Source organism: Mirounga angustirostris, unplaced genomic scaffold (genome assembly GCF_029215605.1).
Source record: "Mirounga angustirostris isolate CCGP_5_RB_7025 unplaced genomic scaffold, mMirAng1.0.hap1 SCAF_5, whole genome shotgun sequence".
NCBI lineage: Eukaryota > Metazoa > Chordata > Mammalia > Carnivora > Phocidae > Mirounga > Mirounga angustirostris.
In genome coordinates this window covers 115,238,634-115,502,075 of record NW_026991713.1, presented here as the reverse complement: position 1 = coordinate 115,502,075, position 263,442 = coordinate 115,238,634, and the positions used below count along the sequence as shown (strand labels likewise).

At 38.6% G+C, this 263,442-nt stretch overlaps 1 protein-coding gene and 1 pseudogene across 1 annotated transcript; both read left to right on the top strand.

Moving 5' to 3' along the window:
• Positions 1-39,022: 39,022 nt before the first annotated feature.
• Positions 39,023-260,146, top strand: MYO3A (myosin IIIA). Its single transcript, XM_064590361.1, has 33 exons — positions 39,023-39,193; positions 42,043-42,177; positions 64,959-65,063; positions 65,842-65,941; positions 81,418-81,494; positions 84,677-84,822; positions 87,588-87,653; positions 90,479-90,634; positions 124,132-124,231; positions 125,888-126,004; positions 127,232-127,336; positions 127,443-127,526; positions 132,091-132,293; positions 143,537-143,635; positions 143,724-143,838; positions 154,165-154,291; positions 158,382-158,592; positions 161,888-162,035; positions 178,412-178,565; positions 180,777-180,865; positions 182,774-182,903; positions 189,374-189,453; positions 189,917-189,994; positions 193,190-193,395; positions 201,673-201,784; positions 204,137-204,299; positions 205,882-206,005; positions 211,443-212,346; positions 214,323-214,467; positions 243,474-243,580; positions 251,258-251,298; positions 253,158-253,301; positions 259,569-260,146. The coding sequence occupies exons 1-33, from the start codon at positions 39,026-39,028 to the stop codon at positions 259,684-259,686; spliced, it is 4,857 nt and encodes a 1,618-aa protein (XP_064446431.1). The 5' UTR covers positions 39,023-39,025; the 3' UTR covers positions 259,687-260,146.
• LOC123840388 (protein ARV1-like) lies at positions 244,047-247,503 on the top strand (annotated as a pseudogene).
• Positions 260,147-263,442: the final 3,296 nt, after the last annotated feature.

The window sequence follows — 263,442 nt, the reverse complement described above, 5'->3', positions numbered from 1 at the left end:
ATGTGTTATTAGTTATTTAGAAGAATAATATATTTGAAATTCTATTTGAAAATAGATTTATTCCTAGAATTTCTCTTACCTGGTGCTATTTCCCTAAGGCATTCACTAAGGTGTTTGATGCGCCTTTGACATAAAGAGAAAAGATGAGGGGCCTAGACAGATGAGGGTGGGAACAGAAATCCCACATAGATCTGGGGACTCAGGCCGACTTATATCTCCCTATCCCAGATAGATATCAAAAGGTAGTGCGATCCCAGAAGAACAATGGCTGTTTGGCAACTTCTCAGAATTGTCCCAGACCCCAGGATCAGGAGAGACAGCATAATGACAGTAGAACCCAAGAGGGGCATGGTAGTTACTAAGAGAACAAGAAAGACCCGAAACCTTAGGGTCACAAATGGAAAACAACTCAGCAATGACTGTGAGGTGAAGTGGGATCTTATAACAGTTTTATAGATGAGCCAAGTAAAGCAATAACTGCGGTTAAGTACCCAAAGGCCACCACAAACAGGAAATAGGAAAGCCAGGATTTATACCCAAGTAGGCTCCTTCACATTATGTGATAGCATTGGCACATAAGTAAAGAATAAACCCATCTAGCAGACTAAGTAACCTAGAAAAAAAAAATCCACCTATTTAGAAACTTTATTTATGACATTTCAAATCGGTAGGGGGAAAAATGGACTATTTACAAAAGTTGGCCTGGGCAAATTTTCATCTATATGGAAAAAAAAAATTGGAGTCTTTCCAAATCACACATAATAATCAGTTCCAAATATGAACTACAAAATTATAAAATGTAGAACATGTAGGTGAATATTCTTATGACTGATATGGAGAAGGACTTCTTTTTGTTTGTTTGTTTGTAAGATTTTATTTATTTGACAGAGAGAGAGAAAGCACAAGCAGGTGGAGCGGCAGGGAGAGGGAGAGGGAGAAGCAGGCTTCCTGCTGAGCAGGGAGCCTGATGAAGGGCTCGATCCCAGGACACTGGGATCATGACCTGAGCCAAAGGCAGCCACTTAACTGACTGAGCCACCCGGGTACCCTTGGAGAAGGACTTCCTAAACAAGATACAAAAATAGTAATTCATTATTAGAAAAATTACAATTATAATTTCCAATGTACCTAAAGGCTTTATAAAGAAAGTAGGAAAAAATATACAATCTGGAAGAAGAAATTTCAACACATGTAACTGACATCAGGTTTATATCCAAAATATATAAAAAATTGTTAGAAAGCAATAAGATGACAAGGAAACATGTAGCAAAATGGGAAAGGACATGAACAGACTTTTGGCAGAATTATGTCACAACACGTATTATATTCAGAACATATAAAGAATCCTGAAAATAAAGAGGAAAATAACAAACAACCATACAGAAAAATGCACAATGTGACACATATAACTATTAACTATTTGAAGGCAGGAGCCATTTCATTGACTTTTCTGTTCATTGGGGAAACAGCACAGTGCTACACAGATGGGTGATTTTATTTTTTTAATTGTTTAAAAGATTTTTGTTTACTAATTTGAGAGAGAGAGTGAGCAAGAGAGAGAGAGAGAACATGAGCGGGGAGGGGGCAAAGGGAGAGGGAGAAGCAGACTCCCCACTGAGCAGGGACCCCGATGTGGGACTTGATTCCAGGACCCTGAAATCATGACCTGAGCTGAAAGCAGATGCTTAACCGACTGAGCCACCCAGGCGCCCCTACTTTAATAGGGAGGAAATAAACACTTGGTCACTGAGAGCAATCATAGTACTAATAAGATAACAAAACCTTTTAAAGAAAGACACGAATACAAGTTAAAAAAAGAGGAAAAAAGAAATGAGAGATTGAGGGTGGTGGAGGGTGGATGGCTAATGGAAGATGTCTGGCTCCTGATCAGATTCATTTTGCCTCTCTCAGATGCTTATTCACCAGTAGCAGTGATATCCAGCATCTTGAAGTTGGGTAGCTGGTGCCACAAAAATGATTTTGAGAAAAGGAGGGTGGGGTGTCCTGGATCAAAGCGTCAAGTGTGGTCGTTTCTTGTATTACTTTCAGAAAGACTCAGACGATCAGATACTAACTGTGAGAAGTGTTTAAGAATCAGAAAGATAGTTTGGAATCACAGAGGCAGAAATAATAGATCACCTGGATAAACATATGTTGCCTATTAAGGTTAATATATGGGAGGCGCTCATGTTGGATTATCATGACCTGCAGTGCCCTCTCCATGGAAGTGTTAGTGAAGTAAACAAGCAGTTGAAATTCTCTAGTGGGAGCCATGATAGATTTAGCTGAGCAGTCTTATTTGAACTTTAATGTTTTGCTATAGTTTTCTGGGTAATTTACCCTACAGGGAAGGCCAGAAATTTCCTGACCATAAGCTTTTCCTAACTGACACCAAAGGAAATCTGGGGATCCCAGATCCATCAGAGTGAGGTGACAACGATTTGATGGTGGCCATATTGGTTGGCCACACACATTCCATGAATCAGCCTCCCTCTCGCTGCTAGATTTGTTCTGTCTCTGTGTAGCTTGTGATTTGGGCTGAGGATAGCAGTTTCTGGGATCAAAGCTGACTCCTTGGGATAAAACACCCTCTGAAAATTAATCAGCCTAATTTTTGAGGAGATTCTGGCTACTTTTATTTTTTTTATTTTTTTAAAGATTTTATTTGGTTATTTGACAGAGAGAGAGACAGCAAGAGAGGGAACACAAGAAGAGAGAGGGGGAGAGGGAGAAGCAGGCTTCCCGCCAAGCAGGGAGCCCGATGCAGGGCTGGATCCCAGGACTCTGGAACCGTGAACTGAGCCGAAGGCAGACGCTTAACAACTGAGCCACCCAGGCGCCTCTGGCTACTTTTAGAAAAGGGCACAAGACTGGAAGTTTCTAGCTGTGGCTTATCCAGAAAAAATAAACGATCAGAAAGAGTGAGGCCACATTGAGTGACGTTCTATCCTGCCATCTTCCCAGACTAGATTTCTAATACGCTTGTTGCCATCCTGTAATGGCTTCCTTCCTTGACTTTCTGCACCATTCACCTTGCTAGTCCCCCTTCTTGAATTGCCAACCATTGTGGGAGAAAAGATTTTTAGCTCTTGTGATTGAATTTATTTCAACTACTTTCCCATCACCCTTCCTCTTGGGTACCCAGCAATGTCGTCGCTCTCTCCTTATAGTTTCCTGCTACCAAATCCTTTTCTTCTCTAGGAGACCCAGCTTCAACCCACACACGTGCACACATACATACTCTAAGTATATACCCATTTACTCTACCAAATAGCACTATAAGGCACTGGCCCACTTTCCCTTTATGTTCATCTCTCTATTTCAAATTCTTTCCACGTATTTGCTCTCTAGGTCTTTTACCTATGTTCCTGAAGACTAACATTACCTTTCCATGCCTAGCAGTGCCTGTGTGTTTGTGAGCCTGCCCTGTTTGCATTCTCCTGGATTCACTCCTTGCTTCTGCCTCTTCTCTCCTGTCTTCTCATCCAGTCATTTACTCAATTTGCCAAACAGAACTTCCATCCTGTGCTAAGCACTGAGGACACAAAAACGTATAAACGGTGGTCTCTGCCTTCGAGGAGACACATAAACAAAAATTTAATATAATGGGATCAGAGCTGTTTTAATGGTGCTGCAGGGGAAAAAAAAGAAGGTCCATGCTTCAGAATTATCTGAGAAAACTTATGGCTAGCCATTTGCACAGGGCATGACATATGTGCTTAACATATGCTATATATTTTATTTTCCAAGATAGATTGGCACATGATCTTCAGTTGCTCCTTTTCTATTGACTCCTTTCTCTTGCTCTGATCTCCACTAGCCTAAAAAAAAGAAAAAGCCTTTCCTACGCTGCTCTTTCTTTCCCTTATCATCAGACTTCTTAAGAGGGTCTCCCCTGGCTAATTTTTCTTCTTTGCTACCCGTTTATTCTAAAAATATTTGTGATCTTGAATGAAATAGGAATCATCCCAGATATGTACATATGTTTACATACACACAATGAAATTCATTTTATAGACAGAATCTTTGAGACTGTTTATATTTGTGTGTACGTGTGTACAATTTTAGAGATATTTGGTGAGGACGGTGGTCTGGTGTTCTGGTCTACCTGGTCTGGTATCCTGGGGCTTTTCCTGATCTGCTTTGTAGAAGTACTTTAATCAAACTTTGTTCTTTTAGGATAACTTGTAGAGATGTCAAACTCTCCACACTTGCCATTAATCAGAGTCTATCCTTTGGGGAATTATCAAAGTTTATATCCTAATTTCCAAGACTGTTCTAGAAACTAGATCTCCCTCCATGAGCCAGAGAGTCAAGTAACATTTGCTGAGGAGGCATGTGGCCAGGTAAGTATAATGAGCCATGGAAATAATCTTCCATATCACATTCACCAAAGGAGATAGGTAGTGTCTCTGCTTTTATTTAAAGACTTTTAAGTAAGGCCCCATTCTTGATATTTTCTGTTGCCTAATTCACAATCTTTCTTGGAACAAATGCACATAGTGTGACTGGTGATGTGCAGCCCTGTAGATAGAGCATGATTCTGGAAGTTTGTTTAGTTTTTTTTTTTTTTTTTTTTTTTTTAAGATTTTATTTATTTATTTGAGAGAGAGAGAGAATGAGAGACAGAGAGCATGAGAGGGAGGAGGGTCAGAGGGAGAAGCAGACTCCCCGCTGAGCAGGGAGCCTGATGCGGGACTCGATCCCGAGACTCCAGGATCATGACCTGAGCCGAAGGCAGTCGCTTAACCAACTGAGCCACCCAGGCGCCCTGGAAGTTTGTTTAGTTTTAAACTTAATACTTAGTGGTCATGGTGAATGTCTGAATTATAGTCACCACCGGCACACTTCAATGCAACTAGGAAATACTTTGAAACAGAGAAAGTACTACTAGAAAATGATTTTTATTAGGGATACCTGGTTGTATTATACCATTCTACAGCTTATTCCCACATCCTTCCCTATATTTTTTTTGTTTATTCATGTTTCTAATTTTGCCTCATTTCTGAATTCAACATATTACTGTTCCATTCTTCCAAATTATTTAAGTAATAAAGTTCGTGGGTTACTAAATGGTTATCCATATTCTAAAGTTCTTAGTGTCAGTTGATTAGATAATGAACAAGTGAATGGGGTCGTAATGTCTGATCTTTCTATTTCTTACTGTCCAACTTATCATAAAACACTGATCTTGAAGCGATTTTTTAAATTGCGTTATTAGAGTGTCAAACATTACTAAAGGTTTATTTCTTAAATGAATGGTGTCCATAGTAATTTTGGAGCTATAATACAACAATTTCTGAGAGGGAATTTAACACTTCCATATACAGCATTTCATTCTAAATATTCAAGTTCTGTGTTAAACACAGAAAATGTTTAATTACCATTGTCATTTTCAGAGTGAAATCAAGTAAATAAAATTCAGTAAGCATTTTTCTCCAAGAAGCTTAGAAAATGTTACAGATTCAAATGATTTGGCTTTTCCTGTAAGGAAGAGAGTGATCTCTGTTTTTCAGGTCAAAAACTGAGAGGGAGAGAAACAATCTTGCCCAGTGTTTCGAGGTGTGTCAGTGGCAAATCCACAAGAAGGCAAAGCCCTCACTCTGCAAAAGAGTAAAACTCGTTATGATTATACTCAGTTTTCCTCAATTTTCACTCCAACATTCTTCTTGTCTGAAAGCTCCCCCACTTCAGATCATGGGCTCCTTCACTTGAATTTAGTTTCACTTCAACCTAACCATCAAATTTAGGAGTGCCAAATTCCACACTCCTTCAGGTCCTGCTCTCTACTCACCAATCCAATAATTTTTTTTTAAATGGTTTATTTATTTTATCTTATTTTAGAGAGAGAGAGCACGTGAGTGGAGGAAGGGAGGAGCAGAGGGAGAGGGAAAGATTCCTCAAGCAGAGTCCCCGCTGAGTGCGGAGCCTGATGCAGGGCTCAATCCCAGGACCCTGAGATCATGACCTGAGCCAAAATCAGGAGTCGGAAGTTTAACCAACTGAGCCACCCAGGTGCCCCATCAATCCAATAATTTTTAACCAGTGATAATAATTTCCTCTTTTAACACCCATCCTAACTGCCTCCAGCCTCCAGCAGTGTGGGATTATCCAGGATTTGGAGCCAGAGGATCCGAGTTTGAGTCTCTGAGCTCTTGACCAGTTCAGACCTCAGTTTCCTCATGTGTAACATGGGGATAATAATATTGACCTCACAGAAATGTTGTAAGGATTAAACGTATGCGAAAACAATTTCACAAATGCTATTAATCATTAATAACTAATATCCATTCTATTGAGAGCCTTGAATGATTCACACGATGCAAAGAAATTTAGATTCAGTTGTTAGTAAATAGAGAGGATATTTTGGGATATCTATGAAGTTTCCTACCTTTCTATGCAGAAGCAAACCTATGCATTAAAAGGCTATCAATCTCACCCCGCACCCATGAAAATGGCCACTATCAAAAACAACATAACAAATGTTGAAGAGGATGTGGAGAAATTGGAAACTCTGGGGTGCCTGGGTGGCTCAGTCGGTTAAGTGTTTGGCTTCAGCTCAGGTCATGATCCCAGGGTCCTGGGATCGAGCCCCTCATTGGGCTCCTTGCTGGGGAGTATATGACATATTGCTTTCACATACGTTTTGTGAAACGTATGTGAAACGTATTGTTTTCACATACGTTTAATCCTTACAACATTTCTGTGAGGTCAATATTATTATCCCATGTTACACATAAGGAAATGCTCCCTCTCCCTCTGCTGCTCCCTATGCTTGTGCTCTCTCTGTCAAATAAATAAATAAAATCTTAAAAAAAAAAAGAAATTGGAAACCTTGTGCAGTGTTGGTGGGAATGTAAAATGGTACACCTTTTGTGGAAAAGAGTAGTTTCCTCAAAAAATTAAAAATAGAATTATAATTTGATCCAGCAACACCACTGTTGGGTATATACCCAAAAGGCTTGAAAGCAGAGACTTAAAGAGATGTTTGCACAAACATCCATGTTCATAGCAGCATTCTTCTTCTTTTTTAAAAGATTTTATTTATTTATTTGAGAGAGAGAGAAAGAGAGCAGAGAGGGGGGAGGGTCAGAGGGAGAAGCAGACTCCCTGCTGAGCAGGGAGCCCAATGCGGGACTCGATCCCAGGACCCTGGGATCATGACCTGAGCCAAAGGCAGATGCTTAACCAACTGAACCACTCAGGCGTCCCCATAGCAGCATTACTCTTAATAGGCAAAAGGTGAAAGCAATCCAAGTGTCCATGGATGGATGAATGGATACACAAAATGTGGTGTACATGCACAATGGATTAGTATTCAATCTTAAAAAGCAAGGCAATTCTGACACATGCTACAACATGGATGAGCCTTGAAGACTTTATGCTCAGTGAAATAAGACAGTCACAAAAGGACAAATACTATATGATTCACTTATATGAGTTACCTAGATACTCAATTCATAGAGACAAGAAGTAGAATGGAGGGGTGAGTACTGAGAACTATTGCTTCTCGTGGCGCCCAGGGCCAGGGGGAATGGAAAATGCTAGTTACTGTTAATAGGGACAGAATTTCAGGTTTACAAGATGAAAAGTTTTGTGGGTGGATGGTGGTGATGATGGTTGCACAACAGTGTGAATGTACTTAATGCCACTGAAATGTACACTTAAAAATAACTAAAATGTGGGAAGCCTGGGTGGCTCAGTCGGTTAAGCATCTGCCTTTGGTTCAGGTCATGATCCCAGGGTCCTGGGATCAAGCCCCGTGTCGGGCTACTTGCTCAGCCTGCTTTCTCCCTCTCTCTCTGCCCCTCCCCCTGCTTGTGCTCTATCGCACTCTCTCTGTTAAATAAATTAATTTAAAAAAATAAAATGGTAAATGTTATGTTATATGTATTTTGCCAGAATTTGTTTTAAAAGGCAGTCAACCAATTTGGCACATCAAATTCCCCCATTTCTTATCTGAAAAATTGTCTGTAAACAAAGTATCTAAAAAAAAAAACAAAGAGGGCACCTGGGTGGCTCAGTCCCTTAAGCATCTGCCTTCGGCTCAGGTCCTGATCTCAGGGTCCTGGGATCGAGCCCCACATCGGGCTCCCTGCTCCGCAGGAAACCTCCTTCTGCCTCTCCTACTCCCCCTGCTTGTGTTCCCTCTCTCGCTGTGTCTCTCTCTCTCTCTGCCAAAATAAATAAATAGTCTTTAAAAAAAAAAAAGAATTTATTATTTTAGGCAAGTTTTTTGGGGTTTTTTTTGGTTTTTTTTGTTGTTGTTGTTTTTAATTTATTTATTCAACAGAGAGAGAGAAGCGAGAGAGGGAATACAAGCAGGGGGAGTGGAGAGGGAGAAGCAGGCTTCCCGCTAAGCAGGGAGCCCGATGCGGGACTCGATCCCAGGACCCTGGGATCATGACCTGAGCCGAAGGCAGACGCTTAACGACTGAGCCACCCAGGCGCCCCTAGGCAAGTTTTAAAATAAGAAAGTCTGCAATGTATCCCATACTCTATAAAACTCAGCTGCGTATAAATGAGCTTCTCACTACCTGAGGCCAACACTTATACACAGTACTGCCTTGGGTTAGTTGCTCAACCTCTCTCAGCCTTCCTTCACTCTTCTGTAAAATGGAAATGTCAATTTCTTTCCAGTCCAGTCAGGGTCTTGTGAGGATTATAGTAAATGATATACGCAAAGAGCCTCTTGGGCATATGGCATAGTCAGTTCTCGATATGTTACCTTGTACGGATAAATTCGTTGAAACGAGAATTAATGATACCATCAGGGTTACAATCAACAAAGAGGGCCACAGATGTGTATGGAAGGAAGGATGGTGATCTCATTCTTTTTCTTGAAGGTAATGGGAACTTTGTGGCTTCAGAGCATCAGATGTACGTTCAGGCATCGATTTCTTTTTGGCACCTTAAGAAGCTATAGTTCTTAGTGCTCACCCCTCCAGCTAAGCAGCTCATCCACAGTCTGCACCAATGCGGAGAGCCACCCTCAGCAAGGGCTAGAATGATTTGCTCTAATTTGCTCTGCCTGAAAGATATCCCTGCATATGTTTTTAAGCATCAAAGCCTGCATCCTCAGAGGTGTAAAAACCACATATTTGGTGGACTTCGTGGGGGGAAAACATGTCTTGCACCTGTAAACATTTGAAAATGTATTTCCAAAGGTGGATCTTGTCCTTTCTTTTTATTTCTTTATTTTTTTTAACATTTGCTTTCCTGGTTTTCCTGCTTTTCAGAGCTATCTTGTATAGAATCTACTGCTCCCATTACACTAATTAGCAATGTAAATATTTTAACGAACTCTGTGGGATTACTTTACCTCAGCTTTAAGCAAATGTATAATTTAACACCAGCAGGACAACTTGCATCACCCCAGCATTTGATGCTTCTCAGCCTTGAATTCATACCATGATAAAGAATTTTGCAGTTTTGGAATCAGAGATGAGTTCGTCATGTAGAAGATAAGGCTATGCCCTCTTTTCAGCTTCAGGAACTTTCAGAAGAGAATGAGCATTGGAATTTTTACTGGTGTTGCTTAAATCAAGAGAACAAAACATACACATCCTGAACCCTTGGCCTGTTAATTATTATAATCATAGCAAAGGCTAATTATATTGCTAATCAGGAAAAGTTCACCCTGAACCCTGTTTGCCTAAAACTCTAGTTCACTGTTGTTAAATGACACTTATGTAGTCCTTCTGTGCCCTTCCCATTGTGTTGAAGGAGGCTCGTTCTGGAGTGGGATATGCAAAATTTATTTTTTCTGTTGACTTTTCCCACCCTCCTCTTTCTCTTCTCTTTCTGCTCTGGTGCTGACTGCCCCCAAAGTGCAGTGTTTTTGAAAGTCTCTGCCAAAGAAGGAAGTTTCAGCAATTAATGAACTAACACATAAACATGGACAAAATGCCATTGTTTCCTAAGAATGGTTGCTTCCATTTGTTCTATGATTCACCTGTACTTGCCCATATGATTCCTCACTAGAATGGGTGGATCTGGCTTCAGCTCTGGGGCTGTTCTTCTGGGGCTCCTTTCAGTTTGGATGAGATCGGTCAAAGGAAATGTGATGCAGGTGAGCGGCAGTACTCTGTCCTCCTCTCTGAGAACCGAGCGAGGTTCTATCTCCAGGGACAGAACAAGAGCCCTGGGCATGTTAGCCCTGAGAAGGAGCCAGGCAATTGCTACGTGTGTCTTTTTTTTTTTTTTTTTTTTAAGATTTTATTTATTTGACAGAGAACGAGACAGCGAAAGAGGGAACCCAAGCAGGGGTAGTGGGAGAGGGAGAAGCAGGCTTCCCGCGGAGCAGGGAGCCCGATGCGGGGCTCAATCCCAGGACCCTGGGATCATGACCTGAGCTAAAGGCAGACGCTTAACACTGAGCCACCCAGGCGCACCTACGTGTGTCTTTTTATTTCAGTACATTCGATCACCTACGTGAAAGGAAGATAGGATTCATTTACACAATTCAGTGTTCTCATTCAATAAAGGGATATGATTAACATAAAGTAGTAGGTTTTTGGAAGCCATGGTCACCTCTTTATTTAGATTTCTGCAGAAGACTTAATACTGTGCAGGAAAGAAGTAGGAAACAATCAATTCGTAAGGGGTACTTCTGGAGGGAAAAATCTCTGGTAGCCTTGACTTTGGCTACCTCGGTTTGAAGAAACACATAGTTTTAGTATCAGGGTTTTCCTGGAACAACAACAACAACAACAACAACAACAAAAAACAACTAAAAGCAGTAGTTACCATTTAATGAGTCAACAAAGTACCAGAAGTTACATATTATCTTTTTAGTCCTTAACATCTCTGAACTTGAGTATACGTATCTCTGTGAAGGCGTTAATAATAGCTATTTTGCCATACAAGAGAGACAAATAATGTTCGGAGAAATTAAAGAATTGTACAAATTTCACGCAGCTAGTACTAGAGTGAATCTCAATGGTAATAAATGCCACTTTCTTTCTATGAGATTATAAAGACGACTCTCCATGAAATTATCCAAGTTTCTTGATTCAAATAGCTGGCATATTGGAATATGAAAAAAAGAGTTTTGTAATAGGAGCCCTGAAATCCTTCTGTGAGTGGAAGATGATAATTATAATACTGATATAATACTGATGTAATAATTAGAGCTAGTAAATGTTAATTATGTGTTGTATGCCACTTAAGGTATAGAGTTCCTATAGTGATAACTTCATTTAATCCTCAAAATAGCTCTATGATGTAGATAATATTCTTATTTTTCACCATTTTCTAGATAAGTAAATTGAGGCACAGAAACTTTAAATAATGTACAAATTGCAAATACATATTATGCATTGTTCATAGCCAAGAGGTCAACTGATAATAAATTAATTAAATGTGTATGATGGACCCTAATTTTTTTACTGCTAAGCTAGAATAAGAGTTGCGATTTTTATGGGAAAAATAAACCAAAGTAAGTGAAATAAATTCCATTGAAATGTAATGGTCTGGAAAGGTCTAGATAACTAAAACATGCTGGGTATTGTAGAATACCATATCAAGAGTATTTTGGGGGGCGCCTGGGTGACGCAGTTGGTTAAGCACCTGAGTCTTGGTTTTGGCTCAGGTCATGATCTCAGGGTCATGATATTGGGCTCCGTGCTCAGCACAGAGTCTGCTTAAGTTTCTCTCTCCCTCTGCCCCTTCCCCCGCTCGCTCTCTCTCTCTCTCTCAAATAAAATAAACCTTTTAAAAAAAAGAATAGAGAGTATTTTTGAAGCACTCTCATAAATTGGCAGTACTTTTATGACTCTAGGATATTTTCATTCTGTTCACTCTCTTATACTTACTCCCTAGCATGTTTAACCCCAAGGATTTTCTACACTTGTAACATCCTGAATGTTTGTTTGCCTGCTTTTGCCTGAATATGTTCAGGATCTCCCAGAGGTTATCTCTAATATTACAATGTCAGCAGGAGATACTAACACACATGCATTTTGACCTGAAAATTCCTCACATCCCACTATCTGGATCATACAAAAAGACTGAATGCTTTGTTAGTTCCATAATTTCTAAAGTCAGGCATAAGATTTCTAAAATCCCTGGTAACTCAGTGGAAAACAGGAACTTGATTCCATGTTTTTAGGTCATTTCCTTCCAAAATTGATTCTACTTGGATCCTCCATCCATCTCTACCACATTGCGGGGTGTGTATCTACCCAGGAGTGTCCAAATAAAGACTCTACAGGATTACTGGACTCACTGTTAAGTGTCCTGAGTGGTGACAATTTGCATGATGCTGCTAAATTAGGAATATTCAACCCAAATATCTGTCAGCAGATGAGCAGTTAAAGAAGATGTATATATACAATGGAATGTTGTTCAACCATGAGAAGGAAGGAAATCCCGCCATTTGTGACAACTTGGATGAATCTTGAGGGCACCATGTTAAGTGTCAGACAAAGAATGACAAATACTCTATGATATCCCTCATAAGTAGAAAATAAAAAAGCTAAATTCCTAGAAATAGAGAGTAGAATGATGTTTGCCAGGGGCTACAGCGTGGGGAAATGGGGAGATGTTGGTCAAAGGGCACAAATTTCCAGTTGTAAGATGATTACGTTCTGGGGATATAATGTATAGCATGGTGATGATAGCTAATAATTAATACTGTATTATATACATAAAAGTTGCTAAGATTGTAAATCTTAAATATTCTCACCACAAAAATGAAATGGACAAGCTAGAAGTATTAGCTAATGCTATGGTGGTAATCATTTTGCAATATATAAATGTATAAAATCAATACGTGGACTCCTTAAAACTCACACAGTGTATATATCAATTATATCTCAATAGAGCTGGAAAAAAAAGAATAGTTTGGATACTAATGTCAATTGTTTTGCACAAACTCAGACTCACTGTGGGTTAGCTCCCAGCTCTTAGTTCCTTCTTCCTGTGCCTCCACCTTGATGTCAAGGGCTCATCACCTTTTAAATTACTGAACACTTGGGATACTTTTGGACAGAAAGTAAACTCACAGTGGCCTCACCTCCAGTGATAGGAGTGAAGAGTGATTAAACAAGACACCCTGGAGATCCGGGTGCTTCAGTAGAGACAACCCTGCCCCACAGGAGGACATGGGGTAGAAAAAGCCTCTATGTTTCATGGGCTGCAGCCACCATGTTAATTCTTGGATCCTCATTCCCATAGGGCCTGAATGCCACCTTCTCAGTTGGCCCTGCCCTTCCCCATACTACTTTTCACAGCCTCCATGCCCAACCTTTTTATCCCCTTTCCCTGCTCTATTCTTTTCATATTCGTTACCATCAGAAGTGAAATATATCTGGCTTATTTATTTAGCCTCTACAACTAGAACACAAGCTCCATTCTAGCAGGAATTTTGACCATTTCTTGGATTGTCATATCCCCTACACTGAGAATACACCTGGCATACAAGAAGCTTTTGATCCCTATTTTTTAATGAATGAAATTAAAAATTATTTATTTTCTCAATTCTCTTTCTATATATGGATCCTTTACAACTAGGATTGTCAAATCTAAAACATTGACATAAGGAGATCTAAGGGTCTCCGTTTTCTGTAGGAACTGTGTTGAGGTCCACAAATATAAGCTTAAAAATAAAGATCATAATAATTTGTATCTATTTGTATACCATGGGTACCTTCCTAAGTGAGTTCCCAGCAGCCGAAAACCTACCCTAAGATTAATCAGGCAGTGAGTGCAATGTTCTGGCAAGAATGTGGGCCAAAAGAAAGAAAGTCAGCGCTCTTCCCTTGGTTTGTCCTACCTACTTGATGTGTGACCTCAGGCAAGTGAATTAACCCCCAGTGTCCTACTCTATAAAATAGGGGGTTGAAGTATATGATGTTGAAATTTCCCTTAAATTCCCTCCTATCTTCCAACCCAAAATGCTCCATAAGGAAAAATGCACAATTATAAACTGTATCTTCCTCTATCTTCCCTCTATCTTCCAACCCAAAATGCTCCATAAGGAAAAATGCACAATTATAAACTGTATCTTCCTCTATCTTCCCTCTATCTTCCAACCCAAAATGCTCCATAAGGAAAAATGCACAATTATAAACTGTATCTTCCTCTATCTTCCCTCTATCTTCCAACCCAAAATGCTCCATAAGGAAAAATGCACAATTATAAACTGCCTGCAACAGTCCAGAGAGAGCTTAAAAAACAAATGGAAACAAGAAACGAAACCAAGAAATCTCTCAACACATTTCAAATTTTTAAAAAGCTATGTTAGCTATAAATATTCTGAAGGAAAGATGTTAAATACCTTCTTCTACTTTCTAAAAAGATTTTAAACCCTACTTCACACCCTCAATTCTTGTCCTTTTTCCCCACCAAGAGTTGGTCGCCCAACTGATTGTGCCACCCAGGCGCCCCCAAAATGAAACTATTTTTAAACTATGGTTTAATTTCTGATTAAGAATCCAAACCAAACATTTTTATTTTTTATTTTATTTTTTTTAAAGATTATTTATTTATTTATTTGAGAGAGAATGAGAGAGAGCACATGAGAGGGGGGAGGGTCAGAGGGAGAAGCAGACTCCCTGCCGAGCAGGGAGCCCGATGCGGGACTCGATCCAGGGACTCCAGGATCATGACCTGAGCCGAAGGCAGTCGCCCAACCAACTGAGCCACCCAGGCGCCCCAAACATTTTTATTTTGATAATGATTATTTGATACATTACCTTGCCAACGGATGAGCGTCAGTGGAAGTATCTGATACTAAATGAATGTAGGTCAAGGTAAAAAAAAAAATGATCACCAACAAAAATCATCATTCACCAAACAAGACATGTTCTTCCTTTCTATTCATTGTTTTACTGCCTGACGCATAAGGAGCAAGAGGGAAGGAAAGCCTATGCAATGCGTGCTATTTGAAACAGCTTGCAATACACTCTACAGCAGTGAACATTTCGACTAAATTACATAGTGATATTACATAGTTCCTCCCTCCCACACAACCCAACGCAAAGCAATGGCAGAAGTTCAAAATTCATAAAGAAAAATCAAGTTGGTGACCCCAGTGAGATCTTAAAATGTGAAATATTTTTTTAAAAGATTTTATTTATTTATTTGAGAGAGAGAGAGCACATGAGAGCGGGGAGGGTCAGAGGGAGAAGCAGACCCCCCGCTGAGCAGGCGCCCCCCCCCCCCTCCATGTGGGACTCGATCCCGGGACTCCAGGATCATGACCTGAGCCGAAGGCAGACGCTTAACCATCTGAGCCACCCAGGTGCCCAAAATGTGGAATATTTTACAGACACATATAAGTCAAATCTTGGACTCTGCCTGAATAGATAAAGTAAAAATGATAGTTTTGATATGCTTGCACTAGCGTAATAGTGTAATGCATATGTAAATGTTTACAGGTCCTTAGTGCTGAGAAACTGATAGCAAGGGGGCAACCAACCAAAGGGCACAAAGCTAAGATTAAGAAAACACCTGGACCAACTTTCTGAACCAGTTTTGAATCCAGACAAGTTAGATGATTTACATAAGGTTAGTGGTGAAAGGATGTGTTAGTCTCAACTATCTGAGTATCATTTATACTAGTAATCCGATATTAGTAGTCCTCCACTTAGTTACAGAGTGTCAGCTCATATAGAGAGTAAATGCTGCGAACGTTTTACAGGCATATATGGCAAAGATTAGTTTCAAAGTCAATGCCTAGAACAGCTCTAGCCTATAGAAGCGCTGAGTAAATATTTATGGAGTGATGAATCAAGAATGAAGGGATGAAATTCTTTTTTTTTTAAAGATTTTATTTATTTATTTGAGAGAGAGAGAATGAGAGAGAGAGCACATGAGAAGGCGGAGGGTCGGAGGGAGAAGCAGACTACCCGCCAAGCAGGGAGCCCAAGGCGGGACTCGATCCAGGGACTCCAGGATCATGACCTGAGCCCAAGGCAGTCGCTTAACCAACTGAGCCAACCAGGCGCCCCTGAAGGGATGAAATTCTTAAAAAAAATGCCTACCGTACCTGTCATACTGATTCTGGTAAAGGTTTTTCCAAAGGAAAAGAACAATCAAGGGGTGCCTGGGTGGCTCAGTCGTTAAGCGTCTGCCTTCGGCTCAGGTCATGATCCCAGGGTCCTGGGATCGAGCCCCGCATCGGGATCCCTGCTCGGCTGGAAGCCTGCTTCTCCCTCTCCCACTCCCCCTGCTGTATTCCCTCTCTCGCTGTGTCTCTCTCTGTCAAATAAATAAATAAAATCTTAAAAAAATAAAGAACAATCAAGTGTATCACGACTGAGATTTTAACGGTTCAGTAAGTAGAGAGGAGAGTGGGTGCTCAGTTTGAATGGAGCTAGAGAAAGGTCCCAAGGAAGACTCATCCGGCCAAAGCCTTGCCCATCACTGGGAAGCTGTAAATGGTGTTTAGACAATTTGAAGCATCATGATTTCATCCTTGATCCCTCTGTGAGAATCAAACTCTATTTTGAACATTTACAGAGGTAGCAGCCTTTGGAATTTCTTATCTCGAAGTGATGAAACTTTAATAAGATTGTGACCTTTGAGAAGTCCTTATTGAGTGCTTGCTTCAGTTTCCTTGTCAATAAATATGGACACCTACCTTACAGGACTTTCCATGAGAGAGGAATATTGGGCACATAAAAGGAGATAATGCACTTGAAGAAAGCTTGCACATTTAAAAGAGAGACCTGGTAGTAAGACCTACAGACTAGTTATTATATTTTCTTGCCTGGGAGGATGACCACACAGATGTGCTATCAATGCAAGCAACCTTCTTACCAAGGGTTTGAAGAATACCTTTAATAATTTAACTTATTATAAAACTGAGAGCGCAAGGCAGAGGCAAAAATCAGGAGAAAGGTGGAACACACTAGGTGGGTGACATCTAAATTAAGGCAATACCAGTGGAATAGAGATTAGGATACTTTTGAGAACAAATGTAATTGGACTGGGGTTCATGTGCAGATCTGGTAGGGTGGAGCTTCTGAGGTTCAGAAAGCAGGACTGGGTGCTGTTCCTTCCCTTGCTTGCTCTCTAGATCTCTGCACGTGTTGGGCTGGGCTCACTCACAAGGTGCTGTGAGCTTCCAAGGTGAGGTCAGCTTCTGGCAAGTCCACTGAATTGTCTGCTTTCTCTGAGCCTCTCGGCCTGACACTGGATGGGTGGGTTAAAACTAGGATGGGAGATAAGAGGCCTAGGCTTACTCTTCAATTCTGTTTGAACAGTAATAAAGATGACATTGTACTCTGAGCCTCGGCTCTTTGTGGCTCATTTCTGATTTGTTAGAAATAATTCAGAATATGAGTGCGATTTACTCCTGTCAACCTCTGATGGGGAGGATGAGCATCTCCTAGATAAAAGGGAAAAAAAATAACAGTAGAAAAAAAATATTGTGAGAGGGCAGAGAACTAGCCCAGTAAAAAGAGCTTAAGAGAAGAAAAAAGCAACACAGAAGACAAAAGAAAAGCAAACCCCACCCTTTCTGGAGCGACACACAGATATGGATCTGCTCTAAAAGAGAGAGACTTTGAACATTCTTAGAAAGCTGTCTCTTATGCCTAATAATCATTTACACTTCAAACTCAATATGTAAAATTTAGAATTCATCGTTTCCATCCCAAATCCCACCTCCTGCTGTTTTCGGTTTGGTTTCTGGGACTGCAGTTCTTTGTTTTATGGGACCACAGTTCTCTACCTAGTTCACGCAACTATGATAGGTTGCGTCTATCTGAGGTGTCTTGAGGCCAGACTTCATACTTCGTCTTATTTCCATCCCGAATCTACCTAATCCCTCCTGCAGATTTTACTGAAGTTTTCACGGAGAGGCAGAGGGTGGTTCCATTCCCTCATGCTCCAGCAAAACATAATCAAATGGTTCCCGGTCCTCTCATTCTTTGCCCAGAATCTTTTCCTAAACTTTTCAATTCTACTCAGCAGAACAAAGCCCTCAGATGGCTGAACCCAGCTTTCCTGGAAGACAGTTCTGCAACCATTTGTTATAAATCAAGCACGCTCCTTGGTGGGGGCAGGGAGGATAGTGTGTGTGTCCAAGTATGCCTATCAAGTTATTCCTCCGTCAAAAATAGACCTCTTGCAGGGGACAGGAGGAAGGGGGGGGGGAGTCTACTGATGACAAAAATAAGATTCCTTTCTGTGTCATGACAGCCAAGGCAACATTTCAGTGATTCTCAACTCCGTTGCCTCTCTTCCACATTCAGTTACCAAATCTGGCCATCAAAAATCCTTGGGAGCCCCCAAAGTCACCTCTTTCTCTCTGTCTCCACTATCAGATTGTGGTATTCACTATCAAATATTCTTTTTTAAAAAATATTTTATTTATTTATTTGACAAAGAGAGAGAGAGAGAGGGCACAAGCAGGAGAAGTGGCAGAGGGAGAGAGAGAAGACGGCTCCCCGCAGAGCAGGATGCCCGATGCGGGACTTGATCCCAGAACCCTGGGGTCATGACCTGAGCTGAAAGCAGACACTTAACCAACTGAGTCACCCAGGCGCCCCCAAATATTCTTTAATAACTCCCATGGCCAAATACATCTCTTTGGCTGGGCATGCAGGCCTTTTTGCCAAACTCACCCATTTTACAGCTTTATCTCCAATGCCTCTTCAGCCATATTGAAGCATTGTGCTTTCCTCCAGGTCTGTCTGTCTGCACGGGCTGCTCCGTCTGTCTGATGTGAACTTCTTTCTCCTACCAAGTGAGCTCCTACACAGCCTTATGCCTCAAACCAAACAACTCCTCTGAGAAGCCTTCCCTGACTGTGATCCTCTTCTCCTGCCCTTTATTCAATTTCTCAACTCAGACCCACATAGAATTACCAAGGTAATACTTCATGCGGCTACAGCCTCCTGCCCTCCCTCTAAATAGAGCATTTGTCATCTCTATAGAGTATTCTTTATCCGTTAAAGTCCTGGAGCTTTTCTTAACAATTTCATTGCACTTTTTAAGATATATTAAAGATATAAACCCTATTTGATCTGCTGCACTTATTTCTTCCAGAGTATTGTTCCCCTTTTTGTATCTGCTGTTTTTTGTTTGTTTTGGTTGATATTTTCAAGGGGAATACTACATTATTTAGTTAATTTTGCCAGTTGTTTTCCTATATGATTGCTTTTAAACGTAAAATATTTTTCCATCCAGATATTTTATAGATATTAATTTTATTTTTTCTAGACTTCTGGTTTGATTTTCTAAATCAAAATTTTTAATCCTTATCATATTTCTCTTGTGCATGGTTTGACACACTGATCTAATTATATATTTGCCTAAAAGCTAGCCAGTAGTCCTAAAATCATTTATTGAATAAAATTTTTCTCCTATATGGCTTTTTATGGGTTCACATCATATGTTAAGTTCTTGTATCTATTGGCAAACCATAAAGGAAAATAATAGGTAAATTTAACCCAAATCTATTTGGAACTATTTAATCAGTTTCTTCTGAAAAGCAAAACTAACAGACTGAGAAAGTAAAAATCCACCTGGCTATTTATCAGACTGGGACAGCCAGCTGCAAGATGAACAGAAAACCATATTTCTTCCAAGGGCACATTGCTGTTCTAAAGTATCACTACAGACATCTTCTTTGAGTAACTACTACTTTCTTACTCATTGGAAAATCGTGTTCTCTAAAATCCTAGACGATCAGAAATTTTAATTTTTGAAATTATATCAGTAAGAATGAAACATCCCACTCTTGCTCGGAGGTCTAACCCACTTCGATACAGACAAATGGCCTTGATTTTACAACTCAGGAGCAGAGCTTCACATGAGGTGTTTCTGAATACGACATTCCAAGTTTATCCAAGGAAGCAAACCCTGGGTTCATTTTGCAGTCCAACCATCATGTTGGCCCCTTTACTCCCAGCCCCGCTGGGCTTTGAGCTTATCAAAACTCTGCCTCATGGTGGACAGTTGCCATTGCTGCAATGAGTCAGTAAACTTGACAGTGAGACCACAGGTTTTGTCCTTGATGGTCTTAGGCTGATTGGATTGTACATACTATTCTATTCTTGTGTTGTGCCCTACTCTTAATTATTACAGTTTACTACTATGTTTTTATTTCATTGTTATTGAAAGGTTCTCAAACTTTTTGGTCTTGGACCCTCTTTTACACTCTAAAAAATCATTTGAGGACACCAAAGCGCTTTTGTTTGTGTGTTATGTCTCCTGATATTTACCATATTAGAAATTTGAGAAATTTAAAAATATATTTACTTAAAAATTAATTTAAAAACACTAGTAAATTCATTGCATGTTAGTATAGATAACATTTTTTAATGAACAATAACTACAGTTTTCCAAAATAAATTTAGTGGAAGAGATGGCATTCCTTTACATTCTTGCAAATTTGTTCCCTGCTTGGCATGATAGAAGGTACATCTGCTTCAGCATTCAACCTCTTGGGATAACACATAGGATGTAGCCAACTTGACTGTATACTTGTGAAAGAACGGATACGGAAAAAGGAGTGGAAAAAAAAAAGTCTTACTATCATGAAAGTAATTTTGATTTTGTGAACCCCGTGAATGACCTCAGACGCCCCAAGACCACAGTCTGAGGACCACTGGCCTTAGCTGTTGTAGTTTATGTAGTTTCTCAAATGAATTCTAGAATATTTTTGTCTCTTAATTTAGGAGGTAATAATTGTGTATTTAAAATTTTGTTTTTTCACTAAAGGATATCCTCTGTCTCCCTAGTTAATAAAATATTTTATAAATACTTTCTCAATAGTCCTGCATTTTTCTTCTTAGATCTACATTTCTCATTTTTTTATCTTTCCTAGTTATTTGATATTCTTTGTTGCTATTGTAAATGGGATCCACTTTCCCATTGTATTTTAATTGGTTATTGTTGGCCTATTTTATTTTGTGTGTGGCCAGTTGGTTACTTTTTATTATGTTAAATAATATATTTGATATGCTGGTTTTTAAAGAAGTAACTTAAAATGTTGAGTCTGTTTACATGTTAGTACTGATACGATATTCTCAATATTCCGAGATATCCTCAGATACCAGATGAGATACATGATATTCTGAGAAAAATTCATTGTTCAATTTCTAGAGTTCAAAGATCTTTTCTGAGGAAGGATCTTGAATATGCTGAATGCCTTTTTGGCATCTATTCAAATGATCATGTTTTTGTTAAGGCAGATGCATTGATTAGGACTAGATGACCTCTGTTCTCCTCTAGAATTCTTCTCACTTAGATAACATCATGAATGTCAGACCCATTTAGATAACTAACAGAATCAAAGGACATCTTGACTGTGGTTCCCACCTGTTGAAGGGGGTGGTGGTGGGAGGAAGGCTTAACTGTGCGCCCAATGTCCCTTGAGGCTGTTCAGGGGAATGTGGTCAGCATGGACCCATTCAGGGAGCTCAGAACCGTCAGGACAGGGAGGACAGGCCTGGCGCCGCAAGGGACCAGCTAGAGGACTGGTAATTAACAGAAGTCTTCCTGAAGCAGAGCTTCCAGCTTTCATTCAGACTGAGCCCCAGGTTCCTTAAACCGCCAAAGTGAATTGGTATCTGTGGGCGACTTCATTCGTCACTTTCCTTTCGCAGGTCTAAAACCGATGCTTATTTTCAGCTGGTGGCTTGAGCCCCATAGATTGGGGAAGTTCTTGGGCGGGGGGGAGGGGAGACACCGCGCATTAAAATGAGGTGAGTTTGCTCCAGGACCCTGGGCATGTCCGGGAGGTTCCAGGGTTCTGGGGGGCGCCCCAGGGTGGGCGCTGCACCCCCTTTGCCCCGCGTCCCCGGCACCAGGCCAGGGAGGCGCGGGCCGGGTCCCGAAAAGACCCTCGCAGCCCCCGCCGCCAGCCCACCGCCCAGCGAGGTTCCGAGGCGCAGGTGTCGCGCCATCTCCCTCGGCGCGGGCGGGGTGCGGCAGGGGCGCAGCGGGGCGGAAGCACGTTCCCGAGCCCCGGAGGGGCGTAAGGAGGCGCCCGCTTCCGGCCCAGGTAGGGGTCAGGGCCGCGCGGGGGTGGCGAGGCGCCCGGCGAGGGGGCGGGGCCTGCGCGGCGCTGGAGGCGGGGCCGCTTCCCGGCCCCGGGGTGGAGGGCGCGCCCCGGGCTCCGAGAGTGCGAGGCCAGGGCGCCCGCGCGCTCCCGGGGCGGGCCTGCAGACCTGGACGGGGAGCGTGAAGAACGTGGGAGGAGAACCCGAGGGGAGGACGCACCTCGCCCCGGCGGCCCGCGGAGGGACCTGTGGCGCCGCGCCGGGTCGGCCCCGGGGAGCTCTTGTTCTGGGGTTTCTCTAGGAGCAGGTCGGTGGGGCTGGGCTCCCTGCAACTCCATATGCCTCTGAAAAGTTTCCTAAGGAGAGAGAAAAGTGCAGACAAGAGCACTGTGATCCTTGTTGAGAAATAGGGGAATCCTACCCGAAACGATGTCATTGAAACTTGCTAACAGCCCCGTTCTGTTTTCCAGAAGTTTCTTCTATTTGCACCTTGCTAACATTTTCCTAAGAGAAATTTAAAACAAAAACATTTAAGTGATCATTTATTAGTACTAGGATGGTAATTGGACGTAAGCCTTGAAATAGCCCTTGTAAGGGCACTAAAATTAAGAAGGAAAAAAAAAGATTTTTGCAAATCCGAAGACTCCTCATGGGTTTCATTGTTTCTGCAGTTTTCGTGGTGATTGTAGGTGCTCTTAAAGCCTTAAGTTTTTTTTATAATTCACATTGATCCAGGAACTTTAGATTTGTTTTATGCTGGTACAGGAGATGAGGTGCTTTATGCTCCGTGTTAGTTGTGTAAAAATGCTAAAACGGAGGAAAAAATTATAGTCCTGCCATACTACCTAAATGTTTATAAATTCAACTTCTAATTACTTTCCCCGGATCCTGGATGCTTATCCCTGTAACACCATGACTTTGTTGTGTGTCACAGGCCCAGGATCACAGCTGCAGCCTGGGCACTTTATGTCTTGTATCTGAGCATTATTATGCTTTACTTTCATACTTTTCTAAAGGTAGGTGATCAAATTGACAACTTTTCTGGATTTGCTGGAGCCTAAGTTCCAAGTTTTGACAAATAAATGAAAGTCCGTGTTATTCATGCCATATTGATTTTTATGACATTGTAAAAGATAATTGTTTTCAAATTGGAGAATTTAGAGATGTATAAGATTTCAACGATAACTTTTTTTTAATGAATGTATTGATGTGATGTCTAGCGTGTGTGAAAAATTACTCTCATTTGTCTTAGTCCTTTTTTATTATTATTGGTGGGGGAAAAAAGAGCAAAGTGAAAGATTCAACTTGATGGTCTTTGATACCAGCCTGGTATATCTATTTGCAGAGATTGTGGTCACATCACAAAAGGGGATAGCATTGTCTTGCCTTTCTTTTCCATCTTCCTTTTACAACCCAATTTTTTTGTGCACATGTTTGAAAAATAACTTTTATCTGCCAAATCCAAAATATTTGAAGGTCCATTAGTTGCTGCTAATAGTTTGGTGAGCAAACAAATATTTGTAAGTGAAAATCTACTTTAGAGTATATGAATGTAGATTATATAAAGTTGCGATTTAAAAATGTTTTATTATTTTAATGATTTCTGCAATGTCAGTACTCTAAACTTTTCATTTCCAACTTTTTTTTTTAAACAATGATCCTTTCATTAGTCTTTCCCCTGGATCCGTAATTTGAAAAATTGTATCTAACAAACAAACTCCCTTTCCTTGGTAATAGGAAACAAACTCAATTATCCATTAGAGGGTAAATAGAAGATTTCCATTAGACTTTCAAAATAATTCACAGAAGACTCTACCATTTTGGGGACAACAAGGAGTCAGGACCCTCAAGTTGGGGAACATTACTCTTCTGAGCTGAAATCCTCTATCACTGAACACCAACCTTCTACCATGGCCTTTGACCTGGCCTTTTTCTTGACTCTACCATTCGCCAGCATTCTGACCTTAAAAACTCTCTCTAATCCCAGTCTTCTTTTCTGAAAATGCGGGTTACAGTAATGTCTTTCTGGAATGTTTCTTATGGGTCTTAAATGACATAATGCATATAAAACTGTAAGTACAGTAGGCACCTGGCATATGGCAGTTCAGAAAAATGCTAGCCACTGTTAGTGTCCATTTGTCCTGAGCTCTGAGGATAATCACACTGTGTGGTTAGGTTTATGTCTATTGTCTATTTCTGGACAAAGAACACAAATCCTCATGTAGAAGTCATAAGGTGATAGCATAAAAGCTGAATTTGGTCTTTGGATATGTTGATTTGGGTGAGCTCATCACTTTAAAATAATTGAATTATTTACCAATATTTTAGAATTAGTACATTTTGCATAAATTCCTAGAGTCCTAGCTTTTCCTGAGAAACAGGAGGGCCAGGCAGGAGGGAGCTTGCAACTGTTAGCAGCTGAATCCAGCGTGTGGTTGCCCACTTTGGATGGGGTGCGTACACTCTCCAGTTTCCACAGGGTCTCCACTCCCTGCTCGTACTTTCTCCCACCTGCCTCACTCATGTATTTCACCTCCCTTGCCCTGCAGACATTTCAGGTTGTGATTTCTGACTCAGAAAATATACCTTACGAAGTGTGTGGCCAAAACCATAACCCAATTTTTATCCTTTAAAAAGGAGTACAGTAATCCTGTATTACAATTTATAAAGCATTTCCTTATTTGATACTTAAATCAACTCAGAATTAGTTCAGACATGCATTATCATTGCATTTTATAACTGTGGACATTGAAGCTTATGGGTTTGTACTAAAGCTTAAAATAGTGTTCTGACGACTTAAAGTTGTTTTGGGTTCTCACTAATGCCACTTTTTATTTTATTTTATTTTAGATTTTATTTATTTGTCAGAGAGAGAGAGTACAAGCAGGGGGTGCAGCAGGCGGAGGGAGAAGCAGGCTCCCCACTGAGCAGGGAGCCCGATGAGGGGCTCCATCCCAGGACCCTGGGATCATGACCTGAGCTGAAGGCAGAAGCTTAACCAACTGAACCACCCAGGCGCCCCACTAATGCCACTTTTTAACTATGGAGAAATTTGTTAGGAAATGATAGCCTTTCTTTTGGTTTCAGCACTTATTTTAAGCAAGTACTTTTATTTCCATAATTACAAACTAAGAAAATGAGTGGTAGAAAGAATACATGTATGGAAGTACATCAGTAGTCCTTATTTGCCCTCTCTACAGAGCATCTTTAAGCAAATTGAAGGGAACAAAACATTGACTACGGCTCATTCAAAACAGACCATACATATAAATAGACAAGGTCTGTTTTAAGCCATACTTTATTACCTATGTTATTGGAAAGCTGAAAGAGATATGTGTCCAGTTCATCTGGTCTGCAGTTACACTAGACCAGAGATTTCTGTGAGTGTGTTTTAAAGTTCTGAGAAAGGAGATACCCAAAACTTGTGTGGTGATTCAGCCTGGTCTCTGTGAAGTTGTTTTATATAGCAAACACACTTTGTAGTGGGCTTCTTTTAACCAGGGAGGCTTTATTCCTTTCACAATCATGCCAAGAGGATAATCTATGCAATAAGATAAAAGGAGGGGTAGTTCATTTGTGGGTGTGGTAGCTGTGTGTGATCCTCATGGTATGTGTATGAGAGAAGGTCAAGCCAGCCATGCAGAGGGTTTGAGGAAGCAGCTAAGCCAAGACAACAGGACATCCTTCAGCAGACAAGAGTTTCAGTGTCCAAACACCTGTCAGGAGGGAGTGGAGGCTGAAGACACAGGGAATGGTGAAGAAAAACTTAGAGTGAGTTTAGGGGTGTCAGAAAGAGCCAGATCAGTCAGGGTCTGGAGAACATAGTAAGAATATGGATTTTGAAGGTTTGTTAGCAGGAAAATAATGTGATCTGATTTTCTGTGTTGAGATCATTCTGGCTGCTGTGTGGAGAGGGACAACTTAGGTAGCTGACCTGTTGACCTTCCAGTATGTCTCTTCCATCATAGGCAGGAGCTCCTTTTGAATCTAACTTAAACTTTACATGGTGAAGTTGAAAGAGCTTAGCAGAAGTGGGTGCATTGAGGGAAGGATCCTCCAATAATGTTCTGCAAAAATATATGATGAATATTTTTAAAAGTAAGAATCGGGGTATTACAATATTGCTTGGCTTTGAGTAAAGCCATCTGCTACTTTCTTTATATAATGGTATTTTGAGGTTCTCATGTTTAATGTAAGTATTTAACATGTATATTTATCTTAAAAGTCTGAAGTTACTATTTCTAACTGCCTCTTTAACCATATAAGTAATTTAGGAACATTGAAATCCTATTACTACACTTTTCATTATTATTCATGTTATTCATTTCATTATTATTATCATTCATTATTATCTAGTATTGTGTCTTGCAGTCAGTGCTAGTTTAGATTTATACAGTTTCTTTGCTGTTTTTGGCAATTTAGACCTTTCTTGCGGATCATTATCGTTCTTGAAAGGTATCCTATAAATATGCTCTTTCTCAGGGGTCATTATGGTTAAACGCAAATTTTTTTTTGGTGAAAAATGTCTTTATCTTGCCTTTGATCTTGAAAGATACTTTTGTTTATTTTAGGTTAACAATTAGCATCTTTCATTTGAATACATAATATATTTTTTTAATTTATTATATTACTGCTTTCTATTTTAATATCAGCAGTCAAGGGGCACCTGGGTGGCTCAGTCGGTTGAGCGTCTGACTCTTGATTTCTGCTCAGGTCATGATCTCAGGGTCCTGGGATCAAGCCCTGTGTGGGGCTCCCCACTCAGCAGGGAGTCTGCTTGTCTCCCTCTCCCTCTGTCCCTCCCCTTGCTCTCTCTCTCTCTCTAAAATAAATAAATCTTAAAAAAAAAAAATCAGCAGTCATTCTAATTGTTTTCCTCTACATGTAATATATCTTTTCTAGTTGGTTGGTTTTAAGAGGTGTTCTTTGTCTTTGGTGTTCCATGGTTTTACTGTGGTGTGTATCTAACTGTGGATTTCTTTTTATCTACCCTACTTGAGCTTCCTAAATTTGAGTGTTCACACATTTCACCTCCTTAGGAAAACTCTCAACCATTACCTGTTGCTTTTTCTCCATTCTCTCTATTCTCGCCTTCTCAAATGGATTGGATGTGTGTTGGACTGAATCAGTCTGGAAAACAGTTAATACTGGGTAGTTCAACAGGGAATTTCAGATGGTGCTCTGGTCTGAATGTTTATGTCCTCCCCAAATTCCTATGTTGAAATCCTGAGCACCAGGGTGATGGGAGGTGGGGCCTTTGGAGGTGATTAGGTCATGACGGAGGAGCCTCATGAATAAGATTAATGTCCTTATAAAAGAGACCCCAGAGATCTAACTCATCTTCTCCACAATGTGAGGTTATTGTGAAAACCCAGCTGTCTAGAAAGTGGGCCCTCACCAGACATTGGGTCTACCAGCACATGACATTGGACTTCCCAGCCTCTAGAACTGGGAGAAATAAGTATTTTTTTGTTTCTAAGCCACCCAATTTATGGTATTTTTCTTATAGCAGCCTGAACAGACTAAGACATGTGAAAAATCAGTTAGAAATGTTTTGGGATATCTAAATGCCAAACAGGGCATAGTGAGGCAGTTTATGTTCAGCAATAGCAAAAAAACTCCTGTCATTGCTTGGGCTGTAGGGTTGCAGTACGGAGATAGTCTTAACCAGAACCAAGAAACTGAGGCCATCTCGAACCATGGCAGGTTCTTCCTTATAGGAACAGGGACCGTGGAGACATAGCCACTGGTGGAGACATCATAAAACCCAGAGAAAGCAGAGGAGAAATATCCTGGTATCACTTCCTCCTCCCATCCAGTCTCCTGCCTGAGACTCTCATGGACAGAATCTAGCAGAGGAGGAAGTGAAGGGAACGGGTAGTGTGGGAAATACAGTTTTGAGATACCAGCTCCCCAGACTCAGGACCTGGAAGGTTATGCGTGGATCTGAGGGCAGGTGGACCGTTCCATTCTCCTTTCCATATCTTTCAGTTTGGCTTTCGTGTTTTTCATTACTCTGTTTCCCTGTACCGCATCCCGAGTAACATCTTTATTGTGGCAAAATATGCATTACATACAATTTACCCTTGAATCATTTTTAAATGTGCAGTTCAGTGACATTAAGTACGCTCACGTTGTTTTACTTATCACCACCATCCATCTCCAGAATTTTTTTATCTTCCTGAACTAAAACTCTACCCATTAAACAACAATTTCCATTTATTCTCCTTCCCCCACGTCCCTAGTAACCACAATTCTACTTTCCTTCTCTGAATTTGATTATTCTAGGTACTCTATATAAATGGAATCATGCAATATTTGCCCTTTTGTGGCTGCCTTTTTCCACTAAGCGTAATGTCTTCTAGGCTAAGCCATATTGTAGCATGTATCAGAATGTCCTTTCCCGGGGCGCCTGGGTGGCTCAGATGGTTAGGCATCTGCCTTCGGCTTGGGTCATGATCCCAGGGTCCTGGGATCGAGTCCCGCATCGGGCTCCCTGCTCCACGGGGAGCCTGCTTCTCCCTCTGCTTCTGCCTCTCTCTCTCTCTCTGACTTTCATGAATAAATAAATAAAACATTAAAAAAAAAAAAAAAAGAATGTCCTTTCCCTCCTAAGACTGAGTAATATTCCATATTATATGTCTGTACAACATTGTATTCATGTCCATTGATGGACATGTGGGTTGCTCCCACCTTTTAGCTACTGCGAATAATACTGCTGTGAACATGGATATACATATATCTCTTTGAGAACTTGCTTTCAATTCTTTTGAATATATACCCCAAAGTAGAATTGTTGGTAATTCTGTGTTTTTCTGAGGAACCACTATCCCATTTTCCACAGCAGCTGCCCTAGTTGCATTCCCACCAGCAATGCACAAGAGTTCCAGTTTCTCCCAACCTCAACAACACTTGTTTTCTGTGTTTTTGATAATAGCCATCCTAATGGGGGTGAAGTAGTATCTCATTATGGTTTTGATTTGCATTTTCCCAATGATTAGTGGTGATGAGCGTCATTTTATTTGCTTATTGGCCATTTGTATATCTTTTTGGACAAGGATCTATTTAAGTCCTTTGCCCATATTTTAAATTGGGTTATTTTGTTGTTGTCTTGTAGGAGTTCTTTTTACATTCTGGTTAACCCTTTATAAGATATAGGACTTGCAGATATTTTCTTCTATTCTGCAGGTTGTCTTTTCACTCTGTTGATAATGTCCTGATAATGCATCAGCACAAGAGTTTTTAATTTTTATGAAATCCAGTTTAAATCTGTTTTTTCTGTTGCCTGTGTTTTAGTGTCACATCCAAGAAATCATTGCCAAATCCACTGTTATGAAGGTTTTCCCCTATGTTTTCTTCTAAGTTCTATAGTTTTTGCTCTTACGTTTAAGTCTTTGATACTTAGGGGTTAATTTTTTCAATCCTTTTTTTTAAAGATTTTATTTATTTATTTGACAGAGAGAGATACAGCAAGAGAGGGAACACAGCAGAGGGAGTGGGAGAGGGAGAAGCAGGCTTCCCGCTGAGCAGGGAGCCTGATGCGAGGCTCGATCCCAGGACCCTGGGATCATGATGTGAGCCGAAGGCAGACACTTAAGACCTGAGCCACCCAGGTGCCCCATCTTTCTTTCTTTCTTTCTTTCTTTCTTTCTTTCTTTCTTTCTTTCTTTCTTTCTTTCTTTCTTTCTTTCTTTCTTTCTTTCTTTCTTTCTTTCTTTCTTTCTTTCTCTTTCTTTTCTTTCTTTCTTTCTTTCTTTCTTTCTTTCTTTCTTTCTTTCTTTCTTTCTTTTCTTTCTTGGATTTATTTATTTGAGAGAGAGAGAAAGAGAGAGAGAGAGAGCAAGAGCAAGCATGGGGGGAAGGGGCACAGGGGGAGAGAGAGAGTCCCAAGCAGACTCCCTGATGATCCCGGAGCTTGATATGGGGAGGTTAATTTTTTGTATATGGTGTAACGTAAGAATTCAACTTTGTTCTTTTACAGATGGTTATTTAGTTTTCTCAACACCAGTTGTTGAAAAGTTTGTTCTTTCCCTATTTAATGGTCTTGGCAGTCTTGTTGAAAATCATTTGACCATATATGTGAAGTTTTATTTCTGGGTTCTCTAATTTATTCTTTTGGTCTATATATCTGTCTTTATGCCAGGATCAGACTGTTTTGATTACTGTGACTTTGAAATAAGTTTTGAGATCAGGAAGTGTGAGACCTCCAACTTTATCCTTCTTTTTAGTATTGTTTGGGTTATTTGAGATTCTTTGAGATTCCGTACAAATTTTAGGATGGATTTTTTTTTTCCATTTCTTTTTGGGATTTTGATAGGGAATGCATCTGTAGATTGTTTGGGGGTAGTATTAACATCTTAACAATATCAAGTCTTCCAATGTGTGAACACAGGATGTCTCTACATTTCTTTGTGTCTTGTTTAATTTCTTTCAACAGTGTTTTATAGTTTTCACTGTACAAGTCTCTTGCCTCCTTGCTTAAATTTATTCGTAAGTATTTTATTCTTTTTGGTGCTATTGTAAATAGAATTGTTTTCTGAATTTCCTTCTCAGAGTCATTGTTAGTGTATAGAAATGAAACTGATTTTATATATCACGACTTTACTGAATTCATTGATTAGTTCTAACAGTCTTTTTGTGGCTTCTTTAGGGTTTTCTACATATAAGATGAAGTCCTCTGTGAATAGAGAAATAAAGTTAATTTTAATCTTCCCTTCCAATTTGGATGTCTTTTTTTTTTTTTTTACTTTTGATATGGGAAGGTTTTATCTTTTTTTTAGTTTAATTTTATTTTATTTACATTCAATTAATTAACATATAGTATATTATTAGTTTCAGAGATAGAGTTCAGTGATTCATCAGTCTTATATAACACCCAGTGCTCATTACATCATGTGCCTTCTTAATGCCCATCACCCAGTTACCCCATTCCCCCACCTCCAGCAACCCTCAGTTTGTTTCCTATAGTTAAGCATCTGTTTTGGTTTGTCTCCCTCTCTGATTTCATCTTGTTTTATTTTTCCCTCCCTTCCTCTATGTTCCTCTGTTTTGTTTCTTAAATTCCACATATGAGTGAAATCATATGATAATTGTCTTTCTCTGATTGACTTATTTCACTTAGCCTGATACCCTCTAGTTCCATCCACATTGTTGCAAATGGCAAGATTTCATTTTTTTGATAGCCGACTGATATTTTTATGTATATACCGCGTCTTCTTTATCCATGGATGTCTTTTCTTTTTCTTGACTGCTTGCTCTGGCGAGGACTTCTGGTACTGTGTTGAATAGAAATGGCAAAAGTAGGCCTCCTTGCCTGTTGCTGTTCTTAGAGGAAAGGTTTTCAGTCTTCCACCAATGAATGTGATGTTAGCTATGGGTTTTTCATACATGGCCTTTGTTACATCCAGGGAGTTTTCTTCTATTCTTAGTTTGGGTGTTTTTTTTTTTATCTTAAACAAGTATTAAATTTTATCAAATGCATTTCTGCATCAATTTAAATGATCATTTTTTTACTCTTCATTTTGTTAATGCCATATATTACATTGATTGATACTCATATATTGAACCATTCTTGCATTCCAGGAATAAATCCCACTTGGTCATTGTATGTGACCCTTTGAATATGCTATTGCATTCAGAGTGTTGGTATTTTATTTGAAGATTTTTGTATCAGTGTTTATTGGGATATTGGTCTGCAGTATTCGTTTCTCGTAGTGTCTTTGCCTGGCTTTGGTATCAGGGTAAAGCTGGCCTCGTAGAATGAATTAGGCACTGCTCACTCCTCTTAAATTTTTTTAGAAGAGTTTAAGAATTCTTAGTCCTTGCTTTTTAAGAGTTGAAGGTATTGGGGTGCCTGGGTGACTCAGTCATTAAGCGTCTGCCTTCGGCTCAGGTCATGATCCCAGGGTCCTGGGATTAAGCCCCACATTGGGCTCCCTACTCAGCGGGAAGCCTGCTTCTCCCTCTCCACTCCCCCTGCTTGTGTTCCCTCTCTCGCTGTGTCTCTCTCTGTCAAATAAATAAATAAAATCTTTAAAAAAAAAAGAGTTGAAGGTTTTTTAAACTTTGTTGTTTAAGGTGTTAATTTTTCTTTAATGTTTAGTAGAATTAACCAGTAAATCTATGTGGTCCGGGGCTGCTTTTGTTGTTGAGGGGTTTTTGATTACTGATTCAATTTCCTCACTACTTATAGGCCTATTCAGATTTTTAATTTTTTCATGATTCAGTCTTGGTGCTTGTGTGTTTTTAGGAATTTGTCCATTTCATCTAGTTTATCCACTGTGTAGGCATGTAATTGTTCCTAGTTCAGTCCTTTCTATTTTTATGAAATCAGTAGTAATGCCTCCTCTTTCATTTTCTGGTTTTACTTATTTGTATTTTCTCCATTTTTTTCTTAGTCTAACTAAAGGTTTGTCAATTTTGTTTATCTCTTGGAGAACAAATTCTTATTTTTGTTGATTTTTTTTTCTATTGTTTTTCTCTTTTTCTATTTTATTTATCACTGCTCTAGTATTTATTATTTCCTTTTATTACTTTTGGGTTTAATTTTTTCCTCTTCCTCTAATTCTAGTTTTAAGGTATAAAATTAGGATTTGAGATTTTTCTTCTTTTGTAACATAAGTTTTTATACCTATAAATTTGCCTCTTAGCACTATTTTGCTGCATCCTTTAAGTTCTGCTGTATTGTAGTCTCATTTGCTTCAAGATATTTTCTAATTTTCCTTGTGATTTCTTGTAGGATTCATTAATTATTTAATAGTGTGTTGTTTAATTTCCACATATATGTGGATTTTCCAGTTTTCCTTCGGCTGTTGATTTCTAGTTCCATTATGTTCTGATTGAAAAAGGTATTTTGGGGGTGCCTGGGTGGCTCAGATGGTTAAGCATCTGCCTTTGGCTCAGGTCATGATCCCAGGGTCCTGGGATTGAGCCCCACATCGGGCTCCCTGCTCAGCAAGGAGCCTGCTTCTCCCTTGCCCTCTGCTACTCCCTCTGCTTGTGCTCTCTTGCTCTCTCTGTCAAAAAAATAAATAAAATCTTAAAAGGAAAAAGGTATTTTGTATGTTTTGAGTCTTTTAAATTTTATTAAGACTTGTTTAATGGCCTAACATATGGTTTATCTTGAAGAATATTCCATCTACACTTGAGAAAAAGGTGTATTCTGCTATTGTTAGATGGAGCATTCTGTATGTGTCTGTTAGATCCGATTGGTCCTTAGTGTTGTTCAGGTCCTATATTTCCTTCCTGATCTCTGTCTCATTGTTTTATCTACTATGGGAGGCAGGGTATTGAAGTTTCCTGCTATTATTGTAGAGCGATTTATTTCTCTTTGAATTACATCAGTGTTTGTTTTATATATTTTGGAGCTTTGGTGTTTTGTGCATATATATTTATAACTGTGATATCTTCTTGGTGAGTTATGCTTTTATCATTATATAGCATCCTTAATTTCAATCTGAAGGACTCTCTTTAGCAGTTGTTGTAGGACAGATCTAGTGGCAATGAACTCCCTCAGTTTTTATTTATTTGGGGAATGTTAATTTCTCTCTCATATTTGAAGGACAGTTTTGCTGCATATAAAATTCTCAGTTGACAAGTTTTTCTTTCAGCACATTAACTATATTGTCCCACTGGCTTCTGACTTACAAGGTTTCTGCTGGAAAATCTTGTAAATGATGAGTTGCTTTTCTCTTGCTGCATTCAAGATTCCTTCTTTGTCTTTGTCTTTTGACGGCTTCATAATAATGTGTCTCAGTGCGGTTTCTTTGGATTTATCCTTGCAGTTTGCTGGGCCTCTTGGATTTGTAGATCCATCTATATGGATTTGTACATCCCTGTCTTTTCCTTAAATTTATGATGTTTTCAGCCATTATTTCTTCAAATAATCTCCCCTCCTCATTCTCTTTCTTTTTCTTCCTCTAGTACTCATAATGCATAATTATATTGGTTCTCTTGATGGTATCTCATAAGTCCCTTAGGCTCTGTTCATTTTTCTACATTCCTTTTTCTTTTTGTTCCTCAGACTTGATAATTTCAAATGACTTGGCTTTAAGTTTGCTAGTTTTCTTCTGCCCATTCAACTCTGTTATTAAACCCCTCTAGGGAATTTTTCAATTCAATTATTTTAATTTTCATATCCAGAATTTCCGTTTGGCTCTTTTTTTTTAATAATTTCTGTCTCTGTGTAGGTACTTTCAAGTGTTCCCTCTGTCTCTAGTCTCTGAAAAAAGATTGCAAAGATGACATTCTTTCTTTCTTTCTTAAATATTTTATTGAATTCATTGGTAAAATCACCTGAAATTTTTCTAGCTACTGTGTTCTATTCATTTCTATCCAGTATTCAACAAATCCTTGTTGAGTACTTCCTCTGTGCTAGTCATGGTTTTAGAGTCTTTGGGATATATCCGTGAACAACCTAAAATTTCAATGCTCATGGGCTTACATTCTAGTAGTACAGAAACACAATAAGTAAAACATAATAAACAGGAAGTGATGTAGCATGAAAGGAGGTAAAGAGTGTTATGAAAATAGAGCAGGGAAAGGGGGACCAGGAGGTTGGAGGTAGGATAGAGTGGAGGAGGGCAGGGTGGCATTTTAAACAGGATGGCTAGGATAGGACTTATTGAGGAGGTGATGGCTGATGCAAGAATTAAAGGAAGTGAGGGAGTAGACCAATATGGATATCTGGAGAAAGAGCATTCCAGGCAGAGGGAAGACACAGCCCATCAGGAGATCAGCCCTGCTGTGTTTTAGAATGAGCATGAAGGCAGTTTGGTTATTTTAGTAAAGAAGAATGAAGGGGAGGTTTACAAAAGCAGTCAAATAAGTGTTGAGATGAATGATAAAATCCTGAAGTAAGATACTTTTTTCATTGTAATATGGTCTTTTTTCTATCATGAAAAAAAACCAAAAAACCCTCAGCAGCTCAATATATAATATATCAATTCAAAAAGATGATTCTTCATTTTTAAAATGTAGCTTTTAAAATGGAAGTACCTTTTTGGAATTATGGTAAATACACATGTTAAAATATAGTAAGTATATATGCCAAAAAGTTATTTAGCATAAATGATCATATAATTAAGAAGTTAGTTTTCATTTTATGAGCTAGAGAATTATTATTATTATTTTTTAAAGATTTTATTTATTTATTTGACAGAGACAGAGATAGCGAGAGCGGGAACACAAGCAGTGGGAGTGGGAGAGGGAGAAGCAGGCTTCCCCCCAAGGAGGGAGCCCGATGTGGGACTCGATCCCAGGACCCTGGGATCATGACCTGAGCCGAAGGCAGACGCTTAACGACTGAGCCACCCAGGCGCCCTGAAAATTATTTTTTATTCTGTGAGTGCTAAAGGACTAGAAAAAAAATGAGCATTCATGCCATACAACCTACTGTAATCATTAAATAATTAGTTGTTTACTAACTGACATTTTATTTTATTCTTAAATAATAATCTATCAGTACTGGAAAAAGTATAGCTTAAGGTTAAGAAGACTTCTAAGGTTTTGAATTCTTTAATGCTTAATTTTGAGGAAATCATTTTAGACCTCATCTTACCTACTTGTTGGGAGTTTTGTTTGTTTTGAATGAGATTGCACTAAGTATATTCTGTTTCCAAAACACCTGTGCTTTTGTTATTCTGTGATTATTGTTTTGTGTTTTATGATATAACAATGCACTGCTTTAAATATTTGTTTTACTGAGAATTGTTAAAGAGGAAATTATGTTTTGGACAAACTTCTTTTCATGTTTAATGTCCAGCTCCAATACTGCTTATTTTCTGTATCTTTTCATGATCACTTCAGAATTAATTGCTTCTTCATCTGGGCTACTATAGCACTTTATGCTTGTTTCTATTATCTGTCACTTTTCATAATATTACTTACATATATCTATCCATGAGTTGCCTATCTTTGTATCCCCAAGAGTCTAAAATACTCTGCACACATTAGGTGTTCAGTCATTCTTATGCCTGTATATTTAAATACCAATAGTTCCTAATAATTAATGTAGAAGAAATTAAAATTGTGTTCAACAACATTACCACTTGAAAAGCAGTATTGCATATAATGAATGTTTCTTGTGGTTAAAAACGCTTATTTCAGGCATTTAACAAGATTTAATTTGGTCTTTTGGTCTAACTTTTACATTATGTGGATGGCATAAATGCTTATTTGCATAACTCAAGTACATAGATGTAAGAAGTAGTTATCTTGTCACTGATTGTGAAATCACTAAAGTGGATGATTATTACTGATTACCTCCTACTTATTCCATTGCATTTTGGATCATAGGCACAAATTTCATAAAGATTAAGTGTTCTAAGAACCATTCATAAGTGTGTTTTGTGTAGTGATGTAATTTTTAGCAGGCATTCATAGCCATTTATGAGATGATGTGCCCTTCAGTATAATGAATCAGAACATGTTCCTTATTTTGTTTAGATTTTCAGATTCTTTTCAGCTCTCCCTAATCCTTATTTTTCTCCCTCATTTAAAAACTTCTTTTGAAGAATCATACTGATTAATTTATTCATCAGCTGTATATTTAACATCTACTATATGCCAGGCACAGAGTTAGGCATTATTAGATTTGGGTGTGAACAAGATAGCTAAGGTCTGTGTTGTCAGATAACAGGTAAACATTTGCCCATTTTGCCAGATTTACTAATTGCCTACCATGTACTAGGCATTGTTCTGGGAATTGCAGATACAGTAGTAAAAATAAAGTCTATACTCTTTTGTAGCTTACGTTCTAAAGGAGAAATAAAATGTGTGGGAAAAGCTAACTTTATGTAGGTTGGTCAAGAAAGGCCCTTCTAAAAGAGTGATGTTTGAGCCAAGATCTGAAGGCTTAGAAGCAACTGAAGAAACAGACTAATTGAGGCCAAACAGCAAAAACCGATGATAGGTAATGAGAAAGACCTCACGTTTGATGCTCATTCGTTTGTAGTTTTCAGGATGAGAAGTTTGTAGTTTTAAGGCATTTATTGTTGCTTTTATGTTTTCAATTAATTATTAAGTAAGGGCATCAGTTGGGAAATTTTGTAGGAGGGGCTAGAGAACAAAGAAGAACAATTTGAGGACAAGAAAAATGTGAGGAGAAGGATCACTGTGAAATAATGAGAAAGGAATAGACAAACCAGGGAAGCACAGTAGGACTTCTAGGCAGTGTCGAAGGTCTACTTGTAGGTTTGTTATTCTGAATGTGAAGTGAAACCAGTCAATATGGTTGTGTGGTTTTTCTCTAGCTACAGGCACAGGTGTGAAGACATGTAGGGTCTTTAACCAGACTTGGTTTTTTCATTCTGGGAGACTGATGGTGGAGAAAGAGGAACAAGAGTGTTGAGGGTATTTGCAAGGAAGTCATAATGATTCAAGCTGTAGAATTTATGCTGGGGAAGAAGCAAGTGAAGAAGGAATGAAGACTGAACAGGGTTGATGGCTATAAAGAAAGTGAGGACTCAGTGGATTGGTGGTGTGGCTAAGATTGAAAATTGTGGTTAGACCAATGAATTTCATGGGCTAACATTATTGTATAGCATTAATATTTATTAATAGATGTGTTTCTGTGTGTATGCATATACACACAAGCACAACTGCACGTGACTTTTTAACATTGAAGATTGTGAGGTTTTGCACAGATAATTGAAAAAATGTAAGGGCCACCAGAAGTTCTGGGAGCTCTTTCTGTTACTTTTGTGTGGTTTTATACAAATGGTTGAATGTATATAGGAAGAATATAGAAGGTTAAAAACACTACTGGGCAGTCAGGAAACCTGGGATCTTATTTCAGGTTACATATAACATCTCCTTTTAAAAGTCACCTGACCTCATTGGCTGTACTCTCCTAATTGTTTCAGCACTGTGCCAGGTGTTGGGCATGTCGTAAGATCCGATAAGCGTGGGTAGAGTGCTCTGCAAGTACAAGGGTGGGGCTTGCAAGCCAAATGGGATGGAGAGCGGTCACATTCAGAGGAAATGACATCTAAGCTAAGATCTGAAAGAGAAGAAGGTGTTGGAATTCAATAAAGAAACCACTGTACCTCTGAAACAAATAATACATTATATGTTAAAAAAAGAGAAGATAGTAGGAAGGGAAAAATGAAGGTGCAAATTGGAGGGGGAGACAAACCATGAGAGACTATGGACTCTGAGAAACAAACTGAGGGTTCTAGAGGGGAAGGGGGGGCAGGGGTTAGCCTGGTGATGGGTATTAAAGAGGGCACGTATTGAATGGAGCACTGGGTGTTAATATGCAAACAATGAATCATGGAACACTACATCAAAAACTAATGATGTAATGTATGGTGATTAACATAACATAACATAACATAATAAATAAATAAATAAATAAATAAATAAATAAATAAATAAATAAATAAATAGAAAGAAACCACAGGCAGAAAGTGGGAGGGATTCATGTCTACTAAGACCCTTAAGCAAGAAAGAAATGACTTTAAAGGGTCCCAAGTGACTGGTTTGTAATGTCTGAGAGAAGAAAAGTTGAGACATGAGGTGAGGACATTAAGCAAGGGCCATACTTTAAAGGACCTGGTAGGTTGTGTTAAATTTCATCCTAAAAGCAATATGAGGAGACCCATTATTGGGTTTTACATAGAGGAGTGATAATAAGACACAGTCACTTCAAAATGTGGGATTTGCCTTGACGACATTGAGTTTTATCATCTTTAAGGTTAATTTAAATTTTTTTGATGCATTGTGTTAATATCTGAGTATAAAACAATATATCAAAGTGATTTAAATATGTGCCTCTTATTTTAATATGAAAAGAATGAAGAGCAATTAATATGGGACTATATTAAACATAGAAATAAAGCCCTGTTTACAAAGCATTATTGAACTCATATTAATCTCTTTGCAAAAAGAATTGAAATTAAAATTTTCTATAATTCTGAGTACATTTGGTTACTGCTGTATATTTTCCATCGTATCAGTGAAATGTTAGATAATTTCCCATGAGTTTGTTCGTGCCATTTAATATCCCCAATCAAATGTAGCTGAAACTGTACTTTTTCTCTCCAGTGATTGAAACTTGTGAGATGCTTCCATTAACTGGAAAAACAATCATCTTTGATAACTTTCCTGATCCTTCTGATACGTGGGAAATCACCGAAACGATTGGCAAAGGAACTTACGGGAAAGTTTTTAAAGTATTGAATAAGAAAAATGGCCAAAAAGCAGCAGTGAAAATTCTGGACCCAATTCATGTATGTCACATTGTTTTTCCTCTTTTCTGCTAATTAACTTTGTTTTTATTTGTACTAAACAGTTAAAAAGTCTGTAGCTAACTTGATTTATTTGTCACAGTGTCAATTGAAAATGTAAAAAAAAAGTCTATTTGTTAGGTTTTTGTTGTTTACATACTTAACATATACAATAGGGACCAATAAATATTTAATAATTGAACAAATACATAATACAAATAAGTAAATAAATAAATACAGCTCTTAATAGCTCAACAGTTGATTTTATGTTATTTTAAATTTCAAAAAATTGTAAGAACACAGACTCAGGGGTCTAGAAGTAATTCTCAAATGTCATCTTGGCCAGATCTCTTTTTCTTCCTGCATTTATTTAGGCTTCAGGAAGAATGTCTTTTAAGCTAACCCAGAAATATTTTATGTTAAATTATATTTCTTTCAGAGATGGGAAATTAATTTTCAGGTTTGCTGAAATGTTTCCAAAGCAGAAATGGTATTCACTTATAATCAGGGTGAGTTTCCTTGTGAAGAATTGAAATTGCATGTGTAGTCCTTATGGCCTCTTCAACTGATGCCCTAGTGGGGATCCTCTTTTGCTTTTTTTGGAATAGCAGTTGTGATAAGGGAACCTTCTAGGCTTTTTTTTTTTGGCCTTGAAGAGCATAAAGAAGTTGATGAGGTTCCTCCCTCCCCCCTTTTTTTTTCTGGGAATGAGAACTGGCTGTTTTGGAACATTTTCAGCTCTTGGGAAATATGTGTAGCTCTCCCACAGCACGTGGGTGAACCAGAATGAGCTCAGTGATCACATAATCCCCAAAGTTCTATTGAGAGCAGTTTCTCCAGTTACTTGGCTCTTGCACACATAATGGGATGGGACATGACAGAGATGTCGTGATGTGTTTGGGAAGGACGTGGGACTCCTGGTCCTTGTCATAGCTCTTACATTAACAAACTGTAGGACTCTGCAAAAGGTCTCCCGGTCTCCGTTTGTGCATCTTAGGATTTCTTTTTCTTATGCTTTCTTTTTTGATTGTTTATTTCTACTAAACCCATTATTAACTACAGCGTTTCATATTACTTTGAGCAGAGGAGAGGGAGAGTGGGGGTTTATTTTCAAGCAATATATTAGATACATTGGAAGGAAAAAAGAGAGAGAGAGACAACTATGTGCAGGCTTAACTGATGCTGACTGTTTTCATAATCCCCTATTGGGATTATCCCCTAATGGAAAGTTCTTACCGTTTTTGAAAAAGATTTTAATTGTTTATTTGAGAGAGAGAGAGCGAGCACGAATGGGGATTGAGGGTGGGGGGCGGGGCAGAGGGAGAAGTAGACACCCCACTAGCAGGAAGCCCGACGTGGGGCTCCATCCCAGGACCCTGAGATTATGACCTGAGCTGAAGGCAGATGCTTAGCCAGTTGAGTCACCCAGGCACCCCAGTTCTTACCATTTAAACTGAAGGCAGAGAGACACAAATTAAGCTGTACCAAAGTGACTGTACCTCTCTCCTCTGGTCTTTGCAAGTATGGGTTGGGGTTCGTGGTGGCAAGAGAAAGGGCTCCAGCTGGATCCCATGTCTGGCCCCATAACCAGCGTGTCTCTCCCATTCCTCTACTTCTTAATGGAGAAGGACAAATGGATTATGGATACATATAGCCATTATTCGTTTATAATTTACTCCTGTTTCATATCCTATGAACCTTAAAAATCATGTTTTGTTCTATTGCTTTAATGAAATATATCAGTTTCATAACTATGGTGTGAAATTGGTTCTTTTGCTGCCTTTATTCTTGTCAGTACATGTATGTTTTTCTCAGAGTTATTTATTCCCCCTTCATTCATCATGTCACAAGCCAAATAAAAAAGATTTATAACCAAGAGATTATAATCTTAATAAAATAAATTTAAATGCATCCCAAGCATTTTACAGAGTGGCTTTTTTTTATTAAAAGAGTCTTACTATTATGAATTTTGATATAGTATGTTTCTATCTGAGAAAGGGATAAAATGAATGGGATTAGAAGGGAGGAGGCAGTGGATTTGCAGGCTAGTCCTGCATCTTACACTAACCAGCTCTGTGACCAGCCTCTCTGAGCTTTAGCTTCTTTTTCTCAAATTGGATCTCTGGTCTAGAATTCTTTCTGGCTCTGTGATTTACATGATTTTGTCATAAAACAACGTGGACACTAAATGTTACCGTAAAAACAGTATTCGAAGGCTTTGTCTTATTATTACTCTGAGTTGTTTCATGTATTGTGGTTTCTAAAAACATGACTAAGTAGTTTGTTGGCGTTTTTGTTGGCAGATGTAGCAACCTGTTCTACTTCTGGTGAATGAGCCTTTAGCTAACTAAGGCTGTATACCATCTTATGTATAACTTTATTTTACTTTTTTGGAAAGATAAGAATTTATTGCTTGTATGACTAGCTTTTGAAACCTTCTACATATCCTGTATTTCAAAGGAACAAAATGAGCCAGCTAAAAGTTTTTATTTCAAATCAATGGCTTTGCCACTGAAACAAAGTTAACACTACAAAGAAAGGAATATCCTCTGGAATCCTTCTTCATGTATGTTTCTTTCTAAGTGCATACAAAAATAGTCTTTTATTTGTCCCTTTTTAACTCAATGAAATTAACGTAATTAGAGATGTATTTGATTAGTGGGAAAATTACAATCTCTCCCCTTACATAATGGCCTGAGAAGTTTCAATACGTACTATTGAGCACATTAAAAGCCATTATTATAACCTTGCTTTGACAAAATTAAATTCTCTATTTGGTGATCTCTAATATGTCTCTTTGACATAATTCATGTTTTTCTCATGGTTTTCTTCCTATGACTTTTTGAAACCAGGATATCGATGAAGAGATTGAAGCAGAGTATAGCATCTTAAAGACGCTTTCCGACCACCCCAATGTCGTCAGATTCTACGGGATGTACTTTAAGAAGGATAAAATAAATGGAGACAAGCTGTGGTTGGTTCTTGAGGTAAGTGTTTCAACATTATTCTACATGTGGAAATTTACAGTGTGGTCTTGGAATGACTGAATGTTTATGTAACATTGACACCATGAAACCCTTCCTTTAGTATGTTCCTGACTGGTCACAGACTCAGCAGAATGTTGTGCCCCATTCTGGCCTTGTCCTTTTCAGACACATTAAGAAATTAAAGAAAAGCCAGGAAGACTATGAATGACTAAGAGGAAACATCTCCACAATAAAAGACTCAAGAAACAGGGATTCTTTGCCTTGCCGAAGAACAAGCTTAAAAGGGACTTCATTATAATATTGATTTATTCATCTGTATTTTGTGACAGAGGCTCTGTGCCAGGTGCTAGGGTATGAGAGAAAATTAACGTAAGTGAGGCTTCATTAGACAAAAATGGTAAGCTGTGATTTTTTTTTTTTTATGTCCTCATTGAATACTAATGTCATAAACTACAGAACCAGGTATTTACATTTATGGGGAGAAAACCATATCAGAAATGGTGTTGAATACTAAGTAAGTCACCCAAGGGAAGCTGTAGAGTCTCCTGAGAGTAGTTTTGGACAGTTCCCTCTGATGCAGGAATACATACGGGAAGGTGCCCTGTAACTGCCAGTCCTAGAAGAATGTAGTTTTTCTAATTTTCATTGGATATTATTAAAGTGAGGTAATCATTGATTCTGGTAAAATTCACAATTGTTTTTATAGTTGCTTTTATCAAACTCAGGACTAGTAAAACCTTCATTGGTTCACTGTAATAACATATATTTATTGTGTTCATTATTATTTTATTAGCATTTGATTATTGTATTTCTTTCAGAACATTCTGTTGATTTTTCTGCAGTGACACACATATAAGTTGTATTGTTTGCATACTTCATATTTTTTCTGTTATGGTTTTTAAATGATTTTTTAACTGATTTTAAATGGCTGATCATTGTAGAAAATACTTGAAACTATAAAAAGAACCACTCTCAACATTTAACATACTTCCTTCATCTTTTTTTCTTGTATGTTTAAAATGATTGGCAGTATTTTTTATGAAGTTATCCTATTTTTTCACTCAATATAATTTCAGGTAGACTTAATCATTTTTAACCCTTTGCAAAATAAATACATTCACCTGGTTAACAAAAAGCAAGTAGAACCAAAAGGCTTGTAATACAGAGCAGTAGTAATATGGATCTGGTTATAGTACAGAACAGTAGTAATGTCGATCCAGTTATTATACAGGGCAGTAGTGATATAGATCCAGTTAGAGCAGTAGTCATGTCAATTCATTTTAGCAGTGCCGCCTTGTCCTGAGCAGATCCGTGCTTTTGATGTGTATCTGGAAATGCATGGCTGAGTTTCTCTACTCTTTAATTTTGTAATCTGCGTTCTGAATTTTGGCAAGGTTGCTGATCGTGCTTCTAGAATCCTTCTCCACAGTGGAGTTCTGCCACGTATCAGACTGACCTCTCTGATATCTCTGCTGCTCACCCAAATGGAACCCACTGTTCCCTGAATCCCTTGGCCTCCCCCTTCCAAGCGCACTTCCCTGTTTTACACACTGTGCAATAGTATGTGCCTTCTTCTCATTATCCACTGCACTGATGCCACCAAATCCCGAGTCCCTTCAGTTTCTCTAGGGAATAAAACCTCCAGTCTCTTGCCTGGATATTTGTGTATGTGAGGACTGCTCAGACAGGCTCCCGGATGTTGATATTTTGTATGTGGGATAAGACGGTGTCGAGTCTTTTGATTAAAGACTTCCAAAGAGTCCCTTGTTTTCTGCCCCGCTCCTCCCCTCCCAGCTCCTGGGTTGATGTGCGGGGATAGCCACAAAATAGTTCTCACCTAGCGCTTTATTTTGTGGCTTTCTCTGCATTACCAAATCAGTGATCCTCACTCAGTCATCTGCTTCCCATATTGAAAACGTTTGTTGAAATCTCTTGTCTACTACTCTCCCTTTTTCTGTTCTCTTTTTTCTTGTGGTTCATACCTTTTGATTCCCTTACTAGCATTTTAATGGAGATTCATGAGTGAGAGGAAATACATTTATATGCTGAATTGGCCACCTTTAATTGAACCATAGAGCCTTTCAGAATTCTGAAATAGTATTTCAAGTACCCTTTCAGAATCTGAAACTGGTATTACATTATTTTATAGAAGTTTAAAAGTTTTTTTTAAAATAACCAGTTGTGTTCTTTAAAAATAGGCAGCATATTATGATTTGAGAATTACTTTGTTTTTCTCCATTAAGTTTAAGATTGCTTTATATTTGTAGTTAAACCACTATTAAAACAAAGCAAAACTTTTATTCATCTAAACTTGGCTTTAAGTAATAGAATGTACATTATGAACTTAAAATATTTTGCTTTAAATAAATGGAGCATTTTCAAAGTTTGCTTTATGTTTGTGTTTGTGTATTTGAGATCTAATGCTGTGCTGATCCTTAAGATCTGTATCTTTATATCCTTTGAAACATTTTCTTTTTTTTTTTTAATTTTTTTTTCTTAAGATTTTATTTATTTATTTGACAGAGAGAGACATAGTGAGAGAGAGCACAAGCAGGGGGAGTGGGAGAGGGAGAAGCAGGCTTCCCGCGGAGCAGGGAGCCCGATGTGGGGCTTGATCCCAGGACCCTGGGATCATGACCTGAGCCGAAGGCAGATGCTTAACGACTGAGCCACCCAGGCGCCCCTCCTTTGAAACATTTTCAATAATGCATCTTTAATTTTTTTTCCATATGGGATCATTGGTAGATTAACATTTGAATGGAGATTCAGGTAGGCCTAAATGGGCAAGGCTTCAAGGTATAGATCTTTGCCCAGAGTTTAAAAAAATTGAATGAGATCTCTCATTGTCTTTTATGCCTATCAAATCTGTATTCTAATCATACTGTCATTTCTCAGTCTTGTCACTTGAAATTAGGTGAGAGTTGGAGACACCTGAAATGTTCTTTTGTGAGAGCAGAAAAGATTGATTAAAAGGGTTTGGAACATCCAGTACAAGTAAAGCAGCTTCCTGATATAATGAATCAGTAGAGACTTAACAGCTTCTTTGAACTTTGTCCTTGTGTTTTATGATCAGATGGAGGAATTAGAAATATCCCTAAATGGCTTGAGAAAAAAAAAAAAAAGCTGGTAGTTTATTAAAATGGTATTTCGGAAATCTGATCTATCTAAACTTACAATGTGGGGGAGAAAATAAAGGAAAGCAAGAAGTTGGCAAACTGTACATAAGATTGATTTACATATGTAAATTAGACTAATTATATACACACTGAAGTGGCTCGATGTACAATTACCTGATTTATAAACACAAATGGTGCAGGTCCTGCTGTAGAGGCACTTTCAGAAAATTGGCTTGTGGCATCAATACTTTATTCTACAAAATGACTGCTAATTATACCTCTTATTGTAAGAAAGCCCAAATAAATTATTTTGCGCCAGGATAGCCGAAGAGTGGCCAGAGAGAGGCTGTGATATTACCCAGAGTCATGCTAACGGTGCTGGGCTCCTGGCATGAATCTGCTTCGGGAAGGTGTGCCTGGCGGGGGGGGTGAGCGATCGGTGACACCACTCATTGTCAGCCTTGCATGTGGGGAGGCCATCCCAGCTTGGACATACTCTTGTTCGGTGACATTTCACTGTGAAAAACCATCTTATTTATACTTCAATCCAGAATTCAAACCCTAAGAAAAATAAGATTTACTCCACTCTGTGGGCCTCTTTTCTCCATTATTTAGTTGTGATTCTTGAATTATTCCTTTCGGTTTGATATAGTTTTTCTCTTTCCTGTATTTTCCCTTTGTACTTCCTTTTCATTTTGTTTTAAGTTTTTGAGCATGAATAATATACAGAGCCCTGCTGGGGAATTATTTCCTTCTCAGTTCTGTATGTTCACTTTCAGACGGGCTAATTATTACCCAGATTTAGGAAAAGAGCACTAGTGCTAACCCTCTGAAATTCCAGTTGCCTATTTGAAATGAAACTGTCTAGTAACAGATGGGGTAGAAAGGTTTCTGCTGTGGGAACCGATAGCATGTCTATGGGGATTTTTATTGTCACTTTTAGTATTTTAGGTTTTTCTAATGATGTAGGCATAAAGGGAGAACCTAATACCTTTTTTTACTTATGCCCCATTTTAAAATATCATACATATATTCATTTCTACTTATTGTTATCATATTTCTTGACTGACCTGCTTAGTAAAATGTAGATACCTCTTTTGGCTTTGTGCTTCCTTTAATTGCTAGTGTCTGTTCTTGAGGGTCAGTAGCAAGGATGGAGAGGGCCAGGGAGGTGTGAGTCGGTCAGGTTTCTGCCTATGTTCCCAGGGGACTAAAAACGAAAAGTCAAAATTGAGTTAAATCAGTCTGGTATTTAGCATTTGCTACTGATGAACATGAAGGAAACTGAGATTTAACGATAATTTTTCCCTTCTTGGTTGGATGAACAGCCACGTTTTAAGGATGTAAGGAATCTAGTCTTCTGTCCCAGGGGCTCTTTGCTTAGTGTGCCCTCCACTATAATGGAGTCAAAATTCAGAGTTGGGACATCTTTCTATTAAGAGACCCCCTTCCCATCCCATTTTAGCTATAATCTCTCCTTTCATGGTGGTGCTACAGATTGCATTCTGTGATTTAGCTGAATCGGTCCTCATTTGTTCATTCTTCATAGTGACATTGCTTTCTCTCATTGCTTTCCAATCATAGCAGTTTTTCTCTTTAACATTATATCCCTTTCAAGAGATCAAAGACTAGAAATTACAGGTAGTATTTGGAAGCACAAAAATTCAGTAAATCGTTGTAAAGGCACATTTCAGGTAAACGAAGTGGTTTTCATAGATACTAAATACCACTTTGATTCTCATGCGTTATTGGCTCTTCTCTTTTTATACTTACATCCAGTAAGTAAAGTAAAACCTGGCATGAGGAAAGGAAGCATAGGATGATAGAAAGAACATGAGTCACCACGAACAAGTGGTTTTTAGTTGCTCAGTTAACCCTTTAATGTTACTGTGCTGGAGACAACATGTATCAGACAGGGCCACTGCAGGTTTGTATGTGGCGGGGAGGGGCCAGGGGAAGCAGGGCAGGAGTGGGAAGCTAGGCTGAGTTGCCCTAATAGCACAACATTGTTCCTTCCTTCCTTTAGCTGTGCAAAATTGCAGTGGAGTAGCTGGCTGACATGATGATTCCTTTCATGTTCTTAGGGCTGGAACAACCCTTCCAGGTCTCCTATAAAAGGCTGTTATTTGGTGTACTTGCAAAGAACAGACAGCAAATTACCTAGAGTCGTTTCATTTTATTTTTTTTATTTAAAGGGCAAGATGGAAAAAGCAGTCTAAATGTACTTCTTCATACTCTTCTAATGCAGGAATTATATAAATAATAAATATGATGCTTGTATGTCTTTCTTCCCTAATAGGACTCCAGTGATTGCAAAAACATCTGCTCTCTGAGTGTGACTAAAATTTATAGTATTATTTCAGGGGGAAGAAAATATGAGGTCACCAGAGATATTTTGCCATTTGGCAAATCAGTATATTTTTACCATCCACATTAAAATATTTCTGCTAAGTTTTTTTCTTTTTTTTTTTTTTTTATCTTGTTTTTTTAACATTACCAATGTTTTAGGGCATTTTTTCCAAGAATTTTGAAACCTTTTAGGGTGAGGGAATTGTTTTATATCCTGATTTATTGGTTACATGATTGTATACAAGTTACCAAACAACATCAAACTGCATACTTAAATGAATTTGTCAATTACATTATGTGTCAATGATAACTGCTTCTAGCTTACACATTAGAAAAATAATGTGAAAATTCATGTTAGAAACTACCCATTAGGAAACATCTATTAGGTGATAATGCCATTCTCATTAATATTTTATCAGTATTTTATTGGAATGTAGAATTTGGTACATTATTTTATTGAAATTAATCAGACATCCACACTTTGAAGAGATGCTTTCTAGACCATGTGAACAGATGGCCTTCTGTCATTTCGTATGTGTGTATGTGTGTGTGTGTAAGTGTACAGAACTTGCTTTTTCATACAGTCATTTGTTAATTCCATAGATACTCTTGTTACTTTGCACCAGGCCCAAGTTAGAATGATCTATATCTATTAGCGCCCCTTTCTCTTTTGGTAGGTTTGGGGCATCCAATAGAGAACCAGAAAAACTGTCATCATGGTGCTTATAGCCTAATGTTGGAGAAAGAAAATGTAGAGCTAAGTAAACTAATTAAATAATTATACATTTTTGTTAGTGCTATGAAGAATATAAATGAGATGTTAATAATGAAAGAGAAGACCTTTTATGAAAAGAGACGTCAAAGAAAGCCTACTTGAGTAGGTAACATTTTAATCTGCCACCTGAGAAAAAAAGGACAGTTTGGGTACTTTTATTTTTTAATATTTTCTCCAATACTCTGATGATAAGAATCACCTTCATCTCAAAGCAAAAACTCTGAGAATGAGCTCTTGGTAACTGTTTTTTATAACAAGTACTAAAGTGATTCTTATCAAAAGAAAGTTCAGAAAACACTGTCAGGGGTTCTCAAATTTCAGTGTACATAAAAGTAATCCTGGGCTTCTTCTTCTGGCCATGATAGTAACTTCTGCTGTTCTGTTTTTATACCACAAATAACTAGAAAACTGAATAAAATATATTTTTATATACAAAACACTTTACAAACATTGGAAAAGAGCTTAGGACTATGACATTGATAAAGGAAATAAATAAGGGGAGCTCTACAATCACTTCAGCTTTATCCTTGGAGGAAATTTCCAGACCACAGGCACAAGGAGGGCATTCCCACGGAGGTCACCACAATCTTGCTGAACTGAAAAGACTGGAAAAGCAGATGTGGCTGAGATTTGCAGAGAAGAGATAATAAGCAGAAAGAAAGCTTCAGAAATCTTCATAGGGGTATTTGATGAGAAACCAAGCTGGATATATATGGAGCAAGATTTCAGGTAGTTGGGCAAAGAATCAGGAAAAGAATTGCTGAAAAGTTGTAACCTGAACAACTACCAGAGTTTGTGCAGGGTTGAGAGATGCTTGAGTTCTGACCAACCAAAATGGAGAAACTTTGTTGAACACCTGAGGCATTTAGTAAAGCCCCTTGAAAGGTTATGCATTAGAGGAAGGACTATACTAGCCCTAGAATAAGAGCTACCCTAGGCACACCCATAAAAAATTCAAAAACAAGGCTTGAAATGTTCACATTTGTCCATAAATAAACAGTATGCCAGAACAAAATTCAACATTCATTAATGGAAGACAGCAGAATCCAGGAATTCAAATATGAAATTAATAGTGTCTAGCATCCAGCAAAAAATTACTAGATATGTAAAGAAGCAGGGAACTGTGATCCATTATCAGAAGAAAAATCAGTCAGACCCAGAAATAATGAAGGTGATGGAATTAGCAGGTAAGAACTTTCAAACAGATATTACAAATATGTTCAAGAATTTCAAGAAAAACCTGAATGTAACATTGAAAGAAATGGAAACTATAGAAAAGAACTGAACATAATTTCTAGAACTGAAAAATATATCAGTAGTGAAAAATATATAATACTGTGTTTAACAGCAGATTAGAAGTAAAGTGTATAGAAGTGAAGATCAGTGAATTTGAAGACAGGAAAATAGAAGCTGTCCAGATGAAGCAGAAAGAAAAAAAGAAAGGGGGAGATAAAAAGCCTCTGTGACCTATGGGACATTACCTAGTATTCTAACCTACATGTAATTGCAGTCTGAAAATGGGTGAGTGTTGGGGGAGGTAATGGCTGAAATCTTTCTGAATTTTGTGAACACAAAAGCTGCAGATATAAGAAGCCCAGAATCTCCCATGTAGGATAAACAAAGAAAACCACGTGAAGATATGCCATAATCAAGATATCAAACACTCAAAATGAAAAAAATATTTAAAAGCACCAAGACGAAAAAAGACACATTGCATGTAGGAGTCAAAGGTAAGAGTGGTCACTGACAACCAGTGCAATGGAATGATATCTTTAAAGCAATGGGAAAAAAAGTGCTCTCAACAATTCTGTGTACAGTGTAAATGTTATTCATAAATGAAGGCAAAATAAAGAGACATTTTCATCAAAGAAAAAGAATTTACCACCAGAGACATGCACTATAGAAAATGTTAAAGAAAGTCTTTCAGGCCAAAGGAAAATGATTTCAAATAGAAACTCAGAGCGGTGCCTGCATGGCTCAGTTGGCTTAGCATCTGCCTTTGACTCAGGTCATGATCCCAGGGTCCTGGGATCGAGCCCTGCTTCGGTCTCCCTGCTCAGCAGAGAGTCTGCTTCTCCCTCTCCCTCTGCCCCTCCCCCACCCCACCCCCAATCGTGCTCTCTCTCCCTCCCTCTCTCTCTCAAATAAATAAATAAAATCTTTAAAAAGAGATGGAAACTCAGACCTACAAAAAGAAAAGAAAAATACCATTAGTGGTAAATATAAGGATAAATAAGAAACTTTTTATTTTATATTTAAAAAAAATATTTTCAATAATATTATTTTAATTATTTTTAAAAGAAAAATCATGACTTAAAGCCACAATTATAGCTATATATTTTGGGGGTTTTAGCATGTAAAACTAAAATGTGTGGCAAAAATGGCAGAGACAGGAGAGGAAAAATGGAAATATACAGTTTTAAGAGTTTTACATTACATGTGAAACGGTGTAATATTATTTTAAGGTAGACTGGTTAAGTTAAAGATGCATACTGGAAGCACTAAAGCAACCATTAAAAAAAATAAAATGAATAAGTATAGCTAATAAGCCAATAGAGGATAAAAATGGAATACTACAAATATTCAAACCAGAGAAAGTGGGAAAAAAGGTAAAGAAAATTAAAAAAAAACAGAAAAAATAGGAAATAAATAGCAAGATGGTAGACTTAAGCCTAAACTTATTTATAATTACATTAAATGGAAATAGCCTAAACTCTACATTTCAAAGGCAGAAATGGTCAAATTGGATAAAAAGCAAGACCAAATACAAACACACTTGAAGTATATAGCGAGAGATAGAAAGGGATGATAGATAAGTTAAAAGCAAAAAGAAGGGGAAATGTACTTGAGCTTTAATATGTACTCAATAACAAAGCTTTAAAATACATAAAGCAGAAACTAGTACAATAGAAAAAATAGACATATTCACAATGTTAAGATTTCTTTTTCTTTGTTTGTTTGTTTCTTTCTTTTTCTTTCTTTCTTTCTTCCTGAGAAGAAGAGAGAGAGCACACAGAGGGAGAGGGAGAGGAAGAAGCAGACTCCATGCCGAGCAGGGAGACCAGTATATTCACAACTTTAAATGGAAAATTCAACATTCTTTCCCCAGTAATTTAAAGAATAAGTAGAAAATCAGTATGAACATAGAAGACTTGGGTATTCTGGACTATGAAACAAATCTCAACAAATTTAAAAATAGTGAACTCATGACAAGTATATTGCCTGACCATAAGAGAATTAAATTAAAAATAAAGATACCAGGAAAAACTCCCAAATATTTGGAAATTAGACCATGTACTTCAAAAGTAACCCTTAGCTCAAAGAGGAATTTTTTTTTTTAAAGATTTTATTTATTTATTTGAGAGAGAGAATGAGAGAGAGAGAGAGAGAGCATGAGAGGGGGAGGGTCAGAGGGAGAAGCAGACTCCCTGCTGAGCAGGGAGCCCGATGCGGGACTCGATCCCGGGACTCCAGGATCATGACCTGAGCCGAAGGCAGTCGCTTAACCAACTGAGCCACCCAGGCGCCCTCAAAGAGGAAATTTTAAGAAAAATGAGAAAATAGTTTGAAATGGTAATGGAAACATGACATATCAAAGTTCTGAGATGCAGTTAGGCAGTGCCTAGATGGACATTTATACTTCCTTTCAATGCTTATTTTAGAAAAGAAGAAACGTTCAATACCAGTTTTGTAAGATTTTTGCCTTAAGATGCTAATAAAATCAAAACAAATGAAATCCAATGGAAACTGAAGAAAATAAATAATGAAGATGATAGTAGGAATCAGTTAAATAGAAAATGAACAAAAACAATAGAGAAAATGAAAGCAAAACTTGGTTCTTTGAAAGTCATTAATAAACTTGATAAATCTCTCTGGATGGATCCAGAAAAAAATGATAACATACAAATTGCCAATATTAGAGATCAAATAGGGAAATCACTATTAAATCTATAGACATTAGCATAATAGTAATGAAATATAATGAACAACTTTATATTTTTTAAAGGTTTTTTTATTTATTCATATATTAGAGACAGAGAGTGTGCAAGCAGGGTCGGGGGCGGGGGAGAAGAAAGGAGAGAGAATCTGAAACAGACTCCACACTAAGCACAGAGCCTGATGCAGGGCTCCACCTCATGACCACAAGATCATGACCTGAGCTGAAATGAAGAATCACGCTTAACCGACTGAGCCACTGAAGCACCTCATGAACTTTATATTAATAAGTTTGGCAACTGATTATCTGATGTTGTTCTTGAAAGACACAAACTATGGGGTGCCTGGGTGGCTCAGTTGGTTAAGCGACTGCCTTCGGCTCGGGTCATGATCCTGGAGTCCCGGGATCGAATCCCGCATCGGGCTTCCTGCTCAGCAGGGAGTCTGCTTCTCCCTCTGACCATCTCCCCTCTCATGCTCTCTCTATCTCATTCTCTCTCTCAAATAAATAAATAAAATCTTAAAAAAAAAAAAAGAAAGACACAAACTATAAAACTGACATGAGAAGTAGAAAACGAAAATAGCTTTATATTGATAAAAGAAACTTAATTCATAATTAAAACCCTTCCCATAAAGAGGAATACCAGGCCCAGTTTCTTCACTGGTAAATTCTATCAAATATTTATACCAACTAAATTCCAGAGAGATATAGAAATTATTATTCCTGTATAATTCTATTCCATCTTCCTTGTTTTTACAACTATTCTTGTTATACATTTCACATAAATGGTACAATAATTTTTATAACTACTATATATAATTTTATGTATTTTGACAAAGTTGAGAGAGGAAAGGACAGCCAGTATATCATCGTAGAATTTTTTATATTAACTTTCTTACTTAACATTTCCAGTTCTCTTCATTTCTTCCTGTGAATTCCAGTTACCATCTGGTGTCATCACATCAATCCAGCTTTGTTCTAGCCCACTTCTTTTGTGCTGTTATTGTCAAACATATTACATTTCTATATACTATAGACCCAACAATACAATTATGTACATATTGTTTTATAGAATTGCTTTTTAAATCAGTTAAGAAAAAAAATATGCATGTATATTGTCTTTTATGATAAAATAAGTACCTTTACTGATGTTCTTTATTTTCTCATGTGGTTTCAAATAACTATTGGGGATGACTTGCTTTAATCCTAAAGAACTTTCTTTAGTATTTCTTATAAGTTGGATCTACTAGCAACAAATTGTCTCAGTTTTGTTTACCTAGCAATATATTAATTTCCTCCTTAATTTTGAAGATTGTCTTGCCAGATATAAGACTCTTGGTGGGCAGTTGTTTTTTTGTTTTTTGTTTTTTGTTTTGTTTTTGTTTTTGTTTTTATTGAGCACCTTGAATATATCATCCTTCTTCCTTCTGGCCTCAGTAGTTCCTGATGAGAAGTCAGCAGTTCATCTTATTAGGGTTCTTTTTCCCATAACAATTCATTTTCTCCTGCTATTTTCAAGATTTTCTTTTTTTATTTTATATGACTATGGATCTCTATTCTATTTGAGTTCATTGAGCTTCTTAGATGTATAGATTAATATTTTTTATCAAATTTGGGAAGATTCAGCTATTTTTTCTAACAAGATTTTTTTTCTGCTCCTTATTCTCTCCTTTCTTCTGGTACACCCATACATTTATCTCAGTATGCATACATTTCCCTGAAACTGTTCATTTATCTTCATTTTTTCTTCTCTCATATTTCATAATCTCTATCAATCTATCTTCAAGTTTGTGGGTTCTTTCTTCTGCCACTTCAAATCTACTGGTGAGCCCCTCTGTTGAATTTTTCATTTACATTACTGTAATACAATTTTCTACTCCAGAATTTTCATTTGGTTCTTTTTTTATGAGTTCCATCTGTTTATTGATATTCTTTATTTGAAGAGACATTACTATCATACCATTCCTCACTTCTTAAAGCATGATTTCCTTTAATCCTCTGAATTTCTGCTTTGAAGTCTCTGTCTACTAAGTTCATCATCTGGGCTCTCTTATGGGTGGTTTCTGTTGCCTGCTCTTTCTCGTGTATATGAGTGACACTTTTCTGTTTCTTTACATATCATAATTTTTTTTTTGGTTGGAAACTGGACATTCTATCATATATTTAATGTCTTACAGGAATTCTAGATATCGCTAAGGGGAAGCTTATTTTTTGTTTGTTTATTTGCTAGTTTGTTTAGTAACTTGGCTTATCATGGTATGAAGCCTCTGATGTTGCTCCTCAGAGGGCGCAGCCTTGGGCATGTGCAGTCACCCTCAGATGGGAGTAGTGTTAACAGTGCCTTCCTCCTCTCCTTCCCTGATCTTTCTATTAAGCTTTCTGTCTCTATGGTGAGCACTCAGTTATTAGCCAGCTGATTCTTCTATTGTTTTCAACAATGTGCTAGGGCAAAAATTGCTTCCCAGTCTGATCTAATGAATTCAGGCCTCTGTTCCTCGCCTTTTTGAGGCGAGTCCTTTAAGATTCTTCTGACCCCAAGAGAGTTATTTTTAGTTGTTTCTTTCCTTGAATCTCTCTGCTAAGCTAGCTTGTCTGTGGTTACCTTCTTGTTCCCATGGAGTTACCTGCCTCCTTGTAATTACCAAAGCCACCACTGTTTTCAAGAATACTCTTAGGCTTGATCTTCCCCACCCTCTCTCTCAAATGTCAGGTCCAGCCTTGGAACTCCCTGTTTTTGTGGCCTGCCTCTCTCCCTGGGCAAAATATCTGAGCCACTGTTCTGGAGCTGGCTGCCTGTCTTGGACAGTGGCCCACATCATCCTGTTTTAGAAGCAGCACTGTGGACCAGAGAGGTGGACTCTGGTCTTCTCAGCCAGCTTTGCAGCACAGAGTTGGGTAAGGGGTGAGAAATGCTGGTGGTCTTCCCCTCCCAAAAAAGATACTGTGGACCTTCAATGGGAGCTGGTGGGAGGGGAACCCTATCTTCTTGGTAAGGTTCACCCAGAGTAGAGATTTTGTCACTTTGCCCTGGTTGGGGTTGAGGACAGCAGGGTGGTTCAGTTGCCACAGAATCTTGCTGTTCTTACCAAGATTTAGTTATGTTCTCAAATGTTTCTCCATTTCCTATATGTCCTTACAACAATTTCCAAAGACATTAAATGGGTGTTTATTTTTTAATTTTTACCAGTTATGGTCGTTTCGTGGGGGAATAGGTCCACAGAGTTCTTCACACCTCCATTCTGGGGAACAAAAAGAATCTTCCTATGAAATCTTTAAGAAAGAAACAGAGTCTTGTTGATTCATCTATGAGGCCAACAATATACTGACAAAAGAAGGTGAAGATATTACAAGAAAAGAAAACTATATTCTAACATTCCACATGAACATATATGTAAACATCCTTCATAAAATATTAACAAATTCAGTAACATATATAAAAATGTTAATATATTATGACTGAATGGGATTTGTCCCTGGCATGCAAGTTTACTAAAACATTAAAAAAAATTAAAGTTCTCTGCATCACAGTTCACTGCATTAACAGAATCAAAGAAAAAAATCATGAAAAACGTGTGCCAAAATTCAATACCCCTTTGTGATAAAACAGTCTCAGGCACACTAGGAATAGATGGAAAGTGCATCCACCCAAATTTTTAAGAAGTAAGTAAAAAGCTTGGAGTCTTCACCAAAGCATATATATAAAATATGTTCAATATCTTTGGTAAAATTTAAATCAAAACCACAATCACCATAGTATGCACCCACTAAAATGACTAAAATTACAGACTAATAAAACCGAATATTGGTGGATTGTGGGGCACATTGAACTCTTGCATGTTGCTCAGGCAGCTTGAAATGGTGCAGCTACTTTGCAAACAGTACAACGGTGTCTTCTAACGTTACACATAAACTTACCATACGATCCAGGTTTCACCTGCAGGCATTCACGAAGATTGGTTTCTACAAAAAGATTCAAACATGAATGTTGATGAGCAAAGTAAAAACTAGAACGAGTATTAGAAATTATGAGTTTCTGCTTTTGTGGCGTCCCACAGAATATGGTCTTAAGACTATATGGCCTTGGAGCATTCCCAGAATAAATGAAAAACAATTGAAGTCACAAAGACTTGCCCGATGTCTTGTTAAAAAGCTGTAGTTATTAATATGATGGATATTGTTGCAGGAAAAGCCAGAAAGATGAATGCAATGAATAAAGAATCCAGAAACAGATCCATAATGAAAAAAAAAATAGAAAAATAACAAAAGTCAGAAATGCCAATTATAGAAATTAGTAGTCTTCTTTCAGAAATTTGAGTAAAAATATATGCTCTCCAAACACAATGTAGACAGAATGCATTTAGAAAACTTATAAAGGCTGTCTTTGGAAGTTAGTTGTGATGGTCTGTTTATAGAATCTCATCCCTTTTGATTTAGATTGTTTTTTAAAATGTTTGACTATAGCCTGATTAGAGAATTCATTTTTAGTGGTGCTCTGTTATTAGTATAACTCTGGTTTAAGAAAATTATACTTCAATTTTGTTCGATTAAAGAACACTAATGACATTGTGTTGCAAAATTATACTTAAGGGTTTTTCAGTCCCCCATTACAAATCCCCATTTTAGTTTATGTTGGCAATTTAAGAATTGCATAGGCTCAATATGACATAATTCATTCATCTGGATGCAATTATTTTTAAAGGAAAACCTAAGGTCAATCTCATTTTTAATGATCTATTGCCTAATTCAGAAACATCTGCATTTCATCTTATATATTTTAATACTTCATGATCATTTAAAAACAAATATACACTTAAATTTAACATTTATTATTTTTACTTTTCTTTATATGAAAGAAAGGCATTTTATGCAAGTTGAGCAAAAGCATATTTCATCTAAGAGCATATTTGAAATTTCACTAATTCTAAATGAGGGTTTTGAGAATTCATGGTGCTTTTTCATTTTGAGCATCTTTAGGAATAGTTAAACCACAAATTAATTTGTGGTTTATTGACATTTGGCACCTATAGTCTGTTTCATAATTTCCATGTTTGTTACATTTGCCCTCTTTCCCCAGTGGGCTTTCATTTCAACCTAGTTTCTTAAACTTTCATTCAGAAGACTCTTTTCTATCCTAGAAACTAAACCACTCTTTCTGCTTCAGAAGGCAGCTAAAGAAACAAACTTTGCTATTCTCTGTACAGAACCTGTGTAGAAGGCATTGGGCAGGGTCCAAGAAGAGGGACTGTTTACATCTTCAGTTCCTCCTGGTCAAGGCCCACACGAAGCCCGACCCGGTAATTTCCCCTAACAGCAGACACAACCATAGTCAAACAGAGCAACCAGCATACATTCAATGAGGGGGAGGATTTTCAATTTAAGAATATTTCATCATTTAAAAAAAAAAGAATATTTCATCATTTGTGATTTTCTCCGTCATTAACCTCTTAAAAAACTAGAATATTTGGAGGCAGTTTTTTTTTCTTCAGCATAAGTAATCAAAAAAAATGAATCAATGAGTAAGTGGATAAAATGTATGTGTCTCAAGCTATGTAAAATGGGAATTTTATGACTTCAAAGGGCAAGCATCTAGATTTACACAGACTCTAACTTTTGGAGCTATAAATACTAGAAGATAAAAAATTTTAGGTACATATTCTTTACAAAGTAAGTGCACAAAAGAAAAAGGCATTTTCCCCTTTTTCTTTGTTCCCCACCTTAACACTACTCCCAGATAGAGAATGAGACCTCCTGCTAAAAATATCACACAGCAGAATCTCTGTATTTGGGGGAAGTTCTGTCTCTGATTTCATTGATGCTATCCATCCCTTTGCAATTTTATGTTGTTTTGTTGTTTCTTTTCTTCCTGGTTTCTAAACAGGAGTTATTTTTGGTCTTTGTACTTTAGTCTCTCTTTCCCCATGACGGTAGTGTTTAGGGCCTTGGGAAGGTGAGGCCCAGATGAATACTGAAAACAGACTAGATGCTCCCAAGGAAGGGTGCTGATTGGAGGTCCATGCCAGGCAGAGGTAAAGGGCAGTTCTGTCCCTCATCAAGAAGACTTCAAGACTCTCAACTTGATACCTCAATATGGTCATCAATTTGATGACAATTTGATGGTCATCAAAATGACCATCAATAGCTGTCATAGGGTCACACATGTAATAGGCACCAAATATTTTTAGTTCAAGTGTACTCTCTAACCAGGCACTAATTATTTAATGAAACCCTGGAAAATCAATGATGGTCTGCAAATGGTTAAATTGGGCTTGGATTTTTAATGAAACCTAAGTATCAGAAACTAGACATTTTAAAATCCACGAGTCTTTGGATATTTAGTTTAAATAACACTTCTGACAACAAGTTGCACATATATTATTAACAATCACGATATATAGCAAACAGTACAGTAAAAGATATAAAAGGAAATAAGACCTCTGTTATTTCAAGTGTACATTCTGGAAGTAAAATGTGAATATCTGATTTTCATAATTTATTTATTCTATTTATTTTATTCCTTCCATATATTAAACTCAAATAATGTTTTGGAGTTTTATTTTTCTTTTTGATCCATAATATGAGGATTTTTAGTGGGCTTTTAAAATCCTCCCCACTTTGGAAGTTTTCTTTGTTTTCGTTTTTTTTCTTTTTAACTTTTAGTCTTTAATTGGTCATTGGTCACTTTTTTTTAACTTTTGGTCATTCTATATTCATATTGTTAAAAGTTTCAACCAATAAATGGTCACTCTTTTTCAAATGTCTTATGAAACAATTACATTATTGAAACCCTTTATTAATTGTGTTATTCAAATTACTTATAGCTCTATCTTTGAGAAGCTGATTCTGAATTTCATCTAGAAGAGTAAATGTGCGGGAAGAGCCTAGAAATTTTTGGAAAGACAATAAGAGATGAATTCTTTTATTTGATAAACCAACTTTTAAGCTACAGGCTTTAAAATAAGTTGATACTTGACAAGAACAGAGAGATCAGAGGAGTTTTATAGATAATCTAGAGAAAGGCCCAGGCACTCACTGGAATCCAGCTTATAGCCATGGTGATATCTCATATGGTAGCAGACTGTCTATTGGGAACAAACTAAATAGTACACATTTAAAACACTGGAAGGGAGGGCCACCTGGGTGGCTCAGTCAGTTGAGCATCTGACTCTTGATTTCAGCTCAGGATCATGAAATCAAGCTCCACGTTGGGCATGGAGCCTGCTTAAGATTCCTTTTCTCCCTCTCCCTCTGCCCCTCCCCTGCTCTCTCTCTCTCTCTGAAATAAATAAATCTTTAAAGAAATAAATAAAAAATAAAACAATTAGTGAATTACATATCAAAATATGCTAAAAGTGATAAAATCATAGAAAGAAAACAGAAAAATATCGTAATGATCTTAGTTTAAGGAAAAGCCTTTCTTCTGAGCATGACCGAATAAGAGAAAAGGGTAAACATTAAGAAAAAAGTTGATAAATTTGAATCCCACCCCCCCCGAAACTACACATCTTAATTGCAGAAGACACCGTAACCAAAGTGAATATACCATAACCACTGGAGAAAACTGTTGTCAACATCTACAAGGGCAGATTCTATCCTGTCTTTAAATCTTTTCCTTTTTTCCCTTCCAACGTGATGTTATCAGTCTGTCTGTGGTATTCCACAGTACTTGCTCATTATTATTTTCCATATAACTATAATTCAAGACCTAACATATAATCTAGGTAATTGTTATTTAATCTCTTTAATGCAGTTCTTCAGTCTTGGGCTGTTGATGCTTTGGCCCGAATGATTGTGGATTGTCCAGTGCAACGTCAGATATTTAGCAGCATGCCTGACCTCTAAATGCTAGTAGCAGCTTCAAGCCTAGTCCTAACAATCAAAAATATGTCCCAGCATTACCAGGTGTCCCCCTTGGCGCAAAATGGTCCCTGTTTGAAAACCGCTGGTCTGACAGTATTTCAAGTTTATTGGGGGCCAAAGCTGCCCTAGTCATCTCTGACCCACTTTAGTGTCTCAGTGCTTTGCACATAGTAACAGTTCAATAAACGTTTGTTGAATATAAAGGAATAAATAATGATTCTTCTAAAAATCCCTTCTTAACCAAATATACTATTATAAGGAAAATGTATATATCAAGAATATTTTCTGTGTTCGTACATCATTTATGTTAAAATGTATTGGATATAAAATGCAATAGTGAGTGGAACAATTTAGTTTCTGAGAAGACACTGTTGTAAGCAGCTTATCATAACTTAGATAAATTTTGTATGTTCCTTTGTTATTGTTTTAGGACCTTTTCACATTTTTGTTTGAACAGTTTTAAAATGTTTTGTGGGAAAACTGGGTGGAAGGTACAGAGAGTTACCATAAACCTCTTGCCCCCAGTGTTCCCTCTTATTGACATCTTGTGGTTAGCATGGTTCACTTGTTACAGTTGATGAGCCAATAATGATCCATTTTATTACCAGAGGTCCATAATTTACATTAGGGTTCATTCTTTGTGTTGGACATTTTATGGATTTTCGAAGAGATTTCATTTTTTTAAGAGCAGTTTTAGATTCACAGAAAAATTGAGAAGAAGGTACAGAGATGTTCTGTATAGCTCCCTGTCCCCACACGTACACAGCCTCCCCTATTATCAACATCCCCCACCAGCATTGGTACATTTCTTACAATCGATGAACTGATGCTGACATGTCATTGTCACCCAAAGCCCATAGTTTACACTAGGGTTCACTCTTGGTGTTGTACATTTTACAGATTTTGACATATATAGTAAATATCCACCATTATAGTATCATCCAGAGTTGCTACACTGCCCTAGCAGTCCTCTGTGTTCCCTCTTTTTCATCTCTGTTCCTCTTCCCTCAACCCCTATTAACCTTTGATCTTTTTACTGTCTCCAGAGTGTTTCCTTTTCCAGAATGTCATATCGTTGGAATCATACAGTATGTGGTCTTTCCAGATTGGCTTCTTTCACTTAACATTATGTATTCAAGATTCCCTTATTCTCGGTGTTGGCAACTAGGTTTTAAACTCAATTCAGTCATACCCTCTTGGACACTTTTGATTAACAGAAAAATGTACTGTAATAATTGGTCATCTCATATAATCCATACCTCACACTGTGTATCAAAATTAAATAAAAATGGATCATATACCTACCTATGTAAAACCTAAACTATAACATTTCCTATAGAAAATACAGGAGAAAAATTTTGTGACCTTGGATTAGGCAAGGATTTCCTTTATAGAACACAAAAGGCAGATTCCTTAGTATTCTAAAAATGATAAACTTAAAATTTCTGCTCTTCAAAAGAATCCTTAAAGGACAAGCCACAGACTGGGAGAAAATATTTGCAAAACACCTGATAAAAAAAATTTGCAAAACATCCTAAATATATAAAGAACTCTCAAAATGCAATAATGAGAAAACAACCAATAAATAATGAACAAAAAAATTGAATACTTTCCCAAGGAAAGTGTATGAATAGCAAATGAGCACGTGAAAAGATAGTCAACATGATTAGTCATTAGGAAAATCCAAATTAAAACTATAATGAGATAACACTGCTATTTAGAATGGCTTTAAAAAACTTCATAATATCTGCTGGCAAGGATGGAGGGCGACTGGAATTCTCATACACCACTAGTGGGAATGCAGAATGGGATAGGCACTTTGAGAAATAGTTTGGATGATGCTTAGAAGGTTAAACATATGACTCATAGGACTCAACACTCCCCTGTCTTAGGTACTTACTAAGAGAAATGAAAGGTATATTCATGTGAGGAACTGTATGCAGTGTTTACAAGGGTTTTGCTCATAATTGCCCCAAATTGGAAATACCTCAAATGTCTTTCAGTTACCAAATGAATAAACAAACAGTGGCTTATCTATTCAACGGAATACTCAGCATTAAAAAAATGAATGAACAACGGGGTGCCTGGGTGGCTCATTTGGTTGAGCATCCTACTCTTGATTTTGGCTCAGGTCATGATCGAAGGGTCATGAGATTGAGCCCCACGTCAGGCTCTGAACTCAGTGTGGAGTCTGCTTGAGATTCTCTCTCCTTCTCCCTCTACCCCTCTCCCTGCTCATGCTCTCTCACACTTTTTCTCTCTCTCTAAAAAAAAAAAAAAAAGGAATGAACAACATTAAAACCTTAGAAAAGAAATATTCAACAATAGAGATGAATTTCAGGTTCATTAGGTAAAGTCAAAGAAGCCAGACTCAATGGGCTACAACCTTATGACCCAGTTTCTATGACAGTCTTGCAAATGGGGACAGAAAACAGATTAGTGGTTTCCAAGGGCTAGGGAAAGGTTTGACTACAAAGAAACACAAGGAAGGTTTTTATGTCCTGGATTTGTTCGATATCTGGATTGTGGTAGTGGTTAGATGATGAATGCACTTGTCAAAACTCAGAATTTCAGCTAAATTGTGTTAATTTTATTGTATGTAAATTGTATCTCAATATACCTTACTTTAAAAAACAAAGTGAAGAATTTATTACAAAGAATTCTGTATTCTAAACTTTACTAGATGGGAAAAACAACTGTTTGAAATAAAAATTGACTACAGAAAGTAAAATTTGAACTGCTTAGTGTGAATTACAGGACTGCATTAGTTCTTCCTGTAGCTCCTTTTTTATTTTATTTCCTGCACATTCTTTAGGGTTCCTTTATCCCTCCCCTAACATTCCAGCCATTTCCTCTTGCATTTACAATCAACCCCAGAAGATGCAGCCAAAAAGAAGCCACACTTTGGAGAAATTGGAAAGGACACTTAGTCTCCCCATGGTGATTTTTAGATATTTTAAAACTGGCCCTGAAATTTGGGTGTTTTGTTTTGTTTTGTTTGAGAGAGAGAGAGAATGAGCAGGGGAGAGGCAGAAGGAGAGGGAGAGAGAGAATCTTAAGCAGGTTCTATGCCTAGAGCAGAGCCTGATGCGGGGCTTGATCTCACGATCCCGAGATCATGATCTAAGCCGAAATCAAGAGTCAGACACTTAACCAACTGAGCCACCCCGGTACCCCTAAAATTTGGTTCTTTGAAATAAGTGCCATGCAATTTAAAGAAATTTGAATTTCTTTTCAATTTTGAGTAATTCTTTGAACCAATCATGCTAGGCCACAATGGGGGCAGCGTGACCCTGTTCTCTGTTGCATGGACAGCAAGAGTCTTCTGTTTGTCCAGCGAAATAGTATTCCTCTTTCTGATGCAGAAGAAAATGCAAGTTTGGGAATGCTGGGACTGCACCTCTATAAGCTGAAAGAAGTTTTCTTTGAATGTAGAAAGGCATCAGCTGCAAATTGGTTAAGTGTGAAGGCTCCATTCTAGAATCACACTGTCCCAGTTCCTATCTTAGCTCTGTCACTCCTGTGTGATCTTTCGAGAGTTACTTTATCATTTTGTGTCTCACTTTCCCAATCTTTAATATGGAGATGATAATACCTACTGAGGGAGAGGCGAGATATAGAGATAACTCGTGTGAATGGATTAGAAATGTTCATGGCACAAAGTATGTGCTCAACACATCTGAGCTATGATTACCTAATCCATAATGTATCAGAAGTGTTGGGCATCCAATACAATTGAATTATCATGTTAGGAAAATTTTGGGAGAAAATGTGTTCAGTATTTCAAACTAGGATGCCAGGAGTTTACATCCTCTCGCCGATTTTCTCTGCCTCTATTTAGCTTAATAAAGTCATGGAAATTATGGCTTTTAGCTCCTGTTACCCTGGTGGGTAACAAAGGCAGGCAGGAGAGAAGGCTGAAAAGTCAGGGTAAGACCATGGACCAGAGCCCCAGAGGAGAATCAGGGCAGAAGGTAGAGACTAAAGGGTCAGAGATTAATAGATCAATACTCACGGGGTCCAAGCTTCACCGGGACCATTTACCTAATTATCGCCCCTCTCTGGTGCTTCTCTGTTCTGCAAATCTGCTGCTCTTTTGAAAGTTTTCTGTGGGATTTAATGTTACCTAACTTTGGAGAATGTGCATGTGAAAAATTCCCTACCATGGTCTTCCCTTTTGTTTTTTCACTTAGATTCCCCTACTTCTGTGGTGTTGGGGCGGGAAGAAGCTAAAGAGCCTGAGAAGCATGATGTTTAAAACAGTTTTCTGAAATGTTTGTAGTCCTTATTTCAATGCATTCTGAAATTTTGCCACAAAGGGGGCTTGTTTTTAAGTGAATGCATGTACAAAATAGTATGTAGCCTTGTATTGAGGTCATAGAATCTTATTGCACTATTAATTAAACAATCAGAAATCAAGAATACTTTTTTTTTTAAGCCCTAGATCCTAAAATTGGGGACTAATTTGTGGAATCATAATTATTCTCCTTGAATTTAAAAATCAAGCCCAGGGCTTCTCCAGGGTCTCTTCTAAAAAGTAACTCACATGAAAACTGTTTTCTAATAATTAATTGTGCGTTAGTACATTTTATTTGTTCATTTCATTTATGAAGCCATAAAGATGATGAGAGCAATCGTTTGAAACAAAAAATCGGAACAATTTCAAAAAAATGTTTTTAGAAAACCTTTTAGAGCAAGTACTTAAAATGTCATATCCATTTTAATATCTTGGAATATTCCCTTATAGCTGTGCAATGGAGGATCAGTGGCTGATCTTGTGAAGGGATTTCTGAAGAAGGGCAAAAGAATGAGTGAACCCATAATTGCCTATATTTTACATGAAGCACTATTGGTAAGGTAATTTAAATTGTTCATGCATTAATTATGAGGTAGTCCTAGTTCAATAAAAAACATGGATCCTAATTTTAGAAAAATATCACTACATTAGTATTGATTGATGCAAGAGTATATGCAAAATCTGAAATGTTTAGCGTTACTAATTCCTTGTTTTATTAGAAACCAAGGGGCGCGTGGGTGGCTCAGTCATTGAGCATCTGCCTTCGGCTCAGGTCATGGTCCCAGGGTCCTGGGGTCAAGCCCCGCATCGGGCTCCCTGCTTGGAGGGAAGCCTGCTTCTCCCTCTCCCGCTCCCCCTGCTTGTGTTCCCCCTCTCTCTCTCTCAAATAAATAAATAAAATCTTAAAAAAAAAAAAAAAAAGACACCTACCCTCCTTTGTGTCAGCAGAACCCTGAGTTCTGATGTCCCACCTATATTTCTGAGACTGATTGTGATGAAGGCAGATAATGTGTACTTTTTATTAATAGATTTTTATTTGCCATTATTTAAAATAAGTAGACAGAATGTTTCATCCACTGAGATCAACATGTTTTTAATGAAGTATTTGATAAGAGTTAAGGAAGGGGATGCTCTCGTTTATGAATTTTTATAAAGTCCAAAGTGGAAATGAGGTATTTTGATTTGACTAATTCAATGTGAAACATTTTAAGAATGTTTGAATGTTAATTTTGACCAGTATTTCCGATTGATTTTGCACAAACGCACCCTTCTGAAAAATACTTGTTTGTTTGATGCTTTCTTTAAAAGTCATTCTATATCTCCCACCCCTTAGGGCCTTCAGCATTTGCATAACCACAAAACCATCCACCGTGATGTAAAAGGAAATAACATTCTGTTGACCACTGAGGGTGGAATCAAACTCGTAGATTTTGGTAAGTGTGGCTTGAAATGCGTGAGTTTGGGCTGCAAAATGAGCCCTCAGCCTCGCTTTCTAGGCATTGAAAGTGGAGAAAAAACAGTATCCCACTGAGGGAAGAAAGTGCAGGGATTTTTCTTATAAGTTTGGTCAGTGAGAGATTCCCAGAAGGAAAAGTGACTCTTTTCAAGCCAGCGAGCCTGTGCTCACAGCACTGTAGCAGTATGCGGGTTGATGGTCTGAAATAGACAGCACCCCAGATGCTGACACTAAGCCTACGTGATAGTCCCACAGCCCTTATTAGTTGCTTTACAAATGGGCATGTGTCCAAATGCAAGATTTCGAGACATGAAGGGAAACCTTCAAAGGTCTCTGGGAAAATTGTTCCTGTCGTAAGAAGGAGGCACAGGGAGAGGTGGTCTCTTTCTTTCTTGGGACCCTGTCTGTCTTATTGCCATGCGTGAACGTGCTGCAGCCCCCTTGCTCTATCCCAAGAGGAGAGCCACCCTGGGAGGTGGAGCTGAGAGGCAGGAAGAACGAGGGTCCTCAGTGGTAGAACTGAGCCACTGAATCAATGGATTCCGGCGCCTGCCCTCTCTCTGGACCTTTTGTCATGTGAGATAATAAATTTCCATATTTACTAAGCCAAATGGGTTTCTGTGTCATAGCCAAAGGCACCATAACTGATACGTTCCCTGTTCATCTGGGCAGTTATTTAGCGGTATGACAATGTCCTTCCACACCTCCTCTCATTGGATTCCTGTTGAGTGCACTGCTCCTGGGACGGTGGGCCACATTATTCTAGAACGTCTCCATGTCAAGTGTCCTTCAGTCACCTTTCCCTTACTCTGGCTGGGGAAGGTGTCCCTCCTTGTGCTTCTTTACCCTTTATATTTCTCCCTTTTTGTGTTTATCACATAGGATTTTCACTATCTATTTGGTCTTTATCCTTTGATAAAAATACTTAGGAAGATAGATAGGCTCTTTCAGAGGTAGAATTGCATCTTACTCTATCTTGTAGACCTAATGCTTTGGGTGTAGTAGTGCAGTGAGTAATAGTTGAATGAATGAATGTTACTTCATTTTGCATTTTGGAAACTGAAGCTTAGGGAAGGTGGAAATTAATTGAGTTTAATATCCGAGTGTGTAGCTCCCTAGGGATCTGGCTTACCCCCAGAATGAATTTCAGAGCATCTGGAGAGGAATGGATGAATCGCATATTCTTCAAACAGCCATGCATGCACCTTTTTTTTTTTTCCTCAGTTGAGTTTTTGAAAACTGCTGAGCAACAGTGAGCTTGACAGTGAATTTCTGATGAACAATTGGGATGCAGCTAGTCTGTTGCTGGTTGAGTTCAGAGCTGTGTGTTGGCACAATCTGGCTGGGTTAGGATACTAACAGCCAACTTGTGCCTGAAATGGAAAAGAACAACAACAAAATGCTTTATATTGCTCCATAGGAAGGGCCGTTCTCTTCAGTCATGAAAGAAAAACTGGTAAACCAGCAGCTTTGAGAAATGCACCTTCCTGGGACACCCTCCAAAGTAGTCTAGATTAAAAACATATACCTAAATAACAAAGTGGACTTTTATGTGATACCTTTGTAAATAATCGTAAGTTGGGAAACTGACAAAATGAGGGCGTTGGTTTTGGATGAATTACGGACTTTATTTTCATCAACAATTAGAAAAGAGGGCCAGTCACCTACTCAGTGTGTTCACAGTGTCTGATACTAAAATGCTATTATTTGCATGAAGATAATGCTTATATTTCTGTTCCCTGTGGTAAGATGACTTGGATTCAGTTTGCCTAAAACGATTTGTAGGTTTCCAAATGAATTAAAACCTGGGGATGGAGGTGCATGCCTAGTGAATCTCCTCAAGGGCAGAAGGAGTCAAATGTGATAAGCCACAACCTGCCACATATACATTGAAAACCGATGTCCTCATTTAACATTGAAATCAAATGTTCGGGGAAGGCTGAAGCTGGGAGTAGTGTTTTAGAATACATTTTATTTGAATTTCTCACCTCACAAAATCAATAGTAAGCTCATTATTGGCTCCCGAAGGACTGTGCCCGGATGGCTACCAGTCTTCAAAATGTCCAAGTGGAACTCCACCACCTCAGCCATCCCAGAAATCTGCTTCATGTCAAGAGTTTCTTGTCTTGGAAGAAGTCACCAGTCCTGTTTCGTTGCTTAAGTCAGAAATCTTAGGCTCATCCCAAGAGTCTTCCTTCGTCTTTGCCTCCCACATCTACAACTAGTCGCAAAGTTCTGTCTCTCTATTACATGTATCCCCGGTCTCCATCTCTCTGGCTTCTCCCTAGTACTGGCCGCTATCTCCCACCTGACCTCCTGCACTTCTCCTTCCCTCAACCCCTACATCCAGTCTTCCTCCCTTCCTTCCGGTCCCGTTCTCCACACTGCAGCCAGGGGCACCCTTTCGGAAAGCGTAGCTGGTCCTGGCACTGTCTTGCTCAGTATTCTGGTCAATGGCTTCCACTAGCCCTTGTGTAGGCCTTTGCCTTATGATTTTCTGGGTAGCAAGACCCAGGCTACCTCTTGAGAAAGGTCTGTCTAAATTGTTTTATCTTCTCTTTAGCATACAGAGAATAAATTTCCAGGGATACACCAGAGGGTTTCACACAAGAGAGAACAGGAAGAAGAGGGAACACTTTCCAATTCTAGGGAGATTGTGGAAAGATGAAACCGAGAAAGAGGCAGGAGAGTGAGATGAGCTTTACAAAAGTGAAGCTGACAGCGAGGGCAGGAAGAAGCTCCCCACCATTGTCATCCACATTCCAGAGAGGCCACCGTTGCAGAGTGGACCAAGCCACGTCCTTGTCATCTACATCGGGACATGTAAAGTGATTCAGTAGAAGAAATACTCAAGTCGAGCTTCCCTAAACCCTCCCATCAATGTCCAGAAGCCCCAAAGTCACCAAGAATCTGGGAAATTCCTAGAGGGGTTGCTCAGGATGGGCAGTGAGGCACAGAGTGAATCACCTGGGCCGGATCTGAATAGGAGTCACAGCCAGACCTCAGAGTGTTCTCAGCTCCGGCTGAAGCCCACGTGAGCCCAAGTCTGCCCAGAGGAACTCCAGCGTGCCCTGCCTGCATGAGGAGAGTGGACTACAAGCCCAGCTAATGCCCGCACCAGCGTGGGAGGCCAGTCGGGCGCCTTGCAGCCAGGCAGACACACGGGCATGTGGCCCCAGCAGCTAGAGACCCACCACACCCAAGGACACTCCCTCTTCTCCCTGCCCTAGGGTCTTATTAAGCCATCCCTCATCCTGTACGCACAGTCCCATCTTCAGGAGGGAGGAAGGAGAAGGGATGCCATCTGAGAGATGGGGCAGGCACTTTTATCCAAGAGAGACTGGATATTTCTTTTTATTGGATCTGACTAAGGTTTACTGCCTTCCCCACCAGTAGGTAGGAGCACAAAGAAAGGCCGTAACAGAGGCAAAAGGAAGAAACTACAATTTCTCTGTGTATCTTAGTATAGTGTTACTAAATTTTGTGACCAGTTACAGACATGATGCTTTCCCTACAGAGAAACCTCCCTTCACCCATGCACCCAGCTAACTTCTGTTTGCCTGGCTGAGTACCTCCCCAACCCCCCATACTTTGTTTAGCTAACCAGTTGTCACACTTGATTTTAATCATATGTTTAATTTGACTCCCTTCCCTGCTAAGCTATAAGCTTCATGATGCCACAGTCTCTGTCTGGTCCAGCACTTGGTCTTTAGGGCCAAACATGGTATCGGCATCTTGAAAGCGCTCAGCAAATACTCCCAAATGAGTGAATGAATGAGAGGCAGGATTTTCCATAGGACATCAAAATGCTCGTCTACAAGTATGAAAAAGAATATTCTCTACCTCAGATGGTTGAATGCTGTGAAAAATAAATGGCATGATACAAGCAAACTACTTAGTATAATTATTGACACTTTATCATTTAAAAAATTTGAGCTATTACCATTATCATGAAATAGTATTCTCACTAGCTCAGTGTTCTACACATAGTAGGTAGTTAATAAACAGTAACTAAATATTTTTAAAAATAGTTGCTAAATACTGAAAATGTGAGTTCCCAAAATAGCTTCTTTTTGTTTCAAAAATAGAAAGTAGCCCTTTGCTGGAATAAATTTGGTATTACTTTAAGTATCAAGCTACTTAATTATACTAAAAGTAAGATTCAGTTTGCTAATACTAGTTATGAATACAGCCTTTAAGAAAACCTTTTTTTGTTGTTGTTAAATGGATATGTTTTTACAGAAACCCCCCAGACACCTCAGAAAGTAAAAAGACAAGGGAGCTTGTAAACATTATAAATGAAATACATTAGCAGTCACTAGTATATAATCAATCAATAAATAATATGATCTCCCAGGAGGTAAACCCCTTTAGGCAAATCAGCTAATGTCTGGAAAAGCAGTCCTTATCTGGACTGGAAAATGAAAGAGAGACTAAATTTGAAGGGCAGTCTCAGTTCTCATTTCTATGGATTTCTCTCTGGGGAACTTCATTTCTAATAGGATAATTAACATTTCAATACAAAAGTACAGAATGTACTTCTTGTGATTTATTTAGACATTTTTCTTATGACAGAATATTTTATGGCTTTAAATCTCTTATTACCCACATGCCCAATTTTAGACCAAATCCCCAATGAGTAATGTAGGTCAAAGAGAAGTTGTGATTTATTTATTTAATAACCCACTTTTAGCATCAAGTGAGGCAGTCGTACCTGAACTTAAAAACTGTGAAGTTCCTGTCAATCCTTCCTTTCTTCCCAAATCATTCAGAAAAAAAGCCTTTGGTGGGAGTGAGCAGGCACAGGAGTGTGGGGTGTGACTCAGCATGTGGTTTGGGCCTGAAAGGGGAGAGAAAGGTGTCCATGATGGGAGGGTGGTCGTAACAGTGCTAGGCATGGATTGTTGAGTCCCCAGGTGGGACAAGGAGAGCATCTGTCTGGGGAGATGGTGATAACCCCTCATCAGGTTGTCAGAGCCCGAACTAGGTAAGAAGGACACCTGTGTAGGGGTCAAGATGGAGACAAGAGATTGTTACATAAAGGGGAATTAATACCATCAGGAAATATAATGAGAACAAGGAGAGCCACATTTCTTAATTTTAGAGAAAAGAATTACAAATATGGAAAGGAAGAAAACTGAACCCCCAGCGCTGTTAGATTAGAATCAGAGGTATCAGTGTGAGCTCATGGTTTTCAAAATATAGAGACAAATATAAAAATAAATATAATGGAACGTGCATGGTGTGTGTGTGTGTGTGTGTGCGCGCATGCATGCATGTTACTTAGTTATTTCCACTAGAGGACTAGCAGACATTGATGCCCTAAGAGCAAACCCTTCAAGCACCTAGCTCTTGGTTTTTAAATGTAAGTCTCAAGTTAGAGGAAGCCAAGATTCTTGGAGAAAGGCTGATTTTATTGGCTATAAGATGACCCTGGTACTTAATGTGCCAAAAAGGAAGGAAATATTAAAAGAATAATGGAGACATGTCAAAAGGACACAGAAACCAAATTAAAGGAATTCTCACTGAGCAAATCTGGGAAAATTTGAGCATCAAAATAATGATAATAATGATAGTAATGATGGTAACGCTTTAAATAAAATAGAAATCTATTAATCCATACTTGTGCACTTATTTCTAAATAAATGAATGGAAAGAAGTGAAAGATTTTCCTCGCAGAAGAATGCCAACTGATAAATACAGAAGAAATAATGAAATTTTTAAAATTATCATTTGGCAGTCATCGTAGTAATAATTAATTCATCCCCAAATTTCAGTGGATCCTAAACTAGTGTGTTAAGTTTTGATTAGAAATAGGATATTTACATAGTCTTAAAATACTTCATAAAATACATAATTACAAAAGAAAAACAGAAACTTTAGAGGAGGGGCACCTGGATGGCCCAGTTGGTTAAGCATCTGCCTTCAGCTCAGGTCATGATCCCAGGGTCCTGGGATCCAGCCCCACATCGGGCTTTCTGCCTGCTGTTCCCCCCTGCTTGTGCTTTCTCTCTCTCTATCTCTCTCTTTCTCTCTCTGTTAAATAAATAAGTAAAATCTTAAAAAAAAAAAAAAAGAAACTTTACAGGACAAAACCTGGCAGACAAAACTAAATCAATTGATCAGAGTGAACACAACCAGTAATGGGGCAAGTAAAAATCACAAACCATATGGTAGGATGCAGTGGGATGACCTCAGTATCATTTCCATGATATTGCCACCAAAAATATAATCGTGAGGGAATATGTGACAAATCCAAATTCAGGAACATTCTACAAAATGTCACGGTCATAAATTCAAGGAAAGATTAAAAAATTCCTCCAGATTGAAGGAGGCTAAAAAGACATGGCAACTAAATGCAACACATGATCCTGGATTGGATCCTTTTGTTGTAAGGACAGACCCATTTGGAACAATTGATGAATTTTGAATAGGGTCTATAGATTAGATCGTAGAAATGTATCCGTCTTAATCTCCTGACTTTGTTAGTTGTACAGTTGGTATGTAGGAGAATGTCCTTGTTTGTAGCAATCACACACTAAGGTCTTTGAGGGGGGCATCCCATGGCCTACTTACTTTTCAGTGGTGAAGGAAAAGAGTTATTTATACCTCCCTTGCCAACTTTTCTCTAAGGTTGAAATTATATCAAAAAACTTTTTAAACTATGGAATAGAGTTGGAGATTTAGCATGGAAGTAGAAAGACGTCTACTTGTATACATGTCTAAAGATATTATATATATATGTATATGTGTATATATATGTGTGTGTTGGTAGTTGGATGTTATGAATCTTGAAAATGTGAGATTTAGTGCTTTATAGAACGAAATAATGGAAAAAAAACAAGGGGGAAGAACCATTTTTAAAAGTTGACAGAGCTTTAGAATAATCATACCTATACAAAAAACTAATATTTCACTAAGCTAGAATTTATTTTTGTACTTTGGGGAGGTGACCTTTATTTGAAAGAAATGACATTTGTAATTCCTTCATTATCTACCGCAGAACCATGACTAAATGGACTGTTTGTTTTATGGCTTTGTGATTCCAACTAAACCTATAGGCTTACGTATTCCAAACTGAATGTTTTCCACAGTTGAATTAAGTTATTTAACATCATAGGTAATGTTATATGCCGCAGTCAAGGGTCTTTTAGTGGTAAGGGCAGGAAAACCAAACTAGCTCCAAAAAAGTAAGACAGAAAGGGCAATCTCAGATAGAAGAACAGGACTCAGAGGACTGGAACCAACAGAAGAATGGAAGGCAAGAACCACAACCACTTGCTGCCTCTTGCTCTCTCACTGGAGAAATCAAATCTCTCATCTCTATTCTGTCTGGGAATCTACAGACCAGCCTCTGAAGTTTTCATGTTGCCCATCAAGGCTACTCAAAATAGCAGCCTCAGCCTTCTCAGCCTATATCACCTGTGGTCCAGTGCCAATAGCTAACCTGGCCTGGATTTTTAGCACCCCAAAGCAAAAGGAATTTGGAGTAGGAGAAGGAGTTCAGTTGGACAAGCTGGGTCAGATACCCTCCTTTGATCCAGTTAGCCATGACCAGGGAATGGGCTGACATGGTATAAACAAGCCTACCTAAGCTATCCCATTTTACAAGTAGCTGTGAATAAAGAGGGATTTTTAAAAAGAGGGTTATGGAAAAGGAAAGACAAAGATATTTTCTAAATATTCTAGATAACATGTTTTCTTATGGATGTGCACGGCCCTATATTCCAAGAGATGGTCAAAATTTTAGTTTTTAATTGTTGAAATTAAATTACATGAAGTACACCTAAAAATTCTATTATGAAGTCAAGAATGGATTTCAGATGTTTTGAAAGAGTTTTTATTTGGCAACAGAGGAAAACTTTATATCTAGGGATTTATCCAACATAAAAACAAACTAATTACCTCAATGCAGCTGTAGAAATTTTAATAAGAGTACCAGGTATGCCTCTCATAGACTGATGACTTTAGGTGAATCAAAGAGGACTTTTCTTATATTTTTTTTAAGAATCACCTCTTGGCTCCCTCAGTTTTTTCCCTTTCTTTCTTCTCTTTCTTTCTTTCTTTCTTTCTTTCTTTCTTTCTTTCTTTCTTTCTTTCTTTCTTCCTTCCTTCCTTCCTTCCTTCCTTCCTTCCTTCCTTCCTTTCTTTTGTTCTTTCTTTCTTTCTTTCTTTCTTTCTTTCTTTCTTTCTTTCTTTCTTTCTTTCTTCGTTCCTTCCTTCGTTTCTTTCTTTCTTTCTTTCGGGAGAGGGGAGGGAGCTGAGGGAGCAGGAGAGGGAGAATCTTAAGCTTGGCATGGAGCCTGATGCAGGGCTTGACTTCACAACCCTGAAATCATACCTGAGCAGAAATTGAGAGTCTAATGCTTAACTGACTGAACCACACAGGCACCCCCAGTTTGGAGTAAGTGTTTTGGATTAAAATTATATGATCTTAGTCTGCAGCTCTAAAATTTCATTTCCTGAAAAGTTTCAAGCAAAAGGAAGATTTTTATGGTGAAAGAGAAGACAGGACAATGGGAGAGGTGATTAGGGATCAAAGGGAATGAAAAGATAAGAGATCAGTGATAGTGCACCATAAATGAGGAGTATTCTATATACAGTTGACCCTTGAATAACGCAGGTTTGAACTGTGCAGATCCACTTATACATGGGTTATTTGTAATAAGTATAGTAATGTAAGTGTATTTCTCTTCTTTTTTAAAAGATTTTATTTATTTATTTGAGAGAGAGAGCACAGGCAGGAGGAGCAGAGGGAGAGGAAGAGAGAGAATTTCCAACAGGCTCCATGCTCAGCACGGAGCTGGTGCAGGGTTCAATCCTAGGACCCCGAGATCATGACCTGAGCCGAAACCAAGACTCAGTCACTTAACCGACTGAGCCACCCAGGCACCCCTGTGACTTTCTTAATAACATTTTCTTTTCTCTAGCTTACAAATACAGTATATAATATATATGACATACAAAATATGTGGCAATTGACTGTTTATGTTATGGGTAAATTTTCCAGTCAGCAGCAGGCTATTAGTAGTTAAGTTTTTGGAGAGTCAAAAATTATATGCATATTTTTGACTATGTGTGGGGAGTTGGCACTCCTAGGCCCCGCATTGTTCAAGGGTCAACTGTACTCAACTCTCTATAACTGAGGTCCAATACTATACATGTATACACACATACAAAGTCATACATAATCACATGACACAGCTCAAGGTGGGTGGTTTATCTGTTCAAAGCCAAGGAGTGTGCATCGAGCAGTGTGATCTTGATGTTTTTAGAGAAAGCACTACACAGTCTCCATTACAAGGTATGAGCTGAGTATTAAAAAAAGGGAAAGATCTAGTGCCAGGTAGACTGGAGACAGGACAGATTTCCAGGGGAAATCACATTAGTATGGATAGGAGTAGTGGTTGTACAGAATCACTTCCCTTGTGTCATCTTTAGACTCACTGAAAGCTAAAGCTGGAGATAACCTTGAATGTCCTTTGGTATATTAAGTACAAGAATGTCAGGAGATTTTTGATATCCCCATATGCAAAACATTATGTGAATATGAATTTCCTGATGAGAAATCCATGTCTGAGCCAACCAGCCAACCCTTTCTGATTTTCTAAACATTTGCAATCTTAAATGCAAAGTCTCTGCTTAGTGGGTCCGTATCAGGAAATTCAGCCTGATCCAAGTTACTCCTTCCACCATCATCCCACACCCTTAATAAGGAGATTCTAGGTTTGGCTTTCAATAATCTCAACTCTGCATCAGCTGGAGCCCAGGGTCGCTTTCAGGGCCCACTTAGAAGCTTTCAGGGCATTTATGCAGCACTGGAGATGGGAATTTGAATCCCTGAGCTCATCCTTTTTTTCCCCTCACTTTGTCCAGTGACATTAGTAGAAACAAGCCGATTTCATTATATTCTTTAGTTTGACGAAATGTCCAAAGATACCACCCTGAACCATGCCTCTTATTTTTTATTTCTTTTTAAATATTTTATTTATTTATTTGACACAGAGAGACACAGTGAGAGAGGGAACCCAAGCAGGGGGAGAGGCAGAGGGAGAAGCAGGCTTTCCCGCAGAGAAAGGAGCCCGATGTGGGGCTCAATCCTAGGACCTGGGATCATGACCTGAGTCAAAGGCAGACGGCTAATGACTGAGCCACCCAGGTGCCCCTGAATCATGCCTCTTATAAGTGTTTGATTAGACGTATGCAGTGCTGGTAAGTTATGTACCTCTTTTGCCACATCATGCCATGTACTATCAGTGTTCTTTACTACTGGAAATAGAGCCATTAATGTCTCTGATATAACCAGATTAGAAAGCCAGTTTCAGAAACCCCAGAACCAATTTAGAAAACTCATCTTTAAGACTCTGTTCCTCTAAGAACCATTCTCAGTACCAAAATCTGTATCAGCCAGAGTTCTCCAGAGAACTGGAATCAACAAGCTATGGTGGGTTGGGGATGGGGGGTGGAGAGGAGATTGATTTATTTTAAGGAAATGGTTCATGTGACTATGGAGGCTTGGTGACTCCAAAATGTGATGTTAAGCTGGCACGCTGAATACCCAGTTTGAGTCCAAAGGTAGGCTGTTGGCAGAAGTCCTTCTTACCCAGCGGAGGTCAGCCTTTGTTCTGTTAAGGCCCTTCACTTATTGACTGAGGCTTATCCACAGTATGGAGGATAATCTGCTTCACTCACAGTTAATTTCATCCAAAACACACCTTCACAGAAACATCCAGAATAATGTTTGACCAAATATCTGGGTACCCTAGATGTCCAGATTAATCTTCAGACTATCTTAACTTCATCAACAAAATGAGAATATCAGATGGTATAATAAATTTTATGGCCTCTTCTTGTTGAAAAAAAATCTGTATCTTTAGAATTTCAATTCTCATTCCTGCAGTATTTTATTTTTAGCAAGAACAACAAAATCCCATACTCTTCCCTTTTCCCTCTTTAAATGTCAGGGGTTTTGCTATATGGTTATAGCAAATCAAATTTCCCGAGGTTGTCTGGTCTTTTGAAACCATGTTGGAAACCACATATTTAATGTTTCTTCTGACTCCCTAAGGCTCTCAGAGACCTCTTGGCATGTTTTTCTCCCTAAAAACAGGACTTAGGCAATAGGGAACAGAGTTGCTGTACAACCATCAAACAACCCAGGAAGCCTTGTTGGAAGGGCATGAAACAGCATGAAAATTTCAATATAATCAAAGCAAAGGGCTAGAGAACCATTAACATACACCTCTTAATGTTCCTGAGGCTTTGACTTTCAGTGGATCATTGTCCTCTCCTCTAGTCTGTTTTCTGTTCAACCCTCATCTCCTTCTGGCCTCCTGTTCCTTCCAATAGCCTCTCACTAGCCCAACTTTCTGCCTGGAATTTTCCAGCTTTTTAGCATCTTCTCCCTTGAGATGCTTACATAACTGTTTACTTTGGCGACTTATTCCATTATTTCCTCTCTGGACAAGATGATTTTCCTAATCTTCTTTACTTCCTAGGGCTCCTGAACTCATAATTTGGATTCCTGTTGCCTTTTAAAGTAATTTATGGCAACCGTTTTTAATAGAATTTTGCGTTTTTCTACCTTCTTAGCTACTTTTCTTGTGAGAATACACACCAAATAAAAATGCCATTTGTCCTCAGGAAACTTACTTTTATCTCCAGCTGAAGTTTACCAAGCTGAAAATGAACACGTTAGACTTTACGACCGTTAAGTGGCCTTCTAGCTCCAAAGCTATTTGGTTGTGTTGGTAAAATGATGTTGAGGTTTAAGGAAGATTGCAGAAACATTCAACACACACATGAAATTTGGCAAAGGCCTTCTTCTGTCACTCTTTCATGGTTGTGTATGTATCTTGTTTTTAATGTGAAAATCATCCAATATTGTAAGAGTCAAGTGTTAATTTTTTTTAAGATTTTATTTATTTATTTGAGAGAGAGAGAGCAAGAGAGAGTGTAAGTGGAGGGGAGGGGCAGAGGGAGAAGGAAAAGCAGACTCCCCACTGAGCAGGGAGCCCGAGGCAATGCAGGGCTCCATCCTAGGACCCCAGGATCATAACTTGAGCCAAAGGCAAACGGCAGACACTTAACTGACTGAGCCACCCAGGCATCCCAACTCAAGAGTTTCTTATTCTACCTAGTGGCATTGTTCCTTTTTCACTTATTTGAGACTTTCTTCTTCACATTCTGGACTACATTTTTCTTATTTCCATACAGTTTATAGCTTTGCAGTGTCTTTTTGCCATACAGGAACCAGGTGTAAAACCTTCTTTCTGCAGGATCCCAAAAGCCACTAAATGATATGTGAGACCTCAGAACATTGTAATTCATTACTCCTGCCTTCTGACCAGTGGTCTTTGAAGGGGGTGTCAATACAAGGGTGCTTGCAAGGCATCATGGGATGCAAAAAAATATTCGTATCTAATTATGACATATTCATAATACAGCTATTATTTAATCTCATCCTTTAAAATTATCCTTATCTGCTTTAGAATGCATAAATTAATATAGTAGTAAATATATAGAGAATATCTATAACTATATCTATATTGAGTATGCTTGCTCAAAAGTTTCTTCTTTGGGATGTGTGATTAAAGAGTTTGGAGGCCAAATGTTGCCCTAGAAAATTCTTAATCTCATAGTAACATATAAATATTATATAATCTCATATTAGTATAAAACCTAGTGACTCTTAGACTTTGTAAACTCATTATTGAATATTACCCTTATTAATTTGCTCCTTTATATGTAAAATCATTTGGGTCTTGTATTAGTTAGAGTTCCTTGGTTGTAAGCAACAGAAACTAACTCTGACCAACTCAGGCAAGGATACTAAAAACGACACTGACAGCCTTAAAAAGTCAAGGGGGGAAAAGAACCTGAGCCATCTGGCCTCCTAGGAATAGGACTATGGCAGCCCTGGTCCTCAGGAGCAGCATCACCTGGACCCATCCTTAGAGCCCTGCCATTGGATGACTTAGCTCTAATTACCTCCTCCCTCAGTGTCCACTCCACTCAAGATTCACATTTCCAAGAAAAAGAATCTGAATGGACTACTGTGGGTCACATATCACACCCTAAAAAACCTTTTTCCAGTATCTTTCCATGTATATTTATTTCCTGTGGAGTGTGGCAGGAAGGTCCTTTCCAAACCATCCATGGTTATAAATTCAGACACCAGGACATGACCGTTTGCTAAGAAATGCCAACTCTAGTGACATAATCTTTTCTTCATATTTAGAAAGAGAATAAAAGTATCACATGATTACTCTAAAAGGTCATTTTCCTGCCTGGAGCAAAACTTTTTATTTTTTTTATTACTTGGTTGTGTTTTTTTTTTTTTTCCCCATTCCCTTCACATTTCAGTTAAATGACATTTGAATTCTTAAAATCTCTTTATGAAATTGAAACAAAAATGTTCAACAAGGATCAAGTATAAGGTAAGTTTAAATAAGTAAATAAATACCTTTAGAATAAATCTTAGTAAATTTAGAATCAATTTGAAGTTGAATTGATTTTAAGATCCATTTGCAGGGCACGTGTGGGGCTCACTTGTTTTAAGTGTCTGACTTCGGCTCTGGTCCTGATCTGGGAGTCCTGGGATCAGACTGCATCTGGCTCCAAGCTCAGAAGAGAGTCTGCTTGTCCCTCTCCCTCTGCCCCTCCCCCTGCTCATGCTCTCTCTCTCTCAAATAAATAAAATCTTAAAAAAATAAAATAAAATCCATTTACTTTTCCCACTTACATAAATAAATTATAATACTCTGATACTATAATAAAATCTGAGCTTAATCACTTCTACTTTTAATTTATAGAAAAAGACAATGTGAAGTGTTTAGATTTAAATTTAATTTTTCTGAAGGTTGAAATGCCTGGAGTAGAGGTGGAGGTAGAGGGTGTATTCTGGAGAAATGTGCTATTAAGTGATGATGCTCTTTCTTCAGATAGACTGTTAGAAAATATTTAAGGGACAATCTTCAAGCACAGATTAGATCATCTCCCTTGAATTTAAAAAATTATTTAGTGAGGATATTTTTCTCTGTCAAATAATTAACTTTTTCAAAGACAGAATTTGAAGGCCATAGATGAAGATTCTGTTTAGGACAGGATTTATACTATACATCGGTGGAATAGGTAGATGCATTTATGCAATTGTGAGATGCAATTAATGTGGAATTGAAACATACTGCCTACCCCTGTGCCCAAGTATATTCCACCAATATTTAGGCATATTTCCACCACCAAAATACACTTTTGGCTGAATATAGCCTTTGAGTTTCATGATAAATGTCAAATGCCAACTTGGAAGAATCAAATGTATCCAAATTTAAATCTTAATTAATGCCTTTGTCCTACTTGGCTTATAAGATAAATAGCCAGAGCCTAAAATAAATGCGACACCTGGGAGGTACTTTTCAAAACAGGGAAATCAGGGGGCACCTGCGTCACTCAGTTGGTTAAGCGTGTGACTCTTGGTTTCAGCTCAGGTCATGATCTCAGGGTTGTGAGATCAAGCCCTGCATTGGATTCTGTGCTCAGCATGGAATCTGCTTGAGATTCTCTCCCTCTTCCTCTCCGCCTTCTCGCTCTCTCTCTTTCTAAAATAAATAAAATCTTCAAAACAGGGAAATCAGGGAGTGGAAGCCCATGGTTTGGGTGTAACCCATCAAGTTCAGAGCAGGTCAAGGGAAGAGTACTGGACAGCCAGAGGCAGCCAGGCCTGCCTGCATGAGGAACAGGAATGTGAAATGCAAGGAGAGACTTTACTCCTAATTTTCTAAAGGATCAATTATGATTATATCTAACCAGGTGTAATTAGTGGGATGACAAGATTGAAAATTTTGGTTATACCTCTTTATTATAGTCCTTCCTTCTATAATCTCTCTAAAGGAAAAGAACTGATTGTATTTACATTGTTGGATTAAATAGATGCTGTTAATTTGCAGGTGTGATTTGTCCAAAGTTGATCATGTGATGGAAAATAATTTTATTCACATTCACAAGTAACCTACTCTGTGCGTACCACCATAGAAAAATTCTGAAATTCACCAGAATTTGGTAGTGAGCAGAGGGAGGAAGAGAGAGGGGAGGAGGCATATCATTCAAATAATAATTACATGCCAAACTATGTAATATAGACAGTTAAAAATGTAGAAGGTCAAAAAAATAGAGATTAGTGTGATTAGGATCAGAGTACTGTCAGGATAGGGGAATAAAACTTGAATGGGGCAATTAGGAGGGAGACATTTGGATATGAGAAACAGAAAATTAGAGGACTATTCTATATTTTGGCTATGACGAAATCCTGACTGAGGATACTTAAATATGAAGTTCAGGTCCCATGGCAGCTTTAAGGGAACAGAATTTTAATGATAGTTTGTAAGCAAATGTACTGCAACTGGAGTCTCTTTTCATGAGTAATTAATGCAAGAATTGAAGTCTTGTTTCTTTCAGGTGTGTCTGCACAGCTCACCGGTACTCGGCACCGTCGGAATACATCCGTAGGAACGCCATTTTGGATGGCTCCTGAGGTCAGATAGTTTTGAGAGGGACAAATGTAATATTTGATCCTTCTTGACTTTCCTTTTCATGCATACTCCATCTCCATATGTGTTTTGGAAAGGTACTAGAAGAAAATATCAATTGTGTTGTTTTTATGCAAGATTTTTGCATGTGTGAGAAGGAACGTGGGAGGTGCTCAGTACATGGACTGTGAATGAGCATATAAATAAATGAAGAATTGAATGAATGAATCAGATGATGTAAAGAGAAACTGCTTGCAGCCTTAATTTTCTGTTAAATTTACTTTTAATTGCTTAGCATGTATTCATATTATTGATATTTAGATTCCGGTTTTACATTATAGTAGAAATATGAAAATCCCTGGCCTTTGTTTAAGATCAGATTTTCGCTGATTAACCTGTATCCCAGGTTCCTACATTGAGTCAGTCTTGCTTGGGGACAACCCTCAGCTTGAATAGAATCTTTTCAAACCATTACCTTTGGGAAGCTGTGGATAAACTGCCAAAATTGCTGAGGGAAAAAGTTTTCTAGAGTCTCATCTTCTCTCCACAGCCACTGTTCATGCCTTTAATCTTTTTAATTATGTTTATCAGTAAAGAACACTTATGTTTGAAAGCTCTCTCTTCAACCTCTGGGAAACATTCTGCTATTTATTTACCATTCTCTAGGGAGTGAAGAGAGGGAAGTGGTTCAAATACTACATTAATATTGCAACATCTTAGAATGAAATGTGTTTGGGGATTAAACCCTTGTGCGCTATTTCTATTTTAATACTAATTCAATTAGTACTTGCAAAAAAAGTGAAATGTAAGTGGAATATAAAACATGGAGAAAAGATACTTTATCTTAAGAATCTTTTAAAAACTCCAATAGATTAAAAAACTGTTTTTTTTAGATTTTATTTATTTATTTGACACAGAGAGCAGCACAAACGGGGAAATGGCAGGCAGAGGGAGAGGGAGAAGAAGACTCCCCGCTGAGCAGGGAGCCCTATACGGGACTCAATCCCAGGACCCTGAGATCATGACCTGAGCCCAATGAAGGCAGACACTTAACCGACTAAGCCAGCCAGGTGCCCTGGATTCAAAAACTTTTAAACACAGTGTATATCCTGGAATAAAAATAGAAAGTGTAGTCATATAAACAAAACTAAAATTGAATAAGAGACTTTCAAGCGAGAGTTTCTTCAGTTTGTTCTGATATATTACTACTGTTTTAAAAGCTTATGAAAAAAATTTTAAAGTGGGAAATTAATAAAATATAGGGATAATATTAAACAGTGCAGGGCGCCTGGGTGGCTCAGTTGGTTAAGCGACTGCCTTCAGCTCAGGTCATGATCCTGGAGTCCCTGGATCGAGTCCCGCATCGGGCTCCCTGCTCAGCAGGGAGTCTGCTTCTCCCTCTGACCCTCCCCCCTCTCATGTGCTTTCTCTCATTCTCTCTCTCAAATAAATAAATAAAATCTTTAAAAAAAAAATATTAAACAGTGCATAGTAATAATATAAATACTATAATATATAATAAATGTATCATTACTTGATTAATATTAAATAATTAATAGACTAGTTTTATGTTTTCCATGTTATAATAACAAAGCCATTGTTATGTGTTTAAGTTTTCTTTTAGTAAAAAAGCAATTTTGATTAGTGGATCTTGGAACCACTGTCTAAGTAAAAGAAAATATTTTGATCTATCTAAAATATAATTACCAGAGTATTAAATGAGTTAATAATTAAAATCGACACTCCTAAATATGCAATTACCAGACCATCATTTTACTGATATGTCATTATTTATTAGTAAAATAGCACAAACTGGGTTTGAAAGTGCTTTTCTGCTTAACAAACCAATGGATGTTACCTAAAAGAGAAAGGTTCACTGTGGTCTTATCAAGCTGTCGTGTAAATATGTGTATGTTCCAGATTTTATGCATATTATGCTTATTTTTCTACAATAAACATTTTTCCAACTTATGAACGATGGGCAGTATTTCAATAAATTTCCACTTATCTAGAATTGTTGAAGTATATATATAGCTCGTGAAGGCATGGCATATATGCCAGCTCTATGTTATTAATGACAAATCTTTTAGAATTAGAAAGCAGCAAGGTAAATAGATTTTAATATATTTTCCATAACTAATGGCATAGAATTATTTTAGTGTTCTTAGGGCCTCAGAGGCAAGATTGTTCAATAATCAGTTGAACAGTGAAATTCTCTACTTGACATTTTTAAATTAAATTCTAGTTCAGAGGTAGCATTTGTTGGTTACATAAAGCCGTCCTTCTCAGGCTGGAGTCCGTGTGTGTCAGGATGAAAGGGACAAAGGAAACAGTGACCGTGGTAGGTGACCGTATCATTTTTGCAAGCCATGACACTTTGCAGAGAAAAAGGGGATGGTATTTATAATAACTCTAGGAAAGCATAAACTAAGGATGTCTTGGGCAAATTGGAGCATAAATTCACCCAAGCATTTGGCAAGATATTCCTAGGCCACATGTATGAAGTCATAAAATAACGAAAAAAATTGGTGGGGCAAAATACATTTTTATACTCAGGAAGACAAAGAGACACAACAGAATAGAAAATTCATATGCATGTTTTTTATTTTTATCAGCTTTATGGACATATAATTCCTATACCATAGAATTAACTCATTTGACGTGTGCAGTTTAATGATTTTTAGGTGTATGTTCACAGGGTTGTGCAACCATCATCACAGTCTAATTTTAGAGCATTTTCTTTCCCCCTAAAAGAAACCTCTTACTCATTAACAGTCAATCCCCATCTTCTCCCAAGCTGTCCTACACTAGGCAACCACTAATCTGCTTTTTTGCCTATGGAATTGCCTATTCTGGACATTTCATTTAAATGGAATCATACAATATGTGGCCTTGGTGTCTGGCTTCTTTCTCTTAGTGTTTACGCATGTTGTAGCATACATCAATAGTCTGTTCCTTTTATGGCTGAATAGTATTGCATTGTATGTATACACAGTATTTTGTTTATCCATCACCAGTTGATGGACATTTGGGTTGTTTCCACTTTGGGGCTATTATGACTAAAACTTCTGTGAATATTTGTCACATGAATTTTTAATATAAATCTTTGGACTTTCATGCTTGCTTTTGCTATGATGCTTGCTAAAATCACAAACTTCACCCTTTTTTTTTTTTTCATTTTCTGCTAGGTGATTGCATGTGAACAGCAACTGGATACCACTTATGATGCCAGGTGTGACACATGGTCCCTGGGGATCACGGCCATCGAGCTAGGGGATGGAGATCCTCCACTAGCCGACCTTCATCCCATGAGAGCGCTCTTCAAAATTCCAAGGTCAGAGAACTAACATGGGGTACAGTATCTGTAGCCCATCTTTCTTCCTTCAGCTGGTGCTCATCAGGGAAATATTCAGTATATTTCAGCAAGGTGGGAGCACAGTGGCCTAGGATATCTTCTGCCTCTTCTGAAACACTGTATGTATTCAGCGGTTTCATTTCCCTGGTCTAAGTAAGAGCTTTTTCTTGATACTCACTGTGTCTTCCTTTTGCCGGGATTTGAGCTCAGAAAGCAGCGGTTCCTCCCACTCTTTATCCACTCCCAAACTTGTCAGTAAGGCCCTGGGCCCCAGTTGGTGCCCCAGTGATTGGCTTTGCTTCACTCTGTCAATCCAGTGATTTGTTTTTTACTACTTGCTAAGACTTCTCTTTGGAGATTTAAAATGGTATTATTAATAAATTTATACACAAAATTCACTGATACAATAGCAAGGACTTTAAATATGTCAATGTTTGAATATATTCATATAAAACAGTAAACTTAGAATAATCTCTTTGGAGCCATGAAAGCACTTTCCTTTCTGTGTAGAGCTTTCCCCTTCATTGTGTATATTAATAAACTTTCCCCTGTCTGTCCTATTACTAACTAAATACTATTTTATATATGTTTTGGTTAGTTCCTAGCTCTTTCAGAAAACTGATGTGAAAAGACAGCCTAGGGGCGCCTGGGTGGCTCAGTTGGTTAGGCGACTGCCTTCGGCTCAGGTCATGATCCTGGAGTCCCTGGATCGAGTCCCGCATCAGGCTCCCTGCTCGGCAGGGAGTCTGCTTCTCCCTCTGCCCCTCCCCCCTCTCATGCTCTCTCTATCTCATTCTCTCTCTCAAATAAATAAATAAAATCTTAAAAAAAAAAAAAAAGACAGCCTATTTTTATTATACATGTGTTCTCCTTTGAGGACTGTCTGAAGGATTTTGCCTGGTACCATAGTCCCAATGGAATGCACACCAAGGGCCTGGGGTGACAGGGGTCGAAGGCAGTGGTGGGGTGGTATGTTATATAGTATTATTAAATTTTGTCATCCTAGTGCCTATAGCACATAGAATCATATATACGAAGCCCTCAGGGACAGTTCTCCAGTTCTAAAGAAATAATGCCAATATGTGATACTCATGTCTACATGGGTTCATTTGGAATATTGGGCACGTATTTAAATTAATAGAAGACCAAAGAATTTGAATGTATTTTTCATTTTATCTTTGAACTTCCTGTCTGATATATATGTTCTGAATTATAATGCCTTTATCATCCTTTACATAACAATTTCCATGTAAATCTCAGGTCTAGCTCTTTGTAAAATATGCTGCTTGGTTGGTAAGTGGGGAAACAAGATTACAAAAAAGAACAGAAAACCTGCCCTATACCAAGTTTAAGACATTTCATTAAATTTGAGGAAAACAGAAAAAAAAATCTACATTTCCTAACTCCTACTGTCATTCAGTCTGTAAGATGAAGCACTACACTTCCTGGGCCATTTTAATTATGGTTTAAACTACCAGAGTTAGCCGGATGTTGTTATTCTTGGTGATGACACCAGATGGACAAGGGATGACACCATTGATGTTTCTTATACCTGTGAGCAAGGTGCCTCTGGAAATGGCATCTTCTTACTTGTTTCTTATTACTTCGGCCACTGGTATATCTCTAGCATGAAGGTCTTAGAACACGAACTGTAGAAATATTTAGAAAAAAAAAATAAGGGATCTGAAAATCTACCCTGTTCTAAGTGTTCTAAAATCATCAAAACTTTGTTATACTCCAAGCAAGCCAATAAATCTCTTAGAAAGGAAATTTTCAGGAGGACAAGAAACAGAGCAAGACTACTGGGGAAGAGAATTCTTTTAATGTGCAAATCAGCAATCTTCAAATAGTCCTAAGAATTGTACAATGAGCTCGAGGCGTGATCTAGGGTAGATGAGTGGCTGCACTTTTCTTTAATGAGCCTATATAAACTGTACACTAATTTCATTATAAGCTATTTAAGGAGTAATGCAGAACTGAAGACGAAGTGTTTCCATCCCACTAATGAAAACAAAGAGCTGTTAGGGTTAGTGGAAAGCAGTATTTCAGCAAATTCAGCTATCATGGTTGATCAGTGCTGCTTGATTACAGACTTAGATCAGCCTCATTTCCAAGGGAGGTGCCTTCGTATTCATGAACATGCCAAAGAAGGACAAGATTTGTTTGGCCTAGAAATAAAGGCAACTAATAACAAAATCTTTTAAGTGGCATTCAGAGCTTTCTAGCTAATCATATTTCCCAGTTCCTTACTTTCATAACCTTGTTTCCAGCAACAACAGAACAACTCCTAAAGGCATTCTACTCTGCCCCTGTCTGCTACAGTGTCCCTTGTATTCTGAATGACACACCTTTCAGGTCACCTCTGTGTACCCTGGATATTCCTCAGAGACTTCTGCAGGACTCAAAGTAAAAAAAAAAAAAAAATCCCCAGTATTCGCTGTTTCTATTTTGCCAAGTATTGATGTTTCTCCCTAGGGCACTCAGGTAAAAGCAAAAAGATTCCTTAAAAGAAAAAATCAGAAAAATTGGGTCATATATTAAGTGCTTTCTGAGAAACAAGGAAGCTGTCATTTTATATGAAGAATGCTTAATAACTAATTATCTCTCTTTGAATCGGAAAATTGTGGTATGTTTGATTATGTCTGGCAGAACCTCTGATCGCACTAATGCTCTAGTCTGTCCGGCTCTGATTTTGCACCGACTGACCAATGTGCACAATCCAACCTTGATTCTTATTTTTCTAGGAATCCACCCCCCAAACTAAGACAGCCTGAGATATGGTCAGCAGAATTCAATGACTTCATTAGCAAGTGAGTAACAATAGAGTCTTTTAAAAAAACGAAGAGATACCATCCTGCTAGAACTTTGAAATGTGCCTTTTATAACACTTCTGAATCTCCTCCTTATTTCTTATCTATTGAACAGCTCCAGAGGGTGTCCATTATTGTCTTCAAAACAAGCATTTGTACTGTCCTCTGAACGTTCAGTGAATCCATTATTGCTCAAATAATGATCTTAGGGTCATGTTCATTTGCTTAAAGATAGCTATGCTTCTGAGGTTGCTTCATGGTCCATGAACACATCCTTCCATCCACCTGCCTTTTGCAAGCTACGCCTTCCCATCTCCCACCTACTCACCCACCATCGGTTCAATCAGCTCTTTTTAACCCTTTATTTATCTGCATCACTCATTCCTGTCGCAGTCAGGGAATTTTCATTGTAGTCGGTGAATCAGATAATTGTATCGATAAAATGCTTATGTATTTGATATTCAGTGAACATTTTTAATTTGACAAATATTTAACACAAGTGCAGTGCCTCTGGGCAATCAACTGGAAGATATGAGTCAATAATTTCTAAAAATCTGCCCCATAAACCTGTTTTCACCATCTTACTATGTCTTTACCATAAATAATAATAATAATAATAATAATAGAAAATAAGGTAAGGGATGACCCCAGGTTGTAAATGGGAGACAGGAGACATTAAGATTACATGTGTCAGGGACGTCTACATGGCTCAGTCAGTTAAGCATCTGTCTTCGGATCAGGTCATGATCCCAGAGTCCTGGGATTGAACCCCACATCAGGCTCTTGGCTCAGCCAGGAGTCTGCTTCTCTGTCTCCCTCTGCTGCTCCCCCTGCTTGTGCTCTCTTGCTCTCTGTCTAATAAATAAAATCTTTAAAAAAAAAAGATTACGTGTGTCAGACACCACTCAGAAAATGTAGAAAGGGCAAAGAAAGTGGAGGAACCAGTCGTACACATACCGCAATCATTGGTTTTTCTACCAAGAATATCTCCCTATTCCCTTATTCCTATAAAGACAAGAGGCTTAGATTTAAGGGGTGTGAAAACCCGAGGATTGATAGTCCATTTTGTTCCCCAGATTTCACATGAGCATCTCTTACTGGAGTACAGACTGTGCACTACAGAATATTTGATAAAGTGCAGTCAGACTTCACACATCTCCTGGGAGGATCCCTGGTAACTTTAGAGGGCTCCCCAAAATTCGTAATTGTGCCCCACGTCTGCAGTCCTTCCACACAAATCCTCCATTGAACCTGGTGACTTTGACACGTTTCACACCATTTCACCTAGCATTCTGCCCTGTGGGCTATCGCTGCATTTTGTTCCTTTTCTGCTAGTAACACCTCTTTAGATGCTTCTCTTCCCAGCGAGACAGTGAGTAACTGCAGGGCACCAAATATGCCTTACTTGTCCGTGCAACGCCGCTGTCCAGCAGAGTGCCTGGTACATACCAGCTATCTGATACACTTTTACTTAGATAAAAGAATTTCATATGTGACTATACTCAATCCATGGAGCAAGTGCTACAGATGTCAGAAATGGATGCGTTCTGTTAAACTAAATGATCATGAAGAGCACTTGTTCTTATGTTCAGATATCATCATCCTGATTCCTTAGCATATTTTACCATCCTTGAGAAATATGTTGCCGGTTAATAAATTGCCAAACCATCATCCCAGGAGGAGTAACAGTACAGATTAGAAATGCCACTGCCCAAATCAAGGCATGGACTTCTTCTTCCTCTCTCTTTTTTTTCTTTTTCTATGTCGCCAAGTGCCAGCCCACCTCTGACCAGTTGTCTCACTAGCATAGATCCTCTGAATCCCAGGGTGGGAAGGGTACTGGAAGTTGATACAGCCCAAACCATATCCAGAGCGTAAATCCTTCCCGAGCATGTGCACTGAGTGGCCATCCCGTCAGGATGTCCTCATCCCTAATAAAGGTGATCCTACCCAGTGCAGCCCATTCTAACTTTGAGAAGCCTCCCTGATGAGAAGTTCTTCCTTACGCTGCCCTGAAATCTCTTTCTCTCTTAATTCCACTAATTGATCCTGGGTTCTTTGTCTCTTGTGACCACTGAAAACTAGTCTAATCCCTCTTCCGAATATTTGAAGACAGCTGTCATGGCTGATTAAATGTCCCAGTTGTTCAAATGTCCCTTCTGCAGTGGTGTTCCAAGTGTTCTCATTAGCTTTATCCTTTCTCACGCTACTATCTCGTTGAACCTACCAAGAGGTGTGGCATGCTTTGGTGCATTTGCTCTATATAGAGACCTCCAAAAATGTCCACTGATGTGGGATTTAAACATCCCCAGCATATTAGTTTAGCAGTTTTATCACGTAGAAAGAAATAGATCAATTGAGAAGCCTTTAAAAGCATTAGGGGAGGGAAACAGAAAAGTTTGTTTTAATTTTAGATAAGCTTTCAAACTGTAATGACTTTGATGCTTCATTCTTTAGCTTGCTGGCTCATAAAGGAGCCTGCTGGGGAGACGGCATTTAATCACCACTATGCCAGCACGCTTGCTGGGGCACGAGGGAGTCATGTTTAGTCGGAAGTTGGTAAGACTACATGGCATTGCTCGCAGATGTGTCCACTTTCACAAACATGCATTTCATCATATTGCAGGTTAACATTCTTTGAGATATGCTTCTCAGGATGAACATTTGTGAGGAGCATTGCTCTCTTGTGTTACAGTAGTTTTTAGGAATAATAATAATAATGTCAAAACTCGAACCTATCTAGTCATTACATCTTTCTTTCTTTCTTTCTTTTTCTTTCTTTCTTTGTCTCTCTCTCTCTTTTTTTTTTTTTTTTGCCAGTGCAGATGCTTGACTAAAGATTATGAAAAGCGTCCAACAGTGTCAGATCTTTTAGAGCATAAATTCATCACTCAAATTGAGGGCAAAGATGTGATGTTACAAAAACAACTCATGGAATTCATCAACATTCATCAAGGCACGGGCGGCACAGAAAAGTCCAGGTAATCAAATAATATCTTCACTTGCAAAGTCCAAACATCACCTAATGACGCTGAACAATTTTATAATGCAATAGTTGTTAAGGTGAGAAAAGAACTAATTTAAATTAGTTCACTGTGATTCCGAGATAAGGGGATACTTGCATGAAAAGTGAATTGAGTTGCATCCCAATATTGGTAACATTGCTCGCAGCATTTTCTAAACAACTTCATCAGAATGAAGAATGTAAACTTCAGTAGATGATTAGTATTGGCATATATTTTCTTGTGTTTTCTGTTCTTCTGTAAAGTTAAGGTATCTTACATTTGAGATTTAAAAAGGAACATAAACCTTGAAAGACTTGGTATCATTTTTTCTGGCTAAACTGTATTCAGAAGTCATTTTAAATATCATTATTCCTACTTCCTATTTGGGTTTCTAATAATCTACTATGTATAGTTTATGTAATACTGAATATCTTTTTACTTATTATAGGTAGTATATATGTTTATTTCAGGGAATTTAGAAGATACAGAGAAGTATATAACCAAATCAATCAAGTATAACATTTTAATCTATAACCTTTTAGTATCTTATGAATGGATATACATTTTTTAAAAATTAGAATAATATTTATAGGTGTTCTGGAGCCTGCTTTTCTTTTTAAAACTTTGCAATCCCCATCACCTATTTCACCCATCCCTCCCATACTCTCTCCGTTCTGGCAACCACCAGTTTGTTCTCTGTATTTATGAGTCTGTTTGGGGTTTTTTTTTGTTTGTTTATTTGTTTTGTTTTTTAGATTCTACATATAAGTGAAATGATATGATATTTGTCTCTCTCTGTTGAATTTGTTTTACTTATCATAATACCCTCCAGGTCCATTCATGTTGTTCAAATGGCAAGATCTCTTTTTTTATAGCTGAGTAATATTCCATTTATATATATATATATATATATACATATATATATACACACCAAATTTTCTTTACCCATTTACCTTTCCATAGACACTTGGGTTGTTTACATGCCTTGACTATTGTAAATGAGGGACTATTGTAAATGAGGCCACAGGGGTGCATATACCTTTTCAAATTAGTGTTTTCATTTTCTTTGGGTAAATAGCTATTAGTGGAATTAGTGGAATTTATGGTATTACTATTTTAAATTTTTTGAGGAATCTCCATACTGTTTTGCCCAGTAGCTACACCAGCTTACATTCCCACCAGCAGTGCGTGAGTGGTCCGTTTTTTCCACATCCTCACTGACACTTATTATTTCTTGTCTTTTCGATATTAGCCATTCTGACAGGTGAGCGGTGATATCTCATTGTAGTTTTGATTTGCATTTCCCTGGTGATTAGGGATCTTGAACATCTTTTCATGCGTCTGTTAGCCATCTCTATATCTTTGGAAAAATGTCTATTCAAGTCTTCATCCCATTTTTAATCAGATTATTTGTTAGTGTTGGGTTGTATAAGTTCTTTATATATTTTGGATGTTAAATCCTTTATTGGATATATCATTTGCATATATCTTTTCCCATTCAGTAGGTTGCCTTTTCATTTTGTTGATGGTCTCCTTTGTTGTGCAAAAGCTTTTTATTTTGATGTAGTCCTGATAGTTTATTTCTGCTTTTGTTTTCCTTGCCTAAAGAAACATTTCCATAAATAATGTTGCTAAGGACAATGTCCAAGAGACTACTGCCTATGTTATCTTTTAGTTTTAATTTTCTTTTTTTTTATTCTTATGTTAATCCCCATACATTACATCATTAGTTTTAGATGAAGTGTTCCATGATTCATTGTTTGTGCATAACACCCAATGCTCCATGCAGAATGTGCCCTCCTCAATACCCACCACCAGGCTAACCCATCCTCCAACCCCCCTCCCCTCTAGAACCCTCAGTTTGTTTTTCAGAGTCCATTGTCTCTCATGGTTCGTCTACCCCTCCAATTTCCCCCGCTTCATTCTTCCCCTCCCGCTACCTTCTTCTTCTTCTTCTTTTTTTTCTTCACATATATTGCATTATTTGTTTCAGAGGTACAGATCTGAGATTTAACAGTCTTGCACAATATCTTTTAGTTTTATGGTTTCAGGTCTCACATCTAGGTCTTTAACCCATCTTGAGTTTATTTTTGTGTAAGAAAGTGGTCCAGTTTCATTCTTTTACATGTAGCTGTCCAGGTTTCCCAACACCACTGAAGAAACTTTTTTTACCCCATTGTATATTCTTGTTTCCTTTTTCATAGATTAATTGACCATATGAGAGTAGGTTTATTTCTGGGCTCTCTATCCTCTTCCATTGATCTATGTGTTGGAGCCTGCTTTTTTTCACTGAATAGTGAATATGCATGTCATTAAATCCATGTCATTCGTATCATTCTATGACAGATTTCTTTAATTGCTGCAAACATTACCTTGCATGACTATTCAATGACTGATTTAAATAATCCCCTACTATTAGATATTTAGGTTGTTACTAATTGTTTCTATCTCTAATAAGTAACACTGTAATGAACAGAGTTGCACACGAATCCCTTATTATTTCCTTAAGATAAATTCCTAGAGATAGTGCTAAGTCAAAGAGTAGTCTTGTAGTTTCAGTTTATTCTTGAGAATTCTATTAGTTTCATTTAAGGAGCATATCACTATTTAAGGGCTAAGTTAGGAGAAGTGAGTAAAAAATAGTGCATGACTTAAAAGGTGATTCTATTTGAATTCCTGTTGGGGGTTACATGCTTCATTCCTATTTTTTTAATGCCTAACTGTGTGCCAGACATTGTTAGGACTTTATATTATCTCATGTGATTTTACAACATCCCCAAGGGAAGTGTTCTAGGACACTCCATTTTTACAACTGAGAAGAACCAAAGTTTGCAGAGGCTAATTAGCTTGTACAAGGCTACACAGGTAATGAATGGCTTAGCTGGAATTCAAATCCTGATCCCTAAGTCCAGGCTTTATTCACATGAGTAAACAGAGTGATGATGGTAGACATCTCTGGAGGTAATAGGCCTTGCCTATATGAGTTTACAGCCTTGCTGGAGAGACAGAAGTCATATACCTATAGTGAGGAAACATTACGTTGTGAGTGGAATGAATTACAGAGAAGGAAGGAGGCAGGTAGTTTACAGTGAGGAGGTGGCCGTGGGCTCATACATGTCCTTCCTTCCTTCTTTGTGTGACCACAGTTCCATAGTCAGCCACAACCCCATTCTTCCCAGAGCAAGTGGACAAACAACAAGCAAACAAACAAAACGGAAATTGAAGTATACGAGCATTGTGTCAGGTGCTCAAGAACTATGTCAAGAACTATGGAGAATTTGAGATTTTACCTTATTTGCAAGCTAATAAGTTGACCTGCCTGTTTCAAGCATATTGGAAGAAGATAGGAGACTAAAGGATCAGAGAAAAGGGCCTTACTATTCTTGTTAAGCCAGCAACATGAGTCTTATATTCATGTTGGTTATTCTTGCCCCACAAGTCCTAGTGTTGATGTGGAATGGCCTAGATGGATGGGTGTACACAGTGGGTTTGCCACATAGTGTAGGAACCCTGAGCTTAGGAAACTCTGGTCTTTGAAAAGGGAAGGGCTAGCGAACCTGCCCAAACTTTGTCCTGGAGCAGACATTATCTTTACTATTCTGTTCAGCAAACAAAACTTCCATCTGTCCTGGAGAGAGACATTATCTCTAACTTCCAAAACCATTTGCTATACAAGTATCCTTGAAAATATAGTCTGGAAAAAAAGCTAATATAAGACATACAGAAATGAGAGGGACCTATGGATAATTGTCTCCCAACATTCAAGCACCATAAGAATGGTTGAATTACACAATATTTAGATTCTAAGTCTGTTGCTCTAAGTTCAGAGATCAAAATAAAGAAAAAAATTATTGAAAACAATTCTATATTGGGCACTGCATTAGGCTCAACACTTGTGTTTCTGAGTCACAAAATTGATTCTTGTTTCTCTTTTTAAGAATTCAGAATATGTTTTCAATATGAGAACTTCTGTTTCATTCAGTTGTGGAAAATTTTCAGTCATTATTCCATTAAATATTGATCTTCTCTTATTCTTTTTATTTTCTACTTCTAAGAGATAAATATTGCAATGCCCCAATATAGCTTATGTGTCTTATATTTTCTCTTTTATGTTTGTCATTTCTTTATCAATCTTTGCTGTATTTTGGGTTTCTTCAAAATTGTTTCTCAATTCACTAATTCTTAGAATAGGATTAGTCTAGATTTACCCTGCATACTTATTTTTCATGCTGATATTTCTGTCAACAGCTGTATTTTTCATTTCTACAATTTCTTACTTTTTGTAAACATTCTTTATTCATGTCTGACTTTATATCTGGCTATTCCTATCTGGCTAATTTATTTTTTTCTTTTTTTGTGACTGTAATTCTTTTCTTTTTCTCTGTAGACTCTTTAATAGTCATTTTTTGATTTGCATTTCAACCAGGGTGAATTGTCCTAATTATTGAGTTTGTTTGTTTCCTTGATATTTTGGTGTTCTACTGAGGTTTAGAATTTTGGTTTGTTCTCCCACCTGGAACGGGAGGGGTTTTGCTCTACTTTTTCTTTTCTTCTGCATTCTCTTCTCCTATTTTGGAAGTTTTGCCTTTGCCATAATCTGGCTTCAGGAGTCTTTCTGCCCCATAGGACTTTGAGGATATTGCAGATCTGGCCATGGAGCCAATAGGAAGTAGACCCCGTGTCTGTGCTTGGTCTTGCCATCGCAGGTACTTGGCTCCATAAAAGGAAGAAGATGCAGAATTTTTTCAATGTTCTCTTCCAGGTAAGAGGCACCCCTCTCCACATTCAGCTACATTCTCTCTACCCAGTCTAGGTCAGGGCCTTCATTGTGACTGGGGCATTTCATTTCCTTTACTGTTCAGTCTCTTCTGCCTTTTTCTAGTCCTGGACTTTGTGTCAGCCTATGGTTTCTGCCCTCTTACCCAGGGTGTATCTGACCTGTTAGGTCCACTGTCATGTTCATCTTGTTTTGGAGAATGTCTTTGTCTTTTTAATTCAACTTAAAAATATTTTGAAAAATATTTTATATTTCACACGTGTATATTTGGAGGGGGTGGGAGTAGAGTTTGAATCATTAATGCACGACACCCTTTTGACCACAGATCTTAGTCCCATGTCATAGGAGGAGGAAATATTTTCCTGCTCTCAGCACTCTTATACTAGTTCCAAAGTGTGAAACATATTCAGGCAAAAGAAAAGACGTTATGGGGTGCCACTTGCAACACCTTGGGAAAAAGTAGTCTTCAAGATCAGGCAGAATTATTTGATTTGGTACAGTTCCCAACACTGGTAAAGTTAATCCAAAATCTGACTGTACTAAATCAACATAGCTAACTCAAACCTGACATTTTTTTGTATGTGATATTAACTTATGAAATTGAATTGATGTGTGTATTTGGTTGGATAATTTTTTAAAAATCATAATTCAGTTTTAAAGAAGACTGTCCTATGATAAATTGAATACAAACTGAGTACTTTAAATTTCCCAATAACGGTAAGGGGGCAGTGTTAGAAGGCACTGTGGGATGGATACAGGAACTTTCTTTTTTAAGTCAGGCTTGAATATAACAAGTCACTCTCATAACTTACTCAACTACTCTGAGGAATTGAGATGCATATGCATGCAGTAACTGCTTCTATGACAAACTCTCAAACCATGGAAATACATTTTCCCCAGGAGTTAAATTGATAATGTTACAGTGAAGGCTGAATCAGTAAGAACTTTAAATTATAAAATATTTTAAAAGAAAAGTTTGGCTCAGGTGCCTGGGTGACTCAGTCGGTTAAGCATCTGCATTTGGCTCAGGTCATGATCCCAGGGTGCTGGGATCGAGTCCTGCGTTGGGCTCCCTGCTCCACAGGGAGTCTGCTTCCCCCTCTGCCCCTCTTCCTACTCATTCTCTCAATCTCTCTCTCTCAAATAATAAATAAATAAAATCTTTTAAAAAAAAAAAAGTTTGGCTCTTGAATCCAGTATTGTAAAGTATTCAGTTGCCTGATTTAATGGGAATAGATAAAAGTCATTTGTAATTGAAATGTATTATTCAGCTTTCTTGACTAAAAACAACACAAGCCAATTTAAGAAGAAAAGCAATTGAGTGAAAAATACTGGATGGCTCAGAGAACTGAGAGGAAGGCAGAGAGCCAGGCTTAGACCTGAAGCAAAGGAAGCCTCAAATAGCCTTCCCCAAGAGCTGCCTGCTAAGAAACCACCATTGACACCCACCCTCCCCGCCCCAAGTCCTGTAGCAACACTGGTTTCTGGAATGCCACAACCACTTCAAAATACTTGTAAACTGACCTTGAGCTTTGTCACTCCCTCAAGACTCTAAATTCCATAGAAGACCATTTGGTTCCCCTTGCTTAGCTCACAGGTCCATGTTGTAGGTGAAAAAAATGCAGTGAGAAACACTTGCTTCTCCCTTACTTCCGGTATCTTTGTGAGGCAGAATCCTTTCTTGCAACCATCTTGGAATTTCTTCCCACAAAGGAAGAATATTTTGAGATACTAAGCAATGAATTATGGAATATGAAAACAGGGTCCTGAAATTCTTTCTTTTATATATCTTGAATATTTACCTAAAGTGTTATTTAAGGTATGATTTGCATTCCTTCTAAATAAAGGAAAAACCTAGCCCAGTACCTAGTTGAATGATAAATCCCAAATTAGGATTTCATTTTGTGGGGTACCTGGGTGGCTTAGTCGGTTGAGCTTCCAACTCTTGGCTTTGGCTCAGGTCATGATCTCATGGGTTATGATCTCATGGGTCCTGGGATCGAGCCCCACATCAGGTTCCATGCTCAGTGGGGAGTCTGCTTTAAAGATTCTCTCCCCATTTGCTAGCTATAAATCAATCAGTCAGTCTTTTTTAAAAATTTCATTTTGTGGTTGTTATATTATAACATATTACCTTTAAAATTTTCTTTTGCTTTATATACAAAGCAAAATAACTTTAATATTTTACTTGATACCCTCAATATGCTAGTGGTGATTAACTTTAATGTAGGTAAATTATGTTTTGCATATAATTTTATAGAAGCAAGAATTTAGTAACTCAGACATAGTTATTTCTTAGGCCAAAAATATTGGCTGTATTTGTGGTGCTCTTACAATCACCCCACTTGTCCCAGCGTATATGGTTTTCAAACCAGGATATAAGACAACTTTGAGACATACATGAAAGGATTAACAAATGAGAGACAAACTAAATTATCCAACCTTTCAGGACTGAAAGCCTGGTTCAAGCTGTCAATTCTTTATTTAGGTATAAAACTTTATGTCATATAAATTCAGTTGAATGGGATTTTGGTTTTACAAAAAAAAGAAAAAAAGGAAAGAAAAAAATGAGAAAAATCGGTAGGAGGTAATAATAGGGTTTTTTCAGTGTGATACAATGCATGATTCTATTTTATTCTCTATTTTCTGGGCATGATAATTTTTCTCTAATGGCTGTAACTATGTCTTTGTGAGAATTATTCACTCTTTGGAATGTTTACTCATTTCCCTTAATATGTGGGACTTTTAAAATGCTTATCCTGGCTGCTCTTATAATAACCATTCTTTTTGATTCCCATCTTCACATGAACATTTCAAAGACACTTCAGACTGAACATGTCCAGAATTGAATTTATGCTGTCCCACCCAAAATTAGTTATTTGGTCCCTTTCTTATTAATGGCACCATCACTCAATTCCTTATGCCAACCAGAAACCTAGGGATTATCTTGACATATTCTTCTTTCCTACTTTCTGTTTTTAGTCCAGAGCATGACTAAATTTCTTATGCCCACATTCAACCCAACACCAATGGTGATATAATCCTTGCTACCATGAAAATCATGGATTGAGATAATCCCGATGTCTCAGTATTTATTGAGGCCATTGTATAAAGACCTGGATCACATGCTACCACAGGGGGCTGATGGCTAAAGCATAGATCATCTGTGCACCTGGGGGCTTACTTTTAATAAAAAGGATAAGGCAAGCCTGTAAATAACCATTTTACAGAGTAAGAAGTTCCAGTCCCATGAAAGGAATACAAATAGTATCCTATGAGAGTTAGAAGAAGCGGAAAATGTTTACAGTAACAGGGACAGGAAGGCTTATCCAGGAGGCGGCCTTTGAATCAGCACTGGGATAAACAGGACTTGATCATGTGTGAAAATAGAGTTACTACCTGATGAGCATTATTTCTAGAAAGAACAGCCTGGGCAAAATCATGAAAGCCAGGAGAAAGGCAATACTCACAGAAAGGCAAGCGTTTAATCAAAGCTGTAAGGGGAAAACTTAAGAAATATGGTTGGAGATATCCACAGAGAGCCGACCACAGAGATTGAGAGCGTTGATAGTCAGACAAGAGGTCTGACCAGTGCTCTTGACAGCCTACCCTGGGGATGCCCCTAGGCCACCTGTGTCCTGCTGTGCACCATCCCTTCATTGGTCCTAAAAGGTAAACTATGGATACACCAAGACAGACTATGGCACTACTTTTGGATGCATTTTGCTTGTCCCCAGTATTTCTTCTTAACTTAAAGCTATTATATATATTTTTTTAAGTGAAAGAAGTTGGTCTCCATCATGTTTAATGATCAAGATATTAGTGGCTAGTGTTTGGTTATTTGGAGATGACAAATCTATTGATATATCTATTTCTGTGTATTTGTGGGATGTTTTAATTGTTTGGTGTGTGTCTGTGTGCACATGCTCATATTCTAAGTAAATGTTATTTTGGAAAATTGCAGTTTTATCTTGGCCAAAATAAGGGGTAAAGGAATTGTCTATATGAATCTGAGAGAAAAATTCTCGTGAAGGCACTAGCTGGTGACAGGGTCTTGTCCAAGATAGGGAACTGAGAAAAACGACAGGTGGAGCTGGGGGACTATAGTCAGGGCCCATCTAGGGCCAGGAAATTTAGAAAAGAAATGATAACTTATCCTCCCCCCAAAAAATATTTCCTTATGCCTTTCTTTACTACTTCCTCTTCCAGACAAGCTCCCGAATAAGAGTTAAATAGCTTCAGCTAAGCATGGTCCCCTGAAGGAATTTCATAAGGAACAGGTTATTGAATAAGCATCCCCTGGGGAAGACCATTAGGAGTATTTCTGCTTTTAAGTCATAATAAATAAAGGAATTCAAATAAACAGGAAGAAGTTGTTAAAATGTCCTAACAAGGTGTAAATAATTCCTAGGAATAAGTTACATTGATGTTTCAGAATAAAATGCTTTACAAACAGTAAAAAACTACCAAGGAAAGGGAAAAAAAAAAAAAACAACCGTCAATCAAGGGGGGATAAAAGACTTGTTCACGGTCATTTTCTCTCCTATCATGCAGAAGAGCTGGGGCCAGAACCAATTTGTCCTAACACCTCTTTCAGTTCCTGTCTGTATCATGCTGCATGCCCCTTTTTTTTCCTCCAGAGCATAGTCATACCAAAATAGACTGTTATTACCGGAAGGGAACTTCTCTTCTGGTTCCTTATTTGAGAGACCAGAAAACTGAAGCCCAGAGAAACTCAGTCCTGCCAATTCAATAGCCAGCTCATGGTCAGCGCAGGGCTGTAGCTCAAATCCCGTGATTTTCAGCACTCTTACTAGTTTCTGTATCCCTCACCAGAAGTAGAAATTGGCATTCACAAAACTGGCAATACGAAGAATTTCTCTTGGACTTTTGGGGGCTGCTTTGTATGATTTACTCATAATGGGCATTTCGCTTTCACCAATTTCTTTGAGATCCTGCAGTTGGAGTTTACTGAGTAGCGTATTCAAGGGTCAAGAAATCTTTGCTCACATTTCCCTAGACTTCTTTGTTTTAATTAAGAGGGTAGAGTATAGGGGCGCCTGGGTGGCTCAGTCGTTAAGAGTCTGCCTTTGGCTCAGGTCGTGATCCCAGGGTCCTGGGATCGAGCCCCGCATCGGGCTCCCTGCTCAGCGGGAAGCCTGCTTCTCCCTCTCTCACTCCCCCTGCTTTCATTCCCTCTCTTGCTGTGTCTCTCTCTGTTGAATAAATAAATAAAATATTAAAAAAAAAAAAAGAGGGTAGAGTATAGAAATAAGTAAGTCTAAAATGGCGGTCTAATTGACAGCATCTTTGAAGTATTTGGGATATAGTCATGTACTAACTTGATTTTAGTGACTGCTTGACAAGAGTTGATGATTATCAACATCGTGATCTTTTCATTTCTCTTGGAAAGAGTCCCTCATCTCGGTGATGAGTTTAAGGATTTGCATTTGTTATTAGTAAGTAGGTTGTCCGTGAGTGCCAACAAAATTGCATCCATTTATAAAACACTTTGTCCCATTTCTCTGGTAATTACTACTTGAAGTTATACCACACTCCAAGACTTCTAGCATGCTATTTTTCAGTCATTAGTTTCATTGAGGTCTGAAAGGACAAGTTCTCAGTGGCTCCCAGCATGTCACTGATGACAGTATGTGGGCCTGTGACAACCAACGTGTCCATCTCCTTCCCCCCCCACCCCCGACCCTGGTCATCAGGCCACTTGCTATGCATTTTCATTCCTCTCTGTTCGGGCTCATGCAGTGTTCTCTCCTTGAAATCTCCCCCTCTTCATTCTCTCCTTGAAAATATACTTCAAAACCATATCTCCAAAAGTCAGTTGAGTACTTTTGAGATGCCTTTCCCCAAAGCCCCAAGCGTGTATTTACATTTTCTGTCCTCTGTGGTCATGCAACCCTTTGTTCTTGCTTCAACGTCAGACAGACTTAGATTCAAGTCCTCATCCTTCCGTGAACTAGTCCTGCCATGTATAGTTTTGTGACTCTGGGCAAATTACTGAACCTCTCTTAGACCCAGTTAATCCTTGTTTATGAAATGGGAATACAAAGGATACCTACCCCATAAAGCTGTGAGGATAAATGTAATAATGCCTAAAAAGCATGGGCATAGTACCTAGCACAGTGTAAGTTATCACCATCACTTAATGGTACTTAGATACAATATATTTTGTGAATCTCAATCATCTTTGTATCTCCAGTGCTGAATCCAGGACTTTGCATTCAGTCAGTACTCAATAAATATACAGTTGACCCTTGAACAATATGAGGTTAAGGGAGGCAACCTCCTGTGCAGTTGAAAATCCAAGTATAATTTTGACTCCCCAAAGACTGAACTAATAACCCACCGTTGACCAGAAGCCTTACTGAGAACATAAACAATTAACACATTTTGCATGTTTTATGTATAATATACTGTATTTTTACAATAAAGTAATCTAGGAAGAAGAAAATGTTATTAAGAAAATCATAAGGAAAAAATAAATTTATAGTACTGTACTGTATTTCTTGCAAAAAATCAAGGGTTAACTACATATAATCTTTTTCTTTAAGATTTTATTTATTTATTTATTTGTCAGAGAGAGAGAGAGAGCACAAGCAGGAGGAGTGGCAGGCAGAGGGTTTAGAAGCAGGCTCCCTGCTGAGCAAGGAGCCCCATGGGATTATGACCTGAACCCAAGGCAGATGCTTAACCAAAGGAGCCACGCAGGGGTCCCAACTGTATATAATCTTGATTTGAAGAGTTTGGGTTGAGATCTGGAATGGAAAGCCCTCATCTGGCTTTATATATTTAATGGACACAATTAATAGTGCATTTAACTATTTATTACTTAACTGTAAAAAAAAAAATGGAGAACCAACATGAAAGATTTTTCTTGAGAGAAGGGTTTTTAATTTTTTTCTACAGAGAACTTCTTTTTATAGTTCTCTTGCTGGGTTAGGGGCAGACACAAAAAGAGGACTTGGAAAAAAATAATAAAATCTACATGAACATCTCATTTGTTTCTAAAATCATCTCTATGAAATTGTGTGTTATGGGTCACAGTCCTTCTTTTAGGATAACACCATCGAGGCACAGCGATCTCTTGCAGAGCTAGGACTGGAAGTTCTCACTTTCATCTCTGTGTTGTTTCTTGAAATTCAGTTACTCATTCATCAAGAGAATCTAACCAATACCCTGAGGGTAAATCCTGTGTTTTAGAGGTGCTTTAACAGTGGAAGTTACAGATAGAATGGATTTGGGTATGCCAGTGTCTTAGTATAACCAACACACGAGGTTCTACAGCGTTGAAGCTGGCTCTTGCGAGAGAATATTGCATTTTCTGTTTGAAGCCCCAGTTCAAAAGGCTCAAGCTCTCATTATCACTCTGGTTTTACCAGTTTTGCCAACACAGTTATTCACATGCTCCCACTTAATCTTTGCCAGTCTCACTCCATTACTTTTCTCAGATGGGAGCCATTGGAACCTTTTGCTTTGAAACATGTTTTGATGGTCTCTGCTTCTTAATTCTTTTGAAGGAATAATGAATATGAATACTGGTTTATTTGTAAAAGTGACCCTTACTTATTATTTAACAACCTAATAAATACATAAAAATATGAAGAAGTTTTAGGAATTCACCTGAAACCACAGCACCCAGAGGGGGGGCAAAAAAAAAAAAGACCCAGCATAAACATTTGATGAACACAATTCCAGATTTCTTTCTGTATGTGTGTGAGAGCAAGAGAGATAGGAAGTTTTTACAAATACAGAATTTTCCTATAAATACTACTTTTATTGAAATTTTTATTGATATAAATTTAGATGCATTTGTAGGAAATAATACAGAGAGACCCATGTACCATCTACCCAATCTCCCTCAATGGTTACATTTCACAAAACTGTGTAAATACTGTTTTAAGTATTTTACCCAAATTTAACAGGTAAAAGAGAAACTTAGGGCAAAAAGGAAGAAATTATTGAAAGTGAGATAAATGTTTATCTTTCTTCACCTCAAGACTTTTTGGCTTTTGGTAAAGTTAAAAGGTTAGATTCATTTTGATTCTACTGTAGACAATATCTACTACCTCCTTGCTCTGAAGAATGAAGTTAGCACAGTTACACTTCCTCCCATCTCCTTGATTTCCACATCCTGAACTTGTTACACTATTCTTTTATGTAATCAATGCTTCACATTTGTAGTATGTCTATAAGCCTAATTTCTAGGGCTGTTTAATCTTTTTTCTGTAATTAAGTTGATTCAGTGCTCACCGCAAGTCTTTTTTTACTATACACTCCCTTTTCTGAGTGCCTTATTTTAATTATTTTCTTGGGTAGCTAAACTGTGTCATCTCATAGTTATTTCCAGAAAGCCTCAAACCCTAAATTCTTGCCTCCTTGAGCTCGAAGCTCAGTTTAGTTAGGTGAAATAGACTTCGGCTAGCATTTTCTTTTCCTCAAAACATTGCAAACACTGTTCCACTCTGTCTTGGGCAGTGTGTATTGCTGTTGTGAGAACTAAGGCAATGAGCCTCCTCCCTTTGTTCATGGCTGGTTCTTTCGCAGGATGTCTGCTGGTGGTCTGCAACTTCGCCAAGCTGTGTCTTAGCGACCATCCTTCCAGATCCATTTTACTTACACCTTGCGATATGCGGGAGTTAGCTCACACTGCCTCACGAGAGCCAATTGAATCTTTGTTCTTTTCTCTTCCTTTAATGTACTTAACCCATGTACCTTACCCTATCTGTGAATTCAGTCATGTTTATTCCATGTCTTTTCTTCTGTCATGATTTTTCCTCCATTCCTTTTCTGATCACAGCCAACTCAGTTTTTACCTCTTTCTGTTGTCTTCTAATCTGTTTATTAAAGCTTCATACCGTCTCTTTCAAGAGAAAAAAATTCTTCAGATATTTCCTTCTTTTGAGAAGATCATATAAGAAACCTCTTTGAAGGATGGAGAACTTCTATCCGAACTTTTTCTGCAGTTCTTTCCTGTGGTATATGTTCTTCATCTGCCTTTTGCTTATAATCAGTCCTTAACTACTCCTCTTCCTCCTCTTTTTTCCACCCCCCTTTGGTTAGAAGTATGTATGGTGATGAATGTCTTCTCAAGTAGGACTAGAAATAGCTGTGTGCTAGCCCAAAAAAATAAGTGGGAATGGAGGAAGGATGATTTGAGAAGTCTTCAGTTTGGATTAGGTTGATTCTCTTGAATACCCTTCCACCAAATTTGTATTTTCTTTGCCTTCTCCCCTCAGTTTTGAACCTTTAAGAAGTCACTGTACAAGGCCACTGACCGGTACAGGCCCAGGGGGCACCATTCATACCGTCGTCGCTATAATGACAGTCTTTCTGTGTCATGATGTATCTAGCGTATCGACTGCTGCTCCTTCCCTTCTCCCTTCACCCGGCCTTCCCCTGGCCACTCCTTTACTGGACGAGTAGATGATAGGTCACTCTCCCCTGGTCTTCTCCCACCCTCTTCCTTTCTTGAATGTGAACCGGGTCTCATCAGGACTTTTCCCCACTTCCCACAATGAACCACTCATGCCCCTGGAACTGACAGCTCCAAGCAAAGGCTCATTGAATCTGCCTCTCAGGGCAGTGCACTTTCTTTTAGAAAAGTCTCTTTTCTAGAAATAACCATGTGATGACACAATTTAGCTACCCAAGAGAATAATTAAAATAAAGAACTCAGAAAAGGGGAGGCCTGAGGAGTTATGTGTTGGTTCTCAGCTTCCTTTCTCATTTTAATACAGATTTCGCAGTATTTGACAGTTATGACTGTGGTTTGGGACGATGGCCATTTCTGTTTTTCATTAAAGAAAGACACTTTTCAACTTTTCATCCTTTTTGTTGTTCAGTGAGTTGTCAGGGAAGGGAACATTTACTTTCCTCTGTGATCTTTAATTTGCAGTGACTCTGGCCGAGCTTCTTGATAAAATAGGACAGGGTGTGGATTACAGGTTGCCACAGTTTTTGGATGCTTCTTGTTGGCAAGTCTGTGTTGTACACCCTTGAGCCCCAGCATTTTCTGTGACGTCCTCAGTTAATAGAAGATGGCTGAAGTAAGCCTATGACATTTTTAAGCCCAGGCCTTATACCCTGGCAGTGTGTTCTTCATGTCTCTTGGAACACTCTCTGAGAGCCCAGAACTGCCATGAAGGAAGTGTGACTAACCGTGGTCACCCTGCTGGAGAGAGACACATGTCAGCCAATCTGATCAACAATCCTGGTTGAGCCCAGCCTCCTAGTGCCAACTATATGAGTGACGCTATCTTGGCTCCTCCAGACCAGCCTACCCACCAGGGGAATAGCACTGAATGACCTAAATTGATGCCACATGGAGCAGAAGAATTTCCCACCTGTGAGTCCTGTGTGAATCCCTGACCCACAAAATCATGAGATATAATAAAATGGTTGTACAAAGCTGCAGAGTTTGGGGATAATTTGTTACACAGCAGTGAATAACCAGAATGAGAGGATATGAATCTTATTAAAATCACCAATATTCATAGTATCTATGTGGCTTAAAACCCTTTGTTGGCTTAGGTAACAAGTCCCACACTGAGTGTAAGGAGATTTGGACATGTCTGGGCAACCAGTGAGGGGAGTCTGTTCACATAGGTGGAGGGCACCCAGGCCTTCTGGGAAAGGAACTGCAACTGTGCCCACTTCAGTGAGCCAGGCATTTCTAGTAGGTAGTGGGTTGGCCCAGCAGGAGTCTTTCTGCCAAGGGTCATAGAATCTTCTGCGAGATGACTGATACTAAGGGAAAGAGCACAAGTTTGACCCAATAACAAAACCCTAGTGGTTAGAAGGAGCCACAACTCTGAATACAAGTATGGCTGTTAACAAAAGCCATCCCAAGGCCCGCCCAGCCACATGGGTGCATATCTGTGACCTAAGGAAGGGCGAGGTTATGAGTGGAAACTGAAAGAGGTGCTTCACTCAACCTATAAATGGGGTACAAGAAACAACGTGCCCTGTCTCAGTCAGCATGTAACACAAAGGGAAAAGACCCATCGTTTCCACTTCCCGAAGGACTCTTGGGTGACTGGAACAGCAGAAGTGTGGTGGCCATGCCTGATGGGCTGAGTAGCCACACAGCAGGAAGTATCTGAGTATCCACCCAGAGGATCATCAGCAGAGGAGTCACCTACCTGGTGCAGCACTGGAGACAATGCTTTTCCTGCTGAACAATGCCGAACCACGCCCAGCCTAGCTGGCAAGGACCCCACATGCTGAGGAACAGCAAGAGCTCTGAGGGACCAACAGGGTGTCAGCCACTGTCTGCCTGGTAAAGTGGGAAGGAGACCGATATTCGGCTAAGCAAGAGCTGAGTAACGGTGATGTCTAGCTGAAGCAGACTTGTCCATGAGCTATTGTGAGCCATACTTATGGGGACTTTCTAATACAACAAGAGTCCTCCATTAGCATGTGATGGCAACAAACCAGCCAAATAGGATCGCTTTTGTTATGACCCCTGTTGTACCCCTAAGTGATATGGGGTGGCCCAGGCTAGACAAATCCAGGAGGCACCATTCATTTCGTAGTTTACGTGAATGCTATCACCCTGGAACCCCGAGATACAACATTCATGGTGTCCTCTAGAGTTGTGCAATGTGAACTGTGGCTCAGGAGCCTGGAAAAATTCTGAGCACATTTGTTCTACAACCCAAAATATCTGTGATATTAGCTGTGTACACATGATGTTAGCACAAGCAGAGAACTGGATAGAGTAAAAAGCTCTCCCTGGTTTCTGTGGTTCATTGTTTATTATCAGGGTCCTGATTTAGCCTGAAAAATGTTGTCCTCCTCAGTACTTTCACATAAAGTTGCTTTCACATAAAAATGTTTTCAGCAAATACATACGAGGATGAAATCCTCTGATATTTCCTTGAAGTTCGGGTGAACTAATTTATGTCATTTTCTTGATATCTTCAGCTTCAGTTAATGGAAGATCATTTTTCATTAGAGTTTAGTATTAAAATATGCTAATTATAGTATATATGTAATTTATAGGGAAATTTAAGTTTTATCAGATATTAGGACCACTTTACAAATTCTGAAAGCTTGTATCAGATTCCCAAATTCCTGTAATGTTAATTTGGCAGTGATATTCTAGAAATCATTATTTTAATGATAGCATTACCCATTTTTAGATATATTAAACTGATTCAAACCCTTACTTGTTTTAAAAATATTTATACTTTTTCTTATAATTTTATAATTATTTAAAGAGTTTCCTGAAAATGATTGCATTTGATTGCATGGGGTAAAATGGTATGAATCCAACAAGTGCGTGTACTTAAATAAAGCAAAATATGACACATTTTTCTAAAAAGAACAAAATTTCCTGAAAAATTCTGTTCTGTCTTTCATTCAAAGGCATTAGCCTTTAAAAAATTTTTTATTCTAGAGGGGAAAAAATAACCTTTTTGTTTTGATTGTCTTTTGATTGTCAAGAGCCTTGACCTGCATTTTAAAGATTGCAAGAAATACTGCAATATTATTTATTTGTTTTTTTCCCTTCAAATTAGCAATGGCCTATGATATGAATGCATCCATTTTTGGTATTGTAGCCATAAAGAAAAGATGCATTTGCATAGAATTGCATTAACTGTTGAATTCTGCAGTGTCTCACAGGAGGCAGGACACCCAGTGTGGATGATACTCATTTTTTTGCAGCAGAGCAGGATGCACAGGGTGAGTGGAAGGCAGACCTCCCATTTTCCCTGAGTGTCTTCACATTTTTAGTCCTCTAAATATATTTTTGCCATCATGTCAAAGGCAGTAATAAGACGATTGAGCATAACTTACTGGAAAATTTTGTGCTTTAAATGAGCTAAAACTTTTAACCATCTTTTTGCTGGGTAAGAGGAGAGAAATATTTTTTAAGGATAGAAGTCAAGGTTTAGAGCGCAATATTTCAGTCTTTGAGTAGAATTTAAAATGACATGCCCCTCATTCCTCACTGCCAAGCATGTAAAGCTTTATCTCTGGCTGTTCAGCTGCTCTAATCTTGTTTGCTTCCCCATTTAGTTTTGTAATCTCTGCAAAAAAAAAAAAAAAGCTGTATTTAACAGATTTTTTTTTTAGTTTTGGAAGATCATGATTCACTTTGAAGTTAGATTTTTATACATTTATATAAATACAGCTGGGTTTTGTTTTTGGCTTTTTTTTTTTTTTTAGGGAAAAATCTGAAGTCAAAATGCTTAAGGTTTTTTCAAAAAGAAGAAAGAAAGGGAAATAGATAATACTTAACTATGACAATTCCAGTCTTGGGAATAGAAATTGAAATGGAATACTATTATGCCATGGTTGATTCTGGATATTACTGTACCACAAGTTCCTCAAAAAAATTATCTTTATCAATACTCATCTGTCTATCTATCTAAACATTACCTGGGCAGCCCAGCCTAAAATGTGGGTGTTGTTCATGGTCTATGAATGATAGCAAAATTCCCCTATATTTATTCAAATAGGTGGAGGACGGTCATGAATTCTGTTTGGGGGATGTTAAATTTGACTTGCCAGTGAAACATAAAAGTAAAGCTACTAAGTAAGTAGCTGGATAGAGGAGTCTGGACTTCAGGGAGGAAGTCCATGTTAGAAATGTTTTTTTTTTGTCATTTGCTTATAGAGCAAATGCCATGGCACTGGGTGAGGTCACTTAATGTGTGTATTTAGAAAGAGAAGTGAAAGGGACCTAGGCCAGAGCTCTGGGAGACACCAACATTTAGGAACCCGGCAGAGGGAGAGGAGACTGAGGGAGTGTGGTCTGTCGCAAGCCACATGAACCAAGTGTTTCAAGGAGAGAATGGTCCACTCTGCCAAATAGTGCTGAAAATTCAAGAAAAATAGAGCGACACTGAGTTTGGACACAGGAAGTTCTTCAGTGACCCTGATAAGAGCCATCTAAGCAGAGTGGGTGGAGGGAAGCCCCCACTGGGAGAGGTTAAGGAGAGAGGTGTCGTGAGGAAGAAGAGCTAGGGAATAGGGACTACTTTTTCAAGAAGCTCAGCTGTAAAAGGAGATAAGGCGCAGCCACTGGGAGGCATGGAGCATCAAAGGAGAGATGTTGAAAGCTGGGAGCTGGTAGAGCAGATTGATAGGCTGACAGGGAGAGGTTGACAATGCAGATAGGCTGACAGGGAGAGGTTGACAATGCAGATGGGATGCAGAGAGAGTGGATGAGCTGGCCTTTGCTCAGAGTAGAGACACTTCAATCCATTCCAACCAGAGAGAAGACTGAGAGAAAAAGTTAATTTGTTTAAAATATAGGTATATAGAAAAAAAACTAAAAGGAAACACCAAAATGTTAACCATGGTTATCTCTTGATGATGGAGCTATAGGTGATTTTTTTTTCTTATACCTTTTGACATTTTTCAATTTTTTAAACAATGTAGTTTATTTTTATACTTGGGGAAAAATGGTTATAATAAAAATAATCAAACACTTTCTAGTGACCCTTCATGCCATCATTTTTTGACCAGGCAAACTACACAAAACTCCCCGGCCATGTTTGTTCGTAACCAGATTAATTTTCTATAATGGTGTTTGCCCTATGGATACTTACTGTGGCATTGGTAACTCTGACTATGGAAGGAACCGTGCCTCTCCATCTTTGCCACAAAAGTCTACTTACAGAAACTGGCTCTTCTCTACTCTCTTGTTTATAAGCTAAGAGTGAGGAGAAGAAAGAGGTAAGGAGCCTTTGGGAGATGGACAATAGCCACAAATATTCTTGCAAACTCAGAAATCAGTCTTATTTCAACATCTAAAAACAGGTCACTCTATCTAAAATAATAGACATCGCAGAGAAGTCACATTCACAGCAGAAACAGACAAGATTTCCCACTAGGAACATTTTTCTTCAGCCTCCAGATATCTGATTCCTTCTTAAGAGCACACAGGTTCCCTTTCACCCTGCCCAGGACCACCTAACAGAGATTACCAGGTAGTATGTGTTACTTAAAACTTGCTAATTGCCTTAATAAAATTAGTCCTTTTAATAGGTGAGATTGTGCCTATTGTCCAACTCATAAAAGATCATATACTTTTTCTTTTTTTTTTAAGATTTTATTTACTTGAGAAAGAGCAAGTGAGAGAGAGAGGGCATGAGCAGGGGAGAGGGGCAGATGGAGAGGGAGAAGCAGACTCCCCACTGAGCAAGGAGCCCAATGTGGGGCTCAATCCCAGGACCCTGGGATCATGACCTGAGCCTAAGGCAGACGCTTAACTGACTGAGCCACCCAGGCTTTTCTTGATGCAGTTGCTTCGTAGTTATAAATCAAAATCTATACTAGAACATAACCTCCTTTTTCTTTTATTCTGTTTATGAATAGGTAATGCATGCATATTGAAATAGTGCAAAAGAGTAGACAGTGAAAAATAGTCTCCTCACTTATGTCCCTTCCCAAAGGCAACCAATATATCCAGTGTTTTATGTGGATTTCTAGAGATCTCTTTATATGCAAGCAAATAACTACAGCATTAATGGAAAATTTACAAGGCTCTTAAACATCATTTTAACATTATCACTTAAAACATCAAGGATGCTTATAACGTTAGAAGCCACTGAAAAATAGTAGTCAGGGGGAATTTAATATCTTTCTGAAATAAAAGTGTGAGTGACTGGAGAAAAGATTCACTTTATAAAACCTTGATCCCCATACCTCTTTCATGGACACATTAATTATATTAAATGATATGCTTCACGTGTTCTGCAACTAGCTTGTGAGTTTTAATATAATACTAAGCACTTCATGGTTTAATTTTTTTAAATAGTGTCACTCTCAGTCATCAAGCATACATTAATCTTTAATACGTTTATTTTTTTTTATAGACTGTCTACCTTTAGACCCACTGATCATTAGTAGTATCTGCTGTCCCTCTCTTCTAGACCCTTCTTTTTGCCCCAGATCTCTTGCCTAACAGAGAGTCAGCAAGCTATGGCTTACAGGCCAAATGTGGCCTGTATCCTAGTTTGTAAATGAAATTTTTTTAGAACACAGTCATGCCTATTTGTTCATGTATTATCCCTATGGCTGCTTTCACACTGTAATAAGGCTGAGTAGTTGTGATGCAGGTCAGATGACCTTCAAAGCTGAAAATATTTACTTATCTGTTTTTTTACAGAGAAAAGTTGCCAATCCCTATTCTAGAGTATGGAATCTTGGTCATGGTAATGAGTGGGCAAATAGCAGTAGAGAAAAGAAAAATCAAGAAGTGATTGTTAAATGTGTCAATAATGAAATGATCATGATACAGAGTATTATATCACAACATGCAAATTATACACAACATCCTTGGGTGTTCATTTATTTCATATGCTTCAGTCCCCACGCAGAGAAAGTAGTAGAGAGATTTGGAATAGCAGGGAGAATATAGTAGGGAGATTCAGTGCAGAGATTTGAAATAAACTAAGGAAGACGCTTACGTCGGTAGAGATTTTTATCTGTTTTCATATATCACTTTTCCAACTTCATCCTTCCTTCTAGCATTGCCCCAGATTTTGTGAACAAGTGTGTATCTGTACAGTCCAGATGAAAGCACGTCTTTACAAAATCATATGTGAGAGAGGAAGAGCTCTGTGAATGAAAACGGCAATTAGAAATGTCCTGGATGCTGGGTGACTCTGACATCTGTCATTCCAGTCATGGCCAGAGTTGGCCTGCTGATCTGGCTGGCCAGGCTGGTGTGTGCACCTTTCCCCACCATCGTTTCAGAACTTCATCCTCGGCCAAAGGGGCGCAAGTGCACGTGAATAAAAACTGGTCTTCCAAGGCATACCAGTGACAGCCTCCACTCCCATTGGTACCGCCAGTTGAGACTTAGGTACTGGAATTTAAAGATGGATAAGGAAACTAAAACAAAGCCATTGATTAGATTTATGTTTGACGAAGGATTTCTGTACTACCCCGGGTGGCTCCTGAATCACCTTAGAAGATAGGGCTTGATATTTACAAGAGAATATTTTACCAAAGTAAGAGCAAATAAAGCTGTTGCATTACAATAGTACAACTGAAGAGTAAGGATAAAAAATTTTAACATCAGGCAGTGATAGTGGTTTCTTCTTTCCATGTGTAGAACTGAAAGGCAAGTGAAGCTGTAAGAAGCACCCTAAGGGAATTTGTGACCTTTGACAACCAGAGAGAAAATATTTATAGTCTGAAACTATGTCTCTCCAGTATGACAGAGTAAATGAAAAATATAATCTGTTTAACAAGCTGTACTTTTCACAAAAGGACAAAAATCTTATGGAAGTATTCTGACTTTGCTTTTTCCAAGTCTTGCAGAAATAAAATATCTAATAAAGTAACAAGAATGGAAACCAGTTCTATAAAATGAAGGCAAAAGGAAAATGTTAGAAGTGTAAAATTATCTTGAAGTGTGTGTGTGTGTGTGTGTGTGCGCGCATATATACTTTGATCATTTCAATTGTTTATAACCAGAGAAAAAAAGAATAAAATTTCTTTGGCTCCACAGTCAATGAACATTTAGTAAAGCAAACTATTCATTCCTTTATCCAAGAAACATATTTTGAGAACCTACCATTTGCAAGAATCTTGTCTAGGAGTAAGGGGTAAATCAGTCAACAGATTAAAAAACAAAAAACCAAACTGAAATAAAAAACCTACTGTGGAGCTTACATATCAAAGGGAAAACAGACAAAAAATAAAATAAATCAGTAAACGATGTAGTATGTTAGATGGCGGTGTGTGCTGGAGGAAGTATAGAGAAAGGGAAGGAAGGTTGCGAGTCCTTGCAGGGTTGGGGGGAAGTGGATCTGCAGGTGGAGGAAGACTCTGGAGGCTTCTGAGGCAGGAGTGTGCCAGGTGTTGGAGGCCTGCCAGGACGGGAGCAGGGGACAGTCTTAGGAGACAAGGTCTGACACAGCGGGGGAGGGTTGGGTGGGTTTACATGGGACCTTTCTCTGGGTGACATGGGGCCATTGGAGGACACTGACCAGAGAGTGACCTATCTGGCTTACATTCTAAAAAGGTCACTCTCACTATTTGTAAAAATCCAAGTAAAAATAATGGGGGCTTGAAGATCAAGGGAGTAGGAGTGGAGGTTTTACCTTAGAAATAGACATTTGAGGTCTGATTAAATACCCTCTCTGTTGAGGAGTTAGCAGGAGAGCAGAATATTGTTCAGTTATAAGAAATGCCCCCCCACCTTTTTTGCCCAGTATCAAGTCAGCAACCCTGGGCAACATTTCTAAGCTGTGCTTACATGGTTTTCTGTAGCTTTCATGACATCCATTTTTTTTTCCCTGCCTTTCTTACTGTTCCCAACCTCCATCAACGGGCCATCCTCTCCTCAGTGGAGATGAAGAGAAATGGAGACCCAACAAATTTTGAGAAGAAAACAGTGTAATCTGGTGATGACGTGGATTTAGGAGATGAGAGAGAGGCAGATTTCTGGTGTGCGCAGCTAATCAGAAATCCTGGAGGAATTCTAGGCTTTGTGACGAAAGAGCGTGCTTTGCTTTTTGGACATTTGGAATTTGAATGCATTGAAGACGTCTGTGTTTCTCAACAATCATGCCCTTCCCAACCTAGTTTCCTCAACCTCTGGCCTCTCCCACACTAACACTCTGCATTCTAGCTGCGGCAGATCATCACTGTCCTGGGGCACATGCCCTGCATTGCCCATTCACACGTGCTGCTCCCGCAGACTTGACCACCCACCAGTCACCACCGCACATACAAATACTCTTCCACAGGTCATCGAATCCTGCTCCTACTCAAATAGCAAGACTGAATGCTAAATCTACGGAACACCATTCCCCATTCACCAGAAGGGAGTTACTGCCTTCTTGCTATTTCTATAACATTTAATTTTTACATCGGTTTTGGCACTTGCCGTATGCCTTGGGTTGTTTTAAATGTTTTTATAGCTTCCACTTGATTGAAACTCATTGAAGTAGGGTCTGGATTCCTTTTCACCTACAGTAACCCCTCAACACTTAGGACAATGCCTTACACATAGCAGGGTCTCAATAAATATAGGTTGGATTGAATTGCACAGTTAGATTTTTATTAAAATGACACTGATGTAAGAAGATTCTAAAGAAAATGCCCTTCTGGAATCAGTAGCTATCCCTTTCTATAAGTATGGTTTTTTTTAACTACCAAAAACTTTTTGCCTTACAATTCTTTTTTTTTTTTTAAGATTTTATTTATTTATTTGAGAGAGAGAATGAGATAGAGAGCATGAGAGGGGGGAGGGTCAGAGAGAGAGGCAGACTCCCCGCTGAGCGGGGAGCCCGACGTGGGACTTGATCCCGGGACTCCAGGATCATGACCTGAGCCGAAGGCAGTCACTTAACCAACTGAGCCACCCAGGCACCCTTGCCTTACAATTCTACTATCAGATACTTGGTATGTAGTTAAATCTAACAAATCATTGTATGCATTTTTAAAAAAATTTGATCCCAGAAAAATGAAAGTTGACCAGAACAATAGCAGTCATGATTAATTAGATATTCACTAATGTATAAAATTATAGAAACATTTAGATGTTCTTTTGAAAATCTAGGTGTACTTCCTCATTTTAAGAAATACCCAAAAAAAAAAAAAAATAAAAAATAAAAAAATAAAAAAAAAAAAAAAAAAAAAAAAGAAATACCCAATATTATACTAGGAAAAATTCAAAGCTTTTATTTATACAAACTCCAAAGAATTCAGTTTGTTTCAGACAAACATGGATATCATATTAAGGTAGTGACAAAGATTGGACTAGACATCTTCCTTTGACCAATAATCATTTATTCTTTCATTTATTCAATCTACTTATATTTATTGTATTTATTGAGTGTCTGCTATCTCCCAGTTACTGTTTGGATGCTTAGGATACATTAGTGACTAAAAGAGATATGTAAGATGTAAGATATTTTCACAATTGACAATTCTTTTAAAATTTTCATTCATGGAATGTAATTCAATTTTTCTTAATCATTCATTACAACTTTAATAGCTTTCAAAATGTTTAACTTATGGAGAAAGCTTTCATACACTAATTGTATGCACCTGAATTAACTATGAATGACTTATGTACTTTCAAAACCCATGTGAGCAAATACAGCTTTGTCCATTGAGTAGTATTTGAAGCAATAGCCAGTGCTACTTGATTTTAGCATATTCTTCTTCAAAAATGAATCTGTCCAAACATATCAGTCCCAGCTCAACTTATCTTAACTTTTTTGTTTATATGTGTATTGTTAACTACTCCATCAGGATGTGTATGCTCTGTGTGATCAGGGACCTTATCTGTTTTCTTCATAGCTTTATCCCAGCTCCAAATTGCCTGAAATATATTGAATGCTGCAGAAATGTAAATATTTGTTGAATGAACGAATGCAGTAATGGATGTTGAAACATGTAATATTTAAGGCTCTACTTGGGGTATAATGTGTTGTGTGTGTGTGTGTGTTTGTGTGTGTGTGTTTTGGGGGGGAAAGCCTAACAAAACCAGAACAGGAATGGAGATGTCATATCAATCGCCTGGTTCATTGAGTTTTGACACAAAGTTGGACACATCACAGGCTTGCTGACCTCATTTTTCACAATTCTCAAAATGAAAGGAAATGGACTGTAATATATTTAACTGTTCTTCTCACTCTTACGCCCTTTGATCTTATGTATTGTTAACTGGGTAGCTTTTTAAATGTGAAGCTAATTTTAAAGCTGAACAAGGATATAATTGATGCAACTAGTCATGTATCAACGCCATAGAAGAGTAGAAATGTGATCACTCACTATTGCTCTTTTGTTTTGACAGCTGTAACTGGCTTTTTTTTTTTTTTTGCCTTGTCTCCATAATGTGTAAGACCCATCCAAGTGACAACAGTGCTGACCATGCTTTCCAGAGCAGCCCATTATGATGGCCCTGTCTAACAGTAACTAATGGTGCAGATATACAGATATGGGAGAAACATGGAGAGGCAATTCCAGTGGCCACGGGGCTTCTCTAGTTCAACTGACCTGGCAGAGAGCAGCACTCAGTCGTGATCAGCGAGAGATGGGAGGAAGGTGTGCTGGAGCCCAGATGTGCTAGACACCTGCGTATCTTCTCACCGTCAGCCTAACTAAGCTTCAGCTCTGTTCTGTAAAGTCAGCCTGAAACACAGCAGTGTGAATAGGGAAGAGAAAAAAAAAAAAAAGAAAGAGTTTGCTTATTTCCCTGTCATCTGATAGAATGCATAATTCCTGCTGAGCTACTACCCTCAGGGTATACATAGGATTTAATAGTAAATACAGTGAAATCCTTCACAAGACCTGGGCCCAAATTCTTCTCATTTCTTGCTTGGTTTATGCTGAGTCCAGTGTCATGTATTTATAATTCATGTTTGTTGAAGGCAGAAGGGTATCTGTGGAATGAGACGAGGATGGAGACAATTAAATATAAAGTTAGTATAAATATAAATTTAAAATATAATTAAATATAAATTAAAAGTAAATATTAAATATAAATATAAATGAGGATTGAACCCATGATCATAAAAGCAATAATAATAGTTAAAATTTATTAAACATAGCAGGTACTGAAAGAATCACTTTCCATGTGCTATGTAACTTCACCCCACAACAGCCTTATGAAATAGACTTTTATTATTCCCATCTTATGTTTGAGAAAGCACAGTAAGTTGTGTGCCCAAGGTCACATGGCTAGTAAGTGATAGAGCCACAACTGGAATAATAGTAGCTCTTATATATTAGGCATTTTCATATGCCCATTCCAAATAAGCATTTTCCATGAAATCTATTTTATTTATCCTCACAAACTCTTTTTTTTTTTTTTAAGATTTTATTTATTTATTTGACAGAGAGAATGAGAGAGAGAGCACATGAGAGGGGGGAGGGCCAGAGGGAGAAGCAGACTCCCTGCCGAGCAGGGAGCCTGATGCGGGACTTGATCCAGGGACTCCAGGATCATGACCTGAGCCGAAGGCAGTCGCTTAACCAACTGAGCCACCCAGGCGCCCCCCTCACAAACTCTTTTGATGTTTGCTCTGAGCATTCGGATTCTAGAGCCCATGTTCCTAATACTACTTTGGTGTCATGAATACCACAATCTAAACAAAGGCAAGGGTTCATATAGCTTCAGAAATAACTTTTGATTTTCCATATAACCATCTCAGAATTCAGTTCAGCATCTAATAATTTATCAGTCAATCCATAATCCACCCTGACTTCATACCGATTATCACTACCAGCTCAACCATGCTCTGCATCTGTCAGCCCCTCTACCCTTGAGTTGAAAAGAAATCTTAATAGAGGAATCATGTTCTAGAATAGGGCCAAGCCACCTTCACAATTACACTGATAAAGTCTTTATAAGTGATTAAAAAAAAAAAAAAGAACGAGTTTTTCAGAGTCACAGAAAACGGCTCCTCATTTTCTCTTCATAATGAAGCAGTCACCCATCTCCTAGGTAATACACCTAATCAATACACAAAATTATCAAGCCCATTAGATTGACAAATTATAGAATTCCAGGACTGGAAGAGACAACAGAGATTATATGATTTAGCTATTTTAATACCATCAATCTAGGTAAAATTATTAGCTTTCAGTATTTTCTGGTGATAACATGTCTTTTTAGGAAATGATAGTGATGGATTTATCTTCCCAAATCAAAATAGAAAAGCCTAAAATTTGTGTTTTCAGTACAATTTTACTATCCTAATATCTCATGGTATCTCATTTTCAGTGTTCTTTTTAATGAATTTCAAAAGTTCTTGAAATATTAAACATATTAATCCTTTGTCCATCATACAACTGCAAATTTTTTTATTTTCCTTATAACTTATGTTTTTATTATACTCACATATTAAAATTGTTATCCTGCCAAATCTATCCCATAGTTTTCATTCTCTTTTCCATCTTACCATACTTACAAATTCCATTCCTACCCCATTATTATTACAGAACTCTTCTTCTGTATCTTCTCCTAGAACTTTTATGAGCATATTTTTAAATCTGTAAGTTTGTTACTCCACCTGGACTTTATTTATATGGTACAAGATTCCCAAATTTTTAACTAGCTATTCTAGCACAATTTCTTGAATTTTTTCTTTCTCTACTAATTGGAAATGCCACATTTATAATATGTTCTTAGAATGTATGACCTCAAATTAGAAGATACTTACTACTAGAATTCTAACTTTTCTTGGCTGTCCTTAATGTGATGATGTTTAGTGATAATGTTTATTTTTAGAGTACAGTAAAATGATTTTTTTTCCCTTGGCTAGAATATGCTACTCCAGTCTGTTGTTTCCAGGCTCTCCCTCTTGATTAAAATATTTCATTGGCTTCCCAGTATGTCTGGAGTCCAGGCTCACCGGGCACCAGGGTCCCTCTCACTCTTTCAGCGGCAGGGCCCTTCCCTGGGTCCAGAGAATACAGCATGTCCTCTAGCCTGTCTCCGTCCTCCATGTGTGCTCCTCCCTCTTTTTCCCAGCAGGTATCAGCCTGACAACCTCTCCACATTTGAGTACATACATATAAAAGCTAAATTTCATATTTTCCATTATAACTGTGAATCACAGGGAGCACCTGTGTGGCTCAGTCAGTTAAGCATCCGACTCTTGATTTTGGCTCAGGTCATGATCTCAGGATCGTGAGATCAAGCCCTGCATCTGGCTCCGCATTGAATATGGAGCCTGCTTAAGATTCTCTCTCTCCGTCTGCCCCTTCCTCTCCCACTCATGCTCTCTCTCTCTCTCTCTAAAAACAAAAACAAAAAGAACCTGTGAATCACAGAATTTAATTCTGTGGATATTAAAAGTGTATTATGGTAAAAGGTCCAAAAGATGGTAGGTTAGGTAGGTTTTGATGCCAGCTGACTTATTAAAAGGTTTGCCAGAAATCATGGGATATGAACTAAAAGGGAAGGACACAGGATTGGTTACACTAAGAGATATTATTCTTTGCACACTGGCTAGTTGGGTGCGACTCAATATTATGATCCAAGCCACCAATATATTTCATGCCTCTGTATCCTTGATACCAGGCATAGAACGATGAATAACACTTGGGTTCTGCCCACAAGTTTTTCCTAGTCTGGTAAGAATGGTGAACATACCTAGTTAAAGGTGAAAGTTTCTCTACTAGAGGTACAGAGAGGATGATACTTGAGCCTGACTTTGCATGAAAAGTAGAATTTAGCCAGACATGGAAGGAAAATAATTTCAGGCAGAGAAAATGGAATGAGCAAAGCACTGAATCTCAAAATAGTTGGCATAGTGGGGAATGTTCTGTACAGAGATGATGGTTGATGATGCTGGAAAGGCTCTTTGAGACAAGGCCGTGAAGGGACGTGAATTCCATGCCAAGGAGTCTTTAAGTCACGCTGTAGAAAATGGGGAGCCATCTGAGGCTTTCAATCATTAAAATAACAACATCTTTTCTAAGTTTTTGGAAACTAATACCAGAAGCATCAAGGAGGATGAATTCACAAGAGTGGAAGAATGAGTGTATTAGCCAGCCAAATATTGATCTCCCAATTCTTCACCACCTGCTTCTTGTAATTCTCCAATAACAGTCTTTAGCTGCCAAATGGGCCCATAAAAACAGATGAAAAATTCAGGGTTCTTCACTTTAATTAAATGGGTAGTTGGATTTCTTTCTCTGTTTTCTCAAAAATAATATGAGTCTCTTTGGAAATAGGGGGATAAGTAAGATGATACTTATTGAATTCAGCAAATATGGAGACCAACTATGTGGAAATTCTGTGCCAGAAACTGTGTGGGATATACATTGACTCATTCATTCAACTAACATTTATTGAGAACATACTATGTTTTAAATAATCTGCTTGTTCCCCAGAAACAATGGGGAACCAAAGACACGTAATAGTCTCATGCATCTTGGAGTTTACAGTGTAGTAAGGGATTCAAATATTAACTAAATTATCCATACCAATAAGTGCATATCTATGAATTTTTGTAAATGCCATAAAAATTGAGGAACCCAAGAATTGAAAATAGGAGTAAAACTATCCTTATTAGATACAAGTCCTTTATCAGATATGTGATTTGCTAATATTTTCTTCCAGTCTGTGACTTTCCTTTTGTTCTCTTAACAGTATCTTTCATAGAGCAGAAGTTTTTAATTTTAATGAAGTCCAACTTAGTGATTTTTTCTTTCATGGATGGTACTTTTGGTTGCATCTAAAAATTCATTTCCAAACCCAAGGTTGTCAAGATTTTCTCCTGTATTATCTTCTAGGGAGTTTTATAGTTTTGCATTTTACATTTAGGTCTGTGATCCATTTTGAGTTAATTTTTGTTAAAGGGGCCCGGTTAGTGTCTAGATTTTTAAATTTTGAATGTGATGTCCAGCTTTTCCAGCTCCATAGGTTGAAGAGATATCCCCATCCTGAGGAACTTTACAATCTAGTAAAGGGAATAAGACCCATATACAAATGATTGGTTGAAATGATGTAACTAAAGTATTTGTTCTGAATGATGTATAGAATTACGCTGAGAAGTTTTAAAGAGGTGGCATTTGAGGTGATCTGTGAAAAATGAATAAAGTTTCATCACACAGGTGGAGCTGAGGAGGAAATAACATAAATGAAGGACAAAGCTTACTGATTGCAATGTTGAGAAGAGTGTAGAAGGCGGAAATAACATAAATGAAGGACAAAGCTTACTGATTGCAATGTTGAGAAGAGTGTAGAAGGCAAAGGTGGCAGTAGGGAAACCTCCTGGGTGGGAGGCCATAGTGGTAGTGGGATGCAATATGGTGCAGGTGATGGCGATGAGAAATGGTTGGTTCTAGATAGAATTTGGCAATGGAGCTGATGGAATTTGTATATCGATTGCATGAGGGATATGAGAAAAAAAGAAGAGCTAAGAATCACCTGAACAATCAGAAGAGGGGAGTCACCGCCTACTGGGATGAGAATCATGGGGCAGGAGCAGGTTTCGGGCTGCGTATTCAGGAGCATGGTTTGGGATATGTTAAGTCTGCCAGTTAGACTTCCAAGTGAAGTGTTGAGAGAGCAGTTGGATGCTTAAGCCTGGAGATCAGCAGAGTTGTCAGTGTGTGGGTGGTATTTAAAGCTATGAAATCAGGAAGTGAATGTAGATAGAGAAGACAAAAACTGCAAGGATTAAAGCTCAGGAGATCACAAATGTGACAGAAAGATGAGGAAGAACCAGAAAAAGATTCTCAGATGGAGATGCCAGTGAGGCAAGGATGAGAATCAAGAGAAGTGTACACCAAAACAAGTGTATTTAAGAAGGAGTTTGTCAGTGCTGCCCGTATGTTAAGCAAAATGAGGTCTTAGACTTGCCCATTGGACTTAACCGTGTGAAGCCATTAATATTCTTAACAAAAGCTGTTTCTGTGGGTGAGAAATGGCAGTCTGACTGAAACGAATTTTCTTAATGGATGGAAAGAAATTAAGTATAGATAATTCTTATGAGGATTTTTTGCTACAAAGCAAGGAAATAGAAAAGTAGATGGAAAAAAACTGGAAGTCAAGGAAGCCTGTTGTGCTTGTTTCTTTTGAGACTTTTGAGACAAGTGTTATGATAGCTGAGAGGAAAAACTGAGTGATGTTAGGAGTGAGAGAGGAACCAGCGGTGTCCTTGAATGAGTGAGACAAGATAGAATCCAGTGAACCAGAGAAAGGGCCGGCTGAGGATAGAGGGGTGGGGACAGTTTATCAATAGTGACTTAATTCTTTTTTTTTTTTTTTAAGAGAGAGAGAACATGAGCAGGGGGGAGGGGTAGAGAGAGAGGGAGAAGCAGGCTCCCCACTGAGCAGGGAGCCCGATGTGGAACTTGATCCCAGGACCCCGGGATCACGACCTGAGCCAAAGGCAGATACTTAACCGATTGAGCCACCCAGGCGTCCCAATAGTGACTTAATTCTAAAACAACCGGTATTGGCAGGGATGTGGAGAAAAAGGAACCCTCATGTCCTGGTGGTGGGAATGCAAACTGGTGCAGCCACTGTGGAAAACAGTATGGAGTTTCCCCCCAAAATTAAACATAGAACTATCGTATAATCCAGTAATCACACTACTGGGTATTTACCCAAAGAATACAAAAATACACATTCAAAGGGATACATGCACCCCTATGTTTACTGTAGCATTATTTACAACAGCCAAACTCTGGAAGCAGCCCAAGTGTCCATCAACAGATGAATGGATAAAGAAGATGTGCTATTATTCAGCCATAAAAAAGAATGAAGTCTTGCCATTGAGAACATGGATGGAGCTAGAGAGTATAATACTAAGTGAATGAAGTAAGCCAGTCAGGGAAAGACAAATAACATGTGATTTCACTCATATGTGGAATTTAGGAAACAAAACAAACGAACAAAGGAAAAAAAGAGAGAGAACAAACTGGTGGTTGCCAGAGGGGAAGTGGCTGGGGGGATGGCTGAAATAGGTGAAGGAGATTAAGAGTACACTTATCTCGATGAACACTGAGTAATATATGGAATTGTTGAGTCACTATATTATACATCTGAAATGAATATAACACTATATGTTAACTACACTAGAATTAAAAATTTTTAAAAATAGTGACTTAATTCACTAAGCAATGAGAAACCATTAAAGTTTACTGAGTAAGTGGTATGGTTCTTATTGTTCCTTATAGTCTACTTATTCCTTTTACTAATGGACAAATTGAAATGATCAAAAGTACAGTTAACCCTTGAGTAACACAGGTTTGAGCTGCATGGGATCACTTGTATGCAGATAATTTTTTCAGTAAATACAGTATAACACTATAATTGTATTTCCTCTTAATGATTTTAATAGCATTTCCTTTTCCTAGCTTACTTTATTGTAAGAATACAGAATATAATATATATAACATAGAAAATATGTGTTAATCAATTGTTAATGTTATTGGTAGGGCTTCTGGTCAACAAAAGACTAGTCAAGTTTTAAGGAGTCAAAAGTTATACCTGGATTTTTGACTGCATGAGGGGTTGGCATCTCTAACCCCATGTTGTTTCAAAAGTCTACTGTATCTCCAAAAATAAACAGTGAAGATACAGTTTTGTTCAAAATATTGAGTAGATGATAATTTCATGTCCAGAAAAGTTGAAATACACCCTGGTGTTTATCTCAGCAACTTCTCCAGCCTTCATGTCAAATCAAGATCCTCTGGCTGTTATCAGAAGTTGCTGAAATGTTTTACTTTGAAAATAAACTTCCTAATGCCTGAAACCAATTTCCTACATCCATTTAACCATCTGAAAATCAACAGTGGAGTTTATTTTGCATTCCTCTTAAATTTTGCTGAATAATAATTTTTAATGTTACCATTAAACACCAATGGCCTGACACTATCTCAAACAAAACTGGAAATCTAACGAATTCAAATCTCTCTGATTCACCACTTTGTAACAGATTAAATCACAATTTAGAGGAAGCTTTAAAGCAAATTATATATAGGAGAGTTCTTGATAGAAATAATGAATTCTTTCCATCATCTGTGAAGTAAGTTTGACATGTTGTAATTTTCCTATAGAGAGGAGAAAACAGACCAAATATATTAGGCTATTTTCTGGGAAATGGTTAGCATGAATTTAGGAAAATCAGCTTCATAGAAGTTTTGTAGTCTCATATGTATCTAAAACTTACCTCTACTGTGATCAGTAATAAGTTCTCAAGTCAGAAGGGGTTTCTCTCTTTGTATTGCTCTATAGACATGAACGTATTCACACCAAGAAAAGTAACTTCAGTAGATCACTAATGTCCAGTCTGAAGGATGTAGATGATTTAGCAACCCTAGAAGTTTTGGATGAGGTAAGAGACTCAGTTTAATTAAACCTAAACACTCTATATTTTGTTTAATTTATAGAAGTGATATGCACAAGTGGCTGTGTGAATATCTGTAAGCTTTCCTTGTATCTTAGCTTCCTGATTCTCTCTCCTATCTTCACTTTGAATATGTGTAACTCATATTTCCAGATCTCTTCAGCCTGTGTCCTTTTTTGCCTTTCTTTCTTTCTTTCTTTTTCTTTTTCTTTCTTTCTTTCTTTTGATAGTCAAATTACAAAGGCGTGGGTTTCCAGTAGCTTGAGTTGCTTATAAGTTACAGACCCATCTTCCCCTGAATTCATTCTGGGAGCCTCAGAGGGATGATGTACTGAGGTCAGAAAATGGTCCGCCTCCTACAACCTCCACATGGCATCCTCCCTCTATTTTCTCTTCTGCTCCACTCTCAGTGGTTGTACCCAGAGGCCTCTAGAAAACTCCAAGGAGCCTGTCTCTCTTACCATGGTCATTGTCCCCCTCATGGGGTCCCAGAGTCCCAGCTCTCAGAGGGCTAGCCCTTTAGGGCACTGAATTCTGCTTGAAACTCCTTATCCCAGTGACCTCAGAACTATTTCAAGCATCTCTTGCGAAGGTACAAATGCAAGCCAGTAAATTATAGTTTCAGCCTCCCTTCTCCCTCATCTCCCTCTATTCTGGATAATCAGATCATTAGAGAAATAAATAGCTCCTTTTCAGTAAAAGGTTAGGATCTCTATCCTGATCAATGGGGTTTTTTAAGTACATGTAATACATGCCTGAGATTTGCTTAGAAAGTCAACAAATCAGGAGACATTTTCTGAACAGAAGTAGTCATTTGGTAAATTTAGGGTTGCTTAAACAACTCAAGTCTTCCTCAAAATAATCTTTCTTGAGAACATCAAACATCTTGTAATCAAGTAGTATTTGCAAGTCAGAAATTGCCAGCACCTTTATGAATCTTTTCATACCAAATTCTCCAATGATGTGAATTTCTAGGCTTGTGAATTTATAAAGAAGACTTTGCTCATCATATTGCTGACCTATATATTAAACACTGGGCTTGTTTTTTTCTGTTGTCTGTGCTTTCATTTTTGTCTCGTTTTTGAGCTATGATCTTCTGCTCTCCTCTTGTGTCATACTGTCAATGATGATTTCTGACACTATTAAAATTGATTTCATGTACTCATGATTTATCAACTATGAAAGCTACTTTTCTGAACTTTTTACTGTGCCTCATAAAAACAGTGTCTCAGCAAAGGGCTAGGACATTCTACAGAACCACTAAATAACCTTGATTTGCAATAAAGTCATGTTCACTGTATCTTCCCTTCTCTTTTCTATTGATCTTTCTCTTTTTATTTCATCTTCTGCATTTACTTATTTTCTGGAAGGTTCTCTACATATAATATCCCTGTAATATTTCATACAGCCTTTGGAAAACACATAGGACAGTGCCATCTCTCTATGGCTTTCAAAACAAAAGAAAATACTTGCCAGGTGGAAAGATATTTGCTGACCCAGTGTTATACTCCTTACTACCAGGGTGTCTATTCCTTTCTGATCTTCAGTCCAAATTCCAGATGTTTCATTTATATTGTTTACATTTTAAGTTGTAACTGACCTTAAATGACTTTAAGAAAAAAAATTATTTTTGTTTTATTATAGAATACAGTCTCACAGCAACTTGAGAAGTGTTATTCCAGAGATCAGATTTATATCTATGTGGGAGATATACTCATTGCTCTTAACCCTTATCAGAGTCTGGGTCTTTATTCCACAGAGGTATGTGGTGTGGCTTGCATTCTTTTACTTTGTAATAATAATTATACTACTCAGGTTTTTAAATTAATTTAGATGATGCCAAAGATAGTTTTATGCAACGCCTTGAAGAAACAAATCATTACTGTTAAAACATAGAGATAGGGAAAATAGGAGGTGAATCAATCTGAATGTGGTTCCTGGTCTTCCTTTTTCCAAAAGTATATGGCAGAAAGGTAATTACTTCCAGTCATTAGTAACTGGTCTATACTATGTATCATATTAATAAACAGATGCCTACAAAATTGCAGGTGTATTATCTACCTCTGAACCAATTGGAGAGTCAAGAGTATAATTACGTTGTCTCACAGGTAATATATACTTAGTGGCTATGAAACTTGTCATTATGAATTTAAAAATTCCTTTTGACATATTGGTTTTTAGTATCAGACAGTGTGTGTTTTATGAATATGAGTATATAATTATCCATTATTCAAGCCGTAATGGCTTAAATATAGAACAGTATTCGGAATTAAGCTAAGCTGTCTTTCATTTTTAATTGGACCTATTCTCTTTTAGCTATTTGTGTATTCTAGAAAATCAGTTAATACTGTGAATAATAGTTTTTTTATGTGAGAAATAAATAATTCCGTCATCCTCTACCACTTAAAATTTACAAGAATAATGGTAAATTTATGAACCTTGAGCTTAAGTTCCAGAAGTCTGGGCTTTCACCAAATTCTGCTATCAGTTAACTTGGTGATTTGGACAAATAAATGACAGGCTGTATGTCAAATGATGTCAAAGGAAAAAAGTGGTGATCGTATGTCAGATGTTATTATATCCAGGGAAGAGTCAACAAAATGATACCCGATAAACCCAATTGTCTTATTTATAGTATCTTTTTATTTAAAGAAATAATAGTATTTTGAAACATTAAGTTCTGCTTTGGAAGTGGTATGCACTTCCAGGAGTCTTCTTTTAAATACTGCTACCAGAGTGATATTATATTCTATTATGTTACACCATATTTCTGAGCTCTTTTATGTCAGGCTTTTATTTTATATAATTGTGCATACCTGTAAGTGTGTGTAGTATGCGTGTGTAATGTGTGTGATGTTTTGGTGGTATGAAAATGTATTCTGATTTATGTTTTGTTTTAAAAATTGGGAGTTCTGCCTGTAAATAATCTAGGATTTAAACAAAAACAAAAAGAAAAGCCCCACAAAATGTGTTCTTTTTAACCTGTAGCATTCCAAACTATATATTGGAGCAAAGAGAACTGCCAATCCTCCTCACATTTTTGCAGTGGCTGACTTAGGATACCAGTCAATGGTAACATATAATTCAGATCAGGTAAGGAGAGTCTCACATCCTTAGAAATTCCCCTTTTAGCTTCTTGTGTATGGGCCACATCTTGTGAGGATGAGTCTTCTCATGGTTTCCTTCTCTCACTGTGCAGTGCATTGTTATTTCTGGAGAAAGTGGTGCTGGAAAGACAGAAAGTGCTCACCTTTTGGTTCAGCAGCTGACGGTGCTTGGAAAGGTACAATCTTTTCTCTATCCTAACAGAAATATTTATTGTATTTCAGAACCTAATGTAGCTGATTAGATTAATGTTCACTAATTCCCACATTAAATAATGTACAGAAATTATAAAACACACTTGCTATCCTCTGTGAGTTTAAAATATAACAAGCAGTAGAAAAAGTGTATGCTCTGTTTTGAGGATATTCTAACTTTTGTCACCCTTAGTAGGAAAGGCTTTATAAATGTGATTTTCTCCCTTTTAAGCCCCAGCACATTTACTGAATACTCTTTTTACTTGTCTCCTTTTGTTGCTTGCAGGTTAAAGTGAAGTTAATATACAAAAATCAATTGTATTTATATATGTTATATACATTATAAACGCATATATATTATACATAATATAAAAGTTAATTTGTATTTTATATATATCAGCAATGATCAATTAATTGAAAATTGAAATTTAAAAGTCTCATTTACAATAGCATCAAAAAATTATTTAAATCTAAGTCTCATAAAACATGTACGAGGGCACCTGGGTGGCTCAGATGGTTAAGCGTCTGCCTTCGGCTCAGGTCATGATCCCAGGGTCCTGGGATCGAGTCCCACATCGGGCTCCCTGCTCCTTGGGAGCCTGCTTCTCCCTCTGCCTCTCTCTCTCTGTCTCTCATGAATAAATAAGTAAAATCTTTAAAAAAAAAAATGTACGAAATTTGTATGCTGAAAAGTAGAAAAAACTGATAGAAGAAATCATAGAATACCTGAATAAATGGAGAGATACACCATGTTCATGGATTAAAAGACTCTATTATTACACCAATTCTTCCCAAAGTGATCTGTAGATTCAGTGCTATTACAATAAAAATCCCAGCAGGATTTTTTTTTGTAAAAATTAATAAGCTGAATCAAAAATTTATATGGAAAGGCAAAGGAGTTGTAATAATCAATTTTGAAAAAGAACAAAGTTGGAGGATTAATACTACCGGAGTTTCAGACTTACTGTAGAGTTGCAATAGTTATATTCAACATTAAAAGCATAATCCACAAAGGAAAAATTAGATTTCACAAAATTAAGACCTTCTGTTCTCTGAATGACATTGATAAGAAGATGAAACCACAAGCTGTATCCTCAAAGAAACTATTTGCAAGTCACATATCTAATAAAAGATCTCCATCCTTAATGCATATATTGTAAAAAGAAACTCTTAAAACTCAATAATAAGAGATCAAATAACAAGAAAATGAACAAAAGAGTATATCAACTATATTTAAATAATAAAAATTTATTAAAAAAATGAACAGAAGATTTGAATAGTACTTTACCAAAGACAATATGTAGATGGCAAATAAATGAAAAGATGTTCAACATCAGTTGTCATTAGGGAAATGCAAATTAAAATGAGACACCATTATACACCTATTAAAATGGTTAAATTTTTTTTTAAGTCTAACAATACCAACTGCTGAGAAGGATGTGGAATAGCTGGAACTCTCATATATTGCTGGTGAAATGCAAAATAATGCAGTCACTTTGAAAAACAGTTTGGAAGTTTTTATAAAGTTAAACTACACTTACCATACAGCCTAGCAATCCTACTCCTCGGTATTTATCCAAATAAAACAAAAACTCATGTTTATACAAAAACAACAAACAAATAACTATTGTGGCTTTATTTGTAATCTCCAGAATGGATAAACAAACTGGTACATATAATCAGTGTAATATTGCTCAGTAACAAAAAGGAACAAAGACTGACACAAGGAATGAATCTCATTAGATGAGATTTGGATGCTCAAATGCATTGTGCTAAGTCAAAGAAGTCAGATTCAGAAGACTACATACTATATGATTCAATTTATATGTCATTCCTACAAATTTAAAATTATAAAGACAGAAACAGATCAATGATTTTCACAGGCTGGGGGTGAAGGGACAGGTTGACTACAAAGAGTAATGATATAGTTTGGGGGAGTGAGGGAACTGTCCTTTGTCTGGATTGTAGTGGGGTTTATATGATTGTTTATAAAAACTTTTAGGGGTGTCTGGGTGCCTCAGTCAGTTAAGTGTCTGTCTTTGGCTCAGGTCATGATCCCAGGGTCCTGGAATCAAGCCCCACATTGGGCTCCCTGCTCAGTGGGGAGCCTGCTTCTTCCTCTCCCTCTCCCTCTACCTGTGTTCTCGCTTGCTCTCTCTGTCTCTCTCTCTCTCTCTCTCTCAAATAAATAAAATCTTTTAAAAAAATTATCTATAAAAAAACTTTTATTTTTTAAATTTTATTTTATTATGTTATATTAGTCACCATACAATACATCATTAGTTTTGTTTTTTTTGTTATGTTATGTTAATCACCATACAGTACATCATTAGTTTTTGATGTAGTGTTCCATGATTCATTGTTTGCGTATAACACCCAGTGCTCCATTCAATATGTGCCCTCCTTAATACTTTTAGAACTGTACTCTATAAAGGATAAATCTTACTATATGTAAAATATACCTTAATTTTTGAAAAAAGGAAGTTGATGATAGATATTTGGTTTGATTTTCCAGGTAGGGTCCTTGAAGTAAGTCAAGAATTATATGTTCGTATTAGAATGACTAAAAAAAAAAAACCCAAAAAACCCAAAATACCCCTTGTGCAAAACTTATCCCTGTGAGTATTTTTATTATGATCCACATAGTTATAGAGCATTATGTTAAAATTTTTGCCATTATTGTGATTTTAGGAATCTTGTTTTTTAAAGTACTGTGAGTGCAAGGACAGACCTAATCTCTCTATAAAAGTGTGAGGCCTCCTCATCCTATCAGAACAACTGCTTAATGGAGTCTAATTCATTTTCAGAATGAGTTGAAAGATTTCTGTGTTTATATTAAAAATCAATGAACTAGTTTTAATATTTTCAATCACGTGTCTGAGTATGGAATAGAAACATAACTCTGCTCAGTGGGTTAATTTGCCCTCCACTAACCGGACCTATGACCCCTCGGGACTAGAAGAGCTAGTAGAGCCCAGGAAGCTAGTGCTCAGGGCTGTCATCTCAGTCCCTTTCCCATCCCACGGCCCAACCACTCCCCCTCTCCTTACTTCTAGGATAAGCATCACAGTGAAAAAAAGGTATCATTTTGGAGGGAGAAGGGTGGTGAGGCACAGCATACTGTCCTGCTGTGAAGAGTTGAACGCCTGAATTAATTTATGCGAGGGCCGTCCACGAGGGCCTTGCTATTCCTTCTTGGTTTGTGATTTGACAGAGGGTCTCATCAACGATGGATTAACTTATGTGTGAATTTTGTTTTGCTTATGCCAGCAAACTTGCTTATCTAATGACTTTATCTTATCCTAGATCTAAAAATGTGACTTAATATTAATTGGGGAGATATATATATATCCCTGAATCCTACCCTTATTAGATCTTATTATATTTTTTTACTTATCTTCTTGATAAAGATTTACCAGACACAAAAATGGGATGTTTGGTGGATTGAATTTACCTTTGTAATATGCCGTCCTCAAAATCTTACTTGGTAAGGCACTGCTGTTTAATACAGGCGGATAAAGATGCTTTCTCACCTTTCTCCTGAGTGCAAGACCAGCCCCAAACATTTTAAAGAGCCAAGTTTGTCCCAGTGCTCATTACTGTCTTCTCTCAATGCTTATTGCCTCTTTTAGAAGATACTAAAAGGCTTTATATGCCCTCAAACCCTCACTGTGAATGCCCCCTCCAGCCCATCTACGTACTAATGTAGTCTCTGTTCCAGAAATACCAACAGCTCCTCTCCCTTACTTATATAATTTATATACCTTCAACATAGCTAATCTCAACAAGGTATTACCCTAAACACAATCTACTCTAATTGCTACCAAGATATGAATGACTGATACCTCCTTAACCGTCATAGAGTGGGGAATGCTTTCTAAAAGAGGTTGATTTTTAACCAACTAAATTTCTACTTGGTGGAATTTCCTGTAAGGTGGTAAATAAGTAAAAAATAATAATCATAGCAATGCTTGTTTGAGGGAAGGAATATAGGAGATGGGGTAAGAGAAAATAGAGGGACAACCAAGCAGGCCTGCTGACCTGGACTGGGGTTCTACCCCTTCCATCCACACTTTTGAGCTGTTCTCAGTTTTCACGGTAATTCCATGTGCCCTGCTTCTGAATTCACAAGTTAGCTTTACTACCTGATTTTCAGCTTTAGCAGCTTCCATGGAAGCAACAGAAGTGGTTCTGGCTTTGGGGAACATTTGGATGGGGCCCCAGGGAGGGAGAGGAAGAATAACAAAATGAGAGGTGTACCCCACTGTGCATAGACTGCTTATGAATTGCGTTTATAAATCAGGCACTAGACAGAACAATATGTCAATAGAAAAAGTATAGAATATCTCTTTGCTCCTTGAAGAAAGCAAGTGAGAACACACATACGGGAAGGGAAAAATAGACCAGATATTATAATATCTGGCGGTATGCCAAGAGTATGATCTCAATGCCTTTATGTCTACATATAGTGCTTATCAAAGAAGAGGCATTTTATTATATGCAAAATTAATTTTTTACATTAAAAAAAATCTTGACATTTTTCTCTAGGCTAGTAATAGAACCCTGGAAGAGAAAATTTTACAAGTGAACAATTTGGTGGAAGCCTTCGGCAATGCCTCCACTATTATAAATGACAATTCCAGCCGATTTGGAAAATACTTAGAAATGAAATTTACCTCTTCTGGAGCTGTCGTGGGAGTACAGATTTCTGAATACCTTCTGGAGAAATCGCGAGTTATCCACCAAGCTCTGTAAGTCAGTGTCAAATATATTTTTTTCTGGGAAACAAGCAAAGACAATGTTTTTGTTTTAATAATAGTAAAATGTCTACTTATTCAAAAAATTCAACAAAATGTTATTGATCATCCAATACGTGCAAGGCACTTATTGTTAGAATCGAAGAGATCCCTCAGCACTGTCTTATTCTCACATGTTACATCTAGTAGAGGAGTTAATAAATCACCTGAAATTTATGCCAGGTATAAAACCTATGCCCATCATAGATACTAACAGGATAAATTGTAGTGATTTCTGAAGTAGGAGAGAATATATTTCTTTATACAAAACTAATGTGAAATTTAATTAGAAATAAGTCTTTTTTTTCTTTTAAATGCTAATATATATAAATAGATCTTTGTACTAATTCTATCCTTCCTAAGGTTATATACAAGAGACCAAATAAAAGATTCAGGTATGGGCTTAATTGTATTGCCCCTTTAATTTCCAGCTGATTTAAGCCACCAATACAATGTTTTGGTGTTAGGTTGATTGAGTTCCTTTTGGCTATTTGTAGCTGAATGATAAAATCTCTCTCCTGTCCTAATGATTCCAAAATATCTTTGTTATTCTTATGTGGAAACTATAGTCAAAACATTGGATTTGTACCTTGGTTGTTATATTATTTTTAAAAAGTGTGGTGAGTTAGGGGCAACTGGGTGGCTCAGTCCTTGAGCGTCTGACTCTTGATTTTGGCTCAGGTTGTGATCCCAGCATCATGGGAACAAGCCCCATGTTGGGCTCCACACTCAGCCTGGAGTCTGCTTGTCCCTCTCCCTCCTGCTCTGCCCCTCTTAACGCAGGTGCACGTGTGTGCTCTCTCTCAAATAAATAAATAAATCTTAAAAAAAATTGTGGCAAGTATTAGAGTCTTTCATTTTTCTTATGTAGGTTTTACACCAAGCATATCTACATTATTATAGTAATATGTCTTTTGTTAAATTCATGTCTTATTAAAGACATGACTTAAAACACAAGTCTTATTATGTATTAGTACATTATTATTTAATATAAATGCCTTCGAATTTGCTACTATTCGATTTATGAATAAATTGTGACTATAAGTTGCCTGGAGTCCACCTCCTGAACTCAGCTTTCACTGTGGAAAATTATTCTTTGATCCTCAATTCAAAATACATAGGGAATGATTATAAGATGAATATTTTGAATTGTGGCTTCACCACATACATGTTAGTTCACTTTGGGTAAGATATTTAAACCCTAAAAACCCTTCTAGGATCTTGGTTCTGCAATTTACTGTGTGTGTGTGATTTGAAATACCTAACCTCTCTGTACCTCAGTTTTTCATCTTTAAAATAAAAATAACAGGAGTACCTACCTATCACTTAAGATGATACCTGTGAAGTATTTAGCATGGTGAATAACATAGAGTGAGAACCCCATAAGTTTAAGCCATTATTAGCAGTAATAGTGTGGATAGTTGGATGAAGCTTAGAAATGACGCCTAGCGGGCGCCTGGGTGGCTCAGTTGGTTAAGCGACTGCCTTCGGCTCAGGTCATGATCCTGGAGTCCCTGGATCGAGTCCCGCATCGGACTCCCTGCTCGGCGGGGAGCCTGCTTCTCCCTCTGACCCTCCCCCCTCTCATGTGCTCTCTGTCTCTCTCATTCTCTCTGTCTCAAATAAATAAATAAAATCTTCAAAAAAAAAAAAAAAAGAAAGAAATGACACCTAGCACAGTACATGGGACATTGAAGATGCTCAGTAGATGGCAGCCACTATTAGCGATGTGTGCTGGTTCCCCAGAACTTACTGGATCTGCGTGTCAGTGCCTCTGCCACCTACAGGAACCTTGGGGTCTCACGCACATATGGAGACTGAACTGGTTCTCAAAATAATCTGTCCTATTCTCATAACTGTGTAAGACTCTTCTTGAGGCCTCTGGGGAAGAACAACCTAATAGGCTGAATTACTGAGATTCAGATGGGACCACCATAATGCACAATGTCAGGGGGCACCATTCACAGGGGGTTCTCTAGAGCTCTGTGCTGGAGCACCATTCACAAATTCCTTGTGAACAGTAACCTCTGGAGCTCCCCAGTGAGGCCCTGGGTTTGTAACCGTAGAAATAATCTTGTTAATACTAACTGGTATATTGTAGGATCTATTTCGGGAAATAGGACAATTAGGATTATACTTTAGACATACTATAAATTAATTAAGCTTTTTTCCAACTATCCTGAAGAACTGTTGTAGTTTTATTTGAGATAGAGAGAATGAGAGACAGAGAGCATGAGAGGGAGGAGGGTCAGAGGGAGAAGCAGACTCCCTGCCGAGCAGGGAGCCCGATGCGGGACTCGATCCAGGGACTCCAGGATCATGACCTGAGCCGAAGGCAGTTGCTTAACCAACTGAGCCACCCAGGTGCCCCGAACTGTTGTAGTTTTATAGTGTTGTTTATTGGGTACCCCAATAAACACTTTAAGTTCCAAATTTACAATTAGGTTGAAATCCAATTCGGTTTGTAATTGGAGCATGGCTGCCTTATAATTTTTCCATTTTAAAAATTTTTTTACCCTCATTTTTTTCTTTTACTTAATTTCAATTGCATTTTTAAATTCTAGAGAAGCTTTTTGTGATCGTTGAAAATGAAGTATCAAGTAGATAATTTAAGAATTCTTGGGTCACAGAGCATAAGGCAAAGAGTAGAGAATAGATCTGAGGTGGCAGAAAAGAACCAGAGCAGATGTTTATGTCTTTCTTGGTTTGTTTGTTTGTTTTTTGTCTGTTTTTTAATTTAATTTAATTTTATTATGTTATGTTAGTCACCATACAGTACATCATTAGTTTTTGATGCAGTGTTCCATGATTCATTGTTTGCGTATAACACCCACTGCTCCATGCAATACGTGCCCTCCTTAATACCCATCACCAGGCTAACCCATCCCCCCACCCCCCTCCCCTCTAGAACCCTCTGTTTGCTACCCTTTATTTTAAGGGAATAAGTTCTTTTCTCTTTTTGCCTCTGCCCATGTCATCCCACCCTAATCTCTGACCACATTTATTTTTATATATAGTTATATTTATTTATATATGTTTATATATTTAAATATTTATAAGTAATATATAAATATATTTAAGTATTTATAAATATATGTTTATGTATGTTATATATATGTTTATTTTTTTATTTCTAATGATGGCAGTATCATGTCAGTTGTGGCTTAAATTCTCATCTAAATGTAAATGATTTTAAAGAAAGGGGCTACTTACTATCAAGAAGAAAATAAGCATATTGAAGTCAATGCTCGATAATTCTCACAAGTAGAAATTATAGCTGTTTCACTGCACTTGTCCCCCATTATGACAGTTTCCTGCAGCAAGTACTGATTGTGTTTCTCTCAGAGGGCCAGCACTTTACCAGATGCTGCAGGAGGCGTCCACAAAGTGGCAGATGTGGTGCTCTCTATGGAGGAAGGAAAATACTATTTATGGAGCACTTACTGTGTGTTGGGCACTGTGCTAAGCACTTTATATTCATTATCTATTTTAATTCTTACAGCAATAGGATGGATATTATTGTCTATTTTATACATGAGGAGACTGGGACTGAGAATTGTAATAAGTCTCACCTAATATCAAAAAGCTAATAAATGACTGAGTTGGGGTTTGAACCCATGTCTCTGTCTGACTCCAAAATCCACCATTCATCCATCCATCCATCCATTCATCCATCCATCCATCCGTCCGTCCTTTTGGCAAATATTTATTGAGTGCTACTATGAACCAGGAACTGTACTAAGCACAGGAGATATAAAGCTAAATGAGATAGGATTCCTCCAATAAAGCAGCTCAGTCTTCTGGATAATGTATGCTTTGAAACAAAGCTTGCTGATCAGTTGTTGGTTTCTAGTCTCTCAGGAAAGTAGGCAATGAGTTCATCTGCTAAGTGTGAGCAGGTAAGGGTGAAGGGAGAGGGACTGAGGAGACTATGGTCCTGGAGGGAGTCTTGGTGGAGGAAGCTGGAATTAAAAATGAAAAATTAAAAGCACTATTTCATGAATATCCTGTGAGGCCTTATGAAGGCAAAGCCGCATTTTTGGCTTTCCAAGCCTTATTGCTGGCCACTTTATCGAAGATTCAAAGATTTCATGGGTGGCATAAGCCACACCCTTGTGAGAACTTTGCCACAGTTTTGAGGGTGTTAGAGGTCTTGGCTGCATAGGTGATCCCCAGGGTCCAGAGCAGGTGAACACATATGAGACAGACCTGAGGACCTTTCTACAAATGGCTGAGTGGAACTCTGAAGAAGTATTAGAAGATCCACAGTTAGAAGTGGGGTCAGTCAGAGAAATACTATTCGGTAACTTGCTGAAACCATACGTTTGTCCCCAGCCATTCTGACCTAGGAACCACGGGGGGTCCTGTGAGCATGTATGGGGCGCTATGATCCTCTGTCTTCTGAAATACAGTTTTGATGTAGTTAGGGCAAGATATGAGATAGGTAATTTTTGGCAGTATCTTCTTTTCCTGTTCCTTGAATCCTCTGATTGTTTATCCAACCGAAGGTCAATGTATTTCCTATAGCATCTCTAGGTCCTGTCAAATTACAATTCTCAGTAAATGTAAACTGATAATTAAAGAGAAAACCACCAATTTTGTGTGTCTACATTTTTGACTCACATCTCTAATCGTATAGCACACTGTTTAAGCATTAAAGGTGTGACACAAAGAGCAATCGATGTGATTTCATTAGAACAAAGCAAACTAAATTATGTGCTGTGCCAGTCTGCAAGAACTTTTATTATGTTGTGGTGAGAAAAGACAAGAAGTAAACTTTTAGCTTTGTTCTAACCTTGCCCATGTACAATGCTATTGTTCATTAAAGTGTTACTGGTGACTGCTCAAGAAATGGCTAGGGACATCCATTCTAAAGGACATGCCGGTCCTTGCTTCAGTGTCCGAGCCCATGGACCACCCTTTGCTTGAAAAGCTCACCTGTCTTTGGTTTCTCAACTGGATTCTCCTGATTCCTCTCCTACTTCTCTGAATTTTTTTTCCTCTGACTTCAATTCATCCATCCATTCCCCTCTCTTCTCTCTTTACTCTCTCACTTAGCAATTCCTTCTGCTTTCATGGCCCCAACAGCTAACTCTATGTGATTGACACCCAAAGATATATTTCTCACTCCCACCTATGTTCACATTTTTCATTTCCAAGTACCTAGATATCCTGCTTCCAAGTACCTAGATATCCTTCCATTTCCAAGTACCTAGATATCCTGCTGAATATAGAATTCAACATAATACGTATTGTCCTAAATGTCTTTCTTTTCCCACTTGTCCCTTTTTGGGGGGAGGAAACCATCCTCTTCCATTTATATGAAATCTCTGACCTTCCCTTCACTTCCCATGTCTAAATACTTGTGAGTCGATCTTTAGAATGACTTTCACAACTCTTCTCTGCTTTCCCTTCCTCTGCTGCTATTTTACCTCAAGCCCTTGTTCCCTCTGACTCAGACATTTGAAAGATTTGGATTTCCTGGACATTTGAACTCTCTTCCAAGGTGTGGTGATAATTATACCCTCACAGACTCAGGGAACAGTCTCAACTCAGAATGCATACTAATCAAAAGCAGTGTTACTTTTTTCTTTCAAAATGTTTTCCTTCTTTTTGAAATACTAACAAGGGGGAGCAAGTATCCACATTAATCACTTCATCAAGTTGCACACCTTCGTATTAAGTATTTTTATTCGTTAAAGACTGAGTAGAGTGTCTTAAATAGGTGTTGATGAGGCACAAATATCAAATGTTTAACCATGTTATTTTATACCTACATGAATTGTGTGTTGGAGCCCAAAATGAGCTTCTGTAAAAATTATTCTTGTAATGGTTTTTGGCAGAACCTTGAAACAAAGCTAGAGATTCTAAGATAAAGCCACCGATATCCTAAGACTCCAAATATCTTTTACTGCATCATTGGAAAAGTAAATGTATGTGGACATGTTCATCTTTGTTTTTGAGGAAAACTTCTGTGTACTGAAAGAATAAATAATTTCTAAAGAGAGCAAAGGTAAAATCTATCTCAACTGAAATTATATTGCATATAGGAGGAAGAGACCTAGAAAAGTGTTTTTTAAGACTATTTTTTTATAGCAGTTTTAGGTTCACAGCAAAACTGAGAGAAGATACAGATATGCTCCTACCCTGTACATGCATAACTTCCCCCCATTGTCAACATCCCACACCAGAGTACTACATTTGAACCTACACTGATACACTGTAATCACCCAAAGTCCATAGTTTACAGTAAGATTCACTCTTGGTGGCATATTTTCTTCCAGTTTGGACAAATGCATGGCAGGTATCTACTCTTATAGTATTACATATGAGTATTTTCACTGCCCAAAAAGTCTTTTCTGCTCTGCCTATCCATCCTCTCCTCCCCCAACTTCTGGCAACCACTGATCATCTTACTGTCTTCATAGTTTTGCCTTTTTCAGAATGTCATATAGCTAGAATTATACAATATGATTGTATGGAAAAGCAGTCTTTGCAGATTGGCTTCTTTCACTTAGTAATATGCACTTGAAGTTTCTCCTTATCTTTTCATGGCTTGATAGTCATTACTTTTGAGTGCTGAATTAATATTCCATTGTCTGGATGTACCACAAATCATTTATCCATTCATCTACTAGGAACTTCTTGTTTGTTTCAAGTTTTGGCAATTATGAGTAGAACTGCTACAAACATCCATGCACAGGTTTTTGCGTGAACCTAAGTTTTTGACTCCTTTGGGTAAATACCAAAGACCTCCATTGCTGGATCATATGGTAAGAATATGTTTAGTTTTGTAAGAAATTACCAAACTGTCTGCCAAAGTGGCTGTACCAGTTTGCATTCCCACCAGCAGTGAATGAGAGTTCCTGTGGTTCTGCATCCTAGCCAGCACTTGGTTTTGTCAGCGTTTTGGACTTTGGCCATTCTGATAGATGTATAGTGATATCTCCTAGTGGTTTTAATTTGCATTTCCCTGATGACATATGATGTGGAGCATCTTTTCACAGACTCATTTGCCATCTATTTATTTTCTTTGGTGAGGTGTCTGTTAAGGCTTTTGGTCCATTTTTAAATCAGGTTGTTTGTATTCTTATTGTTGAGTTTTTAAAGTTCTTTGTATATTTTGGAAAACAGTTCTTTATCAGATGTGTCTTTTGTGAGTATTTTCTCCCAGTCTGGTTTATCTTCCCATTCTCTTGAAAATATCTTTTACAGAGAAGTTTTTAAGTTTAACAAAATCCAGTTTATCAGTTATTTCTTTCACAGAACATGGCTTTGGTGTCACTTCTAAAAAGTCATCACCATATCCACCATCAGCTAGTTTTCCTCTTAGTTGATCTTCTAGGAGTTTTATAGGTCTGTGTTCTACACATTTAGATCTATGACCCACTTTGAATTAATTTCTGTGAAACGTGTAAGGTCTTTGGATTCCTTTTTTTTTTTTTTTCTTGCATGTGGATGTCCAGTTGTCTTTGCTTCATTTTATTGCCTTTATTCCTTTGTCAGGAGTCAGTGGGCTGTATTTATTCTGGGCCCTCTGTCTGTTTCATTGATCTATTTGTCCTTTTTTTTTTTTTTTTTTGTCAATACTACACTGTCTCAATTACTATAGCTTTCTAGGAATTCTTGAAGTCAGGCAGTGTCAGTCCTTTAAACTTTTTCTTCAATATTGTGTTGGCTATTCTGGGTCTTTTGCTTCTCCATATAAACTTTAGAATCTGAATGTCAATATCCACAAAATAACTTGCTAGGATTTTGAGTGGGATTGACTTTTATCTGTTAACCGGTATCCTGCAGACTGGCTGTAATTGCTTATTAGTTCAAGGAGGTTTTTTTGTCAATTCTTTAGCTTTTTCTATATAGACAATAATGTCATCTGTGAAGAAAGACAGTTTTATTTTTCCCTTCTCAAACTGCATGCATGAGTTAGGACTTCCAGTACAGTGTTGAAAAGAAGTGTTGAGAGGGGACATCCTTACCTTGTTCTTGATCTTAGTGTGAAAGCTTTCAGTTTCTCACCATGAAATATGATGTTACCTGTAGTGTTTTTTATAAATGTTCTTTACCAAGTTGAGGAAATTTCCCTCTATTACTAGTTTACTGAGAGGTTTTGTCAGGAATGGCTGTTGGATTTTGTCAAATGCTTTTTCTGCATATATTGGTATGATCATGTGATTTTTCTTCTTTAGCCTATTGATATGATGGATTACATGGATTGATTTTTGAATGTTGAAACAGCCATGCATACCTGGGGTATATGCCATTTGGTCGTGGTATATAATTCTGTTTATTCATTGCTGGATTCAAGTTGCTAAAGTTTTTTCTTTTTCTTTTCTTTTTTTTAAAGATTTATTTATTTATTTGAGAGAGAGAATGAGATAGAGAGAGCACAAGGGGGGGAGCAGGAGAGGGAGAAGCAGACTCCCTGCTGAGCAGGGGAGCCCGACGCGGGACTCGATCCCAGGACTCCAGGATCATCCTGAGCCGAAGGCAGTCGCTTAACCAACTGAGCCACCCAGGCGCCCCAAGTTGCTAAAGTTTTGTTGAGGATTTTTTCATCTAGGTTCATGGGAGCTATGGGTCTATAATTTTCTTGTGATATCTTTATTTGGTTTTGGTGTTATGATAATGCTGGCCTCATTGAACAAGGTAAGTATTCACTTTGCATCTATCTTCTGAAAGAGACTGTAGAGAATTGGTATAAATTCTGTATGAAATATTTGGCATAATTCAAAAGTGAACTCATGTGGGACTGGAGCTTTCTGTTTTGGAAGATTATTAATTATTGATTCAATTTCTTTAATGGAGTTTGAGCTCTTCAGATTATCTATTTCTTCTTGTGAGAGTTTTGGCAAATTGGATCTTTCAAAGAATTGGTCCATTTCATCTAGATTTCGAAGAATGGAGTTGCTCATAATATTCTTTTATTACCCTTTTAATTTCCATGGGCCTGTAATGATGTCCCTTCTTTTATTTCTGATATTAGTAATTTCTGTCCTCTTTTCTTTCTTAGCCTGCCTAGAAGCTTATTGATTTTATTGATCTTAAAAAAAAAAAAGCTTTTTGTTTCATTGATTTTTCTCTACTGATTTCTGGTTTCTAATTTCATTGATTTCTGCTCTATTTCTTATTATTTCTTATCTTTTGCTTACTTTGGATTTAATTTGCTAATTTTCTAGTTTTCTAAAATGAAAATGTAGATTATTGTTTTTAGATCTTTCTTCTTTCTAATGTAGTCATTCAAGGCTATGGATTACCCTCTAAACACTGCTTTCACTGCATCCCACAAATTTTGGTAAGTTGTGGTTTCATTCTCACCTAGTTCAAAATATTTTAAAATTTCTTTTAATATTTATCTTTTGAACCATGTGTTATTTAGAACTGCATTGCTTGATTGCCACATATTTTGGAATTTTCCAGTTATCTTTCTGTTATTGATTTCTAGTTTCATTCCATTGTGGTCTAAGAACAGATTATATGATGTCAATTATTTTTAATTTGTTAAGGTGTGTTTTATGGTCTAAGATGTCTGTCTTGGTGAATGTTCCATATGAGCTTGAGAAGAATGTGAATTCTGCTGTTTTTGGATGATGTAGTCTAGAGGGTATCAGTTATATCCAGTTGATTGATATTATTGTTGCATTCAACTGTGTCCTTACTGCTTTTCTGCTTGCTAGATCTGTCCATTTCTGAGAGACGTGGGTTGAAGTTACCAGCTATAATAGTGGATTCTTCTATTTCTCCTTGCAGTTCTATCAGTTTTTGCCTCCCATAGTTTCACACTCCATTGTTATGTCCATAAACGTTAAGGATTATTATGTCTCTTGGAGCATTGAACCCTTAATCATTATGTAATACATTTCTTAATCCCTGATAACTTCCTTGCTTTGAAGTCTGCTCTGTATGAAATTAATACAGTTGTTCCTGCTTTCTTTTGATAAGTGTTAGCATGGTATATTTTTCTTTACCCATTTATTTTTAATCAATATGTATCTTTATATTTAAAGTGGGTTTCTTGTAGACAACATATGTATAGGTCTTGTTTTTTGATCCCTCTGACAATTTCTTTTAATTAGTATTATTTAGACCATTGATGTTCAAAGTGATGACTGATATAGTTGGATTAATATCTATCATATTAGTGTTTTCTAATTGTTGCCCTTGTTCTTTGTTCCTCTTTTTGTCTCCCACTCTTGTTCTGCCTTTTGTGGTTTTAACTGAGCCTTCTCTGTGATTCCATTTTCTCACCTTTCTTAGCATATTTTGGTGATTCTTCTTTTTTCATTTTTTTAGTGGTTGCCTTAGAGTTTTCAGTATATATTTACCACTAATCCAAGTCTACCTTCAAATAACACTATCATCAGCACCTTATAATAACAAAATAACCCTAATTTCTCTCTCCAGTCCCTCGTATCATTGCTATCATTGATTTCATCATATATAAGCATCCATAATATATATATACATATATTTATTATATGTACACATAAGCATACATAATTGAGTATTGTTGCTATTACTCCCGTATTTGTATTATTCCAGAATCTGGGGAATGCTGTTTATACGTAGACCACAGAGATTTCTCATGCAAGTGAGAAAACTGAACCCCAGAAAGGCAGTTCACAAGGTGGTTAAAGACTTAGGCTTTGGAGTTTAACAGCCCTGGTTTGAATCCAGTTTAGCCATCAACTCTGTGACCTGAGGGGAGAATGGTACCCCCTCTAAGCCTTATAGTGTCCATGTATATAAAATGTGGGAACCCTATGAGCAACTAGGGTGTTATGGCAGGTAAGTGGGATAATGTAGCACTTCTGATCATCTGATATATCATCATAAAATTGTTTCTTTTTCTCTCTGCTCCCACTGACATGTAAAATCCAAGAGTTTAGGGATTGTTGACTGTTTCACTCCTGTCACATTTCCAGTGTCTAGAACAATGCCTGGTAGTCACAAATGTGCATTGAATGATTCATATAAAGTGCTTAGCAGTGTCTGGAATTTAATGACAGTGATTGTTGAAAATAGTGACAACGACAATAAAAAGCCAGAATCCAATACTCTGAGAAACCCATGGTAGCACTCATAGTTGTTGTTCTGATCATTATATTGCCAAGTAATTTTAACAATTAGTAAATATTCTTACTAATTAATATTCTTACTAAGTAAATATTCTTACTGAAAATGTCTTATTTTTTCAGTGGAGAAAAAAATTTTCATATTTTTTACTACATCTATGCTGGATTGGCTGAAAAGAAGAAACTAGCCCATTACAAATTGCCTGAAAATAAGCCTCCCAGGTAACCCGGCGGGTGGCACTTTTCTAAGTAATATTTTCACTTTACATTGAACTTTAGATTTTGACCCATCCTTTCATATTTTTTTCAGATACCTACAAAATGACCACCTCAGAACAGTGCAGGACATGATGAATAATAGTTTCTATAAATCCCAATATGAATTAATTGAGCAATGTTTCAAAGTCATAGGTTTTACAATGGAGGTAAGTATGAAAGACATTGAACCTCGGTAGGAAGTATCTTTTTGTCATTGCTAATGGTAAGAATTAGTATTTGCTGAGTGACTAATATATGCCAGGCATTGTATCAAGTGTTTTATGTGAATCATCCTTATAATTACTGAAACTACCTTATGAAATAACTAGAATATTTACTTTATACATAAAGAAACAGTGGACTTGACATATAATTTGCATTTGCATCTCCCACATATATTTACCCTTTTTCATAAATGCATAAATGGGAACATATGACATGTTCTTTTTTAGTGCAGTTTTGTTTTTAGTGCAATTTTTTAATACAACTTTATTAAGATGTAATTCACATACCATAAAAGTCAGCCATTTAAAGTATACATTTTAATGACTTTTAGTATATTCCCAGAGTTGTACATCCATCACCATAATCATTTTTAGAATATTTTCATGCTCTAAATTTTTCACCCCCAAAAGAAACATGCTAGCAATTAGGAGTTCCTCCTCATTCCTGCCCCATCTCTGCTTTCTATCACCATAGAGCTTTTTATTCTGGACAGTTCACATAAACAGAGTGATGCAATACGTCATCCTTTGTGACTGGCTTCTCTCATTCAACATATTGATGTTTTCATGTTATAGCATGTATCAGTACTTCATTGCTTTTCATTGTTGAATAATATTTCATTTTATGGAGATACCTCATGTTATTTATCCATTCATCAGTTGATAGACATTTGAGTTGGTTCCATTTGGGGGCTATTATGAATACTGCTATGAACATTCCTGTACAACTTTTTGTGTGGACATAGGTTTTCATTTCTCCTTGGTGTATACCCATGAGTAGAATACTGAGTCATAGGGTAACACTGTGTTTAACCTTTTGAGGAACTACTAGGCTATTTTCCAAAGCAGCTGCACTGTTTTACACCCTAACCAGCAGAGTATGAAAGTTCCAATTTCTCCATATCCTCCCCAACACTTACTATCATCTGTCTTTTTAATTTGAGCCATCCTAGTGTGTATGAAGTGGATCTTGTAGTTTTGATATGCATGTCCCTAATGGCTTATGACCCTGAACTTCTTTACATGTCCTTACTGGTCATTTATATATCTTCTTTGAAGAAGTATCTATACACATACTTTACCTTTAAAAAAATGGGTTGTGTTTTATTATTGAGTTGTAGGAATTATTTATGTTGTAAATACAAGTCCCTTATCAGAACATGATTTGCAAAAATTCTCTCCCATTGGTTGTCTTTTTACTTTCTGGATAGTGTCCTTTGAAGTATACACATTTTTCATTTTCATTTTTATGATGTCCATTTTACCTCTTTAATCACAAGAGGTCTTGAGCTGAAGTTGAGTAACTTTTTGGTTTAGAAGTAGAGACTTCAACTTGACCATCTTCGTTTCTGAATGATGCATTTTTTTCTGTAGATTCATGGATCCTGCCTGGAACTATGGGCTTACAACTCAGGCTGTCAAGTTCATAACCAGTAAACTGTAGTTCAGATAGGGAAACTCGGTGGCTCTGAGGTACCTGGGCAAAAGGAGATGACTGGGGACCTTCTTTCTGTTGATGCAGTAGACAGCTTTTAGGCTGTAAAATGGAACAAAGAATCAGTTGTTTGATAAGATTTCTGAAGGTTTTGGAGAAAGCTCGTACTCTGCTCTTAGCTATAATGTTACTATGAAGAACGTTCTCCTGCGAGACCTTTAGTGCATTGGTCCATTTGTTTGCCAGAAAAGAGTATTTCTAAAGATGTACATGTTCTTGACATGGCCTGGTTCTTACAGTGGCCCATGTGTGAGTCTCATTCCCCTGCTCCACCCTCACAAAAGAGAAGACAACAGTGACAACAAAGGTTGGCAGGGTGACTGGATGGATGTATGAGGACGGGAGAATTGACTTGACCAATAGCAGCCTTTGTTGGAGAGTCAGGAGAGAAACAATGAGGATGGTATGGGTGTTGACAATGGAGAGGTTCTTAGCATATAGAATTTCCTGTGGCTGTCTCACCTAAGTAGAGTGGTGTCCACCCGCTGTGTACTCTGAGGTCTGGTTGTGGCATCGTGTCGACCTGACTACCTTTTGGAAACAACCTCTGAACTGTCATATCCAGAGTCACAGATAACCCTAATGCATTGCCTAATAAAACTGTTATTTTTATTGTTATAGGTAAAATAAATGTGTCTGTCTTTGGTTCAGCTCTGGGTGAGGAAGTCCCTGACTCGGGAGGCATGAGTTTCAGCCATATTCCACCTCCCCTTCTTATGCTCCCCTTCTGATGTCCTGAGCATCACAGGTGATCACTGGGGTCTTTTGCTCTCAGCTCACAGGACCAAGATCTTGTCTTCCTCTGAGTGTGTCAGCACTGTATAATCCTAGATTGACTGCATCATGAGTAAAAATAGGATGTTTGCTGCTCTGCTGGCTGACATGGTAGGAATTAGTTTAACCCTAACCCTACCCCGACCCCAGTCCCTCCCTGGGTAAAGATGCTGCCCAGATCACCTTCCTCATTCTTCCTGGCAAAATTCACATTCAAATGGGGCTCCTCTCCTTCTGCTCTTCATTTCCCCAACCTAACACTGCCCCCCTGCCCTCACCCACAGCTTTTACCTTTGGAGACAAGTTGATTTAAGCACTGGGGGGTGGTATCCTGGCTCTTAAAGCAGAAGCCTATGTATTGGGTGCAGTGACTAAAGAAAAAAGCGGCCATCTACCCTTTTCTCCAGTCCTTGGTCATAAGAAGAATGTTGCTAGTGATAGATGCTCCTTTGGACTATGGTCCAGCCCCATTCCGACCAGTTAGGGGACACATCGGAGGTTAACTGCATCTCAGGGCATTCTCCAAACTGGAAGCATGTCGTACACCAGGCAGGCAGCTTCTGCTTCTGACCAGGGCTGGATCCCTTCGTAGTTCTTTTCCCTGCTTTTTGTCATCAGAAGAGCTGATCTTCTTAGCAATTCCCTCCCCCAGAGGTTGCTATCTTAGAAGCAGAGAATCATTTTTAATTGGTTTGTTTACTTCTAAGTCCCCTTCATTAGAGGCAGGGTTTTACTTATATTTGGCTCATCTCCTTTCTCTTGCTTGGTAGAACGATGTTTAGTAACATTAAAATGAAACTAGCCTTGCGGTTAACATCTACTGACAAATCTAATTCATTTCTTTAAAACGTAATATTCCAAACTTAAACATGCTCAGTGTTCATTAGACATGCAAACATCTAAACACACAGCTTAGAATAAAGGAAAATATAAAATCTCTTTCTGGAGTGAAACACAATCCCTGCTAAATATCTTGTGAAGACTTGAGTCCAAGGTGACTCTCCTAAAATGTGGTGTCTCCCATCTAAAAGCAAAGACTCCCGAGAGTTAACGGGGCAGATCGTCCAGGTTTGGAGACAGTGGACTTAAACTGAGTAGATGTTTACTTCCTTTTTATCCAAGTCCTGTTTTTTTGTTTTTTTTTTTTTTAATCTCACTAGCTTTCTTGGTATGTCCTGTGTCAGTGGCTGCTTCAGTTCCGTTTTGGAATTAGGCAGCTTTCAATATCAAGTAGTATGATTCTCACCTCCCCCAAGCAGAACTTGCTGCCTTCACACTTCACTGCAGCAAAGTTATGGTGATTCTCGAAGATGAGTATCTTTCTCTCCCCCCACCCCTCTCTCCCCCCCTTACCGTTCTCTCATGGGTGTTCATAGCACCCAGGGTGTCTGTGTCCCTTTAAAGATCCCTAGGGGCTGCAATTCACTTGTGACTGGTGAGTCAGCATAATCCAAAGGAATGACAGGCAAAGCGAAATCAGATATTCTCTAAAAATCACACAAATTGGAAAACTCTAAAACTTTTTAAAACATATGATTTTCTCAGCCATTTTCCTGCCACAGTTTTAAAATAAATGATTACTAGTTTTGTGATTCAACTCATTTTAGAGACAATATTTATGATGTCATGACAGGAAGTTTTATCTGTTTTTCTTTACAGAGTCATAGGTCTTAAGTCTAAGATGAGAATGACTTTTTCTGCTTTAATTTTGCTTACATTTCTTACGATCATCTAAAATAACAATCTAATACATTTTCTTTGGACTATGAGTTGTCACTTTTGTTATGATAAAATAATACATGTGAAAGAAATTTTTTTAGTATTTTAAGTGAATTTCTGTGAAATGCTTTTTAAAAATTGATTTTGGCTGGGGTGAGAAAGACATATCACTCTTTTTAGTTAGTCATTTGATAAGGATTTAAAAATAATAAGTTGATACCTACTTGTCTTTTTTCAAAATGCATAAAATAAGTTGGAATTCTAGAATGTCATAACTTAGCCAACATTGATGACCTGAATGAAATGAATGACAGGACCCAGGAAGACTGTAGATTAAAATAACACTCATTCTGGACTAGGGAGTCAGGACCTGTGGGTGAAAGTCCTTGGCATGGCTTGTCTCTAGCTCTGCATCCTTAGACCAATAACTAAACCTCTCTGATGTAAGTTTCATTATCAGTAGAATAAGTGTCATTATCTATGATTCGATAACTAAAATTGAAGGATGTTTAATTTTCTAATCTTTGCGGATTGGTCATGTCATTTTATGGCTTTAAGTATGTGCAAAATTCAACCTACGCACAGAAAGCATATGAATATCCCTTACACACAAACAACAGCAAATGATCGTGGCAGGCTTCTCCTTCCCTCCCCTCCTTTCTGATCTGGCTGGTAATGTGGGCTCCGACAGTGTCCCGGCCTGTGGGTCCCTGCCCCCGCCTGCTCCTCCCATCCTGCCTTCTCTGTCCTTGCTCAATGGCTGCAACAGCATTCTGGTTCTCCCAGAACCAGACTGGGTAGTGCCACACCCCTCAGGCTGGGCTCCTGTCACTTTGTCACAGTCCACGGTGATCCCCACCTACTTAGAGGTCCAGGGATTGTCCTTTTTCTCACCACTCTCTTGAATGGGGTGAAGAAAAGTTTACTGTCACTTAATCAATGCAAAAGAAAACAGCTTGACGAGCATTAATTGAGTGCCGTGAGTGAAGCACAGTCACTATCCTCAGTTTATAATCTGATAAAGACACACACACAAAGCATAATTTCAGTAAGATATAATCAATGCCATGATAACAAACAGAGAATGTTACAGAAACACGAAGTCTAGTGGTTGGTCTCTGAAAGGTTCTAAGAGATTATGTATAAGAGGGAGGAAAAGAGCAGCATGAACTGGAACTAAGGTGTGAAAATCATGTGGAATTCTTAGGAACCTACACAGAAACAGACAAACCTATACCAACATGTCATTATGATCCAAAGTCCATAGTGAACATTAGGATTCACTCTTGCTGAAAACATAAGTCTTCAATTCCTTGGGGTAAACACCATGGGTCTCAGTTGCTCAATTATATGGTAAGGGTATGTTTAGTTTCTTAGGAAACCATCCCACGGTCTACCAAGATGGCTGTACCCGTTTGCATTCCCACCAGCGGTGAATGAGAGTTCCTGTGGCTCTGCACCGGGTCAGCATTTGGTGGTGTCAGTGTTTTGGATTTTGGCCAATCTGAGAGGTATGCCGTGGTATCCCCTTGTAGTTTTAATTTGCATTTCCCTGATGACACATGCATTTCCCTGCATTTCATATGCTTATTTGCCATCTGTATATCTTCTTTGGTGAGGTGTCTGTTAAGGTCTTTAACTCATTTTTGTAAATTGGGTTGTTTTTTTACTGTTGAGTTTTAAAAAATCTCTGTATGTTTTGGATAACAGTCCTTTCTCAGATGTGCCTTTTGCTAGTATTTTCTTCCAATCTGTGGCTTGTCTTCTTCTTCTCTTGACACATCTTTTATTTCAATTTGTGCATCTAACAATCTTTGTATAAGAATAGAAACAACTTTCAGTCACCTTTGTTCACTTAACTAATAAATATAATTTTAAGTTGTCCTAAACAGACATAATTAATTAAGTTCTTTAAATGCCTGAAACTATGTAAAAATTTAGTACATCTCAGTCTTTCATATATTCCAAATGACTGACAAAGCAGTCTTACAAGGACTGATAAGGACTTTCTAAACTTCCTGATCATTTAAATCTTCTTAAGCACTTAAACTTATTAGCCCTGAAAATGTAATAATTCAAAATTATTATGTAGCTCAAACTATCTTATATATTTGAATACAATTTGCAATCAAATTAAGTTACGCTTTTCGAACTAAAATTATAAGAGTACTATCAAATAAGTGTTTAAATTCAAGTCACAAAAGCAGTTGTCAGATTGTTTTACTATGTCTCTATACATAGTAGAGACTTAGGGTTTTAAGCAGTTAAAGAATAAACACGTTGATTATCCCAAGGTTATACATCTTATCCATAAATTTAACAAAAAAGCATTGATACTGTATTTCTTTGCTGGGGCTTCCATAACAATGTACCACAGACTGAGTGACTTAAACAACAGAACTATATTTCCTCACAGTTCTAGAGATCAGAAGTCTGACACAAGGTTAGGTTTTTCTGAGGGCTGTGAGAAAAAATCCATGCCTCTTCCCTACTTCTTGGTGATTCCCTGGCAATCCTTAGGGATCCTTGGATTGCAGTGCCTCACTTTGATTTCTGTCTTCTTCTTCACATGGCAGGCGGCTCCCAGGTGGCTCAATCGGTAGAGCATATGATTCTTGATCTCAAGGTTATGAGGGTTATGAGTTTGAGCCCCTCATTGGGTGTAGAGATGACTCAAAAATAAAGATCTTAAAAAAAAAAGTTCTTCTTCACATGGCATTCTCCATGGGAAGAGTTCTCATACTCTTACCATGTGATCCAGCAATCAAAGTCCTTGGTATTTACCCAAAGGAATTGAAAATGTATGTCCACACAAAAACCTGTGCACTAATGTTTACAGAAGCTTTATTCATAATTGCCAAAACTTGAGGTAACTGAGATGTCCAGTTCAGTGGGTGAGTGGATAAATAAATTATGGCACATCCCAACAATGGGATATTACTCAGCACTAAAAAGAAATGAGTTATCAAGCCATGAAGACATGGAGGAACTTTAAATGCACATTACTGAATGAGCGCCAATCTGAAAGGGTCACATACTGTAGAATTCCAACTATATGACATTCTGGAAAAGGCAAAACTATGGAGACATGTCATAAAAGACCAGTGGTGGTTAGAGATTGTGAGAGAGATGAATAGTCAGCACAGAGGACCTGTCAGCAATGGAAATCCTGTGTATGATGCTATAATGGTAGAAATGTGCCATTATACCTTTGTAAAAATCCATAGAATGTACAACACCAAGAGTGAACTCTAAACTGTGGACTTTGGGTGATAATGATGTGTCAGTGTAGGTTCATTGATTATGATATATGTATCACTCTAATGCAGGATATTGATAGTGGGGGAAGCTGTGTGTGTGGAGGGGGGAGGACAGGGGCTAAATAGAAACTATGCACTTTCCACTCAGTTTTGTTGTGAACCTAAAACTACTCTAAAATAAAGTTTATTAATTAAAAAAAAACTATACTAAAATACATAAAGTAGAAATGATCCATATAGAAATTCAGTATAGGAAATGATCCATGCCCTTTGGTTCTAGGAGCGTATAAAGTGCTTGAGAGCAGAAATTATTCTTATTTATTGATATATATCCAGTATCTCACATTGTGCTTAATAAATAGTCAATAGATGACAGTTGAATGAACGAATGGATGGGTGGATGACTGAATAAGAGGTATAGTGCAATAAACTTCTGGAAGAGGAAGAGTCCTTCTAACAGAATTCTTTTGCTTGGGCAGATTAACTCAGTGTAGAGAGGAAAGTGACCTTGCCCACACACGTAGTTTTGGGTTGCTGTCTGCATGGCAGATCAGCCTAGTGTATAAGCACAGAGAAGAGCAGAAATGTCCAGAGCAGCAGTGGAATAGATTGGAGCCTGATACATCAGAACAGTGAAGGTCTGGGAGTCAGGCTTCAAATCTCAGTTCATTCAAAGTCCATAGAAAGTTGTTAGGTTGCCTTGGTAGTTTTATTTGGAAAAATGTTCTTTTGCTTATTATTGTTAACCAGCAAATAAAAATTGTTTTGGATTCCTTGGGATGACCAGCATCAGAGATAATTGGTGTTTGTACCATGAATAACCCAAGTGCTTGGTCAAGGTCATACCTATACCTGAGGTCAGGCCCCTTTGAGCCCCGTCAATCTAGCTGCCAAGCCAAACTGGGCCAGGGCCCTGATTTGCTCTCTTCTGAGGCTCCAACTTTAATCCAAATGAATATTGTAATTATAGGATATCAAAGAGAGCCCCAGTCTATAAGGATTACATAGTCCTTCTCATAAACAGTTGAATAAGAATTAGAAGTCGATTGATTCAGCATGTGATTCTCTATAATGAATCTCTAAAAACTGTTAAAATATGACTTTGGAACTTACATATCTGAACTTTCCAGTCCATAATTGACAAACACATAGGAACATAGTTTTCAACAATCTACTTATGGAGTATTCCTGGTGTAGATTATCCATAAGGTCTATAGTTTTCTCAAGAAAAATAGAGCAGGATGTCGGATGCTGTATTTATTTGTCCATCTGCCATTGAAGCCCACGCTGGTTGCTTCTTTACAAGTTATGCATATTACAAATGGGAATTCCTTACCAGGAGAATTTTCATAGAAAAGGGATTCACATCCAGCCCATCAGCATATTTATTGTTCTACTTCCAAAATATGTCCCAGTCCATCTACTGCTTTCTTTCTCCACCGCTTACTGTTCTAGTCCAAGCCACCACCTCTCACTAGCCTCCTGCCCATTCTACTTTTCCGTCTGCCCCCAATCCATTCATTTCCACATCCTGGCGAGTCATGTTTAAAATATCAAAACTGCCTGCTTTGAAATCTCTAGTGGCTTTCCATGGCCATTCAAAGGAAACCCAAACTCTCTCTGGTGGCTAGTCTTGCCCAAACTCACCTCCCTGGCTCCTATCACACCCCCATCCCTGCCCCTTACTCGCTGTCCTCCAACCCCACTCTGACTTTCTTTCTGCAAGCCAGGCCCTTGCCCTTGCTGGCCCCTCTGCCTGGAACAGTCTGATTCCAGTCCTTTTCCTGGCTGACTCCCTTGTCATCCAGGCCTCTGCTTCCCAAAGGATGGCCTTCCCTAAACTCCCCGACTCAAAAGGCCCTCCCTGCCCTTCCCAGTCACTCTCCCTCCTCTCCATTTTATTTCCTTGCCAGCCCATTTTGTTACTGAAAATGTCATGTTTGTCTCTTTGTTTCTTTTCTTAATGTCTGCCTTCTCACTGCCTGAATACCCCAAGGAAACATATATCTTCGTCCTGCCTCTGCTAAATCCCCTGTGCCTAGAGCAGTGCCTGGCATAAAATACATGTGCATTTGGATAAGTGAATACATAGATAGACACAGATATGTCTATATATTCGTTCAATAAATATATTTATTTTAATGTTTATATATTCATTTAATCTATATTCATATATGTTGTAGATGAATGAATAAATATCCCTGAAGATTTTTTCCATATCCAGTTTTTATCATGTTGGAATGTTGGAGCAGATGGAATAATCATTTCTAAGTGTAGGAGCTGGGTTAGAATCAAGGCAGCAACATAAGAAAACAATAAAGGATTTTGTCTCTTTCCTATAACTTACTGCACTTTGAACATAGTTGGAATGACACCTACAATTACCATCGACTCCTTGGCAAAATGCCTCCAGTACCCCCAAGACGAGCTGTGGGTATGGGTGTGTGTTTCCGAATGTATTTTTGATGTACCTTATTTAAAAGGGTTTTACTACTATAAACTCCAAGCTGTAGTCCAAAGTTCTCATGCCTATACTTAAATCGCACATATCCTTTGATTTTGGTGCTGGGATCTTTGGATTTCTCTTTCTTAACTCTCATTTATCCACACATATAATGTCACTTTTAAGATGGCTTTAAGGGGAACGAACATCTGGAAATGACCACATTAAGTTCTGAAGTTAAGTTTCCCATAGATAGATTTATCTGTGGTCTCAGGAATTCGATCGTTGCTACTTCCTCCTTGCGGAGCTCCTCATTTCTATTTTTTATTCATATTTGCAATCGCAAAATATTTCTTTCAGCACTCACTGGGTAACAGGCACCATGCTCACCTCTCATATTAAAATAGCTAAGGAGACGGAGCCTGCTTGGGTCTCATTGTCTGACATCATCATCTGCGGGATGGCCTTCTTATGCCGGAGCCTTAGCATTCTTCCCCACTCTGTCCCCAGCCATCGCCACTGCCGTGCTATACTCTCCAGGGGAGGGTGATGCTTACATTTTTGTGGTTGTGTTTCAGCAACTTGGAAGTATATACAGTATACTGGCTGCAATCTTGAACGTTGGCAACATTGAGTTTTCTTCTGTGGCAACTGAACACCAGATTGACAAGAGCCGCATTTCCAATCATGCGGCTCTGGAGAACTGTGAGTGTTATTATCTTCTGTTCAAAACTGCACTCGTGAAAAATGTCTAATGAAATACTGTAAGTGTCTCATAAAGATCATCTCAAGCAATTGTGCTTATCTGGAGTCCTAAAGAAGAATACTCTGACTCAGTTTGCGTAAAATGAAGTTTTTAAAAGCCAATATTTAAAACAGAGCTTCATGCCTACAAATTAACTGTAGAGAACCTTTCTAAAGACTAGGCTTTCATGACTATTTTAGGAGCTATTTACATTTCAATGTAAAAACACAGAAAATATCACTAAAATTTAGTAAACTGATCTGAAAAGAGTTAAAGTTATTATTTTATAGGTTCAGCATCTGTATCATTTTATAAGCAATAAAGACTTGTATATTTATTTTCATACTGGGTGGCTTTTATACTCACTCATCCTGGGTTGACTGATTTTGCGATCATTTTCTATGTAAAAAAAGTGCATCATGGTATTTGCTTCAAATCAACTTTTCTGTCTAACTAGTAAAACTCAATGAATTATTCCAATAACTTAAGGTTTCCCACTGATCTTGTGGGGCATAGCTTTTTTTATTTAGAATATACACTTTTTAAAATTTTTAATATGGTCATATGCCCCCATAATTGCAGGTTTGTTATAAGTTTCATTCATAACTTAGGGAATCATGATATAAATTTTTATTTATACATATTTTTTCTGATTTATACTTAATGAGGAACAGAATGAGATGTTTTAGGGTAATTTCAGGGAACCAGATGCCAACCATCCTGGTCTGGACCTGTCCCTAGATCCCTATCATCTCCATCCCACTGTGTCTCTGGGACCAGCTTGGTAATACAGCAGGACTGAGATTGGCATGTAATGATTGGCATGGACCTGGGAACCTGTTCTGATTTTTCATATATAAATAAAGTTAATTGGCACAGGAAGCATTAGACTGATATTATTTATTTACTTATTTTCTGAGCCATGGAGCTCCCTCCAGCCCATGGTGAGCTGGGCCTTCTTTTAGCCAATGTGCTGCAGGCTGCATAGATTCCAGGCTGACCCTTCGTTCAGCAAACCTAGTATTTTTTGGAGCCCATGGGCCAGTAGCTCCGAGCTGATCTGTAGCTCCCAGAAGTCCTCAGTTATCAGAAGTGGCAGGAAAAAACAGAAAACTCCAATGATGGATTCAGATCTCACCATTGATCATAATTAGAAGAGTTATCAGCCATGAATAGAATGATTTACAACAGAGATATGTTGTAGGTATGAGTATACCTAGAAACTACCAAACTAAGAAATGACTTTGGTAATTGAGAAGCTTTTTCTGTATAGGAGACAGTCATATGGGTCATAGAAGGTTAATATTAATATGAATATAGTTAAAATTAATTGAAGCACTTTCTGGAATAGCCATTCATGGAAAATAGAAATTTTGCTGACTTACTTAAAATGGTTTATAACTAAAGTTGCAAGGAATTATCTCGAAACCAAGGCCATGTTTCCTGATGGTTTTACAGGTGCATCGTTTCGATCAGGCACCGGTTCTAGTCTATTCTATCCCATAAATATCTCTCAAATCTAACTACTTCTCTTTATCTCCATTATCATCATTCTCACTAAAGACACCATCACCTCTCACCTGAGCTAAGTGACCTCCCACTTGTTCCTTCTACATCAGTTCTTGAACTTTTCCAGGCCATTCTCCACAGTTCATTCAGAAACCACTAAAGGCATGTATCAGTGGGTTCTCTCAATCTCCCTCTCCCTCTCCTCCTTCTGTTTTCCCACTTAAATTTCTTGATTAGTTTCCCATTCCTTCTGGATAAAGTTGATCAAAACTAGAAGTTTTTCTCACAAGGTATTATACTTAGCAGTATATTCCTAGGTAAAATGCTTGGCATGTAGTAGACACTTAATAAATATATGTCAAATGAATGAACAATGTAGGAATAGAAATAGACATATTAATCAATGGGAGACACTCTTCAGAAACAGATCCAGGTAGAATTGCCAGAAATGGCATTACAAATCACTAGGGAATCTGTGCTGTAGTGACCGTGAACTGGCTAGCCGTTTGGGGGGGGGGGGTTCGAATTTTTGTCATATACCATATACCAAAATGAATTCCAAACCTATATCAATTTAAATGCAAAAAAGTGATAAAAGTACAAGACAAAGTGCATTTATATAATTCTGAGATGAGAAAAGACTTGAAGGATTTTATGTGCAGAAAAGCAAAAGCAGAAAGGATTTTTTTAATGGATATTTGACTACATAAATATTAAAGACTTTTTCATACTACCAAAAGAAAAATAAATGAAATTGCAATACAAGTGGAAAAATGAGAGAAAATATTTGCAGCGTATATATAAGCAACATGTATGAGCTATAAAGGGCTCTTCTAAGCTGATTAGGAAAAGATAAATACATCAATGACAAAAGGCAGTTTATAAAATAAAAAACCACAAATTACTAATAAAAATATGAAAAGAAGAAAGTATTTAGCTTCACTAGGAGTCAGTTAAAAACAAATTGAAAAACAAAGGCATATTTTCCTATCAAATTGGTCATTTTCAAAAATCATAACCTGTGGTGTCCATGAAATTGCATTGAAATGACTGGTTTTTTACTTGGCTGATAATAATGTAATTGGTTCAGAGTCTTTGAAGAGCAGCTAGATAGTATATATCAAAATGCTTAAATATGTTTATATGCTCTGAACCAGTTGCTGAACTTAGGCAATTTATGCTAAGACAATGATACAAAACAGGAACACAGTTTCATACCCCAAATATTTATCCCGGCATTCTTTACAATTGTGAACATATGGAAATGACCTAAACATCCAACAGTTTAAAAATTATTGATATCATTTGATATAGAGCAGAATATCATACAGCAAATTAAAATCATTTACAAGCAATATTTAACAAAATGAGAAATGCTTAAGGTATTTTATTAAGATGAAATGTATGTACAGACTAGCAGCTGTAAACATGCCTAAAAGGAAAGAAATGCAGAATGTTAACTTCAAAGGTAAGATTTCTGAAGTCAGCCTGTGTTACATCCACAGCCTGAAAAAAATTATTTTATTTAAGTAAGGTTCAGTGATCTTAGCCACATAGCCATTTGCTAAAAGCAAATTCAAAATGTTGAAAATAATTTGAAAGGAGAACAACTGGTTTTAAAAAATAGTCTGTCATGTAATAGTTTGGGTTAAAGATGTTTATTATATTCAAAAATGAGTTTTCTTCACTGAATTTAAATATTTATTTAAAATTCCCTGTGATATTTGTCATTAAATATAAATAAATGTTCCAGGCATCACATTTTAACAAACTTTAGTCATTGAAATGTATAACTGAGAAGTAGTATGATAAAAAAATATATACTGGGGCGCCTGGGTGACTCAGTTGTTAAGCGTCTGCCTTTCGCTCAGGTCATGATCCCAGGGTCCTGGGATCGAGCCCCGCATCGGACTCCCTGCTCAGCAGGAAGCCTGCTTCTCCCTCTCCCACTCCCCCTGCTCGTGTTCCCTCTCTCGCTGTCTCTCTCTGTCAAATAAATAAATAAAATCTTTAAAAAAATAAAAAATAAATATATATATATATATACTAATGTCAAGATACGGTTTATGCTTTTTTGGTTGAATATTGCAGAAGTTACATAAAATACATTTGTTTGGGTGTATCCCTGAAGTCTAAGTAATCTTCCAATTAATCTCTACATTTTGAAAATGTGTATATAATAATGGTATCGAAATTATCCTAAACCTATTCATTATGCTTTTAAATTATTTCACATAATTCAGTGAAATTATGTTTGGCATTACATAAACAACCACTGGCTTGTGGAAATGTTTTTCCCTCTGTCAGCCAGTTCGGTTCGGGTTGTGCTGTATTATATGGCAGCCTACATTTGACCAGTCAAGTGGAGAAAAATGATCAAGAAAAACCAGGAGTACTACTGAATAGGAAATTATTTTTACATTATGAAGTCTTCCCATATTTATTTCATGTCATTTGAAGAAGGTAAACCGAGACATTTTCATTCTATGGTAAGTTACTCCGTTGCCATGACTTTACAATACCTCTGTTTACTTCTTTTAGCCGCTTCTCTGCTTTGCATTCAGGCAGATGAGCTACAAGAAGCTCTCACCTCCCACTGTGTGGTCACTAGAGGAGAAACCATCATACGACCCAATACTGTAGAAAAAGCCACTGATGTCCGAGATGCTATGGCGAAAACTTTATATGGGCGTCTCTTTAGTTGGATAGTCAATCGTATTAACAGCTTATTGAAGCATGGCACATCACTAAGGTAAAAATTCTTATGGAAACATTTTTTTCCCCAAATGTCAGGTGATGCAAATCTATTTTCTAATTTACTGATTTGTATATGAGTGCCTCTGAAGATGTTCCTAATTGTTATCATGTAATTATTAAAGTTCTCTCTTTTTTTTTTAAAGATTTTATTTATTTATTTGAGAGAGAGAATGAGATAGAGAGAGCATGAGAGGGGGGAGGGTCAGAGGGAGAAGCAGACTCCCTGCTGAGCAGGGAGCCCGATGCGGGACTCGATCCAGGGACTCCAGGATCATGACCTGAGCCGAAGGCAGTCGCTTAACCAACTGAGCCACCCAGGCGTCCCTATTAAAGTTCTCTTTCAGTAGATCTGCTTTAGTTCCTAGTAGCACCTTATTGGGCCAGATAGCTATAAAATTTTTAAAGTGCTGGGACATAAAAACTGTAGCAACATGAATGAACATAATAGAAAGTGAATTTTTAATGTGACATTTTATCCATGTATATGTTCTTTTAATAAGAAGGTGTATTATGAAGTATATACCACTTGATACTTGCACAAAATGTCATTTTAGCAGGGTTTTGGGTTTTTTTTTTTTTTTTTTTGTATGTTTGCTTTGTTCCAAGGGATCAAATTAAATCTTGAAGGCAAAGGAAAACTTTCTCTTATATTTTAACTCTCACTATAACCCTGTAAGGGTAGGTCTTCTGACCTGATATGAAATTTGGTTCAGAAATGCTCTAAATAAATAGTAAATGATAGAGCCCATATATGAGCAATAATGTTATCTGACCATAAGTCTATGCCCTCATCTTAGAAATAAGAATCACAGCCACCATTAACTGAGTGCTCTCTATGTGCCAGGCATTGTGCATAGATAAAAGTCCCTACATTTACACCTAAAGCTTTGTTCTGCCACAAATTATACAATCTGTAGAAATTTGTATACAAAAAAATAAGATAGTTGCCAACTTTAAGTCACCTCACTCACGTTTACTTACTAAGCATAATAGACCATTTTATACACATTTTGGATGAGTAATTCACTGTCATTTTTCCACTAAAATACATACCACACCGTAGTATTATCCAAAATGCCTAAGAGATTGTCCATTATTCCTCCATGTTCTTAACTCTCTATCCTTCAAAATTGCTTCTTGCCTCCCTGCTAAATTGTAGCCTATCTGACTGGGTCAGCAAATCAAAATCCAATTTGCCCTTTAGGATTTAACGGTCAAAATAGTTTGTATGTTCATTGGTAGCCATCTGTGGGATGCCAACCTTTCAGATGAAAATGGAAACATTCAAGAATTTTCAATATCTGTATATTCCACAAACAACCTCATTTTGTTAGTTATCATCTGCATGTCTGGCCCCTAAGTGGTACCTGGAAGGGTCTGACTTCCAAACAGGCGATCTGCTGAAAATTCCACTATAGCCTATTCACTACTTAGTAACTTTCTTTTCCATACAATAAAGGAAGCTATCCAAATCGTAGATTGTTAAATTTTTTACAGAATGTTTAAGAAATGAAAATAATGTCATTCAAATAGTTTAGTTCAATCTGGAAAGATTTACATTAAGATTTTGAAGAGCCGGCATTCTGCGCCAGGAATGCCAGGCTTTGCCGCTAATTTGTTGCACAACCCTGGGCAAGTCACTGCCTTTCTCTGCATCTTGTCTTCTTCAGCCTGTTCAATAAAGGTGTGGAATGACAAGTCAGTGGTCTTAATTGTTGGTAGGTATCTTGGAGCCTTTTAAGAATCTCTTGAAAACTGCGTTCTCTTCACTCCAAAATAAAAAATGGACGTATTTCTACATACCCACCAAAATATGGTACATGATTGTGATTCCAGACCCTTGAAGGCCATTAGCCAATCCCAGTTTAAGAATCCCTGAACGAGGTCATCTCTAAGGTCCTCCTGGCTCTAACACATTTTTAGACAAGTTAAATATCTATCTCAGTGGGAGCCTGTGGGACTACAGTTTTTTAAAAGAATAATAATTTTGACTAAACCAGTGTAAATTTATACTTACTCTGCGTAAATAGGAATTTTCAGAAGTACCTGGATAGCTTTCCGTTTGTCGATCCCATCACAGAGTGTTCTGTAACTTTGCATTCTAAGTTCAGTTAGTTCTTCCAAATAGAGAGAGCATCCTTCACTTCGCAGCATGCAGCTGACAACAGTCATTTCCAAATCACTTCCTCACACAGCACTAAGAGTTAACCTAGGTTACATAAATAGTGAGTACAGAGAGATGTTTGTACTCCCTTTTTTTTCCAAGTAGGCTCCACACTGGGCTCGAACTCATGACCCTGCGATCAAGACCCGAGCTGAAACCAAGAGTCGAACGCTCAACCAACTGAGCCCCCCAGGTGCCCCTGTTCTCTCCTTTTTAAATTCACATGAAAAAAACTTTGCAATGCTATTTCTTGGGGGAGGGGCAAACTTTTGACCCAGTATCTAACTTTTAATGAACAAAGAGGTAACCATTATGGAGGAACAGGAAAAACATGCATTTGGAATATTTAACTATAAAATAGTTATTCAGGGCCCCTAGGTGGCTCAGTCGGTTAAGCGTCTGCCTTCAGCTCAAGTCACGATCCTGGAGTCTTGGGATCAAGCCCCATGTCGGGCTCCCCGCTCAGCAGGGAGTCTGCTTCTCCCTCTGCCTCTCTCCTGCTCATGTTCTCTCTCTTTCACTCTCTCTCTCTCAAATAAATAGATGAAATCTTTTTAAAAAATAATAAAAATAATAAAATAGTATTTAATTGCATTTTTAAATATTTGATTATAAAATAAATTCAAATATATTTATATCTTTCTCCAGGTTACCATTTATTCTATATTAAATAATTATGAATGAATAACTCAAAAATAAATAATGATTCTTTAAAAGAGGTAAAATATTTTTAGCAAGATATTTTAATTGTCCTAAAGTGAAAGGTTAAAGATACTCTTACACAGAATTTTTGCTTTTCTGGTATAGTTTTTATTGAACATATTTTTGCTGTGTTCTGAGTGCTGGCCAGGTTTCCCTATGATTCATGTCTTACTTAGGGCTATGACCTGGCACCCATGAACCTACAGGAGAAAGTATAGGGGCTGTTTCTGTAGTACAAGGAAAATCGTGTATCTTACATATTAAAATTAATGCTACCTACTTTATATTCTATGGGGAAATTTTTCACTCTCTGTCTTAGTAGTAGTTTCTTAGCTAAATCACAAAATTATCCTCTGAGATACCCTGCTTCACATTCCCTCTTAAGAAAGTAAGAACTCAAAATAATGCCTCTTTAATTTTCCAGTGGGAATGGTGATGAACTGAGCATTGGCATTCTGGATATATTTGGCTTTGAAAATTTCAAAAAAAATTCCTTTGAGCAGCTGTGCATTAACATTGCAAATGAGCAAATTCAGTATTATTTCAATCAACACGTGTTCACATGGGAACAGGTAAGTCAAGGTACTATAAAGATGCATGCATATGTGTGTGTTATATGCAGAATTGTACTAATGAAGCAGGACTTCAGTCATAGTTTTCAAGCCTTAAACATATAGGCAAAGGAAGGATTTCCTTTTCTCCATGCCTGTAGTAAAAACAAAAACAAAACCAGAAAACAAGTATGAATTTAGTGTGTCTCAAAGTGTGATGTTGAATGCCCTCCATTGAAAATCAATGCACCCTTCTGCAAAACTTAGCAAGTCTGAGCCCGTGTAAACAAAGAAGTTTCCTTTGGAAATTTAAGGAAGCAGATGTGTCCAACTGTTTCTCTTTCTGTAGACTGCATAGCTGAAATTCTCTGTGAAATTTAAATATCCATCTAAAATGCATTAAACTTCAGAATTCCAGTAACTAGGCAACAGAACACAAGATAATGGGTTTGATGCAAATGCCAAACGGCAATTTTGTCAGGGTACAACGTGTAATTTATGATTCAGCTTCAAAAATCAGAGACTTACTTGAATTGCATTTGGCAAAGCTGTAGTATTAAAATTATTTAAACTATTTTATCAAGTCTAAAAGAAGCGGTCGTATTTTATATCATTTAGCATGTCATTGGTCTCCCCATAATAATAATATGAAATTGTTTTCTGCATACTGATTAGAACTGAAATTTTTATTTAAATTTGAGATAAATTAGAGGTACATAAACCTCTTTTGATTCAAAATATTTAGGTTTATTGAGAATTTACTTTAAAATTGCATTGTGGAAACGCTAGTAGCAAAAGAAAACATTTAGATCTTGACATTTCTTGGGCCAAAAAAAAAAGGGGGGGGGACAAAAATGTAAGATTTTTATCTGTGTTTGCATAGCTCTCATCTACCCCAGGATCTGTTCCATCAAATATTCATTCCTTCTCTTCTTTCTCATTCTCTGTCTCTGGCTTTGTCTCTGTCTCTGTCTGTCTCTCTCTGCTTCTCTCTCTCCACTAGGGCCATTCCTCAGCCTAGATACATAATGAAATCTTTAAAAAAAAAGAGCCCTTCTCCAACTTGCTTATCTCCATGGCCTCTGTCTTCTCTTCACAGCCAAACTTCTTGAAAGCATATTCGGTATTCATTGCGCTGGATTGATCTCTTCCCGATCTGCATACGCTGAGTCTGTAGCATCTTGTTCTGACTTCCCCCACCCTAATGGAATGGGCCTTTCCAATCTCATCAGTTATTATTAGTATCAGAAACATTTTAGTCTCTACATTATCAGCCTCTCTGTAATTTTCAACCCTGTTGGCAGATTCGTGTTTCTGGAAAACCCCTCCTTTGGCATCCCAAATACCATCTTTCTGTTACTCATCCTGTACCGTCCCATAGATCTGTAGTTCTCAATCCTGGCTGCATATTAGAATGACTTGGGTAATTTTCTTCTTCAGTGAGTGACATTTCTGTCCACCCACTTACTCAAGCCAAAAAATGTCGTGTTGCATTTCATTTCTCATTACTGAAATCCAGAAAATTAGTGGGACTTGTTCATTTTCCTCCCTCCTCTATGCTCCAGTAAAAATACTTGGTTTATAATTTTGCCTTTCTCGCGAGGCCGCAAACTCCTTGAGGTCCAGGATTATGTTTTAATTCATTTTGTATCTTTAGAGCCCTAACATACAGCAAGTGCTCAATAAATATTTATTAAATTAGTGTCATCTTGCTTTAATACCTCACAGTGTCCACAGAATCCATTCTAACCAGAGCCTGAAACAAGTAAATTTTGTCTGTTTGTTTGTTTGGACTTTTTGATAGGGATCTATTAGGATTACCTCCTTCATGGAACTGGGTGCATCTTCATATATCTCCTGTCTGATTAATTAACAGCTTGTGTTGGTAGATCTCTGTGATTCTTCTCTTTTGGGGGTTGAGGTTAGAACCTGGTTTTATTGGAACTAGCCTTTAAACCAATGTACATAATTTTCTTTTCTTTTTAAGATCTTATTTATTTATTTGACAGAAAGAGAGAGAGAGACAGCTAGAGAGGGAACACAAACAGGGGGAGTGGGAGACGGAGAAGCAGGCCTCCCGCCCAGCAGGGAGCCCGATGCGGGGCTCGATCCCAGGACCCTGGGATCGTGACCTGAGCTGAAGGCAGATGCCTAACAACTGAGCCACCCAGGCGCCCCCATCATTTTCAATAATTATTTGCTTTTTACTTTTTATAGGATTTGTAGTTTACAGTGCACTTTGGTTGATAGTCTTGAATTTTATCCATGATCCTAATGCTCTTAATACTTTTTGCCTTTGGGCCTGCTACAAATGAAACTATTCTGGTAGGCTCTTTTAAATATCCTTGAGAGGCTTTCAAGACAAAACAACTCAAAATTGCCCCCAAGAAATTAAAATTTCAACTAGAATCCAGGATTATACAAAGCAGTTTGAGGAATTAAGGCCATTCACAATCCTTTCAAGCGCCTTCCTAAGGTAACTACGCAGAATCCCTGCTTCATAATCTTACAGGCCACGCATTGGCAGCTGAATGATCAGGTCAATGGTGTGTGATCCGCTGCATATGGGATTAGTCAGTGATTCTCTAGATTTTAACATGTGGGTGCACATGTTTGGTTTGGTTTGTTTTTCTTTTTTTTTTTTCCCACTCTGTCACTTCTCTATGAATGTGAAAATTGTAACTGAGAAATGCTTACTATAGCTGTAGTAGCTATCACAGGTTGTAGTAGCTATCACAGGTTGAGAATGCACTTATTCTGATTTCTATAAATGAGAAACAGCTATTAAGCCAAATCATTAATTAAAGTCGTGGTCACACTTTCCTTAGTCAAATATAATCACAGGTTTGACCTGTGAGCTCCTTGATTTTATAATGCCGTAATTGCTTATCAGTAGGACATACTATTCTCAATTTCATGGATATTCAAATAATCTGGGCAATCTGAGCAAGACACAAGCCTTAGGCAACACCTTCACAGATGAAACAACTTCTGGTTCTATTTAAACCAACAAACATTATCTTTACAGACAGTCCTGCAACACTGGAACATAAAGAAAGGTTTGCTGAAAGGGTTTCCTTATTTAGCCCAAGTTCAACTGATATGTGATATACAGTGAGACACTCCAGCAAAGTTGGTTATCAGGGTAATTTGAAGATCACTTTCCCGTTACTTTCTTTTTGTTGTTGTTAAGGTTATCATTGAGAGAACCTAAGCCAAGTGTGCAGGGCTGGCTTTCTGCTATTTTTTTTTTTTTTTTAAGTAGGTTCCGTGCCCAGCATGGAGCCCAACAAAGGGCTTGAACTCACAACCCTGAGATCAATATCTGAGCGGAAATCAAGAGTCAAGACGCTTAACCGACTGAGCCACCCAGGCACCCCCTATTACTTTCCACTAAAACAATAATCAATAGACTACAGTAAGACCTTTTTCGCAAAAGAGTTTATGGCACTGACTTAATCCATAGTTTGTTGGGTGGATAGTTTTAAATAACACATAGCTCCTGAAATTTTTCTGGAGTTTGATGTTTCATAATATTTGAAGCTTCCATACTTTTCCAGCAAAAGGAGAACCATTTTATATATATTGACTTTAACAAAATTTAAAGGGACAATTTATATCTGAAAACAATCGTCTGAAAATTAAATAACAATAACAGTCCCGGCTCCTACAAACAGACACTGAGTATAGTGGTAATCTTTTAATATTCAAGATTCAAACTCTTCTAAATGAGTTGCAACTGAAAAATGTATCATTTTTCCGTCAATTTTATTAATTCCACAAATAAGGTATTCATATGTCAGCCTCCTATTACATTTGTATCTGCAGTGTTTTGATGCACACTGTTTACTCCCGTATTTTTCAAAAAGCTTTTAGTTAGCAGCTCAAAGGGCAGCAAACAAGTAACCCCATGTGTGATAAGGGAGGCATCTTTTTACAGCAGCCTTCACCGAATCTCCACACTGATTATGTAGCCAGGATTTTGCTTTTGTTTGGTTGTTTTCGTTTATTTTCTGGCTTTTTCCATGTGTAAGAGAGCACAACGGTAATCAAAGTGTGATAGAAAGCTTGAAGTTCTTTTCAAGTTAGAGTCATGCTGATGCTGTGGTTGGTGGGTTTTGTCCTTTCTTTTAATGGTGCCCTATGGTGTAATGATTGTGGTGTAGCACATTCAAAAGAAATGAACCCTGTTCCCTAGAAGTTTGTTTCAAATCAAGGGGAATGAACAACCAACCATTGATAAGTAACCAATGGGCATGCGTTTGAGTTGGAGCAAATGCCATTGTTCTTTGGGGCCATTAGGTATCCTGCAAAGCATTGTTCTAGAATCCTGAAGATTCACTCTACTTGCTTCTACTCCCGCTTATACCTAAGATGAGCATTCTTATCCATTACTGCAGCACATCTTTCTGGCTGTTAACTGAATTAAAGTTCATTTTTAAAGTGAACTATTAATATTTGTTCTCTGGGGCGCCTGGGTGGCTCAGTCGTTAAGCGTCTGCCTTCGGCTCAGGTCGTGATCCCAGGGTCCTGGGATCGAGTCCCACATCAGGCTCCCTGCTCGGCGGGAAGCCTGCTTCTCCCTCTCCCACTCCCCCTGCTTGTGTTCCCTCTCTCGCTGTGTCTCTCTCTTCAAATAAATAAATACAATCTTTAAAAAAAAAAAAAAATTTGTTCTCTACAAGGAGAAGCTGTTACATATATCATTTATATATCTACCCGTGGGTTTAGAATTAAAAGTTAGAAGTCATTTTATGAGCAGGAAACCATTTACAACACATAATGGAAACAATAACCGCAATTACGGTTCTGGCTTCTCTTGCAGTAAGTGATGTGTATGACTTTCATCTCCGGCTGTTCATAGCCTAAAATTTGAAGCTTTTGAGATTTTGAATATGGGTTCCAACACGTAATTTGTGGCAATTACAAAGAATAAGAATTCATTCATTATACAGTATCTACATTTTCAACTTTTTTTTACATTACAAAGTAAAAAGAATCAGTCATCTGATAAAAAAAAATGTGTGGGTAATTCAAAATAAACCCCTTATAAATGTCTTCAAATTGTTTTGCTTGCAAAGTGTGAATTTCTATTTCATATCCAAATTTCTTCCCCATTAAACAAACCGTATGTGTGCAGTGGTGGTAACATTTGTCTTATTTTAGCTCTCCAAGTGATAAGGGCCATTTTATAGGCATTTTCTTTAAGCATTAAGACAACCATGCATTTAAGAAACCCTTGATACAGCAAGAGAAGCCTGGGTGGCTCAGTCAGTTAAACATATGACTTCAGCTCAGGTCATGATCTTAGGGTCCTGGGATCGAGCCCCGAGTCGGTCTCCACGCTCAGCGGGGAGTCTGCTTGTCCTTCTCCCTCTCCCTCTGCCCCTTACCCCGCTTGTGTGCTCTCTCTCTCTCAAATAAATCAAATCTTTAAAGAAAAGAAAGAAATCCTTGATACAACAAATCTTGCTCTTTAAATGCTCAGCCAAGCTTTGGGTTACTGTTTGAGATCACATACAAATGTTCCTTAAACTTCTCACATACTCAGTGAGTTTGGAAGTTGAAATCCAAGTGATTGGGTCAGTGTGTGGAGAATCCCTACAGCAGCTCCCAGTTCTCCTGCTGGCCCTTGGCAGGCAGCCTCCTGGGCTCCCGTGTCCCCCTCATCCCTCGCCCCACACCCATCCCGCACACACTGTGTTTCTCTTTTATCAGTGAAGTTGGGTCAGCACCTCTAATATGATGTGGGGATTTGCGGTACTTATTTTGATAATTTGGTATTGTTTTAAAGAATTTTAAAAAATATTTTCATTATGATATAAAGTAATTTTTAAAGGAATACCTAATAGGGAGCATAGATCCATTCAATGACTCTAGTTTTCTTCATGTCAGATTAGAGCATACTGCTGACAAAACTGATCCTTATCCTAAGCCAATACCTGTCACCTTCCAGTAGAATATAAATTTGTAAGATATTTTATGGCTTTTGAAGAGTTTTCAAGAATAGGTATCTTCCACAAAAAGTGACTAGATTAAAATGTTCGCCTTAAAATACATTGTTTCCTTTTCTGTTTTTCTGTTTTTCCATTTAAAACTTTTTTCTCCAAAGTTCATTAAATATATGTAAAATAAAACAAGTATGTTTTATTACAAATTATCCAAAATACTTTCTCATTAGGTTACTTGTCAAATTCTGAATCAATAACCTATGTCTTCCCAAGTTAATGATGATCAACATTCCCCATGGCTTCCCATTAACATCAATGTAAAAATCAACAGGATCATTGAGATCCACTTTGGATAGAAAGCACAGGAGGAAATAGATTTCAAATCAAAATTATTTTACATCAAGAGTTTAGATTTTTACAACACACATATCATCACCTTGTTTTCTTCATTTTTAGTTTTTACAAATATTTAGTTACTTTCAGTGAAATGTTACTACTAAAAATACTATGTGTATATAAAAGAGAGCGAATGATAAAGTAAATGTGGTAAAATACTAGCAACTGAAGAATTTGGGGAAGGGCACATGGGAATTCTTAGTACTATTCTTGCAACTTTTCTTTACGTTTCAACTAATTTCAAAATGAAAGGTGGCACAGTTTCTTCTTTCACTATGATAAAAATACTCAACTCACCTTGAGTAGTGATAGCACCCTAAATCCCAGATTTTCAGCCTTTAAAATGTTCTTCCTAGAATGAAGATGATTAGAATGAGTGACTTCTCAATGGTTTCTTTCCACTGTGGGCAGTGTTTCCATAAATGTGCACACTCATATGAGCAGTTGGTGAGTAGGAATTCTTTTACTAAAAGGCAGACGTCAGGGGATAAATGTGTTTATGTGGCTTCTTTCCCCTTGCACATGTTCTGTCAACAGAATGTTTATGCATTCATTCATTATGTTTCACAACACATTCAGGCAGTTTGGGGCTTTTGAAATGTTTGAACCAGAAGAAACCTAAGTAGATCATCTATGTGTCACAGATAAAAATGACTTCTTGTGACTTGCTTGAAGTCACACACTGACGAAACAGAGCCAGGACCAGAATCTGGGTCTTCTGATAAGTATCTGGGGTTCTTCTCACAAATAAGGAAAGTTGAGAAGAACCAGGGACCTAACAAAATAATCTCTCATGCGGAAGAAAAGGAAAGAGAAAGAGAGAGGGGAAGGAAGGAAAAGAGAGAGAGAGACAGTCTTTCACCTGAAAGGCCAAGGGGGATCCACATAAGGCAGGAAAGAAGGAACTGGAGAGAGCATCAACATTGGGGCACGTGGCAGTGGTAGCAGAGACTGGGACCCTGGAGGAAGCAGAAACCACCTGAAAAGAAGGACGTAGAACTAATGGAACAACTGAAAAAGAAAATATAGCACCAGCAAAGAAACCCTAAGATATGACTTCAGGGTTAGAATGGAAAGGCAGAGAGACTATTTTCTATGCCCTAAAGGACAGGGACTCTACCTTTTTGTCTTTATTTCTACCTTCCCCAGGCCCACCTTCTTCTAACACATAGTAGGTGCTCCACGAATGTTTGAGGAAATGTGGCATCTTCTACAATGGTCTATCCAGAGTGACACAAACATAGGTGAATTCCTAATACCATCCCTGGATTAAAATCCTCTATCAAGTGGACTATCCTTCTAAAAATAAAAGAGATACTGATTTATGACTTCCAAACAGCAAACTCAAGAAAATAAATATTGAGGATCAGCTATACCAGCTGTTAAAATTTTTCTGGAATCTAAAATAGCTGGAACTATGGAACAGTGTTAAACGATAGACTCACCTACATAAAAGGGATATGACTTCATTTCAGAGGTGTAAGTTCAGTGAAAGACTCCATTATCCCCAGTCGCTACATATGCCCACCTTTTATAAAAGAAAAATATCATTTGAGCCAAATTCCTTGATTGAAACCCTGGTGATGTCAGGAAAATCTTTTTGAAACTTCAGACTCAGCTAAAACTATCAGGTGGTAGTAGAAAGTATTCTCCCATGGTACAATGATGAGGTGGTACTTTTGGGGGTTAGGTAGGACCTGTCTGTCTTCTACATGGTGATGCAGTCTGTCTTCACAAATATGTGGAAATTAAACAACATATTCCTGAATGACAATGGGTCAAATGGAAATGGAAAGAAAAATCAAAGACTATCTTGAGACAAATGGAAATGAAAACGCCACATACCAAAACTTACGGGATGCAGCAAAGGCAGTTCTAAGGAGAGGGACGTTTATAATGATAAACACATGTATTAAGGGGAAAAAAGATCTCAAAAAAGCAAATTTAGCTTTATACCTCAGTGAACTAGAAGAAGAAACAAGCTAAGTCCAAAGTTAGAAGGAAGGAAATAACAAAGATCGGAGTAGAAATAAATGAAATAGAGACTAAAAGGACAATAGTAAAGAACAATGAAACTAGGAGCTGTGGTTTTTTTAAAAAATAAATAAAATTGACAAACCTTCAGCTAGACTAACCAAGAAAACAAGAAAGAGGACTGACGTAAATAAAATTAGAAATGAAAAAAACTTTACAACTGATATCACAGGAATACAAATGATCATAAGAGACTACTATGAACAGTTCTACACCAACAAATTGGAAAACCTAGAAAAAATGAACAAATTCTTAGAAACATACAACCTACCAAGACTGAATCATAAAGAAATAGAAAATATCATCAAGCCAATTACTAGTAAAGAGATTGAATCAGTAATTAAAAATCTCCTAACAGAGAAAAGTCCAGGACCATATGGTTTCATTGGTAAATTCTACCAAACACGTAAGAATTAATATCAATTCTTCTCAAACTCTCTCAAAAAAATAAAAGAGGAGGAAACTTCAAACTTAATTTACGAGGCGCACATTACCCTGATACCAAAAACCAGGCAAGGACACTACAAGACAAGGAAATTACAGACCAAGATCCCTGATGAACAATAGATGCAAAAATCTTCAACAAAATATTAGCAAACCAAACCTGACAACAATATGTTAAAACTACCATACACCATAACCAAGTGGGATTTATTACAGGAGCACAAGGATGGTTCTACAGACACAAATCATTAATGTGATATACCAATTAACAAAGTGAAGCAGAAAAGGCATTTGACAAAATTTAACATCCATTCATGATAAAAAGTTTCAAAAAAGTGGTTATAGAGGGAACATACCTCAACATAATAAAGGTCATATAGGACAAATCCACAACTAACATACTGAAAGGTAAAAAGCTAAGAGATTTTCCTACATGATAAGGAACAAGACAAGGATGCCTGCTGTCACCACTTTTACTCCACATGGTCTTGGAAATTCTAGCCAGAGTGATTAGGCAAGCAAATGAAATAAAAGGCATTCAAATCGGAAAGGAAGAAGTAAAATTGTTTCTATTTGCAGATGACATGAAATTACATGTAGAGAACTCTAAAGACTCCACCAAAAAATTATGAGAACTAATTCAACAAATTCAGTAAAGTTGCAGAATACAAAATCAATATAAAAAATCAGTTGCATTTCTATACACTAACAACAATCTGTCAGAAAAAAAATTAAGATAGTCCTATTTACAATAACATCAAAAAGAATAAAATACTTAGGAATAAAATTTAACCAAGGAGGTGAAAGATCTGTATACTGAGAACTATAATACATTAAGGAAAGAAGTTGAATAAGGTACAAATAAATGGAAGAATTAATATTGTTAAAATGCCCAAAGCAATTTAGAGATACAGTACAGTCCCTAACAAAATTCTGATGGCATTTTTCACAGAAATAGAACAAACAACCTCAAATTTGTATTGAACTACAAAACACTTCAAAAAGCCAAAGCAATCTTAAGAAAGAATGAAGCTGGAGACACCACACATCCTGATTTCAAACTACATTACAAAGCCATAGTAATCAAAACAGTGTGGTATTGGAATAAAAACAGACACATAGATCAATGGAACAACATAGAGAGCCCAGAAATGAACCCAAGTATATATGGTCAATTAGTTTTTGACAGGGGTCCCAAGAATACACAAAAGGGAAAGGATTGGCTCTTCAATAAATGGTGCTGGGAGAACTGGGAGGCCATATGCAAAAGAATGAAATTGGACCCCTATCTTATACCATACACAAAAATCAACTCAAAATGGATTAAAGACTTGAACACAAGACCTGAAACTGTAAAACTCCTAGAAGAGAACCTAAGGGGTAACTCCTTGATACCATTCTTGGCAATAATTTTTTGGATTTGATACCATAAGCAAAGGCAGCAAAAACAAAAATAAACAAGTGGGACTACATCAAACTAAAAAGCTTCTGCCCAGCAAAGGAAACCATCAACAAAACGAAAAGGCAACCTATGCAATGGGAGAAAATATTTGTCAATCATATATCTGATAAGGGGTTAATATCCAAAACATATAGAACTCATACAACTCAAGAGCAAAAAAAAAAAAAAAAATCTGATTAAAATGTGGGCAAAGGATCTGATTAGACATTTTCCAAAGACACACAAACGGCTAACAAGTACATGAAAAGATGCTTGACATCATTAATCATCTGGAGAATGCAAATCAAAACCACAATGAGGTATCACCTCACTGGTTATATGGCTATCATTAAAAAAGATAATAAGTGTTGGTGAAGATATGGACAAAAGGAAATCCTTGTGCATTATTGGTGGGAATATAAATCACTAACCACTATGGAAAACAGTATGGAGGCTTCTCAGAAATTAAAAATAGAACTGCCATATGATCTAGCAATCCCACTTCTGGGTATATATCCAAAGGAAATTAAACAAGATCTCTAAGAGATGTCTGCACTCCCATGTTCATTGAAGCATTAGTCACAGTAGTGGAAACAACAATAGTGTCTGTCAAAAGATGAATGGATAGAGAATATTACACACACACACACACACACACACTACATACCCCCATGGAATATATTTAGCCATGAGAAAGAAAGAAATCCTGTTAATTGTGACAACATAGATGGAAACTTGAGGGCATTATGCTAAGTGAAAATCAGAGACTAGAATGGTGGTTACCAGTGTCTGGGAGCTTCGGGAATTGGGGAGATATTGGTCAAAGAGTACAGTTCCAGTTTGAAGATGAGTAAGTCCTAGGGACCTAATGTACAATGTGGTGATTACAATCAATAAAACTGCACCATATTCTTGAAAGTTCCTAAGAGAGTAGATCTTAAATGTTCTCACCACAAAAAAAGAAATGGTAGTTAGTGATGTGATGGAGGTGCTAGCTGACTATGGTGGTAATCATTTTGTAATATGTAAGTGTATCAAGTCAGTACATCATACACCTTAAACTTCCACAATGTTATATGTCCATTATATCTCCATGAAGCTGGGGGAGGAAAAAGAAGATAATTTCCCTGGGAAAGTCAGTCAGAATCCAGCTTCAGGAATGGATTCTTTTTTTTTTTTTTTAAGGTATTTTTAAGTAATCTCTACACCCCCCATGGGGCTCAAATTTACAACCCCGAGATCAAGAGGCTTATTCTCTGCTGACTAAACTAGCCAGGTGTCCTCAGGAATGATTGCTAAGGAAGATAGTGATAGCACATGACCAGGAGAACATGTAGAAACAAATAAGAAAGAGACAGGAACAAGTTAACTTGACATCGGGGATGTTTTCAGTGAAGAGCTTTTCCTCTGCTTAACTCTGATCTCTAGCTTCATGAATCTTCAGCAATATCACAACAAGGGACGGGGGTGTGATGTTATCTCTGAGCCCAAGAAGAAGTTAAATTATGTTTATTATTATCTGTTCCAGAATAATAACACTCCTCATAGTAGCTGGCAGTCATTGTGTAATGTGTTAGGCATAGATCTACTTTATTTCCCCTCCGAACTATCTTCTTAAGTAGTTTAAGATCTAGTCAAAGAAACGCACATGCAACAATGTGCTATCATTTTCACCTATCAAAGATACCAGAAAAAGGTTTTTAATGAGAATATTCAGTGCGGGCGAGGATGCAGCAAGTGCGTACACATAGGAGTATGTATGCAGTGCTGATTAGAAAGCACATTGCTGCAAGCTTTAAAAGCAATCAATCTAGAAATGCTCATCAGGAGCCTGTAAAACATTTATGAGTTGACCAGCTCATCTGTCCTAAAGATAAAATCCAAAATACAGAAAAACTTGGTGCACAAAGATGTACATCAGAGCACTATTTAAAATAGATAGGGGGCACATGCCTGGCTCAGCTGGTGGAACATGGGACTCTTGATCTCAGGGTCGTGAGTTCAAGTCCCACGCTGGGTATAGAGATTACTTAAAAAAAATAAAAAATAAATAGTTAAAGAAATAATCTAAAATGTCCCCAAATAAGAAAATGGAATAGAAAACTACAGTATATAATCTTTGGTAGCCATTCAAATAATGTTCATGAAAATATATTAATTACGTGTTCTCCATTCCATTTTGTCAAAGGAAATAAGGTAAAATTAAAATTGAATAAACAGCATAATTTTTGTTATCAAAAATATTATGCATAGAGAAAGACTAAAAAGATTCCCCTAATTGTTAAGCATTTAGAGGAGATGAATTTGTATGTGAATTTTGAGGTCTTCATAGTTTTTCCGTATTTTAAATTTTATATGAGCATGTATTATATTTATAATCAGAAGCTGAGGATTACGCATGCACACATGATTTATTGTTTTCACTCCAGTCTTCCTCTATCTGGAAAACAGGTTTTCAAAATGACTTTTAACAAAAGGAATCCAGAAAGCTCATGTATTCCTCTGTTGGGGCTGCCATAAGATATCACAGACTGGGGAACTGAAACAACAGAAGTTTATTTCCTGACCGTTCTGGAAGCTAGAAGTCTAAGATCAAAGCAGGGACAGGTTTGGTTTCTCTGAGGCCGGACTCCTGGACTTGCAGATGGCTGCCTTCTCCCTGTGACCTCACATGGCTTTCACTCCGCGCAGTCGCCTCCCTGGGGTCTCACCCTGTGGGATTCCAGCCTTGCCCTGATTTCCTCATTTGACCTTAATTACCTCCTGAACGGCCCAATCTCCAAATTCACATTGGATTTGAGGGCTTCAACCTATGAACTTGGGGGTGGGGAGGGGACAGTTCAATCTTTAACACGCAATCATTTATTTAACATGCTCAGGTCTCCCTAGAAACTGAGCTCCATAATAGAGAGGTGAGTAAAAGTGCTTGTCCTCTTGGAGTTCCCATCTAACAAGAGAGGGCGAATAATAAACCAGTAAAAATGCTAGAAATGCCGTGAAAGAATTTAAAACATGATGGAGGAGGGATAGAGAGTGACCAGCAGAAGAAGGAGGGTTGTTGAATTAGTCTGGGTGATGGGGGAAGGTCTCTCTGAGGAGGTCAGAGTCCATCCTGCATCGTGTGACAGTCTGGGCGGAGGGGGCAAAGCTCACGTTCCCACCCACCTTCCAAGCCACGTGGAAGCTTGCAGCCTCTCAGCCTATGGGAGCCACATTTCCATGCTGCTGTGTGAGGCTGAGGACTCAACTTTTTCATCGAGACTCTCTCCTGCGGTGACATTTTAGCCCTGTACCTAGGCCAGAGCTGTGGGTCGGGGCACCTTCCATGGGCTTTCTTGCCACCGTGTCCTTTTTCCAAATCACACTGAAAACTCAATGAAAAACAAGCAAGCTCTCGACTCAGGCATGAAGCCACCTTAACATCCAAGTCTTCTGATTTCCCTCACTTCCTTGATTTATACTTAAATAATTATTCACCTGCCCTTCTCAAAAGGGAACTCAGAGCAGAGGTAATATATGCTAAACAGTCCTTTACTGCAGTTAATAACTCCACTTACCTTCTGCTCTAAATGTATTTTTAAGGTACAGGGCATAGCAGAGGACTTTCTTAAGAGTTATACGAGGGGCGCCTGGGTAGCTCAGTTGGTTAAGCGACTGCCTTCACCTCAGGTCATGATCCTGGAGTCCCTGGATCGAGTCCCGCATCGGGCTCCCTGCTCGGCAGGGAGTCTGCTTCTCCCTCTGACCCTCCCCCCTCTCATGTGCTCTCTCTCATTCTCTCTGTCTCAAATAAATAAAATCTTTAAAAAAAAAAAAAAGTTATACGAGCTTCGTTTCTCCACTTATGCTTAAAAACAACTAAGTATCTTGACGTCATAACCGCTATAAAAATACATAATCTGTTTTAGGCAGGCTCATTGTACTAAAAATGCTTTATAAATCCTGAGTAATAGGATGTTCTCTCCGTTGGTTTGCCTGGAGTCCATAATACTAACAAGTATCTTTGAGGGGGGCCCGTTGTTTTCCAAGTTACTCATCTCTGTTCTGTCTGACCTGCCACAAAAGCGTTCCGTGGATTTTGACACAGGCAAATAGAAATGACAAATGCATTGATTTAGACCTTAACCTTGTGTGCTTTCTATACAAAACCTCTTCTGAACTTTGCAGTTGTCATTTAAGCTGTAATGTGCTGTCAGCCTGATGTGTCTACTAGTAAAGTCATTCTGGGTCTGCATATTGCTCCCAAGGTTACCTTCAAATGCAAAAGCTGTGAAACTTCCAGACATTGTTTCTATTTTTATGTACTGGCTAAACTAAATGACCTTCAGGTGATCTACCTTTTAGGCCAAAGGGCACTGCCAAATTTTTACATATTAGTTTTTTGTATTAAAAATGTACATTTAGTTTTCCTGGTGACACCCTTGAAATGAGATTTCAATTTCATAAGACTCCAAAATACTGATTAAAAGTTTAGGCTTGGGTGCCTGGGTGGCTCAGTTGGTTAAGCGACTGCCTTTGGCTCAGGTCATGATCCTGGCGTCCCGGGATCGAGTCCCACATCGGGCTCCCTGCTCAGCAGGGAGTCTGCTTCTCCCTCTGACCCTCTTCCCTCTCGTGCTGTCTCTCATTCTCTCTTTCTCAAATAAATTTAAAAAAAAAAAAGTTTAGGCTTATCAAATGCCCCACCTGCCATTGGCTAATTGCTCCACAAAGTTGCTGGAAATAAATTCTCTTTCTCTGAACTCCTTATAATACATTGTACATATTGTTTATCTATCATATGTTACCTTGCATTTTGAGTATTTATTTACTAACCTTATCACTCAAGTTATATCTTAAATCCACTGAGGACAGGGAGTTTGTGTTAAAACATCTCTTTATCACCCATCACGGTGCCTTATTATGAGATGTTTAATGAAAATCTTTAATGAATTAAAGAATATATTAAAATAATAATGAAGGGGCCCCTGGGTGGCTCAGTCAGTTAGGCTTTCAACTCTTGATCTCAGCTCAGGTCTTGGTCTCTGGGTTGTGAATTCAGGCCCCACATTGGGCTCCGTCCTGGGCGTGGAGCCTCCTTAAAAAAAGATTTTTTTTTAAGTTAAAATAATAATGAAAAGAGCCTGTCATTTTATATTTATGAATGGTGCAGGATATTCTGCCCAAGTCAAGAGTTGTTTCATACGCTTCCCAGTGATAGCTGCTTGGTCACCTGAGAACCGGTGAGTGCCAAGCATGGGAGCATGACTACAAGTCTTCCAGGGGTCATGCATGTCCCCTTACAAAGTGTAGCACTGGGGGAGGGGCACAGTGTGAGGGAAGAGTCATAAACAGAACAAGAGCACAGCTCTTCATGCCCCTTTAGCAAAAAAAATCATCAACATCTGTGTTGTTCGGGCACCATGATCTTAACACTAATTGTTATTTGTCGTTTTTATTTTATGCATCTTATAGTATACTCAACAGCAACTGATTATTAATGTACCAGATAGATTTACTTTGTTAGATGGAGATCATTTCCTCCATGTGATAAATGAGGCAGTGGGAGATTACAGAGTAAAAGAAATTTCCAAAGGATTATATGGCTAGTTAAGAGGCAGAGCTCGGATATGAACCTTTGTGTTCTTGGTTCTAAATCCACTTGTTGTTCCTATGACCCACTTGTCCACCTACTAACAATGTAAATGTCACGGTGACTGAGAAGTTAAGTAAATGTTCTTGAGAGATCCATTTCTGAAACTAGATCAAAAGTTTAAATTGGGGGAAATGTAACTCTAAGATATACCTAATTGATATTCTATAAATTCTGGAGTGTAACTTTATTACTGCTTGTTACCAACATGTTCTCTTGCATTTTGAAAGCCTAAGATGTCTATAATTCTGGTATAGAGACTAGAAACTTTTTATTATTACCCTGAGCCACCGCTGACTTTAATGAAGTAGCAATTTTGGGGAAAGAAAAATAAAACGATAGCCTCAGTTTAATGGCAATGTCATAGGAAGCAATTTATTATAATATGTGTAAAAAAAAGTTCGTGGTAATTACTGTCAAGCTACCTATCACAAATTCACAATTTCACAATTCACAAATCTTTTAGTGAATTTTTTCTATGTATCGTGTCCTGTTATAGAATGAATACCTAAATGAAGGTGTTAATGCCAGAGTGATTGAATATGAAGATAACCTGCCCCTCCTAGATATGTTTCTGCAGAAGCCAATGGGTCTACTATCCCTACTCGATGAAGAAAGTCAATTTCCCAAGGCCACTGACCAGACTCTTGTGGGTGAGTTTTAAATACATATGTCTGCATTGTTTTTTGCTTCAGTTGTATAATGCTCTGAATGACTTAAAAAGAATTTTTTTAATTATCTGGGAGAAAATAGCTATCACAAAGCCTGCATATGTAACTTTAAAGAAGAGGCTTTGGGTCTAATATCTGGACCAGTGAATGTTTAAAATAGGGTGAGAAGGGGTACATTTACCCCAGTGTTTATAGCAGCAATGTCCACAGTAGCCAAACTATGGAAAGAGCCAAGATGTCCATCGACAGATGAATGGATAAAGAAGATGTGGTACACACACACACACACACACACACAATAGAATATTATGCAACCATCAAAAAAAACCGAAATCTTGCCATTTGCTATGACGTGGATGGAACTGGAGAGTATTATGCTGAGCGAAATAAGTCAAACAGAGAAAGACATGTATCATATGACCTCACTGATATGAGGAATTCTTAATCTCAGGAAACAAACTGAGGGTTGCTGGAGTGGGGGGTGGGGTGGGAGGGATGGGGTGGCTGGGTGATAGACACTGGGGAGGGTATGTGCTATGGTGAGCGCTGTGAATTGTGTAAGACTGTTGAATCACAGACCTGTACCTCTGAAACAAATAATACATTATATGTTAAAAAAAAAAAAAAAGTAGGAAGGGAAAAATGAAGGGGGGGATATTGGAGGGGGAGATGAACCATGAGAGACTATGGACCCTGAGAAACAAACTGAGGATTTTAGAGGGGAGGGAGGTGAGGGGGATGGGTTAACCCACTGATGGGTATTAAGGAGGGCACGTATTGAATGGAGCACTGGGTGTTAGACGCAAACAATGAATCATGGAACACTACATCAAAAACTAATGATGTAATGCATGGTGACTAACATAACATAATAAAATTAAATTAAAAAAAATAGGGTGAAACATTTAGTGATGAATTAAACAAGTTTGATATTGGACTTCTTACATTGGTAGAGCCCCAGTCATAGGATCTTATGTTAGAAATAACCTTAGAAATTATCAAGGCCCCCCTCCCTGAAAAAGAAACTACCTAGCCCCAAATTAGAAATTTAAGGGCAGGGCAAAAGGCCAGCTCTGGAATTTGAAAAGAGATAGCTAATGAGAAGGAAATAAATTCATCTAGGCACTTGACTAATAGAGGCAAATAGCCTCCAATACTTTAATAATCTCTGAATTACAGTACATTAATAAATATTCACAATAATCCTGAGTCATCAAAGAAAGCATAAACATATTCATTTTTTCTGTTTGAGAAGGCAAAGATGTTTAAAAGATTATCATCTAAAATGGTTAAAATTAAAAACGTCTTACTCCTTAGATTAAAAAATAAAACTTTAGCTTGTTCAAGTAAAAAAAATCATTTTTTAATGTAGAAATACTGTATTCCCTGATGGTTGGAGATATTGATTATGTATAATAAATATTTGCAGAAAATTTGGATTCACATTTTCTCTCATTTACTTTGGGTGATAGAGTCTGTTTCTTACCAGTAAGTCTGTGATGTTGCTTCCTGCTGACTCACTCATTGGCTTATTCTCTCCTCTAATTGGACAGTACTGATGGAAAACAAAACAACCCCAAAGTTCTGGGGAAAATTGTCTCGTAGCAGTCACTTGATTTTTGAGGTTAAAATGTCCCTTCTAGGACGTGGAGTAAAAAATTCTCTGAAGGTGACACAATTGTTATAGGACTGTAACTGCCTTTATGACCCTACATTTTTCCTATGTAATCAGTAATAACTTATTCTAATAGAAAGGAGAGCCAGAATACCAAATTTCTAGGCTCATGGCTTCACATCAAACTGGGTTTCACAAACCTCTTTGATCAGTTCATCTCAGGTAATTTCCTTCCTCTACTTCCAAGTAGAATCCTTCTCGGATTCCCCCCACTCCCAGACCTACTAAGTCAGAAACTCTGTGTTTTAATAGGTCCTCTGGGGCCGGTGGGGGGGGTGGGTTCTGTTGCTTGCCAAGGTTTAAGAACTGCTGCTCTAAATCATAATAGAATGGTTAAATTCATGATCTTGAGTTTAGTCTCACCATTTGTGCTCCTAATCTCATTTATCAGCTATATAAAATTGTCTTTTCACTGCACATTGTCCATTTTATAGTGAAAGAGATGATTCTGTCAATCAGTATTTTCTGAAGATCTCCTTACATGGCTTGATAGTGGAGTTCAATTTTTTTTCCTATAGAAAAATTTGAAGGTAACCTGAAATCACAGTACTTCTGGAGGCCCAAAAGAATGGAACTTAGTTTTGGAATTCACCACTATGCAGGAAAGGTAAGAACTGTGAAGAATTATGACTGAGTTTCTCTTAGTCTTTCATCAAATAATAATGATAAACATGAAAACTATGGCCCGAAATATTTACAGATGGTTATAATGAGATAGCCACCTGTTTCTGCCCCAATCTGGCCCTGTCTGTTCTCCAGCTTCCTACACTCTGTCCTGAAAAAGTGAACAAAAAATCCTTCTCCTACTTTTTCAAACACAGTCTTATAGTTTTTCTAGAGGAATTTTTATTAAGAAACTAAGGGAAAACAAGAAAGAAAAGAAAAGAGAAAGACAAGTATCAAAGCTTCCATCTTTCTGATCATAAGATCTGGCTTTGGATGAGATTGGCTGGCAATGGGGACCTACTTTTTCCTTCTTTTCATGATAGGTGGGAACCTTTTGTATAAACTGCCTTTTATAGACTTGAGGTACTTCTCTCTCCACAGAAGCCTTTGTCTCTCCTCCTACCCAACAGGAGAAAGTGCCAGATTGGAGGTGTTGTCGGGTAATGGTGCTATCCTAGGTGGCGTTGACTAATGGACTGTTCAGCAGTTGGAAGTTTATGCATTGATAGATGCACATTCCCACAGCAGAGCAAACCTCAGATATATTGTCCTAAACCCAAGGATGCTCTGTTTCCCTTCCACAGAGAATAACAGGTCATTCCTTCACAATGATGTTGTAAATATTGGAGGACTGAGAAGATATTAAAATCAAGAAAGAAACACATAGAATGAGAAATACATGAACAAAATGAAATAACACAGAACCTGGAAGATTTAGGTCTACTAGGACTTCTCTATTCCACAGACTTCAATATTCCACAGACTTTTGTCACTGAAAAAAAAATCTACCTTAACGATTTTAGTTTTGGCCTCTCCCATGGTGTTCAGCATATGATTTTTCCAAATAAGCCTTTTCTAAAAACATCCATTAAGAATTTCCTATGATCATTTTATCCAGTTGTTTTTAACAGCTATATTAGTCTGCTTGGACTGTCATAAGAAAAATAATGCAGGATGGGTGGCTTAAAGCACAGAAACTTATTTTCTCACAGTTCTGGAAGCTAGAAGTCCAAGATCAAGGTGCCAGCAAGGCCGATGTCTGGTGAGAGCTCTCTCCCTGTCTTGCAGATGGGTGCATTCTTACAGTGTTCTCATGTGGCCTTTTACCTGGGTAATTGACGGGGGAAAGAGATCTCCAGTGTGTCTTTCTCTTCTTACAAGCATACCAGTCCTATGGGATTAGGGTCCCACCCCTAGGACCACATTTAACCTTAATTACCACCTTAAAGACCCTATCCAAATACAGTCACATTTGGGATGAGGAATTCAACATATTAATTTTGGAAGGACACGATTCAACCCATAACAACAACCATATTAGATCATCCATCCTACAGAAATCTTTGGGTCACACTGATCTTTAGAAAGTCTTAAAATTATTTAGAAGTGCCAGAAACATGAATCCTCATAGTGTACTTAGACCATACTACTTACAGAGACGAAAATCTATAATGGCCAGTTCATTGCACGTGAATCAGTTATCATAGAAACGAGAATCCCTTGATGGCCCAGGGTGCCTCCTTTACGTCACTCTCAACCCTCCAAACAGAGAAAGGAAACACTACCAAATTTCCAACATAATAAATGAGAGGGATCAAACCTTTTTTATGATTTTAACCCAAATAAATTAGCAAGACACAGATTTCTCTCTGACAAAATATACTCTAGACCTGGAAAAGTTTGCTCTTCCAACCAAGTTGTAAAGGACTACCTTTATAAATCTTTGTGTACCTGTCGCTCAGCACAGAGGAAGTTCTCAACAAATACCTATTGATGATTCTGCCGCTGTTGATGGTGATGATAATGAGAATGACATCCTTTGTGATACTGAAATATACTTTATCAACAGGTCCTCTATAATGCAAATGGGTTCTTAGCTAAAAATAGAGACAGTCTTCCAACTGATATTGTGCTGCTTTTGAGGTCATCAGAAAACAGTGTGATTCGGCAACTAGTCAATCACCCTCTGACAAAAACAGGTAAGCTAAGGCAATTTCCTTTAACTGAGAAAGTTCCTCAGGCCCAATCCAGTAGTTTCTGGCTGTGCTTTCCATGAGTATAATCCTCAATTTCTTTATGTTGGTTTGTTTTTAGCTCACTAAATACGCATTTTTTAATACATTCTGCCCAGATTGTCTGAAGAACATGTAAAAATAAGTATAAACAAACTAGGTTTTCAATAAAGAAAAGTGTCTGAAGAACTGACCAAAAAATATGGTGGTATTTTAACTACTCACTAGAAGAATATGCTCACCTCTAAAGAGTTCAGAATGACCTCTGTTTCAGGACTGGGCAGCTTTGGGGTGGTACTTTAAGACTGTAAAGGTTTAGGGGCACCTGGGTGGCTCAGATGGTTAAGCATGTGCCTTCGGCTCAGGTCATGATCCCGGGGTCCTGGGATCGAGCCCCGCATCAGGAACCCTGCTCTGCAGGAAGCCTGCTTCTCCCTCTCTTGCTCCCCCTGCTTGTGTTCCCTCTCTGGCTGTCTCTCTCTCTGTCAAATAAATAAATAAAATAAAATAAACTTTAAAAAAAGACTATAGGTTTAGTGAGCTCTGTCTTATTGACTAAAAGCTTACATGTGTTTGCTCCACCCAACGATATACATGTTTGCATTTGCTTTTAAGTAGAAAAGAAATGTAGTTTGGGTTATTTTTCTTTATTGGTATTATTTTGCATTTCTTTTTACGGTTTTATTGAGATATAACTGGCACAATAAATAGCACGTGTTTAGACAGTAAAATGTGATGAGTTTTTGACAGGCATAAACACCATCACCACATTCAGTAGTGAGTGAACATATTCATCACCCCCAGATGATGTTTCCTCATCACTCTGGAATCCTTCCCACCACCACTCCTGACCCCTCTCCATTTGTTCTAGCACCATCGGTTGAAAGAATTGTTCTTTCCCCCATTGAATTGCTTGGGTGCCCTGTTGAAAATCAATTGAATGTAAGTCTGTTTCTAGACTTTTCACTGATATTTGTCTGTCTTTATGGCAGTACTACACTTCTTGATTACTGTAACTTTATTTTTAAAAAAATTGAAATCAGGTAGTATAAGCTACCCAACTCTTGTTCTTTTTCAGAGTTGTCGAGGCAATTATAATTCCTTTGCTTTTCCATATAAATTTTAGAATAAGCTTGTCGATTTCTACCAAAAATCCTGGTGAGATTTTGATTGGGATGCACTGAAGCTATTGATTAATTTTGGCAGAATTGATATCTTCACAATATTGGGTCTTCCAATCAGGGAGCACAATATAGTCTCCATTTATTTAAGTCTTCCTTAATTTCTCTCAGCAATATTTTGTAGTTTCCAGTGTATGAGTCTTGTATATCTTTGTCAAATTATCTGCTAATATATCACATTTTATGCTATTATAAATGGTAATTTTAATTTAAATTCTGTTTGTTGCTAGTGTATGGAAATCCAGTTGATTTTTGTGTATTGATCATTCGCCCTGCAGTGTTGCTAAGCTTATTTATTAGAGTAGCTTTTTTCGTAAATTCCATAGGATATTTAGATGATCATGTCATCTGTGAAAAAAGAGTTTGCCCTTTCTTCTCCATTCTGTTTACTTTTTATGTCTTCATCTTGCCTGGTTGCACTGGCTAGAATCACCAATGCAATATTGAATACAGGTGCTTAAGAGTGAACATTCTAGCCTCATTCCTCATCTTGGAGGGAAAGCTTTCAATTTTTCCCCAATAAATATGATGTCACCTGTAGGTTTTTCATAGACGTTCTTTCTCAGGAGGAGAAATTCTTTCTATTCCTAGTTTTCTGAATATTTATCAGGTATACATGTTTGAATTTTGTCAGATGCTTTTTTTGCATCTACTGAGATGTTAATTCGTTTATTTTTTAATCTGTAAATATGACGAGTTATGTTGATTGATTTTTGAATGTTATGCCAACTTTTTATTCCTGGGAAAAACCTGACATGGTCACGATGCACTGGACTTTTATGTATTGCTAAGATTAAATTTTCCGACATTTTGTTAAGAATTTTTGCGTCTGTGTTCATGAGGGATATTGGGCTATAGTTTTCTTCTAATTTTTTTCTAATGTTGGGATCAGAGTAATATTGGCCTCATCGAATGAATTGAGAAGTATTGCTTCCTCTTCAATTTTCAGGAAAAGTAGAGTGAGTATTATTTCTTTCTGAATTCCTTTATAAATTCACCAGTGAAGCCATCTGGGCCAGAAGGGGTTTTTTGTGAGTAGGTTTTGGACTACAAATTCAAACTGTTCAACAAATATAAGGATATTTAATTATCTAATTTTTTGAATGAGCTTTAGTAGGTTGTATCTTTTAAGAAATTTATCTGTTTCATCTATGTAGTCAGATTCATTAACATAATGTTGATGATAATGTTCCCTTATTATCCTTTAATATCTATAGATCTTGGAGTTTTATCAGCTCTCTCATTCCTGATCTGAATCTTTTGTGTCCTCTTTCACTTTATTCTTGATAGATTTTCTAGAGATTTGTCAATTTTACTGATCTTCTCAAAGAACCAGCATATAGTTTATAGTTTCACTGATTTTCTCTATTGGTTTTGCTTTCTATTTTGTTGATTTTTTTTTTCCTTCTTCTTTTCTTTCTTTCTTCCCTAGGGGGGCAGGGGGAGGGCTTTTTCATTTTTGTTTCCTTTCTTCTGTTTACTTTGGGTTTTATTTTGTCTTCTTTTTCTAATTTCTAAGGTGAGACCTTAGGTCATTGATTTAAGAAAACATTTCTAATATAAGTACTTATATGGACTATTTATGAGTATTATATTTCAATTCTAAAAATATTGGGATCTTCCATATCTTTGTGTTGTGGCCTTCTAATATAATTCCATAGTGCTCAGAAAGCATATTTTGTATGATTTAATCCATTTAAATTTACTGAGACATGTTTTAATGGCCCTGAATATGGCATATCTTATTTTATGTTTCATTTACACTTAAAAATAATGTATTTTCCACTGTGTTGGATGGAGAGTTATATAAATGTCAATTGGATCAACTTGGTTGATAGTATTGGTCAAATCTTCTATATCCTTACTATTTTTTTCTCTCCTGGTTCTACCAGTTACTGAGAGAAGAGTTTTGAAATATCTGATTATAATTCAATTTATCTATTTTGTCTTTTATTTTTATCAGCTTTTGCTTCATGTGTTTTTAAGATCTATTATTGGACACATAAACATTTAGAATTATTATAGCTTCTTGATGACTAGACCCCTTTATTATTATTATTTTTATCCTTGGTAATATTCTTTGCTCTGAAATCTACTTTGCCTGATGGAGACTCCAACTTTCTTAGGATTAGTGGTTGAATGATATATCTTTTTTTATACTTTCAACTTCATCTTATTTTTGTGTTTGTATTTAAAGTGTTTTTTGTTTGTTTGTTTTGTAGACAGCATGTACTTGGGCCTTTTTAAATTGTGACAATCTCTGCCTTTTAATTGAGGTGATCAAACTATCGATATGTTGGGTTTGACTGACTCTACCATTTGATGTGTATTCTATTGGTTACATCTGTTATTTTCCCTAGTCTTCACCTGGGTTCCCCTCCTTACAGTGTAAAATCTCTTTAGACAGAAACTGGGGTCACCATAGGGCTCACCTCATTTGTTTCCCCTCACTCAGGGATCAGTGTCCTGTACTGCTTGATGCAAAATATATGAAAACTGTTATTCCTAGACAAATACTGTATGATTCTTCAGAATAAGGTACTTAGGGCAGTCAAAATCATAGAGACAGAAAGCAGAATCATGATTGCCAGGGACTGGGGATGGTAGGAATGGGGAGCTAGTATTTAAGGGGTATAAAGTTTCAGTTTTACAAGATGAAAAAAATTATGGACATGGATGGCGGATTATGAATGTATGTAATGCTATTGACCTATACACTTAAAAATGATTAAGATGCTGAATTTTATGTTATGTAAGTTTTACAATAAAAAATGAAAAGGAAGAAAAACGGTTACCTCATATATTTTGTATTTTTTTGTTGTTGTTGTTATTTCAGTTAATTCAGTCTGTGTTACTTTATCATGCCCAGAAGCAAATGTCTTCAGTTTTGACTTTAACAATTGTCATCTCTTTCTATATCCACCAACTGCGTCTGTGCACCTAATCTCATGTTTTTTACCCTTATAAAATATGCAACCAGGTTCTCAATACTATGTTCTGTCTCCTGACTATCAGCAGAACCATGTTTCATTAGCCAGGGAGAAGAGAATTTCATAATCAAAGATGTTTCAGTGACTGAATCTCAAAGCTATCAGAGGCATTTGGATTTTATATTCACCTAATATGCAAACATAATAATAATGATAACAACAATAATAATACATAAATTTGTTTAGAAGTTGCAATGTGCTAGGCACTGGGCTGACTACTTTTATTTACTCCTAATAGCAACACTCTGAGGAGGAATTACTGTTACAGATGAGACATTGAGTCTTGGAAATGTTGAGCAACTTTCCCAATGTTGTTCCTGTGGGAAGTCTTAGAAGTGGGCTTGAAAGTTTGGGTTTTCCAATTCTGTATTATGCTGTCTCCAAGATTCTAAGATAACCCTTTGCATGTATGACTTTAAATATGAAATACAGTTCAGCCATTATTAGGAGGAAATGTACCACAATGCCTTGCAGCTCACATCTCTACCTTGGTTTATTACAGGTTTGCTCATCAGGTCAACTATAAAGGCAAAGTGGATATATTTTCTGAAATTAAGATCTATGCTAATTTTAGTTCCTGTTGAAATGCATTAATGAATTTTTTAGAAGGCTTTCGTTTAAAAAAAAAAAGGCTTTCGTTTATTTTGTTGTTAAATAATTTGATGACTGGTGTATAAATTTTGTTACATTGAAATTATTAATCCCTTAGTAAATTTCCTCTAGTTTTTTAGTTTTCAGAAAAACTTAAATTTTTAGTTCTTATTTGGCTAATATTAAGTAATGGTATCTATTAAGTAATGGGTCTATTCTAATTAATGTGCTACTAGTTCTTTGTATAAGTCTATAGTAATTTTGGTAATGTTTTTCTAAAACTTTCCCTTAAAAAAAACAAAAAAACAAATGAAAGTCCACAGCTGCCTCTCTGAAGACCATGTGTTACTATGTCTGTCCACTCTGCTATCTGCAGTAAGTTTCACAGTTGAAGAGTGAACAGTGCAGCGTGCAGCCCAGCGTGGCACTTTTCTTGGTAACGAGGGAAGGGGGACGACAGCACAGCAGAGGCACTGCCAGCTAAATCCCAGGCAGGGTCCCACCAGCATCATCACTTTGGAGCCAGGCTTTCGCCACCACAAAGAATGTGAAGGATTTGTCAAAAACATGTAGCCTTGGGGCACCTGGGTGGCTCAGTTGGTTAAGCGCCTGACTCTTGATTTCGGCTCAGGTCATGGTCTCAGGGTCTGGATGTTGATCCCTGCCTGAGGCTCCGTGCTGGGCATGGAGCCTACTTGTAATTCTCTCTCCCTCTCCCTCTGTCCCCACCCCACCCCTGGCATGCACACACACACACACTCTCTCTCTAAAAAACAAACAAAAAACATGTAGCCTCTGCTTCTCACCCAAAAGAATGAGAGTGAAAAGAAGTAATCTTTCTCAAGTGATACTGAATTCTGGAGATAGATTTGAACATTACTGTTGGGATGATGAACTCTTGGATTGTGGCTTGGTTGGTTATTTTGCTTGGTGAGAGGTGGGACAGGAGAGAAAATGAACTAACATTTCTGGGTGCCCACCATGTACTAGACTGTCACATGTCATCAAAATTCTGTGAGGCAGACAGCATTATCCCCATTATATGGTTTCAAAATGCAACTCAGAGACTAAGTAAATGATCCGCGGGCAACACGATTTAAGTACCACAGGTCTTCCTGGCTTCTGGGGCCATAACTTTTCACTACACCAGAATATTTTCACAACCTCAGGTTGTGCACATTTAAGTAGCCCTAGTAACAGGCACTATTTCTGAATGTTAGATTGAACATATCCATTACTCTCAACCATTCTTGATTTTCTTATAACCATTTCACATGAATTAATAATCCGTATGATTTTTAAGGCCCGTTGTAAAGCTTACCTTTGCATTAAAAAAAAATCTCAGATGCCATTTAACACACACACACACACACACACACACACACGAAGCAAATTGTTCCCTTTATCAGAATCACACCATATCTTGTAGCAGTTAAAGGAAATCCAACACTTACCTGTATTTTTTCTAATCTCAAAGCTGGGTTTTTTTTTTCTGAACTTAAAATTTGTCGTAAATTTTTATGTAATATTTTATCCTTAAATTTCTCATAAATACTTAACCAAGGATGAATATTGTGGCATCAACAATGTTTATTTTAATACTTAAGTAAATGAGGAAAGTCTTCTAGTGATTGAAGACTAAAAATGTATATTAATTTCATCCACATTCCTATAGGTAATCTGCCACATTCTAAAACTAGAAATATAATAAATTATCAAATGAGGAATTCAGAAAAATCAATCAACTTGACAAAGGTAAGAAAATGCATCTTGCATGACAGTGAGTGTAAAAATCTAACCTTTACAACAGTGTTTGTGTGTTCCTAAAAGTAAACAGCATTTTACTTTAGGTTTTCTCCCTTTGATCTTTCTTTTCTGCTTAAACAGCTATGTTATGTTCATATTACTGCTAGCCACTGAAATAATCATGAATTTGTGATACCTTCTTAACTCTTCTTTTATAGCTCATTTTAATGTTACAGTAAGACCACCTAAAAATATATTAGCTAAGGTCTGAGACATTCACATTCCCTGCAAGACCAATTAAAATTCCAATGAGGCTGACAAAACAATTACCCTAGTAAAAATATTAACCTTTTGTTATTTTATGTATTTGAATGCATAGACCATGATAACCTGAAGGAAATTCCATGCGCTTCTTGTAGATCATAAAGTACAGTGGATACTGAAGCATCACTGTCTTTCTTGGTCTTTGTAGGATCAAAGTGGAGAAGCCACAGGTCATACCACAGAGACAATCAACATGAAGACACAAACAGTTGCATCATATTTTAGAGTAAGATATTAAATGATGGTGTGTTGTACTTAGGAATGTTATTGATTGACTGATTTTCAAATAGGGGGAGGGGCAGAGCGAGATGAAGAAAGAGAACACTAAGCAGGCTTCACGCCCAGTGCAAAGCCTGATAGGGGCTTGAATTCATGACCCATAAGATCACGACCTGATCCAAAATCAAGAGTCAGAGGCTTAACTGACTGAGCCACCCAGGTGCCCCAGGAATGTTATTTATTTTAAAAGAGTTACAAATCAAAAGCTAGTAATAAATAATAGAGTACTATTAGCAAAAGATAATTCTCATTGTATTCCATTTACTATTTTTAGATACAGAATATAGTAGAGAGTACTGTCAAAAACCTATGGATGGTTTGCTTTGATATTTTATCTATAAAATTATTGCATACTAAGTCAATCTTAATGGAAGTTTATACCTTGGTTAAATTTGTCCAAAGAACCAAACGCATTTGCACTAGAACAAAACCTGACAGAGTTTTTAATTCAGTGCTATGATAACTATCTATCACTTCTCCATCCCACTCTTAAATGATCTTGGGGTGGGCAAATGGGACAAGGCTGAGCATCCAGGTCCATTCCATATCTCCCTGCACATAGACAAGATGAAAACCTCAAAAGAAAAAGAACTGGTATAAGCATGGGGCAAGGAGAAGGAATACCAGGAAAACACAGTAACATGCCAAGAAGGTCAGCCACTGTGTCCTTAGCATAGGGTCAAGGTGACCTTTCTTACCTGTCTTCCCTGGACAATATGGGAGAAAAGGAAGATAAGAAGTACTTTACTTCCTCTGTGCTCTGAAGAACTCTAGACACCCCTGTCCTCGTTATTGGTGTTAGTTCTTATTTATCTCTTCTGATAAAATCATACTGGGGTGCCTGGGTGGCTCAGTTGGTTAAGTCTCTGCCTTCAGTCAGGTCATGATCTTGGGGTCCTGGGATCAAGCCCCACATCGGGCTCCCTGCTTGGCAGGGAGTCTGCTTCTCCCTCTCCCTCTCCTCTCCCCACCACTCATGCTGTCACTCGCTCGCTCTCTCTCAAACAAATAAGATCTTTAAAAACAATTAAAAAATAATAAATCATATTAACCAGCCAATGAAAATGGAGGAAATACTAACTAAAAATTGAAAATTATTAATAGTATAATTTAAGGCGGGAGAAGGGGAGGAAATTAGGCTAAATTTACTATAAGTAAGTGTTCAGTGAGTAAATCCAGTTTTCTAACAGAATCATGAAATTCTTTTAAAAATAGCTGGGTAGTTTTATTAAATATTTTTCAAGTCATAAGCTCATAGCAGACAGTGTGTCATCTTTGAGTAGCACGGTAGTACGTTTATATGCTTACTATCTCACATTTGCTGCTGGTACATTCACCTTTCCTCAAGACCACGGCAGAGCTGAATTACAGATTATCTTCCTTTTTTAAGTGAGCTATCCAAGACCAACATCAGTCCACTGTTGGTGACATCCAACACTGTGTGTATGTTTTAAAACACTAGTTCAGGGCGCCTGGGTGGCTCAGTTGGTTAAGCGACTGCCTTCAGCTCAGGTCATGATCCTGGAGTCCCGGGATCGAGTCCCGCGTCAGGCTCCCTGCTCAGCGGGGAGTCTGCTTCTCCCTCTGACCCTCCCCCCCCTCATGTGCTCTCTCTCTCTCAAATAAATAAATAAAATCTTTAAAAAAAAAAAAAAAAAAAAAAACACTAGTTCATAAAATCATTGTCCTCCTCAGGCTGAAGTGAAAAGCGATAGAAGATAATTCCATAGAGGATATAATGTACTTTTTTAAAGTTATTTTTCATTCTGCGGAGAATGAACGTAGTGAAACACCATGCCTTGGTTCCTAAGACAAACTAGTGCCGAAGTTGCAGCAGGCTCTTTCTCCGAATGCCAACGGCAAGTGTATCCCTTCCGTACCTCCCGCGCCCAGCAGGTGCTTGCAGGACTACCAAAGGAATGACGGCTCACAGATAAACGTCATGAAAAGGGGGCGCCAAAGTGGCAAGCCCAGCTGTGTGAGGATCGCATCTGAGTGTTGGTGCCCAAGAAGAAGCCGAGCAAATCCAAGGCTTTGTCACTTGCGTAATTCTGTATTTGGCTTGCTCTGGCTTTGTAACCATAGGCTTCTGTGTTCCTCCCAACACTAAAAGAAACCCAACCGACACCAGCTGACTATGTTCATACATTCGTTACCTTGCCAGTAAATTGCAGCACTGGTCTTTAACATGCTCATTTTCTGAGTTTCCACTTTTAGGTGAGCTGTGATTATTCTGTTATACTTAGTTGTCCTGTAATCAGCTACCGTTTTATTTTATTTTATTTTTTTTTTTAAAGATTTTATTTATTTATTTGACAGAGAGAATGAGAGAGAGAGCACATGAGAGGGGGGAGGGTCAGAGGGAGAAGCAGACTCCCTGCCGAGCAGGGAGCCCGATGCGGGACTCGATCCAGGGACTCCAGGATCATGACCTGAGCCGAAGGCAGTCGCTCAACCAACTGAGCCACCCAGGCGCCCCTCAGCTACCGTTTTAATAAGCTGTTGCTGAACACACAGTTTTCCTATCTATGTGACTTTGAAAATTCTAAAATAAATAAGAAAATTATCAAGCTAGAGCAGATTAGAGTACTTAAGTGAATTTGCTTATTTTCGTAACTCCTACGTCCTATATAGTAAACTGCTTTAACTTCTCATTTCTTATTTTAACCCAGGAGATGATCCTGACAGGCCTTGAAGTGCTTACTTTCATACTTTCTATAAAGAAAGAATTGGACAAGGAAATTAATAGTATAAGCAAGAAGTTAAGTCGTATGCCTAAATATTATATATCAGCAAGCTTCCATGAAGGGGTATAATTACTTACAAACAAATTATTTGAAAAGTAATTTCATCTATTAATTAAAGTTGCCTTAAGAATGTACAGGCAACCTTTTAATAGCTAAGTTCCGAATTATTGCCCCTACGTTTTTATGAGTAAATCTGTATTTTTAAAAATATGCTATAAATAAAATTTTCATTAATACAGACTTTCCTCCATTGACTGTGAATTAATGTGAACATTTGTAAAATCCAGTTTTCAGAGGTTTTTCTCTTATAATAAAAAGAAAGACTTGCAAGCCCCTAAGTTTCTGTATGCTACGCTGAGAAATTTTTTTTTTTTTTTTTTTTTTGCGTGTTATAGTATTCCCTGATGGATTTGTTATCCAAAATGGTGGTGGGCCAACCTCACTTTGTCCGTTGCATCAAACCAAATAACGAACGTCAGGCAAGAAAATATGACAAAGAGAAAGTTCTCCTACAGCTTCGTTACACTGGAATTCTGGAAACAGCAAGAATTCGAAGGCTGGGATACTCTCATAGGATACTTTTCTCCAACTTCATAAAGCGGTACGTGGATTTCTTTTCAAGGTTCCAAGTACAGTTTATAGAGAAATTCATCAGAAGAATTACAGGAAACAAAATAGGAAAGAAAATTACTCAGCTGTTCTAGAACGGAGGCATTTTGTTTTTGCAAATGATTTTGCATTGAAAGAGAAGGTAACTGGGGCTGGAAGTTTTTGTTGTCAGCTGGGAGATCCAATGTGGTTGCATAGGATACCGGTCATGGGCAGGATGACTGAAAGGCCTAAGTTTCTGTACTGAGCACTTAGAGGGTCTGGGTTCTCAACCCAGTGCTCATGCTGTGTGACCCTTGGGCTGTACCAGTGATTCTCAACGGGGAGTTTTTGCCCCTCAAAGAACGTTTGTTAATGTCTGGAGACATTTTTGGTTGTCACAGCTGATGGGATGGGGGTTGCTGTTGGCATCTAGCTCATGGAGTCCAAGAGTGCTGCTAAGCATCTTACAATGCACAGAAAAGCCCCCCCACAGCGAATAATTATCCAGCCTAAAATGTTAACCATGCTGAGATCGAGAACCTCTGACCTATACTGAACCTCATTTTCCCCTCATTTAATGAATCTGTCATGACTGCCTGGTGGAATTGTGATAAGGATCAAATGAGACATTATCTCAGTAACAGTATTTAGAAAACAGTATTTAGAAAACGACAAATAACAGTATTTAGAAAACAGAAAGACTCAGGTATAAGAAGTCCTTTTTAATATTTGAAATTAATGTAAAATGAATTGAGCTATATATTAAATATATTTTATAAAGTAATACATTTGTGGTGATATAGAGGTTTAGTACCTGATATATTTAATATTTTAAACACCATGTTTCTGATATTTATCAATTCTATGATTACTATTAGCTGTGAAACTTGAAGCTTCAATCTTCCAAAGTATTACAATTTTCAGGTGAAAGCTAGCATTTGAGAAATTCCCTATAAAAACATTCTCTGGCCTTTTTCAGAGTGTGCAAATTAGGATTAAGAACAAAACAAAGTTTCTAATGCCCCCCCCCAAACAAAACAAAACAAAACACCATCTTGTCTAGTGTCAAGCATTCTTTCACTTGGGGTAACCAAGACCCTTACTAAATAAAATGAAAATTCTAATTATTTTTGCAGACTTTCATATATTCAGGTATCTATGGTAAGTTCTTGCCTTTTTTCCCCTTTGGCACCTGGCAAAGAAAAGAAAGGTATTAAAAAAAAAAAAAAAAACAGGTTTGAAAGCATTCAGGTATTCAGTAAGTAAGTATTGCTAGCTTGTTTTTTAAGAAATAACTTTTAAAAGCTAGTAAATAAATACGTCATTCTGATTTATAATTGAGAAAAAAAGACAAGAAAGGTATTCGTTCTGAGCACCTTGAAATGAAGAAAACCCTACCAGTTCTTCATGATGGAGAACAGAGTTACACAAATATGGTGACTTCCATGATTGGCAAATCCTCTATGGTAGTTTAAGATAGACTTTAAAACCTCAGGCTGTAGGGTTCAGAATTAGAGCCAGCATCCAATCACTGACTTCCCTTCTTGCAAAGCAGACCCCATTTTATATCCAAAACTAAGAAATGAAAAATATTGGAATTTCTTATTGGCTATCAGTAAATTCTCCTTTCTGTACATGAACGCAGAGAACCTAAAAATACTTGATATCAAGAAGTTTCAAATTTCAAATTAAAATCATAATGTGACCGATTTTCATGGTTTTTGCTTTTTAGAAGTTGATCTTTAACTTGCTTAAAAATTAATATAATATTACTATAATTACTATGGAATTTCAGTGACCTTTTCTTTGGGTACAAGATACTGAGCTGGGGTGCCTGGGTGGCTCAGTTGGTTAAGTGTCTGACTCTTGATCTTGGCTCAGGTCTTGATCTCAGGATTATGAGTTCAAGCCTCATGTTGTGCTCCACGCCGGGAGAGTGCTAAGCATTGCAGAGGACAGCATATTTTAAAACTGGCTGAGCCTCAAGAATTAACAATCCATTTAAAATTACTGGAGTCATAGATATGGAAAGTTAATAAGCAGTGCAGAATAATAAATACCAAGATCCTAGGGAATAATATACACAGTGCAAGAGATCAGAGAAGAGAAAGATTATCTCCAGGAGGGCTGATAAGAGAATCAGGAAAGAAGGTTTAAACTAGAATCTGATAGTAGGTACAGTTTGTGGAAAAGACAGGAAAGGTCTTCTCAACATACTGTTTGGCGTGTCAAAAGCTAGAGGGACTTTGATTTGTCCGGATTAGCACAGTGGATGTTAGTGAAGTGACAGAAATTGACAGAAGATAAGATGGGATGAGATGGAAAGACTGATCAGGTTAAAATTATGTAGACAGAGCCTCGAATGCCATATTAAACTTATACTTTCAGTTATCCATGGTTTTACAACATGGACAGTAAGGAGAACTAAACCTATTTTCTTGATGATATTGTAGTTGAAATTTGCCTATTTGGAAGGACAGAAGTGAGAATAAATTCGTGAATGTATTTCAAAGCCCCATGCTATATAGAATACCAAATTACTACATGATAAATGAGGAAGGGGAAAAACACTAAGTATACAAAGAACACGAGAATAGCTGTTCTGAATACAGGAAGTTCCAGAAATAAAAGGCTAAACCTTTTCTCCATCACTAATTTGAAAGCTGTCATCTAAATTGGCAAAGACTCTCAGGAGACAGAACAATTTGCAAAGGCCCTGTGGAGGTGTAAATAGGACTAAATCATTCTCCTCTGTCCTGCCTTAGCCTTTGACTTACCCTCCGTGTATGATGCAAAATTCATCAGATTCTTTGTCTACTCTGTTGTAGATAAACTCTTCCGTTTTGTGACAAAGAAATAATCTTAAGGGAAGATACACAACCTCAACTTACCTTGCCCAGGGTTTTTACTGTAGTTTTTTCAAATGAACCCTTATACTCAGAAGCCCCCGAAGTGAGCTCCGTTTTTCCACTAGGCACCTGTCTACAGTGGTTTGGCTACCAGAGCTCTGACTCAAGCCGAACTCACTGAAGGCAGTAGTTTAGTGAAGTAGGTAAGTACATATGCTTTGAAGTCAGAAAACCCAAATGTGGGGGGCGGGGGGGGAAGAAAGAAAGAAAACTCCAGAAAACCCAAATTTGGAAAAAAAAAAAAAAAGAAAGAAAAAATCCAAGAAAGAAAATTCTGTCACTATCGAAATGTGTGACCTTGTTCAAAGTTACTTTGAGTAACTGCTCTAAGCTTCAAGCCTCAATCTTTCTCATCTGCAAATAGGGATGATGGTAATAGTATCTACTCTATATGTGGTTATGAGCATTAAATGAAATAATGTATATGTAGTTTATTTCATAGAACCAAATGTCATTAATACATTTTAGTTATAATTATTTTCATTATTATTCTTGCCTCAGCCCCAAGCTCCCAAAATTACTTTGTACCTACAGTGCTGTGGTCTTGAATCCCACAACATAAACCATGAAGCTAGCCCATAAAAAAAAAAAAAAAAAAAACAAAGAAAAAGCCAGTATGTTGGTTTTAAAACAAGTCTTTAAAACAAAGGATGCAACAAAGCAAGGGTCTGGGGGCTTTCCTCCATAAAAGCAACTGGTCTACCTAGATGGTTATTTACCCAGCAAGTCCCAGAGGCTGGTCATTAGTCCTTCAGCAGACATTTAATTGAGCACCCATGGTGTTCTAGTCCTTGAAAAAAAGATTAACCCAAATCTTCACCCAAAAATTAATAAAAGAGCCTCTGACATTAAGAAACTCACAGACTGGTTATGGGAACAGGAAACTAATTATGTACATTATCATACAATGTAATATAAATTCCAGGGACAAGGGTGCTCATCTGCTGTTCACTGCTGCATCCCCAGCACTTAGAAGAGTCCCTAGCATATAGTAGCTACTCAATAAATATTTATCAAGTGAATGAAAGAATAGTGGACATTTTTAATATAAGTGTGCACAGGGCACTCTGAGAGCATGACGAGATAGTGGAAGGGAGGAAGAAAAAGGAAGACTTCTTAGAGTAGAAATTCAGATAAAGCAAAGAATCATAAAAGTAATATATAAATATGTACTATAAATATCATATTTTAACTTGAAACATGAACATATATTCATTTTTCAACCTTTTGATAAGGCTCAATTTTTTTCTTTGAATAAAAGTCCACTAATCAGAGTTTATTGACTCTTTCTTACATAAGCTATCCATAATCCCTTATTTATGGTTTCCAGTTAATATTTCTTGAGATGAAGCAGGAAGTTAAAGACATTTGTGAAACAATCATAGAGCTGAATATTTCTTGCTTCTTAAGATTCTCCTCAACCCTTTGTAATAGCTTCATCCACATTTATTTCCATAGGGTTTAGACCACTTCTTTACAAAGTCTTACGAAAGCATTTGATGCAATTTTGTAGAAACAGCTCTCTGGCTTTTTTCACTCATAGTCCATCAATTTATGTAATATGGGTTTTCTTTTAAGATTTTATTATTTATTTGAGAGAGAGCACAAAAGCGGGGTGAGGGGCAGAGGGAGAAGCAGACTCCCCGCTAAGCACGGAGCCCAATGCCAGGCTCGATCCCGGGACTCCAGGATCATGACCTGAGCTGAAGCCAGACACTTCACTGACTGAGTCACCCAGGTGGCCCTTCATAATATGTTTTTGAACCTGGTCACCTCAAGTGCAGGTGTAAACAGGTTTGGCAGCAAACACAGCTCACCAGGCAGGAGTGGAAGCACACAGGCACCCGAGTGAGAGCAACCACCCGTGAGGTCCAAGTGTGCGGTGGACCCCAGTCAGTGCATCCACCCAGGGAAGGAGAATGTCAGTTAACCCACTTAGTCTATTCATTAAAGATACATTAAGGAGAGTTTCTAGGATACTGAAAGAGTGAGTCTTCCTTAAAGGAACAAGCCGTGAGGATGAAGGACGTACAGACCGAGAGATTAACACATACAAAGGCATGGAGGCATGAGCAATCGTGGCCTTTTGGCATAATTTTAAAGAGCTTTTATAACCAGAGTTCAAGCTGTGCATGGAAACTAGCCAAGGTGAGGTTGGAAAGGCAGGCAGGGATACGGAGGAGGAGGGAGCTTTCATGCCCATCTTCATATATGTCAACTCCTTTTAAATGACTGCTTTTTGGCAGGTGTGACCTTTGCATTTCCAACCTTTCTTCTGCTCTCCAAATTACATATGTTTTGTGCCCAACCTTTGAAAGCACCTGTTTTTGCCATCACGGCTTAGAACTGGGGATGTTCTTGGAGACTTTCAAGTCGGGAAAGAACATGATCAGATTTTCATTTTATTAAGACAATTCAGACAGAGCTAGGAGAGGGAAGCAGGGTGGACATGACCAGTTGGAAAGCAATTAATGGAAGGCAGGGTGAGAAGAGATGACAAGTAGGTCAAGGCAATGACAGTAGGAATAGAGAGAACGAAATGGATTTCGGAGCAGTTTTTAAGCTTGTTGGATACACTGAATGGAGACTAGAGAAGAATGTAGGATGACACAGGTTTCTAGCTTTATCACCTTTGAAAAGGGGTTGGTATCATTCACAGGGGTAAGAATTAGCAGAGGAGAGGGAAGGTGATGACTTGCTGAGTTTGGAGTGCCTGTGGTATGAGCAGGTGGTGTGCGGAGCAGGCAGTCAGAGGTGATGTGTTTAGAGTTCGTGTAAAGAGGGCAGAAGATGAAGATTCAGGACTCATCCACTGTAGAATGGTTGGAACTCTGCATGTAGACGGGACACCTGTGGGGAGAGCTTAGAAAGAAATGGGACATTGAGAACACTAGCATTTGAGCATCAAGTCTAAATATGAGGCATGTCAGGAGACCAACAGAGAGGAGAAGCCAGGGAACAAGGTGGGATGCAATCGTGGGGACACTCAAGCCAGAGAAAGGGGTCAACAATATCCAGTGCTCCAGAAAAAACACTTAGGATTAGGATGGAAGACATCCCTTTAGATTTCATCACTAAAACGTCTTAGGTGATGAAATAAGAGTCCCTCTTACTATGTGACTAAATCAGATTCCAGGAGCTGCAGAGCAATGGGAAGTGGAGAAATAGAGACAGTTATTTTAAGCAATCTTTCAACTGATCCGTAAAGCTAGTGGGAGACAGAGAATCATTTCAGGTGAGACAGATGGAGAGGGTTTGTTTTGTTCTAAATGGAAGGAGCCAGAAGAGAGAAAAGGGATTGAAAATACATGGAAGAGAAGAGGGGGAGGAGGTGGCATCTAGAACACAGGCAGGTGGAGGGTGGAGATCTCCTCCTCTGAAGAAGGGATCTGTAGCTGGGGAAGAGGTCAGTAGAACTTGCATCTGGTGACCTCTGGTAAAATAGCAGACCAGCTTATCTGCTGAGAGCAGTGCAGAGGGCAGAGGAGAGAACAGGGCAGGAGAGATTAAATAGTTGTGAGGATTGAGTGAGGAATGTGGTCGTGGACACCAGTCAGGATTCTGAGTGTCTTTGTGGGCCAGGCTAACTCAGGAAACAGCGGGGTCACAGGGGAGCACACTTTGAATGAACAGTGATTTTCTCTGGCGGGTTTCCAAAGCCCAACAGGAGGGCAGGGAACAATGACTGGGTGGTTCAGGTTTGCAAGTTTGCAGAGCATATGTAACAAAAGAACAAGAGGAGAGAAGGAGTCCAAGATGGCGGAAGAGTAGGAGACCTTAGTTTCATCTGGTCGCAGGAATCTAGCTAGACAACTACCAAACCATTCTGAACACCTGTGAACTCAACCAGAGACCTAAGAAAAGGATAGCTGCAACTCTACAAATAGAACAAGAGGGAGCTCACTAAGGGCTGCTCATATGATGAACCATGAGATCCTGGCTGGCTCTGGGAAGAAGAAAAACCAGGAGACAGTTGGGAGGATGAGCGGGCAGAGTAGCTCCTCAGTCACAAGGTGTCCACAAGCAAGTCTAGTCCTCAAGTTGGCAGGCCTGAAGAATGAGGGCACGCTAATGGGCCCCCCCTCCCGAGGTTATTTGCACAGGCAGCAAAAACTATGATCATCACATCTTTCTAGACCATTCTAGGCCAGGATTCTCCAAAGAGCTTAACAGAAACTGGTTCATCTGCACACTTAACAGGATGACACTTGGTGGAGCTAGAATATGTTCTTAAGAGGTTTTATCTACGGGCTCATTTTTAGATGAAGAAATTGGTACTTAAAGAGGTTCCCTGATGTGTCTAAATTTACACAGGTAATTAGTCAAGATCAGAACTCAGTTCTCCTGACCATCCTACCCCAGTCTTCTGCACACCATGGCCTCTGTCTGGAAATTCAAAACCTACCAAAACTCAATGTTTTGTCTCCTCTGGACTGGCAGCTCAATCTTGCACCAAGAAATTAAAAATAAGGGAGTGTTGAAAACTCTAGAAAACTGCCTTTTTTGCACAAGATTGTTGACCAGGGTAAACCAGTTTTTCTTCCTTTCATTCACCTGGTCAGCTTGAAAAACTTAGGGCCTATTTCAGTTCTCTCCTGCATTAACCCCTTACTTGCTTCCTCTCCTCAGTTACATGTATTAAACCAATAGAGAAAATCTCCAGGGAGAGACACAGTGTAACTCAAGGAAAAATAGTGATAGAAGGCATATATACAGTGGTGGGAGGTTCACAGAGAATTTAACTCCTTCATCCAATTTTAAGATCAGCTTCCAAAGTTTTTGTGAAGGTGAAGAAAAGAATAAAATCTTTCCCTCTGCTGCTTCCCACTGCAGTCCTTCTGCTTTTAGTACCCAGAGAAAGGTTGCTTTTTTAAAAATACTCAACTAGGATTCCTGGGTGGCTCAGTCATTTAAGCATCTGCTTTCAGCTCAAGTCATGATCCCAGGGTCCTGGGATCCAGTCCCTCATCAGGCTTTCTGCTCACTGGGGGTCTGTTTCTCCCTCTTCCTCTGCCTGTCACTCCCCCTGCTTGTGCTCATGCTCTCTCTCTCTCTCTCTGTCAAATAAATAAATAAATAATCTTATTAAAAAAATACTCAACTAATTTTTTTTTTCAGTGATGGAGTTTTTGTGGGGGATTTCAGTGGTAAGTGTTGAAAAGTAATCACTAAACTGAGAAAATAGTGCTCAAATTTACACAAACAGACCGGTCCAGATTTTTGTCAGTCTACTTTAGAGTTCTGAGAATGCCTGCAGGGTCCTCTGCATTAAGTCTGGGAGTCTCTTCCTGCCCTACACAGAGCTGTCGAGTGTCCACCAGGCTACTGAGGTGTGGAACCTTTGTGAAATACTAACCAGCCCTTTTTCCCGCTTGAAGGTACCATGTTCTCTGCTACAAGTGGAACGAAGAGCCCCCAGTGAGCCCTGACACCTGTGCTGCCATTTTGGAAAAAGCTGGTCTGGATAACTGGGCTCTTGGAAAAACAAAAGTAATGTTTTCATGTAATTTTCAAGAAAAAAACAATTAACAGTTGTGTTGGATTTACTGAGAATTCTAACATTTTACAGTGCTTGAAAATATTATGGCTTTTTCATGTTACAGAATCTCTAGCTTAAAATAGGGGATTAAGTTGATAAATTTATAAAGGTTTTCTTCAGCGAAATGAAACACTTTGTTGTCATAAAGGTTTCTTTTAAGAAATTCAAGAAAAGTTTCTCTTGAAGATTTTCCAAAAAAAAAAGATGAAATTTAGAGTGAGTATAATATTGAAATAGTATTCCAATTTAGTATTGGAAATAGTATTGAAAGCATACTGACATATTTTATCTTTATCACCACCAAATATAGTCAGTAAATAATCAGAATATATTAATATATATTAATATCATATAATATACAGAATATATACTGCAGAGAATCATAATCAACTGGATCATATTGATCTAATTTTTTCTTCCTAATTCTCAAATCTACTTTTGTTGTAAATTTGAAATTTATTTGGAGCAAACTGTTCACCATTGTTAGTAGACTTGCTGTATGTATTTGGAGATCGGTGTGTTTATGTATTAGACTTGAGACCTGAGAGATCTTGGCTTATTTAGTCCCTTAGAGAATGAAGTAATAAATCATAACAAATTTTGAATATGGAAGTAAGACAGCTGGCTGCTTGGAGAAAAGATGTAGTAGGCTTCTCAGACATCCTCCAGCATGACAAAATGGGGGGTAAGGAAATAAAGAGGGTACCAGGTCTCGGGGTTACACTGAACAAATCACTGGGGGAGGATGGAGAAAAGAGCCAATCTAAAGAAAAGAAGTACCCAGAGATTGACCACTCAAAATAATCATTGTCAGCCCTACCACAGACCTACAGAGTTGGAAACAAACTTCCACATGAGTTATGTCTCCGGGTGGAACATGCCAGAGAGAATTTTCCCAATGTTCACATAAGAAGTTACTCCCGTAACAATTTAAAGGATTTAAAAAATAAGTTTATCTTAGGCTGAGTGCCCTACGTATTCAGTAATCCATATTCCCCTCAGTATTGAGTAAGGGGAGATGCTGAGCACTAAAAAGATGTGTATTTTATTTACATCATTTTCTTTTAGATGATCACAAAGATGAATTTCGTCAGGCTGAAATCTCATGATTTATGGTCTGAAACACATGCCTGACTTCCAATGGAGTTTTCACTTGTAAAAAGGCCCTTTGCGGTTCCAGTTCTGCGTGGTATTTAAGTAGCATTTTAAAGCTATTTGTATTTTTCCACTTCACCTTTCCAACTCATTAAGATGGATAAAAATATTCAATACAGAAACATTTCTAATGCTGTGCAAACTAAATAAATAAATAAAAAGATGACCTTTTTAAACAGACTGAATTTTAAATGAATTGTCAACAGTAGAATGGACTAAATATTAACATGTAGAATCCCATAGAAATTAAAACTAAATTCAATCAAAACCTGTAATGCTAAACTGTTTGCCTCTGGTGCCAAGCTTTCAAGTAATGGAACTAACTTTCACTGTTTCCAGTTCTTATGACTCAGTTGTTACATTTGAATTGAAGTAACTTTCTTAGTAGATTCAACAGACTCTCTTTTAGGTGACCTTTATTAGTAAATGTACTAAAAGAAAAACAAAATCTTCGTATTTCCTGGGGGAGGTGGAAAACTCTTAAATGAGAACCACTCCAGGCCTTCAGGCTCCTGCATTTCCCCGATTCATATTGATTCTAGAATGATTGGAAGTCAGCCCTCCTTTCCCCATGCTGGCCACAGGGTCTAGTGAGAATGTTGTTAATTCCATCTGGAGCCATCTCTCTGCGTTATTCCCCTTAGGAGCCCCCGAGGGACAATGTCCCTGCCTTATTCACCTTTGTATCCCCAGCAGATAAGTACATAACAGCAGATCTCAATAAATGTTTGATGGATGAATCACTATAGCTGTAAGTGTCCTCTATCTTACAACTAGATTTGTAAGATCTTTAACTTTGGGAGATACAGTTGTTAAGAGACATAAAAATTAGCTTTTAACAGAGTATATGATGCTAAAACTTCGATAAAAGAGCTGAACATCCTCCATGCTTATTGGCCCATTCCACAAAATCTGTTGTAAATAACAGTATGATTTCTAAACGGTATTCCTTCTCGAACAGAGGTTTCCTTCAAGAATAAAAATCTGTAATGTTATAGCAAAATCCAGGCCAAAGAAGCAAAAGATAGTGATGCCCAAAATCTAAAAATATTTAGAATATAGTCTGTTCTGCAAAGCGTAGCGCATGACGTGTTCACATTTGTGTGTCATCATTTTATTTGTATTTTATTTTAATTCTTTTAATTCAGGTGTTCCTGAAATATTATCATGTGGAACAGTTAAATTTAATGCGAAAGGAAGCCATTGACAAGCTTATTTTGATTCAAGCCTGTGTCAGAGGATTCCTGTATTCAAGAAGATACCAAAAAATACAGGAGAAAAGGAAAGAGAGTGCTATAATAATACAGTCAGGTAATCACTCAGGTGGTCTCACAGTGTAACAAAACATAATGTTACATTTAGAGATGGACATAAAATCTAATCTTATATACAAACCTCCATTCTTACATAGCTTTTGTGTTTAATTCCAAACTCTGTCACGTTGATATTTTTTCTATACCAAATCTAAATCAGATTGTTTTAGTGATGGACACTTTTAATATTTGAATGTTTTGCTTTAAATAAAATAATTCAATTTTTCAATTTTCTGTCAGGCTTCAGTGGAACACAGTTGACCTATTGTGCAAGATACAGCAAGTGATTGAATGAATTATAGATCGTAGGAGTCATATTATTATAATCGATTGAACAATAACATTTTTCCTACTTTATTCCAAAGGTTACACTTGCCGTAATTTTTGACCACTTGATTAAATCTCATTTTGGTTAAAGGGCATCCATTTCTTTCTGTTAGCTGTAGGGAAATAATATTTATAATCATACTTCATAATTTTTATTAAAACGTATCAATAGACTTTAGATTTCACTTTCCATTTTTCTATGAGAAACCAAATTTAGAACCTGGCATGGTTTAATACAGTATCTTTCAAAATGTGTTGATTGGACGTCCATAGTAAAAACTATATTTAACTCTGTAACCTGATATACATTCATACTACCAGCAATGCACTCTGATGTTCTCTATTCTGGCTTATCCCACTTCGTTTTTAGATGCTGGATTTGGCCCACTAAATCGATTTTATAATCCACTGTGAATTTGCAGCCTGCCTTCTGAAGAATGCTGACATGGTGGGCAGAATAGTTGACTAACATTTGAAGGATTCATGTTCTAGTCGCAGGTCTGCCCATTCATAATGGTTCATCTCTTTGGGGATTTTAAAGCCCTTAACTTCTCACTGAAACATCAAAATGCAAATCCCTATAATTTGGGATCAAATTCTTTATCCACAATTCCAAAATTTATGAAACACTGAAGAAAAGGTTTATCATAACTCATCTGGCAGTGAAACACAACCTAATATTTATAGTCCTTTATCATCGCCTGTAGTAAAAATAGGTTTTTTGGAGAAACATTCATGTTTTTTATTATGGGATGTTGCCCTGGCATGGGGAATGTTATAGGATATATGTTATTTGCTCTGAACTACCTTTATAAAATAAAAAGTTTAAATCTGAATTCTGAAATACATCTGGCTCCAAGGATAATTGGCCAAAAAGTCCAAAACATACACTTAGATAATAGGGACTTTCTCTCACAAATAGCTGAAGTAATTATCAGCAGATTTTAAGCAAATGAATACATTTTGTCTTTTTCATCAGCTTAGCTAATCTCTTTCATTTCAGTTTCATCCCCAGACTCTCCTTAATACAAAAGGCGCTTTAGTTATTTTCTTGCTATAACTTGTCATCTAGAAGAATCTTGTTAATGAACAATATTTTTTAATGAACAATATTTTCAATGAACATGTTCTATTTGGAGTCTTTAATTTTCCTCTTTGACATTGATGGTCAAAAAAAAAATGTTCCTATTCACTTAAGTAATGTTTTTTTTCTTTATTCTAATTAACACAACCCCGGGCCTTATATGTTTCAGCTGCAAGAGGACATCTAGTCAGGAAACAAAGGAAAGAAATTGTTAACATGAAAAACACAGCAGTAACAACCATTCAGACCAATGATCAGGAATTTGACTACAAGAAAAACTTTGAAAATAAAAGGTATAATGATGTTCATTCTTATACCATTTTGACATTATACATTTCTTCAAATCTGTAAAGTCAAAATAAAGTTCAGTCTTTCTTGCACCTAATCAGGTTCCTAATACTGATCCATTAAATGTCAGTGAACACCCAGTGGCCACTCTTGTGCTCTTTATCCTATTTGGGAGTTCATTGACATTTCACACTGATGATCACCCTTTCCTTCTACAGTTTTTTTTTCTTCCTAGGCTTCTGCTAGATTGCTCTTTACATTTTGGCTCCTAATTCTAAGTATCCTTTGCTAATTCCTCCTCTTCTCCCCATATTTAAATCCTCCTTCACATCTAAATATCATCATCTCTGGGCTCTCTCATTCATTCCCATGGCCTTAATAACCAATATGCCATTAACTCCTAAACTATAATCCAATCTTCAAAACATGGCACTTTGCCCTTTCTTCTCTTGAGCCTTCATATAATATTTCTAAGTGCATATTAGCAGATCCTCCTGAATTCATTCATACAGAAGGTTTTATGCTAAGCTGTAGGGACACGTAGATAAATAAGACAAAACCCTGATCTTAAAAATAGCTCATAGAATCATGGAAAGGAAATATAACCAATAAATACATGATTCAAGAAACACAAGTTAACTCTGCTATAAAAATATGCAAAGGGTGCAGTAGGGACATGGATCTCGGTAGGGATTAAGGGAAGGGATGTAAGTATGTAGATTTTGTCTCATTGATAAAACTTGAATTGATGGAAAGATGAATAAGTTGTATCTCCTTGTAAGAGATAAAGATCATTCCATATCATGCAGCCATCAAAAGGAATGAAATCTTGCCACTTGCAAGACGTGGATGGAACTAGAGGGTATTATGCTGAGCGAAATAAGTCAATCAGGGAGGGCGCCTGGGTGGCTCAGTTGGTTGGGCAACTGCCTTCAGCTCAGGTCATGATCCTGGAGTCCCAGGATCGAGTCCTGCATTGGGCTCCCTGTTCAGCGGGGAGTCTGCTTCTCCCTCTGACTCTCCCCCCTCTCATGTGCTCTCTCTCTCTCTCATTCTCTCTCTCAAATAAATAAATAAAATCTTTAAAAAAAAATAAGTCAATCAGAGAAAGACATGTATCATATGATCTCACTGATATGAGGAATTCTTAATCTCAGGGAACAAACTGTGGGTTGCTGGAGTGATGTGGGGTGGGAGGGATGGGGTGGCTGGGTGATAGACATTGGGGAGGTTATGTGCTATGGTGAGCACTGTGAATTGTATAAGCCTGTTGAATCACAGACCTGTACCTCTGAAACAAATAATACATTATATGTTAAAAAAAAGAAGATAGTAGGAAGGGAAAAATGAAGGGGGGGAAATCGGAGGGGGAGATGAACCATGAGAGACTATGGACTCTGAGAAACAAACTGAGGGTTCTAGAAGGGAGGGGGATGGGGGACGGGTTAGCCTGGTGATGGGTATTAAAGAGGGCACGTTCTGCATGGAGCACTGGGTGTTATACACAAACAATGAATCATGGAACACTACATCTAAAACTAATGATGTAATGCATGGTGATTAACATAACATAATAAAATTTTAAAAATGTGAAATAAAAAAAATTTAAAAAAAAGAAATTTAATGATGATATAATACTGTTATTTAATATACATTCCATAGTCAAGTTCCCCGATTGTCCTAATATTTTACACGGCTGCTTTAAAAAATCTAGCATCCAAAGACAATACATTACATTCAGTTTTCACATTTTTAAAGGCTTCTTTAAGGAAATTCCCAAGCCTTTGTATGTGAGTGTGTATGAGAGAGAGAGAGGGAGTGTGTGAGTGGGTGTATGTATTTGTAAATGCGTGTGTGTGTGTGTGTGTTTTATGCCTTTCACATTTTTAAAATGTCCCAGGTCAGATGCTTGGCAGAACATCCAGTCTGCAGATGCAGGATGAACTTATCTGATTTCTGCCTCGGGACTAGATTCGGGTGAGCTGGTTTTGGCGGGAGTACTACATTAGGGATGCTGTGTCCTTTTTGGTGCATCACACCAAGATGTCATGGTGTCAGCATGTGCCATCATTGGTGATGTTAAGGGAGACACTTTTTTTTTTTAATTTTATTATGTTATGTTAATCACCATACGTTACATCTTTAGTTTTTAAGGGAGACACATTTTAAAGTCGCTTTGGTGAGAAGGGTCATTTCCTGCTGGAAACCCAGGCTGGAGATGGATTTCCCGTTGAGGAATAAAATGCCTTGTAAAAAAAAAAAAGAGAGAGAGAGAGAGAGAGATAAAGATCATCCCAGCCCCAATCCCAGGACCCTTGTCTTTTTTTTTTTTTTCCTCCAAATTTATTGGGACTGAATTGACATATAACATTGGGTCAGTTTAAGGTGTACAACTGATGATTTGATATACATATATATTGTGAAATAATTGCCACGGTAAAGTTAGCTAACATTTCCCTCACCTCAGTAATTACAGCTGTGTGTGTGATAAGAACATTTAAGAACACCTCCCTTAGCAACTTTCAAGTCTATAATACAGCATCATTAATAGTCACCATGCTGTATATTAGATCTCAAGAACTGATTCATCTTTTTAAAAATCTCTGCTTCATTGAGGTTTTTACATATAAAATTAATGATTTACAGATAAAATTCTAAGATATTTAAAGTGTGCATCATGATGATTTGATATATGTATACATTGTGAAAGGATTTCCCCATTAATTCATTACTACATCCATCACCTTACATAGTTCTTTTTCATGCATTTTTGGTGAGAACATTTAAGTTGTACTCCCTTAGCAAAATTCATTTCTACAAAACAGTGATTACTCCCATGTTTTAGCATGGGATCCTCAGACCTACTCATCATATAGCTGGAAGTTTATATCGTTTTACCAACCTCTCCCTATTTCCCCCACCTAGCCCTTTTACAACCGCACCTCTCTGTTTCTGTGAGTTTGATTTTTCTTTTCTTTTTCAGATTCCACACATTAGTGATACTATGCAGTATTTTTCTTCCTCTGTCTGGTTTATTTCATCCATGTTATCAAGAATGGCAGGATTTCCTTCTTTGTCGTGGGTGAATAATACTCCATTGTATATATGTATACCATACCTTCTTTATCCATTCATCCATTAATGGACACTTAGGTTATTTCCATCTCTTGGCTATTACGAGAAATACTGCAATGAACATGGAAGTGCAGAGATCTCTTAGAGATAATTATTTTGTTTCCTTTGGATATACTACCAGAAGTCAGATTGCTGGTATTGCTATTTAGTTTTTTGAGGAACCTCCATATTGTTTTCCGTAATGGCACCAATTTACATTCCCACCGACACACAACATTCGCATTGCGTAAGGATTCTCTTTTCTTCACATGTTCACCAGTACTTGTTTTCTTTTGTCTTTTGTGATAATAGTCATTCTAACAGATGTGAGGTGATATCTCATTGTAGTTTTGATTTGCGTTTTCCTGGATGATTAGTAATGTTGAGCCCCTTTTCATGTACCTATTGGCCATTTTCGTATCTTCTTTGAATAATGTCTGCTCAGATCCTCTGCCCATTTTTAAATCAGGTTGTTTTTTTTCTATTGGTTGTACGAGTTCTTTATATATTTTGGTTATTTTTTTTTTTTTTTTTTTTTTTTTTTAAAGATTTTATTTATTTATTTGAGACAGAGAGAATGAGAGAGAGAGAGCACATGAGAGGGAGGAGGGTCAGAGGGAGAAGCAGGCTCCCTGCCGAGCAGGGAGCCCGATGTGGGACTCGATCCCGGGACTCCAGGATCAGGACCTGAGCCGAAAGCAGTCGCTTAACCAACTGAGCCACCCAGGCGCCCTATATTTTGGTTATTAACCCTTTATCAGATATATGAGTTGCAAATATTTTCTCCCATTCAGTTAGTCGCCTTTTCATTTTATTGATGGTTTCCTCTGCTGCACAGAAGCTTTTTCATTTTATGTAGTCCCACTTGTTTATTTTTGCTTTTGTTGCCTTTGCTTTTGGTATCAAATCCCAAAAAAACAAACAAACAAAACCATTACCCAGACCAAAGTTAAGGAGCTTACCACCGACATTTACTTCTAGGAGTTTTATGATTTCAGGTCTTATGTTCAAGTCTTTAATCCATTCTGAGTTGATTTTTGTAGTAGTGTAAGATAGGAATTCAATTCCATTATTTTGCATGTGGCTGTCTAATTTCCCAACACCATTTATTGAATAGACTATCCTACCCCCATTGTATATCCTTAGCTCTTTTGTCATAAGTTAATCGACCATAAATGTGTGTGTTTATTTTGGGCTCTCTATTCTGTTCCACCGATCTTTTTTTAAATGCCAATACCACACTGTTTTGATTACTATAGCTTTGTGATATAGTTTGTTTATCTTTTTCTCATTAATTGTATTCTGACTAGTATAGGCATTCTCTGGGGGTGTTATGAAGGTATTCAAAATACTAGTATAAGGCATTCATTGAAATTATGGGTTCTTGGTACCCCATCTAATTCTCTGGTCCAATGTTGTTATGCCTCTTGCATAAACCTAAAGATGCTATCGTAGGCCTAGGAAGTAGCCAGGGGAATTAGGAAATTTGAGTTCCGGTAACTTTTTCCAAGTTCAACTTCAAGACAGGTCCTTCTGTACAGATTGCAAAAGACCAAAACTCTGTCCTGGCTTTCCTGAGCCAAAATAAAAAGTTTTTGGCAAAACACCCACAAGTAGCATGTCAGGGTATGTCAGGGTATCAGGTTATGACTTTTTCACTGTACCTTAGCACCCTTTTCAGGCCATACTGCTTTTGTGAGGGTTTTGTCCTCACCAAAAGAAAAAAAAAAAAAGGCTATGTGGCTTTAAAAAAAAAAAAAAGCTGTAGAGAAGATGTTATCTTCAAGATAAGGGAAAATCACTTTGGAAGGATATTGGTAAAGTAACAACTGTGCAATTTTGGTCAACATATTATATGATCATGAACTGTAGCAGGGACACTGCTTCCCTTTAATTTTGTACAATATTCCCTGTGATCAGCAGACTTCGAGCTTATGAAATACAGCACATCAGCCTAGTGAACGTACGTTGCTTGCTAGTCTCAAATTTAGGCATATTTTCCACAACCTCTCCTCACTGTAGGTACTTCCTTTTGAAAAAGACATGTTTTGAAGTGATGAAATTCCCAGGATTTTGATGCCTCATTAGGTGAAAATACGCTAGGATATTTCTCATCCTAAGTTGGAACTGGTTTTATCATTATTTGAGCAGCCACCAGAAAGAACATTTGGGGAGCACTTGATTAATGTGACTTGAGAAGTTCTTACTCTGAGCTTTTTTTGCCCCTTTACTGTTGTCCCAACACCATGTAGCATGTAGCTATAGCCAGAAGAGGTAAGTAAGCTCCAGTTTAGTATCATATATTCAGATGCAATCTGTTTTACACAGGGAATCTTCTGTGAAGAAACAGACAGAAAATGCAGTTTCTACTAATGAAACAGTCATTCCAGCTCCAAACAATAAAGAAAGTACCTCTGTAGTGAAGAATTCTACTTTCAAAGCTGAAGAGGAAGGCACTCTGGCCATTGGAAATAACAACAGAGGATATCAAACTCAGAAAAAAGTGAATAACATGTTTGAGGAAGAGGCTAAGCAAGAACCACATCTAGTGGGGGACCCTTGGGCAGAAGGACACTCGCAAAAGAAGTATATGAAAGACCTGGAAGAGAACAGTAAGATAAGGAAAGTGGAGAAGGAGGAAACTGTGGTCCAGAATTACTACCAGAGGTATGCAGAGGAAAGGAATTCTGAAGAACCCAAAGCAGCATATCTAGAAAGGAAGGCCCTATCAGAAAGGCCAAGCTACCCAGGACTTTGGTCAGCGGAGAATGAGACAAAGCAGCCTTCTTTTAGAAAGACTTTGGAACCTAGTCTTAGCCAAAAGTCAGTCTATCAAAACACAAATAGCAAGGAAAAGGAAAAGAAGACATCAGTAGTGACCCAGAAGGCACCAGCCTGCAGCCAGCAGAGATGCCATCTGAGGCCAGGGACGGTCCGAGAGAGGCAGGCCGAAGCAAGAGTCCGAGCTCAGGAAGAAGACAGATCAGCAGTGTTCATTCAGAGCAAATACCGGAGCTACAAGAGGAGGCAGCAATTAAGGAAGGACAGGGTGTCTTCTTTTAAAAACCAAAAGATTATTGCGACACCGACCGATGTAGCAAGAAATACTCATGATCTGTATTCTTATCCCACAAAACATGAGGAATCCTGTAATTCCAGGACAAAGAATGACAAAGACCCAAAAACAGTTTTAGAGAAAGAAGCATGTGATTTGGCCATCTTTTCAAAACAGGTATGTAAATAAACAGATTTATTTTTTAGTAGAAGTCTCTGGGAACTACACAGTAACTAAAGTAAACCTATAGTTCACTGATAACTGATAACGCTGTTTCATCTGTTTTTATGAAACTGCAAACCTCTTTTGTAATGTCTCAAGGGTTTTGCTATTCAAATAGCTATAATTCTTTTAAACAATGTGCCGTAAGAAATAATGTAAGATATGATAGAAATCTTGTGTAGTAAGGAGACTAGTAGTCATCAGTTTATACAGCTTACTAAAATGCTCACATTTGACAATGCAAATTTCCGTATCTGAGATCTTTCATTATAAAGGAAAAAGAAAGTTTTATAAATCCTTTGAAGTCTATGCTTTTTCTGCCCCAAATTTTGAGCAGACATCACTAGGTGTCAAAATTAGGCATGTAGCCATACTCAGACATATGTGCAATGAAGATGAAAATCTACATGTTATGTCATGACAATGAGGAACCATAAAGAAAACCCACAAAGAAAGATTCCCTGTTGGAGAATATCTTGTGCCATGAGTAGGCATGTTTCAACTGTTTCTAGAAGGGGGCAGATGGCTTTAGGGCTTCTCATGGGGTGTGCATTGAACACTGATAAATCAGTACTCTGGAGGGAGACCACAGCGAGCAGCTCCTGGAAATGCCAATTCCAGATCTTGCTTTCTGTCTAGGTGTTTGACCTTAAGAAAATCACTTTGTATGTGGGCACCTTTATTTTCTTTTATGTAAAATGAAGGATTTTAACTAGATGACCCCTAAAATGCATATTATAAGTTAATATGCATTATCAGGATAATCAATAGCATATAAAATCATGGAAGAAATATCATTAGGGGCGCCTGGGTGGCTCAGTCGGTTAAGCGTCTGACTCTTGATCTCAGCTCAGGTCTTGATCTCAGGGTTGTGAGATCGAGCTCCACATCAGGATCCATGCTGGGTGTGGAGTGTACTTAAAAAAAAAAAAAAGGAAGGAAGGAAAGAAAGAAGGTAGGAAAGTAGGAAGGAGAAAGAGAGAGAGGGAGGGAAGGAAGGAAGGAAGGAAATCTCATCATGAGTTAGATCAAAGAGGGATTGCCTAATACTCATGGGTCCCTAAACTCTGCTTTTTGTCTCTGACAGTGGCTCGTGGACACCTCTTTCATGTTACAGGTGTGACCCAAACATCTCCAACTTCTGGCTGTTCCTAGAGTTCTTCCAGCCCCTTCCTGTTCTATTTTTTTTAAGGACATGGAAATAGAGAGTTTAATATACATATGGTCCTTCCTTTCCTTGGTGCATGTGTTTTCTCACACTAAAGACCAGATTGGAGATTTGAATCCTGACCTGCTTTACGTCAGAGACGTTGAGGAGATACAGAATTACCAAGTCATCTCCCTAGAGCTGGCTAATAATGTCGCAGGAGTAGATTCAGTGCTCCACAGGGACGAAGCTAGAGGCAGCAAAGCAGGGGCCCCGCGTGCAACCCAGCAGGACAGCTGTGTTAACGGAGCCAGATGCAGCCCAGACGGAGGCAGAGGGGCCAGATGGAAAGAGAGGAACCAGAGGAGAGTGGCCTGAAGTGAGGCTGAGAACACTGGAAAGGAGAGGATGGGGTTAACCCAATCCAAGGCAACAGAGGGGTTCTTCGGACTAAATGGCTACAGAGTGTCAGGGACAGAAGCCAGGTCTCAGGAACGCTGGGAGGAGTTGATCAGGACAGAACATTCACGTAGCATGACATGTTTGGCAGGTTTAAATGGAAAATGTGAGGAGATGCGCAAGTGGCACAAAGTGGGAGGAGGCTTGGTCAGGGGAGGACTTTTCCAGACCCTCGGTTTTCAGACCAGGGTCAGGGTGGGTTCTGGAGAAAACATATGTGAGAGTCCCGGGACCGTCAATCAGGCAGTTGCCAGACCCCAGGGTACCTGTGGAGCCCTCTGAATTCTTTTCCTTGATTTAATCTGACACATGACCTTCTTTTTAGATATCAAAGTTATCTGAAGAATATTTCATTCTGCAGAAAAAACTGAATGAAATGATTTTGTCACAGCAACTGAAGCCTCTTTATCTGGGTGTCTATCCTCATAAGCCAATTAATAGACGAATTTCTTCTCAGCAGTGCCTCTCAGGTAAAAATCAGTAGAGTTAGAACCTCCTGAAGGGAAAGGCAGTGCCAGATACTTTGTTGGTTTATTAGTTTCTGACCTTTATTCTATGGCAGGTTTGAGGTAATTATGTTCTAACTGCTTTGGGGAGAACCTTCATTTCATTCCATTTCTCAAACGTATATAAAAACTTTTCCAGAATGTTCCACACACTTCCTACTTTCTCGGACCTCATTCTCCTCTCTTTTCTTTTTTTTTTTTTTTCCTTCTTTTTTTCCTTTATATAGACTTTAACAAGAACTTGGCATATGTCACCAGAAGGGAATAGAAAGGGATGGAGTTTGGGGGAGTGGGGCAGGTTGCAGGTTTGATAAGAGGGAGTAAAAAATAAAATATATCTATTCCTTTTGTCAGTGTCTGCAACCTTAAGTAGAGTATGGAAGGTTCAAATCTCCATTCAGATGTACAAATCCAAATGCATTATTACATTTTCTTCTGATCAACCTAAGTCACACTGTGCCCCCATTTCACCAAACTGGTAGGGGATTCAGACTCATCAGGCCTTCCCCTCTCCAAGGTTGTGCAAAGGCCCTATGACCTTATACACCCACGAAGGGATCAAGTAGAGTCTGAGCTCACTAGTTATTTGCCCACATAATTACTCTTGGGATACCCATCTCCTCGCTGGCCTCATGACCCCTTCAAGTCAGGAACTGTGCTGCTATCGTACCTGGAAACTGCAGGAGGCACCTGGAAATGGTCAAGTTGGGAGTTTCAGCTGGTCCACACATGCTCTAGGTGGCCATCCTCTCTGCCGCCTTATCACCTCCCGCAGAGGCAGCCACTGATAGCCCTGCTGACCTCTGTCTGGGAGATCTGTATTTATTATCCCTCACTTTCTTTGAGGCTTCACACTCTCTTGCCACCTTGCCCCCTCCCTCCACCTGGACACCTGGCACCACCTCTGCAATGAGTTTGGTTCTTGCCAAAGACAGGAAATGCTGCTCCTCTCATGCAGCTTCTGTGAAAATCCCTTAGGCAGGAAAGTCCTAAGATGAGCCTGGCTATTGGTCTGATAGGGGAGGGAGGGAAAATATCTTAATGTTTCGGTCAGTTATCCTGCCACATTATTTTCAAGTCAAAAGCTGTAGTGAAGCTTTAAAAAAAAAAAAAAAAAGAAGTGGCTCTCTGGCCCTTTCTAGCCACTGCTCTTAGGCACTGGCCCAGAACCCCTTGCTGTTAAGAAACAACAAGTCGGAGCCCAGATGCCCACTGGTTTGATGGCCTCCTATGACACATGCCCAGATGGCCTGCTGACAGAGGGGGGTAGGCAGGGACTTCAGCTTTTCTCTTGGTTATATGTGCGCAGCCCTGATGAGTGCACGGTAGTGAGGTCCTGATAGTGTCTGAGAAGCAAGGGAAACCAGGCAGTGTTCCCTGTGTAAGCAGCTCAGCCCTGTGCTTAAGGGGAAGGGAGGGGTGGGGTGGAGAGGTAGCTTCCTAGGGAGGGGGAGATAGGGAGGGAGGAGAGGCTACTGATGTTTTGCTATGACTTACACTTTTAAACGTCTCAGGGACTCTGTGTGTGTGTGTCTATGTGTGTGTTTAACAAAAATTGTCTATATTTAAGGAGTACCACGTGATGATGTGATACAAAATACACATAGTGAAATGATTACTACCGTCAAGCTACTTAACATATCTTCTCTTCACATAGTTACCATTTGGTGTGTGTGTGATGTGAGCAATCTTAGCAAATTTCCAGTATTCAGTACAGTATTATTAACTATAATCATCATGCTCTATGTTAGATCTCTAGACTTATTTATTCTACATAACTGCAACCATGTGCCCTATAACCAGCATCTCATTTCCCCCCACTTCCCCGTGGCTAGTAACCAAAGTTCTACTCTCTTCTTCCATGCATTCGATTTTTTTAGATTCTACATATAAGATCATGCATTTTTTTTTCTTTCTATGTTTCACGTATTTCACTTAGCATAATGTCTTCCAGATTTACTCATATGTCTTTGAGGTACTGATTTCATTTCCTTTGGTTATGTACCCAGAAGTGAGATTGCTGGATCATAGGGTAGTTCTATTTTGCATTTTTTGAGGAGCCTCCATATTGTTCTCCATAGTGGCTGCCCCAGTTTGCATTCCCACCAACAGTGTATAAGTGTTCCCTTTCTCCACATCCTCGCTGCAGTTGTTTCTCTTGCCTTTTTGATTATATGCATCCCAACAGATGTTGAAATGACATCACATTGTGATTTTGATCTGCATTTTCTGGGTGATGAGTGATATTGAACACCTTTTTATATACTATTGGTCATTTGTATGTCTTCTTTGGAAAAAATGTCACTTCAGGTCATTTGCCAATTTTTAAATTGGGGTTGCTTGTTTTCTTGCTATTGAGTTGTGTGAGTTCCTTATATATTTTGGATATTAACTCTTCATCTGATATTCACTTTTTACCTGATAGTTGGTTTGCAAATACTTTCTCCTATTCCATACATTGCCTTTTTATTTTGTCAATGGTTTCCTTTGCCGTGCAGAAGCTTTTTTGTTAGTTTCCTGAGCTTTTGGTGTCATATCCAAAAAATTATTGCCAAAGTCAATGTCAAGGAGCTTTTTCCCTGTGTTTTATTCTAGGATTTTTATGGTTTCAGTTTAAGTCTTTATCCACTTTGAGGTTTTTTTTGTGTGATGTAAGATGAGTCCAGTTTCATTTTTTTGCAGGTGGATGTCCAGTTTCCCCAGCACCATCTGTTGAGACTACCCTTTCCCCTTTGTGTCTTCTGGGTGCCCTTGTCAAAAGTTAGTTAACCATATATGCTTGGGTTCATTTCTGGGTTCACTATTCTGTTCCATTCATCTTGGTGTCTGTTTTTATGCCAACATCATATGCTTTTGATACTATAATTTTATAATATAGCTTGAAATCAGGAAGTATGATGCTTCCAACTCTGTTTTTCTTTCTCAAAATTCTTTTTCAGAGACTTTGAAGAGATCTAAAGCAACAGAATATTATTAGAAAGTTGAATTAGTTCACTTTATTCTTCAATCTGACATTTTTTTAAATGGACCTAAGAAAAATACCAGAAATAAATTTTTAGCTTATATGGAAAGGATTATAATTCAGTGACATTTCTTTAACTTCAGGTTTAGAGGGAGAGCCTTTTTGTTCTATGCACATGTAGAGAGGTTACATGCTCTACTGCACTTTTTTAAAGCTAACTTGGCAAACACCTGAGTTGTCCTGTGTCCCAGAGAGTAGCAGGGGAAGAGCCTACAAGAGAGAGTGAAGTGGCCTAAAGACAGAAGGACCTGGACGGACCTGACAACCCAGAACCAAGGAGAAAGGGAAGACATTGGCAGAAGTAGTAGATGCCAGTGACCAGAGACTAGATAGTAGTTACTCTCAGCAGATGCTGATGAAAATCTAAGAGTAGCTACAGAGCAGATGGATTAGCTTCATTGCTGCAAAAGCCCCCCAATCCCAGCTTGGATGTGGACCCGGGGAGAAAAGAGGAGGGTCAGAAACCTAAAATGACTAAGTTTACTCATAAGACACTAAGAAAATTGAAAGAGACTGAGTTTAACTCAGATTCATTAAAAATAATGGAACACTTGGGGCTCCTGGATGGCTCAGTCAGTTGAGTCGCCAGCTTGTGATTTCAGCTCAGGTCATAATCTCATGGTTCATGGGATCCAACCCCGCATCAGCCCCACACTAGGCAGGGAACCTGCTTGAGATTCTCTCCCTCTGCCCCTCCCCCCATTCATGCACGTGCTCTCTCTCTCTCTCTCTCAAATAAATAAATCTTTTAAAAATAATAAAAATGTAATGCTAGAAAATGGAAATGAGCACTAAGATGTACAAATTAAGCCTAGTTTTAGGAAAATCAAGTTACATTTTTGTACATCTGAATTGTTGTACACTGAAAACTCAACCCTGCGATAGACAACTGCATTTTTTAAAGATCATCCCGATTGCATTGTAGGGATAGCATTTGATGGCACAAAGCATACACATGGAAGGCCAGCAAGAGATGATGGTGGTTTAGATGCAGTGGTGGCTGAAGAGGTGAACTGTTAGAAGCAAATGTTAGTCGATAGAAGACCTGCCAGCTAGGCAGGTGGATAAGTGCATGGTAACAGAAGCCACGAGATCATTCAGGAAGTCCACTGACCGTGAGAAGAGAAGAGAGCCTAGAGGGAGAGTTCAGAAACATACAGATCAGGGAGAGAGGAACCAGCATAGAGGAGCAACCAGAGAGGTGGGAAGAACACCGGGGAGCCCAGTACCCTAGAAGGCCCAGGAAGAAGGTTTTTAGGGTGTCATGTAGAATGATGCTGACAGAGCAAGTAAGAAGAGAATTATAAAATATCCACTGAATTTCCTATGCATTGACAAGTACTTACTAAATTCCCCAGAGTTTTTTTTAATGTTAGAATAGATACAAATGGAAAAGGAGATGCAAATAATCATTGTGCTACATTGGGGAAAATTTCACCCACAACATCTGCTAGGCTTTATCATTGGATATCATCTATATTCATGTATTTAAATGATCTATGCAACTTTCTAAAAAAATTTTATTGAATAGTTTATGGAAGTTTATGGCAAATACAGTTTAAAGAATTCCAACTGAGGTCAAAAACTGGGCCAGATATTGCTTTGTCAACTGTCAATATTTAATCCCTGCAGTGGTTCTAGATCCATTATTTTACCTTTAGATGTGCTTCTCTTACCTCAGGATAGGCAAACTCTATTCTAAGTTTTAGACTCTGGTTTTCTTTATAAAACAACGCAAGTTTGCCAATCTCCTAACCACATTTAAGCCAAGAATTCCCATAACCCATTCCCTATTTCTCCAGTTCTAGTGATTTTCCCACATATCTTCCTACACCTGCTGACATCACAAACTTCACACAGGTAGTCGGGTACACACTTGTTGGAGGGAGTAGATTATCAGTACCACAGTCAGTATTTACTTATCCTCAAAGTTATTCTGTGTAGATTAGTTTTGTCCTCCTCAAATAGATTTTCAACCCCAAACAAGCAGGACCATGTCATATATGATTCTATACTCACTTCTCTGTTACCCTATTTATTTTACATTCATCACACGGTAGACTTTCAATAACTACTTGTTAATTGGCCAGGAAGCTGCTTAATTCCCTTCAAGAATTATGGTAGAACAAAGTATAGTGGCCAGTGGAGTGAAGATTTGAACCTATGGTTTTTATAAAAACAAAAAATGTAACATTACATTCTTTAAATGTTTACTGATTTTTATATATTATCTGATTTTAAACCCCTCCATTCAGAAAAAAAGGCTCTTAAAAAAAAAAAAAGGTTTTATTTATGGGATGCCTGTGTGGCTCAGTCAGTTAAGTGTCTGCCTTTGGCTCAGGTCATGATCCCAGGGTCCTGGGTTCGAGCCCCACATCAGGCTCCCTGCTCAGTGGGGAATCTGCTTTTCCTTCTCCCTCTGCCTGCCGCTCCCCCGTTTGTACATGCACGCACTCTCTCTCTCTCTCTCTCTGACAGATAAAGAAATAAAATGTTAAAAAAGATTTATTTGTTTATTTTAGAGAGAGCGTGGCAGGGGGCAGGGGCAGAGGGAAAGGGAGAGAGAAACTCAAGCAGATTCTGTGCTGAGCGCAGAGCCCAGCTTGATCTCACAACCCTGAGATCATGACCTGAGTCAAAACCAAGAGTCGGACGCTTAACCGACTGTGCTACCCGGGCGCCCCGGGTAAAAAGGTTCTTATGATATATAGAAGTCCTGTCTCCTTCGATCATCAGAATACTAATCGCCAGATTTGGCACCCCACAGTGCAAGCAGCTGCCCTCACCTGTGGAGGCAGATTTAGGTGATGCACTCTTAACACAGGTTCATCAGGCCACCCCTGCAATACTGACCTTAATGGCAAAACGGGCCTCCCCATGAAAAATTTCACTTGGGAAACCAAAATCAAGCTCATTTACGAGTAATTCCATCATTAAAATAAGCCTAAGAGTCACCTGAAATTTTAATTCTTTCATGATTCTCAAAAATCTATAGGCATCTCCAACTATTTGCTCCTCCAAACTCTGTTGTAGGACTCAGTAAGCTTTAGCTGGATTCTGTAAAGTGGCCTGGGAGAGCTTCTTATCTATTCTAAAGAAAGCCCTAGGAAACATGGATAGTACGCGAAGGTAATTAAATTCTTCTTTTTTTTTTAAAGATTTTATTTATTTATTTGAGAGAGAGAGCACAAGCGGAGGGGGAGGGGCAGAAAGGGAGGGATAAATAAACTCCCCACTGAGCAGGGAGCCTGTTGAGGGGCTGGATCCAGGACCCTGAGATGGTGACCTGACCCGAAGGCAGGCGCTCAACCAACTGAGCCACCCAGGCACCTCGATAATTACATTTTTCAAGTTAATTTTAACAAGCTATAACCTTTTTCTGTAAGGTTTCTCTCTGTGTGTGATGTATTTTTTAATGTGTAGAAGTGTCAATGTAAAATAAATGTCCAAATGAAGACTGAGCAGCTAGTTATGAAGTTTAAAAATAAAATAAGGTAAGTACATGAACTACTTATTTTATATCTTTGTTTTGGTAACAGTTGTAATAAATTGAAACTGATAGGTGCTAACTGCACTTGCATTTCTATTGAGAGAAATGTAGCATAGGATATGTATGCCTAGAGCATAGCCATTGGATCATACATCTTAATACATGCGGTTGTATTCCTGAGTATACAATGACATTGCATTATTATGTTTTTCTTCTTAATCATGGTACACCTGGCAATTCGTTTTGACCATTGTGAAGAGAAGAAAAAAGATTAATTGCAGGACAAATTCTGAGAACACAAAAGCATATTTCTCTTTCTTTCCTTTTACAAAGAAGCTGTGACTATCCAGTAGGCTGTGATTTTTTTAATGGTTCCAAGGTTAACAAGTAAGGATGCTATTGTTATTCTCATGCTTCATTTACATAATATCAACAGGAAATTCACCACTAGATCAAAGCAGTCCCTTGCCATGTACACATACAGTGGATATAATACAAATGCTTTTAGGTTGCTTTGAGAGTAAATGTTGGGGGGAAAATCACAATTTTCCATTTATTTCTATTTATTTCTAAGTTTTTACGGCATTTAGACACGTGTAATAACCCTTAATACTTTCAGTTATTATGATGCAGATTTGATCTGCTTTGTTTGTTAGGATTGCCTGTCACCTTGCCATTGTGCAGAATGGCAAGGTGCAAAATGTGCAAATCCAAGAGTATATGTCCACCTGTTTCTGTAAACATGCTTACATTCATGTGAAAGCCAGGTAGCTCAAACAACGTCGGGTTATATATTTTATAGAATTATTTTTTCATTCGGGGTAAAAAGTAGAGATTTCAGAAGTTAGATTGCTTCCCACCCAATGCTTATCTTCCTGAGTTTATTTGCTATTCCTCTTTCTTTGTAAGAAGTAATACTAACTCTCCAAGTCTCTTAAGAAAAAAAGTCAGTATATAAAATTAAATGACTTTATTTACAATCTAACAATTCAGTGAGGATCATTTAATTACATATCAAATGCTAATCATAGAAAGGAATTTATCGCACATAAATTTACAGTCTGAAGTATGGATTTCTGATGAATTAACTGAATTAGTTCAGACGAAACACTTGACCCAGAAGCCTTTGATGGAAACAGCTGTACTTTTTGCACTCAAATTATTTCCCCCCATTCTATACTTTGTATTTACTCTGAACTACAGAGGACATGGAGCTAACATGGAAGCAGGAGAATAATGAACAATAGACTCCCCCTACCCAACTTCCCATTAAAGTTTTGATTAAAATGCATACAAAAGGGGAGGCTCCGTCAGTTAAGAGTCTGCCTTCAGCTCAGATCATGATCCCAGGGTCCTGGGATCAAGTCTTCCATCAGGGAGCCAGCTTCTCCCTCTCCCTCTGCCTGCTGCTCCCCCTGCTCATGCTCTCTCTCTCTCTCTCTCTGACAAATAAATAGATAAATAAAATCTTTAAAATAAATAAATGGGGTGCCTGGGTGGCTTAGTCAGTTAAGCATCTGCCTTCAGCTCAGGTCATGATCCCGGGGTCCTGGGATCGAGTCCCGCATCAGGCTCCTTGCTCTGAGGGGAGCCTGCTTCCTCCTCCCCACTTGTGCTCTCTCTCACTATCTCTGTCTCTCTCCCTCAAATAAATAAATAAAATCTAAAAAAAAAATAATAAATTAAATAAATAAATAAATGCACACAAAAAGACCAATAATATCAACAGCACTAGACACTGAATTTCTTCTTTACATATTACACCATATTACTTAGCTACATGAGATCAATTCAAAGAGAAATTATATAGCATAGTTAATACAACAGTATAATCAACACGGTAAGTTCATGTATATTTATAATTTCATATCCTATAGAGACAATACCTTTTTTTCAAATATCTGGTGTATTTTTAAAAATTGTTCTTTTTTTTTTAAGTTTTTATTTAAATTCCAGTTAGTTAAATACAGTGTAATATTAGTTTCGGAAGTATAATATAGTGATTCAACACTTCATACAACACCCGGTACTCACCACAGATTGAATATTATTAATCTTTTCCTTTGCCTTTTGCCTCTCTCTTGGTCTTTCTTCCTTCCTCAACTTCTTTTGTTTCTTCTAACTAGACATACTAGGCCAGGCCACAAACTCCCCAAAATCATAATCAAACCAGATTACATTTTCTAATTATAATGCAATTGAGATAGAATTGAAAAATACAAATCAGTAAATTAAAAATCAATAAGATAATCTGAAGTAAAGAAATCATAATTAGAGGGGCGCCTGGGTGGCTCAGTTGGTTAAGCGACTGCCTTCGGCTCAGGTCATGATCCTGGAGTCCCTAGATCGAGTCCTGCATCGGGCTCCCTGCTCGGCGGGGAGTCTGCTTCTCCCTCTGACCCTCCCGACTCTCCCCCCTCTCATGTGCTCTCTCAGTTTCTCTCTCTCAATAAATAAAATCTTTAAAAAAAAGAAATCATAATTAGAGCTATAAATTATTTTGAATTAATAAAAGTGAGAGTAGCCATGTATAAAAACTATGAATGGGATGCAGCCAGGTCTATACTCATAGGAAAATTCAAATCATTAAATGCTTTCATTATTAACTGAGAGAAAATATTGAAAAAAAATGTAAGTTGAGAAATTTTTGAAGAATGTAAGTTGAGAAATTTTTAAAGGAAATTAAAGGCTATTCAACACCAGGAAAAACAGAAAAAAGAAATAATTACAATAAGACAAAAATACACCAAATATCTAAATGAAGCTAAGATAGCTTCATTTGAAAATAATTTGATAATAGGGGTGCCTGGGTGGCTCAGTCGGTTAAGTGTCTGCCTTCGGCTCAGGTCATGATCCCAGGGTCCTGGGATTGAGACCGGCATCAGGCTCCCTGCTCAGCAGAGAGCCTGCTTCTCTCTCTCTCTCCCTCTGCTGCTCCCCCTGCTTGTGTGCTTGCTCTCTCCCTCTTTCTCTCTCTGTCAAATAAATACACAAAATCCTTTAAAAAAAAGAAAATGATTTGATAATAATTTGAAAATAAAACAACAAAATAAATCCTTGACTAATTACTTAAAAAAGAATCCACCAAAAAATTAGAAATAAGAACATCATAACAAATGTAGTGGATAATACTAAAATCTTATCATACTATAAATGCAATCAATTTCACAAAAATAATTTGGGGCTGAAATATGAATTTCTGAAAAGAAATTAGTCAATACGATGATGTGTCTGTCAAAGAAAAGTTGACAAGAACTCAGTAAAGTTCATGAGACACGTAATTCCCATATTATGTAATCTGTTTGAGAAAAAAAGGGTAATATAGAAAATTGCCTATTTTATGAAGGTCATGTACCCTGAAACCAAAGTCTGACAAGTAACGTTTTAAGAAAGGAAGGAAGGAAGGCGGTAGAAAGGGCAAGAAGGAAGGAAGCTATGAATCAATCTCAGAGATTTAGAGGTAAAACTCCTAAGTGCAGTACTAGCTAATTGAGTGCAATATTACATTAAAAGACCCTCTAAATAGCATATTAATGGAACACAGTATCAAAAGGTCAAAAGAAAAAAGTCATCTTGATAAACGCTGAAACAGTTTTCAATAAAATAACACCTGGTCCTGATGAAAAGCAAAACTCTTAGTAAATTAAAAATAGAAGGAGATACTTTAACAATATGAAGAATATATTTCTTAAGCTAATTGTCAACCTCATTATTAACTGAAAACACTGGAAGCAGTTCCATTAGAAAGTGGGATTAAGATAAGGATGCTAGTAACAACACTTTTTTACATTATTTGGGAATTTCTACCTGATGTAATGAAGCAGCAAACAGAAGTTTCTCTTTTTTTAACTTTTTAAAACTTTTTACATATTTTTTTAAAGATTTATTTATTTACTTACTTATTTGACAGAGAGAAAGAGAGAGAGAGAGGGGGAACACAAAATGGAGGAATCAGAGAGGGAGAAGCAGGCTTCCCACCAAGCAAGGAGCCCAACACGGGGCTCGATCCCAGGACCCTGGGATCATGACCTGAGCCGAAGGCAGACAATTAACGACTGAGCCACCCAGGCACCCCGTTAAAATTTTTATTTATTTATTTATTTTTGAGAGAGAGAAAGAGCGTGAGCACAAGGCGGGGGAGGGGCAGAGGGAGAAGCAGACTCCCCGCTGAGCAGGGAGCCTGATGTGGAACTTGATCCCAGGACCCTGGCATCATGACCTGAGCCAGACAGACGCTTAACTGCCTGAGCCACCCAGGCACCCCAGCAAACAGAAGTGTCTATAAAAGCATAACTATTGAAAAGGAGAAATTGTAAGGGTATTAGTAGACAACATGAATTTTGATCTTAAAAATGCAAGGAGTGAACCAAATTGATGGGTACTAACAAGAGAATTTAGCAAGGATATATATGTGGATAGATAACTGGATAGTCTTTCCTATAAAAGTATATAATGGGAAAAGAGCTCATTGGAATTGCCAAAAAAAAGGTGGGGAAGCTTGAAATAAAACTGGCAAGAAAACCACAAAGAGACAAAAAAAAAAGATGTGGATAATGTAATAACACACTGTGGATTGGAACATAAGATATTGTAAACATAACTATTCTAAAATTAATTTCTAGGGGCGCCTGGGTGGCTCAGTCGGTTAAGCGGCTGCCTTCGGCTCAGGTCATGATCCTGGGGTCCTGGGATCAAGCCCCACGTCCAGCTCCCTGCTCAGCAGAGGGCCTGCTTCTCCCTCTCCCTCTGCCTGCCACTCTGCCTACTTGTGCTCTCTCTCTCTCTCTGTCAAATAAATAAATAAAATCTTTAAAATAAATAAATTAATTAATTAATTAATTTAATTAATTTCTAGGTTTAAAAAGAAAACTGCATTCAATCTCTACGAGATTTTCTTTAGCATTTAAGATGTCCCTAAATTGTAAATTTCCCTAAATTTGTAAATTTCAGAAAAAAAGAATAATTCCAAAGGAGGACTTTCTATATTAGATAATAAAATGAATAATATAAAGCTATAATTAAAACCATATGCCTCTGTTATAGAAATCAACCACAGACTAATAAAATAGGATAGCCCTAAAATTGACCCTAGTATCTATAAAAACCTGTCACAAAAAGATACACAGCAAAACAATAAGAAATAGATGGATAATGCTTAAAATTTTTCTGATGCAGAGAGAAGAAATGAGATAATCATACTTCAGGCTAGATACCCAAATATTTCCCAAATACATTAATAATTTCATTGTAAGAAATAAACCAAAAGCAACCAAGATGATATGAACTGAGTCTACACAATCTCTGCTTAGGAAAGGATAAAACATAAGAATAAAAGGAATTACAAAGAAGAGATGGCCTAACTTTGGACTGCATAAACGTTTAAACCTTCCAGAGATTATAAAGTGTCATTAGAAGTTAAAGAACCAAACACAAGATAAAAAAAAAACTTAGAACAAATGGAGAAAGTGAACATGTGTATTGCACAAAGGGCTCTTATAAATAATTAGGAAAAACATTAACACCCCCAATGGAAAAATGGGCACAAGACATTGATTTTTTAATAGAACAGATGCAAATGACAAATAAGCATATATATGTTCACCCTAGAAATAGAAATACAATTTAAAACAAGTTACTGTTTTTTACTTATCAAAATGGCAAGGATGAAAAAATATTTGGCAGTGATGAGGATGTGCTGATTTAATTATTCTCAAACACTAATAGTAAGACTGTAGAGGCAACGTTTTGAAAAGTGATTTGGCAATATAGAAAAAAACGGAAATAGTTTGCATCATTGACCCAATAAACCCACTTATGAGGACATAGCCTAAGGAAACAACTGAAAAAGAAAAATTTATGTATTGGCAAAAAATAAAATGAGACAATAAGAAAATGTTTAATAAGTAATGACACATTCATAGATGGAATATTAGCCCCTAAAATTCATTTTTCAAAGATTAACCTTGGCATACTGCTAACTAATCTAACTACAGGATAAAATAATACAGAATTGGAATTTGAATACTGTAAATTTAATCAGCTTAACCTTCTGCCATGTGAGGTGGTTCATTAAGAAGAGCACCTATGCAAAAAGCTCTAGAAAAGCCAAGTGTACTGGCTAGGTGCTCACTCTCAAGTAGAGTGGGCCCTCTCCATCCCTCTCTGACTTGGACCTTCAGAGTCCACTTCTATATAAATTTAAGAATCCGAATAATGGTACTGCAGCTGGGTCGGGAGCTTCCACAGCCATGTGTAGTAAGACTAGAGTCTCCAGATATGTCATCTTTGTTGCCAGGCTGTCTTGAGTCACTGAAAGCTTGCTTGACATTTCCTCCAGCCATGCTCTGGACCAGACAGGCTCTAGTCAGGAATAATGGCTTACTAAAAATATGAGCCTATTTCACCTTACCTTGATAGGAACCACCTAATCTGCATGTTATAAAGTAGGAGTAGAGGGCAAGAAACGACTAAACGTTGCTGTTTAAAATCAGATAATGTTCTTCTAATCTGTGTTTTCCAAAGGCCAACCTGAGAAAATGACTATGAACAGTCAAGAAATAATTTTCTAAAATTGGGCTCTTTGGGAAAAATTAACATCGGTTTCCCCTCAGGCTATCTACTCAGATATTTTTCAGATAGATTAAGATCTTATATTCTTAAAAAACGACCAAGATGTAATGAGGGGGCTTTAAATACCATTCTCCTGGCAAGTAAGCATGTGTTTTGTTGTCTGACTGGCTCCATAGTCCCATGGACAGTCCCACACAGGACACGTTCTCCTAGTTCAGCATGACAGTCCACCATCCCCCCCGCAAAGAAGACACTCTCAAGATCCCATCTGTATCACCGTATGTATTCTCATATGCCTCTCCTAGGATGCCCTGCTTTGATGACTGCATGAACATGTAAGACAGCTAGGAGTAAGGACATAACCAAAACCATGACTAGAACAGACCTAGCCTCTGAGGACTCTAGTCCAAGACCTCAACCCAACAGGGATGCCAGCCAGCGACGGCAGATATGTAGTGATCATGTCCAAGAGACAAATGATAATCTAGAGGGCATGTCTCTTTGTCCCCCCCACAAAAGAGCGGCTTTATTCTCCTCTGTTTCTCCTGTGACGTAACTAGAATAGACATGAGGGGCAGGCTTGGGGGGCAGCACCTTACCTAAACCTAGGAACACAATTTAAAAACCAAATGCTCAATTTTTCAAGGTTCTGGAAATTAGTACAATGTGCCCAAATCAGGGAGTGGCGAAAAGCTTAAAAGCCCATGCCCTACAGAATAAGCACAGGTTTAAGTTGGTTCTGGGGCATCAGTGTTTGGTTGGTAGAAAAGAATGAGCCAAAGGAGTTGCTTGAGCAGTCCCAAATGGGGATGGAGGCCAGTAGCTGCCTATTGAGAAGGTCAGAGGAAGCCTGTGAGTCAGATCCAGGGAATGGTAAGGCATCCCCAGTGTTAAGGACACTCAGAATAGCAGAAGCACCTCCTCTTACAACCCTTCACTTCAGGTAGACTTAAGAGAGCACAGATAGACCACAGAGTAAAACAAATGGCCAAATCCAGGGTAACCATGAGAAATGAAAATGTCTCCAGAGCGTGCGCAGTGCAAGGGAGAGGGGGTCAATGGAGACTGAACTGTATCCAGTCTCTTCCACACTGGCTGGCCTGGCTGTGGAAACAGCAGCTTCTGGAAGGCAGGTTGCAACCCTGAGTGCATGAATCATGCCTCTGATGTGCAGCAATGACTATTTCTCCCTTCTAAGATTTCCTATAGGTCAACTGTATTGCTTAAAGTTCACAGACTGTCAGCAGTAAATGGAAATTTACAAAGAACTAAAAAATTGATTTCTTAAAAAATTACAATAACAGAAGTGCATTTCTGTTCTGCTAGTATCTGATTTAGATGTGATCCTTATGCAAATTATACTCTGAATGTATACTTAAGTAAAATAGTTAATTATCATCAAAATGAGAATAATACAGAGATACAGTTTTCTAAAGCAAATATTGCCAATAAGTTTTAAGCTTTCTTCCAAATAAAAAAATATTGAGCTGTTTGTCCTTTCATTATTCAAAGAAATGTGCATTCCTGGTAAACTAAAACACCTAAATTATTACCAGAACTACAATATAAATAAATATTTTACTTTCTGGCTATTTAACATAGCAATAACCTTTACAAGCTAATATTTATCATGCACATCACACAAAACAGTCACAAACCTAATTTTGCCTCTGCCAACATTGATATGCTGCTGATAATTTGGGGTTACGAATGTTTATGTCACTTTTGTAATTAAGGGGTTAGAATGACGTTAGCAGATAGTGTTTGTACTCCCCCAAAAGAACAAAAATTTAGAGGACAAAATCAGCTTGCCTTTCTGGAATATTTGTATGCTGATAAGCTCATGAGAAGTTTGCTCTTCAAAAATACAAAATAGTCTGGGGAAATTTAATTTAAATGCAATCAGACCCTGTTGAACACATTCATCAATAATGTTCACTTATTGGCTGCCCAGTTTGCATGGCAGTATCTTAAGTGAGACACCTTTTAGAAACATTCAGCCCTCTGCTTCACATTATCCTGGTGAAGGAAAAAAGTCAGTGAACTAACCCTAGAGCAGATTCAGTAAGATACAAGAATTAAACAGAATTCTGAAAATTCAACGCATTTTGACTTTTTTATCTCTATAATATACACACATCCACATGCCTATTTATAATTTTACATAAATTGTTTTTTTATTTTCCCTTTTTTCCCTGTTTCCTTCCTTGTTACCCAACCCCCCCTTAAGAGAACCCTTATCATAAAGCATGTATTCTTTCATGGTTTTTGCAGATATGCACACATGCACTTATGCACACATACACATACAGAGATTTTTGTCATTGTTTTATATAAATAAGATCATAATATGAATACTTATACATCTTGCTTTTCCCCTTTAATTCCTTAAAAGGAGTCCCTGCACATCAGCTGGCATACCTATAACTCATTCTTTTTACTGGCTATATAGTATTTCATGTGTATGTCACGATGACTTATGTAAATTTTTCTCTCTTGCTAGATATTCGCTGTTTCAATTTTTTGCCACTATGAAAAATGTTGCAGTAAACATCTTTGAAAATGCCCTGGTATACCAGGATTTTAGTTTTGTGGGATAAGTTCCCAGGGCAGGGTTACTGAGTTGAAAAATATGTTTGGTTTTGATAGACAGCTTTCTCAGAAGCCCTAACTATGGACATTTCTGTCAACAATTTGTGAGAACATACTTTTTTCTGACATCCTGTTCAGTACTGTTATCCTTCTTCTTAATCTTTGCTAATGTGCCTAAAGTAAAATGATATTTTGTCGTTATTTTAACCTATAATTCCTTGTCTACTAGCCAGCTCAGGTGCCTTCCTATGCTTATTGACTTTTTGGATTTGCTCATCTTGAACTTCGTATTTAAGTCTTTTGCCCTTTTTTCTGCTGGTCTGTATTTTTATAGTCATTTGCTAACACTTTTAAGTATTACAAATACCATCCCTTGACTGTCATTCATATTGTAAATATAGTTTTCCAAATCCATCATGTGTCTTCTGACTTTGTTGCCATATGAAAATCTTTATTTTTAATAGCCAAATATGTCTACTTTTTTATGAATTCTGGATTTTGGTTAAGACATTTGTACCCCTAGGTTGTTCCTGAAGTCCTCTGGGTTCTCTTTCAAAAGTTTTGTTGGTTCTTCTATTTACACTTACCTTGAAAACATCAGGAATTTATTTTCCTATAAACAGTGACATTGGTGATACAGTTAACAAAATTCACTCACCACTGTGTCTCTGAGCTAAAATGGAATCCATCTAACCTCTTAGCATCTCCAAACACCTACCACATGCAAAACAACCGTGAAAAGGCCGGAGGACATCAAAACGTAAGTCATGATCTCTATACCACTCAAAAACCTATGGCTCCACTATAAAAAAATCACAGGTAAAAGTAGTAAGATTTTATATGCTTGGTTAGGGCTGCATAACCAAGTTCCCCAGACGTAGCTTAAACAACAGAAATTTATTTCCTCATAGTTCTGGAGACTAGAAATCCAAGATAAAGGTGTTGGCAAGGTTGGTTTCTTCTAAGGCTGAACTCCTTGGCTTGTAAATGGCTGACTTCTCCCTGTGTCTTTACGTGGTCACCCTTCTGTATGAGTCTGTGTCCTAACCCCCTCTTCTTATAAGGACACTGGTCATATTGGATTAGGGCACATCCTTGTCACCTCGCTTTAAAGGCCTTTTCTTCAGTCATATTCTGAGGTACTGGGGGTTAGGTCTTCAACATGTGAATTTTGAGGGGGCACAACTCATTTCAAATGATCTGTACAGCTGTAAGTACTGTTGGTGTCCTTGAGAGGGGGATCACTGGGCAATCGGTGAGAGCTTCATGTAAAAGCTGGTACTGGAGACGGCATGGAGGCATGCTTAAGATTTCAGTGAGGCTGAGAATAAGCAAAGGGATGGCTATAAACATGGTGTGTCAAGGTTCCGGTGAGGTAAGTAGACTGACCAGGGGAGATAGTTCATTTTGGGGGGAAGTGGGTAATAAAACTGGAACTGCTGAGATTGTAAGTAATCTGGATTTAGGTGAAGTTTAGGCTTAATCAAAGAAGCAAAAAAAAAAAGGCATCATAAACTTTTGAAAAGTGAAACTTCATAAATAAATGATATTTAAGGGGGGAAAAAAAGCTGGTTTTCATTTGTGAGATGAAGCATGGAGAACAGATGAAGGCCCTGCCATAATTATTAAATGAACAGTTTAGCCCAGAGTGGTAGCAATGGTAGACAGGAAGAAATGGTGGGTGAATATTAAACGTTTCAAAGCATTATCCAAAAATTGACAGAAGTTGATGATTGTCTGTTTATAGGAAATGAGCAAGAGGGATAAGGCAGAGGTGATATCCATATTTTGAGCCTGGGATGGGGGCAGAAATAAAGTTGCCATGCTCTGGAGCTTGTGATATACAGAATCCTACATGGAGAAGAAAAGTGACCACCAGTTCATTTGAACCTGGGAGTTTGAGATGGAAGTACTGAATAGTGCATAAGAAATTGGGGCAGGAGCTCTGGTGGGGTGAGAACGTCAACCCTGAGCTGGGCATCAGGAAGCTATTCAGTATAGAATACACTCTGGGAAATGCAAGGAACGAAGAGGGGCATGATTCAGTGCAGGAGGCAAAGGGATCATTTACTCATCCAGCAACATTTTATTAAGTACTGACTATATGTCCATCATGTCCTTAAATGCCAGGAATACAAAGATAAATAAGATAAGGGATAATCCCTCAGATATCTCACCCTCAGTCATGAAGGTCAGGGGTAGTCAATAATGTTAAATGATGAAGTCAGCCATTGAGGGACAGATAAAGGGCCTTTGTATCTGTCAATAAAGTGGTCACCCTTGACTTTCTAGAAGGCAGTTTCAATAGTCTGGGTAATAGAAATGAGATTGAACAGGGGAACATTTGATGGCAGAGTGGAGATGAGCAGGACTCTCTTTATTGTCAGAATTGGTTTTGTTTTCCGCTCTCCTGGCCTTTATTCAGATTCTTTGCCACCTTCCACTTAATTAACTTCTGTTACAATAGTCATTCTCTGATATTTTAATTCAGACTTTAACATTAAAGTCAAGTTAGAGCGCCTGGGTGGCTCAGTCGGTTAAGTGTCTGCCTTTGGCTCAGGTCATGATCCCAGAGTCCTGGGATCGAGTCCCGCATCGGGCTCCCTGCTCAGCGGGGAGCCTGCTTCTCTCTCCCTCTGCTGCTGCCCCTGCTCGTGCTCTCTCTATATATCTCTCTCTGACTCTCAAATAAATAAATAAATAAAATCTTTTAAAAATAAATAAATAAAGTCAAGTTACAACTTAGTCCCAGGGCAGTTTCATGCTTCTAAAAACATAATAACTTCACTATATGCTTATGTTTCTTGCCATTCAGATTCAAATGAATAATATAAGTGGATATAACCAATACATTTTAAAATAAGACTTTGCAAGAGCCATAGAAATGTGTAATAAACACTGAGAGAGACGATTAGCAAGGAGAAAGAAAAAACTAAAAGACCACTATTTGTGGTGGTGGCAAGAATCCAGCTTTCACCATCTTTCCTCGTGCTTTTGACAGTCTAGGACAGGATCCGATAGGGCTCAGATACTTGGATCCCTCCACTCCTCTGCCTATTCCAATGGAGAGGAACAGAGAGAGAGAACAGAAGATGAATCTCCAGAGATTGGTTGGAAAAGTGCTTTCACTCTTCCTGTCTATCACTAATCTCTATTAACAGGGTCTCCTTAACAAAGATCTCATTTTCTTTGGTCTTATTCAAAAAAGAATGTATGATTGCTGTGGTTTTCTCTGATTGTTCCATGCATTGCACCTCTAAAAAGTACTCCCAGCTAGCTGATCTATCTTTGTCATCCAACAGTTTCCCATAGACTTTGAAATGAATGAGCTAGATTATGTGAGAATATGAATGCCGTTGTGATAAGTGTGTTCAGGTAGTGGATTGGGCATGAGACTAGGAAGTTAGACATCTTCAAGTCTCTATCCTGGTTGAAACTGGTTTGCACTACCAGTCATGGTTGTTTACACATAGTAGAAATATTCACTGATTGATTCTATTTGACTTGATTTGGTTAGTACGGTTGGGAGAAATTCAGTTTCTCTGTGTATTTCTACATCTAGATGAGGAATCATCCCTTCCCCTTTATTATACAAAATCATGATCTATTACTGCCTTTAAAGTCCAGCCAACAAATGTATGCTCAGATATAAGTTGAATGTAAGTCATTCTCCAATAAGCACCCATACCCTACACCCACCCTGATCCTGATGTATCCATTGAACAGATATTTCTGCACAAATTCAGTCAGGGGATGCAGTGGTCAGGAATCATGACAAACAGACAGAAATACTTGATGAGAGGCCCCTTAGCTCTGTAAAAGTAAAGCCCTTGTGACGAGCACTAACAACCAAGTATGCAGAGCATTCAGAAGCTCTAATGATGTTGCTACAGCTTTGAGAACTTGGCTATAGTGACAAAAAAAAAGAGCAGAAAAAGATGACAAACTTTATGTTTTCTTGGTGAAGGTTTTTAAAGTCAGGTCTGAAGATTCTAATAGCTTGAGGTTCTACATTTAGAAGGGAGGCAACCCTGTAAATGAAAAAGCAGTGTTCTTCTTTGGGCATAACATAGGAGATGGTCCTTGAAGTAGAGATTGTGCACGGCTTGGATGGATGGGTCACTGTGTAAGGCTGGTGGTTGGGGGAATCACAGCAAAATTCTGTGAGCATATTACCCTTTTTTTTAAGTTTTTATTTAAATTCCACTTAGCTTAACATACAGTGTAGTAGTAGTTTCAGGTGTACAATATAGTGATTCAACACTTCCTACAACACCTGGTGCTCATCACAATAGGTACCCTCCTTAATCCCCATCACCTATTTCACCCATCCCTCCCCACGTCCCCTCTGATAACCATCAGTTCTTTTATAGTTAAGAATCCATTTCTTGGTTTACCTCTCTCTCTTTTTTTTCCTTTTGCTCATTTGTTTTGTTTCTTAAATTTCATGTATGAGTGAAGTCATATGGTATTTGTCTGACTGACTTACTTTGCTTAGCATTGTACACTCTAGCTCCATTCATATCATTACAAATGTGAAGATTTCATTCTTTTTTATGGCTAATATTCCTACACACACACACACACACACACAAACACACACACACCCCACATCTTCTTTATCCATTCATCTATTGATGGACACTTTGCTGTTTGCATAACTTGGGCTATTGTAGATAATGCTGCTATCAACATGGAGGTGCATGTATCCCTTTGACTTAGTATTTTTGTATCCTTTGGGTAAATACCCAGTAGTGCCATTGCTAGATTGTAGGGTAGTTCCATTTTTAACTTTTTTGAGGAAACTCTATACTGTTTTCCAGAGTGGCTGTACCAGTTTGCATCCTACTAACAGTGCAAGAGGGTTCCGCTTTCTGCACATCCTCACCAACACCTGTTGTTTCTTGTGCTGTTGTTTTTAGCCATTCTGACAAGTGTGAGGTGATATCTCACTGTAGTTTTCATTTGCATTTCCCTCGTGGTGAGTGATGTTGAGTATCTTTTCATGTGTTTGTTGACCATTTATGTCTTCTTGGGAAAAATATCTATTCATGTCTTCTGCCCATTTTTTAATTGGGTTATTCATTTTGGGGGTGTTGAGTTTTTTAAGTTCTTTATATATTTTGGATACTATATCTTTATCCGATATGTCATTTGCAAATATCTTCTCCCATTCTGTAGGTTGCCTTTTAGGTTTGTTGATTGTTTCCTTTCCTGTACAGAAACTTTTTTATTTTCATGTTGTCTCAATAGTTCATTTTTGTTTTTATTTCCCGTGGTTCAGGAGACTTACTAAAAGGAAGTTGCTATGGTTGATGTCAAAGAAGTTACTACCTATGTTTTTCTCTAGGATTTTAATGGTTTCCCATCTCATGTTTGGGTCTTTAATCCATTTTGAATTTATTTTTGTGTACGGTGTAAGAAAGTAGTCCAGTTTCATTCTTTTGCATGTAGCTGTCCTGTTTCCCCAACATCATTTGTTGAAGAGACTGCTTTGTTAAAGATTAATTGATCATATAATTGTGGGTTCATTTCTAGGTTTTCTTTTTTTTTTTAATTTTATTATGTTCTGTTACTCACCATACAATACATCATTAGTTTTTGATGTGGTGATCCACAATCCACTGTTTTCGTATAGCACCCAGTGCTCCATGCAGTACGTGCCCTCCTTAATACCCATCACTGGGCTAACCAATCCCCCCTCCCCCCTCCCCTCTAAAACCCTGTTTGTTTCTCAGAATCCATGGTCTCTCATGGTTCATCTCTCCCTCCAATTCCGCCCTCCCCTCATTTTTCCCTTCCTTTTCCTAATGTCCTCCATGCTATTCCTTATGTTCCACAAATAAGTGAAACCATATGATAATTGACTTTCTCTGCTTGACTTATTTCACTTAGCATAATCTCCTCCAGGCCCATCCATGTTGATGTAAAAGTTGGGTATTCATCCTTTCTGATGGCTGAGTAATATTCCATTGTATATATGGACCCCATCTTCTTTATCCATTCATCTGTTGAAGGGCATCTCAGCTCTTTCCACAGTTTGGCTATTGCGGACATTGCTGCTATGAACATTGGGGTGCATATGGCCCTTCTTTTCACTACATCTGTGTCTTTGGGGTAAATACCCAGTAGTGCAATTGCTGGGTCATAGGGTAGTTCTATTTTTAGTTGTTTGAAGTACCTCCACACTGTTTTCCAAAGTGGCTGTACCAACTTGCATTCCCACCAACAATGTAAGAGGGTTCCCCTTTCTCCACAACCTCTCCAGCATTTGTTGTTTCTTGCCTTGTCAATTTTTGCCATTCTAACTGGTGTAAGGTGGTATCTCAGTGTGGTTTTGATTTGGATTTCCCTGATGGCTAATGAAGATGAATACTTTTTCATGTGTTTGTTAGCCATTTGTATGTCTTCTTCAGAAAAGTGTCTTTTCATATCTTCTGCCCACTTTTTGACTTGATTATTTGTTTTTTGGGTGTTGAGTTTGAGAAGTTCTTTATAGATCTTGGATACCAGCCCTTTATCTGTAGTGTCATTTGCAAATATCTTCTCCCATTCTGTGGGTTGCTTCTTTGTTTTGTTGACTGTTTCCTTTGCTGTGCAGAAGCTTTTTATCTTGATGAAGTCCCAAAAGTTCATTTTTGCTTTTGTTTCACTAGTTTTTGGAGAAGTATCTTGAAAGAAGTTGCTGTGGGCGATGTCAAAGAGGTTACTGCCTATGTTCTCCTCTAGGATTTTGATGGATTCCTGTCTCACACTGAGGTCTTTCATCCACTTTGAGTTTATCTTTGTGAATGGTGTTAGAGAATGTTTGAGTTTCATTCTTCTGCATGTGGCTGTCCAATTTTCCCAGCACCATTTATTGAAGAGACTGTCTTTTTTCCATTGCATGTTTTTTCCTGCTTTGTCGAAGATTATTTGACCATAGAGTTGAGGGTCCATATCTGGGTTCTCTATTCTGTTCCATTGGTCTATATGTCTGTTTTTGTGCCAGTACCATGCTGTCTTGGTGATCACAGCTTTGTAATATAGCTTGAAATCGGGCAACGTGATGCCCCCAGCTTTGTTTCTCTTTTTCAACATTTCCTTGGCGATTCGGGGTCTTTTCTGATTCCATACAAATTTTAGGATTGTTTGTTCCAGCACTTTGAAAAATGTCATTGGAATTTTGATCGGGATGGCGTTGAAGGAATAGATTGCTCTGGGTAGCATAGACATTTTAACAATGCTCTTCCGATCCATGAGCATGGAATATTTTTCCATCTTTTTGTGTCTTCTTCAATTTCTTTCATGAGTGTTTTGTATTTCCTAGAGTATAGATCCTTTACCTCTTTGGTTAGGTTTATTTTGAGGTATCTTATGGTTTTTGGTGCTATTGTAAATGGAATCGGTTCTCTAATTTCTCTTTCTACAGTTGCGTTGTTAGTGTATAAGAAAGCAACTGATTTCTGTGCATTGATTTTGTATCCTGCCACATTACTGAATTGCTGGATGAGTTCTAGTAATTTGGGGGTGGAGTCTTTTGGGTTTTCCACATAAAGTATCATGTCGTCTGCAAAAAGAGAGAGTTTGACTTCTTCTTTGCCAATTTGAATACCTTTTATTTCTTTTTGTTGTCTGATTGCTGTTGCTAGGACTTGTAGTACTATGTTGAACAATAGTGGCGAGAGTGGGCATCCTTGATCTGTTCCTGATCTAAAGGGAAAGGCTCTCAGCTTTTTCCCATTGAGGATGATATTCGCTGTGGGTTTTTCATAGATGGATTTTATGAACTTGAGGAATGTTCCCTCTATCCCTATACTCTGAAGAGTTTTAATCAGGAAAGGATGTTGTATTTTGTCAAATGCTTTTTCTGCATCAATTGAGAGGACCATATGGTTCTTCTCCCTCCTCTATTTAATGTGTTCTATCACATTGATTGATTTGCGGATGTTGAACCACCCTTGCATCCCGGGGATAAATCCCACTTGGTCGTGGTGGATGATCCTTTTAATGTATTGTTAGATCCTATTAGCTAGGATTTTGTTGAGGATTTTGGAATCCATATTCATCAGGGATATGGGTCTGAAATTCTCCTTTTTGATGGGGTCTTTGCCTGGTTTGGGGATTAAGGTAATGCTGGCCTCATAGAATGAGTTTGGAAGTTTTCCTTCTGTTTCTATTTTTTGAAACAGCTTCAGTAGAATAGGTATTATTTCTTCGTTGAACGTTTGGTAGAATTCCCCAGGGAATCCATCAGGCCCTGGACTCCTGTTTTTTGGGAGGTTTTGGATCACTGCTTCAATCTCGTTACTGGTTATTGGCCTATTCAGGTTGTCAATTTCTTCCTGTTTCAGTCTTGGCAGCTTATAGGTTTCCAGGAAGGCCTCCATTTCATCCAGATTGCTCAGTTTATTGGCATATAGTTGTTGATAATAATTTCTAATATTGTTTCTATTTCCTTGGTGTTAGTTGTGATCTCTCACCTTTCATTCATAATTTTATTAATTTGGGTCCTTTCTCTTTTCTTTTGGATAAGTCTGGCAGTGGTTTATCGATCTTATTAATTCTTTCAAAGAACCAACTTCTAGTTTCATTGATCTGATCCACTGTGCATCTGGTTTCTAATTCATTGATCTCTGCTTTAATTTTAATTATTTCTCTTCTAGCGCGTGGCTTAGGCGTCGTTTGTTCCTTTTTCTCTAGTTCTTTAAGGTGTAGAGTTAGTTGGTGAATTCGGGATTTTTCTATTTTTTTGAGTGAGGCTTGGATGGCTATGTATTTCCCCCTCAGGACCGCCTTTGCAGTATCCCATAGGTTTTGGACTGATGTGTTTTCGTTCTCATTGATTTCCATGAATTATTTAAGTTCTTCTTGGATTTCCTGGTTGACCCAAAAATTCTTGAGCAGAGTGGTCTTTAGCTTCCAAGTGTTTGAATTTCTGCCAAATTTTTTCTTGCGATTGAGTTCCAGTTTTAAAGCATTAAGGTCTGAGAATATGCAGGGAATAATCTCAATCTTTTGGTATCGGTTGAGACCTGATTTGTGACCCAGTATGTGGTCTATTCTGGAGAAAGTTCCATCTGTGCTCAAGAAGAATGAGTATTCTGTTGTTTTAGGGTGGAATGTTCTGTAAATATCTATGAGGTCCATCTGGTCCAATGTATCATTCAAAGCTCTTGTTTCCTTGTTGATTTTCTGCTTAGATGATCTGTCCATTGCTGAGAGTGGAGTAATGAGGTCTTCTACAATTAACGTATTGTTATCAATATAACTTTATTTTGGTTAACAGTTGGCTTATATAGTTGGCTACTCCCATGTTGGGGGCATAGATATTTACAATTGTTAGATCTTCTTGTTGGATAGACCCTTTAAGAATGATAGAGTGTCCTTCTGTGTCTCTAATTACAGACTTTAGTTTAAAATCTAATTTGTCTGATATAAGAATTGCTACCCCAGCTTTCTTTTGAGGTCCGCTGGCATGGAAGATGGATCTCCATCCCTTCACTTTCAGTCTGGATGTATCTTTAGGTTCAAAATGACTCTCTTTTAGGCAGCATATGGATGGGTCCTGTCTTTTTATCCAATCTGTAACCCTGTGCCGTTTTATGGGAGCATTTAGGCCATTCACGTTGAGAGTGATTATTGAAAGATATGAATTAATTGTCATCATGTTGCCTGTGAAGACGTTGTTTTTATAGATTGTTCCTGTAAATTTCTGTTGTAGATCACTCTTGGGGTCTTTCTCCTTTTATAGAACCCCCCTTAATATTTCTTGCAGGGCCGGCTTAGTGGTCACATATTCTTTCAGTTTCTGCCAGTCATGGAAGCTCTGCATCTCTCCATCCATTCTAAATGAAAGCCTTGCCAGATAAAGTATGCTTGGCTGCATGTTTAGTACCCTGAATATGTCTTGCCAGGCCTTTCTGGCTTGCCAGGTCTCTGTGGATATGTCTGACGTTATTCTGATGTTCCTCCCTCTGTACGTACGGAATCTCTTCCCCTAACTGCCCTTAAGATCGTTTCCTTGGTTCTAAGATTTGCAAGATTTACTATTACATGCTGGGGTGTTGGCCTGTTTTCCTTGATCTTGGGAGGGGTCCTCTCTGCCTCTAGGTCGCGAATGTTTGTTTCCTTCCCCATATTAGGGAAGTTCTCAGCTACGATTTGCTCAAATACATCTTCTAGTCCTCTCTCTCTCTCCACTCTCTCGGGGATTCCAATTATTCTGACATTGGAACACTTCATGGTGTCACTTATTTCTCTGATTCTATTTTCATGGATTCTGAATTGTTTTTCCCTGGCCTCCTCTTTTCCCTTTTTATCTATTATATTGTCTTCCAGGTCGCTTATTTGTTCTTCTGCCTCAGTTACCCTAGCTGTTAGATTATCTAGATTAGATTGGATCTCACTGATAGGATTTTTAAGTTCTGCCAATTTCAGCTTTCATTTCTGCCCTTAGAGACTCTATGTTGCCATTAATTGATTTCTCCATTCTAGCCATTGTCTTCACAATTGCTAGCCTGAAATCCATCTCCAACATCTTGGTTATATCTGCATCCATTTGTAAATCTGCAGCATAAGTCATAATCTCTGAGTCTTTTCTATTTTGGGGGTTCCTCCTCCTAGTCATTCTGTTGATGGGTGGTTGAAGGAATGTATAGAGTCCAAATTATTGACCAGAAACCAAGCAAGATGCACCTGTTTTCTTGGGACCTTAGGGTTGCTGGCCTCTTGTTTTCCCAGCCTGTCTTCGGCAGGAGGGGCCTGTCGTGTTGTTACTCAGGCAACCCTGTTTGGGCGGAGTTGCCCTGCCCCCCTGTGGCAGGGGATGGGCTCAGCAGGAATCAGTTTTGGGGGCTTTTGTTCTCTGGCGGCTTTCCCTGGTGGCTTTCTGCATCTCTTCCGTGAGTCAGAGCAGAAGAGACCATTTCCAACCCTCTGCCTCAAAGCAGAGAGACCACAGTCTGTTCTTCAATGAGCTCTCCAGGCCACACCGTCTCCGTTTCTGTCTGTGCTGCTATAAACCGCAGCATCCTGGGTTGTGCGCCCCTCCGCAGCGCCCCCAGTCCTGCCTCCAGGTCGGAGCATGTCTCTGCCCTTTGTGCTTCTAAAACCGCCAGCCGCTCCCAGTTCACGTGCGCGACCCCGCCGCTCCGGGTTTCTGCCCCGGGGGCTGCCCTAGAGTCCTTTCCCTGCCGCTACCAGTCTGCAAGTCTGTGCCCCGTCCGCAGCACACAAGGCTGTCGCTCACCGGCGTTGTAGGATCCCCACATCCAGGCACCCTCCCGCTGCCATTTATCCTCCGATATCTGCCCACAGAATCACGGCTCTCCGCTTCGTACCTCAAAACCAACTGCCTGTGATATTCTGTTTGTAGAGATCCAGATCTTCTTACATCTCAGGCTGGTTTCGTGGGTGCTCAGAGTGGTCTGGTAGATATCCAGCTCAATTCCGGGGACCAGTTGAAATAGGGTCCCCTACTCCTCCGCCATCTTTCCTTCCCCCTCCATTTCTAGGTTTTCAAAGATTTTATTTATTTATTTGAGACAGAGAGAATGAGAGACAGAGAGCATGAGAGGGAGGAGGGTCAGAGGGAGAAGCAGACTCCCTGCTGAGCAGGGAGCCCGATGCGGGACTCGATCCAGGGACTCCAGGATCATGACCTGAGCCGAAGGCAGTCGCTTAACCAACTGAGCCACCCAGGCGCCCCCATTTCTAGGTTTTCTATTCTGTTCCATTGATCTGTGTGTCTATTTTTGTGCCCATACCATACTGTTTTGATTACGACAGCTTTGTAATATAACATAAAGGCCAGAATTGTGATTCCTCCAGCTTTGCTTTTCTTTTTCAATGTTGCTTTGGCTGTTCAGGGTCTTTTGTGGTTCCATACAAATTTTAGGATTGTTTGTTCTAGTTCTGTGAAAAGTGCTATTGGTAATTTGATAGGAATTGCATTAAACATGTAGATTGCTTTGGGTAGTATAGACATTTTAACAGTATTTGTTCTTCCATCCGTGAGTCATCTGTGTCTTTCCATTTCTTTGTGCCATCTTCAATTTCTTTCATCAGTGTTTCATAATTTCCGGAGTACAAGTCTTTTACCTCTTTGGTTAGGTTTAGTCTTAGGTATCTTATTGTTTTTGGTGCAGTTGTACATGGGATTGATACCTATTAATTTCTCTTTCTGCTGCTTCATTATTGGTGTATAGATTTCTGTACATTAATTTTGTATCCTGTGACTTTACTGAATTCATTTTTCAGTTCTAGTTTTTGGTGGAGTCTTTCAGGTTTTCTATATAGAGTATCATGTCACCTGTAAGTAATGAAGGTTTTACTTCTTCCTTGCCAATTTGGATGCCTTCTATTTCTTTTTGTTGTCTGATTGCTGAGGCTAGGACTTCCATTGCTATGCTGAGTAAGAGTGGTGACAGTGGACATCCCTCTCTTGTTCCTGACCTTAGGGGAAAAGCTCTCAGTTTTTCCCCCATTGAGGATGATGTTAGCTGTGGGTTTTTCATAAATGGCCTTTATTATGTTGAGGTATGTCCCTCTAAACCTACTTTGTTGAGGGTTTTTATCATGAATACATGTTATACTTTGTCAAATGTTCTTTCTGTATCTATTGAAATGATCATATGGCTCTTATCCTTTCTTTTATTAATGTGATGTATCTTGTTGATTGATTTGTGAATATTGAACCACCTTTGCAACCCAGGAATAAATACTTGGGTTGATCTTGGTGAATGATTTTTTAAATGTATTGTTGGATTCTGTTTGCTAGTATTTTGTTGAGTATTTTTGCATCTATGTTCATCAGAGATACTGGCCTGTAGTTCTTTTTACTTGTGATGTCTTTATCTGGTTTTGCTATCAGGGTAATGCTGGCCTCATAGAATGAATGTGGAAGTTTTCCTTCCTTTTCTATGTTTTGGAATAGTTTGAGAAGAATAGGTATTAACTCTTCTTTAAATGTTTGGCATAATACCCCTTTTTAAGGATTTTCTGGTAGCTTTGACTCCTCTCCCCATCATCCTCTGAACTTCTGTATGCTATTCCACATTACCAAACTATGCATTTCTTTTCTTGCCCTGCTTTTCTTTCCCTTATCTCTCAAAGCCCCAGACCACCAAACAATCAGAAGGAACGTGTGATGAGGAATATGATAAGGGCTGGTTGGGGGGCCAAAGGTCTTTCCTCTTTCTCCCATCTTGAACCCCTGTTGTATGTATATAATTTCTTATTTACCCCCAAAAGGAAGACCTTGCTTGATAGTAGTCTTTGTAATTGAATACTTGTTTATGATCACCTTTCTTGTAGGTATCTCTAAAGAAGAAGAACCAAAAATATTGAGACCCCCAAGACGGCCCCGGAAACCCAAAACATTAAATAACCCTGAGGACTCCACATACTATTATCTGCTACATGTAAGTGGCTCACTCTTACTATCAGATGGGAGCCATAGCATCCACTAACACCCCTCTTCCTCCTGGTCCAAGCCTCCCCCACAGTCCTGTAAACCCCCTGTCCTCCAGCAGTCTTCTCTGCTGGTACATTAATAGAGCTAAGATGCAAATACCAACCCAGAAAGAGAAATACATCGTAACAGGAGAGGGACTCAGGTCAAAGGGAGAGTTTAAGGAAAAGAAGGAAGGGAAAGATGAAGAAGGAGACATTTACTTGAGCACCTTTTAAATTCCAGGCCTAGAGGGAGGGGTGTTCATGCACACTATGACATCTAATCCTATGAATAGCCCTTAAGGTGGTGTCCTCTCACTAGTCAGGACTCAGACCCAATAAGCACTCCAGAGCTGCCAGGCTTATTAGCTACGCTCAGGTCTTCTGACTCTGCAGCTTACTCCCTGTGTGCAAGCCTGCCCTTCCTCTCCGTGAATGCCGCCGTCATCCACTGGTAGGACCCGGACCAAGAACCTGGGAGTCATCCTGGACCTTGCCCTCTCTCTCATTCCTGACATCCAATCTGTCCCCTAAAGCATGGCTTCTCCTGGCCAAGGCTCACTCCTATTCATGCCCTGCCTCTGACCCACAGGCAGCACTCTACTTCAGACCATCATCATTCCTCACCTAGGATATTCCAAGCTTCCTATCATGGCGTCTCCAGCCCCTACCAGAGTGTTTCTCTAGACCATCTTGTGAGTGGGTTCCTCCCTTGAGGATTCCTCTGAGAGCTCAGCAGTTCCTTCAGCAGGAAGTCCAGACACTGCAGAGGCCCTCCCCATTGGCCCTGGGACTGCTCTTCGGCCCCCTCTCCAGCCCCCATATCCACGACCCACCACTAACTGCCTGAAACCCTGCCAGACAGGGCCTTTCTCTCACGTTCCTTAGTCCTTTGCACCTGCTGGTCCTTCCCTCTATAATGCTTATTCCCTCTTCCACTCCCACTGCCAAAGGGAGAGAGCAAGGATTCTCTGCCCCCAGAGAGTGCTTCCCATCTGTTGGAATTTTCCCCCACTTCTTGGCGGAAAATGGAGCTCCTGCTTGACTTCCAAGTCAAACAGCCTCTTAGTCCTCCCCTCTCTCTGGGGGTTTCTCTCCAGTATCTTTGGAAGGCTCCTCTCCACCTTGGTGTTGCCTCATGTTCAATCTTGGACTCTCTTCTCCTCTCATTTCTTCAGTTACTACTGATTCCCAAATCTTTACCTCTGGCTAGATCTCTCTCCACATTCAGATCCCAAACTGGCTAGTGTTTGTTTCACATACTGCACATGGATGTGCATAGACATCCATCCACACACACTCACACACACACACAGCTTTGTTGAGATACATCACATACCATACAATTCACACACCCAAAATATACAATTAAATGGTTTTCATTATATTCAGAGTTGTACAACCATCACCATAATCAATTTTAGAACATTTCCATCACCCCAAAAAGAAACTCCAGACCCATTAGCAGTCATCCCCCATCCCCTCCCTCCAGCCCCAGGCAACCACTCATCTATTTTCTATTTGCCTGTTCTGAACATTTCATATAAATAGAAATGCGTGACATGCGGGCCTTGTGAATGAATGACTGGCTCTTTTCACAACCAGTAATCAGAATATTATCCTGACTTCTCCCCCTTTCTCATCTTCCATATCCAAAAACCTACCTCTTAAATATCTCCTGAATTTCTGTTTCTCTCCACACCATATGCTCACAGCTTCCTCCAGGCCAGCATTCCCAGTTGATATTTCTGCATCTATCCCCCCTCTTACTGTTCTCTTGTTTTGCTCCCCTTCTTGTTCATACGTCTTTCACACTGTAGTCGGAGTTGTGTTTCTAAAATTAACATCTGGTCACGCTACCCCTCTGATGGAAAACCTTGTAATGACTTCCTAGTGTCCTATGATAGAAGGGCTGGTTAACATGAGGGCCTTGCTTACCTTTCCAACCTCAACTCCTGACATTCATTCACCCCTTTTTCTCTCCTCTCCAGCCATTTCCTCTCATTAGGCTATACCTGGTCTTCACATTGTCCATAGACATTTGTCCCTATATGCTCTGTCCTCCGCCTAGAAACCACTTCCTTTTTCTGTTCTCACCTTGTGGGGACAAAATACCCCCATCCTCGATGTCTTTTTCTTCAGGAAGCCTTCCTGATACTCCCAAGTCCTGAAGGAGCTCTTCCTGTGTCCTCCCTAAGTGGTCCATGCTTCCATGTCACCACGCTGTGTCCCACCAAAAAGTGACCAACGTGGTTTTCACGAGGTCAAGGAGTTTGCCTGTTGCATTTAGCTTGACACATAGTCGGCGTGCAATAAATATTTGTGGTACAAACGAGCGCAGTGCAATGTGAGCGAAATACAATTAGAAGTAAATCAAGGAAGCGAAAAGTCCAGATAGCTCCATTTGACTATTACTTTAAAAAAATCTTGGTAACAGACTTTTTTCTGCCCACCCCAAAAGGAAGCACATAGCCTGACATTTTTTTATGTGGTTAAATAGAAAGAAGAGCAGAGAACAAGATTAGAAATTACCAGACATTCCCTCTTAACTCTGAATATAAGTGGTAAAGGATGCTCAGTGACCTTTATTAACTGCAGCCGAATGACCATTGACCATGAGAGCTTCAACGACAGATGCCACTCTTGATATGAGAATTTCTAAGAGCTTGAAATAAGGTGCGTGTCTGTTACTGACCACCACCCGCTCAGCAGGAATCGTGCAGCAGATCCTGAGCCTCACAAATGAGTCCCTGCCCTCAAGAAGTTGACTTTGCCGTTGTATTATTCTTTTTTAAATGAACATAAAGGGTTTAATACCTCTTAAACTATCAGCGACTGGAATCCTTTTTATAACCCTAAGTCTTGAAATCTGTGGCTTCTGTGAAAAATAAAGCACAGAAACCCAAGATATCAGTATAAGCGACAACATCCCATGTGTTCATATTTATCTGGCCCTTACCCAAATTTGGGGCATGACGCATAGTGAAATCTATAGCTCTGAGGGGACCCACGTCCTTTAACCAGGAAAACACTTTCTGGAATTTCGGGCTCAGCTGTAGTAGCTCGGAAGTGGGCACCAGTGGGTGGGGCGGGCTACGGCTGGCCGAGCGGGACACGGAGGGGGTGGTAGCTACTCCCACGACTGCCTTGGCTGCCTGCCAGGACAGGTGCATCTGATGTGACCAGGGGGCCGAGGAATTGTACGGAGCCGATAACCTTGGAGTGCTGAAGATAACCATCTGCAAATCTTGCCTTAAAGCCTGTAGACAGACATATCAGGTATGATCCTGTTATCATCTTGATTAATGCGATTTTATGCAAAGCCAAGGCCTTGCAGGCATCTTCTTTTCAGTACTAAAATAAACATTCAGGGACAACTCTGCACATTTTGTTTGCTTTGTGTAGCATTCCTGAGGTGGTGGCGGCTTTAAGGTTCAAACCAGAACACTGACCCTGATGACCTAATCAGATATACCAAGGAGTGGGATGTCTCCAGCATGTTTGTAATTGCTTCTCTAGAACAAACTGCGCTTTTTTGTGGGCATGTTTTACTTTCCTGTAAGTAGAATGACCGACGACAGCAGGAAAAAAAAGAAACTCAACTTCATTTTGCTGTTGAAAACGTTATTATGATCTAGCTATGGAAAACTCTTGCTGCTTCCAGCTGTCATTTGGGAACATGATGACACACTCCTGTGCCTCAGACTCATTACAGTATTTGTCCTTACATCAAATGTTCAGGCAATTAGAGTGACCCTGAAGATCAACGGAAAGCTCTCCTTTTGGCCATCTTGAGTGGCTTACTGATAGAGAGCACCATGGTCTACTTCTTCCAGAGGATGGAATGGGATATAGGAAGTGTTGTGCCATCTATAAATCTCAAGACTTTTGAAGAGTTGTATTCTTTATTATCTGTGGCATGACCAGCGGCATCCAAAGAAGAGAAGACTAAAACACAAACCAAGCACCTCACTTCTGTTGAGCAAAGTGAAGCAAGGATTTGGATACAGTTCCTGAAAAAAGAAAGCAATGGTTATGGTATTAGAAACCCCCCAAAACCGCCACGTCTCACCCCCCTCCTCATTAAGAAACAACCAGACCACATAGCGATACCCACAGACACAGGGAATGTTGCTCTAGGGAATGAGGTATGAAACAAGTGAAGATTTTTATGCATTGTAGGCAACTTCCGCTAAAGCATTTGAGTTGAAAGAGGAACATGAACTCATGATTCATACATAATAAAAGATCTGTGTATCAAAAAAAAAACCACTTTCTGTAATTTTAAATGGTTTTCATGAAACTCTTTCTAAAATATACTACACACTGTAAACCTTTTCTTGATGACCCAAGGCCACTGAGGAAAAATGGTTGTATTTATTTAGATTTACGAGGTAGCGCCCCATCTCTCTGTATTTGCCTGGCCCTGCTTCATTTTCTTCAGAGATGAGGAAATATATGTGTTCTCTCCTCCTGCCTGACTCTTCCCTCCAGACTAGAGCTGAGCGAAGGCAGGGACTCGCTAGCTGTTACAGCCCCTCTGTTGCGGTGCAGTACCCCCCGGCCTCACCCCGCTGGCCGGGGCTGCTGAGCTGGGGTGGGGACACGGGGGGGGGGGGGGCGGTGAGGCCCCTGCCCCTCCCCACACAAACAGCTCTGCGCCCAGGTGCTTCCCCTGTTCCTGTAGTTCTTGTTTCTGCTTGGATGTCCCTTCTTTCCATGGTCATTCTGAGCACCTGAAACCAATACCAGCTGTCTTCTATGATGTGATGCTCTTAATCTCTTACATCTAGGAAACGTTGCTATTTTGTTAAAGATTTATTTATTTTAGAGAGAGAGAGGGAGTGAGCGTGAGCAGGGGGAGGGGCAGAGGGAGGGAGAGAGAGAGAGGGAAGCATACTCCCCACGAGCAAGGAGCCCCACACGGGGCTCGCTCTCTGGACCCTGAGATCATGACCTGAGCCGAAATCAAGAGTCGATGCTTAACCGAATGAGCCACCCAGGTGCTCCTGAAACGTTGCTACTTTTGTGTCCAAAATCAGAGCGAGCTGAGCCTAAGAAGCGTGCCTCAGGAGCCTAAGGAGGACCTGAGCTGAGCACACACAGCTCATTGCTTCAGTGTGGGGTGCCCACTCTGGTACTCAGCTGTGCAGTCCACAGTTTCCTCCAAAACTGACTAACTAAACACAGTCACTTCAAAGGACCTTCCAGTTTTATTATTTTCTCCAGTACCTTCCCTAAACTAGTAGGTAAGTAAGAGGAGTAGGTAGTTTGGCCACTTGGGATGTGGTTTTTTTTCTTCTTCTATGTTTTGGCTCCTCCTTCATCCTTGTGAAGCCGTCTAAGCAAATAAAGTGTTCATGCATTTCCATAGGAATGTAAGATTGTGTCCACCATAATGTAACAGATATGAATTTTAAAGTTCTGGGGAGAGGTTGTAGTGTAGCTGACTGAGGAAGAGATTCTTCAGAGTTCTCTGAGCAAAGGCCTCCCTCTTCCAAAGACCTCCTCAAGAAATACCCGCCCCAGAACATCTCCTCCTTATACCATCTTTATCTCCTTCTTGCTCTCTCTTCTTTAACTCTACAAGAAACTGCCACTAGACATTTGCTTCTTTCTTTTCATTTCAAATTTCAAGTTAGTGATTTGTCATTTCAGAACTGTCGCTGAAAACATTGTTTGTTTTAAATAAATGTCACTAATATTAAGTCCCAGGTGATAAGATTAGTATTGTATTAAATCCTCTCCCTTGAGGGACAATATGCTTCCGCCTTCATGATGAAGAATGCAGTTTCGTGCATCCCTTTTAGCCCCAGCTGCCAGGACACTGAGGGACAGACATAAGGCTCCATCCTACACTTTTGCCCTCTTTGTTCCTTATTTACAACTTCCACTTTATTACTTTGCTTGTGTAATTGCTTCCATGATAAACCCCCTTAAATAATTTTTGGAAAGATATATTATCGAGTGATAGTTCACTAGAATATTCTGGCACAGGCAAGAGTGAAATAAGCATAAGCCTGGACAGTATTCACTCTTCTAAGAATTCCTGTAACTGAGAACCAAATTATATACACCGCCTCCCAGAGGGAAATGTTGATCCCGAAGAAAAGGCAGAAGGTTATTTGATTCGTGGTGCCAGAATTTAAGGGCAGAAGGTTATTTGATTCGTGGTGGTGTAAAGGGGATCTCCGTCACTCAACAGAACGCCATCATTTAAACATAACTTTGGATTATAGAAAATGGTTACCAAGAACAAGAGACATTTTTTTCAGATAGTGGATCAAGGAGGCAGGACCTCTGTCATATTAAAACAACAACCACAACAAACACCACCTGGGGTGCAGGGATCATTCACTAGGCTGTTAGGGGCCATTGTACCTATGGCGGCAACATGATTATTTGTGAGCACCTCCTGGCCCGGGGCATTGGATCAAGAATGGAATAGGAAATAGGAAGGAGGACAGGAATGTATTTGGTGTCCTGCCCCTTACCTGGTTACTTTTTGAATGATCCACTCCCAGACTTGATACCTTTAACATTCCCTTCTCCCTCCTCCACCCACTAAAATACCAACCAAGAAGAAGAGATGAAACTATGAACCATTTGACTCATCTGACATTTTAGTGTATTACAAATGATAAATCATGAGAAAAGATGATTTAGCATGCCTAAAAATACTGGGGGCAACCTTCAATATTTACAAACCATTGTTAGTTGCCATTTTTATTGTCTTGCATTTTTATGGAGCAGCTTGATATCTGCATTAGAGTTCCCATGATTACAGTATCCTTAGCTTGTTCAAGGTGAGTGTGCAATTTGTTCTCTCAGCCTAAAAGACAGACAGGCTCTTGCAGCATGTAAATAGGGGAGTCCAAATACCTTGCACCAGCACACATAGTGAAACACATTACTAGTGTTACAATACAAAAGGTGATACTGCTTTGTATGTAAGGTAAAATGAAGTACCATTTCCTTAGTGTTCAGATTGAAGCACTGATTAAAAAGTATCTAATTAAATCCAGGCTCACGTATTCTGATTTGTGCCTTGATACATCAAGTTCTCAACTGGAGGAAGAATTTGCAAATGAACACATATATCATCTATGCTGTTACTTTTATGCCATAAATGGGCTCCTATAGGTTAGTGAAGTCACACTTCTATTCTTTTGTGGACTGTTGCACCTGCCTTCGCTGTCCACCCATCTGCTTTGCCAGCAGACAATGATGACATATAAGCGAGACATCAAAGCAGCCTAATCAACCTGCCTAACTCACAGCTGCATGTGTGATAGAGAGACAGGTTTTCCAGGAATTCTGACATATGTTTTCCCATTTGTATACTTGTGTATACTGCTCACTGTGTGGTTAACTTTTTTTTTGGCATGGAATGCAAAGATTAATTATAGTCCAGGCCTGGTAAAAAAATAATCACAAATTCATAATTAGCAAATTTTGAGTGAATTATATTTCATTAGATTTTTAAAACATTCTATCCGCTTGCTTATTTCTAAGTTAGCTTTATAGGAACAAATGTATTTATATATTAAGATTATAGTAAATATATCAATTATTTTCTATTAATCAATTACATTATTTTAATCATAATATTATATTGATTTTTTAATTTTTTCTGTTCCCTTTAGAAGTCAATCCAAGAAGAAAAACGAAGACCAAGGAAAGATAGGTAAATTATTATTTCTAGATTTCAGTGTCATCTGAATATAATTATATAAATAATAATTATATAAATATATATTTATATAAATAAATTATATAAATATGATTCCAAATGTTCAAATTATGATTGAAAATCACCTTTTTAAAAAAATCATCTATTTTATGTGGATAGATTTGGAAAGTAGCATCCTCCCAATACATTTATTTATGTTATAAATATATGCTTTATATGTAATTTAGAAGATCATCTTACCTATTAGAAATATATTGAGCTAGGGGCGCCTGGGTGGCTCAGTTGGTTAAGCGACTGCCTTCGGCTCGGGTCATGATCCTGGAGTCCCTGGATCGAGTCCCACATCGGGCTCCCTACTCGGCGAGGAGCCTGCTTCTCCCTCTAACCCTCCCCCCCTCATGTACTCTCTCTCTCTCTCTCATTCTCGGTCTCTCAAATAAATAAATCTTTAAAAAAAAAAAAAAAAGAAATATATTGAGCTAGCATAGTATGAAGCATACATTAAGAACTCAAATAGTTTATGAATGAATTGTATTGTCCCAGTACAGAATTTGCTTTTCTTTGTCCATTGATATGCTTTTGATCAGACAATTTGAACACACTTGTGTCCATGAACTTTCTTTCCCCAAACTTCTTTGTTTTTTGTTCTTCAACACGTGCTAAATCTCACTCCTTACAATGTTTATGGGTTTGTCAGGAAATAAGGTTTGTGTAGCCTGTAGGTGTGGCAACTTAGGCTCACACTATTCCCCTTTTCCTGGAACATTTCAGCCCTCCAATACTTGCCTATTTTAACATTATACCACTATTGCAATTAACTGACTTCCAGAGAGTGCTAATAACAATCAAGGGTTCTTCTGTTAAGCACCAGTCTCACTGAGCTCTTGACTTACGTATCAGTGGCATTCTGAAAGTTCATTTGTAAATTGGTATCTGTAACTCAAAAAGCACTTTTCCCCAGAAACACTGTAACACTTGGTCGTCTTCCAGACCTCTATCTGTTTACCTCATATGAAGTCCCATCACAGTACAGGCACTGAGCACCGCAGGAACCAGAACGAGTATGAGTAAGTCCAAGAATTAAGATGGTCACAGACACACCCCTGTGTGTATATCATGTGCAGGAATTAAGTTTGTTTTTTTTTTTAAGATTTTATTTATTTATTTGACAGAGAGAGACACAGCGAGAGAGGGAACACAAGCAGGGGGAGTGGGAGAGGGAGAAGCAGGCTTCCTGCCGAGCAAGGAGCCCGATGTGGGGCTCGATCCCAGGACCCTGGGACCATGACCTGAGCCGAAGGCAGACGCTTAACGACTGAGCCACCCAGGCGCCCCGCAGGAACTAAGTTTTAACTTAGCACAGAAACTAGCCCACTAAAGGCCAACCGTAAGGAGACGACAGAAGGTAACCTATGAAGGAAGTAAGGTAAGATCATGAAACATTGTGTGCAGCAGTGTACTTACCGGATGGCTGAGAAAATCGGAAAATGCTAGGTGTTGGCACATAAAGTTTTTCTCATATGGCCCAAGCGTCAGTTGTAAACCCTGTCCTAGACCGGCCAGACGGGAACTTTGTAATCACCAGCTCTACTAGTTTTGTGCCTTGGTGTATGAGATGAAGTCAGGAAAAACTGCTCCAGCAGCTAATGTTCTCATAAAGGTGAGAGATGAGGGTTTTGTTTTTCTTTTTAACTTACGGTGTATACTGTTTTATGCATTCCAAGACTCCTCTTGTTTCTATTGACATGTAGGTATTACTTTTAAATTATACAAGGTAAAGGAAGAAAGCCAGTATCCTATAAGTTTGAGTAAAGTAGATTGAAACTATGATGTGTTTATGTGTTTATTTACAGTCGGGGAAAATTATTAGACCTGGAAGATTTCTATTATAAGGAATTTTTGCCCAGTCTTTCTGGACCAAAGGAACATAACTCTAGCTTGAGAGAAGGAAGACAACAGGGAGAACACCAGCATCAATGTTTTAATGCTAACGAAAGGTAATAAGCTCCCTCCTAAACAACAGCATTTTCCACATTTTACTCCCAGTTCCATTTCTAAAGCACTGTCACTGTGTTTGGACTATAACAAAATATTCTCACCGACTAATGCCTCTTAAGATGATGTGTTATTTAAAAGTAAACTCAGGGATTATGGTAGGATATTCAGACAACCCAGTTTCATACCTGTTTTCGTGGTGTCCTTGTTAATAGCACCCTCTTTTAAAAGTAACTCACTTTGGGGGCACCTGGGTGGCTCTTGATTTCGGCTGAGGTCATGATCTCATGGGTTGTGATATCAAGCCCCTCCCCCATGCCCACCACCCCCTCCCCCGTGGCGGGCTCGGGGCTCAGCTGGAAATCTGCTTCAAGATTCTCTCCCTCTGCCCCTCCCCTGACTTGCAGGCATGTGCGCGCGTGCTCTCTCTCAAATAAATAAATCTTTAAAAAAAATTTTTTTTTAATTTAAGAAATACCTCACTTTGGATGATAAATTATATGGTCATACTGACTACAAGCAATAAACCGTATCCAAAATCTGTGTTTAAGTTCTAACCAATGTAATCTTAAACACTTACTGGCTTCTCAGTTATGCTGTGTGATTTCTCAGAATCCATGACATCAGACCAAAATAATATCTGGAAGAAAGATTCGTATGGAAATATGTGGGGTTTGGGGGAGATTTTTTAAAGATTTTATTTATTTATTTGAGAGAGAGAGAATGAGTGGTGGGGAGGAGCAGAGGGAGAGAGAAAGAGAGAAGCAGACTCCTTGCTGAGCAGGAAACCTGATGCAGGGCTCCATCTCAGGACCCAGAGATCATGACCTGAGTTGAAGATGGACACTTAACTGACTGAGCCACCCAGGCATCCCAAAATACGTGTTTTAGATTTGATTTCTCAGTTCTCCACTAACTTTGTTTGACACTAAGTATCTTAAACCATTTGTAGCTTACTTACTACTTTGGGAATTTTTTCCCCAAAAAAAACTCTTTGTGAATTTGAGGGCAAATTCTTTGAATTTGAATTATTTGTTTTTTTTTTTTTAAGATTTTATTTATTTATTTGAGAGAGAGAGAATGAGAGACAGAGAGCACGAGAGGGAAGAGGGCAGAGGGAGAAGCAGACCCCCTGCTGAGCAGGGAGCCCAATGTGGGACTCAATCCCGGGACTCCAGGATCATGACCTGAGCCGAAGGCAGTCGCTTAACCAACTGAGCCACCCAGGCGCCCAAATTATTTGAAATTGAAGGCACAAAATAAAGTGGAAACCTGATATACAAGAAATGGGAGTAACGACAGGCAACAGAAAGCTATTCTTCCAAAATCCTAAGTGAACATCTGTCAGCCTCGGGCACTCACAGCCCTCACTGTCTCTTATACAGTATTGACCTCGCAGTTAAGAGAAGAGGTTTTAGAGTCAGTCAGTCTTAGATTTGGATCCTGATTCTGCCACTTGGTAGTTGAGGGACCTTGCTCATGTTACCAGACCCCTCTGAGCCTGTTTCCACATCTGGAAAGGTTTCACTAATAACTACCTCACTGCGTTGTCAAAGAGATTAAGTGAAATGGTGTATGTGAAGCACTTAACAGCAGATGTGGCATAGGGGAGAGGTTCCAGAGATGGTGGCTCTTTTCATCTTTATTTGCTTTTATAGAATCTACTTGATTTCCACCCCTTGTCTCCAAAAGAAGATGTGTTTCTTCCATCTTGAGATCAAGAACTGTAACATATTGGTGGAGCTTAGATGTTCTAGTCTAGTCACAGGGTTCTACACAGGAAAATAGCAAGTGCCCAGAAAGATTAAGTGACTTGCCCCAAGTCACACACTGAGTTAGTGAACTAAAATCCAAGGTTTTTCACTTCCTGCTCAAATTGCTTTCCACTGACTTACCTGTTTCCCATTTTAACAACCCAATCTACATCCTCTCTAGTATATTCTTTCTCCCCTTCCCCCAAGCACAGACACACATCTGCTGTAAAAGCATTATATCCCTGAAATACTGCCTGGGGTTCCAGCGGTATCTGTAGACGTGTACTTAGTATTCACTAGAATGAGAATGCTAGAAGCTAGCATTGGCTGAGTGCTTCCTTTGGGTTGGACGCTATGCTGTTCACCCATTTAATTCTTATAGCAATTCCTCTTACTGCCCCATTTTATAGATGAGGAGGCTAAGTCAACAACGTTTAATAACTGCAAAGTCACCTAGATAAGAAGTGAGGGAGCCAGAATTCGAACACAGACCTTTTAGAGTTTAGAGTCAATGACGTGGACCACTACTCTTTATTGCCTCCCCGTGCAAAGACCTGTGCTGGGTGCTTGAGGAAGGAGAGGACACAACGGTGCACACAGTGTCATCCTTATCGCCAAAGAGCTTGACTCTAGAGAGAAAGTAAACGATCAAACAAAGCTAAACAAGGTAACTCCAAGAGGGGATTTTTCTAAGCTAAGGAAGACTAAAGAGTCAAAGCTACAAATGCCCTAAGTAAACCTTGATGGGACCCTGGATTTAAATAGAAAACAGGTGATGTAATGAGCACTGGGTGTTGTGTGCAACTGATGAATCACTGAATTCTACCTCTAAAATAAATAAATAAATAAATAAATAAATAAATAAATAAATAAATAAATAAATAAAATAGAAAACAAAAGAAACAGAAAAACAGCTCTAAAAGACATTTGGGGACAATTAGAGAAACTTGGCATCAAACTGTATGTTGGAAGATATTATTGCAGAAAGAATATATATATATATAATTATTATATACATTAAATTATATGACAAATATATATCTTATATATAAGTATACTGTTTTATATATTTATAAGTAAACATATTATTCTGATAATATTTTACATATTATATATACACCCCTGTGTGTATATCATGTGCAGGAATTAAAACTTAGCACAGAAATTAGCACATACACACCAGTACTAATGTCACCCAGGAAGGTGTGAGTAGGTCTGAGAATCAGGGACCACAGCAGTGATGAAGTTGAGTGTTTCATGGATTTTAAATGAGTAAAAGTAGTAGCAGGTAGTGATTAGAGAATGTCATTAGAAAATAACAGAACTGATGTCTCCCTCATCTCCTCCTCAGGTGAGTCTTAGTGGGCTCTCTGTTGAGCAATACTGAGAAAGGTGGGGTTTTTAAGGCATGGCCAGATTTTAATTATGACAAGGAGATATAGGGAGGATGGTAAGCAAAAAAAATAAAATGGAACAAGAGTGCCTTGGTTAGGGGATAGGTAAATCGTGAAGGAAGCATCAGCAGAAAAGAGACAAAGGGATACAATGGGGAAAGTATGAGATTTGAGTGATGTGGACATGGATTTGAATCCTCACTCCACTCCTCACTTGCTCTATCAAGTAGAACCAGTCCGTTTCCTCATCTGCAGATCGAGGCTAAGGAGAACCTCAGGTCTTGCCATGCTGTCCTTAGAATTAGAGATAATGTGTGGTGTAACTGGCAGAGGGTTGATACTCAGTATTCTCATAATAACAGAAATGAACTGAATAGGTAATGAGAATTCAAGTCAGTTAATCAGAAGAGAATGATCACCAGCCCCATAGATGCCCATGATGATGCTACCCAAAGACCTTCCCTGTCAAGTATCCACTGAGCTCAAAATGCCCTAAAGACCTTCCCAATGGTGTCTTTTTTTTTTTTTAATTCCCTATTCAGAATGGACCAGAATAAGGGCATATTCATCTGCAAGCAAAAGTCAAGCCCTCTCCTTTCATTATTATTTTCACTGCTTTACGTATACCTTCAATGACCCTGCCCTTTTCTCCCTCAGTTATAATCAATTGGCAAACCCCAGTGCTGGGTAAACTCAACTTTCTACCCAATCCATTCCATAAACCCAAGTTTCTGCCCAATCCTCAATCCTGCACCTACACAGCTGTACATGGCTATACAAAAACACAACCAAATCTCACTCAAGCTATATGAGCACAGACCTGAGCCCTTGGAGTTATTTTGTCATACTTTATTTCCCTAAAATTCCACTGTCCCACTGTCCAAGTCCACTCTTTCAAGACCCCTTCCTCTCTCTCAAACCTTCAAAACCTCCTCGCTTTCACCTTCTTTCCTGTGTTAATGAGAAAATATAGAGAACAGACACATACTCCCACCGCCAAATCTACCACTTACCCATAGACTTCCCTCAGTTTACTACAGATGACTGTCTGTCCTACCTGAGGCCAGACCTTCCTGTTGTGCACTGAATCCAGGTCCTTCCCTCTGCTCAAGAACATTGTCCTGCAGTTATCCCCTCCCTTTTCTGCATCTTGAATGTTTGTCCTCTTTACTGCATCATTTCTGACAATCTGTGAACATGATGCAATTGGACCCATCATAAAAAACACACTTGACTCAATCCCCCTTCCAAACCCCGTGTTCCTGCTCTTCATGATAGCAAGAGAGTTACACGAGAGCGATCCTTCCTTCTCAATGTTCTTGCTTCCCATTCTCTCATGGGCCACTGTACTTAGGATTCCCTCCCCACCACGCCACAGAAACTGCCCCTACCAAGGTCACAAATGACCTCAGTTCTGCCATATCCCATGATCTATTCTCAGTCCTTATCTTGTCCTATCATTTTCTTCATTGTCCTAACATTTTCTTCATTGGCCTCCAGGACAGTACTTCCCTTGATTTGCCTCCTACCTCACTGGCTGCTCCTTCTCATTCTCCATTGCTGATACCTCCTCATTTCATGGACCTCTTAACATTGGAGTGTCCCAGTCCTTTGCTTTATCAACACATACTCTCTTCACCTTAAATATCATCTGTCTACTTGAAATTCCAAAACTGAAATCTCTAGCCTAGATTGGGATTTATACATCCAACTGCCTATTCATTATCTCCTCTTGACTATCTAATAAATATCTCAAACTTTACAAAACCAAAACCATAATATTTATCCCCCTCTCCCCAAAAAATATACTCTTCCTATAACCTTCCCCATCTCGTTAAATGGCAACTTCACCCTTCCAGTTGTTTAAGCCAAAAACCTTGGAGACATTCTTGATTCCTTTCATTCACAACCCACACCCAATGTATCAGCAAACTCTTTCAGTTCTGCCTTCAAGTATGACCAAAACCTGATCAGTTCTTTCCTCTTCTACAAACCTCATCCAAGCCACTCTCAGTCTGGCTGGGACTATTGCAATATCTCATAACAGACCTCCTTACTTTACTTACTTAAGCAGCCAGATCCTTTTATGAACCATTCCTCCACTCATATCCCTCCACTGTCTGTCTAGGTCTAAGTAAAATTCAAATCCTTGCCGTGGTCCCAAAGCACTCAATTTTCTGCCACATTATCCCTTCATTCCTCCTGCTCTCAATCCTTGCTATCCCCCCCACCACTTGCTTACTTCATTCAAGCCACGGTGGCCTCCTTGCTGTTCCTTGAACACAGTACACATACTGTAGTCTTGGGGCCTTAATGCTGGTTGACCCATCATCCTGGACTGACCTCTCTTCCCTAAGAGATCTGCCTGCTCTCCCCTCCTCATCCCTTCAGGTATCTTTTCAAATGTCACCTTATCAGAGAGGCCTTTCCTGGTCACCCTCAATGAAATTGCTTGTACAGGAAGACACACACACACACACCTCCAACAGTCTTACCTTATTAGCCCGCTTTACTTGTCTGCATAGCATCTCTCACCACCTGGCATATTAAGGTTGTCAATGGTCCTCTCCCACACTAGATTAAACTCCATAGAGTAGGGACTTTTGTTCACCTTTAGCCTACACTGATGGCTAATACTTAGTAGGTACCACATAAGTGAATGAATGCTTCTATGTAGCTGCATAAGGGAGCATCTTTTTTCCCCAGTCAAGTTGCAGAATCTAAAGGTAAAGTTGGTAGACTTTCCCAGCGGTAGGTTCGGGAAGGGCGGCCCAACAGCCTCCTTGAAATAGCTGAAAGGCCCAGAGCTAACAGTGGTTGATCAGATTTGGGAGGAGGGCTTCGGAGAAACATTTGAGCAGTTTTAAAATGCAAAACGAGGGTTGTCTATTTAGGCACTTTGAATTTTCCTGCTTGACCAAAATGTGTTAAAAAAAAAAATTAAGGTGCTAAAACCTGCTGAGAAAATTATGCAGCTGCATTTGTCCACTATCCTGATGTTTTGAATGTGTGGCTCTTAACTGCCTGCAGTTGGTTGGAGGTGGGAGGAGCAGAATCGCCTAACTGGGTGGGCGGGGCGGCGCGGGCGCCGCTCACTCTCGGGCCCTGGGTCTCGCTGCAGGTGCTGGGCGGGTGAGAACCAGGAGCAGGAGGAAAGCGACTCCGCAGCCAATCCCTACGACTACAGGAGGCTCCTGCGCAAAACCTCCCAGCGGCAGCGCCTCGTGCAGCAGGTGTAGCCCGGCTGTTCTGGGGGCCATCCCATGAGAATGTGCGCGAGACTGCGGGGCTTTGCAGGGGCCAAGCGGGAGACCCTCGGACGCTGGCACCACAGGAAGCTAAAGCCGCGGCCCTGACCTTGGCAGGGGCTGCCCGCTGCGCTCGCCCCTCGAGTGCCTGGGCCAGCCTCCCCGAAGGCGGAGAAGTGAGATCTTTTCGGACGCCGTGTCTCCGCGCTCCGGCACCCTCTACTCCCACCAGCCCGCCAGTCGGGGCATCCCTATCCCTGGCCCCCTGTGTATCTCTTTGTTCACTCATTTACAACTCCTGTGGACCCGACTGCGCCTGAGCTCTCGCCGATCCCTCCCCTCTCGTTTTGGATGACTTCAAAGATCTCTTTTTCCTTGGAAACGGCTCTCCCAGCCCCGCGGAACACTCGAGGGCCGAGCAAAACAGCTCGGGTGGGAGGAGAGGAGAGGGCGTGGGAAGCTTTGAAGATGAACTTCATCTCACACTCGCGCTTTCCCTTCCCGTGGTTATTGAGCTTATTAAATAAAGAAAGTGCCTTGGAAAGTCCGTGGCTTTCGGGGCTGGTCCCCCGATATTCCCCTTTAGGGCTGGACTCCTCCTGTCCAGCTGTGCAGGTGCAGGTGCCCAGGCAGGGGGGCGACGGTGCCTGTTGTCTCCACCAGCGAACAGTCCCGGCCTCCAACCATCCCAAACATACCCAGGTCTTGCGACCCAATCATGGCCTCGGGACAAATTCCCAAATCCCCCCACCCCCGACCCTGCGCGCGCGCACACACACCTCTAGCCCCGCCACTGAGCAAACTGTCAGGTTTTTTAGGTTCTCCTAGTCTGCAAATTTGAGGCAATATCCTGGGCTCCGAATTTTGCCGTATTTAAGAGAGGGGAGGGCAATGGGTGGGCAGAGGTTTGCCTTCCTCAGTCGACTGCATCTTATTTTAAAACCTGGGTTGAGCTCTTCTGTGAAACTGACGCCGTCCGTGTCTACGCTGTCTGAAGAGCGTCAGGAAGGACGGCGAGGTGATTTCACGGACAACAGAATTGGGAGAAGGGTTTTGGGATGCGGCTTGTCCCTCCTGGTGGTGTACGTTGCACCTGCGGCCCGAAGCCAGGAGACTTCGGGGAGATTCTGGAGGATCGAGTGAGGGCGGGTGAATGTCTGTTGAGCCGCTCGCCCACCAGATGTAAGGTGCTCTCCAACCCAAAATGTTGACGCCGAAAGGTCCCCCAGAGATGCCTCGTACGTACAACCTCTTCATTTTACAAATGAGACCCGCTCGAGGGGGAACCTCCCGCTGTGGCAGGACCGAGCTCAGAGTTTAAGTGTGCGTTATAGGCGCTGCTCCTTCCGTGAGTTCTCGTTGCGGCCTCTGCTCGGGGTCACCCCTTGGGGACCGACAGCTCAGTTGTGACGGGCTGCAGGCTGGGCCTAGCACAGGCACCAGTGAAACCAGCGCTGCGGGCACGGTGCACTGTCAAGGAGGCGAGAGATTCTGGAACCCGAGTCCCCATGCCCCAAACCAAGCATCCACCCACCACCCGGAGGCCCCCTGGGGGGAAAAGCTGAGCTCCGCATTGCTGCCAGGCCTCTTCTTCAAGCTTCCGAAGTGGCTCCTGGCAACCCCGGGCCTTCCGTCGCTGGATTGGGAGGCAGTAGGCGCCCTCCCTAAACTCTCCACCCCCTTTTTAAGTGGGACTGGAAAAGGAAATCACAAACGCTCGGTGAAAGGTTTCAGTGTTTTTATTTCCCTTTTTTCTTTTGTATTTCTTTGTTTTCTCTCCTTTTTCTTTCTCTCTTTCCATCTCCCTCTTTCTGTCCTTCGACATTTGAACACTGGGAAGACACAAGGGAAAACTCTTGGCAGACATTCTTTTTTGGGAGACCTGCAATGCGATCTCTGGATAATCCACAGACAAGAAATAGGTCAACCCAGGAAACCCGCCCAGGAGAGCAGCCACTGGAGCATGGGTCTCTCTCTCCCCCTATTGAGGAAGAGGCATCCAAAGCTTTTCCCCAGAGCACTGGCCCACCTCCCTTTCCCATTTGGTGGCTGCCTCCTTTGTGAACTAATGACTGTAATTATTACCGCCCTGAGCTCTTTTGTTATCTCCTACGCCAAGCCCAGGAGTGGGGGGGGAGTGGGCTCTTTTTCCAAATCAAAGTCTTTATAAAGCAAATTGCCGTCTAGGGAGGGACCACATTAAGGAAAGACAAATCAGATCCCTGAGTGCTGAGAAGTAGGGTGTGTTAAATAAAAAATGTAAATACCACCATTAGATTCAAAGTACTCCAGAGCTGCGGGGATTTAATCGAGTTTGAACAGTGGGATTTTAAGTCGCGTTTAAAAAAATTATTATGTTAAATCCAGGTGTGTGGTTTCTACCTTCCCTGTTTTAATCTGTTTCTTCCTTCGGGGATTTGTGAGTGTGTTTTAAACGCTCGTTTTAAAGAATTTTTATGTCTTCGACCACTTACTCATTGCAGAAAAGTTCTGCAACCCCATCCTGCTGGGTCGAAGCAAAACATTTAGCAGGATTTGAGGTGGATTTAAACAAAGAACTGATCTCTCTGGCTCGGATCTGTACTGATGGAGCAAGAGCGGCGGAGCTGCCCTGCCCGCGAGCAGACGGCCCAACCACGAAGTCTTCACACCCAGGCGTTGTAACCTGAAGCCAAGAGCGCCGGAGAAGGTGGCTACACTGAGGCCTGGGTCCATGCCCACCAAGCGCCCGCAGCCTGATGCAGGCTTCTCGACGCAGCCGGCTTTGCGCCAAGTCTACGGCAGGACCTTGGCCAGCGCCCTTCCCCGACACGACTCCCAGCTCGGGCACGGAAGAAGACAAAGCTTCGTGGAGAGACTTTACCAGGCCCCCGCGGGTTTGGGAACATAGGAATTGGGCTTGAATGCGGCCACCGAGGCCCCACGACGCCCTTCCTAAGCGAGGATCCACGGGCGGTGGCCAAGACTGAAGATCCGTGAGTCTCTGCTTTGACAGCAACTTTGGTGACTTGATTCAGGAGGGCAAAGAAATGAGGGCTTGTGAACAGAGTGGAAATGAAAAACGCTCGCTCAAGGGAATGCACGCGGCGGAAGCAGGACGCAGCCTTTCCCCACCAGGGTCTTCCTCAGCCTCTCTCTCTGAGAGCCCAGGAGCCGCAAGGTGTACGTGACGCTGATCTCCGCTACTAAGGGAAAGCAACGCGAACTCAACGGAGCCCGAAAATCTCAGGGCGTGTTCCCTTTGTTTAACAGCTTTTAAAGTACAGGAATTGTAAGAGAGTAGAGATGCTGACTTTCTCAGAAAAGAAGAAACCCCTTCCCACCAGGCCTCAGAAATAGTGAATCTCGCCGGCCCCACCACCCTCCCCCGGCTATCGTGAAGATTCTCGGGGAGAGGGAGGGTCCGGGGGGGAGGAGACCATTGATTTGAGGCCTACTGACTCGAGGGGCCCAGCAGGCGATGCCTTCTTTCCGCCTTGAATTTGGAAAGCTCAGATTGCTTAGCCGGAAACTCTGTGCACGCCTCCCACGCACACATCGATTCAGGTCACACGAAAGCAGCAAACCCTTCCACGCCTCCGCGGGCCAAGGTCGCTGAATGACCCGATCCCATCCCCCATGAGCCGTCAATCCTGCCTGCTGATTCTAGTTGCTCTCCCTCGCCCCCCTCCCCAAGAAGTTTCCATTCCTTTTATTTTTTTCCCCAGCCCGAGGTCCTCGGTGATAGGCTCCTGCGTGGATTTTAAT

Excerpts from the sequence above, each read along its gene's own strand:
- MYO3A (XM_064590361.1), top strand. The coding sequence starts at position 39,026 with ATGCTTCCATTAACTGGAAAAACAATCATCTTTGATAACTTTCCTGAT. Across the intron at positions 39,194-42,042 it reads AAATTCTGGACCCAATTCAT|GATATCGATGAAGAGATTGA; the intron begins GTATGTCACATT and ends TTTTGAAACCAG. Across the intron at positions 189,454-189,916 it reads AATCAATCAACTTGACAAAG|GATCAAAGTGGAGAAGCCAC; the intron begins GTAAGAAAATGC and ends TGGTCTTTGTAG.